Source organism: Podarcis raffonei, chromosome 2, assembly GCF_027172205.1.
Source record: "Podarcis raffonei isolate rPodRaf1 chromosome 2, rPodRaf1.pri, whole genome shotgun sequence".
In the NCBI taxonomy this organism is placed as follows: domain Eukaryota; kingdom Metazoa; phylum Chordata; class Lepidosauria; order Squamata; family Lacertidae; genus Podarcis; species Podarcis raffonei.
In genome coordinates, this window is record NC_070603.1 from 31,420,062 (window position 1) to 31,665,771 (window position 245,710).

The 245,710-nt window shown below is 45.0% G+C and overlaps 7 protein-coding genes, 1 long non-coding RNA gene and 1 pseudogene across 20 annotated transcripts in view; 5 read left to right on the forward strand and 4 right to left on the reverse strand.

The window, feature by feature from the left end:
- The first annotated feature begins 2,857 nt into the window (after positions 1-2,857).
- On the forward strand, positions 2,858-30,504 carry TIMP2 (TIMP metallopeptidase inhibitor 2). Of its 2 annotated transcripts, none has more exons than XM_053375581.1 (5): positions 2,858-3,340; positions 27,649-27,749; positions 29,138-29,246; positions 30,005-30,129; positions 30,265-30,504. In XM_053375581.1, the coding sequence occupies exons 3-5, from the start codon at positions 29,138-29,140 to the stop codon at positions 30,460-30,462; spliced, it is 432 nt and encodes a 143-aa protein (XP_053231556.1). In that variant the 5' UTR covers positions 2,858-3,340; positions 27,649-27,749; the 3' UTR covers positions 30,463-30,504. The 2 variants fall into 2 exon arrangements, with proteins under 2 accessions (XP_053231556.1, XP_053231555.1); XM_053375580.1 differs by having other exon boundaries at positions 3,105-3,344.
- Positions 30,505-40,669: 10,165 nt separating this feature from the next.
- Positions 40,670-72,909, forward strand: USP36 (ubiquitin specific peptidase 36). 5 transcript variants are annotated; one of them, XM_053375559.1, is made up of 21 exons: positions 40,670-40,825; positions 43,071-43,189; positions 45,320-45,638; positions 45,735-45,950; positions 47,980-48,090; positions 49,031-49,133; positions 49,492-49,559; positions 49,934-50,004; positions 51,067-51,149; positions 51,950-52,061; positions 52,923-53,063; positions 54,531-54,631; positions 56,471-56,609; positions 58,662-59,351; positions 60,605-60,720; positions 64,361-64,885; positions 67,562-67,821; positions 69,024-69,182; positions 69,782-69,897; positions 70,337-70,472; positions 71,106-72,909. In XM_053375559.1, exons 3-20 carry the CDS (start codon positions 45,386-45,388, stop codon positions 70,466-70,468), a joined length of 3,396 nt encoding a protein of 1,131 aa, XP_053231534.1. In that variant the 5' UTR covers positions 40,670-40,825; positions 43,071-43,189; positions 45,320-45,385; the 3' UTR covers positions 70,469-70,472; positions 71,106-72,909. The 5 variants fall into 5 exon arrangements, with proteins under 5 accessions (XP_053231534.1, XP_053231533.1, XP_053231538.1 ...); XM_053375558.1 differs by lacking the exon at positions 43,071-43,189; XM_053375563.1 differs by lacking the exon at positions 43,071-43,189 and having other exon boundaries at positions 51,070-51,149.
- Positions 72,910-76,882: 3,973 nt separating this feature from the next.
- On the forward strand, positions 76,883-133,746 carry CYTH1 (cytohesin 1). Of its 6 annotated transcripts, none has more exons than XM_053375587.1 (13): positions 76,883-76,997; positions 113,999-114,081; positions 115,832-115,896; positions 117,219-117,285; positions 117,988-118,106; positions 119,281-119,361; positions 119,631-119,743; positions 120,363-120,511; positions 120,874-120,985; positions 128,587-128,663; positions 130,003-130,074; positions 131,053-131,207; positions 131,931-133,746. In XM_053375587.1, exons 1-13 carry the CDS (start codon positions 76,970-76,972, stop codon positions 132,007-132,009), a joined length of 1,200 nt encoding a protein of 399 aa, XP_053231562.1. In that variant the 5' UTR covers positions 76,883-76,969; the 3' UTR covers positions 132,010-133,746. The 6 variants fall into 6 exon arrangements, with proteins under 6 accessions (XP_053231562.1, XP_053231561.1, XP_053231560.1 ...); XM_053375586.1 differs by lacking the exon at positions 76,883-76,997 and adding an exon at positions 91,343-91,590; XM_053375585.1 differs by lacking the exon at positions 76,883-76,997 and adding an exon at positions 95,809-95,909.
- An 18,325-nt stretch (positions 133,747-152,071) lies between these two features.
- On the reverse strand, positions 152,072-158,508 carry LOC128409584 (autocrine proliferation repressor protein A-like). Its single transcript, XM_053380165.1, has 8 exons — positions 158,082-158,508; positions 156,942-157,116; positions 156,331-156,379; positions 154,993-155,115; positions 153,822-153,920; positions 153,619-153,708; positions 153,050-153,179; positions 152,072-152,247 (listed from the first exon to the last, which is right to left on the reverse strand). Exons 1-8 carry the CDS (start codon positions 158,269-158,271, stop codon positions 152,123-152,125), a joined length of 981 nt encoding a protein of 326 aa, XP_053236140.1. The 5' UTR covers positions 158,272-158,508; the 3' UTR covers positions 152,072-152,122.
- Positions 158,509-165,417: 6,909 nt separating this feature from the next.
- LOC128407346 (autocrine proliferation repressor protein A-like) lies at positions 165,418-181,540 on the forward strand. Its single transcript, XM_053375590.1, has 13 exons — positions 165,418-165,831; positions 167,301-167,475; positions 168,846-168,894; positions 169,711-169,833; positions 171,031-171,129; positions 171,269-171,358; positions 172,813-172,942; positions 174,676-174,796; positions 176,031-176,166; positions 177,868-177,956; positions 178,296-178,374; positions 179,603-179,668; positions 180,546-181,540. Exons 1-13 carry the CDS (start codon positions 165,588-165,590, stop codon positions 180,663-180,665), a joined length of 1,521 nt encoding a protein of 506 aa, XP_053231565.1. The 5' UTR covers positions 165,418-165,587; the 3' UTR covers positions 180,666-181,540.
- Positions 181,541-189,878: 8,338 nt separating this feature from the next.
- LOC128407347 (autocrine proliferation repressor protein A-like) lies at positions 189,879-212,133 on the reverse strand. Of its 2 annotated transcripts, XM_053375592.1 has the most exons (14): positions 212,028-212,133; positions 210,658-210,807; positions 209,136-209,310; positions 206,464-206,512; positions 205,608-205,730; positions 203,938-204,036; positions 203,715-203,804; positions 201,543-201,672; positions 196,410-196,530; positions 195,544-195,679; positions 193,703-193,791; positions 192,729-192,801; positions 191,771-191,836; positions 189,879-190,779 (listed from the first exon to the last, which is right to left on the reverse strand). In XM_053375592.1, exons 1-14 carry the CDS (start codon positions 212,047-212,049, stop codon positions 190,660-190,662), a joined length of 1,443 nt encoding a protein of 480 aa, XP_053231567.1. In that variant the 5' UTR covers positions 212,050-212,133; the 3' UTR covers positions 189,879-190,659. The 2 variants fall into 2 exon arrangements, with proteins under 2 accessions (XP_053231567.1, XP_053231566.1); XM_053375591.1 differs by lacking the exon at positions 212,028-212,133 and having other exon boundaries at positions 210,658-211,241.
- LOC128407348 (uncharacterized) lies at positions 191,891-193,527 on the forward strand. The gene is made up of 2 exons (XR_008328774.1): positions 191,891-192,063; positions 192,740-193,527. It is a non-coding gene; the product is annotated as an uncharacterized LOC128407348 (long non-coding RNA).
- Positions 212,134-219,965: 7,832 nt separating the features above from the next.
- Positions 219,966-238,761, reverse strand: LOC128409585 (autocrine proliferation repressor protein A-like; annotated as a pseudogene).
- A 6,796-nt stretch (positions 238,762-245,557) lies between these two features.
- The window catches only part of LOC128407349 (autocrine proliferation repressor protein A-like), a 23,416-nt gene continuing 23,263 nt past the window's right edge, over positions 245,558-245,710 (reverse strand). For both annotated transcript variants that reach the window (XM_053375594.1, XM_053375593.1), the window contains one exon: positions 245,558-245,710. This exon is cut by the window's right edge and continues 544 nt beyond it. The gene's annotated coding sequence lies outside the window, so the exon portion shown is untranslated.

The window sequence follows — 245,710 nt, forward strand, 5'->3', positions numbered from 1 at the left end:
TGGAGTAATCATAAATAGCTCCCCAACATCTGGGATTAGAAGGCTGGTAGCAGTAGGCCAGCTGATGGAATTCCAGATGATGATTGTTTTCAAAATCTTTGATTCATCACTGATAACAAAGATCAAGCTGGTTTAGAAATTTCACGTTCTGATCTGGAAGCACTTTGGTAGCCCAGTGGTGAAGCTGGTTTATATATTCTTCTAGAATGCCTAGCATTTATATGCTGGCATTAACCAACTTCCTCAGCCCCCTGGGGAAGACAAAGGTAGAGAAACTGAAGGGACCAATTCACTGATTTTCTCCACGGGAAGGAAAAATTATCCAATAATTTCTTGGTGGTCAGACTCAGTATTATTAGTGGCACTAGCACAGATTCTTTCTCCCAGCCCCCTTTTTGGTACAGCTGGAGAAATGTGTTGTGAAAGGGGGCGTTATTGGTTTCTTTCTGTTCTTATTTTTATCATGTATTTTGTGGGGGTTTTTTAATTGTAATTTTATGTTATGAACCACCCTGAGATCTACGGGTTATACGGTGGTATAAAAATTTAATAAACAAACAAAAAAACAGCTGTGCTGGTATCCTGGTCACCATTTTTGTATCCTGCACAATATTCTGGAATCTAGTGTACTTCTGGGTCGCAGTGAAAGGAAAAGTGGCAGCTGTCGCAAAAATTGTGGAAAATATTCAGAGGAAATTCTGCAAAGTAACCTTTTTCTAGGTGGGGGCAGGTGAGAAAAAAAATCTCAATTATTTTCCCTCAGAAAAATGTTGGCCCAGTTCTGCCATATTTCCTCTGGCAGCGTCCTGTCAGAATGCCTTGGGGAGTTCTATTGCCAACAATGGCTGCCTTGCCAACAGTGGCTGGGCCTTTTAATTTTTTTAAGGCCACATCTGACATAAGACATCACTGGAGGACTTAACTCTCCTCAACTGTCACTCACATCACATAAAGGCCTTCTCTCGCCTCAGCCATTATCAGACTGCTTCACTGGGAGAGCTGGGAAGAAGAGCTCGGTGAGCACTCAGTCAGCTGTGCTGTGAAAGGCCTGCTCCATCAGGCCTCCTCTCCCCTCAACTGCCATATGGGGGCAGCCATTCCATCAGGTGGCCTCCATGTGATAAATAGGGCTCATTTCACCAGCTTAGGCACTTCCTGCACCTGAACAGTGCCAGCTGGTCAATATGAACTGTTTAGAAATTGGTGCCTGATTTTTGATTTTCCTCTACTATATCACTGTCCTTTTCCCGTGTGTGTGTGTGTGTTTTTACATTGTAAGCCTGAAGTTAGGGACCATCTTGTTTTACTTGTAAGTCAGCTGCTGTGGGAGACTTTTTGGCTGAAGAGCCAGGTACAAATGCTCTAAATAAATAAATAAATAAATAAATAAATCCTTGCTGACTGAATTGACTTGTTTTCTGGATGTTTAGCTCTGCTGAATTAACATAAATGCTTATTCCAGGGATTCTCTCTGCTGAGAAGGAGCCAGGAAAACTTGGCTGGGCTTGCTGAATGATATTGGGGGCAAGATTTAAGGAAGGGGGCAGGAGGAACCAGTTTATGTGGGTTAATCAGTGCTGCATTATTACTGTTATTATAGATTAATAAGTAGAGACTTCTATGCTCAACTGAAGATTTATAAACATACCATGAAAACAGCTTTAAAAGCATTTTTTAAAAAGTAGAAAAGCAACAACTTTAGGCTTAAAGACAATACAGAATGAAAATCTAAGGCAGATTATCTTTTTATTGAGTTGGAAAAAGCTTGTGAAAACAAAAATATCTTCAAATGTTTCTGGAAAGGAGAAGTGGTAGACACCTGTCAATTAGGATCAGTTAGGATCCTGTTCCACAGAACAGGGGCACCCACCCTAAAAGCCCTGCTGTGGATTATTGTGGAGTGACCTCCTCATATTTGAGGGTCTTCGATGGAAACTCTTCTGCTGCACGCAGTGACCTACAGGGAAAAGAAGTAGTAATATATTGGGCTCACAGGTTTTATAGGGGCATACTAATAATGGATACGAAATACCAATATTGTGTAGCAGGGTGCTACCTCCTCACCGAGCCTCCTTTTAGTCACATTTTTACAGCACTACTACTATTATTCTCTCTCTATAGAAAATGCATGCTGCCTTGTGGAGCGCCAAGCACACGCCTGGCCTTAAATAATTTATCTAAATCATGTATATATACACCCACAAATATATAATTTAGCACTCCTTCACAAGGTTCACATTATGAAGATGGAATTCAAGTTTTAAGTAGGGCTGTATGCGCTTACTCTTTTAGCAATGATAAACTATATACTATAAATCAATATATTACTATATATACTATATACTATAAATCATTATATTATATCCAGGGGTGCCAACTTGAATAAAATATTGGAGGGGGGGCAGGTAAGCCTCGCCCCACATCACAAGACGTGGCACACGCGCACCATTTAAATGTCAATGCCCATCAACTTTTTTTGGGGGGGGAGGAAGCCCCCTCAAATATTTTATTCGTGGGTTGGGGGCGAAGGGACCTCGGCCCCTAGGAGTTGGCTGCCGTGAATCTGTATCTCCGATAGCGCCAGGCGTGTGCTTGGCGCTCCACAGGGCTGCATGCTCTTCCCGAGCGGAGAGCTCCAGAGGGAAGGAGCTGTCAACCAAAGAAAGCTTGCGCGGGTCGCCAGAAGCCGAGCCGGGACCGGAGGCGAAGGGAGCGAGCAGCGCAAGAGGGCTGCCGCGAGCAGGCGAGCCGCCCGCTCTGGCCCAGTGCCACGGAGAGGAGGGGCAGCGAATCCCCAGAGCCCATTAAAAAGCCAGGCTTCGCCGAAGCTAGGAGAAGAAAACACCTCCATAGAAGGCAGCAGCAAGCAGCAAGCAGCAGCAGCAGCCACGATCTGCGAGGCTCCGATTCTTCCAGTGGCGGGATCTTTTTCCAACCCCCAACCAGCCCGAGAGAGAAGGCCGAGTGCAAAGCCCAAACTTTCGCGACTGCCTGCTGCCGCCGCCGCCTAAGCGCCAGGAGTCGCCCTGGGATCGCCGCAGCAGCGGACGCAAAGAGAGAAGCACAGAAGACCGAGGCGGGCGCGCGCGCGCGTGTCTGGATGAGGCGGCAGCAGCAGTGAGCAGTCAAATCTCGCCCACCCGCCACCCCTCCTTCCTTCCCTCCTTCTCTCTCTCTCTGTCTATCTATCTGTCTGTCGGTCTCTGTCCGCAAGATGAGCGCTACGCTCCCAAGCCTCTTGGCCTCGCTGGCCGTGTTGCTCCTGGGAAGGATGGACCGCCTCGCCGACGCCTGCAGTTGCTCCCCGGTGCATCCGCAACAAGCGTTTTGCAATGCAGATGTAGGTAAGAAAAGGACGGCCACCCTCGCCTTCTCTGCGGCTCCCCTAGTGGCTTCTTACGCGGCGTGATCCCACCCAGCATTTCTATCTTTCTCTCTGCCCCCCCCCCGGCTGCTGCCTTCGCTCCCGCTGCAAACTCACTTGTTAGCAGCCAAAACAACCCCACCCCTTTATCCTGCAAGAAAAGAGCCGCGGTGCGCGCGGGGAAGGGAGTGGGGAGGTCGGTTCCCTCCTGCCCTGGCCTTGGCCAACAGTTGCTATTGTCAAGGAGGCTTTGGGGTTCATGAGATTGTTCCGCTGGCCGATTCTTTCCCCATCGGTTTAAGGCACACGCAGTCACACATACACACACACACAGAAGTGTCGTTCTCTGCTGGTATTCGCCTCTTTCCCCCGCCCTAGTACGCCTGCTCTGACCCGATCCACAGGAATTCATTGGAAAGCACAAAGGCAACCACGGACTCAAATTCCTCTTTTCTGACGATGGCTTTCTGCCTGCAAGATGCAGGCTGCCAGGGTTTGGTGGGAACAGCTTTGATACGGAGGGGTGGGGAGAGGTGGTGGAAACGGGAAGGGAATGAAACCAGGAAATGAAAACTTCACAAAGGCAAACGGAAAACGTCGGGCCATCTTCCCTGAGTCGACTCGGTCACACCGAAGGGTGTGGGGAGTGCTCCGTTCCTATTTGCATTGGTTAATTTTATTAATATATATATATATATATCTTTAAAAAATGCCTTTGCCAAAATAAACAGGGTAGGAGGGAGCCACATACTCCCCCACCCCCCAAAAAATCAACCTCCCAATTGGAAATTGACTTGCTGAACAGTTCTAGTGTAATTTAGCATGTGCACCTAGTTCCTATTTCCATTTCTTGAACTCAAGGTACAGCTGTGCTGTTATCACTGTTCTGGGGGTTGCAAGTTAATTCCCCTTGAACTAATTTGGTAGCGCTTCAAAAGGCAGGGCTGGGCTGACAGCCTACAAGGCGATCATCATCTTGTGGGGAAGCTGGAGAGACAGATGGAGGGAGGCATGGGAGGATCTGAGGCTACAGAGCCTGTCTGATGGCACCAGAAGGGAAGCTGCAGGGCAGGAGGAAGCTTGGTTGGGTCGGCGCAAAGCGGAAACCAGATTTCCATCGACTTACTGTATATAAATATCTTCACAGTTCCCTAAGCTCCTGGCTCAGGGGAAAGAAACTGTTTTCTTTCCTACGGGAGAATCTCGGCTCTGTTGACTATTTTTGCTGACTGCTGTTGCTTTTAATTGTCAGTAATACACCTCGGCTTCCTACTTCTGGGTGCCTTGAGCAACCCTCCAGGGAAACAGTATTTTTGTAGCTAAGAGACTTTTTTTGCCCCATCTGCATATCCTTCCTATGCAGTAATCAAGCTAGAGACCCAGGTTGCTTAATGAGGAAGGGCTCTGAGCATTCTGTATACAGTATATATAATTTCATCATATCTGCAGCCCTTGTTGGTCGGAAACAGCAAGGGTAGCAATGTTTAAGGAGAGGCATAAAGTCATAGTCATAGTATGTTGCCTCCTCACTTACTGCTTCTTAAGAGCTTCGTGTAGAAGTTTCTCACCGGGCCATAAGAGCACATTTAAAGCACATGGTTTCCTTCAAAGAATCCTGGGAACTTTAGCTTGTTAAGGTGCTGGGAATTGTGGCTCTTTGAGGTGCAAATGACCGTTCTCGGGGTTCTTTGTGGGAAGCCATGTGCTTTAAATGTATAGTGTGCATGTGACCTGTGTCTGCCCAAGAAGCAGGAATGCCCCTTTAGTACTTGTGTGTATGGGTTTAACTTTGCAATCCTTTCTTCATCACGAGAACAGAAGACTAGGGGTATTCTATTTCTGCAGTCAGGGTCTCTTGTGTCTGATCACCTAGTCCAGTCAGTCAGGGCACAATCTAAGACACTTTGCCAAGGCCACAGAACCTGATTTCAACGTGAGGGTGTGTAGCCTTGGAAGATGTGAAGTAATAATACAGGAGAGAGGGTCTTGCCCTCACTACAGAATAACCACATGAGGCTCCCCAATATTTGGGATTAGAGAACAGGACTTCCAAGTTATTGGGTTTGTGTGGTGTAAGCCTGAGTCTCCAGGACTTGCCTTTTTAGAAATTAACTAAGGAGAAAAGATCCCCGCCCCCCTTTCTGGCTGTCTAATCTGGGTCTCTGTAGGCCTAAAGATCTCTGGTCTGCCTGATTTGGGAAGACCTGATTTTGGATTGTGCTTTCTGTTCCACCTGCTGCTTCCCTGGCTTTGCGACGTGCAGGACTTTGGAGACCATTTTTTTTCCAGGCAGAGCAGTGCACCATGGGTACTAGCTTTCGGCGTGAGTGGGGAGAAGTCTGCAGTGTGGCCTTCTGCCCAGCATTGCTGGGGCCCTCATGAGAAAAATTAGCACTGTGTGTTTCCATCTTGATTCAATCAAGAACTTCATCTGCCAGCTCAGCTAAATGCTGAAGAAGAGGGCTTGATCATTCCATTTTGTGATGTCATAGTGTGCGTCCTTCGCACTTGTCAAATGGTGAAAAGGGCTGAATGGAGAGCTGAGTGAGAGAGGCTGCCTTGCCCTTCTCATTTACTAGGCACTCAGTGCTGGGTCACTCACTGGTGGTTCTTTTATTAGTAGGCGTTGCCATTCTCTTTTCCCAATTTGCTCAGCTTGGAAACTACTGAAAGGCCGAGCCTGATAGGGCTGGGTCTCAAATTCCACTTTTCCCTATGAATAATCCCCTTATTAAAATTTAACCTATTAAACAAGCAGCCCTGGCCCCAGTTTCAAGATCTTGCTCTAGAGATGGAATTTGAAAATGCTCTGGCAGGACAGCCTCTCTGCTGCAACAGTCTCGTCCATTAGAAGTTCCAGACTCTCAGACTGCCTTCTCTGAAACTGTAGTGTGTCCAGGAACTGAGCAGCTGCTGTCAGCAGCAGCCATTTGCGGTTTCACTTTGCTTTTCCAGTGTCACTTCCCTCCACAGAAGTAGACATCTCTGAGATATGAGAACCAGTCATTGTATAGTGTCTGGAGCACATACTCTCGGCATCTAAAGCCTTTCATGTGGGAATCCAGTGAGACCTCACAGGACCCTTTTTGCTCCCTGCAACTAGCAAGAAAGATCCTTTTAACCCCTTTTAACAACAAGCAACACTTTTAGTTCTCCATTGGCCATGCCTCAATTTCTACCAGGCTAGCAGAGAGGATGCCCCTAGCCCCATGCACTTTATATCTGGAATTGGACTGTGCAGTTTAACTTGCTCCCTTCTGTTTAGTATCCTTTCATTTGCACACCAAAGCCCAGCTTCTAGTTACGGCAGATTTCGAAGTAATCTGCCAATGTGCTTTATTCTGTAAATTATTGATTTGTGATATGAATGGATGTGAAGGTGACAAAGGCCTTTAGCAATATGCAGAAAAGTTTATTACTATGTATAACAAGCAAGTAGAAAGTCTATAGAGGAGTGTTAGTAGCCTAATAAAAATAAGGGTCAATATGGGAGAGAAGCCATATTGGTTATTCGGAAAACAGAAAACAAAATGTGAAATCTAACATGCATTCCAATCAGTGTTTCCTGATGTTCAGTTTTACCAGATGTGATCCAAGCTGTGAAACAGTGCTGAATACAGCTATTTTTTTAAAAAATCATTTTTATTGATTTTCCAATAAAAACAGCCACTGAATACAGCTATTTAAAGAGACATCTTGCTATAGGGTCTGCCCTCTTCCTATGCAAATGAGTTTTTCAGACCTTTTATTATGTATCCATGGAACACCACATTTGAAGGTACTTTGGGTCCAGTCTGTTTAGGACTATGTGCGTTAATACAAGAACCTTGAATATGGTCTGGTAGCAAATTGGTAACCTCTTTTTAACAGGTACAGTTTGTTCATAAAAAGCTTCCCAGGATAGTTCATTGGTTAAAGAGTGTTGATTGTGTGAATAAAAGCAAAGGGAATTTGTGGGGATTACCTGGCAGGAAATGTGGACTGGCAAAAACCACTATTTGGAAAAAGTCAGTACAACTATTGAAGTGTCACCCTCAGTTGGTTCTGCCGTGCGTGAGTGTCTGTGTGCATAGACATAGCCAGGGGAGCAGCTGCCCCCATCAAGTAAATAAATAAAAATACTTAACTAAAAGTAGAAATTGTAGAAATATTTTGACAGATTTTTTTGAGCACTTGGGTCAAAAGAAAGTAATTTAAAGTAAAAGTTGTTGAGATGTTTCATTCTGAATCTGCTAGACAGAGCCAGACAGAGGATGATGACAGGTGGGTGTCCTGCCCCCCCCAACATAAATCCTAGCTATGCCCATGTGTGTGTGTGTATTAGAATTATATATTCACACTTAGGTTGTGTACACACTGCACATTTAAAGCACACACCCCTGCAAAAGAATCATGGGAAGTGTTGTTCACCCCTCACAAAGCTACAATTTCTAGTATCCATAACAAACTACAGTTCTCAGGATTCTTTAGTGGAAGCCATGTGCTAAAGCATGTGCTACACTATGTGCTACACTATGTATAGTGTTACACTATGTATAGTGTACATGTGCTACACTATGTATAGTGTTTACACAGCCCCCCTGTTACACATGGAGAGTTGCTTTTAGAAATGATGAGTTAGATTTTAAAAGACGTTTAGACAAATACAGTAAATGGGTTATGGATTTTTATCAATAGTGATTAGCCACAGCTAAACAGAAACTCCCCAGTCAGAAGCAGTATACGGCACCTCCAGTTATCAGAGGCTGGAAACAGACTATAAGGGACGGGCACTGCCTTCATGCCCTGCTTGTCAACCTTCCCAGAGGCATCTAGTTGGCCGCTGTTAAGAAAAGAATGCTGGACAAGATGGACCTTGGTCACGCCCAGCAGGGCTCTTCTTATGTTCTTATCCCATTCTCTCTCATGTGCAGGCAGGCACACAGATCAGTTTGCAGAGAGAGAGATTTGTGCTGTTTTTATTCCTCTCGGGAAGCCCTTTTGGCTGACACGGCCCATGGAGAAACAACAGATGTCTGTTTACTCTGCTTGCATTCCATCGCACTGGCTTGTAGTAGAGTCTATAGAAAGCAGCAGCAGCAGCCATGCTGCATTTTACTGTTTTCCTTCCCCTTCCCTGCAGTTGTTTTCACGTCATCAACTACAGCACCGGTTCATGGTGCCATGGGGTGCTATGATCTGCACACTTTAATTGGAGTCCACTTCACATCTTGGCTCTGCAGTGGTAACTTTGTGCAGCATCATGCTGTGGATGATTATATTTGTCCTCCTGGCTCCTATGAGTTCCCAAAAAGCACTTCTCTCTCCACTCAACTGCCTGTCAGGTTAGAGCTGTTAGATCATCTGGATCGGACTTGTACTGAGCAAGGCCAAGGAACAGGGCTGGGATTGCAAATGGGTGTGTGTATTATGTTACATTTATTCACTTTTAAAACATCCAGATTCTTCCAGTAAAATATGCAAATTCTGTGTTCAGTATAATTTGGGCTAAACTAATGTGTCACTTGGAAGCATGTCAGGAATTTAATAATGACAAACACACCCCTCCGGATTTTCATTGGAGCTTTAGTGTGCAGTGATGGAATCCCACCCCACAAAATCCCACCCCACCTCCATGATGTTATTAGCCTTAGGAGGAAAAACACTCTTCCTACGTGCTGTGGTCCTGATAAAAATCACTTCCTGCACCTATTACTTTTATTATTTTAAAATCTCTGATGTCCTTTCAAGTTATACACTTAGCGTCATATGTGGTTTAACATTTAGTTGCAGCCTCAGAGATTTCTAAATACTTTGTTCTAAAGAAGTCCACTCTGATTCATTTAAAGTTACTGACCTCCTGGGTGACTCACATACTTCTCCCGAATTGGAGCAGAGCTGTATATTTCAGGCTGTTGCCTGTTCTTGGGATGAGGAGGAAGGCCAATGGCCAGTTTCACTGGTCCAAGCTGGCTCTTCCCTTTTGCCTGGAACATGACTAATATAGCTCCAGCTGCACCGACTACTATTACAATTCAATTTATTTACATTATTTACTATTGCTATTCACGTTATTTACATTTATATCCCGCCTTTCTTCCAGAAAACTCACAACAACCCTGTGAAGTAGATTAGGCTGAGAGAGTGTGACCCTGTAAACTTTGTGGCTGCAGGGGGTGGGATTTGAACCTAAGTCTCCCCAGAGCTCACCTGTATCGTTGACCTGCTATATACAATGTAATTGGCAGAGAGAACATGAAAGTGTACCCACCTCACTTTCCAAACCAGGATTTTCCCATGTTAACTATCAATATTAACAACTTCTTGCTGCATTTCCCCTACCATGGACAAGTTGTTTTATCCCCATTCCCTACACCAGAACTGTGATCCAAACAAAATGCCCCCAAAGTGCTTTTGACATGGGAGAAAAGCTTTAATACGTGCCAGTGGCAGTTTACTTTCCCTGCCAAACGGCCACTTATAGGGTGGTATTTTTGCTGGGATCGTGGAAGAGTAAGGAAATGGTTAATAAAATAAAATAAAAATACCCTCACTGCAGTCTCAATCCCATGGCTGCTATTTAAAGTTTTTTAAAGAATCACATATTGCCAGGCTATGCATTTAGATGTAACGTATAATTTGGCCCTACACAAAGAACTGGGGGGAAACAGAATATAGGATGTAGATGGGGAAAGGCAGAGCATAGGATTTGCAGAAAGACACGGTGTGAGGCAGAAAATTTTTCCAGCGCTAAATTTTTCCATGCAAAAACATGATTGCATAAGTTCATTAGTAACTATAAATATTGGGCATGCTTGACAGCTTTAAAGTTTTTAGTTCTGTTTACTAACCGCAACTCCTATCAGCCATGGCCAGTGGCCAGGGATCATGGGAGTTGTAGTCCAGCAACATCTGGAGGGCACCACATTGTCTTCCTTTGCTGTAGGACACCAGAATATTTTCCTTCACAAATTACCCTAATTCACCATTTCCTGGAAAACCCTCATCACTGCCAGAGAGGATGAAAACGGACAGGAGAGGTTTTGACAAGTAGCTTTTGTAGGAAGAAATAAAATTGGTTGATACACTCCTACCTTTCGAGAGTCCGAGAACATGGAAGGAGTATGTCGTGTCATTTAGGGGCTTGTTTCATCCACTCTGCTGTATGTGTTGGTCTGCTTCCTGTGAACTTCTGTGAGCAGTATAGCTATGCAATGCTTGGAGATAATTTGGTGATTCTCAAATGTGTTTGGATTTTGGAGAGACAGAGTTGACATTTGCCGGGGGTAGGTAGGGAACATCTGCACTGTGTATAGGTGCTTTAATCTTTGCCAGCTGGGCAAGGCAATGCAACCAAGAAATGCCACTGGAGAATTTGGTGTCTGGAAACCAGTGGACAGATTCCCCGTTTTAGAGAGGATGTCCTAGGTATGGGCTGTGCAACATATCTAATAAGGTGGGGGATCTCTGAACTGTAAACTGTTATATACTCTTATATTACCGGGAGTTGTAGTTTGGTGTGTGTGCGCAATGAGAATTCTGCCTATACAATGCCGTCTTGAACACTGTAGCTACCCAGCTATCAAGAGCATGAGACTTATCCATGTAGAACCACTCTGCACTTTCTGCTTTTTTTTGTAGCTAGACTGTAGGTGGAAAATAATAAACAGCTTACCTTGTTTTGGAAGATTTCATAACCTGGAAGGGCTCCCACAAGATGTAGGAGTAGCTGCTGTAGCTAATTTGGGCTGTATTCAATTCTAGCTCTGTGGTTTCTAATCCTTCCAAAGCACCTGACTGATACCCTCCAGCCCCAGCTACTTAAGCTGCATATTTGGCACGTGGGCCGTTAGACTACTAAAGCATAAGGTTCTCTCCAGAGCAGAAGCAGAGAGGGTATTTGGGCCCTCTCTATGGTTACTAGAAGGGATGTAAGTGGCACCACAAATGAAGTACAGAGATGGGCAATATACAGTGGCACCTCGGGTTAAGTACTTAATTCATTCCGGAGGTCCGTTCTTAACCTGAAACTGTTCTTAACCTGAAGCACGACTTTAGCTAATGGGGCCTCCTGCTGCTGCCGCGCCGCCGGAGCACGATTTCTGTTCTTATCCTGAAACAAAGTTCTTAACCTGAAGCGCTATTTCTGGGTTAGCGGAGTCTGTAACCTGAAGTGTATGTAACCTGAAGTGTATGTAACCTGAGGTACCACTGTATAGCTCATAGGGAGTTTTCCTGGGCGCCTCTGTTGTGCTGAGCTCAGCCATGCCAACTGAGACTAGCAGAGATGCTAACTGTATTTGTGAGAGCAAACTTAGCCTACGTTGGGCACGGGAATGCTATAGCTGCGACTCATTTTTGAGAAGGACCACATCTTGCACTGCAGAAGGGCTGAAGGGATAGCAACATGAGTGAGCAGCCAAGAGACTGCTGATGCTGTTGTCATACGATGAGAAGGGACTCAAGACTGCCTTTGGCTTTTGCATACTGGAAAGGAGGAATAAAAACCCCTCTTGCTTCTGTGCCATTTGGGAGAAGAAAGTGGGCGAAGTGCACTGTAAAAGGGAGCTGTGCTGGAGGCCAAATGGAAACAACTCCAGGGGCCATGCTCTCAAATATCTTGGGCTCAAATTGGCATTTTCCTTACAGCAGGCTTGCTTCTGCTCTTGGGGACTGGGTTGGTTTTTTTAAGTGGGGGCATTTGTGAGTGCTTCAGACTGTCTCTGTTTTGTAGGAGAGATTCAAGTGCGTACAGGAAATTTAGGTTTGCACAGTTAAAGTAGTTTACCTTAGCACAAAAAATCTACTTAAGAAAACAACATACCGGTACTTTTTGCAGTTAGGAAAGTGGTGGGGGAATGTGCTAAGAAATGTGGAATGAACAAATGATTAACAGGAAGACATGTAAACACCACCACCCCACACACAAATCCAGATGAATGCTCATTGCTGCATAACCTCCCCATAAAGAAATAATAACAAATGCTTACTAAAGATGGGGCATAGTTAAATCATCACGTAAGCTTTGTAGAAGCAAATTAGGATGAATGCTCAATAAACAGACTGTCTGAAGAAGCCCTAAGTGTTGGATTTGGGAATAATAAGTTGTGAGAAGTGAAGGGGTGTCAGTGTCAAGTTCTGTACCTGCATGCCCTGTTTTGCTCTTACCCCAATATCAGGTTTAAACAGGTACCATAATGTCTGTGTCATGGACATTTTGGGCTTTTTTTGTTTGTTTGCTTCTATCATGTTTTTAGCCTCATGCTACATTGAATGCGTTCTGTCTAGGACTGGACCATGCCAAAATTGTGTGCTGACTAATAAATCCACTTGCTGGGGCTTGTTCTTTCTGGGCAAATTCTTCCAAAGATTGGTGCCAGTCCAACAGCTTGTGACAAGAGTCTTGTGCTAAGCATACTGGAATGCTGGCCAGGGGCGAGGAGAACAATTCATTACTATGGACCAAAGAAAGTTGGAGACTTTTTCCAGGTCAAAGTGGAAAGAACAGATAGGAGACTCATAATCCAAAATCCATCAGAGTGCCTCCTCCCCATTTTAAAGCTGGAGGCTATGTGTCTCATACTTGAATGTGTCACTTTATTCTGATATTTTACTCTGGGAATCTCTCTGGGACATCTGCCATGGAATCCATTTAAACCTCATTATTATTGTGTTTTGCATTGCCAGTGCTTCAGATCTGTAGATTATAGCTGGGGTCGCATTACTACTATGTACTTTTTAGACTTCCTGTCTTCTGTTTACACATATCCTACAGTTTCTGAGAAGCTTTGCTGGCTTTTCCCATGTGGAAAGTTCTGCATTTTTTTTAAATATATAAAACTGTGTTTATGACTGGCTTTGAATCTCATACTGTATACCTATTTTTAATTCACGTCCCTGTTCATTCAGAGTCTTTCACCCAGACATACATAGCACAGATTCTTCTGGCTAAGAAGTTTCTCACAGTTCTCAAACACTCACTCAACCGTTGGTAAATCTGGGATGGATGGCGGAAGAATCTCACCTTACCTCATAATGTGTGTTGTGGCTTGGTTTTCTTCAGCTTCTTTGGGTTTGTCTTGCTGTGTTTGTTTCTTGCCTTTATTATCCTCACTTCTTCTGTAGTGACTTGGTCTCCGCTTTGTATGCACTGAGTGTGGAATGTAGATAATCTCTGAGAAAAAGAAGTGGGGACTTGACCTTAGTCTACCCTGCATTGGAGTGAAAGTGCTCCACAAGTGCAGAATTAAGTTTCTTGCCTGCTGTTGCATTTGTGGTAACATCTCTGAGGGCAAGTCAAGTTCCAGAATGTCATTCCCCTCTACCCCAGAAAACATAGTTGTCAATGAACTCCCTCTTCATCCAAGAACACAGACCCTCCAAGTGTCCCTATTTTCCAGGAACATCCGTGATTTAGAGAAGCCACCACGGTTTCTTATTTGATCCCAGAGTGTCCCACTTTTCCTTATGATGTCCCTATTTTCTTTGGAGAAATCTTGGGGAGTAGGGAGTTATCCGCCCCCCGAGCTGTTTGAAGGCAATCCTGTATAGGGAAGTTTTTTTTAATGTTTAATGTTTTATTTTTTTATATATATGTTGGAAGCTCCCCACAGTGGCTGGGGCAACCCAGTAAGATGTGTGGGGTATAAATAGTAAAATTGTCATTATGGAATGGGATGTTCCTATTTTCATTGGAGAAATGTTGGAAGGTATGAGAGCACCCCCCACTTGAAATTATGCCAGTCAAGGCATGCATGCTCTGAGGCCTCTCTCACTGTCTACCTGATTTCACTCCCCTGAGGGCTGGAATGTGATTTTCAGAGCAGCAGAACCCACCTAAATGCAGGGTGCTAAAAGATAAGTTGACCTTTGCAGATGTTTGAATTGGGGCATCCAGCACATGGGAAACCTAGGCCTTTGCTTTGAGAGATCCAAACCAAGCCAGCTCTGTGGCCATTACTCCAGTTTATTGCAGATGTGATAGGGTGAAACTACATGGGACAATCTGCTTCTGTGCCTGCATTAGATCCAGAAGCCACACTTGTAACTGTGTTGATGCTGATGTGGGATGACTTGTCCTGCATCAGAGTGTTTAAAGGGGAATAATGTGTCATGGGACAGCCTGGCACCAATACCGCTCCAGAAACAGGTGCCACAAGCACTCATCTGCAGCACATGTCCCTGGGATTTGTTTGTATATCAGATATACTGTATCTGACATACAGGTGGCCTATAAAGTTGAGGCAGTTCCACACCAGACATTTAAAGCCCATTCAATGGACATTTAAAGCACATTACTTCCCCCCAAAGAATCCTGGGATCTGTAGTTTAAGGTTGCTGTGAATTGTAGCTCTGTGAGAGGGAAACTACAGTTCTCAGGATTCTTTAGGGGGAAGCCATGTGTTTCCACTGAGTGTGTTTTAAATGCATTCTGTAGATCTGCCCTTGCACTAGTAAAGACTTTCCTTAGAGGGTAGCGAGGTACTAACTAAACATACCCCTCAACTGCCCCAGTTAAATTGGGACATCCCATTTTGGGCAGCCGTGCTCTGAAGAAAAAATGTGAGGGTTGTGTTACTTGTGTGGGAGCACATCCCGCTTTTCCGTGGTGACACGTTGGAGGGACAGGGTGCTCCAGGAAAGATGGATTGAAGTGGATTCTCCTTTGGGGGGGGGAGCAGTTCTCTCTCCCTTACAAACACAAAAGTTATCTATGCGAATATTACCCTTGGCAATTCCTGCAGATTTCAGGAACAGCACAATACATTTTACTGCCCGAGGCAAAGGGCAAGATGACGCCTCCCTCATTCCATGCACAAGAGTTGACATGGTAGCTGAATCCTGTTTTAACAGTGGTGATGGGCCAAAGGCATCCACTTCACCCAAGAGCAGTGAGCTTAAGGGGTGCATGGAATTGTAGAGTTGGAAGGGGCCCCGAGAGTCATGTAGTCCAACTTCCTGCAATGCTATAATTGGTCATTTGTATGACGCCTTCCCATAGTTAAAACATGCTCAAGGTGGCTTACATCAAAATACGATGAACAGAAATCAAAAGGAAGTGACAGCCATGCTCATTTAAACTCATTGGTGCCATTCCTTGGCCATCAGGCTTGTGCTTGTTGTTGGGATTGTACTGTACAGAAACAAATAGGAAAGGCTAGAGAAAGTATCATCATGCATTTGAAGTGTGTGTATGTGTGCACTGTAGACAATAATCCTATCAGCACTGCATTTTTAAGGCAGATGCAGATAAAATCGAGGGTTCGGATAACAAATGGTTTGAAATGTGTCTTGGTTTTAGAGCTTTGTGCTATTTTTAGATAAGTTCTTAGGTTAAATAAGTTGAGTATACTAAGTATCACTTGTAAATCTGCAGATTCAAATTCCACCTGAGTGCCCTTGGGCGTTTCCTAACTTCCTTTCTGTGATGACCATGAACTAATCGGTCGGGCTTCTTGGGTGTAGACTGAGGAACCTTCTGTTTTACAGGCGAAGGGGCTAAGTGGTCTTTTCCATTCCATTTCCCCCAAAATTTGCAGTAACAATCTCAATCTCAACACTGGCGCTTCATTATGTTGCTGAAAGGTTAGGGCCCCTCCAGACTGGTGTGTTTGTGTGTTTTGCAGGTGTATTCTATAACATGTCATTGGTGCAATAATAGTGCATTTGTGGTGGATTTGTATACTGGACTGTACACACCATCCCACTTTTTATTAGCTGTTCTGTGATGCTTTCGCAGTGTTGCTGCTATTACTATCTGGTGGGGCACTCTTGTGCTATAGTGCAACAAAAGCAGGACTCCACCTTGGAACATTACAGGATCTTAGCATGAAGCTTGCAGGAGCAAACAGTGTTGAGAGCAGGATCACATATAACTGCCCCATGAGCACAAATAATCATGAATGCCTGGTAAAGAGTATGTCTGGAGGGGCCCTTAGTATCTATTTGTGGATGCAACCCTGTGTGCATTCCTTGTGTCATTTTACACACTCTGTGCATTTGCTCTGAAGGAAGGTGTGCAGCCTCTGTCCTTCATGTGTTGTATGTGCTGTGTATGTGCTGTATTTGCATCTTCTGCTGGAATCGGTGTTAATTATAGTACAGTTTTTGCTCTTTTTGTGGTCGTGGGTTCACAGCTTTCGGCTGGCCTTGAGTGGGAGGGTGGGGTCTTGCCTGTGTTGTCATGCCAGGATTTGGAGACACTAAATGTGCCTCCATGGCCCAGTGTAACTATGGGATCATGCCCCCATCCTCTTTCCTCACCTCTGAGCTGGGGCTACAGGGGCTGGAACCTACACACATCGAGCCAGAGAGGGGCTTGCTAAGCAGCAAGACATCTCACTGTGTTGCAGACCTTACCGCAACTGATCGTAAGCCAAATCCCCTTTGCCTTTCTCTGGAGACTAGAGAATTTCTCTGACTCACGTTGAGCCTTGGAAAGCAAGGACACTGCTTTGCAAGCCTCCCTGGTGTACAGCAAAAGGGAAATATTGGCGGATCTCGCAAGGAAAGGAAAAGAAAAAGAAGTAAAGTGCTGACTAGTGGTGAGCTGATGAGCATGCCTGGGGTCCAAGGGTAATAGCTACTATTCTGCAAAGCTGCACTGGTTTCTCTGTGTGTATGTGTGTGCGCGCACACTGTGTGGTTATTACTGCTCGCTCCTGTTGCTTCTCTCCAGTGCACTATGCTGTGAGTGATAAAAGTGATTATATTGCTGCGCTTTTTGCTTGCTTTCTCTTTATCATATAGCCCTCTCTGCTGAAATCTCAGTGTAAAATGAGTATGTTGTCAAGAGAATCTACCCACTTTTAAAAGAATAGGAAGGAGCCTGACTCTCACCTCACACTTGAACACACAATAAGGTAGTGCCCTAGAAGTAAAATTACACAGAGCTAGGCCCAGCTTCCCAACTTGGTACGAGTCTTCGTAGGGCACAAACCACAAGCTTATAAGCAAAGAACAAACCTTGGTTACAGCTTGTGGGCTATTTAGAGTGAGACAAACCTTGATCCGGGGTTTGTACATAAAGCTAAGCTGAACTATGGCTTAGCTCCTGGTAGTATGGCAGCAACAGAAGCAGGGGAGGTGTTAGGAGGCATAAATTTATCACTGTTGCACCTGCATATTTGCCCATTCATGTTAAGCCATACTTTGGCTTAGCATTATCTGCATGGTGCAGAGAACTGAGGAGAGTTTTTCACTTGATGCTGGGTCAGGAGATTATACTTCTGTGCCAATAAATTCTGAATTATCCATAAACTGTCATTTTCTGAACATGGAAGTGGGGACACCATCTTGTTCTTTGCCCCAGGTAGCAAAATGGGCCAGATCTGGGAGCAAAGGTTTGGAAGCCCCACCTTCAACTGCTGGAAAACTTGTTGTTCTTCAGCCTCTAAAATTTCAGCAGGGATTACTCATACTTTCAAATGTACCTTCACAGTCATAAGGCCTAGGAACTTGTTATGTGCTGACTTTAAAAAAAGTAGAAACTGAAATTCTCAGGAAACTGGACCCCATAACCTGGCTGTCTGTACTTTTTGTGCTCCTGTGGAATTGCCGTCTCAAACATATCTCTGTTTCACAGAGAGATAAACTTCTGGAAGCTGTTCTAAAAATGCATGCCAGTACAGCAGCAAATAAGTAGAGTAAAGGTTGATTTGGTGTACATTACTCCGTCTTCTACACTTCATCAAAACCATGGGCAGGGAGCCTCAGGCCCAAGGACCAAATTGAGCCTTTCAGGCCTTTGGGACTTTTCCAGGACCAGGACCCATCTCAAATCTTGCCCTTCACTGCCCCTTCTCTGCACCCTGCTCAAGTAACTTTGCCTGTCTGGAATTGGTTCTTGGGGTACTATAATGCCTCTTGCTTGCATGTAGGAATCTATTTTTTTGCATGGCAGAAATGAAGTCTACTGTACAAAGCTTAGAGTCAATATGTTGCTCCTCCCACTTTTGTATCTGGCCCCACGCACCATCTGGAAAGTTGCCCATGAGGAAATGTGTCCCTCTGTCCTGGCTGAAACAGGTCCCTGCTTTGTTGCATTGCTCTGGAGCTGTTAATACCTCCTTATGTTCCCTTTTGAAGACCTGTCACTTACAGTGGACTCCAAGGATGAATCAGGCTTCCTATATTGCACTATCAAAACCATAGCTGCCAGCAAGGGAACAAACCAAATTCCCTGTGGTTTAGTTTAACTTAATTCCTACTTGAGTCTTGACCCAAGAAAAGTATCCATTCTGATGACGCCAGCAAAGACTTGTGTGCTCAAAGGCCAGGCTAGGGACTGCTGTGGGTTCATTGTGCTTAGAGAATTAAAACCAAAGGGAAGTCTGGGTTACAGTGATGCAACTAGCTCGGTTGTTGACATTTACTGAGAGAGAACAAAGACCCAGTGGAACTACCCAGTGTGCATATGGCTTTCACTTGGATTGGATAAAACCAGAAGACTTTCAGGGGAGGTGGTTTTGCACCCAATTTTAGGCAAGGTTTTGCAGTCTGCAATGAAATAAGTTATCTTCTGGTTAGCATGCCGAAAGATAACCTTGCTTGACAGTCCAGTCTAAGGATACCAGTAGATGCTTTTAAATTTTGCTTTACTTTGTCATACCTCCTTTTTGCCCACTATCTTAATAACATCTTCTTGAATTCATAACTGGAGCAGTGTAACTGAGCATCTGAGATGAGGCGGCCCGGCTTTTGGCACATGCCAGTCTCCACAGAGGTGGAATATCTTGCATATTCCCCTTGCTCTCTTAATGGGGCTAGGTGGCATTACTAGGGTTTCCCAGAGAAGAAAGGTGTCAGAGCAGCATGCGTGGAGCATGAGATGTTGAGCAAACGGAAGCTTGCTTGTGCTGGTTTAGGGAGCAGCAGGGTCTACCTGGGATCATTAGGTCCCTTGCCTGTTCCTTATTTCTGGAGATTCCTCTGTCTTCTCATCCTGAGCAGACTAGCCAGCTCCATGCAGAAACCAGCATTTGGAAGGGCTACTAGTAATATGGGGGCGGGGAAGCTTTTTCCATTTAGCAAATGTGGGAGAGATGGCTCTGAGTGGCTGGAGAAGATTTTGAAGGTAGCACTTGAACAGCATTGATTTCTTCCCACACCCATCAAGGAACTGGGAGAAAGAGCGTCAGCTTTAGATATAAGTAGGTTGCTTGTCTGGAACGGCTCCTGATCTAGAAGCATCGGTGACTCTAGGATACTTGGGCTGCTTCTCTGTCCATGTGCAAGATGTATCCCGTTCCCCTGCCCTCTTGGGTCACTTCCAGCCTTCAGTTCTACCACTGCATCTTGCTGAGCTGGATAATAGAACAAGCACACCCCTTTACTCTTGCCTCTGGTTAGAGGAGAGGCTTGATAGGTCAGCCCAAAAGTCATGTGTTTGACTGAAAGGCAGGAGGGAGATAATCGATTCCTCTAATGCATTGTACGTAGGCCTGCTTTTGAAGGCTATTTGGAAGCTCCAGTTAATGCAAAATGTAGTTGCTATGGTGCTAAATGGGACGCGGGTTGCGCTGTGGGTTAAACCACAGAGCTTAGGACTTGCCGATCAGAAGGTCGGCGGTTTGAATCCCTGCGGCGGCGTGAGCTACCGTTGCTCGGTCCCTGCTCCTGCCAACCTAGCAGTTCGAAAGCACCTCAAAGTGCGAGTAGATAAATAGGTACCGCTCCGGCGGGAAGGTAAACGGCGTTTCCGTGCGCTGCTCTGGTTCGCCAGAAGCGGCTTAGTCATGCTAGCCACATGACCCGGAAGCTGTACGCTGGCTCCCTCGGCCAATAAAGCGAGATGAGCGCCGCAACCCCAGAGTTGGTCACGACTGGACCTAATGGTCAGGGGTCCCTTTACCTTTACCTTTATGGTGCTAAATGAGACTGTCTGTTGGGGACACAGACAGCAATGGGAGGCAGTGATCGGAGACTTGGATGGCTTTAAAGGTGGATTAGATACGTGAGGACTAGGCTTATCAAAGGCTTCTGGCCCTGATGGCTGAGTTCTTTCTCCATTGTCAGAGGCAGTATGGCTCTGAATGGCAGTTGCTGGGGGTCACAGGTGAGCAGAGTGCTCTTGCGCTCATATCCTGCTTGCAGGCTTTCCATGGGTATCTGGTTGACCAGTAGGAGAACAGGATGCTGGACTAGATGGGCCATTGACCTGATTCAGCATGCTCTTCTTGTGTTTTTATGGCACATTTCATAAGATACTGCATTATACTGAGTAAGATTATTGGTACACCTAGCTCAGAGTTAGCTACACTGACTGGGAGTGGCTCTGCAGGATTTCAGAGAGGGGTCTCTCCCAGCCATACCTGGAGATGTAGGGGATTGAAGCTGGGATCTTTTGGGTGCAAAGCAGATGCTCTGCCCCTGAGCTACAGCCCTTCCCCATCTTCCTGGTGCTTTAACATTTGAACCAATCCGTTTCCAAGCACAATTCAAAGTGCTGAGGCTTACCTTAAATCAGGGCGGTCCAACTTTTCATACCAAGCGGGCCACAAAAGTACTTTGACACAGAACCCATGGGCCACACACTGCCCTTCGCTTTCCGGGGGGGGGGGAGCGAAGCCAAAATTTGACCCTAGAGCTCTCCCACTTCTTCCCAAAGCTGGGAAAGTGCTAATTAGGCCTTGGGAAGGAGGCTGGAGCACCCTGTCAGGGCCCTCATGCCTCCTTCCCAAAGCCCAGTGTCTCCTATAACCAGCTTTGGGAAGGCAACAAGAGGGGGGTGCAGGGGGTGGGTTGGATAATGGATAATTTTGTCGAGGGCCACTAAAAAGGCCTTGCCCCGCATGTTGGACCGCCCTGCCTTAAGTCCTCCATGGCAGGGAATTTATTCCCTTGAACTTGGTCATATTCCCTTGAACTGTGGCCATTGCTGAGGCTGTCCATCAGGTGCCCTTGGGGTCTGAAGTGATGCCTTTATCAAATGACTTTTGGTACCTACTTTTGGTTATTTTTTTGGTACCAGACAAAGACCTCTTTGTTTTCCTAGCTTTTAGACTCTTGTTATTGCTTTATGCTGCTGGTTTGATTTTTGTTTTGTTTTTTAAAAAATACAGTGTTTGTTTTTTTAATTGTTTTTGTGAGCTACTCAGGAAATATTTATACAGAAGGGTGTCTTATAAATTCTTAAGTTAAATAAGATGAAAAATGGAGAATTGCGCTGCTAGAACCACAATCTGTATTTGCTGAAACGGACATATTTGAAACTTCTACTAATAGCTTATTAAACAGCCTGCACCCATGTCCTATGTTGTCAAAGGCACACCTTTCTCTTGCAGAGAGGAGTTCAGTGCTAAGTTGTTAAACCTCCCAGCTCTTTAAAGCACAAATCTCCATTTGCTTGTAGGGCTGCAAGGGGAAGAAAGCACGTGGGATTCCTTTTTTCCTTGATCTTCTCTTTGGGATTCATGAACATAAATGCATACAAACACACACTCTTGATTCCTTTTCCCTGATCTCTGGCTTGGCTGAACTGCCGGGTGCTTGGCTTAGAAAGTGCAAAGCAGCAGTTCCCTTCTACAAAGCCACACTGTTCAGAACAAAAATCTTCCTTCTACGAGGTTGCATTTTTTGCCAGTGATTCAGCAGCACGTGAGTGGAAAAGCCTGGAGCCGTAACTATTAGCCAGGCCTAAAGACTCTCAGCTGCTGTCACACAATCGTCTGGGCCAGGCCAAAAGCATCCAAGCCAGGCCACAGCCAGTTTGCAGCAAACGGAACTCAAAGCGGGCTCTGAAACTGAGCCTGATGATGGATGCACCATATGTGCAGTGATGGGAGAGGGCCCTGCGCACAGTGATGTGTCCTCCCCTTTCCTGGGATGCTTGAAACTCCTAACTAGGATTAATGCTGAAGGAAACAGTGAAAATCATAGACCTGGAGCTGACTTGCTTCAGCCCAGCATTTCACACTGAGAGCCTGCCACGTTTGCATGTCTCAATAAGCCAGACTTTCCAGCTTATTGTGGTTTCTTGTGAACAAGTGACTCCTCTCCTGGCTCAAGTGGCACAAACAAACCAGGAAACGTTGGCTTTCCATTACTGTATATCCAAACAAGGAATCATGGTTTATTGCTCCCTGACAAGTAGCTGTAGCTAACCAGCCTTCTGCCATGGTTTGTTGTTGGCTTGCTGATTGTGGCTTGCTAGTTAGAAATTATCTAACTGCACAACTGCCTGTATCCCACCATTTAAGAGTTAACACATGTCCAGTGCCATCTTCCCAGTGGTTTAGAGGCAAAGGCAAACAAGTACCATCCGTCTTACTCGTGACTACCTTTAACGTGCCTTCTTTTATTTTTCTGTTCTCTGAACGTAGCTGGTTGTTTCAATCATCAGCAGAGTTGAAAAAGACCCAGTGGGTAGTTGATTCCAGGGGTGGCCAATGGACTGCCCACAAGCTGCATCTGAACCACAAAGCGGTTGCGGCTAGACTCCAAGGGCCTTACTAAATTTTATTCAGATTGTGGTGTGTGTGGTTTTTTAAAAAAAGTGTTCACAGTTTCTCTTGTGAGGTTGCACTTTAAAATTGTTTTCAGAAGCTGTGAGCAAGAAAAAGACTCCTCACTGGTTTGTGTTTTGTATGCTACGCCCCTGCTGATAACCTAAACTGAGATTATCCAGTTACTTACCGTGACTGAGCAAGCCACACCTTGCCCGGCATCTCATCCGAAAATGTCCCCAACCCTTTATATTTTGCACAACACATTCTGAACAGTGTCGGTTTCAGAAGCAGCTGGCTGCAATGGCCAGAGCAGGCAACAGTTTCCTAAAGCTAATGCCTCCCTCTCTGCCTGCCTTTGTGTCCATCTTGTTTTCTCTCTGGAGTTGTGAAAGAGTAGGAACATGAAACCCAAACATGGGCTATCCATCTCTGGGCTGGATTACTGCAGGCAAGATAACTAGCTCAAGGGGATTTGACACATTTCAGCACTTGCAAGCCTCTGCTGCTTGTGTTGGGCCAACTTTCCTGTGAAGCTTTTCTTTGGGAAAGAAGATCACAGATGAAGCGGCTTTTTATCCAGCAGAAAGTGAGGCCTATACCTGGGGAGTGGGCCCTGGGTCACATGACCGAGCTGGACAAGGCTTTGAACAGGTGGAAGTCTCTACTTGCCCCACCCCACATACAGAACACCTTTTTTTTGGGGGGGGGGAGTTACACCAGTGTTAATTCTGCTGGCTGAAGTTCTGCTGGATAAGCCCTGGATGAGCCAAGGTGAGGGGCTTAGGCTGGTGTATCTCCAGCTCAGCCGGGGGTGGATGGGGACTCAGTGGTCGAGCACATGGTTTTTACACACAGGATCCCAAGTTCCACTCCCTGGAACCTCCAGTTAAATTATCTTGGGCAGAACTGCTGGAAACGACCCTGTTTCAGTTCTTGCAGAGCGTCTCTGCCAGTGAGAGTAAGCGATATTTAGCATGGATGGCCCAACAGCCTGACTTGAGGATTGGAAACCTTTTGTAGAATATCTAAATAGCTATTGTAAACATGTAAAAACGCAAGGAGTATTTGAATGGAGAACAGCAGTAAAACATGTATTTGGAAGCAAGAGGAAAGGATAGGGTACAATGTGCAGCAGTATTAGAAAACATGGAGAAACCATGGAGGGGTAGAGGGGAGGTCAAATGATAAATGAATATTAATTGGAACATATGCATTGTGTATAAAGTTTGTAAGCTTTTGAAACTTATAATTAATTAAAAACAACAACAACAACCAGCCTGACTCTCCATAAGGCAGCTTTATATGAGGAATCTTCCAGCCAGCAGGATGTTGAGTCAGGTTTGCGTATGAGGAAAAAATGATACGGTCTCTCTCAACACAGAGGAGCTGTGTCCAGTAAAAACAATGAAGAGTCCTGTGGCAAGACAAAGACTAACAAATGCATGCCTCTGATAAAGCACGATGTGGCTCCTGGAAGCTTTGTGCTGCAATAAATGTGCTGGCTTTTTTTGGTACCACAGGACCCTGCCTCCTTTTTTCTGCTGCCCGCTACAGACTAACATGGCTGCCCCTCTGGAATTCATACTCAATTACGCTGATTGGCAACATGTGTATGGCATTCCAGAGTTTACTGATGGAATGTGTTGCTCTACAAGATGTTCTGAGTAGGCCTGGGCGGTGTATCAATTTGATACGTGGCCCAGGAACAGTTTGATATCCAGAGCGTGATGGCGCCTTCACCTGGTAGTATATTGGCGGTGGAGCAATATTACCGTCTCCACTGCCAGGCACTGGTGGCATTCAGAGCAGAGATGGTTCCACCCCACTGCCTCTTGGGTCCGGGGCCAATGCAGCTTGTTCCTCCCTATACTTTTCAACATCGTGATGTATTGCGATGTTGGGCTGGTGATACACCACAATGTTGAAAACCTGATATTGCATAGCCCTAGTTCTGAGGACCTGCTGGTGCCACTCAGGACTTCTGGAAACAGGGTTTCCTTCCCCCTGAGAGTTACAATCATTTCTGGTTCAATTTTCAGTCAGGGGTAGGACCGTGGCTCAGTGGTAGAGCAACTTCAGCGCATGCAGAAGGTCACAGGTTCAATCCCAGGCAGGTAGGGGAAGGAGAGACCCCCGGTCTGAAACCCTGAAGAGCTGCTGCCGCTTAGTGTAGACAATACTGTGGTAGATGGACAATGACCTGGTTCAATATAAAGCAGCTTCCTGTGTTCCTAATGTCTGAGCTTTTGGTGGTGGTGTTTTGTTTTGTTTTTTAAAAAAGTAAGTTTCTAGCCCTTATAATTGCAGAGAGAATAACGAAAGTGGGAGGACTGGGTTGCACAGTCTAGACCAAGTCATGCAACAACTGATCAGGAGAACATCCAAGGCATTAAAGGACCTATAGGCTGCTTTGCCTGCTTGCTTCCAGTCTCCTCTGTGGCACAGAAGCAAGGCAAAAAGTTATAATTACCAAGCAACCCGGTTACTAAAAGATATACAGCATATGCATTGTATTGGGGTGCCTGCTGCCCCCTGTGGGTTGGTTTGCTTATGTTTTCTCTGTGTGCACTTAGGTGTGGCATACGCATTTAGTTTCTGCTACCTGCTAGTGGTGCAGTTGTCTTATTTATTTATTTATAAAAAAATATTTCTTTACAGCTGTATCATAAAAAAATATATCACACTGGTTTGCAGCAATATAAAAACAAAACAAAAACCAAACAATAAAATCATAAGAAGTTAAAAACAAGTGAAAAGCAAAAAGAAATTACCATAAAAGCAAACACCACTAGACCATTGTGGGGAGTGTATTCTTCAGTGTGTGGTGGTTCTGTTGCAGGCTAAAGTGTGTCAGATCATGCCTTCAGGCAAGGATTTGGTTTGACCTTTAATCATCATTTTTGTTTTCCCTGGTGATGTATTAAAGTATAAGTTTATAGTGCTTGCTTGCTTGGGGCGTAAAGTTTTGTACCAGTGTCGTTAATGAACAAATAGTGGTGGGTGGGAGAGAAGTAATGTGACCCAGAGGTCTATCATTGAGGTACATTAGCCTTCCTCAAACCAGTGCCTTCCAGACATTTTGCACTGCAGCTTCCAGCACCCCTGACCAGTCGCCACACTGTCTGTGGGTGCGTAGGGGTTGGAGCCCAACAATATCCAGATGGCACCAGGTTGGGAGAAAGTACAGGTAGATTGGCTGGTCTGGACCCAGCTTAGTAATTTCGATACTGTATTATTTTATATGTTGAGAGCATGCAGACTCATGAAAAAAAATATTGCCCTTCTTAATTCGAATCGCTTTTTCTTTAGCATCAGCACAACAATAAATGTTTTCATCAACTCAGGTGTGGGGCATCTTCTTGCCTCAGGTGCACATTTTGTGCAAGAATTCAAAACATTAGAGCAGGATTCACCTAATGAGTCCGGCCAGGAGAAGACCTGTGTGAGGATTCCACTTTTACAATGGGATCCCCCCAAACTGACTCTGAGGGCATCAGGAAAAACCCCCAAATCAGCATGCAGCAGTAGGAGAAGGGGGTATCATTCCATCTAGCAAGCTGAAATATTTGTACTGACAGAACGTTGGCCTTAGCACAGTCTTGAATTCCTCCCTTAGTATTTCTCCAACTTTAAACTTTTTTTGGGCATTGTGCCTGGCACCATTGTGCACAATGTTGCCAAAAAACAGTCAGTTACCACAAACAGTCTGCTCTCTGTGAATGAACAACTGTCCAGCGTAATATGTTACCCCAGACCTGAATGAATCTTTCTACATGCCAAAGCCATGTTGATCATGGGTGTATGTTTTACCTCCAATACCATTTCTCCTTGTGGACCTCCCTGGACGTATTTGAACAGTTTTGGTTGATACAAAGTGAATGTTAGGGTTCATTCAAACCAGTTCATTTATCTATGGTAACAAATTGATTACCATCTTGCTTTTGCAGGATATTTGCAAAATTGCTTTTGTGACCAGCTTTTTATCCAGGACACAAGGTCCTACCCCTGCATCTCTTCGGCTAATAAATCACTCAGCATCTTGCACACAGATCGCCTTCGCCCTATACCACATGCCTCAGCTGTGCCTTTTGCAAATAAAAATAAGCTTATTAACTTTCACTTTAAATGCTTCTACTTAAAATGCTTGTTGAAATTGAAAGATCTTAGGCCAAGTGCTTGAAGTTCAACAGGGTGGGGTTGGGCACTGTTTCAGTGCTAAGAATTTCATCCTCCCATTATCTCTCTCAATAAGGCTGCGTATACACTATATATTTAAAGCTCATGGCTTCCCCCTAAAGATCTCTGGGAATGGTAGTTTACTCTTCAAAGAGCTGCAATTCCCAGTAACCCTTAACAAACCACAGCTCCCAGGGTTCTTTGGGGGAAATAATGTGCTTCCATTGTGCTTTAAATGTTTGATGTGTACATAGCCTAAGATTCTGAATTTCAATGGCAAATACATTCAACAAGAGAAGGCTATTAGTCTTCACACTTGATAACAACCAATATCCCTACAGGAACATGTTTCAGTTGCAATTTCAGTCTCCCCTGTCTTGGAGACCGGTTGCAGATCTGTGGCCTTTTGCTCTGAAATAAATACAACAAGGAGGCATTTCCAGCCTCTTCCTATAATCAAAGAACCGCAGAGAGTAATCAGGGGAGGGCAGTATATTGTTTGCAGCAAAGATGTCCCTAGGGATTAACAGCTTCAGGCTTTGCCTGCTGAGGCTGCTGAGTGTGGCAAAGGGTGGCGAGTGAGATTCTCTGTTGCTAGGATTCTAGTAAGCCTTGGAAGGCCTGGACCCAGCACTGGTGTTGCATCTGTCTCCTAATTTCCTCTGTGTCTTTATGTTTCAGTGATCAGAGCAAAGGCTGTCTCCGAAAAAGAGGTGGACTCCGGTAATGACATCTATGGAAACCCCATCAAACGCATCCAGTATGAAATCAAGCAGATAAAGGTAATGAACAGTATAATTGTACGGACCTTAACTTAAAAGAAATGATGTATTTATATATCTAAGTCTACACACACACACACACACACACACACACACACATGCAAGTAACTTCCAAACCCATTGACTTGCTGCCGTTCTAGCTAGAATGATGCAGCTGTTTTGCTAAACAATTAAATGGTGCCAGAAAAGGTTTTGGAAGCTTATAGTTACCACAATCCTCCAAAGTAGTTCTTAATATCTTAAGACGTTTTTATGATGGTGTCTTTCCAACACTGGGTTCTCAAGTGCCTCACTCTGGCCCAACAGAACTGACTGAAGAAAAGGGGGGGAACCCCTCTAGTTCGGGCTATTTTATGGCTTATAAACACCCCATAGTTTGTTATGAGTGCTGGGAATTGTAGCTCTGTGAGAAGAAGACTACAGTTCCCAGGATGTGTTCAGTGGAGTGGGGGAATGTGCTTTAAATGTATGGTGTGTATGCAGCCTTATGCTTAAGGACACCATAAGCATGGGATCTAAACCTCCTTCCTGTCCCTAGTGAGGGGTGGGTTAGAAATCATATTAAAGTGGATGATGAGGGACAAGGTACATCAGAGGGAGATACCAAGTGCTTGAGAGGGCAGGAACCATGACAGGTTGCTTGTAGAGGAAAAACAGCTCCAATAGTGTCCCCACCCCCTGGCCACTTCCTATATTTCTGCATATAATTCTATGGGGAAAGCAGAGGCAATGCCATTCGAAATAGGCCTCTTTGGGGCTGAGTAGAAGGGGAAATGGCTCAAAGAGACTCCAGAGCAAAGTAGTGCACACCACCACTTTAAGCCCTAATGCTGGGATACTTGGACATCCTGGGCCAAGGTCTTCTTCCTGAACTGGGTCAGTTCTTCCTGCTTACCTTTGAGCAATGTGTGTTGCCAGCTTCTGAGTTCCTCTAATACAGCTGTGCATTCTTCTGTTCTTTCAGGGCAAGCATTTTGCTGGAGGGAGAGGAGTGGTGGAGCAAAGCGAACATTTTGTAGTTTCTCTTTCTTTTATGAATGTCACCGCACTTTTATTGATTTTGCATATATGAATAATAACAACAAACAACAGAATCCCTTCCACCCTCTCTCCCACTCCCTGGGGAAGAATATACCTATAACAATTTTCATACCAACGTGGGATTCTATGCCATGAACAATAGGTGGTCTGAAGCCATGACTGTACTTGTTTTTGAACTTGCACATCTCCCTGAGAGTCTTGTTACTGAAGGGTGTCAAAATAAATAATTCAATAGGTCCATGTGTAGTTTCTCCTGCTTGGGAGTGCCTTGTATGCTCCTTTACATCAAAGCTGGCCTTGCTGTATGTATTCTGCCCATAGCTTCACCCAACTTCTTCCCCTTCCAGATGTTTAAAGGGCCCGACCAGGACATTGAATTCATCTACACGGCTCCTTCTTCGGCTGTCTGTGGAGTGACGCTGGATGTTACTGGCAAGAAAGAGTATCTCATTGCAGGTAAGGAGTATCTCTTGAGGCAAGGAAAAGGAGGACTGTAATGGTTTTTAAAGATACTTTATACATGCCATTTGGAGCTGGAGGAAAGTTAAATAGGGATTGAATGGGAAATCATGGTGTTAGGTGGGATGTTCAAATCCTTGCTCTAGTTAGGAAGTTCAATGGGCAAGGACTTGAGCAAGTCACAGTTGCTCAGCCTAAACTACTTCACAGGGGACTTGGTTGTAAAGCTAAAACACAGCTCTTTGGAGGAAGGGGACAAATATGAAATCAGCAGAGCTTCCTTGGGATGTAACCAGACTGTGTCCTGTTCTGGCTACTAGTCATGAGCACTAAATGCACTCCTAACTACAAATGCAATCTGCCCTCCATTGTGCAAGAAGAGTTTGTGGCATATTGCAAACTGCCCTATACAGTAGTCAGTATTATGCAGCTGAGACTGCTTTCCCTTTAAATGATCTTGGTGTAGAGCTTTGCACAGCGCCACCTCCTGGTGTTCCCTTGAAAGGGTATCTGTTCTTGTCTGGACATGAGCAAAGCAGACCCATTGGTCTAACTCAGCACGCCAGTTCTTGTTGTGATAGGAACGTGTCTTGTATGAAATCACACACACACTCCTTCCACCACCCCACGTACACTTGTTTGTGTTTGTCCAAGATAAGACACTTGATAGGGCGATGTGCTTGATGAGGGGTGCGTGCGTGCGTGCACAACCATAGGACAACCATGCCCCAACTAAAACCATTTTGCTCTGCCAGGGAAATCTGAAGGCAACGGCAAGATGCACATCACGCTGTGTGACTTCATCATTCCTTGGGACTCCCTCAGTGCTACCCAGAAGAAGAGTCTAAACCAGCGGTACCAAATGGGCTGTGAGTGCAAGGTAATAAACCAAATAATGAGACCATTTCAGCTTGTTGACTTCCTGCTAATCTGTATGCATGAGCCTCCTCAGGAGAAGCGTTTTGCTTTAGTTGCAGTGATGGCAAATCGCTCAAGCCAATTGTGTCTTTTGCAGATCTCCCGATGCCCTTCCATCCCCTGCTATGTCTCTGCTCAGGACGAGTGCCTGTGGACTGACTGGGTGACAGAGAAGAACATCAACGGGCGGCAGGCAAAGCACTTTGCCTGCATCAAGCGGAGCGATGGTTCGTGCGCGTGGTACCGTGGAGTGGCCCCACCCAAGAAGGAGTTTCTTGACATTGAGGACCCTTGAGTCCCCAAAGCCATGGCAGTCCAGTAGCCAATAGCAACAAAGCCGGCAAGATATTAGACTGGTCCACCTTTGACATCACTTCCTGGAAACAGCATGAAAATAAGGTCTCCTGGGCGGGCACAACAGTGGTGGAGGGAGGGGCTAAGGAAAGGGATGTCTAGGCCACTCATATATTGCTCAGTCTGTTTCTTCTCCTGTGTTAAGCGCCAAGGGGTGGTTTCTTGCCTTTGGGATTACATATGCCAATATGCCAAGGCACAGTGGAGGGACCAGAGTGTACAATATGAGTGGCCAAAAGGTGTTGCCTCTGATTCTGTGTAGCAGGCCTACCAGGTTCTTATTGCCTTGAGAGGGTGCATCCCTTGTTGAGGGGATATCTCCTGCTCCCTCTGTTCCCCCACCCCCACTGGCTTCTGCCTGGGTAAAAACCCACCTTTTCTTCCAGACGCATCACAAAATTAAATCCCTCCATACTCAGTGCTTTGAAGTCGTTCCTTTCTCCTTGCCACGTTTGTACACATATGGTACAAGTACGTCCCATAAAAACAGCAGCAACACCACACACACATACAGACAAAAAGGAAAATGGTGGCTTTGTCACAAGTCATGATATCCTCTTCCGCAGGTGAAGAAAGTTACATTCCCTTACCAGTGACAAAGCAGCCTGTCAAGAACAAGCCACCAGGAGGCAGAGGGACAATCTCTGCTTTCAGAGGCAATGTTTTTGGGGCTAATGGAGGGCGGTGTCACAAAATCATTGAAATGGATAATAAGACCTGCCTATGTGTGCATAAGAGATGCGTGCAGATTCTGGGTCTGTGTTCTCAGCTATTACATTTCAGCCAAGAAACATTTGTCAGGGGATCTGGGTTAGTCCATCAAGCCTCCTGCTTGAACCATATGTATGCATCACCCACTTCCTATTGCATGCTTGTGCCATTGATGAAAATCTGGTGCCAAAACTGTGGGGTGACTTGATGCTCCTGCTAAGCGTTCAGTATTATGTGGACCAAAGGAGTCCTCCTCTTTGAAATCCCTTGCTATGCAGAGTAATGATTTTTAGCATGGCCAAGATGGCTCGCAAGTCCTGCCCCATATAGAAATTTGACGCTTGCGGCAAGCAAGAGTTCTCCAGAAGGCAAGACTTTTGCGTGTCCCCTCCCAAATATGTGACCGCAAGAGCCGGTGTCAAGGTATACCCCTTATAAACTGTGAGCATGAATGCTCCTTTGGAGTAATAAACCAGACCTTGGCTGCCTGCAAAAGGATCCTATCACACATCTCTGCCTTCAGCCCCCTTTTCCTTCTGAGCCAGTTCTCTTTCTTTGCTGTGCGCCCCACCCCCCCTGAGCTCAGCTGCTTTCCCAACCCGCAATACCTGAAAATTGATTTGGAGGGTGTCCGGAAGTTCCCCCAGCCAGACCTGCCCCCTGCGGCCTTTTCATGCTGTTCATCAAGGTCAAGTTTTAAAGATGTCATATTGGACCAGTCTGTTTGATTTCAATATATTTTAAAAAAAATAGAAAAAGGAAAAAAAATCTGTTCAGTCCAATATAAGACTCCTGTTTTGCTTCCTGTATGGTTATATCCTATGTGACATTTACCTCTCTCTCTCTCTTTTCCTCTCACTGCTGATCCTGTCCTTGATTTTAATGTTTTCCATTTGTTTTGGCAATCAGTTGTATCATTCCTCTATTATGTTTTTTTAATTTTTTTTTTAATTCCTTCTTAGCTGTTAGATTTGCACTTATTATTTTTAAAGGGGTTCTGCATTGGAGGGAAGAATTGTCAAAATGTACAGAGGGTGGAGTCCCTCCCATTATTTCTGAGTGCCAGTGGGCGCAGGTGTGGTTGTGTGTGGGGTGGGTGTTAGCATTCCTTCTTCTGTCTTCTTCCTGATGCCTCTGCAACATGCACAGGTCTTCTCTAGAGGTCGGAGGCTGGCTGTGACACGTGACTGCTGCTTGCTAGACAAACTGCAGTTGCGTGACTGCCGTACCAAAACGTGAGTTTGCCGTTCTAGTAGCAGCGTGGAAAGCAACCATTCTGAAAAGGACCTGTTTTGTGGGAAAGCAGTATCAAAGGCTCTTCAATCGGCTTAATTTATCACTGTGGGTTTAAATGCCACATGGAAACTTCCCTGATAAGAAAGATAAGATGCACACACAGAAACAATCCAATGCCCCCTCATGTCAGCAACTCAAAATATTTAAAAAAAGGTTTACATTATTTTCAAATCTTTGCTTAGTAAGTATGAAAAAAAGAATAAGTATCTAACTTGCTGCCATAATTTAAAGCTTATTGGGGAGTAGGGCCGGGATGATGTTTGGTGGGTAGAGTAATATTGGGGGTGGGGGTGGGGGAAAAAACTTTTTTGTTGTTGTTGTTGGATTCTGAAAGCTGAGATTTTCTTGTGCTGGGAACACATGAAAATTGTTGAATAGACAAGCAGACTGTGCATGTCTCTGATGCTTTGTATAATTCATACGTGGACATTTGAGTCTTCGGACAATAAACAGTATTATCAAATAAACCGGGAACAGTCTCTCCTTGTCTGGAGCACAATTTGCCATCAGTGGAGGTGTGGGCGTTAGAAGGGAGCCCTGGGAATTCATCCTGTGCTGCTCAGCCTCTGTGAACTGCTTTACAAGAGTCACCTTGATGGAGGTAGGTGGAGAGTTGCAAGTTTCCTCCAGGCTTTGTTCTCCACTCTCCCTCTTCCCATGCCCCCTGGCACAAACTGGTCTCTAGTTCCTAATGAGATAAACTGTTGGTTCACTGTGCCTCAGCCTATTTCCAAAGACCCACCTCCAGCTGTTCTCCCATTTTGATGACTCCCATGTCCCCTTATTTCTTGATGTTAGAGAAAACATCACATCTGGTTCTCTTTAGTGATGTCAAGGAATTATTCCAGTGACATACAGCGACTCCCACAGAATCAGGCTCTGTGTCAAAATATGTGCTGTTTTTCATCCACTTCATGGAAGGAATCCAGTGAGTCTCAAAACTGAATGTATAGCATGAGTGGCCCCTGCTTCTGGCCTACCAGGTACTTATTGCCTTGAGAGAGGATATCCCTTGTGGGGATAATTCCTACTCCTGCTGTTCCATCACAAACCTGGCTTCTGTCTCTGTAAAGACCCACCTTTGCCTCCATAAACGTAACACATTAAATCCCTCATCCACACTCGGTTCTCTGGCGTCATTTCCTTCTCTTTGCCACTTACATTAGGACTCATAGCTTTCACGTACTGGTACTTCCTAGATTAGCTGTGTGAACTTCTTGGTTTCCTAGGCAAATGCACCTGAAGCTCTGTAGAACTAATACAGATGGGAGGCCTGCCCACAAGCATCAAACGTTATAGAGAGATTAAACTGGGATCTCTTAAGTTACAATAGACTTGCAAATTCACCTCACCTGCTGCAATACTAGGTATGCTCTTTAATACAAGTGCCCAGGAGACCCACGTACAGAGCCATCCACATCTAGTTATGTTGCATAAAGCTCCTTATTACTTTAATGAGACAAACCCAGATCACAAAGAAAGTGGATCTTCCTGATCATGGTAACAAGCCCATCTAGAGTGATGTGGTTATTTCTCAGATGGATGGGATGGATCCATAGGTGACCTAACTCTGTAAGTAATGGAAGATCTGGGACTCACCAGATGTTGTTGGACTACAGTTCTCATTGGCTCCAAACAGCATGACAATGGTCAGGGAAGGTGGGAATTACAGTCCCAACAAATACATGGAAGGTCACATTGCCAATGCTTGTTGACCACCATCCCATCCCAAGGGCACTAAAGGAACATAGCATTGTAATGGGAGTGTTATACTAGATGTCATGGCATGTATTGTTTCTAAAGCCATAGTTCTGTGATAGAGCTTATCTGCATCTCCAATTAAAAGAGGCAGGAGAACTGGAAAATATCTTTTCTTGAGGCTTTGGAGAACCCCTACATCAAAGTAAGTGATGCTGTGCTGGACCAAACGGCTGACTCAATATAAGGCAGTTTCATATGTTGGGCTTGAACCTACGTAGGCTGTTAACAGAACATGCCCCTCCCCCAATCCTGTGTATATGGGTGTATAGCTCAACCTGGACCAGGGATGCTAACTTGAATAAAATAATAATAAATATAATAATAATAATAATAATAATAATAATAATAATAATAATAATTTATTATTTGTATCCCGCCCATCTGGCTGGGTTTCCCCAGCCACTCTGGGCGGCTTCCAACAAAGATGAAAAATAAACTAAAATGTCACATATTAAAAACTTCCCTGAACAGGGCTGCCTTCAGATGTCTTCTGAATGTCAGGTAGTTGTTTATCGCTTTGACATCTGATGGGAGGGCGTTCCACAGGGCGGGCGCCACTACCGAGAAGGCCCTCTGCCTGGTTTCCTGTAACTTGGCCTCTCGCAGTGAGGGAACCGCCAGAAGGCCCTCGGAACTGGACCTCAGTGTCCGGGCAGAACGATGGGGGAGGAGACACTCCTTCAGATATACTGGACCAAGGCCGTTTAGGGCTTTAAAGGTCAGCACCAACACTTTGAATTGTGCTCGGAAACGTACTGGGAGCCAATGTAGGTCTTTCAAGACCGGTGTTATATGGTCTCGGCGGCCGCTCCCAATCACCAGTCTAGCTCCCGCATTCTGGATTAGTTGTAGTTTCCGGGTCACCTTCAAAGGTAGCCCCACGTAGAGCGCATTGCAGTAGTCCAAGCGGGAGATAACCAGAGCATGCACCACTCTGGCGAGACAGTCCGCAGGCAGATAGGGTCTCAGCCTACGTATCAGATGGAGCTGGTAAACAGCTGCCCTGGATACAGATTTGACCTGTGCCTCCATGGACAGCTGTGAGTCCAAAATGACTCCCAGGCTGCGCACCTGGTCCTTCAGGGGCACAGTTACCCCATTCAGGACCAGGGAATCCTCCACACCTGCCCGCCTCCTGTCCCCCCAAAACAGTACTTCTGTCTTGTCAGGATTCAACCTCAATCTGTTAGCCGCCATCCATCCTCCAACCGCCTCCAGACACTCACACAGGACCTTCACCGCCCTCACTGGTTCTGATTTAAAAGAGAGGTAGAGCTGGGTATCATCCGCATACTGATGAACACCCAGCCCAAACCTCCTGATGATCTCTCCCAGTGGCTGCATGTAAATGTTGAAAAGCATGGGGGAGAGGACAGAACCCTGAGGCACCCCACAAGTGAGAGCCCAGGGGTCTGAACACTCATCCCCCCCCACCACTTTCTGAACACGGCCCAGGAGGAAGGAGCGGAACCACTGTATGACAGTGCCCCCAGCTCCCAGCCCCTCAAGACGGTCCAGATGGATGTTATGGTCGATGGTATCAAACGCCGCTGAGAGATCCAGCAGAACTAGGAAACAGCTCTCACCTTTGTCCCCGCCGGAGATCATCAACCAGTGCGACCAAGGCAGTTTCAGTCCCATGATGAGGCCTGAATCCCGACTGGAAGGGATCCAAATGGTCCGCTTCTTCCAGGCGTGCCTGGAGTTGTTCAGCAACCACTCGCTCAATCACCTTGCCCAAGAATGGAAGATTTGAGACTGGGCGATAATTGGCCATTGTGGCCGCATCTAAAGATGGTTTTTTAAGAAGCGGTTTAATAACCGCCTCTTTCGGCGGGTCTGGGAAGGCTCCCTCATGGAGGGAAGCATTCACCACTCCACGAAGCCCATCGCCCAGTCCTTCCCGGCTAGCTTTTATAAGCCAGGATGGGCAAGGATCCAGGAGACAGGTGGTTGGTTTCACTCGTCCAAGCAGCCTGTCCACATCCTGGGAGGTAACAGATTGGAATTGATCCCACACAACTTGACTAGACAGGACTCTAGCACTCTCCCGCCCTGGCCCTGCTCCCACGGTGGAGTCTACTTCTTCCCGAATCTGAGCGATTTTATCTGCAAAAAACTGCAAAATCATTGCAGGAGATCATGTGGCCCGTGCTGGGCCCCGATGTCGCAGGTGGTTCCGCTAAATTGTGAACCACCTGAAAAAGTCTCCTGCTGCTGTTTTCTGCAGATGCAATAGAGGCGGCGAAGAATGTCTTCTTCATTCTTTACAAAAAACAGTAAAAATTACAAAAACGTAAAATCAAACAAATTCCCAGGACCAATAAACATCCATCCCACCCCCACCCACCCCACATACAAAAAATTCAAAAGAAAATTTTAAAAACATTTAAAAAGCACTCTGCACCCCTCCAGCAGTAACAGCAACTGTCCTAGTGAGGCCTGTCAGGCCCTGCCCTGGGCCAGGTGGTAAGTGGCAGGAAGGAGCAGGGCCCCCAGACACTCACACAGGAGAGTCCTCCTGGGCAGCAGAGCGCAGCAGTCCCTGTGAGGCTTCAGGCCCTGCCCTGGGCCAGGTAGGTGGTAAGCGGCAAGAGCAGGGCCCTCAGACACTCACACAGGAGAGTCCTCCAGGGCAGCAGAGCGCAGCAGTCCCTGTGAGGCTTCAGGCCCCGCCCTGGGCCAGGTAGATGGTAAGCGGCAAGAGCAGGGCCCTCAGACACTCACACAGAAGAGTCCTCCTGGGCAGCAGAGCGCAGCAGTCCCTGTGAGGCTTCAGGCCCCGCCCTGGGCCAGGTAGATGGGAAGCGGCAAGAGCAGGGCCCTCAGACACTCACACAGAAGAGTCCTCCTGGGCAGCAGAGCGCAGCAGTCCTTATGAGGCTTCAGGCCCTGCCCCAGGCCAGATGGTGAGTGGCAGGAAGGAGCAGGGCCCTCAGACACTCACACAGGAGAGTCCTCCTGGGCAGCAGAGCGCAGCAGTCCCTGTGAGGCTTCAGGCCCCGCCCTGGGCCAGGTAGATGGGAAGCGGCAAGAGCAGGGCCCTCAGACACTCACACAGAAGAGTCCTCCTGGGCAGCAGAGCGCAGCAGTCCTTATGAGGCTTCAGGCCCTGCCCCAGGCCAGATGGTGAGTGGCAGGAAGGAGCAGGGCCCTCAGACACTCACACAGGAGAGTCCTCCTGGGCAGCAGAGCGCAGCAGTCCCTGTGAGGCTTCAGGCCCCGCCCTGGGCCAGGTAGATGGTAAGCGGCAAGAGCAGGGCCCTCAGACACTCACACAGGAGAGTCCTCCTGGGCAGCAGAGCGCAGCAGTCCCTGTGAGGCTTCAGGCCCCGCCCTGGGCCAGGTAGGTGGTAAGCGGCAAGAGCAGGGCCCTCAGACACTCACACAGAAGAGTCCTCTCTGGGGGGAGGGCAGGTAAGCCCTGCCCCACATAATCGATCACAACACTGTTTCATTGCATAGTATTGTTACAGTCCACCCCAATCCGTCGAGCTGTGCATGGAATTCCAGAGGTTTTCGCCCTCAACCAGGGTCTGTGCTTGTTTGGAGAATTGAAGACACCATGGAGGCTGTTGTAGCTTTAAGGAATATGATTTATTCACAAATCTACACCTGAATATGGACGGAGGGAGTCTAGGCCTTATAGTATGGTCATCTCAAGAGGCTCTTGTTCCCCACAGCAGTGCAGCACCAGAGTCCAAGGCATCTCTCCTGCTTTCAGCCATCCTTTTTTCAGTTTTTGGAAGCCACCTGCCAAAGTCCCTAAACTCTTCCTGTGACATCATGCCCAGTTACCCAGGCAACCTTCCAAATCTCCTGTCTCTGTTCACACCTCAGGGCGAAGGGAAGGGCAGTATTCTTCCACTGCCTGTATTGTTTCTGAATGGCCCTAGCTTGGCCAGGTCATTTTGCATAAGAATTCCTCTGCAGCTTGTATACGCCCTTCACATCCCAAATAATCAAAATCTTACCATTTATTAATTTACAGGGTTTTTTTTGGGGGGGGGGTCCCTCCAAACCATAACAGTGTTATAAGAATTTTAAGGTCTTACAGTGGTGCCTCGCAAGACGAAAAGAATCCGTTCCGCAATTCTCTTCGTCTAGCGGTTTTTTCGTCTTGCGAAGCAACCCTATTAGCGGCTAAGCGGAATAGCGCTATTAGCGGTTTAGCGGCTATTAAAGGCCTAGCGGCTAAGCTGCTAAAAGGCTATTAGCGGCTTAGCGACTTAGAAAAAGGTGGGGAAAGCGGGGGGGGGGGAATCGCAAGACACGCAAGACGTTTTCGTCTTGCAAAGCAAGCCCATAGGGAAAATCGTCTTGCGAAGCAACTCAGAAGTGGAAAACCCTTTCGTCTAGCGGGTTTTCCGTCTTGCGAGGCATTCGTCTTGCGGGGCACCACTGTATATATTTAATAAATGTACCAAGCAAACACGTACATAAATATATAAACCACATGTCTGAAGCAGCACAGGAAGACAGTCCTGAAACCATTTTGACTCTCAAACTGACCAAATGTTTCTCTGCAAGGAGGGAGGGGGTGAGGGAACCTTCCAATTGTCTCAGGAATTGGGTAATTACCATCTCAAAGGAATGGCCAGACTACCAGAAAACGCAATCAGGTAAGGCATTATCAGATAACCTGGAAGTCAGGAAAAACAACATTCAATTGGTGCCAAAGAAGGATAGAACTTTCTTTATGTATGCAACAACAGCAGCAAGAATCCTTATCGCAAAGTACTGAAAGACACAAGATCTACCCACCCTGGAAGAATGGCAGATGAAGGTGATGGACTACATGGAACTGGCAGAAATGACCGGCAGAATCCGAGACCAGGGAGAAGAGTCGGTGGAAGAAGATTGGAAGAAATTTAAAGATTACCTACAGAAATATTGTAAAATTAATGAGTGTTAAAATGATGTTGGATGAAAGTTATGTGGTTTTTAGCTATAACGCTATAAGGAGTATGGAAAAAATGGATTATTAACAGACAAAATTTAATGTTACATTATTTTAAGATTAAAGATTAGGATAAACAAAGAGGGAAAGGATTTGCTGAACTAACAAACTGAACTGGAATACAAAAAGGGAGGTGTGAGGAGGTCGGGGAAATAAGCAAACGAAAGAAAGTGATGGAAAGATGGAATTGTTTTTTTATCTATTTTTACTTTGTATTTTTCTTTTTTCATTTTGTAAAATTCTAATAAATATCTTTAAAACAACAACAACAACAACAACATTCAATTTTTTGTTGTAGACTGCCTTTTCTGTGTTATAGGTATGATGTTTGTGGGGGGTGGTCTTGGGCTACACCCCTTCTGTGATGTATGTATGATGTATGGAGGGGTGGTCTGGAGCTCCATGGCAGGGAATTTCAAAATGGATATATAAGGGCGGGCACACCTTTGTTCTGGGTCATCCTGCGTGTGAGGGTAGCACCCTGTTGCAACAGCTTTAATAAAGATCAGGTTTACTAGCTGCTTTGCTTCATAATATTCTCTGGTTGGCCTCTGTTATTTTCTCCTACCGATGGAGAACCTACAAAGGACTCTATAAGGACTCTTGTGTACATAAGGGAATAAGGGCAGATTTCGTTTACGACAACAGTATTATAAAAGGGAAACGTCTCTCTCCCATGACTGACAAGTCACCACGGGAGCTCTTTTTATTTTTAAATTGTTATTTTGAGCTTTTCTACCTTGAAGTTTTCCCTTTACAGTATTAATATTTTTCTCTGTCCAAATCTCTGTTCCTGCCTTGTCCCGGAAACCGTAACAAATGGCTTAGCTAGTCAGCCTGAACCAAAATTCTACATTTCCTCTAATTTTAGAATCTGGCAATAAAAACCCGCAGAGAAGAATAAGCATAAGGCAGGAAAAAGAAATCTACCGTGACGTTTTATGTTTTTTTTTAAACAAATAAATCATGGAAAGCTCAAAAATACTGACGAGTTCCACCTACCCACCCACGCACCGCGCGCAGAAGAAACCCCTTCACATTCACGCCCCAATTTATTTCATTTTTCTGCCCCTGCGAGGCACGTGGCAGGAAGTGCTACCCCCGCCCCGTCTCTGCGGGACACTGCGCTTTTTGGGTCCCTAATTCGTTTCTCCTCCAGTAGTCACGCGCCATCCTCTGTGCCCAGCCCCGCCTTTGATCTTTGCACATACACCTATGCAAAACAAACAGACATATATCTTTTTCTTAAATATATATATATATATTGGCAGCGGACAAAAGGTAGCAGCTGCATTCGAGCAAGCGCAAGAGCCAAGACTTCGCCGATGCCGGGAGGGCTACAGCAGGCGGCGCTGCCTTCCCGAAAGCGGCGGCAGGGCGGGCTCCGTTGCGTCAGAGGGAAACCGGGCAGGGCTCCTCTGCTTTCTCCACCCCTTTAGGGCGAGGATTGGGCCCGGCGCGGCGGCAGCACCACCAGCAGCAGCGGCCTAGCAGCAGCGCCAGCTGAGCTCTTTCCTGCTCTCCTACGCGGCGTGGACACGTGTGTGTATGTGCGCGCACGCGGGTCCCCCGGATGGTGAGTGTGTGGCTGGGAAGGGGGATGGCGAGGGGGTCTTGGGGGCGGGGAGCGGAGACGAGCTTTCCTTCCCCCTATTTAGTAAGGAGGTGAGCAGGAAAGCGCTTGGGTCGTGGTAGGGCGGCGGCGGCGGCTAGGTGAATCCATGGGGTGGATGGGGGTTCTGAGTGGGTGTGGGCTGGGGATTTGCCTACCCTCATGCCCTCCTTGCCTTGCCTTCTCTACGCCCGGGCTGCGTTGCAGAAGCAAACCTGGTGCCTCCGTCTCCAGTTCATTAACCCGCTGCTGCCGCCGCCGCTCGGTTTCTCTGGGCCGGGATGACCCGAACCTTCGCCCAAGCCCCGGGTTCTCATAAGCCCCATATAGATCAGCCCCCCCCCCAGGCGCGAGCGGCGGGGCGTTGAGGAGGTTGCCATCTCTTCCCCAAGGACTCCTCCGCTCTTGGCTGAGGGGCCCTGGGCACGATCTTCTTGGGCCCTTGAGAAAGCGCAAGGGTGTGGGTGCCCTTTGCACCAAGGCGGCGATTGCGTTCTGGGGCACCTTGGAAGCGGCGGCTGCTGCTCAGCTTGTGGGGCGCGCGCGGGTGTTGGGGATGGAGATACAGCCTGTGTGGTGCTCAGGCTGCGTGCGCGGGCACCGCTTGCTGGGCGAAGGTGGCTGGGGCCTGTGCACGGTCTGGCGATGGAGAGCAAGGTGGGGTGGGCTCTCTTTCTCTCCTTGATAGACAAATCATGAAGGGGGGGGCGTTCTTCTAGATCTGGGCCATAAAGCAGCCTTTCCTTCTGCCTCCTGCTACGTCCTGTTCTGCTGGCATTCTGACCCACTCATTGGGGCCTGTTAATTCGCTCTTTTCCTTTGGGGATGTGGGCTTGCTGAATCTCCACTCGGCTCCTCATCTCCATGCAAAGAGCTGAGGGTTTCTTTCCCTGAGCATGTGTGCAACATAGCTACTCTGAGCGAACCGTTACATCTCCTCAACGCACCAGCTTTGCCCGCTTGCTCTTCAGTCCCAAGGGCACACACAGCAGCACCCTTCTCTCGCCTCTTTGCTGTTCCATTACTATTTCTACCCTATATAAATGCCCTTGACTGCTGATTTAGATGCTGCTGCTTTGGCAAGAGTTAGCAGAGGCCTGCCATGAAAGGTGAGGGTTTTATCCCACATACAAAGCAATTCTCTACCAGTCAGTTGCCGGCTATGACTTTCCCTATGTCCCCTTCCAAAGCAAGAGGTAGTCTTGGTCGTATAAGGCATTATTATTATTTATTATTAAATTTGCATACTATAACCGTAGATCTCAGGTCTGTTCACAACAAGGTGAGTTGATTAAGCTGATGTTCATCAAAAGCATGGAAAGGACTAGCCAGGTATGTCCATCCTGCTGGGCACACAATGGTGCTAGGAATGAAGTATCCTTGTGTAGGCCAATTTCAGCTGCTCTGGGGGAGACCGACACCATGTAGTACCTCCAGTGGCTTCTTAGGCGATAACCAATAATGTAATAGCTGTTGTAGAAAGGTCCGATGTCATGGGAGCTTCAGATGAACATCATAACATGTGGAAGATGCTCACTGGATGCCTTAGGAAACCTCCACACTAGTAACTGAAGAAAGTGCAATCTCCCTACAATGAGCTAGCTACTAGTGCAAGTATTTGTAATTTTTTTTTGTAGGCTGGGCAGAATGGTTGCCGCCTTTTGCATGAAGAGCTGCTATATGCACCGTATTTTTCGCTCTATAAGACGCACCAGACCACAAGACGCAAATAGTTTTTGGAGGAGGAAAACAAGAAAAAAAATATTCTGAATCTCAGAAGCCAGAACAACAAGAGGGACCGCTGCGCAGCGAAAGCAGCGATCCCTCTTGCTGTTCTGGCTTCTGGGATAGCTGCGCAGCCTGCATTTGCTCCATAAGACGCACACACATTTCCCCTTACTTTTTAGGAGGGAAAAAGTGAGTCTTATAGAGCAAAAAATACGGTACTTTATAGGACGCATAGGAGGATGTTTTAGTAGGACTTGTGTTGATGGAAGCCTCTCTCTCTTTTTGAAAAACCAAATATAGAATTGTCTTTTTACAAAGGCACTTACAAGATGGGTAACAATGTTCTGAATTCTACTCTGTTAGGAGAGGCACCTGTGGTTTCTATCTGGGGTGTTCTGCTTCTTCTGTTTGCTAGTCAAATCTGAGTTCAGTCCAGGCACTCCTTAGGTGACAGAGTAATCCTTTTTTTCTTACATTGTAGTGCTGACTTCCCTATTGGAGGAAGTGGCAAATCTCAGGCCTTCCAATTACAGCTGTACCTTGGATTCCGAACGCCTTGCGAGTCGAATCTTTTGGATCCCGAACGCCGCAAACCCGGAAGTGAGTGTTCCGGTTTGCAAATGTTCTTTGGAACCCTAACATCTGACACGGCTTCCGCGGCTTCCGATTGGCTGCAGGAACTTCCTGCAGCCAATCGGAAGCCATTCCTTGGTTTCTGAACGTTTTGGAAGTCAAACCATTCAACTTCCGAGGTGCCACTGTATAGGTCTTCAAGGTGATTGTTTGTTACAAACTATCTTGTGGCTAAAATTGTTCCAGCAGTTGGAGAAAAACTAAAATATGCCATCTTCTCTTTTGTAAACCAGTTCCCAATTTCACTGCAGGCTCTTTCAAGAGCTGAGCCATTTTTTAGGGCGTGGCCTATAGAATGCGGGGCACAAATATTTTCTTAGTGATTGATTCAGGGGAAATTAAATAGCAGGTGATCTGGGTTACTGGGTAGGATGTTTATGTGGGAGAAACAGCAGTGTAATCCTATAATCAGGTCTACTTGTAAGTAAACCCTGTTTAGTTCAGGGGGGCTTACTTCCAGATATGTGAGTCTTGGATCACAGCCCAAAATAATTTGAAGTGACTATAGAGGTGATTTGAGAGATAATCAGGACAGGTAGCTGAAGGGCAAATTAATTGATTTGGAGCAGGATCTACTTTGGAGGTAATTGAATTGAAGAGGAACTGATTTGGGGTCATCTGGGGTAGAGTGAAAATGAATGGAAGAATTTTATCTGGGGTGATGTGGATGGGTTGATTTGTCTTCTGTGACATTGCAAAGTTAAATTTGCATTGTATAGAAATAAAACCAGCATATGCTAACTTGTGTCTATGAACCTGGGCCGCAAATCCTTCATTCTACCTAGCCATGATGCTACTGCTTGACACCTTGTTAGAGTTTTAAGGGGCACCTTTCACAGTGAATGCTCATAAGTCCTTGGTTTGTCTTCTGGGGGGAGTCTTCTCCATGTTGAGGAGTGGAAATTGTTGGGCCCAGCAAAAAAAGAGAGGTATGCTAATGGGGTGCATAATGGTACAGTGGTACCTCAGGTTACAGACTCCGCTAACCCAGAAATAGTACCTTGGGGTAAGAACTTTGCTTCAGGATGAGAACAGAAATCGTGCTATGGTGGCAGCGGGAGGCCCCATTAGCTAAAGTGGTGCTTCAGGTTAAGAACGGACCTCCGGAACGAATTAAGTACTTAACCCGAGGTACCACTGTATTTAGAAACATGCTTTGACACTGATTGAATTGCAGAAAAACAGGCCTACTAGACTAGACTTGGGGTGTATTTATTTTGCAATTTTTAATCCATCAGACTTTCAAAGAAGTGAGTTTCTAGTTTGCATAATGAGAAGAAAATTGATGTATGTTTGAGCTCTGTTTGTTAGCTGCTGCAAATATAATAGGGTGGGTGGTGGGTGGGTGTGATTTCTGGCCCAGGGGTTCACTTGCGGCCATTCAAGCTTCTCTAACTAGGCCTCAGGACTCCCATCCCCAGGCCATGTGACTCACCTGCCCTGCTTCACACCCTCTTCCCCCCCCCCTGGCTTCAATGTGTCCTTGATCTCTGATAATGATTCTTGTTTACCTGGGATAGAGAAGCCTGTATATTGAAACTAGCCTACTGTATGCAGGTAAAATGTACGTTTACTGCTCTGCCTGCTTTTGCCTCTGGTCCTGCCTACCACTGGCATGTGACACCCCCCCCCCTTCCATGCAGCTTTCAGGGTTTCCTGTGTTTTTCTTGTAGCAAGGAGACAGCATGAGTGTAGCTGCTCTCACAAATTTATGCTGCTTAATCCCACCTTTGGGAAAATGGAACTTGTGGACACACTCCCTGCTTGCCCAATACAGAATACGGTGTTGCAGCATTCTGAGTTAAATGCAGATTCCCCGGAAATTGTGTTTGAAATTGAATTTGTGGTGGCGGCGGCTTTATATAGTGCTCTCGGTGTTTCATGACCCTTTAGAAAATTAAAAAGAGGACAGGTTTATGCCCCCAAAAGTGCTTGCAGCCCCAAATGGGGAGACAGGAGTATTGTGAATAGAGATGGAGGCAGGAGGGTAAACAAAGGAGAAAATTTGTCATAGTCAGCCTTGTAGGCTGCAGAGGTAAGGGGCTTGTGTGAGAGGCTTCGTGGAGAAAACATTGGGTCAAATGCTTTCTTTTCCAGCTCTGCCCCACCGAGCAAAGTTCCCTTGCTAGCAGTGCGGCCTCTGCCAGCCACAAGTGATGCGCCATGCCCATAGTGGACAAGCTGAAAGAAGCCCTCAAGCCTGGGCGGAAGGACTCTGCTGACGATGGCGAACTGGGCAAGCTGTTGGCTGCTTCCACCAAGAAGGTTTTGCTGCAGAAGATCGAGTTTGAACCAGCCTCCAAAAGCTTCTCCTACCAGCTGGAGACGCTGAAGAGCAAATACGTTCTGTTGAACCCCAAGACAGAAAACCCCAGCCGACACAGGGGCTCTGAAGAGGGACCCATCCGGAAGCAAGGTGTGCCCATATTCTAGGGGGAATGGTTCTGTGGGAATGGGGGTGCATGTGTGCCCGGCCTCGCTGACTTCCCCGTTCTTCTTCCTCTCTTGACAGGCGGTGAGCACACGTTGGGAGGAGATGGAGTTCCAGCCCCGCAGAAGGTCCTCTTCCCTGTGGAACGCCTCTCTCTGAAATGGGAGCGAGTGTACCGTGTCGGAGCCGGTCTCCACAACCTGGGCAACACCTGCTTCCTCAATTCCACCTTGCAGTGTCTGACGTACACCCCACCTCTTGCCAATTACCTGCTTTCCAAGGAGCACAGCCGCAGTTGTGAGTGTGGGGTGTTTGGTTGCATGTGGAATGGTTGGTGCCCCTTGGCAAAGCTTGCGTGTCATCGGTCTCTTTTCACTTAAGAGTTGCAGGTAGCAAAGGCTTCAGCAGCCTCCTGCTTTTCATCTCAGTGCCACTCTGCTGAGGCTTTCATGAGAGATGGGCCAGGAACAGCAATGCATAATGCTCAGTCCTTAATGGTAGTAAAACAGGAGCACCACGGCTAAGAAACTGAACTGTGAATCGCAGTGTTTCTGGTTCAGATTTTGCTGTGCCATAAACTGACCTTTGGTCAAGCTGTTCCCTTTTAACCTCATCCTCCCCATCTCTTGTATGGCTTTTATAATGCCCAAAACTACCTTTCAGGGTTGGGATACACATTATAAAGAGACAGGATGCAAGTGTAGTGCTTGTGACCACTTCAAGCTGCTGTGCAGAAGCTTAAGTGTTACTATAACCCTTTGAAGCCACTCCAAAATCCTGCACAAGAGAAATTGGACCCTCATCTTTCTGAGTCTTGGTTTTCTCACAGCCACAAAAAAATCATGTTCTGTTATGCTGCAAATCTGCATGTTTTTCATTGGAAAGAATATTTACTCCATGCAAGGGCTAAAAAAATTCTTATTCCGTCGTGTTCCCCTCTTTTCAGAAATTGTCTCGGGGTTTCAGCGAGGGGAGAAATTGAAACATTTTGGTTTGAAGCCTGCTTTTTGAATGGATTTCTTGTATGAGAAAATGCTTCCTGGGAATTTATAGTGTTAAAAAATATGCTTCCACTTGGCTGTGTTTGGAGAGAGGGGCTTGAATGATGGAGCATTATTTGGCCCTTGTTTCTCATGTTGTCAAAGTCTTGGGGCACCCCTTGTGACAAGAGGGGGCTGTATTGTGCCCAGCCACAAGAAAGGGGTTGCATTGTTATGTGAGCTTGAGGAGGGGGTTCTGCTTGAAACATGGTGGGAGTGGGAAAAGATGGTGTGTGGATCCAAGGTCAAATAACAGGCAGTGCGCCTTGTCCCCTCCACAGTTCTGCAGCTGGCAGTTCCCTTGCAGCCCTGTGCACTCATCCTTGCAGTCAGGGCCTGGGAGGCTGTGCTAACAGCTGCAAAGGAGCAGAGCCAGCACTTGGTTGCACGAGAATTGCTGCTCTAAGCATCCGACTCATCCTTGTTAGAGGAGCGCTGACTCCTAGTTAGGGGAGTGGACCTGAATGGAGGGAGGCGGGTGGACAAAAGATGTCCCTCCCAAAAAAAGGGGAGGGATGAGGAGGAACTGTTTGGATTAGGGCAAATACTGCTTTGCACCTACTTGCCGGCTTGTTGTTCAGGCTTGAGAAATCACACGCATGGCTGTAGCGTTTTGGTTCCCTGACCATCTCAGCCAAGTGGACTGCATTTCTGAGTACTTTACGATGTGCGTGCAACTGGGCTAGGAGGCTATTGCATGCATCTAACAGTAGTCTGTTCATGCAAGCTATTCTAGCAAGGGGTTGTTGATGCTGTGACCATGGAGGAGATGCCTGCACAAGCGATGGGGGTCCTGTGCCCCTCCAAATAATGTTGGGCTCCTAATCCCATCAGCCCCAGCTAGCATGGTCAGGGGTGGTGGGAAGTGGGAGCCCAACAGCATCTGTGGCCCCACATGTTCCCCACCCCTAGCCTACAGGTAAGTGCAGGCTCTGCACTCCAATTCAATTTGTGCATTGATTATATCAGTGAGTAGCTTTCCTTGTCACCTTAAATTGCCTCCAGCAGAGAAGAGGCAACTTTTTCCTTGATGCATATGCAGCTACTTCTGCAGATGGTTAATCATGAAGCAAGAGCAGTACATGGCCCTCCTAAGCATGCCTTTCTCTTTCTTTTCCTTTATCACCATTGGCCAGCAGGTTATTTATTTAGTAATCGCTGCCAAAATGCCCTTCTCCTAGGCTGAGCTCTTCTCATGGGTTTTCTGGCTCTGTGAGACTTGCTCCACCAGACCTTTGTCCGGTGCAGCCTTTGCATGAATTCATTCCTGATCTCTTCTCTTGCAGGCCACCAGGGAGGCTTCTGCATGATGTGCGTTATGCAGAATCACATGATACAGGCTTTCGCCAACAGCGGCAATGCCATCAAGCCGGTGTCCTTCATCCGAGATCTCAAAAGTAAGCAGCTGAGGGAGCTTTGTTTTGATGAGGCTGTACAGTGCCGTTGTGATGCATCTCACCAGTACATACAGGGAAAGGGGCCAAAGATCTCTTTGTTTGAAGTGTTGACTGTAGATCATGTGTGTGTGTGTGTGTGTTTGTATACGCATGCCATACACTGCACTGAAAAAGCCAGGTGCGCAGATCTCCCCATTGTGGAGCTAAGTCTGAAGACGTGGCAGCTGGGCATGCAAATAAATACATACATAAATAAAAGGTAAAGGTACCCCTGCCCGTACGGGCCAGTCTTGACAGACTCTGGGGTTGTGCGCCCATCTCACTCAAGAGGCCGGGGGCCAGCGCTGTCCGGAGACACTTACGGGTCACGTGGCCAGCGTGACAAAGCTGCATCTGGCAAGCCAGCGCAGCACACGGAAACGCCGTTTACCTTCCCGCTGGTAAGCGGTCCCTATTTATCTACTTGCACCCGGGGGTGCTTTCGAACTGCTAGGTTGGCAGGCGCTGGGATCGAGCAGCGGGAGCGCACCCCGACGCGGGGATTCGAACCGCCGACCTTTCGATCGGCAAGCCCTAGGCGCCGAGGCTTTTACCCACAGCGCCACCCGCGTCCCTACATACATAAATAGATTAGAGCTATTTTTGGCGCTTCTTTCATTTCTTTTAACCATCCAACTGAGGTTGCCGGTATTTAAGAAACTACGAAAGGGAGATTGAAATGCACTATATGCTGTCCTCATCAGCATTTTGCTTAGTTATCTTGAGTTCTGCAGAATCTAGAATGGTTTGGGGGGTGTGTGCGCGCGCATGCTAATAAGCTTCATGTAATTCCTGTGCCCCGGTCAAGTGTCAGCAGTGCCTGTTACCTTGGCATGAGCTTGACCTGCGCTGGGTGGGCATAGGAAGCCAAACTTCAGAGTCCTTTTCCTCCATCTGGCAGAGATTGCTCGTCACTTCCGCTTTGGCAGCCAAGAGGATGCTCACGAGTTCCTGCGCTACACCATTGATGCCATGCAGAAGGCCTGCCTCAATGGTTACACCAAGTATGCACACCTCCCTTTCTCTGGGGTGGGGAGGGTCAGGGCCGTACTTTTCACTTGGTTGCAAAGAGATAGGCAGGTGGAGATCCTGCCACCTGCCCCTGTTGTGCAAGCAGCTTCTTGGAAGCATGAACCTTCACAGGTGGAATGTGGGCGGGGGAAGGGGGGCATGCTGGGTAAGTCACCACTCAGCTAACAGTGGCTGCTTCTCCTTTGCCCAAGGAAGCAAAAGCTAGTAATCCTCCCTGGAGAGGAAAGCCCTAAGGGCTGCTATTGTGTCCCTGCCACTGTTGAGGCCCCATATTGCTTCAGGAAGGTGTTCTCCACTCGCTTCTTAACACTTGGCTGCTTTTCTTCCCAGGCTGGACCGCCAGACCCAGGCTACCACATTGGTGCACCAGATCTTTGGCGGCTACCTCCGATCTCGTGGTGAGCACAGCTTTAGCCCGGTACCTTTCACGCCCTTTATGCTTGAAGCGTTGACCAAGTCCTAGTGATAACTCTACAACTCCAGCTTTTCCTTCATTGCCCAGCTGCGCTTCTGCAATGCCCACCTGACTTGTGGGCGCACACAGCTGCTGATGTCCCAATACCGTGAGAGTTTCCTGTGGGCTTCCTTTGGCCTCTGCCCAGGTTTTGAAGAGGATATTGGGAATCGGGGGATTTAGCTGCTTCCCGTGCTGGTTTTGCTAGCTGCCGAGGTGGAAGCGTTGATGTCTCGGAAGTCCCGTTGTGAAATATGACCTTGGCAGGCAGCTGAGGCCATGAAGAGTAGGCAAGCAACTCTTCTGCTTTCTTTGCAGTGAAATGCTCCGTGTGCAAGAGTGTTTCGGACACTTACGACCCCTTCCTGGATGTGGCTTTGGAGATCAGGGTATGCCAGTGTTAAATCAACGCTTTCCCCTTTTATTTCTTTTCCATGGTAGGCCTAAAGAGGGACATAAGCTGGCAGGGGATTTGCAAATATGAGCAGATTCATGGTGCTTTCCTACTTATACATGAGCGCTGCATGTAGGGAGGCATATAGCATGCACTGAAGTGTAGTGAGCAAGTGGCATATAGGTACTCGGTTGCCTGTGCACGGCTGATGTATAGAAAATGATAATAATGGTGGGGTGGGGAACCTGTGGCCCTCCAGATGTTGTTGGACTCCCCAACCAACATGGCCAATAGTGAGGGATGATGGGAGTTGTAGTCCAACAATATCTGGAGGGACAGAGGTTCTCCATATGCTGGGCAGGAAAAGAAAAGGGCATCCCATCTAAGCTAAGCTAACAGTAGCCGGGGAGGTAATGGGTGAATAGAACCACTTCCTAAATAATAATAATAATAATAATAATAATAATAATAATAATAATAATTTATTATTTATTATTTATACCCCGCCCATCTGGCTGAGTTTCCCCAGCCACTCTGGGCGGCTTCCAATCGAGTGTTAAAAACAATACAGCATTAAATATTAAAAACTTCCCTAAACAGGGTTGCCTTCAGATGTCTTTTAAAGATAAGATAGCTTCTTATTTCCTTCACATCTGAAGGGAGGGCATTCCACAGGGCGGGCGCCACTACCGAGAAGGCCCTCTGTCTGGTTCCCTGTAACCTCACTTCTCGCAATGAGGGAACTGCCAGAAGGCCCTTGGCGCTGGACCTCAGTGTCCGGACTGAGTGATGGGGGTGGAGACGCTCCTTCGGGTATGCAGGACCAAGGCTAAAGAACTAAAGAGACATCAATAATAATAATAATAATAATAATAATAATAATAATAATAATAATATAATGATGACAACAACAACAACAACAATTTTATTTTTTATATGCTTGCCCATCTGTCTGGGTTTCCCCAGCTGCTCTTTTCAGAGCTTACCTGAGTGTAGGTATAATCTGAGCTTTGGTGTGATTTCTGTATGAATGCTCCTTTTCTGTTTCTGATTACAGCAGACTGCCAACATCGTGCGGGCATTAGAGTTGTTTGTAAAGGCCGACGTGCTAAGTGGAGAGAATGCCTACATGTGTGCCAAGTGAGTTGCCTTCCTCTTGACCTATCCATCCCTCCTGTTTGGCACCTTTTCTTTTGCATAATGACGCCTTTATTTATTTATTATTTTTTTAAAAAACAGAAGCATATTTCTAGAATGGAAGTGCTAACTTATGAGGTCAGGCAAATATGTTCTGCTCCACAGCTTCAGTAACTGCTGACTCATGCTTTAAAAAAAAAATCTGTAGCAAAAATAAAAGGGAGGGGACTAGGCTCACCTCTTAGCTATTTCCAAAGTGATGAATTGGGTTGGTGGTGGGAATAACGAAGCAGAAGAGAAGTTTGGGTATGTATCTTCACAGTGTGTGGTGGTATTTATTTATTTATTTGGTGCATCTGCCTTCTACAGCGGTACCTCGGGTTACAGATGCTTCAGGTTAACAGACGCTTCAGGTTACAGACTCCACTAACCCAGAAATAGGACCTCGGGTTAAGAACTTTGCTTCAGGATGGGAACAGAAATTGTGTGGCCCCATTAGCTAAAGTAGTACCTCAGGTTAAGAACAGTTTCAGGTTAAGAACGGACCTCCAGAACGAATTAAGTTCTCAACCCGAGGTACCACTGTATTTGAAATCAAGCCATTTCCCTGATGGTTTCAAGGCCGCCTGCAGGGCAGAAGATGCTAGCTTCAAATGCAGGAAAAGACTTAATAGCCTTCCCCACCCCCCGGTCAAACAAGGGGGCAAAAAAGCAGGAGGGGAGTTCTCAGGGCATCCCCCATTTTCACTGAGCCTTGCAACAAGGAGCCAGAGTGTGTTGATATTTCCTCTTCTCTGTGCCAGGTGCAAGAAGAAGGTGCCAGCCACCAAGCGCTTCACCATTCACCGGGCATCCAATGTCCTCACCATCTCGCTCAAGCGCTTCGCCAACTTCAGCGGGGGCAAGATCTCCAAGGTGCGTGGCAATCTGGAAAGCAGGGAGGGGGCACAAAGACATCCCTTCTCCCCTGGAAGAGGGTTTGGTGGAGCGCGTGTGGCTGCTCTCTTTCTGACCTCATGCCAAGCCTTTTAAGGGTTATACAAGTACTGAAGAAATGAACCTATGCTGCCAGTTCTTGTAGTAGACCAGTATAAAGTATAAAGTAAGCAGCACATAAGCGACACACAAAACACTAAAAAAAGTTCTACGTTCTAAATCGTATATTAATAATCCAAAAATTGAGAGAGCTATGTACAAGATCTACTAAAGAAGCCACAAACAGAAACCTCATTCAAATTGTGTCCAAAAGGAAGATACAGTCTTTAAATGTTCCTTTAGCCAGGCTCCTGTAGATATCAACGAGGATAAGTTTGATCAAATGAAGTGTCAGTGATGTTATGCACAAGAGTTAGACAGGGTGCTGGCATTTGTCACCTTTTTCGCCAATGAAGAGTCTCAGGCTTCTTCAGTAAATTCTCTTTTACGGTTTTGATATATTTATAAACATTCACTGGTGGCATAAACCAAAACTTATTAGTGTTTGAACAAAATTTCTAAATAATATCTGTACCGACAAGTACAAAAGTCTGTACTTATAGTCCATATGTTACATTTCTTCCTAGATTAAGCTACAATATTTAATTTCTTTCTTCAGGAAATTCTCCCTCAAGAGTTTGGTGTATTTACATACATTCACTGGTAATATAAACCAAAACCTGATTAACCTTTAAACATTCATTATATAATTTTTGAGAGTATAAACTCAAAAATCAATACTTACACTTCATATGCTAAGTTCTTTCTTGACCCATGGATGCTTTCCCTTTTCCCTTGCAGGATGTTGGCTACCCTGAGTTCCTGAATATCCGCCCCTACATGTCTCAGAGCAACGGTGACCCTGTCATGTATGGCCTCTATGCTGTGCTGGTACATTCAGGATACAGCTGCCATGCGGGGCATTACTACTGTTACGTCAAGGTGAGTCCTTTTGTCTGTTGTCAAAGGGCAGCCCTGGCAGTGGAGAGGGGTGCTTTGCACCCCAGGCTGTGGGGTGGTAGTGTGAAGCATTGGCAAGCATCAGTGTGGAAAGCTGAACTGCCTGAATGCTCTTCAGAACCCAGCTGGGTTTAAGTGTGTCTAGCTGTCTTGCTTGGAATTCCTGTTTTCTCACTTTGGCTCCCTGCTGGCATTCGGAGTGGCCAGGCTTTTAATGCTGCTTTCTCCAGAGGTTCAACAGCAAAGAATCTTGGTGATTGCAGACAGTGCATCTCTGGAGCTCTGATGTTCATGTCCAAATGTTATAAGTTGGCTGGAAGTTGTTGGAGGAAGCCTGCTGGAAAAACATTCTCTCCAGCGGATGCAGAATGCAGCAGTAAGACTCCTTACAGGGTCCTCGCCGCAGGATCACATTCACCCGGTGTTATACCAGTTGCACTGGCTCCTGGTAGAGTACAGGATCAGGTTTAAGGTGCTGGTTTTAACCTTTAAAGCCCTATACAGCCTAGGACCCTCGTACCTACGGGACCGCCTCTCCTGGTATATCCCACGGAGGACCTTATGGTCTTCAAACAAAAAAATCTTGGAGGTCCCGGGCCACAGGGAAGTTAGGCTGGCCTCAACCAGAGCTAGGGCTTTTTTGGCTGTGGCCCCGATCTGGTGGAACGTTCTGTCACAAGAGACTAGGGCCCTGTGGGACTTGACATCTTTCCGCAGGGCCTGCAAGACAAAGCAGTTCCACCAGGCCTTTGGCCAAAGCACAGTCTGACCCCCTCCTTTAGTAATCCTCACAGAACTCTAGGCCAATGGTTGCTATTTATTTGATTTTGAACTGATTTTAAAATGAATTGATTTTAGAATGCTGTGTTACTTTTATTGTTGTTAGCCGTTCTGAGCCCGGCTTCGGCTAGGGAGGGCAGGATATAAATAAAATTTTATTATTATTATTATTATTTTATTATCTCTAGCACAAGAATTATCCAGCCGTTTATTGCCCTAGTTGGCATTATTCCTACCCATAGTAGCCAGCCAGATGGCAAAGGGGAAGTTTAGAAGTGGGGTAACTAACCTCCCTGGGGTTATTCTCCAGCACTTGGTATTGTTATCAGTGCATGTGGATGTTGGATTCCTGGCTGTCATGACTTGCAGCCACTGGTACATCTGTTCATGAATTTATCTGGTCCAGTGTTTCCCAAACTTGGGTGTCCAGCTGTTTTCGGACTGCAGTTCCCATCATCCCTGACTTCTGGACTTGCTAGCTAGGGATGATGGGAGTTGTAGTCCCAAAACAGCTGGGGACCCAAGTTTGGGAAACATGGACCTAGTCCCTTTTTCCGATGGAGCTTATGCCTACCTTTGATGGTGTGGAGTGCTTCTTCCCCTCCTGCCTAACGCTGCCCTTCTGTGCTGTGTTGTAGCTACAAATCCTCCTTCCTATCCCATTTTCAGGCTAGTAATGGGCAGTGGTACCAGATGAACGACTCAATGGTGCATTCGAGCAACATCAAAGTTGTCCTCAATCAACAAGCATATGTGCTTTTCTATCTTCGGTAAGTGAGGCATGGTATGGGACCTGCCGTTGGCAGCCTCTCTTCATGCCTGTTTCTTGGGGTACCCTTCAATCCATCTGTCACCTTTCTGCTAATCAAGTGGAGTGGAGAGGAGCAGAAGTCCATTTTTTTTTAATGGAGGGAGGAGCAGGCTGGGGTAAACTGGGGGCGATGATAATAACACGTTGTTGCTAATGCTGGGAAGCACCCTTGCCATTCTTAACCATTCACTGTTTTAGCAGGGTCCCCAGCTACTTCTGCTGATGTGGTTTTCTTTTCATGTTGTGATGTAATTGCTGAATATAATCTCATATAAATGAACAAAATATGCAAAGGCAAGTAGAGTCCCTGGCAGTGGTCCACAAATAGTAAATAGTAGCGAAAAGCCCAATAATATGTACCAAAGAAACTCTAAAAACCAAGTGTGTTTAGACCAGAGGTTGGCCACCTAAGGCCCATGGGGAGTTCTGCCAGGGAGTGGACCGGCCCGTTCTCAAAAAACGTTGCCAATCCCTGGTTTAGACCCTCTTTCAATAAAGTCTTTCTCTGTGATAAAATGTACATCAATGCTAATGAGTAGCCGCTCTGCCAAACTGTTCAAAGGCCAATATATACTAGAATACAATTAAATAATAATAATCTTACTATTCAGTATTTGCACTGCCCTTTTTTGTTGAAGTCTTCAGTTTATGAATGATCTCACACCAACATCTGTAGAGGTGTGGTGCTTTTCCGTTGATCATTTGTAATCAATAATAAACCCGGGTGTTACATTTTCATGCGGTGCTTCAAATGCTGCAACAGTTTGAATTGTATTGTATTCTTGCATGCTGTCCATTAAATAATTGGAGGGAGCCTATGCATTAGCAATGTACAATCTATAGCTGGCAAAGGGTTACATAAGTTGAGATGTTTTTGAGTTTTAGATATTCCTTTGTGTGCATATTGTTTTCTGTTGGGCTTTTTGGGTTGTTTACTGTTTTATGATTTAAAGTTGTTTCCTTAACTTCTCTATTTGCTTTTCTTTTTTAAATCTAAGACCAAACAAATACTTCTGTGTTCTTTTCTATTTGTAAACTGTAGCGCAGTGGTAGGGAATCTCAGACCTGTGTCCCAAATTAGGTGCTCCAGGACCTTCCCATTTGGCCTGCAATGTGGCTTTTTTGGGGGGGGGGGGAAGAAGCCCAGCTGCTTATCACTTCATGCCGTTTAATTCTGGCACGTAAATGGTGAAGCTCTGGTGTCAAATTCCAAAGAAATGCTTGAGAGAGCACACTATATGCGTGTTATAGTTGTTAGGGTACCTGATGTCATGGTGGTGTCTCTAGTGACTGATAAATGGGCAGCCCTGCCTACCCGTTGGAATGGATTGCAGAGGGTGCCCCAATTCTTGGCCCAGATGATTTGCCAGATCCAAAATAGACTCACCATGGCTCATCAGCCACACCCAGTTCCCCACCTTGGCTGTAATGTAATCCTTCATACTGAAGAAGGTTCACAGCACCTGCATTCTCTTGCCAAAGATCAGGGCTTTAATCCCTGCCCTATTAAACCTTGGTTGCATGATCCTGCTCTGTGCTGGGAACCGGATTGTGCTGCCAATGCAGGATTGAAAGTTGTCCTATCATCCATCAGCTGACAACACCCGTGACATCAGCTGATGGGCAGGTGGGTGTGGTTTGGAGGAAATGGCCTCCCTGAGCTAAATTAGTCCTGGTGCGCCAAGATTGGCCTAAGAGCTGGAGGTTCCCCACCCCCTGGTCTGAAGAATAGGGTGACCTCTAAAAATAGTGATAGCCATAAATTACAAGTTCCTCCTCCTCCTTCCCCCTTTCCAAGGATCCCAAGTACCAGGAAGAATTCTGAGGGGACCATCTCCAAAAGCACATGCCCTGCATCCAACCGAGCAAGCATAGTCTCCGACCACATGAAGAAAAGCATGACCAATGGTGCCCTCGCGTCACCGATGATGAGCAAGGTGAATATCTGCATAGTCCGCCTGCCATCCAGAATTTCCCACCGTCGGAACTGTGTGTACTTTGAACTTCAAGAGGAAAGGGAAAAGTCTTAAGCTGAGCAGTGCAGATTCTGGTCTGAGGAGAAACAAAACCCAGTGATCTGAAAAAAAAACCCCAAAGTAAATTGAGAGCGAGTACCCTGAAGCTCTCTTCAGCTACTGAAAAATATTACACAGTCTCCTCTTTGGCTTGGTGACGCGGTTTCAGGTTAAGAATGGAACTCTGGAACGAATTAAGTTCGTAACCGGAGGTACCACTGTAGTGGGGGTGGATGGCGCTGTGGGTAAAACCTCAGTGCCTAGGACTTGCCGATCGTATGGTCAGCGGTTCGAATCCCCGCGGCGGAGTGAGCTCCCGTCTTTCGGTCCCAGCTCCTGCCCACCTAGCAGTTCGAAAGCACCCCTAAGTGCAAGTAGATAAATAGGTACCGCTTTGTAGCGGGAAAGTAAACGGCGTTTCCGTGTGCTGCGCTGGTGCTGGCTCGCCAGAGCAGCTTCGTCACGCTGGCCACGTGACCCAGAAGTGTCTCCGGACAGCGCTTGCCCCTGGCCTCTTTAGGGTTGTGCGCCCATCTCACTTGAGTCGGACACGACTGGCCCGTACGGGCAGGGGTACCTTTACCTTTACCTTTTTACCCTGAAGCTCTCTTCAGCTACTGAAAAATGTTACGCAGTCTCCTCTTTGGCTTGGTATGTTATCCGCACACTTTTCATCAGCAGCCATAAGTGCAAGTTTATTTTTTTGGGGGGGGAATTGAACTTGAAAGCATACAAATGCACTGCAGCAGGCAGGCAGACAGCCCAAGACACTTATGAATTGTGGGGAGCGTACTACAAAAGATTGATGAAATTGTTGGGTTGATGCTTCCGATGCAGTCACAAAACTGGCATTTTGAGTGTTAATTTGTGGAGGAACTAAAGCCTTGTTCTGCCCCCAGCTTTGTTCTGCTCCCTGCAGCCTGAAGTGGTACAATCCACTCACAGGTTTACCACTTCTGTGGATTGTACCACTTCAGGCTGCAGGGGGGAAGGCTCACATGCCTGAATGTTTCTTTGCCTAGAAAACAAGATGGCAGCGAGAGGTTTGAGCCTAGCTGTTTCCCTAGCATTCCAACTTCCTATGTGAAGTACATCAAAATAACGCAAAAATGGGGGTGCGTTCCCTCACACGAGCCCTCTCCTGTGGTGTCAGTTGGTAAGGTCAAGGAAGTTATTCGTTTTACCCCCAGTACAGTGGTACCTCCGGTTACGAACTTAATTCGTTCCAGAGTTCCATTCTTAACCTGAAACCGTTCTTAACCTGAAGTACCACTTTAGCTAATGGGGTCTCCCGCTGCCGCTGCACCACCAGCACACGATTTCTGTTCTCATCCTGAGGTAAAGTTCTTAACCCGAGGTACTACTTCCAGGTTAGTGGAGTCTGTAACCCGAAGTGTTTGTAACCTGAGGTACCACTGTACTCTTAGTAGCAGCTGAGTATTTAACTATTCCAGGCATTTGTTTAAACCAGTGGGACTTGGCATCTGTGAACCTGCTGTGTTCATACAGTATATGAAATAAAATCAAACCAGGCATTTTGGTCTCTGGGTAGTTTTAATGTAACATAATTTTTTTTAAAGGAGAGGGAATTTTACCAAGTCTTGGTATAGCAGTAATCCAAATCACCAAGATCAAAAATCTTCCAGAACCTGGCAATTGTAGCAGTCAAGACAGTCCTCTCCTGTTTTGAGAATAAGGTCAGAGCCCACCGACTTGAATGGTAATAAATGCATCAGTTGCTTCCCAGCAGATCAGATGGGGGAAATCTTAACCCTGAGTAATGTGTAAGTGAACTGCATGACTTTCATGCAGCTAGATAACCTTATATGCTGTCTGCTTATACATCTGGCAATTTGCAGGTATTGTGTTTGGATTGGTCTGAACAGTTTATTAAGCAGGGGGAGCGGTTCCCATTTTGTGGTGTTGGCTCTCCACCTGTCTTCGTTCAACACCTATTATCTTCTGTCACTACAGAGGCAAGATGTGACGCAGGCCAGGAAGACGTTGGACCCTGAGGAACCTGGCGTCCCTGTTCCTCGCAGCTCCTTTGCTTCCAACTCCAAACCCCAGAACGGGACGCTTCCTCCTTCTCCTCATCCAAAGCTCATCCCTGCTGTTGGGTTCTCCTCACCTAAGCTCCCTGCCAAGCTGTCTTTCCTAGACGACTTCAGCAAGAGGTCCAAGAAGCAGCCTCTCCTGCCACTCAAAACATCTCAGGACTTCAGTGAGGCCACCAGTGTCAGGGTGGAGATGGGCAAGCAGAGCTCCTGGGGGGACAAGGGCTTGGCATTGTCTTCACAGCCGCCAGAGGCTCCCAGAGGAGACCCCGAGGCCAAAGTTCGTGAGGAAGGCCCAGAGGTGCCGAGCAAGGCCTCCTCGCCTTTGACTTCTTCCTCCTCATCTTCTTCCTCCTCGTCCTCTTCAAGCAGCTCCTTTTCCTCCAGTCCAGCACATCGCCCAGCCAAAGGACTCCCGCAGGCCACAGTGGGCGTCAACGGCTACTGCTCCTCTCAGGAATCGGACTGTGCCTCTGGGAAACCTGTTTCCGAGGACTCCAAGTTTGCCAAGCTGAAGTCGCCTTTGCTGGCTAATGTGACCAATCTGGAGCTGGGAAATACCATGTCCCCCCCACCTGCAAAAAAACTGGCCCTCTCTGCCAGGAAGGTGCGTTTTAGGGGTACTTTACCTCACCTACCTCCAAAATGGTGGCAAAAGGAGTGGTGATTTGGGGGGTGGGGTGGGGTAGATTCAGGCAGGGGGCATTTCAGGCTGCAGACTCAATCGCATATCATGCAATCGTAGAGTTGGAAGGGATCATCTAGTCCAGGGTTTCCCAAACATGGGTCTCCAGCTGTTTTTGGACTACAACTTCCATCATGCCTAGCTAGCAGGACCAGTGGTCAGGGATGATGGGAACTGTAGTCCAGAAGCAGCTGGAAACCCAAGTTTGGGAAACACTGATCTGGCCCCACCCCCCGCAAGGCAGGAATATTTTGCCCAAAGGGGGGCTCGAACCTACAACCCTGAGATTAAGAGTCTCATGCTTTACCAACTGAGCTGTTTTGTAGGTAGGAGCCCAGGGAGATTCATCACCTGGCCAGCTTGTAAGTCACAAGTACTTTCTGACTACCCTCCATTGTTGCATACTTGGGGGCAATACTACGGCCCACACATAATGCTAAGTCAAATCATGGCTTAGTGTGAAAAAGCAAATGTGCAGGTTCCCTGATTCAAGGGTTGCGGCCACAGCACTCCTCTTGTGCTCCCCAGGGCAGAGCAGTGGCTTGGCCCAGGTTCAGATGCCGTTCTAAGCCAAACCATGGCTTGGTCCTGGGTAGCATGGCAGCAAGCAGAACCCGGGGAGGAGCAAAGCGGCTGAGATCTCCACTCCCGGAACCGGCGTGCACCCTATTCGTGCTCAGCCATGGTTTGGCTTGATTCTACCCACGAACAAGCTCAGTATTCTTTTAAGCAGATGGCTTGCCTTGCGTATGCGTTCTGTGCAGGGGGACCCTGTTTCCCCAGAGTCTAAGGGAGAAACTTGTGTTCTGTAGAGCTGGTCTCCCCTCATTCTTGCCCCTTCAAATCCTCTTGCTTGGTGAGGCCCATATTTCGCTGCTCACAGGGCCAGAGCAGAGAGACCCTGGCTGGTTCTTTTCGTTCCTCTCTTTGGAAACAAGGAAGATGGGAAGGTGCCTGTTGCCCATTGTTTTATTCTAACACTGTTCTGTCTTTATACATGTCCTTCCTTCTTTTCCCTTTGTTTCTAACAGCAAACACTTTTCTGATTCTTTTTCCCTGTCCCACCCCCACCTGTTCTTTTGTTTTCCCCCTCCCCTCTCTTCTTGCTCTGCCCCCTGGGGTCACGGAAACCTCTTTTTAGACCACCAAGTTTTTATTTATGTCAATAACTACAGGGCAGCAACACACTGCAGAAACTGAGCAGCAGTGAGCGCCTGGCGCCGCCCCACCCTCCACCAGCTGCTACAAAAACCACCCACCCCGTCTGTGCCGCTGCGCTCGACTATCCCAGGTGAGCTCCCGGGGCCCTTGCGGGGGTGGGGGGCGGTCATAACCCTGGCCTGGCTTTCTGAGCCCTGGCCTTGCTGTGTGGCTCTTTGGCTTGTCATAATAAGTCACTGTAGCATTTGGTACTTTTCTGAAGCAAAGCCTTTCTGGATTTGAGGGTGTTGCTGCAATTGCTAACATGTGCCTTGAAGCCCACCTGTTACTGGGTGTTGTGTCTGGTTTGGGTGCTTTGGGCAAATGGACAGGGAATGAGAAACGTCACCCCGCTTGGACATTATGTGTGAGAGCAGCCTCTGTGTTTTTTTAATTTGTGTTTTACACACACACACACACACAGTGGTACCTCTGGTTGCAAACGGGATCTGTTCCGGAGGCCCTTTCGTGACATGAAAAGAGCGCAACCCGCAGTGGTGCGTCTGTGCGCACACGGGCTGTGATTTCCCGCTTCTGCGCATGCGCATGGCGTCATTTGGCACGTCTGCGTATGCGCGAGCGGCCAAACCCAGAAGTAACCCTTTCCGGTACTTCCGGATCGCCGCAGGACGTAACCTGAAAGAACGTAACATGAAGCGGACGTAACATGAGGTATGACTATATATGTTTGTGTGTGTGTATCGTATGTGTGTGCGCGCACACACACACACATATATATACAATGGTAAATGATATGGGTTGTAGCCAATGGCTTGTATCTATTGCAGCACTAAATAAGCATCCCATCAGCACAGGGATTCCTGCTTGTGCAGTGGGACTTTCCCCCCACTCCAAATTTGCTACAGAGGGTTGGAGGAATTCCTAGAGCAGATTGTGGGGGCGGCGGAGTTGTCGAACTGGTGATCCTTATGCTAACAGGATACTTGCGTAGTACTGCATTGGATGCAAGCCTCTGTTAGTCCTCAGAGTTGACCAGTTGCAGATAGTTGGCATGACCAACTTAGGTCCATTAGTTTCAGTGGGTCTACTCTATCTTCATTGGGTGCAACCCCATAGTAAGTATTAACAGATTAGTGGCAAGCATAATGCAATAAATATTTTTAAACCTACGTACATCCTAACAGCCACACATCACTTAAAATGCATCTGTTTTAAGACAGTATAATTGTATATTGCTTTAAAAGTAGCACATGGTTCGTTTAATCATATGTGACTCCGGTCACATCAAGTCAATAGAATAAAACTTCCAACTTCAAATGCGATACGGCGTTCAACTTTTTTCTTTTTATATTGATTCCACCCATGCTCCTCATATTTGACCTGTATTTCAACCTACATCTTACCAAATAATTGGGGTTCTCAGTTTATTATCACGTGGTCAACCTCTGCCTGTTTATGTTTTTAAATTTCACCATATGTTCTAGGTCCCAAACGTTTCCTATCCAAGCCTCTGATTGAAGAGGGTCTGGTTTTCCCCAAGCCTGACATGTGGTCATACAGGCTGCTATTGCTATAAGGCGGACTGTCATTTTGAGATCTTCTTGGGGGTCCCACAATTCCTTTAAAATAGCCAGATAATACTACTGCTAAAACAGGTGCATGCAGGGCTGCATTCTATTCTGGGCACCTTTCTGTGGCAAAAGTGGGGCGAGCTAGGAATGTAAATTTTGTCCTTGCACACTAGGCAAGTTTCTAAATACACTCATGCACCCCTCTAGAATCCTACATCCAGGCAACCGGAGTTCGATGGCACATACCAACCAGATAAAAACCCTTGAGAGGGTATGAAGTAGGATTGGCGAGGGCTGTGGCTCGGGGAGAGGAATCATGGCCCACAGATGGTCGTGAGGGCCATATCAAGGCCTAGAGAGGCCACATCTGGCCCCTATGCCTGAGGTTCTGCGTTCCTCTAGTAAGGGCTGTCTTGGTAATTCATAATCCAATACTTTATTTCTCTGAATACATGATTCCAGGCCACCATCTCTTGCCGTATAACCTCACATCAGTGCAGTCTTCCTTCCCCACCCTTTTACTGGCGCTCAGTTGAGAGTCTTTCGTGTTGAGAGTCTTGTTGGCTTGCGTTGTTCATCTGAGTTCTCCAGGGACAAGTGTACTTCTGGGTGCAAGTCTGCCAACCGTCCAGCCTCTGCAGAGGTGCACAACTGCATTGCTCTGTACTGCAAGCTTTTTATGCTACGGCGAGACACTCTGTTCTTTGAGACTAAACTCTTAAAAGCAATACAAATTAGCTTATACTTAGGTAGCAAAGCATCTGCATGCTTTGAATACAGATGGAACTTAAGGGGTTGTTTATCCTGCAAGAAGCAGTGCAGAACAGAGCAATAGAAGGAGGTGATCTCTAGGGAAATGCCCATGCAAGGCAGGGTGGGCGGGTTCTCACGGCTCCAGAAAACCCCAAGAATTATTGTGAACGGCCTTAAAATATTCAAATATAGCTCCACAATCTGGTGAATATAAAAACTCAAGCACCAAAGTGCCTTGGCGGGAGAGCTTTGAATTTGGCCCTGAAATAACTCCTCAATTAGGGCATAGAAATCATCCAGCCCAGAAGAACTCCACGTCTGTGTTGTGGAAATGTGCTAGCTGACTGTCCTGTGAATATCTTTAGGTGAATAAATCTCTATAGATTGAGCTAGAAGTGGCATGGAGCTTAGGACCCTCGTACCTACGGGACTGCCTCTCCTGGTATGCCCCGCAGAGGACCTTAAGATCCATAAATAGCAACACCCTAGAGGTCCCGGGCCCTAAGGAAGTCAGATTAGCCTCAACCAGAGCCAGGGCCTTCTCAACACTGGCTCCGGCCTGGTGGAACGCTCTGTCTCATGAGACCAGGGCCCTGCAGGATCTGATTTCTTTCTGCAGGGCCTGTAAGACAGAGTTGTTCCACCTGGCCTTTGGCTTGGAATCAACTTGATCCCCTCCCCCTCTTTCCTTTTTCCTTTCTCCTTCTGTGATGGAACTCCTATTTGGGGACTTCCCTGGCTTTTTTCTGGACCAGTCTGGATAGTTGGCCTTGGTGAAGATTTGACGTTTTCATCCCCCAAAAGTTTTTGATTTGAGTTTCTACTGAAATGAGACTGCATTTTAATGTTGTATTTTAATCTTGTTTTTAAGTTGTTTTAATCAATTGTTTTTATACCTGGTGTTAGCCGCCCTGAGCCCGGTCTTGGCTGGCTGGGGAGGGCAGGGTATAAATAAATTATTATTATTATTATTATTATTATTATTATTATTATTATTATTATTGAGGAAACATTGCAGGGTCAGTGAAGTGGGGTTGGGCCTTTGGGATAGGGGCAGAAACAGTTCCAAAGCCTGACGCCATACCAGTCTTAAGCCTGGAAGGAGCTGAATGTTTATTAATGCCTAGGACATGTGGGGTGGCCTGCCTCTGTATCCCAGTTGCTGCAGATCACAAGTAGGGAAAGGGCTGTTGTGCCCAAGTCCTGGGCACCTGGTTGACCACTCTGAGAACAGAATGTAGAATTAGATGCATGAATCCAACAGGGCTTTCCTTTGCTTCGGTTGACAATGCTTTGTCCTTCTGGGTGATGTAAGGGACCATTTATGTTGTGAAAGAGGCCGGCACTGGCTCTCTTTTAGAACAGAAACGGGTGTGGTCTTCTGCAGAGACTTCTGCCGCTTTGGTGTCGGTTGGCTCTTAGCTTTGTCTGTGTGTGATTCTCTAGGACGCCCTCATCTGCTTCCAAATCTTCAGCGCCTCCACCGCCGGCCAGCAGCGCCTTTGTCAAACCCTTGCCCAGCTTCAAATCATGCTGCCCCTCTGCCGCCCCTCTGCCGCCACCTGTGGTGCCCAAAGAGGCACTGAGCCACTCTTGCCCAGACCGGGACAAGAGGCCTTTCCTTGCCAGCTCCAAGAAGAGGAAAAGGAAGCGTAGCCTCTCGGAGGAAGAACAAGGCACCCATTGCATCCCAAGCACACGAACCATTGGTGCAGAGGGAACCTGCCTCTCCAACCCACCCAGGAAGAAGAGGCAACTCGAGGAAAACGGCAGGCCTGGAGACTCCTCTCCTGAACCGGAATCTGACTTGGTGGCAGCCAGGAAGGGAGAGGAAGAGGGAATAGCTGGAGGCTGCAAGGTAGCAGATCCTAGTCTAGCTAATTCCACCCAAAAGAGGAAAAAGAAGAAAAAGAAAAGGAAGCTGCAGCAAACAGAGGAAGACTGTAAGCCTTTGCTGTCCCCTGTGAACAGGTGAGTGTTTGCTTGGTTGTCTTTTCTAGGGGAAGGGCTTTGCTTGGACAGAGAAACATGAGCACTTGACATCTTCACCATCTGGAGGTGCATGCCTGGGGATCCTTGGATCTTGACTGTTTTCGCACACTAATACCTCATCCTGTAGAATTCTATCGGTTATATTATCTGTGCAATCGGAATGAATTTCAGGAACCAACATGTCTTTTCTGTGCAGCCAGAACAGGAGCAGTGAACAGCGTTATAGGCTTGTCTTCACTTAACCCACCCCACTGCCTGCTCAGTTATGAAGCATATTCTTATGTTATGAATGGTCTGTTGTCACCATTAGGGAAAAAGAGGTCAGAAATAGGCCATTGTATATGTGGACTGTCCCTGGATCAAGTAACTTTCCTTAAGTTCTCAAAACTCTTAACCTAGCTCAAGGTTGTCATCTGAACTAGCCAGATGTTTAACTGCGAATCACTCAAGTCAATCCATCATTTGAAAAATAAGGCTTGCCATCTTGCCCAAAAATGGCAACTGGACATTCCATTTTGGCGACTTTAACCTTGGTTTGAGGAGCCATTTGGCGCCTAGGCTTATATATCTGAGTTTCTAACACTGTTGGGATGGCAAGCCATGAAGACTTAGACTAAGCTCTCAGACCCCTCTGTGAATTGCTAGGTTGCTTACATTGCTAGGTAGGAGTGTGTTTCCTTGTTAACTGTGTCTCAAGGGTCTTTGGGCCTCCCCCCTGCCCCCCATCACCTTCAATAATAATAATAATAAATAATAAAACAAGTGGAGCCTTTGAGCCTAGTGGAACCAAGTGTTGCCCTGTGTTTACACAAGTCCTTCCTGCTGCCTTTTGGACCAATGTTTTGCATAATCCTGGCCCTTCCTGTCTGGTTGACCATCTTCTTTCCTCCCCTTTAAAGGACTGTGCCTACAAACCTGAGGCACTTATTTTTGAGGCTTCAATCCTGTGCAAGCTCAATTGGGAATAAACTCTGCTAAGCAGAGTGGGCAGTCTCCTGAGTAGAGATGTAGATGTATTAAACAGGCCAAAAGGTACAGCTCAATAATTTTGATAAGAAGAAAGCAAGCACAGCATATAGTTCAGTTTCCCCAAAAGTTACTCTTCCTTGCCCCTGTAAAATGAAAACTCTGAGGGAGGGGGAAGTATGCCTCCCAGATTTCCAGAAGTCTGGTGCTTCTTATCTGTGTATAACTAAAAATAGGTTTTGGGATTCTGCCGCTGCTACTGGTACAGACTGCGGGGCGTTTTGCTCAGATGCATTTTGCAGAATATACATCTGCCTAGAGATGAATCTGACGGTTTCTGACTGGCATCTCTCTGTACGCCTGATCCTTTTAAGCAAGATCATGTAGCTGAAGGCTAGGCTTGCCATACATCAGGAAAATTCCTGATATGTCCTCGCTTTCAGGTGTAAAAATGGTGTCAGGAATTTTGCCGAATCGCCAAAATGTCTGGGAAAACCCGGGTGTCAGGCAACACGATGGAAAAAGCAGCAGAAACAGCTCCAAAAGCTTAGAATCACTATTTTGGGGGGCGGTTTCCCCCCAAAAGCTCAACTTTTTGAAATAATGCAACCCTACTGAAGGCTAAATCTGGACCCTCTCAGAAACATGGGCTGCTGGTTGCTGGATAAGACATGGAAAATTGGAAAGGAAATCATATAAATATGCTTAATTTTTCTGAGTGCTAGTCCTTATGTGGCCCCAAACAGCACCATATTGGCACAGATATATTAGGCGTGGGGTGACCTCAAGGTTTACAGAAGGAAAAACAGTAGGGGGGAGAGCCCCGGAATAGCCCAGTAAGGACTGAGCATGCTCAGTACCAAATAATGCTGACTGGTTCTTTGCGGGGAGGGGGATGGACTAAATATCTGGGAAGAGGGGCATGTTTAGCTGGCTGGAATCCTGAACTGGAACACCCATCCACCCCAGTTCAGCATTTTGTTGTGAGACTTCGCTCGCATGTATAGTGGTCTTCATCTTTGGAACCTGCATATAAATACATGACGAGCCCTTTTGTGTCCTATTTCATTCTTTTATGCAGAAAGTTCAGTTTTGATGCAGGCCGTTTTAAGAGACTGGTTTTTATTTTTACCTATTTATTAGATTCATATACCGCCCTTCATCATAAGATCTCCGGGTGATTCACAGAATAAAAAACAGGATAAAAACAAGTAAATAAGTAAAACAAAACATCAAAACAATACCCTGCCCTTTCCCACAGACACATTTAAAAGGCAGTGAGTATTAATCAGCCAAAGGCCTGGTTGAAGAGGAATGTTTTCACCTGGTGCCTAAATATATATATAATGAAGGCACCAGGCGAACCTCCCTGGGGTGACTATTCAACAAACAGGGAGCCACCACAGAGATGTTGCCACCCTCTGTACCCCGAATGGAGGGGGCACACAAAGCAGGGCCTCAGATGATGATCTCAGAGTCCATTTGGGTTCATATGTGGAAAGGGTCCTTGGGGTGGTATTCTTTGTACTTTCTCATTGCATTCAGATACAGTTTTAAAGCAGGTTATTTTAAAGCAATGGCTGCTGATTGTACTTTTTTCTGGGTGGGTGGGAGGAACAGTTCTAACTTTAAAAAAATAAATGAATAAAACCAAAGGGGTTGGCTGTTGTTTTTTAATCCATTTTGCAGCTGCCCTCCACAGCGCGAGGCAGAAGCCTGCCTAATAGCCCATGAGCCGGTGGAGGAGTCCTGTAGCCTGAAGAAGAAGAAGAAAAAGAAGCAGCAGCAGCTTCCTTGCCCAGCTTCAGACAGCGGCAGCCCTGCTGGAGAGAGCGAGCACCGAAAGCACAAGAGGAGGGAGAAGCAGGGGGGCTCTGTGCCAGAGGCCAGCAGCCCCCAAGAAGAACAGAGAGAAAATGGCCTTTCCTCTGCTAGAATCAGCCCCCCAGGTTTGAGACATATCTATATCTTAGCTGGGTGTGTGTGCGGAGAAAGGAGATTTAGAGTGGGGGACGGTGTACCCCCCAGTTCAGATCAGCTCCTAGAATGGGCATAGGGGAGCTTGGACTTGCTGCAGTTCTAAACTAGGCTGAGCTGCCATCAGCTCCACTGTATCTGTGAAGAGCAGTAGTGACACTTGCTCCGAACCCAGAGCTCTTTTTGGGACGCGGAAGAACTGTTACCTATTTATATATTTATATTTATACACACACACACACACACACACACACACACACACACACACACACACGTGGTTTCCTTATGTCCAAACAAAAGCAATATAGGTGCCTAACTGTCAGGACTGGTCATTGTCCTCTTCAGATCACCACACAAACACTTCTTATTCTTTTATAACTTTTTATTGTGTATTAACAAACAATCTTATAAACTGTTCTTATCTTTAACTATTATTCCTCAGAGTCACTTATTTCAGATACCTTCTGAGCTCTGCTTCTCCGTGACCAGCAACTCTCAAAATGGCGAACGCGTCGTTCCTTTTGCTTTCCCGCTCTTTTTTCTAACCTCCTCGCTATAGCTGGCTTGTATCTCCTCTCCTCCGAATCTGAGCTATATTAGATTCACTGCTCTCCTCCCTCCCTCAGGGAAAACTTTCTCCCTCTGGGAAACTGGAAACTTCTAACTCTTAACTCTTCCCTGACACTAACTACCCAGCAACTACGTAGAATGTGGCTGTGGGTTTTCTCCCAAGGTTCCCTCTGCTTTTGTCCCAAGGCTTCATAGCCTCTGCCTGTTTGGTTTGTGCACACCGGGCGTCTCTTCCTAGGCATGCAGATGAGCTCAGATGTAACCCCCACAGCTCTGACATGTTGGCGCCTAACAGCCTAAGCTCACTTAAACAAGCTGTTGTGATTAATTCTGGGTGCAAACCCTAGGAACTTGTGCAGTATTGTGGTTGGTGGGAAAGTTCCAATAGTCTGTTGGTGTCTTGCAGGTGTTTTCCCCCTGCAGGTGTAAGTGAGCATTTTTACCTTGGCCTGTGGACCACTGGGAATGCAAATCATACACCTGTTCCTGGGGTTGTGTTTCTTTTCAGTTCTGTTCCCTTGGTTTCCCTGGCACTGCTGCAGAGTGGCTGCATGACATGATTGTGCCAATACTTCTTACCACACACCCTTCCTTCTTTCCACAGTGGCCTTGACCTGGACTGGCAGCCAGCTTAGACATGGGGACAAGTGCTCCTGGAACATCCCAAGTCCAAAGAAGGAAGTGATACATCAGAAGCACGAACAGTTTGATGTGGTCCAGGAGCTGCTGAAGGATTCTTCAGATAAAGCTTATGGAAAGCAAGGTACAGTACTGCTTTAAGGAAAGGGGTCTTCCCGTAAACAGATGAGGCCCTCCTGCTCCTGTGTTTTGGAAGGGGTTTTCTCCTCTTAAGCCACAGTAGGAAAACAAATAATGGAGATCTTTGGCATTCTCAAAAGACACCCCGTGTTTTATGATAGAAGTGCATGTAGATAAGACAGTGTCCCTGTTTCTCTATGCGCTTCTGGTGATAGCACCTTGCTGGCTTCTTCAGTGGAGAAATGAGGAAAGGGCAGAGGGCTGGGATAGTGAGGAATGATTGCCACCAGGGCCGGCCCACCTGTGAGGCAAGCTGAGGCAACTGCCTTGGACGGCAGGACCCACAGAGGCAGCAGATAAATGTGTTTTTGGTATTTGGATTGTTCTTATTATAAAATGAAAACGAAAAACCACAGGGGCAGCAGATCCTGATGTAGATCTTTATTCCCCACCCTGTTCCTGATGTAGATCTTCACTCATCCATTCTTCCCTGGTGGGGAGGGCGGCACCATTTTGTGGTTTGCCTCAGGTGCTGAAATGTCTTGGGCCGACCATGCGTGCCACGACCCCCAGCTCTTCTTTGACAATGTGTTTCCTCCACAGTGTTGACATGGGATGGCGAGGTGTCGGCCATCAGCCAAGCTGCCATGCAGGATGCTGTATGGTCTCAGAGCCAGACAGTCATTGACGATTGGGATGAAGAGTTTGACAGTGGAAAGGTAAGAAGCCTAGCCTGTTGCAAGCCTAGCCTAGTGTGTTCAGTTGCTAGTTTGGATTGCTTTTAAAACAGGCTTTCCATCTTGAAAAGCATATATTTCTTCAGCATGCCTGCCCGCTCACTTGTTGCTAGAACAATCAAAATATATCTGCTTGCATTTATAATAGAGCTGTTACATGACCTATGAGCATGAGCCAAATTTTAGGCTTAGTGGGTGATCCTAGTGATAGTCAGGAAGACATCTTTTGGATCTCAGTCCCATTGATCACTTTCTGATCGCCTCTGGGTTGTTATTATTTAATTAGCTTTTGTCCATCCCAGCAGCTGCTTTCTGGTGAGTAGAATGGGGAGGGAATGTCCTTTCTACACTTCACTTGATGTGGATGGCAGCTTGGATGCTAGAAGCTGGAACAACCACGTGTTGTTTCTTCTTGCCGTAGGTGAAGAAAATCAAGAAACTCAAGCGTGAGCGGAGAAGAAATGGCAACGCGTTCCAGAAACTGCAAAGCCGACGTAATTTCTGGGCCGTGACACATCCCGCTAAAGTTGCTAGCCTGAGCTATTGGCTTTGAGATGGTGAGGAACTTGAGTGCAGCCTACCAGAGGGATTTGGGGAATTGCAGTTTATGGAGTGGGCAAATGGAAAATTATTCGGCGGTGGAAACGGCTCGTAATTAGGACTGTGGTGCCTGTGTGCGAGGGGTGGGAAGGCGTATTTGATTTTGCAAAAGCAACTGTTAAACAATGCACTGGTTTTGTTTGTGCTATAAAGGGTCCTTCATCAGCTGCAGACACCAGGTTCTGTTTGCTTTTAAAATGTGACCGTTTGATTACCTACAGCAAATATTAAGCTCGTGTAGTCCTTGCTTAGGCTGATGACATTATTCTAAATATGGAAGTTGGATTCTTGTCTTTTACAACTCCCAACTTCTGCCGAGGGATTTGAGCAGTGATGAGGGAAGTCTTGTAGGACCTTCTACAATATGCAGATGTAGGAGTTCTACAAAGCAGTGTTGCCATTCTTTTTCCTTTCCCTCATTTAAACCTGTGGTTGCAGGATCTCTGTTGCTCCCTTATTATTTTTTTTAGCTTGCTTTTTTCAACTTCGTTCTCTTCCTTCTGCTCCTCACACCACCCAGTGGTCAAGAGGGTGCAATCCCGTAACACTTTTCCTATGGCACTAATTCGTTCTCCATCTCGACCCCGCAGATGAGTTCTTGGCTGCAGCAATGCTATGGCGAACTCCGGTTCTTTGGAGCTCCCGGTGACCAACACAATACTGTCAGCAGTCGCAAGTGGCCAACTCAACGGGACTCACGGGGAATGTCCTCCTCTTGCCTTGAAGGCTCTGATGGATCTTCTGTGCAGTGCCTGGGGAAATGCAGGCACCCATCGCCGCTTACTTGCAAGAGTGTCACGAGGAGCCTTTGCCCGGGGAAGGTCCTGTCCCTGGGTACCTGTGGGCATCAGGCATGGCTCAGCAGTGGAGCTAGGAGCAACTAGCCCTTTGGAAATGAAATCCCTCTGTTGCCTCCGCCCGTCACCATGTGTCAGCATGATGAGCTGTGATGCCCTCTGTCCCTTTCCTGCCAAGAGAAGATTGAGAAAGCCGAGAGCTGTGTCCCAACTCCTCAAGAGCTGGATGTTGTTGTGGTACATTTGCCCCTTTCCCCACTCCCTGGCTGAGTCATTAGGACAGGATGCAACTGGCGTGGCATTTCTGCACCCATCTGCAGCCCCTTCTCTGGTTTATCCCAGAGAAGTAGGAAATGCTCCACTCTGGAAATATTTTTCAAGACCATTTCCCACATGCCGTTCCTGCTGTACAAAACACTTGGGACTTGAGTTTTGTGCAGCCAGGAAAGCGGGTGGTCAGGTTGTCCTGCCCTGTACAGTTGTGTTCAAATGCATTCACTGCCAGGGCCCTCGAAAGGTGCTGCTTTGCAATGACAACTTCTCGGTAGCATTCTCCAGCCATAGTTAAGTCACGGTTCATTTGAGATTTGCCTGTTGCTGGAGTGTGTTGCTTCAAGCTGCAGGCAGGGGAAGAAATGCTTGAATGCTCCACACAACAATAATAATTTAAAAATTCCATGCACACATCAACTAGGAGTTCTTTTCCACAAAGGAGTGTTCAGACATTCACATCCCCACTTGCAGTCTTGAAGCTTCCTTGCTTTGGGTCTTTTCTCCATGCCTCCTCTTAAGCGTTGTCCTAATTAACTTCCGGCAGGCATCGTTGCACAGCTTGTGTGGCAGAAGTTAATGACTCCAAGAGGACCTGATTCTCTCGCAGCATATTTCCAACTTGGGAGTTTGTGTTGGAGAGAGGTTGCCCGAAACATCACTTGCTTTGGCACCAAGGCAGAGCGGGCTGCTGCCTGCCAAAATGAGAGAGACCTAAGTGCCCCTGTGCCAAACCTTTTTCAGTGGGTAGTTGTCAAGCCAAGTGGTGCCAGGGCTCCTGTTCCTGCAGGGCTGGCCTAGGGTTTCCTTTATTCCCTTGCATCTGCTGCTGTCTAGCTGTTAACCTTGGTGGCTTACTCCCAAGTAGGCAGCCTTTACCTGTAACTTCCCCACAAATGCATGATTGGTTGGAGGGGCAATCCATGTGCATCCCACCCATTCCTGGCACTCCCAGCATTGCTCATTCAACTTTGGCACCCATTCCCTCTCTTCATAGATTGGGTGCAAAGGTTGAAAACTAGCTTTATTTTCTCCACCGTATCAAAGCAGTTACCAAAACGGTTTTGGCCATTGCATTTAATTTGAGCTGATGATTTATTATGATTATTACGATTCTTTTTTTCTTTATCTTGGGGAGGGGGGGGCACTGACCCTGTTCACTCTCTCAGCGGGGAGCAGTCTCTTCCCCTCTGGCAGTGCCCGTTTAACAATCTCCTGCCAACATGTAGATACCCCAAGCGGGTATTATGCACCTCATGCTGGGGCTTGCTGCAGTAGCCCTAGTTGTAGCAACGGTTCATGGTGCAATAAAGGAATGTTTTGTGTATGTGTGTGTCTTCAGTCTTGTCGATTGGTTTCTCTTGTGATTGATTGCAGCAGTAATTCTTCCATGACCGCTCACCTCTTAAGCTTGCCATTAGTCTGAAGCCCTAGCTGAGAACTCCTTTGTTCCACTTGGTTTATCCCCCTTGTCTCAGGCCTTCCTACTCTCTCTCTCTTTCTGTTGACACTCATCAATCTGTGTAGTTGCAGTACTGGGGTGGTTATGTTGGGTACTTTTCAAGACATCCTAACATCGTAACACCCTTATGTGCATGCCTTTGCTTTGGCCTATTGCAGAACTGAAGGCAAAAGCTAGGGGGAAGACTTGAGCCCAGCCTCTGAAATAAGGGCATTTGACCTAACCAAAAGAAACAAGTGGATTTTTTTTTGGGGGGGTGGAATCTTGTGCCCCTTAGAGACTGATCCCCACTACCCACATGAACAGCCTCCGCATTATAGAATCATAGAATTGTAGAGTCTGAAAATACCCCGAGGGTCAGAACCCTCCAGCAATGCAAGAATCTCAACACATTGTCCCCCATCCAGTTTGAAACCATACTGGACCCTGCTTAGCTTTGCAACATGCATGGGGTCAATGCATATTGCAAAGATTCTCAAACCCTTGAGGAGAGGTTTGCTGCAATGGTTGAAAGGCCATGTAATTTCCAGGTTAACCCCAATTCCACCTGAACAGCTTTACAGCTGTAGATTTTATATATGCCACATTCAGTGGAGCGAATATTCTTCCTGTGGTTTGCCATTAAGCACACACATCATGCTGAGAAGTTGTAGCGTTGCCATGATCCCTTATAGGGAGTGAGTGTAGGAAGCTGCTGTTCTACTCGTATCAAGACTATTGGTCCATCTTGCCTCGTATTGTTTACACTGACTGGCAGTGACTCTCTGGGGTTTTTGACCCTACCTAGAGATGCTGGGGATTGAACTTGAGTTCTTCTGCATGCAAAAGTTGTGCTCCACCACTGAGCTACGGCCATTCCCCAAAGATGCTAGATACTGTAGCTAGTCAATGCTTTTTTCTTTATTTCTAGTTTATTTTTAATTGAGATTTAGAAGGGTTTGGAGGCAGGCAAAGGGGGCCACTAACTGATAGGGGAAGGGGAAATCACAGGGACCCCTACAGGTTTGTCTGTGGCTGTTGATGGTGCCGTAATGGCCTTCAGGAGAGCAGAACTATATGCTCTGATGTTCTTGGCCAATGTTGCTGAACCTGCCAAGAGTGCCCAAATGCAATTTATTGTTGAATCACTCTTAAAGAAGGGCCAGTTCCTACTTTGGTAATGGGGGCACTTCTCTTGTAGTTCTAGTAGTAGACCAGTACAGTAGAACCTCTACTTACCACCGACCCTACTTGCAAACAATTTGATTTGTGACCATGGCAAACTCGGAAGTAAATACCAGGTTTGCCACGATTCGCGCACACACAGAACAGCACTGCTGCCGAATGCGTACGCACAGAACTGCTCTTCTACCAGCGACCCGGATCGACTCACAAGCAGACCTCCAGAACGGATTCAGTACACGAGTAGAGGTTCCACTGTAGTGCAAACTCAACACGTGCCAAAACAATAAAACGCTGTTCAGAGCAGAGCGCCAGAAATGCATTATTGGCTCGAGCAGTAGCCCTAGGACAGGCATGTCCAGAGTCCGTTTCAGGGGTCTAATCCGGCCCACCGGTCGATTTAATCCAGCCCCTGTGGCAGTATATGTTGTGGGATAAAATCCTAAAAAAAAGCTCAAGAACCTCAATCCTAAAAGCTCAACAACTTTGAGGGTAAAATTGTAAAAAAGCTTAACAACTTTGGTCTGTCTTTAAAAGCTTGCAGTCGACAAGAGGGTTGCACTAAACTAAGCATTTCTGTCATAAACCCTCAATGTTTCTATGATGGTGTATCTAGAGCTTCCCATGCTATACTGATTTAGAATGTTATTTTGCTTGCTGATCTAGGAAAGGGTTAGGAAAGAGCCTGTTTGGCTGGTCCTGGCAACAACTTGTACATCGCCTGCAGGAGCTTCCTCACACCTTTGAGAAATCATTGTAAATATTACCCACAAGGAGTCTTCTTGCATTATAAGCACTGAACTATCCAGCCTGTCACACTGATTAAATGGTAGGTGCTAAAGCAGAAGCTGCTGCTCAAGAAACCACTCATATAGCGCTATTCCTGTTTTCAGGCAGAGACGCCTAATATGTAGAATAGAATAGAATAGACTTTATTTGCGTAGCCGACAGGCCATAGCATCAAAGGACAAACACCGACAAAAATACATTACGAACATAGTTACCATAAAATCTTATGACCTATTAAAACCCTAGGTATGTATGGAAATGCATATATGGCTTTTTACCCAGTATCTAAGTTTTTTTTGTTTTAATCCAGAATAACTAACCACAATACTGTACAGCTAAGTAGCTCTGAGAGTTCTAAATCTACTACAGGACTCTGTAGGTGGCGCAGTGAAAATGGGAGTATGTTACAATGATTGCTGCTTCTTGCTTATATAATAATAATTATAGTTAATTGCTGGAGCTAGTTCCTTTTTTAGTTGCTTCCCTAAGGAGACACCTGTTCATACCCCAGGAATTCTCAAACACACCTGAAGAGGGGTTGGGTTGATCACATTATCTGATGCACGTGGATTCCTGACTTTGGCCTCCTTCATTGGTAACAGCCTTTCCCAGTTTATTAAACAACAAAAATGCTGTTCCTAAGCACCGTTAACCCCCCTCTTTAACCTCTCCTGTCCCTATGTAATGGAAGCAGAGTAGCCCTGCAGATTGGGGGCGGATGCATGCTGGGGGTGCAAAATCAAGTTGCAGTTGGGCCAGTGCGATCCCAACTCCTCTCCCCACCCTGATCATGTATGGCCTACTAACATCTCTTCCTCTATAAAAAAAATGTGCAGCGCTGAAAGAGAATCCACAGTAGAGAACTAAGGTCAATCCTGCCCAGGGCTGACCCACCCACAGGACAAGGTGAGGCGACCCAGGTGGCAGGATCCACAGGGGCAGTGAACCTGAAGTAGATCTTTATCCGCACCCTGGAGTGGAATTCCCACTTCTCACAGATGGGTGGGACGCTTTTATTTTTGTAAGAAAGCTAATACTCTGCTGCTATTAAATTACACCCCGTCCTCTTGTCAACAGCAAGCCACCTAGTGACACCCGCCTCGTCGACTCCTCCCTCTGAGCCAGTGTGGTGTAGTGGTTAAGAGCGGTAGTCTCGTAATCTGGTGAACCGGGTTCGAGTCTCTGCTCCTCCACATGCAGCTGCTGGTTGACCTTGGGCTGGTCACACTTCTCTGAAGTCTCTCAGCCTCACTCACCTCACAGAGTGTTTGTTGTGGGGGAGGAAGGGAAAGGAGAATGTTAGCCGCTTTGAGACTCCCTAGCGTAGTGATAAAGCGGGATATCAAATCCAAACTCTTCTTCTGGGCAAGACAAGGAACGCAAGGGACCATTTTGCTTCACAGGAGACCCCACGGCGCCCAGGCACATCCCGCTCTCTGACTCCTGAGAAAACCGACTCTCTTTAAATTTAAATTAATTAATAACCCGCCCTTCCTCCCAAAGCAGCCCAGGGAGGCAGCTTGCTCTCTCTCCAGCCTTTATCAGCAACGCTGTCCTCAGGACACCAAGGTGGGCACCGCGTGGCGCGGGCAGCAAAAGGCGCTTCTCCTCCCCAGTTGCAATTAATGTAAGTGTTCATGAGTAGAACACAGTTTGCTATGCGTGCGTGGGCGCGTGCAAGTGTGCAGTTGCAGCGACAGGTTTGCAGCGTGCTCTGAATCCGCCGGTACAGCGGGAGCAGCAACCCTTGCTTTTGCTCCGAGGCTCCGGACCGCGTTGGCCGTCACGTGGGCAGCGAAGCCTCGTCTCTTTCGCGTCGGGTTTCAGGGGGAGGTGCCACCGCCCTCCTCCTCCTCCTCCCCAGTTCCCATCACGTGTGCTCGGCGGTGGGAAGGAACTTGCTGAGTAGCGGCGGCAGCAGCAGCGTAGCTTTGGCAGCCGGGCAAAGCAGCCGTGCAGGAGCCTGGCTGGTAACATGGAGGAGGACGAGGAGAGCGGATACGGTGAGCAGGCGAATGAATTAGATGCATCCAAGGAGACGGGAAGGAACATCTTTGGCTGGGCCAAGGTGGGGGGGGCGGGTCTTAATGGCAAGGGTGGGGGCGCTCAGGGATTCGTTCAAGCCTGAATCTTGCGACTAGTTAGCAGGGGGGAGTGGCCCTTGCATGTTCAGCGAACTGCCCTTGGCTTAAAGCGGGGAGTGTGCAATTGCTGCCCCACCACCACCATCCCGACACACACACATTTGGATTTGGGAAGGAGTCTCTCTTTGCATCCTTCCTGGTCTTAGCAAGAGAGGATGAACGGGATTTGGGATCTGTGTGGCCGGTTGTCCTGAGGGGGGTCCTGCCTGAGTGGATTCTGAGGGTGCGCTAGTAAATCCCGAGGAGAGATCGGCTCCTGAGCATAGGAAATAGAGATTGTGCAAGGCCGTGGTGCGGTGCGGGGTGAGGTGCCGTTGGCTCAGGGTGGGGTCACAGAGGGTGCTCTCTCGGGTATCTGGTTAGGACTCTCGGTGGGTGGGTAGGGCTACCTTTTCCCTTAATCACCCTCTATGGAGGAGGGCAGCTGCCCTTCCCGTGGGGGAGAAGAAGAGAAGGTTCTGGGCAGCTGTTCCAGCCCGTGGTCGCAGGGCGAGGACAGCTGTTCATTACAATGGGGTGCGCGGAGAAATGAGCTTGGAGTCGGTTGCGGGGGGTTTGGGGGGAACAGGCGTGCGGCCGCCTTTTGGGGGGGAGGGGGGTAAATGTGGCCGGACTCCAAAAAGAAGTATTTACAGGGAAGGGTCAGGGGTGGCTCCCCTTGCGCTGAGCACTGCGGTGAGGGTTAACGAGAGACAGCTGGGCCGTGTGTGTTGGTCGGCTTGCACGCCTTTGGTGGGGGGAACTTCGTGCCGGCATTTATCCTCTAGGCTGGGCAGGGAAGCGTAAACTGCCTCTCGGAGAAGGGAAGGAGGGTTGTGGGGGTGACTTCAGGGTAGCAACAGCTGCATGAGCAGCAGATGCTTCCCCTTTCTGCCTGGCTCCTTCGCTCTCCTTCCCAGGGAAGAGGGAGAACGTGGCTCTTTCTGAGGCAGAGTTCAGCTGTCACATTTGTGCCTCTTCTCTCAGTTGCTCACACACACACACACACACACACACACACACGGGGTGGGGTTGCTTTTTTGGGCCTGGACTGATGTCTCTGATCTGTGTGTCCAACTGTAATTTCCTAGTGTCATTTCCTGCCAGTGCAGATCACCTTCTAAAAAGGTGGCAGGAGCCCTGGAGATGGCCTAGTGGCGACGGACTGGATGACTGGCCCTGCCAGGCATGTCGCCTCATGTGACTTGTGGGAGGCCCTCGGACAGGCCCTGAACTTACCCAAACCTTAAATTACAGTGCTAGATATAAGTATTCTGCAGAAGTGGTGGGAGTGAGTGCACTGCTCGCAAAATGTCATTGTTTTGGGGGGGGGTGAGCGATGGTGGTGCCCTTCATAACCCCAGTGGCCACTGACTGGAATTGATATATCCCGAACTGGGGACAGCAGACTTGGGCTTGGAGGATTTGAGGTTCACACACAGGCCTGTCTTGCGTAAGAGGTGGGGCAGGCCGGTTTCCTGAAAGAACCCACATTTAGAAGGAACTGGAACAAATTTAGAAATGTTGCAACAAGCCAGGCAATAACACAGCTAAAACTTCCTAAGCACCTGTCTTCAGAGAAGCTGCCCTCAAAATAAGCAGACAAGATTTGCTGTCATTTGTAGCCCAAATCACTTCGTCTGGTGCGCAGGCTGCCAAGGTGCTAGCGTTTCTTGTTCCAAATTGAGGTGATGTTTCTGCCCTTGGAAAAAGGAAAGAAATGTACATTCAATATACTGATGTAGGATATGTGTTGTCAAAATTGTTTGACTGATTGAGCAGGGCTGTCCCATGTCGTTTTGCTTCATGAGGTAAGAACGACAAAGTGGTGGCCCCCTCATTCCACACAGAAGGGCCAACAGGATCGGAAGCTGAATATTACTTCAACAGTGACAATGGGGCAGTGTCCTCCACCTCACCTGAAGGTGGCAGGGTCACTTAGGCGGCACGAGGTCCTTTTTGCTGCTTTCTGCCCCTAACATTTGCCACTTAAGGCAGCCACCTCACTCTGCCTAATGGTAGGGCCGGTTCTGTGTTTACATGTAAAACTGAACTGTGGAGGTCACTCCTTGTGCTGGAAATGCCACTTTGACTGGCAAGTAAGCTATGAGACACTCCACTTCAAAGAGTCTTTGGTCCTTTGCTTATTCAGCTTTCTGTGTATGACACTGCAATGGAGGGAGTCTCCCAGTGCGATCTCCCCCGAATCCACTCCAATTCCTTTAACACTGGGAACTTCTCTGCAGTGTCGTTGCACCAGGAGAACGAATTAATATGTATGACCCAGTTATGGGTGACTGGCTGACTTAGAGGCTTCCCCAGCAGAGCTGTGAGCTCAAATCTGTGTCTTAGCAGCTGTGGCAGTAGAGGCTTGCTTGATTTATTCCTCCTTTTGCGTGGCATACCCTGTCATGCAAATGGCACCCTGGGCTTCCTTTATCCAGTGTGCTGACGCTGGGACCTCTGGGGCCAGATGCCCTTTGATGTGCCTGTGCTGCTGAGTCCTGTATGTGGATTTGGCAAACAAATTAGCTTTGAACCTCGGGTGGCTTTTGAGCAGGGCGGCATGGATGCAGCATCTCCATTAATCACAGAGACCCAGGCTGAAGCTGTAGGTGATGCCCGGGAGGCAGGCGGTTCTCTCAAGCAGCAGGCACACATGTCCCTGCCACCAGCGGGCTTGTCCCTGATTTGCCTAGTACATGAATATTCCAGCTGTGTTGCTCACTTCTTGCTATGATCCCAAAGACGGTGTCTGGGGAAAGTGGAGCGGTGCTTAAACGATGTATGCATGCAGCTGCTTTCTCATCTAGCCTGTACTGTGAGCGATGGATTAGATTTACAGGGGTAATCTCCCTTTCAGGCAAGTGGCAGCCTGCCCAGTTCTGCTCACCATGGTTCTCAGCCCTGTGCGTCTCCAACCTGGGTAGCACTGCCCAGTCACATGGAGGGGTCCTCCTGCCTGTTCATCAGCAGAGGTGACTTAGGGACAGCAGCAATTCCAGGGACTGATGCTTTCTCCTTCCTCCCCTCAACCCCCAGGCTGAGCTGAAGGGTGGAGGCTCTGAGGCTGAGCTCTGCTGTGGTTGCCACTGACAGCTGGGTATATTTGAGCTCCTTGTTTTCACAGGTTATCATGTGTTTGCTGTAAAAATGGGATTATGGCTCAGGTTGTGATTATGGCTTCTCTACAATAACGTTAACAAGGGCTGTTGAATACTTATTGTATGCATGCATCATTTTTTAATTTTTTGCTGCCATGTGCCGGCGAGGGGCTGCTTCTAGCCAGACTGCGATTTGATTCAATCCTAATGTATTTTCCTTTACAGTGTGGAGGGAAATGTGTTCATGGGCATGGGGGGCTAGTTTGTAACCTGGTGCAGGTCAGAACATTCGTTCTCTGAGACCTGAGTATATTGCATCACTCACACCTAGAGGACAGTTGGTGAGCAGTGGAGGAGTTGGTCTTGGTACTCTTTCTAGGTTTGTGGAGGAGAAATGTCTTTCTTCCCTGTTCACTTTGGCGATTGCTTACATCTGAGAAAATGTAGATTTGTGTGTAGCCTGGGTGGAGAGAAGGGGGTTCCGTGCAGAGCATGCTGCCGTTTTGGAAACTCAAAACAAGCCTGCTGTGTCTCGTCTTAGTGCACTTGTAGGACAGTCACTTCTGAAATCAGCAGCTGGCTCTCCTCTGCTGGCCCGCTTGTTTACAGGGCAGCTAAATTTATCCATATTTGCATGGGAGTTGCCAGGTTGCTCCAGCCAAAAAGGAAGCGAGGCTACCCTTGCAAATGTATGCAACTCGCGTAATGACAAGAATTTCCCCCCAGAAAGCTTTTGTGGGACATCTCTGAATCTATAGGGCTCTCACTGAATATTCTCATTGATCCTATCCATGAGCTTTCAGGACACGCTGAATGGAAAATAGCTTGGCCGTGCTGGGAGCTGGAGCACACGAGGCCACTCTGATGGGCCCAATGCAGACAGCAGGCTCTGAAACAGTTAACAAATTCCACTGCCCTCTCCTAACTTATGTCAACTTGACAACACAGAGAAAGAAAGAGGCAGCTGTGTGTGTACTCATGCAGTGAACACCACATCCTCTGTCGCACATCTTTCCTCCTAGTTGGGTGGTTGCTCCACTTCTTTGTTCCTCTTCTTGGGTGTCACGCAAGCTCAACTCACCCCTCCCTCCCAGTTTGCCCTTCCTTCAGTGTGACTTGCCCACAACTCACCTTACTTTGCCCTTGCTGCCCTTCTCTCCCCTGTCCATGGAGGCTTTTCATAGCCCAGGGAAGGGCTAGGCAGCTGCAGGGTTCATCCAGCTGTACACACACACACACACACACACACACACACGAAACCTTTAAAGCTCCACCTCATTGTCGTCTTTTATCACCTAGTTTCCTGCGCTTGGCTGTTTTGCTCCATCGGTGCAGACTTTTGCCCTCTAGGCTGCCTGCTTTGCCAGAATGTAAGCATGCAAGCCTTTTGCACCCTGCTTTTTGTGGTTTGCATTCAGTGGGCATTTCCTTGCCTGCTGGCTTGGTAATAAAATCTCCAGGCCTTAGACACACAAACAGGGCAGGAGATGGTATCGTGTTTCATCCATTTGCTGCAGGTCCCTATATCCTTTTGGGGCAGCTGTCCCCTGACACATAGCAGCTGCCCACCAAAAATGCAGGTTCAGGGATGCGAGTGTCCCATTCAGTGTGTGCTAGTAGTTTAATGTCGAAGTACCTCTGTAGGGCAATAAGACTGCAATGGGGGGTGGCTGTGCAGCCTTTACAAATGGCTCAGGGCTCCATCAGTAGTTTCTCAAATTCTCAGACTGTCGCTACGGATTTCCCTTGGAGCTGCGTAGGAAGACAGGCTGCTTGCGGTTGCCCAGTGCTTATAACCTTGTTGCCATAGGTATGTTGCCCTTGCCAACAAGGAAATAACATCTGCACACCTCCCTTTGCATTCTGGAGCCCGGTTTCCTTTGAAAGAGCCTACTTTTTAAAGGCTCGTTAATATCGAGGGAGCTTGAAATGATGCTTCAGAGCCAGCAGGTGGTGCTCAAGTCTCCCGACTGGACACTGCTATCCCACTGAATCCCAACACTGAGCACTTCCAGTAATCCCCTGTGGTTTTAACCTGTGGGGGGCAGGGGCGGTATTGTTTTCATGATGCCCTATGATTAATCGGAAGCAGCTCTGAAGATCAGCGTGTTTATTCTCTGGCTTTTATTAAGCAAAATGCTTTGAGAATGCATCTGCTCTGAGAACAGAGAGGTGAGTTGGTCCTCTTGTGAGAGAGATGCCCAGCACACACCGTGGGATTTTGGGGAGGAGGCGCTCGCTTGTGATGTGGCAGCTGGCGATCCTTGAATTCTGGTTGGCCCAAACAAGGATGGTATAAGTAGAACCAGGAGCACCAAACAAGGTGACATGGGTACTTGGGCCTCAGGAACCCCACTGCTGTGTGCTGTCTGCGGTGTACAGGTAAAAAGTTATCACATGGTTTGACTGCCTCTTGCATCTAGTTCACTTGCATTCTTGTATTCTGATTGGCTGTGTGAGGGGGACAGGTGGCTGTTGCAGAATTTAAATGCTTTTGGCTGGCAGAAGGGGCATGCATCGTGTTAACAGGGAAACAGGTTTCTTAGGAGAGTGGATAAGGAGCTGGGTTAAGTACCCACAGATCTTTTGGTCACATGACTGGAGGCATCTTTCCATTCACCTCTTGTCTTTAAGTTCTTGCTGGAGCTACCAGCACGCTTCCCAAAGGCGTTTGATGCTCAGAAAGGACAGCTTTTAAATGAATAAATACAAAACTTGCGGTTGCCAGTGATTTGTGTTAAGATAATAATTAAAAAAAACAACACCCAGGCTGATCATGTGGTGCATTTGCACTCTCTGTCTGCGCAAGAGGCCTGCTGTGGTGGAGCAATCGTTTCTCTCTCTTTAGCAACGTTGTGGATACCCAGATCTGTATGAAAAGTGATTGCTCAGTGAAGTGATGGTGTTGTGGATACAAGCTGCTGTGGAACAAAGTTAGTTTGCTTGGTCAGCGCATTCACTGCGGAACTTGCTCTAGAAGTGAAACAGATGTGCCTGTCCTTTGCTCTCATGCTGTGGGGGGGGGGCAGGGGTGCTGGTGGAATGTTGCTGAGGGTGCAGCTTCTCTCTTGGTTCGCATCACGGCAGAGGCCCTGAATGATCGAAACGGCATTGTGCTGCGTTCGACAAGCAGATGCTTGGCCAGACATAGACAAAGGGAAATACGCAGGTTCCAAATAACGGGCTCGTTTGGGGTGGCTTCAGGCTTCCCATCCCTTCCCAGGAGTCTCCTATTTCCTCCCATGTTTTGGCTTATTTCTGTGATTTCAGGACAGTGTTGCTAGCCTTGTGTATTCCTCACTCTTTTCGGAAGCTCCTGTTCTTCCTATCCACCCACTGAGTTGTACTGCTGAGGTATTGGGAAAGATGCAAACGTTTACGCAAGGCTAGGAAGCTTCTTCACTAAAACAACATCAAAAGAAAAGGACGGGAATCTGTCTTCATTGTTTTAAAGAACTTGTTTCCAGTTCTCGTTTTTGTGGAGAAAAAGTGAATTCTAAAGGCTGAATACCCACAATGTTCATTGGGTGGGGAGGCTGAGAGGAGAGTCTTCCTAGAGATATGGATTTTTACAGTTCTGCCTTTTCCTTCTTCAGGGGTCCTAGAGTGTCCCTGCCGCTGCTCTCCCCTTCTCCCCACCACACACATTGAACTGTACCCCAGAAACCTTTCCTTTCTCCCTTCTTCCATCACCCCAGCCTGCCAGTGATGTTTTCCTCCAGGAATCCAGATTTTAGTAAATGAAGCAAATTGGGGGGGGGGGGGGAATGGAAGTTGATGTGAAATGCATTCTCATTGCAAAACATGACTTCTGCATTTGCTAAAATCTCTGCTGTTATGTGTGATCAGGGCACATTTGCCTCTATTCCCCCCCCCCCGTCTTCCCCCTAGCTTTGAGACCTGGGTAGACTTGACTTGTGCAAAGGTCCAGACAGGTCAGAAAAAAGAAATCCCACGTTTGCAATGTCTATGCTTTCTTGCTTTTCACTGCCTAGCTTCTCTGTGTGTGTATATTTCCCCCAGGCAGGTGGGTCTGGGTGCCTGAGCTTCCTGTCCCAGCCTGGAGCAGATTGGCTGTGGCACTAATCGTACTGCATGAAGGATTACCGGCCACCAGGATTAAAGGATTTCTGTAAAAAGAGCTGAGGAGGAATGGGGGATGGGCTGCTGCAAGAGCTGGGAGGGCATACATGACTGGCTGATGGGGAAAGGAGTGAGGTTGGAAGGTCTTTGGCTGAGGAACCAAGGTACCGTATTTTTTGCTCTATAAGACTCACTTTTTCCTTCCTAAAAAGTAAGGGGAAATGTGTGTGCATCTTATGGAGCGAATGCAGGCTGCGCAGCTATCACAGAAGCCAGAACAGCAAGAGGGATTGCTGTTTTCACTGTGCAGCGATCCCTCTTGCTGTTCTGGCTTCTGAGATTCAAAATATTTTTTTTCTTGTTTTCCTCCTCCAAAAACTAGGTGCATCTTGTGGTCTGGTGCGTCTTATAGAGCAAAAAATACGGTACTTGTAGGCCACAGGGGAAATGCATGGCTGCTGCTCTCTAGAGATGGAGAAGTCTACTAGTGACCTAACCCAGGGCAGCCCAACCTCTTAGACCAAGTGGAACGCAGGAGTACTTCAACACAGAACCTGGGGGCCGCACACTGAATTAAATTTCCATATTGTTAATTAAGGCATTTGTAATATGGCCAATGAGATTTAATATACACAATTAATATATTTTAAGGGTGAGCACTCCTAAACATAATGAGACCAGCTCCCAAGTAAGTATGCATTGAATCAGGGCAGGTTGCTAGGCTGTGATCAGTAGGACAGGGTTTCGACGCCATGCAAGCTGACCTGGGATAAAGCCCTGCTCAGGTCAAAATGCAGTGCAAGCCTAATGCGTGCCTATTCACAAGTAAATGCTGTTAATTTCATTGAGACATACTCCCAGGTAAATGCAGACTGCACAGGGCTGCCGCCTTAAAAAATATACATGGAGGTATTCAGCTGTCTTAATACCACTGCAGGGGAAATAACCTCTCTCACATTAATAAGTTGTTATTGCTATAATTTTTTTGTTGTTGCTTATATCCTGGGCAAAGTTAGAGGGGAGGAGGGGGGTGGCTGGCCTGTTCGGCCTTGCAGAGGCTGAGGGAGACACAAGAAGTGCCTTTGCTGTTTCTGCGTGCCCCTCACAGCAGCAATGACAAAGCCGGCTACTCGAGCCACACTAAGAAGCCCTGAATGTTTTCAGTGGCTGCATGTTGGACCACCTTGATCTACCCCTTGCATGAACTAAGGACAGCTTTTACGCTCCACGCAGCAGGCATTGAGCTTTCCAGTGGGTGCTTCTCCCGTTTTTAATTATGCCCCCACCCCACCTCTGAAACTGGAACTGAGCTTAGGGAGCGGAGTGTGCATGCACAAGGTGGAAAAAGAGTGTTTGCAGTATCAGCAGGCCTGGGAGGGGTTGCACACCCGTCCCTCCCACCGCCTTTTCTCTCTCTTGCAAGCCCCTTATCCCCACCTCCACATTCAGGTTATCTCTCCGAAAGTGGCTTTGGGAATGTGTGTTTGCTGAGATTAACCCCAGTGTAGTTTTCTCATTTTAAATGTCGAGAATGATGCCCCACAAGCCTCCCAGTGGGCCTTTGAACTATACAGTATAGGCATGCTGTTGAGGGTTGTAGAATTATTGGGTTGTTCTTGTTTTTAGTTTTTATTATGCATTTCATGTTTTTATATTGTGATTCTATGTTGTGAAGCCCTGAGACCTGTGGGTATAGGACTGTATACAAATAAAATAATAGGTGGGTATGCGGACCTTTTCTGGAACTTCCTAAAAAAGCACATTCCTAGCAATCCTTTGGCTTTTCAGCTGGTCTCAAACCAGTCTATGCTGTGTATCTGTCACCTTTTGGAAGCCTGTGTCCAGGACACAGGGAGTGGGTCACTTCACCTGTGGGACTCTCTTGGAGCAAATGCCTGGGCCTCTGTTCTCAAGCTGTAAAATGACAGGGACGAGGGTTGTAGGGTTGCTGGGAGGGGGACTGATGTGCACACACAAAAATATGGAACAGGTTTCAAATGCGAATTCTAGCTCTTGAGATGTGCTCTCATTTCCTCAAATGTCTCTTGTTGTCTCAGGAGGAGTGCTTGTGCAGAGTCCTGCTTGTTGAGTGGGGTACCATCTACAACACTTGGGAGTAGTGAGGTCCCGCATCTTATCAAATGTACTGGTCACTGAGGGCATGCTATATGGGCTGGATGCCTTACTGAATGACGACGTGGTTCCTATATCCTTGGAGGCAGCGGTGAAATCTCTGTTAAATGAATGAATGTCAGATCTACAAATCTTGGACTATCCTCCACTCCCTGATAGTTCATTTCATTTCATTTTTATTTATTTATTTATCGTGTTTATATTCCCCCCTTTCCTCCAAGGGAGCCCAAGGTGGCATACGTAGTTCTGCTCTCTGTTTTATCTTCTCAACAATCACGTGAGGTTAAGACAAACTGGCCCAGTGAGCTTCATGGTTGAATGGGGATTTCAACCCTAGTCTTCCATATCCTAGTCCAACACACCACTACATCACATGGTCTCATTGATTTTTTTAGTTAAGCTATTAGAACATGGGATGGCTTCCCAACTCAGCATGGCCTTGGGCAATGCTGATTATTTGGATCCATTTAAATTTGTCTTCAGACCTGGGTTTGGGACAGAACAGCCTCTGTCTCCCCAGTGGATGGCTTCCATTAGGGAATGGCTTGTGAGTGTTTCCCTGTTGGTTCTTTTGCAGCTCTTACTGGCTTTCAACATTGATGACCATGGCATTCTTCTGCACCATCTTGCTAAGTTGGACCTGGGGAGGGAAGAGTATATGTTAGCACTGGTCCTTTCTGGAAGCTTTCCCACCTAGTTTACCCAATGTATGGCATAGGATGCTAAAAGTTCATATCCCCCAATGGGTCCTGACCCAAATAAGGCTTCTGTCCCGATTCTTTAATCAGGTGCATATCGAGGAGAAGCTCAGCATACAGAGCTGCTTCTTTCACTGCCAGGGGCATCACTTGGTACTTAAAGAACCCGAGAAACAGATCATGATGCAGATTTGCATAAATGTACAGTGTGCCTCTGGGTAAATTAAGATGGCAAGGCTGTTGCTAGCACTGCACTTAGCTGCACAGTAAGCAAAGTTTGCTTTTTTAATTTAAAAAGGAGGCGGAGGAAAGGGGATCTGGGGCACAGGACAAAATTCAGTTCCCCTGGTCTCTGCTACCCTATAATGGACTTTACGGACCTTGGCATGCAGCTGTTCAAGGAACAGGAGCCTTATTTGGGGCAGAGAGGACTCTTTCCCTGGAGGCATTGCTCTGCTCATTTGGCTGGCTTGCAGTAAATGCTCCAGCGTAACAGCTTTGCTTGCTAGCTTCATTCTGCTGAAACCAGAAACATTAACTGTTTGCCATCCCCACGCTTCTCTTTTCACTTACCAGGACCATACAGCAATAGGATGGCTTTTCTGTCCTCCTGTTGGATAAAAATTCCCATTGTCTTTCCACCTGACTTTGGATTCAGTTCTGTGGGCACAGCGCTTGCCCCAAAGTCTTGTCATCGCCTAGTTGTGCACCAGTTCAGAGACTGAAGCAGCAATGGATCAATATCTGATGTATGAGGGTTTCATTAACTAGAGTGGCCTGCTCTTCTTTTTGTAGGTAGAGCTTGTCTGAAAAGAGTTCTTCTTCTCTCTGCCTACTCATTTGGGGCAGAAGTCATTATGGGGCTCCTTTAGTTCCCCTTCTGAGTCTCAGGCACCGAATACAGTGTGAGAACTGGTAGCTCAGCCTTGTTAAAGAGCCTTTTGCAACGTTGATACAGCCACCTTTCTTTGAAGTGTCATCTATTGGGCATTTACCCCTTGGCAAATCTCAGCAGCAGATACCACCCTGCAGTGTTCGTTCATTTTAATAGGTTTGTATCCTGATTCTTCCTCCCCAAGGGCCTTAGTTTGCCTACCCATGGTTTAAAGCATACAACATTTTGTAAACTATTGGATGAGGGATGGGCTTTTCTGGAGTCGCTTATGCCAAGGGAAGTGCCAACCTTTCATGGGTATTCTCTGATTCTGCCTCTTCTGTTGATTGATCTGGCTTATACTTCTCCTGAGCGCCTCCCTCTTCTCTCTCTGCTGCTTACTATCATAGAGAGATTTTTTTCCCCAGAAACGATGGCTCATTTTTTCACAAACGGGGAGTTGCCTCTGTGTGTGTAAAAAAAATTAAAATCACACATATTTTACTTTGGGTGCTGGTTGTCAGGGTCCTGAACCCTATTAGTTTGTGGGCCAATTATTTTGCTTTGCTCTACTGTGGGTAAGAAGCAAGAGAACTGGAGCCACATGCTAAGGGAATTACTTGGTTTGTTTTGTTCCTGTGCTAATAGATCCTAAAGCTTATCAAACTATTATGAAATGGGATTTCCGTAAACTTTCACTTTCCAGCAGTCTAGCATTTAGCTGCCAGAAGGAACATTATGTTGAACTTTCGATAGATGAGAAAGCTAGAGTCGTGTGTTTCCAGAAGTACTGGGGAGAACTTCCAGAGGGATAGATGTAATACATAAAAAACCCAAGAGTCTTCTGGCACCTTAAAGACTAATTGGAGGAGGGCATTCTCCCCCTTTTTGATGCACCTTACAGGCAAACAAACTTTGTTAAGATAGGTTTTTATGGGCTTCATCAGATGCTTGGAGTGCGATCCTTGGTTGTTGAGTATATTCACTTACAGGAAACATAAATTTGAAATTAAATGGTAATATAATGCAGTCTGTGATAATTCAGTTAGATATTAAATTTGCAGCAGCCGTAATCGATAATTTTAGTGTTGTTGATTAAATTAACACCTGTGGAGGGAGAGGAATCATTGTTTCCATTTGTTGCCCCCCTCCCGGAAACCCATGTCCTCACTGTGGAAAGATGTGTGGATCCAGAATTGGCCTCCACAGTCACTTATGGACTCATTGTTAAAACTGTGTTCATGGAAGACCATCTTACTCAGCTACGAGTGATCGCCGAAGAGGATGATTTTTATATGAGCAATTCCAGGTGATTAGGAGATCCAGAAAAAGAATAGTGAGGTTGAGTTTTAGTGGAAATGTATCAGATGAATATGGAAGCTTTTCTGTGTTCTCCTTTTTAAGACAGGGGACCCATGCTGTTAGCTGTCTAATGTAAGCTTGTTCTTGAAGCGTTTGGCAGACAGCGCTAGCACCTGTGCACTTTCTTGCTGCCACGTCCTCCGCAGCTGGGATGTGCACCTGTGCTTGTGGAGATAAGCTTGCCAGTTCCCCTTGTGCCTTGTTTCAGCTGCTGTTCAGCTTGGTGCTGCAGGGATTCTGGCCCCATTGAAGAAGCTCTTTACGAGCCTCTTGAGACATAAGGGAGCCAGTTGTGGAATCAGAAGAAAAACACGAGGATGTAATGAATCCTGTTTGCTGGACTGTCTGTTTCATTCTCCATGAGTTCTCACAGAAGAAATTGCACACTTATCACCTAACTGGCCTTTTATGGATTCCCCATTAGTCAGGTTTGCCACACTCCTGCCAATCTTTCCTCTTAAACTCTGGCCATCTCAGGTTTCCCTGTGTCTTCCAGAAACAGAGTCATGTCTCTTGCCTGCTCCGCAGGTTCCAAGTAGGGCTCCCAGTTCTTGACAAGAGTGCTAATCTGATATTGCTTTGCACATCCTAGGAGAAGCAGCAATAGCACCACCTTTGCCAGTGAGACTTCTCTTGCCCTGTGCAGCTGATTAGATTGGATTAGAAGTTCAAGGTGGACTGGAATGTGTTTGAACTTGAGGCTTGCGCCAGACAAGTTTTCTCTGAGATTGTGTAATAAGAGATGCAAGGAAGAAGAGTTCAAACTGAGTTTATTTGCAGAAGCACAAAAAGGATGGACCTCTCTGCAGCTTTTTGTGTCTCACCATAACCACCAACGCAGGATAAAACACGATCTATTTTAAGACAAAAACAGTTTTGTGGAAAGCATAATGCTGTGTCAATTCTGTGACACATCAAACATTGTTTGTACTCCCTTGTGCAGACAACAGACATGGTTTGGATTTTATGCATTACTTTTAATACATCGCCATAACTTGTTCTGTAAACTATTGGCTTCATACTGTGTTAAAGAAACTGACTTTTAAAAAGCATGTAGAAGGGGCTGATGTGCTGCTTTGGGGACAGGTGTGTAAACCAGGCTTGTCATGATCCCCAGCAAATTAAAAGACAGCCAGTAGCCCTGTCGAAGGGAAATAGCCAGTCACTGTCTGTCTTGCCCAAGTTTGTGAGGCTGACCTTTCTGTTCTCATGGGGGCTAAAAACCTTTTAAGAGAACAGCTGAGAATTCACCAGCAGTTGCCAGGGCCTCACAGCAGCAACCAGTCTCAGCCTTTTTTGCTTTTGAAACCTTTGTAATTGGGATCCAACTGGCCAGTGCCTTCCTGCTCAGGTGGAACCAGCTTCGGAGAAAAGGGTCTTACACCTAGAGAAGTGGTCTTGAACTGCACCTACCAGCAAGATCCACATGGTGCTGCTCCCGATCCTCCTTTTTCTAGCGGGCCGGGAATCGCGCCGACTCCTTACTCTGCAACTCTTACCCTGCTGCTTCCTTGCACTTTCCATGCACATCTATGCACACATGCGTCTTTGGCACCTGCATGCGTTACATTTTCGTGCACCTTCCTTTTATGTGCTGGCCGTTGCATAGCAACCACTGGCTCACAAGATGCTTAGAGCTGTAATAATGCAGCCGGATAAAACCGACCTAAAAATACCCCTTGCCCAAACCTCTCCTGGGCAGCTGGGAGGAGTGGCCAGGGAGGAGCCAGGGGGGGCACCTTGGAAAAAGTTCCCAAACTGAATTGCCCTCTAAGTGGCTTTGTGCGTCTCTCGTCAGCTGTCCAGCGCAGCGGGAACAGTAACAGTTTCCTGGCAGGGAGCTGGGATTGGCTGGGCTCGGTGCGTGGGAGTCTCTGCTGCTCCTTCTGCTCCAGCCGGACTGGGGATCTGGGGATCCTGCTGTGTCTCTTCCCTCCCCGCCCCCTTGCACTGTCTGGAAGAGGGGGAAGTGGAGGCTGCTGCTTGGGAAGCCATTTGGTGCTGAGAAAGTGGGCACCCAGATGTTCCGGCCTCTGCACCCCACCTTGCGCCTGGCTCTGACCTGCTAGGCCTTTCTCACCTGCCCAAGGGCAGCACCCCCTGCCCAGTCTTGAGAGGGCGTTGCCTCAAGGGCATCATCATGGGCACTGTCAGTGAGCTCTGTGCCTCCAGTTTCCAAGCCTTCCTCTTCCCCTCCACCTTGGTAGCCACCAAGCCAGGTAGGTGCTTTATATTTTGCCTCTCCTCTCTATGTCCAGGAGTGTCTTGTGCTGATGCTGGGAGAAATGAGGTGCCAGAAGTTGGGGTGCGTGCAGTATGCATATTGTCTGTGGTGGGGCCAGGATTAGTCATCCTCTCCTATGCCCTGTCCCTTGCAAGTGAAGCCACAAGAGGCATATTGCACTGGTGTCCCTCTAAGTGAAGGCTGCTGGTGAAAGGGGCAGGGGCCACAGCTTCAGTGCCTTTAGCTATGATGTTGCTTTCGTCTTGCTGAGATTTGGTGCACCGTCGTTCAGCCAAAGTGTAACCTTATCCTCTGGAGCTCAAAAAAACACACAGGTGACTGAATTGCTTTGGAATGAGGAGCTTGGAAGAATCCATCCTGCTGATTCCTTAGCTCAGGAACCAGTCTAACCTCTGTTGTACGGGTGGAAGGAAGAGGTGGCAATTGGTTCACAGCCTTATGTTTGGTTACAATAAGGCTGAACCCAGTTCTGTGTTTTGATCCCCTTGGCAATCTGTTTCCTCACATGCTCAGATTCAAATACAAACTCCAGGCAATTTCACAGGCAACCTACTCTGCTAGTCGTAGAATCATAGGATTGTAGAGTTGGAAGGTACAACGAGGACCATCTAGTCCAGCCCCCTGAAATGCAATACCTCAAGGACTAGCTCTCTCCATGTGAACCTACCTGGACCCTGAGATCATCCTCTGAGGCCCTACAAGTGGTCCAGGGGGTCGCAACATGAGAACGGGCCTTTTCTGTAGTGGCTCCCCATTTGTGGAATGCTCTCCCTAGGGAGGTTTGCCTGGTTCCTTCATTATGCACCTGTAGACGCCAGGCAAAAACATTCTTCTTCAACCAGACCTTTGGCTGATTATACCCTTTTAAATGTGTTTGTGGGAAGAGGTGAAGGGAGGAGGGTTTTAGTCGTTTTCTTCTTCTATTTATTATGTATTTTGTGGTTTTATCTTGTATTTTTATGTTGCAAACCATCCTGAGATCTACGGATGAAGGGTGGTATACAGATTTAATAAATAAGTAAAATAAAATAAATATTTTGCCCAACATGGGCCACAACCCTGAATTTAAGAGCCCCATGCTCTACTCATGGAGATGTTGTCCTGGTGTCTGCACATTTTCTGAAAGAGTCACTTGTGCTAACTTTATACATGTTGAGGTGTGTGTGTTTTCCACATATTCTTGTGAAGATTTCTTTTTTATTATCTGAAGTAAGTTTTCTAAAGTGCGTGAGAGCAGATCATTATTTTGCTGATGCCTATCAATTGTGGCTGTGACCTCTTTTTGACCTCCCTAGAGGAAGAGCATATGCTATAGTTGTCGTAGTTGTTGAAGTTGCATTTATATCCCGCCCTTCCTCAAGGTGGTTTACGTGGTTCATTTTCCCCTCTCCATTTTATCCTTACAATAACTCTGTGAGGTAGGACAGACTGTAACTGACCCAAGGTCATCCAGCAAACTTCATAGCTGAGTTTGGATCTGAACCCTGGTCCCCCAGCTCTAACCACTGCATCACCTGTAATGGGTCACAAACTCTGGACAGCCAGTTTGGTGTCTGCATTGTGGAGTATGATGAATGGAAAGGACTGTGTTACACAAAGGCGGCTGCTGAGGCCTTAGGCCAATTCCATTCTCAACCCCATTTTCACATTAAAAAACACACACCCTATGAGCTGCCTTACTGGAGGAAGAACCTGACTAAGGCAGCTTACAGTAAAATCTATTCCGTACAGTAAAATAGCAAAACAAACTGAACAGAGCCAGCAGCAAAATCGGGTAACCCTGGGAGGGGGTTTGAGGGAGGGGTGTGTTTCTAGACCAGCATACTGAATGCAACAGTCATGCAACTGTTAAACCAACTACAGTTTTCACCAGTATGGAAAACTGACAACGGGCAAAATTTCACCTGTGGAATGAATGTCTGCCTGTTGCACAGAGCCTCTACTAAAGAAAGATTAGCAAGCTTACTATGTATGAGCACTTGGTGAGACGGGCTTGTTTTCTGTCTCTTCTTCCTTGCTGTGTGACAACAGGATGGGTGGAGGGTACTGATGAGGGTTTGTGGTTTTAGGTTGGTGGGGAGGCTGGCAGGCCAGATAGAATGATCCAGGATTAAAGCCACTTCACAGTATGAGACTGTTGGTTCAGGTACAGAGAGAATATAGCAGCCTTAGCACTGAAGCCTGTAACATTGAGTTCTCCGGTTCATTGGCTCAGCCCCAGGTTCTGTTATTCCTTGCATTCTGGTATTGAAAGTTTTGCTGTAGAGTACTTGGACCCAGGGAGTAGTTCTTGTGAGTTCAGTCTAGGGATCTGCAGCTGTAAAGGACAACTAATAGAGTACATTGGTACCTCAGGTTAAGTACTTAATTCGTTCCAAAGGTCTGTTCTTAACCTGAAACTGTTCTTAACCTGAAGCACCACTTTAGCTAATGGGGCCTCCTGCTGCCACTGTGCTGCCAGAGCAAGATTTCTGTTCTCATCCTGAAGCAAAGTTCTTAACCCGAGGTACTATTTCTGGGTTAGCGGAGTCTGTAACCTGATGCGTATGTAACCTGAAGCGTATGTAACCTGAGGTACCACTGTATCTGGTATCTTTCCAACAATTTTCAGAACCTGATTTTCCCTTTTTAAAAAGAGAACAAGTTTCTGCCCCCTAGTATTTATGAAAGGCAGTGTGAATATATGGATGGATTCTTTATAAAACCTAGCCAGGGAATATTGCTGTTTCAGACCCTTCCCATCACCCCAGTCCTTGTTATTTCTTGGGTCAACAAATCTAGTTTCGCTGTTTCCCTTGTTCAGTCTGACATAGGGTTGGTACACTGGTCAGTTGATTGCCTATTTATTTGACCATTGTCATATATGTTTGAATATTCCATGAAGGCAAGAATACCACTGCTTAGGTGGCAGATTTGCATTTTATTTCATTATGGGTTTCACTTCTTGATGAGGATTGCTTGCCTCTGTAGTGGTCAATGGCAAGCCTAGCAACATAGAAAACCTTTTCCTACCAACCCCCTGCTACAATTGCAGCTATCTCCAAACAGGAATGCAAGTTGTTTTCATTGGCAAAGGTTGTTATTTTAATTGCATTTTAAAACAGAACAAACAGCAATTGTAAGCTGACCCTGGAGTTTTAGGATAAAAAATGAAGAATAATCTTTCATTGACTTGTTCACATGTATAGAAACCATACTTTGCATTAATTCATTAGCAGCCTAACTTATTGGGGGTGGGAGGTTCAAAAACACAGAGTCAAAAATCCTTGGTAGTCTGCTGCATGTCACTTAGACCTGCCAGTAGATCCCAGTTTAGCTTCCGTCTAGTACTGCTCCAGATGTTGTCCACCTGCAACTTCCACCAGACTCAGGCAACATGGCAGTGGTCAGGAATGATGGGAGTTGCAGTCCAGCATTGTCTGGGTGGGCATCATGTTTATTCTGCCTCAGAACTTGGGGTTTTGGTTAAAGATTTTGAGGCTTATTTTTAGCAAAACAAACCAAGGTGAAATTGCCTGGTCTAGAAGATACCATATGTGGTTGTGCAGAACAGGGTATTGATTCCTGTTGCTTCACAGTGAATTTCCTGAAATACAAAATGTGGAAAGTGAAATCTCATACTAGATTAGTGACTAAAGCATGGTGGGTGAGCTTGTAAAGCCATGCAGAACTCTACAGGTGAGGAAGACAGCTAAATTGTGGAGGGCAGAAAGCTTGGGGTCTAGTTGCCTTTTTCTTCTTCTGCCTTATGAAGTATCCTGTGCAAAAAGGCATACACCTCTACTCCCACAAAAAGATAGATCCATTCTTCTTAGGCATTCTTTTGTAGGACCAAAGTATCAACAGCTGCTTGAATTTCTACCATGCAGCCTGGCAGTAGGATAGATACTGCAGAGTAATGGCTTGCAGCCTGCAAGCTCTTGCCAAACTGGGAGAGGAATTCTGCCATCGCCCAGTGGCTTACAAACAGGGCACAGCTGCAGTTTGTCATGAAGTATGTGAGGGGGAACCCAAGGGGCTGGTTGTGTTGTTCTCCCCACCTCTTCAGACGTTGGGGAGAGCCGTTTCCCATATGGCTGCTAGCTCCATCCCCAACAGTCAAACAGAAGGGGATTCTGCCTTGGCAGGAGCTGGGAGGGGGAAACGGAAGCCAGATGGTGTCCATGGAAACGAGGCCTGTACTCTGCACAGCCAGGTGGCTCCAGGCAAAGCATGGCTGGGGCTGTTGTTATGCCTCAGCTGTGAGTGAAGAGGAGTGGGGTGATGGGCCCTGTGTGTGTCTGCCTCTTAAAAGTGAGGAATTGGTTGCACTTCTGCAAAAGTAATGGGCCTGGCAGACTTAGAAATGGAGTCCCTTTCCTGGCAGCACTGAAGTCTTACCGTATCTGATGCAGCAATGAGAGGCAACTGTCATTAGGAAAACAGGATGTGGTCGCAAAAGCAGCTGAGAGCAGGAACTTCTTGTGGTGCTTTCAACCCGTTTGTGCCTGGCAACTTGGAGGAGACGGGCAAAAGTTTGTTCACAGCCGGATCTTGTCAGACGCTATTTAAACTAGAGGAGCACTCCAAAGTTTCTTAATCTAGGAACAACTTTACAAAAGCCATTGTACCCTCTCTCCCGAGCTAGACCAGGTCTTTCAGCTCAAATGCCACATTCCCTCAGGGGCAGGCTGCATGCTGGTAGTAGGCAGGAACAGAGGCGGATGTGGGCATCTCCAGAGGCAAAGCTGGGTAGGGCTGTGGATGCGAATTTTCCCTTTGTATGGGAATCTGCGCTAAAGCCGGTGGTTTTTATGCACAGGTATCTCTGGCCATGCTAGTATTACCACAGTGGAGGACAGCTTCCAATCAGGCAAAATCACTCCAGGCTGATTTAGAGCAGGGGTCCCAAACTGTGACCTTTGAATCACTGGTGGTCTGTGAGCTTCATCCAAGTGGTCTGCAGCATTTCTGTGCATTTGCTGTTGAAGATGGCAATTGGCAAGTCCATCGCGTTAAATACTCCTATTGATTTTTAACAGCTTTTTTATTGCTCCTTTTATTATAATATTGTATTTTATTGCATTGCAATTTGAATTCTATGAAATGCAGTAAAATACAGTGTGTAAGAAATAAAAGAAGCAATAGAAATACAATTGCTGCAGCAGACAGGAGAGTCAGTAAGTGGGCCACCAAGACCCCCGTATCCTGTGTGGGATATAAATAGGGAACCACTGCTGCAGAGTGTGGCCAGTGACATGTGTGGTCTGGGGAGAAACTTGAGGGATGGATAAAGAGGCCCAGAAAGCCGCATTTGTCCCCCTCCACCGTGGACTGAAATACCCCCACACCTCCTCTAGGCATACAGATGAGGTCCCCAACTGCACCATACATTTAAAGCAGAATCATACCACTTTATACAGCTGTGGCTTCCCCCAAGAATCCTGGGAACTGGAATTAGTTGAGGGTGCTGAGAGTTAAGAGAGCCCTATTCCCCTTACAGAGCTACAGTCCTCAGAGTAGTGGTTTAACAGTCAGTCCCTCTTCCCAGGGAACCAAAAGGTTTATTCATTAACTTCCGAATCGATTTTTGAACTGCCTGGGAGCAAGTTTTTGAATGGCTCTGCACCTGTGTATGATTTCCTCAGCCACAGTTTGACCACTTTTAGTTTCCAACTGCGTTTGGTGAGGTGTGTGTCTTACAAAGCTTCGTTCCAGCCAGCTCCATTGTGTAGAGTGAACTGGATGAAGTTTTGGGGCAGATTGGGAATGTGAAGATGTGTGAATAAATCAGCAATGATGGAGAAGACTTGGAGCATCACCATGTCCCTCCTTTCTAAGGCCCTCAGGGAGAAAATGCGTTATTGTGTCTTGGGAATCTATGCATTTGCTTGACTTCCTAATTGGCACTCTATTGAGCCAGGGCTTTCCCACCTATTCTCTTAGTCTAGGTGCCCTCCTGTCTGCCTTTGGGCAGCTGTCTGGGTATGATACTTTCTTTTAAAATGTAAAATCTGGGACTTGCCCAGCAAAAATTGCAGGGTGATTTTACAGTGATTCACATATGTGCTCAGACACAGCTTGCAGAAGCCCTAGAGTGCAAGGAGTAAGCTGCAGTCATATAGTTACTGGACCATAAATGTGTGTAATTGCTTTTTGCAGTCTGGGGTAGAGGTGGTAGCAGAGAGATTATTTGTAATGGTTCATGAGTTTGTTTTCAGGAAGGAGTTCTCTCTGCAGTCCTCTTGATGGGTTGATGGGTTAAAAGACAAATGTGACCCCCGCTTGGGCCAATGCCTTTTTATTATCAGTAGAGGGCAGCACATGGCCAGCTCTTATCTGTGCTCTTCTGTTACACACTTCACCACATCTTGCAGTACATTTTCGCTGCTGAAAAAGTATGCATGCAAATACATGCTTCATTGGGGGGGGTGAGTGAACTGAAAAGCATTAAAAAGTGTGTATTTTACACAACAGTGTGAATTTTACACATAAAGTGCTCACAAAAATGTGTGCAAATGTGTCCAACAGACCTATGAATGCCAGTGAGGCCTAAATTGGATGGAATTAGCTGCCCTTTACTTTAACTTGACTTTGAATGGCAAGTTATTAGCCATTCTACAAGGCAGTGGTTCCTGATTTTCATGGGCCACTTGAAATTGGTTGAGGGTCTTGGGTAGACCACTTCAAGATTTTTCTATCTGTTGTAGCAATTGTAACGTGCTGTGCTAGATTCTGTCATGTCACGTGTTCATTCCCAGTAATGTTCTTACCCTTGCAATCGTCTGTACTGTAATGCTTTTGTGCTTTTGTTTGAAAAGAACATATATATATATATATATATATATATATATATATATATATATATATAAAAATGTGCTGTCCTGGATGCTGCATGGTTTTTAATTATATTTTTATTGCTCCTTTCATTTCTTATGTATTGTATTTTACAGCATTTTGAAGAATTCAAATTGTAATACAATAGAACGCAACGTAAAAATAAAAGAAGCAGTAAAAATACAATTTAAAATATGTCGGAATATTTTATGTGATGGATTTGCTTCCTCCCACCCTCAGCCACAAATCCAGACACAGTGCAGACTGCCTGAACGAAGCTCACGGACTTCAGTTTGGGAGCCCCTGTTTTGAATAAATGTCATTCAAAACAAAACACCACATGCCACAAATGAAGAATAGTTACCATGCTGGGGCATGTTGAATTTTTAAAGTTTCAAATTCCAAAAGTGAGGGGTGCTAAATAATTGTAACATGACCTGAGGATTCAAAAGCTGTTTTCAGGAACGACTGGGCCTGTGGATGGTCTAATAACAGTTCTCTTGGTAGACTAAAAGCATTTATAACATGCTTTTCTTCACTGCATTAATAACCCACTTTTTCAAGGTGGCACACTTTGTGGTTCTTCTCTCCTCTGCCAGCAAGCTTCAAGGGGCTGCACAGAAATTTCAGCCAGTCTTTTCTCAGCCCTAGTCTTGACACAATGGACCACACTGGCTCTGCACTCAAATGTACGTAATAGTTTGTGATTCCCCACCCTTTGCTGCAGGCTTGGGAGGGGTTCTTTCTGCTATCCCACCCCACACAGATCATGCCAGCTAGTGTTTACATCCGTCAAGCTGTAGTTTCCTCCTTGCCTCCAGAGCATGAGGGGGTTAACGGCCCTCCGGAGGCTGTGGGATCAGCACAGCAACAGGGCGTTGCTGGTTATCTCAGTTACCAGGCCAAGACTGTGATGACGCCTATCCTCCAAGGCAAGGGCCTCCCATTGGCTGGGACAAGACTTGACTCATTCCAGGAAGCCGCAGCCAGACAGCAAGTCAGACCCAGGTGTCTACCCAGCCGAACAGCACGTAACTGTGGAACGGACAGAGACAGTGGTCTGCAACATCTCTCTGCTGCTGGCAGCATGGTGCTCAGGATGGAGAACGGTGAGAGTGGCGCAGGGTGGGGAACTCCCGGGCCCCCTCTTTGGGTGGTTGGGTGAGTTGTGTTTAGTGGTGGCGACCACTAAAGGCTTCATTTGTCGGGAGCCATGGTCAAATTGGATGTTGTACAGAAGTACGCACCTTCCTCTTTCATTAAACCTTTTAAATTTGAGATCTTTTCCAACCTGCATTTGTATTGGAATTGTTTTTAAATAAGTTTTCGTTGTTTTATCTCTCATCGTGTGCTCCTCTGGGAGTGAGTCTGGAATATAAATTTAATAAATACATAAACATGGGGTGGGTTCTTCAGAACGTGGCCTTCCATGTCGCAGTGATATCTGACCAGTGTTCTGATCAGTGCTGTTTTTCTAGAAAAAGGGGTGCCGGAACTCACCAGGAACACCTCCCTCATTCTCTTGTAATGGCAATGGCCCTCACCTGAGAGGTGCTGGAACTGAGTTCTGGCGAGTTCAGCTGAAAAAAAGCCCTGGTTCTGATAATACTAGTGAGAGTTGAAGAGTGCTTTGAGCTCCTGGCTCACTAGGAGCACATCCCATGAAGATATGCTGCCCGGGGGGGGGGGGGAATTGTACTGGAATATGGGACAAGCAGTTACAGTAAGCAATGCCAAGTAGGCTTACTCCTGTAGGGCCACTGCTGTGGCCTAGAGATTTGAGGGGTGTTTTTTTTGTGTGTGAAGTGCCCTATTCCTGCTCCCAGCCGGGAGAGGCCCAGTCTCGCTGTACTTGAAAAGCAGGAGTTTCTGTTGGCAGCGCCCTGAGCGGCATGCTCCGGCATGCGTCTCTCCCAAAATACCTCTCCTGCCCTTTTCAGTTCCGCTTCAGCCCTTGGGCACCAGGGAGGATGCTGGGAGAAAAGCACGTGGATTTAATGAGGCAACAGGCTGCTTCCTACGCACTTAGGGCAGGGCTTCTCTACTTTCTCTGGGCACCACCTTGAGAGCAAGAGTGGTTAACATGGCTGTCCCTGAGCCACATGTGGATCCAGATGAGTGGGAAACGTGTTTCGAGAGAGGGTTGAACATGTTGACCAGTCATTCTCTCTCTCTCTCTCTCTCTCTCTCTCACACACACACACACACACACACACACACGACCAATCAGATACAGGTGGCCACCATTTTGTGTGTGTCTGATTGATGCACAACAGCTGACACGTGCGCTGCTTTTGGCCCCAGAAGAGGGCGGAATGAGCTCACGCACAACCGTTGATGCGCACAATGACCTGGAACACAACCCACGCACAAATGGGGAGTTCCCCGTATTGTCAAATAATCGTCAAGTGTGTTTTTAAAAGACCTTTAACTTTGAGAATGAAATCCACCAAAGCATTAAAAATAAACAAGTAGAGCCAGGGAATCTCCAGGTGAGACCTGGAGAGACTCTTGTTTGAAACCCTGGAGAAACCCAGTCACTGTAAATACTTCTAAGCTAGGTAGATCAATGGTCCTGCTTGATAGAAGGCATCTTCCTATGTCCTAATGAAGTGGTCAATTGACCAGTCAGTTATAATGTTTTCCTGGTCAACTGATGAACCCTTAGAGCAGGCATGGCCAAACTTGGCCCTCCAGCTGTTTTGGGACTACAGTTTCCATCATCCCTGACCACTGGTCCTGTATGCTAGGGATGATGGGAGTTGTAGTCCCAAAACAGCTGGAGGGCCAAATTTGTCCATGCTTGCCTTAGAGTGACCATGAGCCCTGGGAAATAGTTTCATTCTAAGCTTGGAGCTCAACATAACTCTGAGCCCAAGCAAGCCCAAAGAAGAAATCCTTTCCTAGCGCGGGACTGGGTTTGCTCCCTTGTTTTTATTGCAACACTATCAGTGTTCTTCCAACTTAGTCTTGTGGCTTCTCTCCTATCCCAAACTTTCTCTCTTGAGTAATTCAGTCTGGATTTTTTACATCATCAGATAAGGGCTCTTCCAGCAGAGCATGGAATTTTTTCTATGAAATAGAGCTTTTTTGGTTTATCAAAGGGTGGGCCACTTATTTGGTGTGGGTGTGGGGGTCTAGAAGTGCAACTTAGAGCCAAGTCAATCAATCTTGGAACAGCAACATGCATTTCCCCCTTTGCTGGCCAGCTTGCTTATGGCAAGGGGTCTCTGCCTGCGTTCTGTGCAATGTGGAGCCTCCCTCACTTCTGGCTTAGTCTTTACCTTGACAGCTGCTCTCTATGTAGCATGGCGCTTTAGGACTCCGGTTTCCTCTTGGGGTGCATTTACCTGGCCATGCACACTCTTCCCACGCTGCCTGAAACTGACGCAACCAAGAGACCAGTGTGCACTCAATGATGGGTGAAAGGCAGCGGTCCCAAACATTGTGGCAGTGTCTCTTGCATTAACATCAGCATTGCTTTTGTCTCCTCTGCAGTGAAGAGTGAGCATTGAGGGTTTGCCCAATAGCCATTGGGATTTGTGGTTCTACTGAATCAAGGCACTTAGGAATGACTAGTTTTCTACATTTCATTCACCCTTAAAACAACAACCACAATGCAAATTATAGTCCAGTAAGCAAAGGCCTTTCTTATAATGGGTCTTTTACTGGTCACAGAGTTTGTTTCACAATCTGCAGCAAAGATCCTAACTTGCACTTTCTGAGCCCCTAGCCCTTATTAAATGCTGACTTTTTGCTTTCAAGACCCATGTGAGTTTACCTTGGGCATTGGTTTAAAGAACTCTTTGCATCTGATGGCCTCTATACGTACCTTTTTTTGGTGATTATGAATCCCATCAGTTCTCTTTGTTGGAGCTTTTACGGTGATGCTGCCAGCAGTGTTTAGTCCTTGGCATTGCATAAGGTCACCTGAAGCCTACAGATCTGGCACATTTATTGAGCTGCAAGGTTACTTGTCCATGTGTGATTTGTGGGGATGTTGAGTGCCACCCACAATGTGAAACATCTGATAACTTTATATGCTGTCACTGCTTTAGACTTCCCACAGAGGATGTAGTCTTCTTGCCTGAGACTTGCTTGTGGAGCCTTTGTGTGGGATTCATTTAATGAGCCCCATCAGCAGAAGCCCTGCACAATAACTTCTGCTTGAGCAATGGGGTTTTCCTTCCTTTCCTTCCCCCCTGCCCCCTCCCCTGAAATTGGCTCAGGGGAGCAAGAAAACCCCTGGAACAGCACACAGGGGGAGGAGAAGGGAGAATCATTCTACCTGGCAAGCTAAAATGCTTGCCCAGATGTTCCATGAGTGGTATTCAATGCTAGCCCTACTCAGAGTAGACCCATTACAGTTAATGGGCCTGACTAACATAGGTTTGTTAATTTTAAAGGTTTTACTCTGAGTATTTGACTTAGTTGAACATAATCCTTTATCTTTGTTAGCAAGGAGCCCAAGTGTAATGTTGGGCAAGTGTGGGCATCATGTCATGAAGCTGGTGCTGAGTAGCATCTTTGATTCCAGGGAGAAGGATATAAATCCCTTTCTGCCATGATAGGATTCCTGTGGGTGGAATCTCACAGCCGCTTACCATGAACCAGTTGCCAAAACCCTTGAAGCCAGGAGGCAAATGTGGCACATGGATTCCCTGTGGTGCCTACTATGGGTTTTTCTGTGTGCATAAGGGTGTGTGTGCAACACCCTGTTTCAGTTTTGGAACAAGTTATCCCTCCTCCTCAGAACATGCTGTGTTGCTTTTTGGTGCCAAGCCCATTATCTGCAAGGAGCCACACAGGAATTGTTAGTAAAACACCCTTGCCTTCTGTAGTCAGGGTTGCTGCTTCCTTGCGAGCAAATTTACTGTGCAACTTAAAATGGCAGGCTGCAGAACATCCCACTGCATGGATCTGTTCCCACAAGATGTGTGTTATTTGCAGCCTTCATCTTAATGTCTGCTTAAGCCTTGCTAGGAAGTGAACCTCTCTTCAGCTTCCCAGTAACGGTACCCAGAAATGGAGCGCTCATTGAAGGAACCTGCCTTGAGGAGAACTTCTGGAGCAAACATACCAGTTGAGTGGTGCCTTGTGGTGTGCAGTTCTCCCACCCTTACAAGCTCTGCTGTTATAAGGGATAGATACTGAGTTTGGGGGGAAGTCCTTAATGGACTGCCTTGCCTTGCTTCTTGTGGCGAATGCCAGAGGATAACTGGCTCTTGTGGCCTTAAATTAGCTTGTCCAACCTGGTGCCATCCAGATCATTTGGACTAGAACTCCCATCAGCCCCAGCCAACATCTGAGTGGGGGAAGCTGCTGGAAATTTACAGGATAACTTGTGGGGTGCCATCTTATCCTTGCTCCCAGTCTGTGATATGAGTTTAACTGCCTTGGCTCCACTGAGTCTTATGGTGTCAAGGCAATAATTTCTTATGAGGGACCAGAGTAAGAGCAGAGAGAGAGACAAGGGTGTCAAGTCAAGCTTCCACCACCCTGCAGGCACCTGATGATGTAACAGGGAGAGTAATCCTAAGGGTTAAATTTCTTGCGCACACATGCAGGAAACTGATGGTATCTGGAATTTCTCATAACCTCAGCCACTGCCTTTAGTACACACGAGATTTCCTGGGATTGGACACTTGGCATTCATGAGTCCTGTTCTATAGTTTCACTGCCTTAGGGCAGGAGAGTTCCCTACCCTCACTTGAATTTGTGTGGATGAGGGGAGAGCATGGAATTTCTGTTGCATGTTTGTTTCCCTTATAAACCCATCAGTGTGTGTGGTGGTTTACAGAGTACAAGAAGACAAGTCCTTTGTCTCAAGGATCCTACAATAAAAAAAAAAAAAGAGAGAGAGAGAGAGAGAGAGAGAGAGAGAAAGGATACAAGAGAAGGGGAGGCAGGGGGGTAAACGGGGGAAATAATGTAGAGTTGTACATTTCACTTGCTACAGGTTTAACTGCGTCACGCCCACATTAAATATGTTGATTATGACATTCAAGTTGTGATACAATAAAATGCAATATAAGAAATAAAAGAAGCAATAGAAATGCAGTTAAAAATCATACAGCATCTAGCACTGTGCATCGCAATTGTTAAAACAGGCAGAAAAATCATTGTGGTTCCCTGGGACCCTTGGCAATTTCCATTTGGTTGTTGAGGGTGGAGAGTAGTGCCAGATTACCAAATAGGCAGAGTAGGCACTAGCCTATGGGCCCTGCGACAACAGATCAAAATAATATTGGTTTGATCTTGAAAGATTACAAAAACGTCTTGGGAGGTAATTTGAGAGGGAGCCCCCAATATTTTGACTTCCTAGGGGCCTCCACAGGGTTTAATCTGGCACTGGTAGAAGTTTGGGAACCACTGGACTGCATCACACTGACTGGTGGTGGCTCTCCAGGATTTCACATAGGAGTCGTTTCCCAGCCGGCCAGAAGATGCTAAGCTTTGAACATGGGTCCTTCTACATGCAATGCAGTTGTTCTACCACTGAGCCTTGTATTTTCCTTTGGTGTGCTGGTAAAAATACCGTGTTCTCTGTGATGAGCTGCAGGATACAAATGGCTTCCCATGTGGTGAGTTTAAAGGGGCAGCAAAAACACTGCTCCGTGGAATTGGCCACATGTTCCTCTTGCTTGTTCGCCATTGCTGCCTGCTGTTGTGGGCTGCCTTGTGGATCTTGCCATGCATCAGTGGAATGACAAAGTGTCACTGACAAGGACACTGGTTCTTGAAGACGCTGTCATATCTAGTTAGCTAAGTTGTATTTATGTAGCCGTGATTTGGGGAGTGGGATGAATCAAACCTTGTTTTCAAGGTTTGTGGGGAGGGATGCCCTTGTAGGCAGTGGGGGGAGAAGTGCTTGTTATGAAGAGGCGGCACAAGGAGGGTCTGTGTGTGGTTTTTAAACTTCCCGGATTAGGTTGAAGATATTTCGGATTTCAGTCCAGGGCTTCATGGGAAAAATCAAAGGAACAAAAAAACCTTTTGGGGTTCAGAACCTGAATCTGCAACTAGGATTAGGAAAGAGGTTCAAGCAATGCCAGAAGCAGAAGAGACGGATACCTGTATGTAGGTCTGGTGTCACAACAGGGTGGAACTGATCTTGGGAACATAATCTGAATGCATTGCATCTTGGGACAGTTTGCTCTTAGGGCATTTAGGAGGAGGAGAGGCCTTTTGAGAAATTGCTCCACTGAGGTACTCCATACCCATTTGCTGGGGAGTAAGACTTACTGAACTTTGCAGTACTTAACTTCTGAACACACTTGCATAAGTCTGTGCTGTTGCTGTGAGCTTAGGATAATGGAGATTTCGCATCTGCTAGGGAAGCTTGTGCTGGGAGAGCCTGAAGGAAGTGCTAGCTTAGATGCACCAAACCAGGCCTTAGAAGAGGTGGCATAAAAGTGAGGGATGTGTCAGAAGGACCCCTGAGCTCTCAGACTTTGCTTGAAGAAGCTCCTCTAGAGGAAGGATGGGGAAGTGGTGACTCTCCAGATGTTGCTGGACTGCAACTCCCTTTGGACCCCGCCAGTCACACATCATTGCTTCTCCACTGCTGCTCCAGGGAGTTTGGTCTGAAATGGAGGAGAAAATGGAAAAGTGGAACAAATCTAATGGGACTGCCAGTGCTGAATTCTAATGGGGCTTTCTCAAAGCAGAACTCTATTACTAGTGAGTCTGTGGGGTTGGCTTTCTAGCTCACTAAGCTGCAGGAAAGTACTGAATTTGAAAACACATGGGCAAGTATCAAAGTGCATGGAAGTTATTTTCTTGCAGTTAGAATCTGGAGTTTAGCACAGCATTCTAAATCTTTTGGGGGCATAAACACCACACCTGAAAGCTCCACCCCAAAATCAATTTTCCAGATGCAGTGCTGTCGTTCTCTATTTTGCAAAATGTGACTTTCAACCTTACTTTGGTGCTATGTTTCCTAGAATGAACAGAATAGGAATTAATATTTGGCAACTTTTCAAACACAGCAACTTCAAGTCAACATGTTGTTGTTGTTGTTGTTTCCCATCACTAAATATAATGCTATATTCCGCCTGATCTTCTGAATGAATGAGTACATCAGTCAAAGGTATGGAACTACGTATCAGATTCACAAGAGGCTTCTGAAAAGATTAGCAGAAGCTATGCAAAATCACAAGAAAATAAGCATGTGACTATAGCTAAATATAATGAAGTGGCCATGAATGTGAAATAATTAAAAAAAACCACACTAAAATGCCACACAGCTGAACCCACGTTTAGCTGGGATGAAGGGTCTTTCCCCTTAGTTCTCAACCCCCTCTAAAAAGTCAATACCTCCTCTGAAAATTCACCCCCCCCCCATTTCAATCCATATGAGTGCAGACTCTCATAAGCAAGATTAGGACATTAGGGTGTGTCATTTTAGGGGGTGAAACTTAATTTCTGCAAATTTCAGTGGTGGGGGGGCGTTCCTTAAAAATATGGTTTTGTGTATGAGGAATTCAAATCTACTATTTTTGTGATCGGGCATCATTGATATTAATATTATTACTTGGCAATCATTTTAATGGTTTCTACGCAATTTTACATGCATTTACTTACCAAGCAGAACTAAATTATATTAATTTAACCAAAATAAGTTTTGAATTTCCAAGTCATGTTACAACCTTTTAGCATCTCCACCTGAAATTTGAAAAATTAAACATGCCCTGCTAAGACATGGGGGATTGTGAAGATTAAGAAGAAAGGGATGTTGTTGTGGAGAAGCATCTTTTCCTTCAAACAGGCAGTGGATGATAATGGTACACTGCTCCCCTTCTGGCATGGAGAAGAGCAGTTGTGCTGCTGGGAAGTCAGGGCTTTGAAAGAGAACACCTATAAAGAGTTAATGAATTACAAAGATTTTCACAAGTACTAAGGAAACCACCTGGTATAATTAAGAATGGGAATGATAAAATGCCTGTCTGTGTAGCACATTTAACAAGTCGCTACCTCAAAAGCAGATTGGATGTCCGATCAGCAGAAAACTTGCCCAAAACTTCAGAGAAGGCATCTCTCATTAAGGCAGAATGCAAGGTGAGGAAATAATGTTGTCTGGTATAAAAACACATACTATGAAGGATGAAGCTGGAACAAGTAATGCAGGGGCATCCTTTAAATAGAATGAAAATTAAAGCAGATGAAGTTGACGCAACCTTAAATTTACAAAACTTAACAAGAAATAAGTTTAGCTTTAAAAACCTTAATTTATAGGAAACTAAGATCAAATTTCACCATGCCATGGGTAAAAGCTGAATTCTCCAATATTTAAGTCTGTGGTATCAGAAACCTCTGTGTGTGTGTGCGCGCACGCACGCACGCACCCCCCCTAAGATTAAACACTTATTCAGCTGCATTAAACTATGAGAGTGTGCATGTGATGCAGGAGTGCTGCCTTTGTTTCTGGCATGCATGACAATGAGAGAAACTATGAATTGCTTCTGAGTGAGGCACTAAGAATAACACCTGTGTGGCTGCAACTTTAGCATCTGTTTTAGGGTCCTGAGAAGACGAGAAAGGCAGTAAGGGAAAAAGACACATCTTCCTTAGAGGTTGAACAGCATTTCCTCCTTGAGCATGTAATTCTGCCAGAAACTCGTAATATCACACCCAAATATGTGTGTGAAAGAACCAGCGTGTCTGATGCTCATATTTCCATGTATTTGCTGCTTGCTCCCACTTTGTATGCAAATGTCCTGCACACATGCCCTCCCTGTGCTGCAGCCTGGACAGGCAGGGGTTAATCCCCAGGCCTCGGCAGGTGGGCGGGGTTCCAAAGCTGTCATCTTCCATGGAAGGCAGCACGAGCAGAGGAGCTCAGCTGAGCAGAATGAGAGGAGGCCGAGACACAGCCCCTTCTCCTTGACTGGGCTGGGCTCCCCAGCACATGGGCTACTAGCGCACTGATGGTGTGTCACAGGGCTTACTTTGACAGTGGGCAGAAAGAGCTGGGCGGCAGCCTGGGGTAAGTCTCTCCCTCTCTCACCCTGCGTATTATGTTTGCAAAGGGGAATTCTCTGCTCCTGTTTGGCCCCCTGTCTTGTGTGCTGCTTGGTCCCTCATGGCTGCATTTGGTGCCATGTGCCAGTGCCTTTTCCATGCCGAGCACCATGTGCCTGGCCTTTCTGTCATAGCCATGCCTGGTGCTGCACTCCTTTCTGCCCCATCCACCAGCATGCTGTGCTTCCCCTGCCTGCCCGTTTTCTGGCTCCCCAGCAGATTATTCCAGGCATGGAAGGGAGGGGGAAGGCACTGTGTGTTGTTGCTCCTGCCTTCCTTGGGGCCCATGTTTATGCGCGGACTGGATTTTCCCAAAGTGTCTGCTGGAGAGGAGGGAAGAGAGAGCTTTCACCAGGGTGGGAATGTCATATTTCTGCTCCAGGGCTGTTTAAGTCAAGGGCCCCTAACTGAAAGGTGTACAGAAGTGGCTGATATTGGGTGGGGGCAGATGCCACCACCATCATCCTCATCATGGGCTGCCATTGCCCTGCTCAGAGAGTAGATAGGCACTAAGAAAGGGGAAAGGCTGCTTAGAGTGGTGGCTGTCAAAGGGGGGCAGTCTATGTTGGCAGCCAGCCAAGTGTGTGAATTGGTGGGTGGGCATTAAGAGCCCAAGGGGCAAAGAGAGTCCCTCTTGTGGGTCAAGCAGCCAGTGGGCCTGGAAAAATGAAGAAATTGGAAGCTCAAGCTAGGGTGAGGAGGGGAGGAAGAGGGGGAGCTGGCCCTGAAAGAGCATGCAAATGAGAAGGATAGAAGTAACCCACTAACATCCTTGTCTTAGAATAATGTTAGTGTGATTCTCCTTTCTGTTGTCTGTTTCAACACATCCACCTGTATATGCTTTGGTAGGGGGTGTAGAGGACAGCACTGTCTCTGGGAGTTGAGTAGGACTCCCATTGGGGCTGACATATAGGGCAGGGGGTTCCTTCAAGCTAGGGTTTCCCGTTCTTGCAGACCAAAGCTCTCTTCAGACTGAGCTCAGATGCATTTGACCCACAGGTGGGGTAGAACTGCACTCTTACTTGCAACCCAGACAAGAGCATTGGATGAAAGCAAAGCAGGCCATTTCATAAAATATATAAAATAAACATAGTTCACACTAAAAGCATGTTTTGAGAATTTTGCACCAGTCTTTGCTTGTTTTTCTCTTTTCCATCCCGCTCCCCCTTCCCTTCTTTCCTTTTGCACCATGCCTTTTTAGACTGTAAACCGGATGGCAGGCAGGGACTGTGTTGCTTTTATTGATTTGTAAGTCACTCTGGGAACATTTCCAGCCGAAGAATGGGTTACAAATGTTTTGAATGAATTGTTAAAAATGTTTTTCTTTTTGATAGCTTCAGGTGTTGGAGCCCCTATTGCTTGGTCTTCTGGGAAGAGAGTAAGTGGTAGGGGTTAGAGCAGTCAGGGTTTGTGCTGATGGGTGATTCTCTGGATAAATCATTGCTCATTGGGGAGTTCTGCCTTCCCACCTGCAATACCCATCCAGCTGATTGGAAGTCATTTACTCAGGTATTTTGCTTGGACTAAGCCCAGAGTGCCTTTGCTTATTAGTGTTTCTCTGTACTTATGGAGGCACATAAATAGACACACACCCCAGCCCCTCCTTCAGAACATCTTCTCCTAATTACCAGCCCCACTGTTTATCTGTAGCACTGACTTAGCTGGAGTTGGGACTCAGGTCAATTGACCAGTCAGATACCAGTCAATTGACTGCCTATTATTTGACTGTGGTCAAGCGATGTATGAAATAAAGAAGGCCCATGTGAATGTGACAGCTGTTTTATTGCATCTTGATAGCAATAGCAGGTCACTTACACACTTTCTCCTCCCAATTAATCCAAAAGGCCCAGCCTTTTCCGTTGACAAAGCCAACTGCTGGCATCTTTGAACAGGGACATACAGAGTTTAGGAGGAAACGTGGAGCCAATAATGCAGAAAGGAGGCATGGGCCAGTGGAGGGTGTGTGTGGAGAACACAATGGCATTTGTAGCATTTCACCTCTGTGAGTTTTTGCCTGTTTACAAGGACGCAATGATGGCTCTTCTTGCCATCCATCTTGCTAATGCAACCTTTTATGAGAAACCTGTTTCTGTAACCAAAGAGCCAGGGTTTGGATGGCTCCACTGGAGTCATTGCAGGGTCGGGTCATGGGCTTAGAATTGCCAACTCAACAGGATATGACATAGGAGAGCCAGCTGCACTTGTGGCAGACTACATGCGCTGTGATTCAGAATGCCTGCGCACCAAAGAGGACCATGGAGATGCTAGATATCGTTCAGCGGGGTGCACTCAGCTTGTTTACTCCTTTGTCTCTTGGATTTCATGCAGACCAGTTGTCCTCCCTAGAATGTCGCCTGCACTTCCCCCTCTCATGTAGTTATTCAACGATCAGCCTTATCATCTAATCTGGTGGGGGAGAAGCAAGGTGAAGCCACTGGTTTCAGTCAGTAGAGCATGAAACTCTTATTCTCAGGGTTGTGGGTTTGAGCCCCACATGGGGCAAAAGAGATTCCTTCATTGCAGGGGGTTGAACTGGATAATCCTTGTGGTCCTTTCCAACTCCACAATTTTATGAAAACATTGTGTGGTACTCTACATTTCAGTCTCCAGGCAAAGAGACATTTCTTCCCAAAGGGTAGGTGCTCTGGGGGCGAGCACTTTTCCATTCACAAAAGGAAGGGCAGACCTCTGGGAGTGAATTCTCCACATATTTAGGGGCTCCCAGCCTTAGGTGCTGGGTTCTTTTGGAAACAAGATTATGACGAGTACCCAGGAGTAAGGTCCACCAGCACACCCACTGTACTTGCTGTTGGAAAGAGGGGCCCTCTGTGAGATCTTCTGCTTTGTTTTTGTTAAGCTTCTGAGGAGAGCACAGTAGTTTTGGAAATTGGTATATTTCTTTCCACCCCAGTTAGTGCCATTCTTTTAATGCATTACGTATTTACTTAGTTGAATGCTGAATTTCAGCTTTAAGCCTCCCAGAGCTCCTGCTCTGGGCCCACCTGCCCTGCCTGCTGGAAGGGGGGAGGCACTGCCTCTTTAAGAGCTGCCTCCTTTGTATGCTGCGGCTGCAGTATCTTGGCTTTGGGCTCCTGCCCTCGTGTCCAACTGCAAAGCAATGAAAAGGCACTTCCCTTGTTCTGGCTTCTCTGTTCCAGCAGCCACACAATGGAGCCTTGTTGTGTCAGGAACTCTGATCTCTTTGAAATAGCCCTCAAAGCTAGAGCCTGGCTCCCCACCCCAGCTACAGGTCTGTGCTCCCTGTTGAGGACAGGGACCCTGCTGCTCTCCACACACCCTCCATAAGGCAAGGGAGCACTACCACGTTCTGCCCCTGACTGTCTGGGTAGACGTTCCCTACTGAGCAACTGCAGTGGTATGGCCAGGATGGTAGAACCTGCCTTCTGTTCCTCTGTTGACCTCTGGGCTTGGTCCTGCCTCTCCCCATCTCAAAGCAGCTGAATCAGCAATGCTCCCAGCAGGGTCAAACCGAGACACTCCCCCTGCCTGCAGAGACTAGAATGTGATGCCTGGAGCATTGCTTGAATTCCTCCAGCGGTATTTGGGAAATGTCTGTCTCATGCTGCGAGCTGCAGATGTGAGAATCCACTGTATGTTATACCGCACAGATGCAGGACAGAGTTCTGGGGTGCATCATTACCTTCATGTGCTGTGTCATGCCTCTCTTTCTGGGGTGCTCAACAGGAGTCGTGCCTTTTTGCTAGGAAGCCACAGTCGACGTGGCCTTCTTAAGTGCTTCTATTTTTGTTTGGGCTCACACATGAGAAAGGAGGAGCTGGCCTGTGGTCTGAGGCCTGCAGCTTCAAGTCACCTTTGTGCAGTGCTCTGCATGTATCCTAGCACTGTTTTGGAGGGTTCGTTTGGACAGTGACAAAAACAGAGATGTAGCCTTGAATGACTGCAGTGGGTTTAGTGGCCCATCTCTTGGAAGTATGACATTGCTGTGTATGTATGACGGCAAATTTTGCCCCCGTTGCCTGATGCTTGTGGCAGCACACCTGCATCCTTAATTCACTCTGGAGGATCAAGATTGCTTTAGATCCTTCCTTATGGTGGTGCTTGTGGTGCTTAATAGGAGAAGCCTTGGGAAGAATTCAACATAGCATTAAGTGATGTATGCGTCAGTGGAACAAGGTCCCCTGCTGCAATGGGATTTTTCCACCCATTCCTCCCCAAACCTGTTCATGTGTTGCGGGCAGGGGAGAGGGGAGGAAGTCCTATAGGAGAAGATCTTGTTTCACACATGCAACAATTTAATCTTGCCTTTCATGTCATTGGCAATAAACAGCCCACTTAAGCTTAAGCCCCCAATAAACAGATGCTTAAGCATCTATTCCTGAATCTTGAGATTGGGTTGTAGGTTGGCAAGATTCAATGTGTGAGAGTCATCTGTGCCTTTTTTTTAATGGCTACCTAGAAGGAAGAGTTTCTGGTTTGCACATAATGCTAAGCCATGGTTTGCTTAACAAACCACATGTTAACCAGAGGTTGCCCCACAGAGAATCAAACTAACCATGGCTTGTTACTCTATAGTCAGTTTTGTTTTCCAGCTGTTCTTGCCTCCTTTCTTTGTACCTTCATCAGTGTCTAGGGTGGGCTGGCCAAGCAAACCACAGTTAAGGAAGGGTGCTGGGTTCATGTGTAAAACCAAGTCATATTTAAAATAAACCAGGCTTCATAAGCCAATGACAAACCACGGCTTTCCATGTTTCAGATTGTTGCTTCTATTTTGTGAGTCCTGCAGTTGCCTTGACCTTCACAATGACCTTTATTTTTGTATGTTTCTGTGGCTTTCCCTTCCCAGAAATAATGTCTTCCTCTCTGTTGTTCAAAGTAGGATCTAATTGTGTTCAATGGAGCTTTGACAGCTAGTGATTGAACACAGGTCTCTCTAACCTAATATGTAGAAGTCAGTGCAGCAATTCTGTGCTTGGTGATTTTGGAGTGGAGTGGGAAAGAAATGATTTGTGGGAAGTTGATGCTACTCACTATTGAAGCAAAGTAGTTTCTGGCTTGTCTGACTGCTGTGTCTGTTACCAAAAGCATTCTGTGTCCAACACTATCCAGTCAGTAGCTTCTGGGAAATGCACAAGCAAGGCATCATGTAATATCCATAGCCTGTTTGCTCCCAGAACCCAACAGATACACACTGTATCTAACAATGGTGGCCCCATTGGCTTGTCATAGCAAATATTGGTTTGCTGTTCCCGCCTCGTATATTGGACTATTTCTCCCCTCCGAAAAACCAGCACCACCATCAACCCATAACGACCAGTGGTCATCACACATATTGTGCTGATGAATGCCATATAGTGGAATCAACAGTGGAATGAAAAATATGTGTACGCTGGGTCATATGTTGCATACCTCAAGGGTTTATTGCATATTCTGGTTACAGCAAGCAGTTCTGGGTGCAATTGTGACTTCTGCATCAGTCTCCCTGGCCTGCCAGGAGCACATCATATCCTTGTTGAGATCCACCCATTGTAAGCAACTCTCTCTTTGTTTCTTTACCCTGGCAGTGCCCAGCGACCTGACCCCTGAGGAGCGTCAAGAACTTGAGAACATCCGCCGACGCAAGCAGGAGCTGCTGGCAGATATACAGGTATGTGGGGGATAGGGGTGTGGGGTGCAGGAGGGCATGCTGACGGTGCCAGGTTCAGTCTCTGGCATCTGCAGGCAGGGTTACGAAGTTCCCTGCCAGTCAGTATAGACAATATTGGAATTCGATGGACCAGTGGTTTTGACTGGGTCTAACACGGCTTCCTAAGATGTGTTCAAGTAATTGCTGAATTAATGGGGTTTGTTTGTATGGCACAAGACTGACACAATACTTCCTACCAGTTCCCATTACAAAAAAAGGGTTGGTGGCTGTTTTGTAGCTTCCAGACTTGGTGCCTCTGTGTGTCCTGGATTTCCCTTCTCCACCTCCTCTCTTTTGGGGCTTAACTGTTTTCAGTGCTGTAACTTCTCCCTGGAAATGTGACACACACACAAAAATAGAATGCCTTTGAGCACATGTAGACTTGCTTTACCTTGATCCTGAGTAGCCACAGTGGAAACTCCCACCCCCCTACTCCCCAACGCACACACTTTAGGTTAGCAGCAAGTGGTTCTTTGTGGACATGAAACCCTTGGCATTTCTTTCTTTGGATATTAAGTGCATGGCTATTCCTGCTCCTGTTCCCCCAGAGGATTCTGTGCACAGCAGTCCTGAGGCTCTGCACAGCAGGTGTCTTGGGCAAACGTCACTGCAGATCAGCAGCCAGGCACAGTTCTGGCCACCCCAGCAGGGGTTGGGGGGTGAGAAATGGCTGGGGGTGGGGTCTGATTACCCAGTGCAGCTTCCATGTCGAAGGATCAAGTTGGTGGGGAGGGGCATCTCCACCCGCCTCTAGCCTTGACCTGTCAGGTTGATGTACCTTATGGACATGACAAGCTAGAAGGTGGGTTACGGATATAGGATTCTCTGTCAACCAGCCCCACCTCCCAGTCAAACCTGTTCCGTCTTTCTCATATAAGGAAAGATGCTGTAACTAGCCAATATTGGTGCAGACCTTTAAGAAGATGGGAGTGCGCCTTCCAAAGTGATGCCGGGAAAACATCCCCTTCCCTGCGTCCCACTCCTACCATGCCCTCAGAGGCAGTAAGGCTCATCCTCCCCTTGGCTTTGACATGGGCTGCCTGTTCCTGTGGCAACTTGCTCCCGGGTGCTGGGCTTGGCAGGGCTGCTCATCAGTCCTATCAGCAATAAATAAGGCAGTAGGAGAGGCTAATCACTGCCATATGCTGGACACTTCCTAATGAGATTAGCCCAGTAATTGTGTTAGCCCCAGGGGCTTGCTCTTCTTCCTTCCTTCCTAGAGCTCAGCACGCTGATGCCTCCCACAGATTGGCATCCATAGCCCAGCCTGCCTCTGAGCCAAGACAGGCAGACAAGCCTGCTTCTCTCTGGTCTCCATTTCCCAGGGCAGTGGGTGCCTGCAGCTGGCTTCAGCTGTATCTGATGAGTCTCTGAAGAAGGGAACAGGGTTTCCCCTTACGCAGGAAGGGAGAGGTTCTGTTGTTGAACCCTGCTTCCTGAGTCTCCTTAAGCCTCTACCTTGCAGACTCCTGGATTTTTGTGGAGAAGTCACCTTGGCAAGTCTTTCCTCTGCTCTCTATGAATTACTTCTCCCTCTGCCCAACCCAACTGATCCTCAAACCTAGATTAATGAGCATGGGGAAAGGCATAAGAGGACAGAAAAAGCTGGAGTAGTAATTCCAAGGTGTTCTTTTTTTAAAAAAAAAGCCCCCACCCCCTAGAGCCCCACTTGATGGTGTGCTCATTCCTCCGCCTTTCTTCTCCTCTGCAGCGTCTGAAAGATGAGATAGCAGAGGTCACTAATGAAATCGAGAACCTGGGCTCTACAGAAGAGAGGTGAGTGGTGCTTCTGCTGGAGGAATGGGGAAGCTGATATTTTGGGGGGCTTTCTCAGAATAGAAATAGGGAGAAATAAAGTAATCAGAAACCTGCACAGCAGAGCTGGCATGAATTCTAACATTAATGGATCTTCAGGGTCAAATCGGCCCACTGAAAACAGAAGACAACCCCTTCTACCAGGAGCAATACTTGAACGTCAGTCCAGATAACGTTTCATGCTGTGGATGAAACAATATCTAAAGGCAAACAAGAGTTTAAACTTGAAGAATAACCCCCAAAGACTTATCGGAGACCCATTCAGATGCCCAGTAAAAATAGATTTGCCTATTTTGCTGACTTCAGTTGTCTGAGGAATGGGATTCCCTTGGTCTGGATTCCATCACACTTGTGTTGAGAATTGACATTTTAATCCTGGCTCTGTTTGCGTAGAGCAGCTTTGCTTACATTTGAGGCCTATATGCTGAGCCTCTAGCCTGTCAAAAAAAAAGATCATACTAATCTATTGAGAAGAATGGGGTGACAGTGGGGTGTGTGTGTGTGTGTGTGTTCTGGCTGGCTGGCTGTAATGTTCAGTCTCTTTAAGTAACCATGTGGAACGAAAAGCTCCCAGGCTGTTTTGCCTTGAATATCATCAGGGATCTCTGGCCTGGTCTGTTCCGCTACAGGCTCTAGGTTTTGTCTTGCCCAGAGTCATCCCTCCCACCCCCCAAAAAAACCCTTTTCTAGGACTGGTCTCGCTTCCCCATCTGGCAGCAGGTTCCCTGTCTCAGGCAGTTAACTCTGAACTGAGGCAGATGGAGTCACCAACAGATTAGGCAGCCCAAATTGTCAATGGAAACTGACATGTGACGTCTCTTTCAATCACTCAGTGTGGCTTCCTTTGCCCCCCATCCCTGCGGACGCCAGGCCCTTGTCATGTAGGGCATCCCAGGAGGCCTCCTCCTCCTCCTCTCCCACAGTATATGGTCTAGAGACCGGTCTGCTGGTATGCCAGTTCCCTGCTGTAGGCTCCATTTTAGTGCTGGGAAGACATCCAAGTTCCACCAAAACTTAGCTGGAGTGGCGAGAGGTCTTCTTTATTTCGTGGGGTAGAGAATGTATTTCCTTGTGTTTATAAATTTAGGCTTGCCGTTAGTAGGGGAGGGGTTTGTGCATGTGCGATGCACCCTGTCAGATAGGGGAACGAAAAGTGCCTGATTTCCTAGCCTGCCTCATATCTATGACTAAGATGTAGGCAGGTGGAGCATTGATGAAGTGGCACAGCCCCATGCTGCTCCTTGGTGGGGGTGTCTCTAACCCAAATCTTTTGTGCCTTGTAGGAAAACCATGCAGAGGAACAAGCAGGTGGCGATGGGCAGGAAGAAGTTCAACATGGACCCTAAGAAGGTAATCGACACTTCCTTACTATGGAGCTGGCAACAGGTGTCATCCAGGGACCACCACAAGGTCCCTCATTGCAGGCAAACTGGCTACTGTCATCTGTGGTTACTCTGCTTGTGTGTGTGTCTCACCGTCTGCCTTGCTCTCTTTCCACAACATTATTTGTGTGTCCTGCTCTTGAGCAATTCCTTTCTCTTCAGGAATTCTTGGGAAGCAAGTGCCCAAGATCTGTTGCTTCCCTGTTCCACCCTAAAGGAGAGCTCTAAGGTGGGGGTGATCCTTAGCAGCAAAGCTCACTGGAACGTGCCTTGTGGACTTGGCATGGTGTTGGGATACTCAGGTCTCAGGGTGACTGATTCTGGCTAATGGCTAGAAATGCCCAAACAAGCACATGTGCTCCTAGGGAAGGTGGAGCTAGTTGCGGGCCAGTAAGCTGCTGGTGCAAATCTCACGTCAGCCACAAAACCCATTAAATGGTCTTAGTCAAGCCACTATTTTCTTGACTGCAGGCTCCCTCACCTGCAAATATAGCCTACCTTTAGGGCTATTGTAGCCACTACTAAGAAGGTTTGCATGAGACACAGCTTGACCATGTCAAATCTACTATCTGCACTCTGTGCATTATTGGAGGTGTTTTGGGTTCCTGTACATGTGTGTCCTGTGCAGGGGCAAATGCAGAGAGACACCCTCTTCTTTCTGTGCTTGCAGGGAATCCAGTTCCTGATAGAGAATGACCTCTTGAAGAACACCCGCGATGACATTGCCCAGTTCCTCTACAAAGGGGAAGGGCTCAACAAGACAGCCATTGGTGACTACTTGGGTGAAAGGTAATGGGAGAAGGGAGCTCTGGGGCTTGGTCTTCCTTTATAGCCACTACCATAATGGACTTTGGTTCCTATCTCTCATGGGCATTCAAGAAATGGGAAAAGAACTTGGGATCCCAAGAGATCTCTTGCCAGTGCTCCATTGTTTCGAGTTTCCCATGTGGACTGGCTGAACCGGAGTTCATAGTCAGGACCTTGTTAGCATCCTTGGCTAATTGGAGGGTTTCTGTGCCCTGAACCAAGCTTTGCTTACCAAGTTGCGGGGGACAGCTGAGGAATGCCAACTGAAATTGTGAATATTGAAACTGTGTGGGACTTCAGGATCGTTCTCGCTGCAGCTGGCCAGTACTGGGTACTTCAGCACTGCATAACACCTAAAGCCTTGAAATAACTTGCCTGTGCTCTGAAGCTTTTTGGAAGACTTCTGGTAACTTCTTAAGAATAGACACCAGGCCATCTTAAAGACCCAGAACTGACAGATTGAAAACTGAATATTTTGCATTCATGCAGAAGGTCCAGTTCCTGGCATCTCCAGGTATAATGATCCAGGATTGGGTAGCAATTAAAATGATGAGGGATTGGGTAGCAAGTCACGACAGAGAATCTTCTCTACATGTATTTCCCTGGAGAAAGACTGCCTGTCAGAATAGACCAGGGGTTCCCAAACTCTGGTGCATAGGCCACCAGAGGTCCACAAACTTCATCCAGGTGTGTCTGTGGATTTGTAGTTAAAGATGGGAGGTGGCAACTCCATGGCATCAAACATTCATAATTGATTTTTAATTGCATTTTTAGTGCTTCCTCTATTCCTTACATTGTGTTTTGATTTTAATTCTGTGGACACAATAAAATACAATATATAAGAAATGAAAGGAGTAATAAAATACAATTAAAAACCATACCGTGTCTAGCATGGCACATTGCAACAGCCAGAAAAATCATTAAGTGGTCTGCCCAAACCATCCAGTAGTCCATGCTGGGGTGGGGAAATGTGGGAACCACTGGAACAGACAATATTGCACTAGATGGCGAGAGAGTCCCACCTGGGATAAGGCAGCTTCCAGGCCAGGCCAAGAGGAGAGCCCAGTTCTTAGCAGCAGCAGGGGTTTGGCAGCTGTATGGGAATGGTGAGTTTGATCGCTCTCACATGTTCCCCTATTCTTTTGCCTCCTCACAGAGATGATTTCAATATCCAGGTGTTGCACTCATTCGTGGAGCTGCATGAGTTTACAGACCTCAACCTTGTCCAGGCACTGCGGTGAGTGGCAGCAGGATGTTTGTGAGTGAATCAGAGGTGTGTCCTTTTTCTCTTTTCCTGCACGGAAAAGGCAAGAAGAGGACATGTGTGGGCTTTGGGGCTCCCTAGGAAAGAGCAGTGGTTTGCAGTCCACGCACACAGAGGGAAATATGTGACTTGGAAGTCTCTGGCACATCACACAGCCCTTCTACCAAGGAATGTTACTTCTCTGGCAGCTTTGCTCACAGTCCTACTCAGCTTAGCTGACTATGTGCTCGTTTTCCCCACAGGCAGTTCCTTTGGAGCTTCCGGTTGCCGGGCGAAGCACAAAAGATTGATCGGATGATGGAAGCCTTTGCACAACGGTACTGTCAATGCAACCCGGGTGTCTTCCAGTCAACAGGTACGCACGAATTGACATGCTGAACTCTGCAGGCAGCAAGGGTTTGGGATGCAGTTTTTCCTGGAGCATCCTCAGAGAGTTCACAGTTGGGTGCCTTCTGGCTCCCACTGCCAGATTTTCAGGCTTTGTTGCTTGGGAGTAGAGAAGGGCTGTCCCATAGTTAAAAGTGTGGATTTTGCTCCCACAAGATGGAGAAATGGCCACCAACTTGGGATGGCTTGGAAAGACCCATTTCACGGGTATAAGGCTATCAGTGGCTACTAGCCGTGGTGGCTATGTTTCCACTGTCAGAGGCAGAATGTCTCAGAAAAGTAGTTCCTGGGAATCACAAGTGGGGAGAGGGCTTTTGTGCTTGTGTTTTGCTTGTGGGCATTCTGCAGGCATTTGGTTGACTACTCTGAGAACAGGATGCTGGACTAGATGGGCCTTTGGTCTGATCCAGCAGGGCTCCCCGCCGAGCCACCCACCCACCCCAAGATAGCAAACAACCCAACACAGAGCATGCATCCTGGGACTTGGTGACACTTCCTAGGCTACCCAATTGTCTGAGTAATGGATGGAGCCCAAAGGGCAGCCCATTCTGTGCTTGATCCATCCTTCACACCTTTCTCCACCCCAGATACCTGTTATGTGCTCTCGTTTGCCATCATCATGCTCAACACCAGTCTTCATAATCCCAACGTTAAGGACAAGCCGACAGTGGAGCGCTTCATTGCCATGAATCGTGGCATCAATGATGGCGGGGACCTGCCCGAGGAGCTACTTAGGGTGAGCTTTGTGGGAAGGGAGTGGAAGTAGTGTTTGGAAATCACAGGACTGCGATAAGGGACGTGGGGGTGGCAGGTCATCGAAATATTGGAAGTTGCCTTTGTACCTGGTCGTATTTGTCCATCCAACCCACTATTGTCCTGTTGCGTCTTATCTGGTTGACAGAGACTCTCTCCTGGGCCTCAGGCAGAGATCTTTCACATTGCCTGCTACCCGTTACTTTTTTGCATGTTAGATGTGGAGGATTTCACCCGGCACCTTCTGCATGCAAACGCTGGTCCCTTCCCAGGTTGGCTATTCCTTCTGGGAAGCAGGAGTTGGACTTGCACAGGCCCCCAATGCGTTTCTCTTCCTCCTACCAGAATCTGTACGAGAGCATTAAAAACGAGCCCTTCAAAATTCCCGAGGATGATGGCAATGACCTGACGCACACTTTCTTCAACCCAGACCGTGAAGGCTGGCTTCTGAAGCTTGGTGAGTGCATCTGCGCAAGGTGCAAGGCCTCAGCCATGCGGAGCAGTGCAGCTGTCGCCATGGCATAGGCTGCAGGGAGCAGGGAGCTCGGCTGCAGTCTGGTGACTTCTTCGTTGTTGTTTTTTTGCATGGGGCTTGGTGGCCACAATCCAGCACAACACATACCCATTGCCGAACTCAGGATGCTTTCCTAATCATCCATGCTTCAGCAGGATGTCCAGCAAGGGCAGTCTTGGTTGCAGTGCTCAGCGTCCCCTAATGGCTCTCTTAACTTGGGCACAGCCGTCTGGTTTCGGTGATTTGGTGGGTTGGGGTGCTTATGACAGTGAGGAAGACACATTGGTTTCATGGGCCCCAGGAACAGCAGATAAACTTGGGCTTTCTCTCCCTGGCTCCAATATTCCTAACCACAGTGGACTAAGCGTTAGCCCAAGACTTGTCTGTGGTTCTGCGCTTCTCACCTGACATTGGAGGCTAGTCTCTGGCATCACCTCCCACATCCCCGCTGTGTGCGCACCGGCAGTGCATGCATGGCACCTGCAAGGCATCCACCAGCCCACCAGCCTTTCCCTGCGCAGCCCTTCACCATCTTTCTCCTGCTCACTCAGAATGGTTCAGTTGTCTTGCCAGGTTATGGCTGGAGCAGCTCCCTGGCTGGTTTGTTTCTCCAATTTCTCTCCCCACCACCTTTAGGGCTGTTTAAATCTCTTGGAATCTGCAAATCAAATTTGAAAGCACAAATCCTCTGAATATTCAAATTTGCAATCACTGAATCTTTAATGAAATATGGCTAATGGAATTATTCATCTATGTTTGAATGTGTAACCATCCTCTTTTTGCTTGGAGCATTTTATGAAATAAAATGGAAACAGATGCTTTTGATTCCAAGGGATTGAGGGAGGAGGATGCACACACTGGAGATATTCCTGGGGAATGATGTCTGAGCTGAGACTCAGTGCTGAGTCTGAACGACACGCCTTCTAAATCGTGCCCTTTCTTTTCCTTTCAACCAAAGCCATGCAACAAAATGACAAAGGATTGATAGGTATTGTTATTTAGAACACACATTTTATTATTTTAAAATAAGAGGTTGCATTGCACGGCAGTGGAGACAGCAATGAGGCTTGCTCACAAAGCAGACTTAAGGACAGGCTGCTAGGTGCACCATTACGGACATGGATATAACTTGAGAATATTTTACAGTTTGCAATTTTAGACGTAAGCAGCAGTTATATGGTTGCTTGAAAACACAGTTGTATATTACAGTTGTGATTGTAGCAAAACATAAATTTAGTTTGCTGTGAAGTTTCCATTCTTTGTTAGCTATGTTTAGAAAAGATACATGATCCTGAAGTTCAGCCAGAAGAGGAGGCCTAAGAGATAGTTTCATTTCGGACTGGGAAGGATGTTTTCTGGCAAAAACTCCACAATTTTCTTCCCTACAGCCATAACGTATTCCCTAACTCCAGATCCACCCAATGGATAAACAAATGAAGACACAGGAAAGACATTGATCATGCTATAGCCAAGGCAACGGGCTATCAAATTTGATAAACACAGGATAACACACAGCATAGCTGCCTTATAGTTAAATAAGCCTTGATTGGATCTCATGATCAAATCCTCTTTTCTGTTTGTTTCAAACTCCAGCCCTCTTGTGTCTCAGTTCAGGAAGCATTCACCAGATCTATGTTGGTGTGTGTATCTGTGTCAGGTGCAAAGGTGGGGTGGGTGGGTTTGTTTGTTTTTAACGCCGGATTTTAAAAATTGTGACTAAAAAACTGCAGGTACTAATGCAAAGAGTGCAGACATTGCAATGAGAACTCAGTTCAGCATGGCCTTTTCCAACTTTGGGAATTTCTCCTGTGGCTAGCTTTCTCAGAGGCAATAGAAAGAACTGGCCTGAATCCTTTTCTTCGCAGATAGGTGAACTTTTCTGCCTGAACGGGGATGTTTGAATTGGGAATTCTAGGCTGCAGCTATATCCAAATTTAGGCCCCCTGGTTCCCAATACTACCTGTCCCCGTCCCCCATTACATGGGAAGGAAGTCCCCTTGATCCCTGCGGGACCATGTTGCTGACTTTATCACAAAATGCTAAATCTGCTGAGTTAGGAGCAATCACTCAGGTAGCATCCTGTGCTTTTACCCTTCCACTGAATGCCCAGGACTTGGTAGAGCTTCATTCTGGGATACAGTGCCGCAGGGTGGCGGCAGAAAACAAAGACATGCCTAAAATCCTTGGAGAGTGAGGTTAATTTGGCCCGTGAATGCGCCAAACTGCGTTGGTAATCACCAGAGGCGATTCCTCGTGTGTTCACGATTTTGGGGGCAGGGGCCTTGGCTGTCTTCCAGCTGAATCCCAGCAGCAAATTGCTGATTGCTTCCGCCTGCGAAGGATGCATGCCACCCCCACATGGAGGAGTCTGGGCTGCAGGCCACTTTAACAGCTGTCACCAGCCCTGGCACTAAAATCGCTAATTCTGTGACCAGGGAGCCGTTCCGGTGGCAAGCAAATTCCTGACGCTACCAGGATTTCCTAAGCTAGCAACAAGGACGAACCTATATTTTTTTTTGCCAGGAGTTCCTGGGACTTTTGTGTCCTTGGCTTTGGCACCATGATGACCTCGAGGTGGCCACTCTCCTTCTTGGTATTCTAGCGGAGAGGGAGACCTGCACCACAACAGGAGAAACGTGGGCCTGGTTTTGGGAAAAACCCTTCTGCCAACCCTCTTTTCCCTAATTCTCAACACCTTTCATTAGCTTGGGCAGCGCCCCCTGCTAGCAGCAACTGGGGTGTGCGCGAAGGGCAGATTTGATAAAGTCCTTTGTTTTTTAATTTTCTTTTCTCCCTCATTTTGTATGTTTCCATGATTTTGGCACTGCCTTTCCCTGCCCTCCAAACTCCAGGAGGTATGTACCCCCATATCCCCTCGCTAGCTTTGCTGGGGCCAGGGGTGTGCTGCCATGCTTCTTTATTTTTCTGTTCTTTCGTTCTTTTAAATTGCTGGTGATTATTACTAGTCTTATCGCTGCTATTGCCACGTTGCTAACTGGCTGCACAGTCCATGGGGAACTGGGGGACAGGTGGGATGGTGAGTGGGATTGGGGGGGGGGTGATGGGAAGGCGGAGTTTCCATGTCCTCTTTGGCCCACCCCTCAAAAAATTGCCCCAAAGAAGCTTCCCAACAGGGCCATGTCTGAGCCTGGCAGTATCTCTCTCCCCAGCCTTGTCAGTACCCTGGATTTTTAGGAGTCAGAATCACATTGTAGGATGCAGTGGTGAAGAACCAGCCTTTTGTCTGCCCCAAAGAGGCAGGGGGCAGGGAGGTCACTATACCCCTCAAGAAGAGGCAGCTCCTCATGGCATGGACGTTGCTGTCCAGTATGGCGCCTTTGCTTGAAAATGGCAGCGCGGCCACATCTCTCTGGGAACTGACACTGTGAATCTGGCCTGAGAGGGTGCATAGCCACTGAGCCTGGCCTGCTATTGCCAAGAAACTCTGAGTGCGCTTCCTAAGACTGGCTGCTTCCTGCTCCAGTAGACCCAGCAGTGCAGCCACAGCGAGTGCACAGCTGCCATCATGAAGCCATCCAGGCATTGGTGATGCCTTATTACTAGCCCTGCAGCAAGCAGCTGGCAAACCGTGGTTCCTTATCCCAGCAGGCATAGCTGTTCATGGTGGTGGGGTGTCCACGCATGGCTGCGCTGGTGCTACCTGCACTTACTGCACTTGCCCCATTATATTACTGCAGGTCACATGACAAGCCCCACCCCATGCCTCCCAACATACCCACAGAACTTTCTATGCCCCGCTGAAAGCTCTTCCCCTTGGGTTTCCCCCCTTCCCATTAAGCTGGAAAAGGGCAAAGCTAGTATTAAGAGAAAGCCGCATTCCTTTCATGGAGAAAATATCTCAATACATTTCTATTAAAGATTTCTCAACCTCTTTTCATTTAAAATAATTCCCAAACCAAGAGATAAAGTTTAGAACTGCAGAAGCCTGGTTATTAACGTAGGACATTTGTCCTGAAGGGCCCTACGAATTCGCAGGCAGCAGAAAAAAGGGGAGGCCTCTTGTAACAAGGACTAATGAAGTATTAATTGTGCTAAGCTGATGCATGTTGGCAGCCGCATGGCATTGGAGTCCCAGTTGGTGGAGGCCCAGAGAGCTAGGGAGGCGCTGGCAGCAGTGAGCTGTTAAGATCTTGATTGGGTAACGCGTCATGGTTCTTACCAGTCCATTTATAACACTGTAAATCCTTTCCAATCCTTATCCCGCCTAACTCTGCAACAACCCTGTGGAGTAGGTCACTGCTTCCATTTTTAAGGGTAGGGAGGAGGAGGTGGAGACGGGGCCTTGGCCACCCAATGGTTCCATGGCTGATGAGTCTTTTGTGCCATCCTCTGGAGAACATCGACTCCCGCCATCATAAACGAAGGGAGAATGTTAATTTGTTTAATGTGATAGAATCACAGACTCGTAGAGTTGGAAGGGATCGCTAGGGTCATCCAGTCTAACCCCCTGCAATGCAGGAATGTTTTGCTCAATGTGCGGCTCAGACCCACTACTCTGAGATTAAGAGTCTCTTCCTCTATCCCAGATGTATTAGCCTAAATTGGGGTTAGCTTTTTTAGAGTTTCTTGGCAACCAGAATAACTTAAAACAAAGAATCAGCAGAAATTCTTGTGGCTTCTTTCTCTAGAAGTCTCCAGACCGCTAAAATATATATCCAAAGTATATATTGTACATTCCTGGCTTCTAAATTTAATGCCATGTCGTGGCGGAGGAGGAAAAGCTGCGTAATGAATGGGCAGGTTCTATTCCCTCAGCTTCTTAAAACTGACAGCAATTTGGAAAACCTCTCAAACAACGTTGCTTCATGAACATTTGGTAGCCGGCTTAAAAGATTTCAAAACTTTGTGGACTTGGCTTATAGCAGATGGGACACACTCATTGAACAGCAACCATGGCTAGAAACCACTGGTTAATATCCTGGTCTCATGAGCTTATTTATACTCGTCCTGAGGGAAAAATACTTTCGGTAATTGTAGCTGGTTATCTCTTATTAGCAGCTTTGCTTGGGGGCTCCTTAACAGGGTGTGTGGGGTAATGACACCGCCCGCCCCCCGCTTTGTTCACAAGGCTGTTGTACCTCAGAAGCTGTTCTAGCATGAAAACAACTTTGTGAGTGAAATTCCAACTTGGGTTTTTGCCTCAGACCCTTAACACAACCTGCTTGGAACTTGCACACACTAAAAAGCATCTTTTGTCTAGTGCTCCCTAGAGATGTTTCACTGTGTAGTCTTCCGATAGGACGGTAGCAACCTGCCTAATACCAGGTCAAACCATTGGTCCATACAACCCAGTATTGTTTACTCTAAAGGTGGGGAATTTCCAGCACATGAGCTAATCTCGGCCCACAAGGCCTTTCCCCACAAATCCTGGTCAGCTGAAGAGTGGAGTCTAAATCTTTCTGCTGGGAACAGGTGTGTATAGTCAAGGCAAGCAGAAAGTAGTGTTTTGCAAGCAAAGGCAGAGTGCTGGTGAAGTCCCCCTCCGCTGGCTTTCCTTGCAAAACATACCTTTCTTTCTAGTGAGTGGATCCTCCTTTCAAGGGGGGGTGGGAGTGGAAGCTGCTTCCAATTGCACTTTTCAGCCTTAAGACTGTGTTAAAGCACTTGCCTCTGAAACCCCATCTTCTTATTGTAAACCCCCGACATAGGGTTTGAAGGGGAGTGACATGAAAGCTTGCAAAGCAATGCCTGTCTGCCATGTGACATCGTGTGATGGGTGGATCAGTAGCCCAGTCCACCTGTCAAACTTGTCCCATGAGGCCAATCTCATGGGCCTCTGTTTCCTCACCCTGGTCTACTCTTGACCGGCAGCAGTTCTCCAGTGTTTGGGGCTGAGAAGGGCCTTAAGATTCCTGGCATTCCTCGTAAAAGGCGTGTGCCCCACCACCAGAGAGTGAGGATCCCTGCAGTGGCTCTTCTGAGAAGGTTGGCAGTGGGCCACCCCATGATGCCAGGGGCTCCCAACAGGTGGGGTTTTCTGTGTTCCCTGGGGACTGTGGCAGGCACTATCTGGAGCAGTTGGCTTGTTTTGTCTTTTTCCCCCCTTTTCTTTCCCTTCTTGTGTTGCTGAATGAGGTCTCATTGTTGTATGTGCTGGTCTGTGGCTGTCAGGGCCTCCTTAGGAGGGGTCTCTAGTGTTCTGCACCTTTTAAATCTTGTTGACTCATCTCCACTACCATGGGCTTGAGAGAGCAGCCAATGCTGACAGAAAATACCCAAAGTTGTTGCCCTCTCCACCACTGAGATCTTTCCATCTTTGCCTCCCTGTCCTGATTTCCCCACCTCTCTTGGATGTGCTGTTGTTTGCAGCCTCTGACTGGGGAGGCCAAGCGAGGAGGGCCTGCAGCTACAGCATTCTGTCGTTTTCACAAGTGAGGTGCAAGGTGGCTTTTGCTGGAGGTGGTCCTGGGGGTCTCTTGGTGTTCAAAAGGACCCCCGCTGTATTGACTGGCGGTCGCAAGGTCTCTGACCCTGTACTTGGGATCTGAGCTGTCTGGTATGGATTCTTTTTATTATCATTATTTTGGTGATGGCTTGTGCAAAAACTTTTCCCAAGACCCTGGATTTGGATCCTGGACACTTGAGTTTCAGTGTCAATTTGGGAAGGGCCACTGGAGTCTCCGGTGTTTATTGATGGGATGGTGGGTGGGGGCATCTTTCTGAATGGGTTCCAGTTCTAAGCCAATCCCCCTCCCTCCCTCTCACCTCACCCTGACTAAAAGTCACCAGAGCGGGATTCCATTGAACTTTTATTCTGAGATGGGCTTATACAGAAAAGACTTTCAGGTCATGTTTGTATTTCAGGCCCCGCCCCACACCCCGCCTTTTGGGTGGAGCTCTGGAGGCCCAACTTAAAAGCCACACTGGGGCAGGAAAGGGAATAGCTGATTCCTGTAGTTTCAATACTCATCCCTTTTTAATCCTGAAGCTGTTGTTAAGCTCTGCTTCTTGCCTGGAACTGTATGTACCCGGGCAGGCAAGTCTTACGGACAAGAACCCATAGCTGAGAAAGACTGTGTAGCCATGGGTTGTCTGTTGGTGTGTCTTTCTTTTTAAATTAGTTGGAGCTGGCTATGAGGCAGGATGCCTGGGTAGCCTCAGGGCAAACAGAATCCCATGGAGCTCAGACTCTGACTAAGCTATGAGCTTTGTCCATAAAGAGCCTAAGTAGGTAGATTCCAGCACTAGCAGGACACTGATGCCTCTTCCTTCCCCAGCATGTCGGCAGATCCATGTCTGCTCCATAGTATACGCAGCAGGGCACTTCTCTTGATGACCACCACCTCTGCCTTCCGCCTGCCCCCTTCAGCTGCTATGCTCGCCATGTAGCCACTGGCTGCTGCTGCTGCTGCTGTTGTGGTGTGCGGCTGGCTCTGCTTGCACTGCTGACGCCACTCGCTCTCTTACACCGCCTACTTGTGCCTGTAGGCTCTTAGCTCTGCCTTTGCCTTAGCTGCTCTTGTGCCCAGCACCCTCCTTTCGGCCTGGGCATGCATTGTCAAGCTTGCTTCTTCTCTGCGCAGGTGGCCGGGTGAAGACGTGGAAACGGCGCTGGTTCATCTTGACGGACAACTGCCTTTACTACTTTGAGTACACCACGGTGAGTGGCACAGGGTGCTCTCGTAAGTGTCCACAGACATGATCTCATGACGGGATTGCTAATGTGCAGTTTTGAAAGATGGACTATGGTATGTAGTCTTAGGCTCGTGTAAGAGTCCAGGACATGGGTTATCTGGAGTCAACTGCATAGCTGAGCTCTTACTGACTGGTGTGGGAATGGTGTAGAGCAGGCTTCCTCAACCTCAGCCTTCCAGATGTTTTGAGACTACTATTCCCATCATCCCTCACCACTGGTCCTGCTAGCTAGGGATCAAGGGAGTTGTAGGCCAAAAGCATCTGTAGGGCCAAGGTTGAGGAAGCCTGGTGTAGAGGTACTGCAGACTTGGCTTTAATTATTTCATATAGACACACATACCACCTTTTCCCCCTGACAAGAATTCAAGGTGGCTTACACATTACAATAAGAACAGCTTAAAACATAGGAAGAAAAACTCTTAATTATTAAAAAGCAGTTAGTTTTAAAACTATAAAGGTTTGTTTAACTATCTAAACTAACTATATATTATTAGAAAGGTACAGATAATTATGTTGAAAAAAGCATGGCACCAGCCCTTTGATTAAAAGCAAGTCAGTTGCCCAAAGCCTGTTGTAACAAGAAAGTCTTCAGCTGCTGGTGGAAGGACAGCAAGGAAGGAGCCAGTCAAACTTCTCTAGGGAAGGAGTTCCAGAGTCCGAGAGCAGCCACCACAAGGTCCTATCCCACATCCCAAAGGTGCCTGTGAGGGTGGCAGGACTGAGAGAAGGGCCTCCCCCAAAGATCTCAGATCCTGGGCCGGTTTGTATGAGGGATTGTGGTCTTTCAGATAGCTAGGACCTAAACTGTATTGCGCTTTATAGGTTATATAACCAGCACTCTGAATTGTGCCTAGAAACAGACTGGTAGCCAGTAGAGCTGTTGTAACAAGGGGCTCTCTATAACAAGCCCCAGTCTACAATCTGGCTGCAGCTCTTTGAGTCAGATGAAGTTTCTGGACACTTTTCAAAGGTAGCCCCATGTAGAGTGTGTTATAGTAATCGAAACGGGATTCAACTGAGGCATGTGCCACTGTGGCCAAATCAGACATCTCAAGGGTATATATTGGGTGCAGAGCATTCTGTTGTGGACCCATGAAAGCGAATGCCCTAATAAAACAGTTAAGTCGGTCAGATGCCATGGTTGTGTTTGCAACAGTAGGCTACTCCTTTCAAATGAGCATTAAGGAGGAATCTGTCTGAGAGCAGTGTTCTTCCTGTTCAATGTTGGGATGGAAGAACCTGTAATATTTTGTCAGAATGAACCAGCCTGGATGTGTCTGAATTAACAAATTGTTGTCTTGCAGGACAAGGAGCCACGAGGCATCATTCCCTTGGAGAATCTGAGTATCCGTGAGGTTGAAGATTCCAAGAAGCCTGTGAGTAAATGCCAGTGCTGGAGAGTAGGAAGTGCTCTCCACTTCCTACCTGGGGGGAGCCTAGGCTGCGGATACTGTGTGCATGTAAAAAGAAAGAAAAGGATGATACCAAGAAAAACTGAATTATGCAAATCATTAACTAAGCTTGCCTACTTTTGTAGAGTTGATTCTGATTCTGCCATGGGGGAAGAGGCAAAGCTATGCAAGGACACCCAGCTGGCTACAGAAAAATCCTGCGCAGGGATAAGCCAGGCTTTTGAAACTTGACTCATCTTTTCTGCCCTAAGAGCAAAATGCTTGATGTGTTTAAGTGGATGTTGATGTTTGCAAGGTGATGTTAAACCTGCACACAGAGTACTATTTTCTGTGCTTTTGCAGTGCAGGATATGCACTGTCTTTTGGAGGTCTCCAAGGTGTTGAAGAACCCTGTAGCATCTGAGCTGTTAGTGACTACACTTGGATAATGCTATCAGAGCTTAAATAGCCAAGATAGGAAAAAGCCCCATTCCTGTTCACAGCTAGTTCACTCCTTCCTCTGCTTTGTGATCAATCCAACCAAAGAGTCTTCACCCATAGTTTCCTTGTTTGGATGAAATGGGGAAACTGTGGTTAATCAGTGATATTTCTAGTTTGCTTTCTTGAGGAGCAATGGGGCTGCATGTGTGGGTAAAAGGCTTATTCATAATTACGTCTGATCCTCAGACAGCTTGCCAGTGATTTTTATCAAGTCGTTCTGGTGATAACTGCAGTGGGCCAGGAATGCTGGCTCAGCTAGTGGAATTGTAGGCCCTTGGTGAGAGTTGCCTTCCCAGAGTGTTGTATTGCTGCCAGGAAGTCATACCAGAGAACTGGTTACTTGCTGTCGAAAATCCTGTAATTCCTGCTCTTGAAGGATGTCTGGGAAATCCCTGGAATATGCAGAAATTTTGAGCTGGTGTTGGCCACAAATCAATTCTGTTTATCCTCCTCTTATTGCAGAACTGCTTTGAGCTGTATATCCCTGACAACAAAGACCAGGTGATCAAGGCTTGCAAGACTGAGGCAGACGGGCGTGTGGTGGAAGGGAATCACACTGTGTACCGCATCTCTGCGCCCACCCCAGAGGAGAAGGAAGAGTGGATGAAATGCATCAAGTGAGGAGGGGCAGGAATGATGTGAAGGGATCTGGGTAGTTTGCTTGAGCAATGTGTCATTCATTCATTCGTTCATTCATTCATTTGCATGTTGTGTTTCTGCTCAAAGTGGCTTACGACAAAGAAAAAAGGGTGCATTTCAAACAAATACTACAAAACAATTTCATAACAACAAACCCAAAAACCCCCACATTTCAGCGCTATAAATATAACAAAGATTACTTAAAAATGTAGCATCCAATAGCCAAAATTAACAAGGGAGCTTCAGTTTCAGGCTTAGCCCTAGAAATATGCCTCCCATGAAGTAGCTCACAGTCCCTCTCCTGCAGCAGCTTCTTATAAGGCTTACATGGGCAAAGGGTGGAGTAGCTGTAAACACCCCTCCCATGAAAAGAATTATTTCTCATTCCTCCAGATTTCCTCACTGTGAGGGAGGTGGGGGCGCAAATCTGTGGTTAGGTGGGCATCTGGAATTTTGGGGAGGAGATGTAGCATCTGAGATCTTCCTGCTCCCTCTTCAAGCTAAATCATGCTTCCTTCCAGAAACAGTAGCTAAGGGGGTGGACTGATCCAATAATTATGTGCTGGGTGGCATCTCCAATCAGTTGGGGATTTCCCTTAACACTTTGTGGGTTTTTTTACACTCTCTCTCTCTCTCTCTCTCTCTCTCTCTCTCTCTCTCTCTCTCACCCCCCCCCCCGCCTCCCACTTGTCTCTCTTCAGAGCTGCAATTAGCCGGGATCCATTCTACGAGATGCTTGCTGCACGCAAGAAGAAGGTCTCCTCCACCAAGAGACATTAGCCACATGGCTTTGTTGAGTAGCAGTGACATTGGCAGCTGTTGCCTCTCTGTCTCCTGGCAGAGAGGAAGAGGAGCGAGACGACACAGACCCGCCTGCTCTGCATTATGACCCCGAGGGGGGACTAGCTTCAGCTTTTGCTATTCTTTTCTGGTTTGGGGGCAGGAAGAGTTGCGGGGGTAGGCTATGTTGATGGCAACCACCAGCTCTCACTGACTTATTTAATTTGCAAGAATGCCACCTCCCTGCCAGCCCCTCAGCTGGGCAGCTTGAAGCCAAACCGTGTCACTGGTAGCCCAAGTGGCAGGAAGAGAAGAATTGTTGGGGTCTTTTCTGCTACCATGGCTGACTTGCTCCTTGCCTGTGCCGATGGTGAGGCAGGCCTATTCAAGCTGCCAGCGAGAAGTGTCGGCTGTACCAGGCTTTAGGCCTAATACTCTCCGAGACCCTGAATCAGGAATGGACCACAAACTGCCAAAGGCATAGATCAGTCTGCAGCAGAGGTTGGGGGCATGGCTCTCTAGCACTGAAGCAGAGAGATCCCTGTGGCCCTCTGCATCGCCATGTTGCTCCCTGTTCTTTGGTCAGGTAAGCCCAACGGCTTCTTTCCCCCAAAGCAATTGAGCTGTATGCTCTTTCATATTTAATTTCCGGGGTTCTCTGTCGCAAGGAGTTTTGTTAACCACATTGAGTAATAAGCAACCAAGAATGTCAGTCCCAACAGCTGGCATGATGAATGGCAAGGCTGCCACCTCCAGGATTTCCCCTGCCCTCGTTCTAGAGGGCACTGACTTAGGCTGCCTCGTATGTGAAGCAGGAATAAGGCCAGCAGAGGGCTCACTCAAGCAACCTTGCCCAGATGAGAAGGCGGTGCTCTTGTGAGCTAGCGGCATGCATGTGGTTGTGGGTGGGCAGGTAGTATAACCCTCATGGATGCTTTACAGGGAGGCTTTTCACCCCTTTGCCAGTGGCTGCTGGGAACCATCTCACCCAACAACTGGGCACAAAAAATTTATCCCTGCAGCCAGAGCTTCCTCCGTTTTTTGTTTGTTTGTTTAACATTGCAATCGGGAGCAGACAGAGCTGAAGAAAAAAGACCTGCACCATTCCCTGTACCCTGAAGAAAGAAGTTGAAACAGGCTGGCTCTGGATTCTTTGACATAGGCTATCTTCTTACAGTTGCACTTTTCAGTGGAGGGAGTGGATGGATTGGGATGAAGGCTGTCCTGGACCAGTGGGGGCACTTCTTGGCTCTGAAGCACAAGCAGATGATTGGTTGCTGGGGAACCATTGGAAGCCCAGGGTGGGTGGGGTATGAGATGATGGCTTATGCCTGGAGCACTGAGCTGGGGTAGGCCGTAAGAAGACGGTTTTCCCCGACTGTTGATTTCATTATGCGCCTTGGAAAAGCTCCAGTTTTCCCCAGCTCAGTATTAATCTATTTATCGGAGATGTACATACTCTCTGTGTAGATTTTTCTCCTTTTAGATTATTTTGTATTTGTTTTTAAATAAGAGGATTGTTTTCTGTGAAACATAGCAGAATTCTAAAAAATTGCTGTGGCACAAGGGGGGGGGAAGCAAGGGGGTTGCGGGAGGAAGGTGGAAGTTACTCCTGGTCAAAAAGTTTGGTTACAGTTTTTTGTGTTGAATCCTTTTCCACCCCATTGTTGGGTTTTTGTTGCCACAACCTTGTGAACTAGCACAGAGCAACTGCAGCAAATAAATGTTGATCTCACACTTGGCTCTATGCCCTTCTTTGGCTGCCTCTGTCTCTGCGATCTACATTTATGTGGTTTTCCTATTTGAGGTTAGTAGCATTGCATCAAGCGATTCAGGGGCCTTGCCAGTTGGGGCTGGTAAATTGGGCCAGTCTCTTTAGATCTGTGAGATTGGGGACATTTCTGTAGCCATACTGAGGAAGGGTTTCATTGTGGTTTCCCTCCCCAGCTTTAATTTTTCTCTATCTGCCAGGGGAAGCTGCTGGTAAGATTGGTTTAAGTTAAGGGACCAGAATGTAAAGCATTCATCTGGCTTCCCAGCATTGACACTGGTTACTGATAGCTAGTTGCTATCAGTAGCCAGATGCAAAGAGGTTATAAAGCGTACATTAGGAAATGAGGTTACAGTGGGTTGTATTCAAGCTTGCACTAAGGCAAACAGTCAGGGCAACGAATTCTCCTTGCTCAAAAGAATGTTCTTTCCCTAAACATGTTCTGGAAGATCCCCTAACCCTCTGGAGCAGAGCTGGGGATTGTGTGTTTGGGAGTGGAAGTCCCATTGTGCTAGCAGAAATCCTTGCACAGGTACAATTATTTAACTGGATACTGCCCAGGGTGTTGTTTTTTGAGAGGGGCTTAGAGAAGACCCTGGTGGATTTGGGGTAAGACAGCAGGCTACAGTAGGGCCCCTAGTCCCACTGGGTTTGCATCTCCACAGTACAGTAGTTTACACAAGCTGGGGAACCTGCAAGATGTTATGTTTAGGGAACAGCAAGAGCAACCCACTTGTTGGTAAAATGTAAACATGCCTACACTGAACCCACCTCGTCACAAACCAGCATAATGTTACGATACTGTTATGTCTTTTCCCTGCATGGCTTTGCAAAATGCAGTTTTTGTTTCATCAGATTCTGGATTTTTAAAGCTTTCTCAGGGTATGTGCCTAGATGGGGTTACCATGCCAGTTGACTTCTATCTATTATAAAGCCTTTAAAATCTTAGTTGCACTGTATACTTACAGAATAACAGGATTACCTCCAAAAATAGGCAACAATTGCTTTGTCTAAATAACATCCAGCAAAACTTGGGTGTTCACCTCCAGTGTGTCTCAGATTCTACAAAAGTGAATTAATCTGACTCAGAGAATTGCATTCAAAATACACATTAGCAGAACAGAGGCAGTGTATCTAATGCAGACTTTCTTGACCATCGCAGCTCTTCCTGATAATGGAGCAAGTGGGGTTGAACTTTGGCTAATTTCCTACATGGGTTCTTAGTAAGAACTTCAAAAGAAAAATTGTGGACCCGAACAGAATTTTGAAGATCCCGCTCTTGCTAGAATTGGTTCAACTTTTCAAACACATGCAGCCTGAGCAGCAACCAGCAGATGGCACCAAGGTATCACATTTGGGTTTGTAGGGGAAAAAAGAATGCTTATCTCCAGAAATTACCTTATCTTAAATAATCTCTTAACACTCTAGGCTGCTTTTTCTTAAGGAATGTGAGTTTATAGCAGCCTTGCAAAATGGTTTTCAGTGCCCACAAAATGTAAATAAGAATCAATGTGCTAGCTGTGGTGGTAGTGGGTAAGCTGGTTTGATTAAGTCATAGGTGGGATGAATATGTTAGCAATGCTCATGCTTCTCATGATCTTCCACCCCTTTCTCTGATATCCAAAGCAAGGGGTGGTCCCTTGCTTTGGATATGTGGTCCCTGCCTGGCCTCTATGGGCGGGAAAGAGGATTCCTCTCATTTCCTTTTATGGCAGTGGTAGCAGTAAGTGGAGGAAGGGCTCTTTCTGGATGCTCTCAGTACCACATCAGGACTGAAAGAGCAGTGGTGCTTGGGCCTTCTGGCACTGTAGTATGGGGAGGGCATCTTCCAATGCTGCCATTTCAGCTTTTAGGGGAGTAAGGAGGAAGGGTGGATGCTTTGGGGTCAGGGGGAGGTGCAGATCAAAGGAAACAATGAACCCTCTGTCCCAGATAATTTATTTTAGCCAGAGAAGTCTTTAAGGGTGCCTTAACAACTTGTCCCCTCCTTTTGCAGTGCCCCCTTAAGAACACTGGGAGTTTGCTTCCAAGCTAAGCCATGCTTTAGGCCAATATACATGGCATCACTGTTGCTTCTGAAAATACTGTAGAATGAGTCCCTAGTTGTTCTCCACTACCATTTCCACTTCTACTCTTATCTAGTCCTCTTTCAGGGCTCCTGATTAGCATCCTTCTCCAGCTTGTGACATCATATCCCCACCACCAAACCAATTTAGTTTGTCTAACAGCGAGACCTGTACACTCTCTCCGCACAAGGTTCTTTCTCTGCCAACCTGGTTCTATGTATGGTCTTCTCAGTGCCTCTTATTCTTCCATCATGGATGATTTCAGCAGCAGGAGCCACAGTATCCCTTGTGGGTTTCAAACCAGCTTCCTATGACATTCCTCTCCGTTGCATTCTGCACAGAAAAATGTGTCTGGGAGGATCTGTACCTTTGGGGTGAATATGTAGTTATTGTGCCCTGGGGTCCCAGGAAGGTGACCTGGAAAAGAAATTGCAATTAGTCTTACAAAGAGTGAAAAATGGGCAGCACGAAGATATCCAAGCAACAATGATTGCATTTTTCAGTAGTGGTGCCTAATGGCAGAATACTTTATGCAGTTATGCGCCTCTTAATGCTATATTATTTTTAGGAAGCTGTTATTTTTCATTACCGCTCCCTCAAAAGGACATTAGATTGAGCTAGTTTGAAAACAAGAAAAATATTTGCTGCCTTTTACTGCACCAGGTTTTGCCCTAAATTGTCTAGATATCTGATGGAAGGCCTGAAAATGTCTTAGATTGGAAATTACATGGTGATTTGAAAGTAATTCACATGCATTTCCAACCATTTGCCAATCACTCCCGGTGCCAGGTTCTCCATAATTTTTAAAATTTATATATGTGGGGTTTGTTAAGCACCTCTCTAAGCCAATCCCCCAGGAAGCTGCTTTGACTTCAAAGAACAAAGGCAGAATCATTAATACCCTGATGAAAGGTCAGATTGAATAGAGTCAGACATGGAAAGGGGTGGCGTGCCTTCTCCAGCTGTGTGTTACTTAGCAGAATTGAGAGGGGGAGATTGCCAGAGAAACAGGGGTGTGATGTCACCACAGAGGTTTGGGGAACAGGGTTTTCTGGGAAGGAGGAGCAAGAAGTGGGTGGAGCTCTGAAGTGTGCTGGCTGGAAAAGGCTGCACCGAGAAGCGTGACTGGCTGCTGCTTTGGACCCAAGCTGCTGACAAGAGGAGCAACGAGAGATAGTCTTGGGATGTGTTGTTCTGCACCCCCACCACTGAAGGCTTCAGTTGTAAACATGTATAAAATAAACCATATTTCTTAAAGACACTAGTCTCTATTGTGCCTCATTCCAAAGGAACACAAACCCAGGAATCTCTTGCTACTGCTTGACAGAGATTGGGGTGGCCTGTAACAATATAATTCCTGAATGTGATACATTTTCAGTGCCCAATGCACCCCGATTTTGCTGTGTGTGAAATAGTCTCAGTGGAGCAAGGGGTTTTACCTCCATAAAGAAGCCTTTCCCTCTCTCTGATAGTTTGTCCACTTCCACTTTATAAATTCCTGCTTCCTGCAAAGGGAAGTGCACAGCTAACTTGCTCTGCTTCTAAACTCAAGATTATGAAGGTTTAATAGTATGAACTAGTGTGACTTGCAGCAAAATCTTGAACTATGGTATGCTCCTATTGAATGTTCCAGCCATACCTTCTTTCGGGACACTCTTTGCAAGTTTAAGGGGATGGGACTGGTTGGGGAGGCTCAATGGGAATAGTATTGGAAGTGAGGCTCCCCTCCTCCCAAGCAGTTGCCTCATTCTGTCTAATAATAGGACCAGCCATGGATCTGGAGAAGTAGAGCTGGGGGGGAACTTGTACAGAGAGTCATAGTGGTTAAGAGCGGTAGATTCGTAATCTAGGGAACTGGGTTCGTGTCTCCGCTCCTCCACATGCAGCTGCTGGGTGACCTTGGCTAATCACACTTCTCTGAAGTCTCTCAGCCCCACTCACCTCACAGAGTGTTTGTTGTGGGGGAGGAGGGGAAAGGAGATTGTTAGCCGCTTTGAGATTCCTTCAGGTAGTGATAAAGTGGGATATCAAATCCAAACTCCTCTTCTTCTATTGCCAAGAGCTAATTTCCATTCCTACTCCTTACACCATCTCCACCATCATGCCCTAAGAGGCCCTTCCCGACACTGCCTGCAAATTTAGGAGCACTTTTGCAGGGGGGAATCTTGCAAATGCAAACAGGAACCATCTCATGGGGCAGCCTTAGGTTTAGAGAATGCCCCCGCTGTGGATAGCAGTGCAGAGTGAATTTGTAGCCCCAATTTTTTGCCTCACACAATTTGACATAAAACAGCCAAATAGAGATGTTCCTTCTCCCTTGACTAGGTCCTCCATCTGCCCTTCTGCTCATCCATGACATTGAAGCATCAATATGCTCCTCTGACCCTACTTTTCACTTCACAAAAAGTAACCAGTGGTTGGTTGACACTGTTAGGCCACACAGCAATCTTAACAGCAAATGAGCATGGCACCTGCGGGAAGAAATGTATTTTGCAGGCTGACTGCTGGGTCAATCCAGTGTTTCTACAACAGAAGCGCAGCTCGGAGGAAAATGTAGCAAGTGTGAGAAAAATTAACACGTACCACTTGTGCAGAAACAGCTTTGACTTCCTCCGCAGTGTGAAGAATGCTCTAAAATCTCCAGTCCACTTAACACTTTCTCAAGTGGCAACCATAGTATAAGACCCACTATCCCACCAGGGGCCAGCTGAATTAACCTGAAGTCTCACCTGAGAATGGAAACAGAAAGATGTGACTTAGTAATCATTGAGGAAACTGCTTGTTTAAAAACAAGTACCTTCAGCTACTCAAAATTGCTGAAACAATCCTCCCCTGTAGAGCTCAAAGTGGTAGCAACATAACATTTGCTACAGAAGGGCTCTTGATCCGTGAAGAAGTAAATGATACCTGTGGTATTTTCTAGAAAGAGATAGATGGTGCAGAAAAACCACGTCCTTAAAACCATCTTCCATATACCACTGTATCCCCAAGACAAAAAAGGGAGAAAGCAGAAATACCAGGATGACCCACACACTTCTAAACCATGAGGAGATAAAGGTGATAAATGCCTGGTTTATAATGTATACGGGCTACACCTGTAAGATGAACAGTAACTGGTTGCCCTACTTGGTTTCTGTTATACAACCTTCAGCCAGATATCCACATTAGAACCACTCCCCAGAACAGAGGCCTCCTGCACGCTCAGGGCCAATATTTTCCTCAAGGAAAGACTTTTGCCTTTGGGAAGCACTAGATGGCAACAACACGAACATATCTTACACAAATGGCCCTGCTTAAAGGGGCTCTGGTCACTCCTAGCACTGGGTGGGCTATGGGAGCAGAAAAAAGCTGTGGGAAAAGCAAATCCCCCCTTCCCCCCAAAAAATATAACCTCAAATTCACAGGCCTAATGCAGAAAGAAACTGCAAGACATATGTGAAGGGGTGTAAAATAAATTTAAAATGTGAGGGGTCGATTCAGCTGCAAAAGGCTGCCCACAGACATTGCCAAAAGCACTGTGGACCAGGCCGAAGCCTCCATTGCACTGAAAAATAAAGGCCCGCAGCAGGGCAGAAAGAGCAAATGCTCCCTTTGCTGGCTTAGTCAGACCTGAGCAGAGAGGCAGGCTGGAGATTGTGTCTCCTCAGCTCAGCTGGCCCCAGATAACATCTCAAGGTCAATTATGCAAAAGTTTCTCCCACTAGCTGTCACCCAGACATGGCAAAGCGTCTGTTCTGTTCTGCACGCTGAGCGACTCTGCTGGACAGAACAAGGAGCAATAGTATACTAAAAGTGAGATACAAATATTCTTCTTGGGAGAGGGAGGGGGAAACAATACAATTTATAGAACCACTGGTTTGAGGGCCTGTAAAAATAATGCCTGTTTGGAAAGCCAAGGCACTTGCTTACTTAGCTCTGTTATTGGAAGTTGGTGGTTGGTGTATCAAAAGCGAGATTCATATTTTTAATTTGGTAAAGCAACAAGTAATGTCTTACAGGGCAAGTGCTTGAAGGCATATGCTAGCACATTGTTCTCTGTGCATAGCATTAAAGCAAAGGAAAATAATGCATTTGAAGGATATTTAAATAATTAAGCTTGAAAAGGCACAGCTTTGTAATAAAAGTAGGGCATATTTTCTGCCTAGGGAGTTTCCAAAGCACAGAGTTCTCAAATAACAAATTGTAATCATCAGCGCTGAGAGCAATTTAGCTCAAAGATGTGTGTAAATCAGAGTTTTTTAATATGAATGTTTAAAAATTCCACATATATTAAAAAGCTCTGCACTTTTTTGATCTACACACATCTTTGAACTCATTGCTCTCAGAACCAACAATTACAATTTGATGAGTCACCAGAGAGGCACAAGCAACACAACATTTAAGAGAGTGCAGGAACAGACATCCTGATAAGGTGCATGCTGGGATTGTTTGAACAAGGAACAGGTGAGAGCCTGGGGCTCCAAATGTACAGTGGTGCCCCGCAAGACGAATGCCTCGCAAGACGAAAAACTCACTAGACGAAAGGGTTTTCCGTTTTTTGAGTCGTTCCGCAAGACGAATTTCCCTATGGGCTTGCTTCGCAAGATGAAACGTCTTGCGAGTTCTTGCGAGTTTGTTTCCTTTTTCTTAAAGCCGCTAAGCCGCTAATAGCCGTGCTTCGCAAGACGAAAGAAACCGCAAGACAAAGAGACTCGCGGAACGGATTAATTTCGTCTTGCGAGGCACCACTGTAAGAAGATGGGGAACAGGTTATGGCAGCTCCCAGTTTCTCTCTAAGGTAACTTCATGATTTGGCTTCTGTATTCTAGTATTAAACCACTTTTGTGAAAGCAATGTCCACTTCTTCATGGACCATGAAATTTAGATGTTGTTATAAAGCATGGTTTTCAAACAAATTCCAGATTGCCACTAGATTTTGACGTGAGAAAGTAAACACTTTCCTCATCAGAGTGTATTAGAAGAAGAGAAATTGTCAAGATCCAGACATGGAAAAGATTCAAGGGTATTCACATGGTAGGTGATTGACTGGTTTGGGATTTGCCTCAAAAGAGCTACACAACTTCAGAGCCAAAGCAAAGTAGCAGTACTTAAGTCATTAGTATCAGTTCTGCAAAGGCTATGAAAGTAATTCATGCTTCTTGAAAAAGAATATCAACACAAATACCTGTACTTATAAAGGTCACTGAGCATGGAAGGTGCTGAACCACATGGTCTGGGCAGCCCTCATGAAGATGGAAATGTGCCAGTTGTTCTTCAGTGGCCAAAGCATCCTCCCAGCACATGGTCAAATTGAAGCCGACAGGTGCTCTGCTATACCTAAAGGATGGGTTCAGGCCTAGACTGAAGTGGAGCAAGAAAAAGGTGGCACATGCTGGCAAACAGCACCCTGCCCCTTCCCTTTTGCATTCCTGCCACTGCCTGAAGCAATGCAGAAGCAAATGCCCTTTTGAAACGGGCTTCATTACTGGGTTTGGTCTCCACTTGAGGGGAAAGAGAGGAGGGGAACATCTTGCTAGGCAAAAGATGATTGGGAGGGGCAGGACTAGTCAGGTACAGGGGCACTAGGAAAAGCAGCTAGCCAAATAATGCAAATGGGAGGAACTGTTTTGAAAGTACTGTAATCTTAACCATGCCAACTCAGAGGGTAGTACCTCTGGTGGGGTCATGCTCCTTCTGGGGTAGTTTGTCCACCTTTGGTCCTCTGTGGCTCTTAGAAACTATCAGCATGCAACAGCCACCACATCCTGGGAACGGCTCAAACAGTGCAGCTAAACCAGATGAGGGTAGCAGATTGGTCTCAAACCCTCAGTGAGTTAGGGATTTCCCTGGCAGGCGAAGACAGGCTGTGGTGGATTGAGTGGATGAGAACAAGAGGAAGTCCAGTGGTGAGGAAGGCTGTTTCTGCAAGTGCTGTAGGTAGAAGTGAGGGGCAGATGGGGCTCATCAACCTGGGAAGGTAGCCCATCTAGGAGAAGGAACAGTCTGACCCTAAACCTCCACTGCCTTGCAGAACATCTTTGGGAAAAGAAAAGGGTAAGGAGTAAACCCTACATAAATCCAGAGTGGAGTCCCTAAGACAGTTGTATGGTGCCTTGTTTGCCTCTTTCCAGCAACTCCTACATCCAAGCTGGTGCCAAATGCATTGCTCTGCTTTCCTTTGAACTACATCAACAAGGCTGAGAGTCTTGTAATCTGGGCAGCCCAGAACCTCCATATACACTGCCCAGGCTTGTGCCTCGAGAAGATCAGATTGGTCCTACTAGTGCAGCAGTTTGACTTCGCCCCTGAAGGAGCACCCCATTGTCTTTCAAAACAGACGGATGCCAACAACTCCCAGATAAACTGAGTTAGTAAGAGAGGTGTATTGTCTTGCATGGGTACAGTGTCTACAATCTCAAAGCAAGGCAGTATGAACTGTTGAAATCTGCTGCTTGCATGTGTGTGCATGCAAACAGACAAAATTGTATAAAACTGTCAACCAGGCATAGATGATAAATTTTGCTGTTTGTCTGATAAGTTTTCCATGAGTCCTAGCAGGAAATAGCAGCAGCAGGAATAGCAGCCAGCAAGGTGTTATCTGTCCTGAATCTTCTAACATTCAGCTTCATTGAACATCCACGAGTTCTAGAGTTATGAGAGACAGAGAGAGTCCTGTCCTGTTCAGGTCTGATGCTGAATTCTACAGGGAAAGCAAGCCTGGAAGCTGGCTCATGGATAGCACTAAACGAATGACTTGTTCCTCCCGGCTCCACCCACATGTAGAGAACTCCAGAGCCTTATAAGCCCTTGCGGTGTCAGAGGGTTTCAGGGGTCATGACACCAATTTCCTTCCATTGTGTAGCACCACTGTATGATTCTGCAAGGCTGTGCAGCAATAGGGCTGGATAATTATTGTCTTTCAGTTCCTCCCCTGTTCTTCTTAGCTGCTCCACAAATTCCAGCATGGAATTCACATGCTCCTGCATCTGCTGCCCCTTTGGAACCTCATCCCGTGCAGTTTGAGTAGCGGCAGTAGCTTAGTGCCAAATTCAGAAGTGCAGGGTCCTTTCATGATAGTCACAGCTGTGTCCCTCTCACAGCCACACCATCTTCTAAGATTATGTAGTCCAAATGAGCTTTCAGTCTCTTTGCTTGGAATTCTGTTTAGCACAGACACAATGGGCAGCTGACCTGTATAAATGCCTTTGCCATGATTAAGCAGCAGCAGAGGGCAGTGGTGCTCCTATTTCATTTTCATTGGCCTTTACAAGAGAACTCCCTGGTGGTTTGTACTTCAGTCACTGCAACTGCCTGTATGAAGGACAGTCTGTAGATCCACTTTACTAACAAACCTAATCTGCTCAACTGAATGGCATATATTCACAACACTGATAGTACTGTGGTAGGTATTACTCCTTTTGTTATGATAGGCATATGACCCAACCTGCTACACACTCTAAGAACAGACACCCATTCCCCATACAGTAGCTATAGGAGGATAGTGGAGCAAGTGGCGGTTCACTTCAAAACACAAAAAAATCTCACCCAGTGCAAGATGGTAAGAATGCCAGAAACAACCTTTATTTGTTAACAGGGAGAGAACAGCTAGAAATCATCAGGCCATGAAAGCCACAGCAGGTGGGCTCACTTCTGCCACACAAAATATAGTCACTTTATTGTTACCCCCATTTTGCAGAAGGGACTCGAAAACAAAGAGATAATAGCTAGCCAAAGAAGACACCCACTTCCGTCTGTGACTCACGTGCAATTTGAACTCAGTCATTTTACATGATGATTTACAATCCAGCTATAATTAATTACTTGGATTAGAGGCTGTTTAATCCCATCAAAGTCTATGAGGCTAAACTATTTTAAATCCGGGTTAAGGAATTGTGCATCAAATGCTCAAATACTTGTACAGAGTTTCAGTGAAGACCTATAGAGCATAGTGCTTCTCTTTCTTTTGATCCTGAGATCTGAGGAATACAAAGGCACTTTCCTTTGCTGCATTAATCGTTCATAATTTTATATAACCAGGCCCTCCCTCTGTCTCATGCCCAATATGCTTCATTCACCCACCAGACCCATTTCCCACAATCCTCCTTTAGGGCTCCTGTTCCTGACTGACACCTTCACCTACCTACCCCACGACCCCACATCCCTCTCCCATTTCATGTTAGTTGAAGTTGAAGCTGTGCATTCTCTATGCAGTATTATTTCTCTGCCCAACCCACCCTGACTCCTCTGCATGGTTTTCTGAGCACCTCTCGTGTTTACACTCATGGATGTCTTCAGCAGCAGGAGCTATAGCATCCTTGGTGAGTGTCATACCACCTTCCCCTTGCATTCCTTTCCGTGGCAGGCTGGACATGGAAAAGTGTCTGGAATGATGTGAACCTCAGAACTTAACACAAAATCAATGGTCCCAGGTCCTGGGAAGGTGGCCTGGAAAAGAAATTGCAGTTCTGCTCAATATCTCGCCTTGCAAATCTAATAGAACGGAGCCTACATTGGGAGTGCAAAGCACAGGGATAGCTAAAAAATAATTGTTGTGCCTTACAGCATATTGTAGCTTATGGAAGAATACTTCCTGCCTATTCAGCACAACAGCTTTCTATCACTGGATTTCAATTAGTACATGAAAGTAGAGCTTTCAGGCATAGTTGCTTTATTGTTTTGGAAGGACACAGTGAGTGAGCTAGACTGAAAGGTAAGCTAATATAATAATAATAATAATAATAATAATAATAATAATAATAATAATTTGTTTGTTTGTTTGTTTATACCCCGCCCATTTGGGTAATACCAGTTTTTGCCTTGAGTCTTTTAGATTATTGGTTACAAAGCCAATATTCCCTCATTAAACACAAGGAAGTAGTTCACATGATGCAATATCCCCCCAAATTGTTTAAACAGCTAGGGTTGTGCAACCCCTTCATCCAAATCCCAAGATGAGGCGGGATCAAAGTAGGGTTCCTCCAAGGCTCAGCTCTGCCCCAAAGCGATCTGAGCAGAAGATCCCCCTGCTCTGGAGACATTCAGTTACAAAGCAAAGGTGATCTGAGCCAAGTAAGCTGTCTCCAAAATGATTGGGAAAATGTAAACATCCCCAAATAAGGGAAACATGATGATGGAGTCAATGGGAGTAGTAGAACTGGTATTTGCTTCCCGTAGCCTTAACCCAGACGTAGAATATTATCCTACATCCCCACAATCCTAGTATCTTTGTCCCAGTGCCTTTCCCCCTCACTCTTTGGCTAGTACTATGAATGGCACAAGGAGTTTGCTGTGATATTTTGATTCAGCTTGTCTCTTAACCCAACATTTCTACCTATTTGCTTTTTTCACCCTTCTCTATCTATCTACACACACACAAACTTGTTGTCACTGTTAGTCTTCAGTTATAATAGCCACTAAGGCAGTTTTACTTCCTTCCTCTCCCAAATGTGGCTATTGTGTTTTGAATTTTATTTACACTTGTATCAATGAGTCATAGATCCTTCATAATCAAACTACATGTTTGTTTTCTATTCTTTTCCATCCTTCCCAATCCAACATTATATATACATACATCTATGCACACAAGCATATATACCTATTGTGTGTTGTCCCCTGGCCATAGTGTTTTCTGGGATAGGTTTTGCATTTTATTTTCAAAATCTTTTACAAATAAGTTATGACTGTTCTGGATTATTATTATTATTAGAAACAGAAAAGTCACACGATCTATGTGTCTCAAATTTGGCAGCGTTCATTCTATTTTTGGAGAGGTGGGCCTTCTATGTCAACAGGTGTTATACACCTATGTAACTATTCCAAAATTTGTGAATATTTTGCTTTCCCAATGCAAGTCAATGGGAGGTCTGAAGCTGCAGCTTTGGATTTGGGGTGCAATATCACCCCCTTCCTGAAGCAATTCAAACTGAATAGGGGACAGTCAAAAGTGAAGCAGTTTGGGTTGTTTCACATAGCCCTAAGAAATATCATGGCATGATTACAGCAGCCAGTGAATTAATTAATGCCTGGACTGCAACATGGAACAGCAATTTCCAGCTCATAGTTCCTACCTGTCAACCACTCTGATTTAGGAGTGCTTTATTCAAGCCATAATTTGCCCAAAACACGTTTTATGGAAAACTTAAACCTTCTAGCCTTTATTTTTAGGTGTTGATGAAGATTTGACAGTGGAATAGGGTAGACACTCCAGAGCCATTGTGTGATCTGAGAAACGTAGTCTAACAACCTATCTTGATTTCTTCTGGCTTAGCATCTCAGTGCTAATGCCAATACATGACCCTCCTAAAAGTGCCTGTTATTTCCAGGGAGACTGATTTGGGTGAATCTCCATCAGTCTTGGTACTCAATGCACTCAAGAGTTTTCTCTCCTGGGGGTGGGGCAGTCAAATACTAGACTGGAGTGAATATTTACCTCAATAAAGAAAGCCTTCCATCCTGATTGTGGCTTTTCCTCTTCTGCCTTATAAACACCCGTTTTCTGCAATGGGATGAGACAGAAGCCACTGAGAAATGAACAGGTAACAGGTGTTCTTGTAAACCCTGAACTTATGAAATTCTAAAGTGTTCAGTAGTGTGAATCTGGAGAAGAGTGTTCCTGGTTTGAGTCTCCCAAGGACAGGGTAGAGTGGAACAGCTATGGCGACTGTGTTCAAAGTGGGGCAGGATGAGTTGGGGTTACATCCCACTTCTTTCCTGGTGATCATAAAGCATTCCATACATCATGGATGGGGAACCTCAGGCCCAGGGGCCAAGGGTAGCCCTCCAGCCCTCTCTATCTGGCCCTTGGGATCTCCAGGACACCCACACTTCTAAACCACAACCCTCACTAGCTGTGCTTTCCTCCCTCCTAGACTGTTTCCCCCTGGCTGGAATGTCCAATCTGGTGGAACGCTCTGTCACAAGAGACTAGGGCCCTGCGGGACCTGACATCTTTCCGCAGGGCCTGCAAGACAGAGTTGTTCCACCAGGCCTTTGGTCAGGGCGCAGCCTGACTCCCTCCTCTGGCAACCTGCACAGAGTTTTGCTTAATGGTTGCCATCAACTTGATTTTAATTAATTTTTATAATGAAATATTTTTAGAATGTTGGTTTATTTGATTGTTTGATTATTTGATTGTTGTTAGCCGCCCTGAGCCCGGCTTCGGCTGGGGAGGGCGGGATATAAATAAAATTTATTATTATTATTATTATTATTATTATTATTATTATTATTATTATTATTATGTGTCCTTGGACTCTGATCATATTTCTTGCTTGCCTGTATGGAGGACAGAGAAAGAAGTGTGACTGTGAAGAAACTAGGTTACTGCACAATGGTAGAATTCACATTGATTGCTCTGTTCACTTTTGCCTTTGACACTGCCCATCACTGGCATGCAGCCTCCACAAGCTTGCCCAGAAGGAAATGCAGCCCTCATTCCGAAAGAGGTTCCCCACCCCTGCTATAGACAAGAAGTGTGCATGCACACGAAAGCTCATACCAAGAACTAACTTAGTTGGTCTTTAAGGTGCTACTGGAAGGAAATTTTTTGTTTTTGTTTTTCCCCAATATATTAGTGAGTCTTACTTTCTAGCATGGGTCTTTTTAGAACTATAGCATAAAGACAATGCTCTTTAGCTGACACCTCCTAGGGCAACATTAGATGGAAATACACTCTGCTGTGCTTTGAAATGAAACCATCCTATGGATGTTTTTGGTAACTTATATAACGAAAGAATCCCATTTTATTTGGTTGTTTGACTCTTGGATTACTTATTCATTCAATGTATACCCCTTTCTTCTAAAGGAACCCAGCAGGTTCCAGAGTGGGCCTTATTGTTACATATGAGCTTCTGCTCCTTTAAGGTGGAAGCAACAGCAATGGACTTTCCTGTGCAGCCCATCACAAATGGTAACCAGCCAGTGCATGTCACACCCGCACCACACCACACCCACACCACTATCCTAACTGAGTACACTCACTATCTGTGTAATTTTTAAAAAAGAACTTTGCAAATAAATGGGCTAATTCAGTGTGTCGGCTTGTGTGCGTAGGGATGGGGGTTTGATTCACTCAACTGTGTTACGAAGCTTGGAGAAACCCCCAATCCCAAATCCTCTTACCACTTTCTCAACTTTGCAGGGAAGCCAAGATATGGGTTGTGAAACACCTGAAGGACCAGGACCCACCAACAGCCTGAAGTCTCGCCTGAGAATGAGAAGGGAAGGAGGTGGCACAGTGAGTGCTGAGGAAGCTACTTTTTGGAGACAAGTACCACTGCCAAGGTGGCGCTGTGGTCTAAACCACAGAGCCTATGGCTTGCTGATCAGAAGGTCGGTGGTTCGAATCCCCGCGACGGGATGAGCTCCTGTTGTTTGGTCCCAGCTCCTGCCCACCTAGCAGTTTGAAAGCACGTAAAAGTGCAAGTAGATAAATAGGTACCGCTCCAGCAGGAAGGTAAATGGCGTTTCCGTGCACTGCTCTGGTTCGCCAGAAGCGGCTTAGTCATGCTGGCCACATGACCCAGAAGTTGTCTGCGGACAAACGCTGGCTCCCTCAGCCTCTAGAGCGAGATGAACACTGCAACCCCAGAGTGGTTCGCGACTGGACCTAATGGTCAGGAGTACCTTTACCTTTACCACTGCCAAGGCAATAGTTCACTTATTGAAGCAAAAGGGATTGTTATGTTTAAGCAATTAAAAATACTCTTTGTCTACTAAGATGTCTCAGCCATTCTGATGGTTCTTCAATACCATCAACCCGATTCCAAAAGTTCTAGAGCATATTCAGTAATCCACCCAGAGAGTTCCCTTATGAATCTTGTTTGTAGGTTTGAAAACATATAAAAGTATAAAAACTATAATGTTTTGTGGAGCTGTTCACAGACACAAAGAGCACTCAGAATGCTTTCTTTTCTTTTTCCCCCAGAGAGAAAATACTGCACGCTTTAGGGAAGGGAACACCCCAATGGCTTCTCTGTAGAGATTTAAAAGCGAATCTCCATTGTCACACTTTCAGAAATAATGTGGAAACCAAAACACAGACATCCTTCAAGATTCACATGTCTACAGAGTTTGCAATGCAGCTCTCAAGCCAAGTAATGTGCACAGAAATGCTAGGGTGAAGTGCTTATATAAAGAAAATAAGAAACAAAAAAGCACTAGCGGGAATTGTTAGCAAAAATATGTATATTTGACAAAACGACATACAGAAATGTGGAGATTGAGAGAAAAGCACACAAAAATGCTGGCAATTTTTCATGAGGATTTTTTAAAAAAACCAGTAATTTGCAAAATGCAGCAGAAATGTGGAGAACCGAATTTAAGAAAGATACAACCAAGATTAACAGATTGTCCCATTCTTTGTATATTTATATCAACTCTGTATATTTGTATTAATAAATCATGCACAATAAATCCTACCTTTCAGAACCCAAAGTGTTAGAAAAGAAACATTTAACTGCTGAAGGCTCCATATCTGTGTAGAGCTCGATAATACCTGTAGCTTTTGTCTAGAAAAAGAGAGAATAGGACAGAAATATCAAGTATTCCTCAAGCTATCACCCATTTCTTCTATCAGCGACATGATAGTTTTCTATAGGAAGCTGTCTTATATGGAGTCAGACCATTGGGTCCATCTACCTCAGTTTTGTCTACACTGATTGGCAACAGCTGTCTAGGGTGATTACAAGCAGGTTTCTCTCCCAGGCCTATGTGGAAACATCAGGGATCAAGCCAAAGACCTTCAGCATGCAAAGCAAATACCACTGTGCAATGGTTCTTCCTACGTAGATCCCAAAGATCTCATTTCAACAGCAGCCACCTAATTAGCTGGCTAGTATAGAAACATGTGTCAGGAAACAGTCTGTGTGAAATCAACCTACAGCTTTCATTGAAATTAAGAACCTTTCAGTTTCATTGAAATTAAGAACCTTTCTTTGTGCTTTGCCTCTAGGGGCACATTCATATACATATACAGTGGTGCCTCGCAAGACGAAATTAATCTGTTCCGCGAGTCTCTTCGTCTTGCGGTTTTTTCGTCTTGCAAAGCACGGCTATTAGCGGCTTAGCGGCTATTAACGGCTTAGCGGCTTTAAGACGTTTCGTCTTGCTAAGCAAGCCCATAGGGAAATTCGTCTTGCGGAACGACTCAAAAAACGGAAAACCCTTTCGTCTAGCGAGTTTTTCGTCTTGCGAGGCATTCGTCTTGCGGGGCACCACTGTACTAATAGAGCCTATTTAAATATTTACTGTATCTGAATGTAACATTAAAAGGCCAGAAGGAAATGTCATAATATTCTAATATGTACCAGTAAAGCTCAAAACCAACCAAGTGCCCTCAGAAAATGGCCAAATGTCATAATTGTTCCTGTCATTTATTGGAACATTGGCCAAGGCTTTCTGCTTCCAGTAATACCGATAATTTCCTAGTAAGCTTGAGCGTAACAGAGTGTCCTTGATAAACTATGATTTTCATCAGTTAAAAGGCTATGTGTACCCATGGCTTGAAGTAAATAATAAAACAAGTCTCATGACTGAATTAGTTATGTTGCAACATGAGTTTTCCTCACCTCGGTTCTCTTCCAGGAAATTTGGGGCATTTTCAGATTCAAAATGGTCCTAAGAAAAAAGCTTATAACCGACATTGCAATCGATATTTTAATCGATGGGTCCCGTGTCATCAAGTGATCATTGTTTGGGGTGGCTCTGCAGGGCAACAGAGAGGTTTTTGAAATAATAGCTCCCTTGCAATAGACAAAGCAATTACATATTTCCTCTAATCACAGAAATTTGACTCTTTCTGGGTTTTTCTTCTTTGGAATATACACATATAGAAAAATATACAGGTGGCGGGGGGGGGGAAGTATTCTAATTCAAACCCTCTGTGAATTTTGCAGCAGGGATCTGTAGCCAAGTTCTAGGCTCTACTGACAAATTAAAAACAGAAAATCACCAGATTTTACCCACCAAAAAGTTCTTAAAGAACTCAAATGTGAAATTGCTATTCTTCTAACAAAAATATTTAACTGGTTCCGAAGACCTGTCTCCATGTCTGAGGAATGCAAATAGGCCCAAGTAACACCAACTTTTAAAATGCAATCAAGAGGGGATCTAGGAAGTAACAGGCCAGTTAACAGGTGAAATTAGGTGAAAACCCTTATTAAAAATAGAATTAGCATATAAAAGAACAAGACTTGTTGAAGTAAAACTAGCATGGCTTTTGCAAGGGTAAGTCTAATAATAATAATAATAACCTAATAATAATAATAATAATACCCCGCCCATCTGGCTGGGTTTCCCCAGCCACTCTGGGTGGCTTTTCTTTCAGAGTTCTTTGAGAGATTCAAAAAAATGAAGCCAGGAATTACTGAGGGTAAAGACAATTGTAAACATTTTTAAGTATAGATTAATTTGAACGTATTAATTTGAAAGAATAGATTAATTTGAACCACACAGCAAAAGCTGCCTTTGCGCAAAACCCATTGGTTGGTATCCTTTATGTCATCGAGTTTCAACTCATCAGAGGGCAGAACTGCTTTGCAGGCTTCTTCTTTTTTTAATCCTTCTTAATTAGTAAGATGGCAAGCAAATTGACAGAGGGATATGGAAACACAGTGAATAATAATAATAATAATAATAATAATAATAATAATAATAAGTGGCAGACACTCATCAGAAACATTGCAGTGTTGATTGGAGTGATGGCTGAACTAGCATTTTGTTCACTGGTTGCATGTTTATCATTCTAATTACAAAGGTGGGTTAATAACATCATCCACTGACTGCCTAACAACCTGGGTCACTTCTGCCGTTCCTCCAAAAAAGAGAGTTTGTTTATCTCTTCTCCTGTGTTCCAGGAGTTCTCCTGAACCCCCCAGCCAACTGGAAGGGGGTGCAGAAATGGGGGGAAACCTTTTTGTGCCAGTGGAAGTCCTTGTGTGGGCTTCCCTTGGTTGTGTTTGTTAGCTGAATCCTGTCCTATGCTTGGGAGTGTGTGGGGTGTGCCTGGTAAAGTCTCAAAAGCCACAGGAGCTACTAAAGTTTCCTGTTATCAAGGGTGAAGCTTTGGTATTCTGCACAGCTCCTTGCCATTGTCCTTGATTAGACTATGCAGAATTATTGCACAACAGTAACACATTACAGAATTAAGCGAGAAAAGGTTTTATCATTTAAATGCACGTAACCGATGCAAATTAGAATCCAGATTTTCTTGGCTCGGAATGAGTTAGCTTGCTGTAGTTTTGCGGAACATGGGCTGCTGTTTGATAGTAAAAGGAAAAATGAGAGCAGCAGCATGAACTCACCGGAAATATTTTGCTCCTGATAGCTCATTGAAGAAATGGTGGGAATCATCGAGAGGGAAGAATTCATCTCCTGCTGCTATGATTAGATACTTGGGTTTGTTTATGTATCGTTCGTTATATGCTGGGGATGGGAAAATTAACTGTTTTAGAAATGACCAACATATGGTTCTCAGGTTGCTACCACTTTGTTTTATCATAAATCATCATAAAAAGGATAGCAAGACTGCACAGAAGCAATAAAGAATAAGTAGAATGGAGTAAGGATCACAAATTCCTAAAGGGGGCAGAATGTAAGGACGTGGGAGAATTCTGTCCAGTGGACACAGGTGTTGAAATTGCAGCAGTTCTCATATTCATTTGATTTCCAGAATCAGTCTAGCAAAATCTGAAGTCGGCAGATTATATAAAATTAATGACATGCCACAACAGAAAATTTTTTTATTTAACAAAATTTGTCTACCACTTAATTAAGTGGCTGTTGTAGCTTAACAAAGCCGGTAATTGGCTGATAGAGGAAGAAATGTGGAGAGGCAGAGGAAGGGGGAGTGGAGAAATGAGAGAGGAAGAAGAAAAGGAGTTGGAAGTTTGGAGTGGGGGAAGACAGCAAGGGAGTGAAAACTTACTCAAGGCAGGCTGTTGAAGGATAGCGTGCAAAAGTGTCTAATCAGTGACCAGCTTGATTGCTTACTTGCTCTACCTACCCTGCCCCACCCCAAACAAAATAATGGATCTACACCAAAGTGGGAAAGACTTCATTTGGTCGAGCCATTCTCTATTTCTCTGAATAACACCATGCTCTTCCATGCTTGTTCCGTGCATTGTAGCGCCACCAAAATTGCCTTTTCCTTCTATTTCTACAACTATCCTTTCTTCTTCTACCCTATCATTTATCAGAGAAATCTGAGAACATAAGAAGTGCTCACCAAGTGGATCAACATGCGAAGTTAATATCTTGAACCGCGGAGTGTCCAGCTTCTGAGTAATTTTCAGTTCATGTATGTGCCGCCATGCAAATGTCCAGCCACAGTACGCTCGGTATTGATGATGCCAGCTCTAAAGCGAAGCAGCCAGAAGTGAGTTCTCTGTGCACACTAAGACTTTCCATACAGCAAGTGCCAAAGCTTAAGTGCTGTATTTTTCGCTCTATAAGACGCACCACACCACAAGATGCACCTAGTTTTTGGAGGAGGGAAAAATTAATATTCTGAATCTCAGAAGCCAGAACAGCAAGAGGGATCGCTGCGCAGTGAAAGCAGCAATCCCTCTTGCTGTTCTGTCTTCTGGGATAGCTGCGCAGCCTGCATTCGCTCCATAAGACGCACACACATTTCCCCTCACTTTTTAGGAGGGAAAAAGTGAGTCTTATAGAGCAAAAAATACGGTACTTGAAATCCTGTAGAATGGAGAATTACTACACACACATAGCGCATTGCCCTTTGTACAGTCTCGTTGTTCTCTACTCTTCTTTACTGTGAAGAAACGGGATTCTCACCTTAATGATATTCAAAAGATCAAATACAAGTGGAGCAAAGGACACAACTCTTTCATCCACAGCTGCCGCAAGCCAGCTAGTCCAGCCACGCTGCCAAAAAGAGACAAAAGAATGAGGTTGGGAACGAGAAGAAAACAAGGAGGATAATGCAACTGATGAGTTACATACATGGAAAGCAAAGCAGCACAGACCTTCGTACCTACCTTGGAACCACCTGTCAACATGAACTTGGCAATGTTCAACTTTCCAGCAGATTCTTTCTGTAAGAACGCTGTTATGGTGTCCATGGCTCGCACAGTGGCCTGAACACAAGACAAAAGGATTACAGCCTCTGGAATTCAAAGGGCATACTTGCAAAGACTCTGAGGATACTCTATTGTTAGAATGGCATAGTCACAGTGCCATCACAAGGTGGTTTGTCTTCAGAGCTTTAACAGGGGCGCCCTATATTCTGCAAAGGCAATACTGAGGGTACACACAGTGTACTGATGTAAGAATTAGCACTCATCACCTCACTGATATTTTTTACAAATCCTTCTCCTAGAAACAAAATGAATTAATTTCACCCTCTGATATATTCTGTGTTTAGTTCGTTGCAACAGTGTGCTCATTCGTCAGGTCTCAAGCAGAATATGCACATAATCCTTCAACAAAGAGGGAATTGTGCAGAATTTGTGATCATCACACATAATTTCCAGCAAGGCCAGGGAAATGTGCATATATAAAGTGAATTTTGTATATCACTGGCAATTATACATAATCCCTAATAGGTTTTGCAGATTGTTCATATCTTCAGCTAAATTTTGAACATTATCTGGCCATTATGCATAATCCCAAACAGACCGTTGAAAATGTATGTATCTTGACTTCATTTTGCACATTTTCTGGGCATATGTAGATTCTCTAGTCTATATGCATAGTCTCCATGAAACATGCCTTTTTTTCCTATTTCCTGTTCAGAACCGTACAACCTGCACTTCCCATGCTGCTTATGGGCCAGTGCCTAATCTTACATGGTTGACAGTATACCTTCCCATGGCTCAGCCAAGCAGTAGGAAAAATTGGGGGGGGGGTTAGAATAAAGATCAACTTTATTCTGGAGTCCGGCACCCTTTTTCACCACTCTCAGCTGTTTCCCAGTCTGCTGAGCAGCACAAGGGGGACTCTCCCCGGTCCTACCCTCCCTCCCAACCCCCACCCGCAATTCCTCTAAAGAATGATCCCATGCTGCTATTAAGGTTTTTATTACAGCTTAAGAAACCTTTAAAATAACTCTTCTAGCATTACTGCATTGCTGGGAACAAGCAGAACATGTTCCTGAATGTTGGCAGTGTCTGTCCACCAATCCAGAAAGAAGGAAGAAGCCAGAATTACCTTGACCATTGGGAACTGAATCAGCACATCTGGCTGTGCCATCTTGTCAATTATGAACTTCCTCCATGAACAAAAAACAGCATAATCTTCAATGCCATTCTTGCATTTCTGCATAGGGATTTTCTAGAAGCAAAACAGATCAAAGTTTTTGGTTGAGGCCTCCCATCTGGTCCCCTAGAACAACATGATAGGCATGTCCTAGATCTCATACCATGTGGACTGAGAACTGCCATGATCTATTACTCTAGCATAGCAATGAGTTCGTTCAGTTCTGTTACAGGTTGAGTGATTCTGCTTGACAGAATGAGGATCAATATCTCAAAAGTGAAATACAAATGTTTTCTTTGGAAAACAATACCAGTGAGGGATAGGGGAGAAATTCAAACCGGCTTGTGTTTTAGCATTAATGTCCCTCATTTGTGTTGTCTGAAGCAATATGTGAAATGAAACACACCTGTCCACTCAGATTTCACGATGCAGTATGCCAGCAAAATAATGCACACACAAATGTGCATGTGCTATTCTATTTGTTTATTTTTGCATATCCTTCAATGCATGTAGCAAGGCAATTTACAAACATGTAGCTGCTTTAAAAACCCATACAAAATAAGAACAGCCTGGAGATAAATTTGAGAACAATTCAACATAAACCATCTATGGCAGAGGCTATTTCATCCAGCTGGAAAAGTGTATCTAAACAAAAATGTCTTCTATTGTTTGTGGAAGGTTCAAAGAGCGGGCGTGTGCTGTATCCCAGCAGGAATTCTGTTCCACAGAGCAGGGACAGCTCACTATCTGCACTTTCTACAAACTATTGGAGACATTTTTGTTCCAACAGCTTTTCCCCGTTGGATGAATCGGTCTTTAGCTATGGGTGTCTATTTTGGACTGGTGTGTGCATATGTTTAAAATATATCCCCTGCTTATTGTGTTGTTTTTGTTTTTTACCTGGTTTATTGTAAATCGCCTAGAGGTATGTGTGTGGAAGGAAACTAATAATAAGTAAATGATGTATTAGGAAAAAATAACATCTAAAATGCATAATATTAGGGGAAAGTGCTTGCAAAAATGTGTACATTAGGGGAAATTACACACACAAAATGTGCTTATTAGGAGAAATTTGCACTAAAATACTGATGAAACTTCACAAGCTCCTAAAAGAATTCCATAGACGGCTGCGTAATTGTGGAGAACTGAACTTTAGATTTGATTGAGTGGGTGGGTGGATGAGAAACAGAGAGAAATCAAAACTGTCAGATGTGAACATCCCTACACCCAATCAATTCATTCTGTGGACACACATAAGAGTATGAAAGAGAGTGTGGGAAGAGCACTTACGTGGTAGGTAATGGGCTGGTTTGGGATCTGCCTCAAAATAGCTGTGCAACTTCAGAGACAAAGCGAAGTATTAGTCATTAGTATCTGTTCTGCAATGGCTTCATGCTTCTTTGAAAATAACATCAACGCAAGCAAATACTCTCTGTGATTGACAGGGAATGATGCCAAAGCGTCCAGGGCCAACAACTCTGGGTGGCTTTGGGGCCAGTCATAAAATTTGCTAAAATCAAGACACACACTCTATTACAGCAGTTCAGAGAAGAGCAAACTGATATTAATTTCCTGTTCTTTTGCTGCCATTTTAATTAACAGTAAATCATGGTCATTATAGTTTCTTAAATGATTTGAATGCCTGATCTGAGTATGCGTGACAAAGAGTTCAAGAAACATCTTGGTCATAATTTGTACATATGTACTGGGGAGCTGAGAGGCAGATAACCCAAGAAATAAGCATAAAGAAACTTTCTTGAATACAGTGAATTGGATTAGATTAGCATTAAACATCTGCTTCACAGTTCTCTATTCTAGTAGGGCTACTAATTTCTTTAACAGTGTTAACAAAGCAGAGTTGGTGTCATAATCATTTCTCAGGGATTCTTTTTGCTACTTACAACCCGGCAGATTTTGCTGTCATAATGGCTTCATCAACCCTTAAGTCCATGGGTTGAGGGACATCATCATTTCTTCCATTCCCAATCATCAGCAAACACAAGCTTGTCACTTTGGGGTTTTGGGGGACAACAATGGTCAGTTCATGCCACCAAACTGTTGCATCCACTTCAGAATCTGAATGGATACACAGAAACATAACTGATATTTATCTAATAGTAGAGAAATCACACACACACACAGGGTTAGGACATATGAAGCGAAAGGAAGGTCACCAGCCCCCCCCAACATCAATTAGGGCAGTGATGTTGTTAGACTCCAAATCCCATCAACCCCATCAATCATAGCTCAAAAAATGGAATGGAATGTTGAGCCACTCCTGCAGATAACAGTAATAACAGTGTACTGATTCACACAGGAATCTGCACCAAAAGAACCATGCACTAAATAAAAAAAGAGTCATCATAAAAGCAGTCAGGAAAATCCCCCAATAAAGGGTCAGTATGACTGGAAGTTGTGGCATGTATCTTGTTCCTCATGCTCAAGCAAGATGCAGCAATATGTGAAAACATTTCACGTTGGATTGGTCTCTGAACTGAACAATTCCTTGTGGGCAGATTTTGGAAGCGTCTGGGATATGGAGAAATTTGGTAGGAAAATGCTGCTGGCCCAAGAAAGTCGCATGACCCAGCACAAACCTTTGCATTAATTAAAGCTTAGCTCCCAATTGCCCTGCAGTTGTTCTGTTGATGGTGGATCATTTCTTCTTCATTACATTCTCAGACAGGACAACTTCACCCTTTTATCAGACCTTGACCTTACAAAGTTTTCTAATTCCAACCTTAATAATTTGTGCGAATTAACAACTTTAAAGAGATTCTGTTTCCTGCTTGGACCTATGTCTTGATCTCTGCCTCAGAACTATGTTTTCCCCAGAAGCTGGGGAAGTGACCATGCTCCCTTTTCTAGCCAGCCACGGAGAGACTAGGCCTGTAGCTGCTCCTCCTCACGTTTCCTTACTTCCCACAGAGCAGATCACACCCATCTAGCAGCCTCCACATCATGTTAGGCTTCCTTCCCGCTCTTTCTCATCCTCCTCAAATGAAAAGGGCAAGCAAAGAACTGCCATCCTCTGCTCTCACCATCCAGCCACTTCAGGGAGGTCATGTTGAGGGTATAGATGGTGACATCTGGCCTGTCCTCCTTGTTCTTGAGGGTGTAGCTGTAGTGAGGGTCATGCTGCTTGACGTAGTCATCCAGGGCCGTCTGCTTCACCATCCATCCTGAGGGCAGGCAAGTGGTCAATAGGAGAAGGGCGACAGCAGCATACATAATCCAGTCACTTGACTGTGTCCCGCTGGCAGTTGTCCCAGTTGCTTCACATCACACTAACCAACAGGTAGGTTGGCAGCGCACACCAGAGCTTTTCTACAGAGCAGTTCCCTCTATAAATGTTACAATAGGCTTTCCCTGTAGTTATAAAGGTCACTGAGCATGGAAGGCCCCCAATCACATGCTCAGGGCAGCTCTTATGCAGATGGAAATGTGCCAGTTGTTCTTCAGTGACGTCCAGTCACAAGGCATCCTCCCAGCCACATCATCAAATTGAAGCCACTGAGTGCTCTGCTATACCTGAAGGATGGGTTCAGGCCTGGACTGAAGTGGAGCAAGAAAAAGGTGGCACATGTTGGCAAGCAGCACCCTGCCCCTTCCCTTTTTCATTCCTGTCACTGCCTGATGCAACACAGAAGCAAATGCCCTTTTGTAATGCGCTTCCTTGCAGGCTTACTCTCAGGTATTACAGTTAGTAAGAGAGGTACATTGTTTTGCATGGGTACAGTGTGTATAATCTCAATGCAAGGCATTATGAACTGTTGAAATCTGCTGTTTGTATATGTGTTTGTGTATGGGGGCCCTAGGTGGTAAATTTTACTGCCTGTCCTTGAGCCCAAACTATTTAGGGACAGTATTCCAGTCCTGGTGTTCACTCTATCTAGAGCTCATTCAAATGTGAATTTAGAAACAAAAACCCTCAAGCAACTTGTTCACAATGATTCATACTTAGAAAGTGTTTACCGTATTTTACTTTCATTATTTAAATTTTTTTCTTTCGTAAGTATCCCTCAAAGTAAAATATTTCAGAAGTGATCTGGATGTTGTCCTTGACGGTACTGAAAACATGGTTCCACTGGGCTGAAGAAGAGACACGTCAGCATAAAAATACAAAACTGCATGTACCATAACAAAAGCACACCCTGTTAAATGTTGCTATAAATGAATTAAATTTCCGGTGTTTTTTGTATTTAATTTAACATGATGACTGAAACAGGGTAGGTTCATTTAGTAGCTTATTAGGCATAACATGCCTTCGTTTCTTGTTTCCTGGAACTTTTCTTAATTTTCTCTTCTTGATCAGGATTCTGTTGTTCTGTTGTTTGGCAGAATATTTGTTCCTACCCTAAGCAAATAATGCTGTTGCCACCCTTTGTTTCTTGGAAGTGTGCCCTAACAGACATTTCCTTTGAGCTATCAAAGACAAGGCTTTTGAGCAATGCCCAAAAGTGAACATGAAATGCCTTAGGTGAGACTCCCATGTCCTGTGTGTTTTCTAATGTGCAGTCGCCACACTACTTGCAGTTTAAATTGTTTTTTAATTTAAGAGGAGAAATCATTTTGGCTATCCAACAGTATAAGTAGCCATCTTTTTTCTTTTTTCTTTTTCTTGAGGTGTATTTTGGGAAAATCAGAATGATTAGCACAATAAACTGCTTTTGCCATTCTCTGGATAGCAACTTGGGGAGGATTCCAGCAGCATGAGCTGGGGCCACAGCACCCCTGCTGAGTGTTGCACCAGCTTTCCATAGCAATGTACCCTTGCAGCCTGCATATGGAAATGTGGCTGGGATTGTGGGAATTCCTGAGATAAATACTTATGTGTTGTTGAACCCAGGTACCCGAATGGTGATCTGGAAAAGAGATGGCACTACGGCTGAATAATAGTGTGGGAGGTTCCTCTGGGGTTCCTGTCCAACACCCTCAGTGGCCTCCCTATCTTCAGCAGTCATCTCTGATCCCTGAAGCTGACCCAGTGCAGTATCTGCTCACCCTGCAGGCTCTGACTCAGTATCCAGGTCACAGATAGATTCAGGGGTCATTACACCAATTTCCTTCGTTTGTGCAGCACAACCCAGGGCGCTGTATGATTCTGCAAGGCTGTGCAGCAATAGGGCTGCTGAATTATTGTCTTTCAGTTCCTCCCCTGTTCTTCTCAGCTGCTCCACAAATTCCAGCATGGAATTCACATGCTCCTGCATCTGCTGCCCCTTTGGAACCTCATCCCGTGCAGTTTGAGTAGCGGCAGTAGCTTAGTGCCAAATTCAGAAGTGCAGGGTCCTTTCATGATAGTTGCAGCCCTGCCCTCTCACAGCCACACCATCTTCTAAGAGTATGCAGTAAAAATGAGCTTTCAGTCTCTTTGCCTGGAATTCTGTTTAGCACAAATACACTGGGAAGCTCACCTGCATAAATGCCATTGCAATGATTAAGAGCAGCAAAAGAGGGCAGTGGTGCTGCTATTTCATTTTAATGGGCTTCTGCAAGGTGATTTCTACCTTAGGTCACCACAACTGAATGTATGAAGGAAAGTCCATAAATCCAATTTATTTAGCCTAAATAAAACTAATAGGTTCAACTGAATGACAGTATTTACAACACAGATAGGCATTGTTCCTTACGTTATGATAGGCTAATAGCCCAACTAACTACACACCCTAAGAATTCGATTTCTTAGCTGTACCATACTATGAATTGCAGTGAAAGGATGCAGTCTTAAAACATATATTTGGGAGTCTTACTGAAACCTGTTACTCTGTGCTTGAGACAGGAAAAGTGCTAAGAATTGCTAATGCTATGATTTAAATTTATATGTCACTATTCGCATACAAGATACCCTGCTCATGATTTCAAACATTATTCCAATGCAAACACCATTGAAATGAACTGGATTCAAAAACAGTGTCCAGTAGATCCTGGACACAGTAGATCATTCTCAGGAGTAGTTGCGGACATCTCTGCTATTGAAATAGCCTTGCAGTCAGTGGGTCCCCACCACACAGATCTATCAGGTCAGTAACAGATATCCCAAACAAACGATTACTATCTCTCTCAAGTAATATTCTAAGTTACTATTGCGCGAGTGTTTCCTCTGCTCATGTCTGCAGTGCCAACATCAACAAATGCTCTGTCTCATATCTGTGCTTCAGGATGATCTAGAAGGGCACTCACATAAAATACAAAAGTGGATTCTGACATGTTCACAACATGTAATAAGAAAAAGACATGCCTGGGGTTTGCTATCATCACTCCATACATGCTCAGGGAGCAATGTGTCCTGGCATACTCAGAAACATCATCGCCATAATCACAAATGTCATTCTTGACGGCTGAACTGAAAAGGGATTCAAAGCCTTTGCAAAGCTCCAGTCCAAATCAAACATGGACTTTGTTGTGTGTATATGTCTGGAGAGGACACTGCCACATTTTCTCTCTTACGCCATCTTCTCTCTAAACTGCTACATTTGTGACATCACTGGGTGCCCTTCCCTCTGCCATCATTCATCTTTGCCTGCACTGGAACGCCAGGCAGTAAGCGTCGCAGGCTCCCATACTTCCGCTACCCACCATCAGGCTCAGTGCCATCTCTCTGCTTATGCAAATAGCAACAGGCAAGTGCTGGTGCCCCTGTTTCCTGCACCATGTCACCTGGGTGGGCACGACGCATTGGCACTCCTTCCTGAGGGCACACGTGGTTTACACACAGTCCTGCCCGCGGCAGAAGCACTTGTGGCCCATCTGCACCGACACCATGCTGTCTTTGGGGCAGCAGGTGCACTTCGACAAGCGTGGATAGCAGACAATGCGCTCTAGCCCTGCTGCTGCCTGAGAGTAACAGCTTGCGGTGGGCGACTGCCGCAACAACAGCAGAAGCATCTGCACTGCACACAAAAAAGCTAGTCAGGCGGAGGAAAAAAGGCAGCAGAGGGACCCACCAAGGGGACAGGCAGAGCCCGGAAAGGGGGCAGTTAGGTGAGGAAGCACCCAGTGTCAGGTTTCTGGGATGCTACAACAGAGTTCCTGAAAAAGCAAGGGGCCAGTGACCCCCATACCCCTGGACAATTCCCCCCTGCACAGCAGGTACAGTTTACTGTTTAAATTTGCACACTCATGCAGTCTCTTTAAGGCATCCCACATACGCTAGATGTATCTTCCTTTGATGTGAATCAGTCGGTCATTTTCCACAACCAGGGTGATCACTGCCTTCGCTCACCTGTTCCTTTTTGTCCCCATTTTCAAGGTTATCGGCAGGCATGTCTGCATTCGCCGCTTCCCACAGGTCATCCTTGAACACGTTGCTTGAACTCCCATTGTTCAGCTTTGCCGACCCCCTGTTTAAGATCTGAGCTGCTTACCATCTTTACCTCCAGGCACCTTTGCTGCTTTGGGCCTATAGTGGTACTTAGTACCTCGGGTTAAGAACTTTGCTTCAGGATGAGAACAGAAATCGTGCTCTGGCGGCGCGGCAGCAACGGGAGGCCCCATTAGCTAAAGTGGTGCTTCAGGTTAAGAACAGTTTCAGGTTAAGAACGGACCTCCGGAACGAATTAAGTACTTAACCCGAGGTACCATTGTACTTTCTTTTTCTCTCTGAGTCAGTCACTGTTTACAATAACAGTGCTTCTGGCCCCATGAACTGTTAGCAGAGTTAACTTGAGTAACACAGAGGGAGTCTGGAGAGAAAAGAAACTAACCATACTTTACTGGGCAAACTGAACAGGAACGGTACATAACTTGAAGAGAAACTTATTTACAGGCCTAGTTGAGAGAAGGGAGACCTATTCCACCACAAGTCCTGAGATGAACCTCCTTCAGACCTAATTTTCCTTCCAACTCCTTCACCTGTGGAAAACATCAACTGGTTTCTAGGCAACCCACACCTCTTTTATAATTGCCAGCAGAAATTGCCCTTTGGCTATTGATAGATTTACCTATCTGTTGTGGTTCCGACACCTTCCTTGCCTGAAGCCTATCGTTCCTCATAATCAGAGGAGGTACCCTATGCATGTTTCTTAAGAAGTCCCACTATAATTAGGAGCAGTAACTCTCCACAGGTATGTATAAGATTGTAGATGGATGTTTTATTTGGGCAAAGACGGTTGCATGGGGGGATGGGGAGCTCCAGCCCTTTCTATGTCTTAAGCAGGTATTCCGCCCCCTGCTGCAACTGAGTTGTCTCCTGGTGCCACTTCTCCCCTCTCCTTCAGCTTCTACTTAGAACCCCCAGAAAGGGATGAAGGACAATATTTTTCTCAAGTCTGCCTTGATATTGCATTGCAAAACAATATCTGCATAACCTCTAGCATGTCAAGGCGAAAAACCAGGACGTGTGTCTTCCAAGCCACTATTTGATTCTGGAGGCAGTTGACCTGGTTTACATTACTGAATAAGCCCAATGACATAGAAGGGGTTGCATTTTGTTATAATTGTGTGATTGTTGGCCTTGAACGTCACTTGTTAGAAGAACGGGTCACGGGTTTAACTTAATAACTTAATAACTAATAAGTTTAAATATATCTCTGTTGTAAGTATTTCAGGGTCCTCCTGTGTGATGGATATGTATGTGTATTTTAATGAGTGAAAGGTTCTGAGTTCAGGGCAGGGAGGGGTGTGTATAAACCTAATAGCATTTAGCTTATATTTTAGTTGCTATTTTCTTATATGAACTATAGCTGACTCTTCCTCATCCTTTATTATTTACGAAGTGAACTGAATAGCGCTAAGAGGACTTTGAATTTAATTTAATTGGAAGCATAATTGCTCATATACCTGCCAAGGAACTAATAAGGTTCTTTATTGAGTCATCTGCAGTTCGACAGATGGTTCTTCCCAGGCTGAGATGGGAAATGGTGACAACAGGTTATTTACTGGGACAGAGTGACTTTTGCAACCATTGTTAAAGCTGCAAACAACAAAGCGTGGGATGGAGCAATGAAGAAATTTTGTAACAATGGGATATCAGCTCTGCCCAAGGCATGATGGACAACAGCAACAACCACGGGAAAGAAAGACATAACATCTTACAAGGGCAGGAAGAAACTCCATGGACAGAACAATTGCCACACACAGGAAGAACAAGAATATAGTTTGAGTTCCTCACTTGTAGTTTTATAAATCATTTAATGTGTCAACATGAATAGAAGTTATTAATACTGCAGCTGCTGTATAAGAGATTATTATTATGACTGGAATGTAATTGAAATTAATAAGATTTTGGAATGCAGAAATAAAGAAAATAATCAAACCATAAAATCTAGCATGTGGGAGGCCACTTCATCTAAATTATATAGTTTGGTATTTGAACGATTGTTATTAATAACTGAATTATAAATTGGTATTGTTGTATTATTGGACTGTAATTGAAAACTAATAAAAAAATGATGACAATGTCCAGGTGTTATGCTCAACTTAAATTTCCCTTAACATAAACACTGTTGGGACTGGCACAGAGTGATCAGGAAAGGGATCTTGATGTTCAGTGGGTAGAGCATGAGACTCAAGCCCCACGTTGGGTGAATGTTTCCTGCATTGCTGGGAGTGGACTAAATTATCCTCGGAGTTCCATGCAGCTCTACAAGTCTGCAGCTCTGTGGTGGACAACTCAGTGAAAATGTTGAGAAAATATGCTGCAGCTGTGAAAAAAAATGATTTCCATTCTAGGAATCGTTAAGGAAGGGATCAAACCTGAAATTGATCATAATCCTGTACAAATCTAGAGGAATACTGTACCTGTTGATCACTGACCACACTTCAAACACGATATTGCAGAGCTGAAAAAGGTACAAAAAAGCTAGGGAACATGAGAGATGTATATAAATTATGGGTGGTGTGGTGCCACCCATAATTTATATACTTTTATTTATATATTTATTATTTTTAATTTATATATTTCAAAGGGAATTTGTCAAGTCATGGAGGATAAGGATGTCAATGGCTTCTAGTCATAGGGCAGGATGCTGGACTTGATAGATCTTTGGTCTCATTCAGCAGGACTCTCCTTATGTTCTTACGGCCATAGTAGTTAATGGGGATTCCCTTCCCCCCATATGATACGGGTCTTGAAAAATGCTGAACAGGCAAAGTAAAAGGAGACTGGAGTACCACAACTTCAGGGGGTGGGAAGTACTTGCTGCCAAGTATCATTGCAAAACATTTCCCTCTCCGTCTTAAAAGCCAGGTTTGAATCGTGTAATCTGGAGATAGCGTGCTACAATTTTGCAACCCACTTTCCCCATGGTGCAAGTGGGACAGAGCAAACACTGGCTCCAGCTTGGCTTTACCCTTGAAATGATGAGTGGGAAGATGCGTTGTGACTGGAAACCAATGTAGAATAACTTGCACATTTCCTCCTCTGCAAAACTGGAATCAATTTGCATAAATGCCATCCTGGCCTCTCCCTGCTACGCAACTTGTGTAAGTACTGGAAAAACTCGTGGCATTCATAGAGAGAACAGCTCTAGATAAAAGCTTTGGTAGAGACCACCAAGCCTTGTGGAGCTTTTCTGCTGGGAGCAGCTGTGATCTGAAGCGGGACAATGGCTGCCAGCTGGACAAAAGGCAGGTACCTCTTTCAAGGCAACTATACCTGCTTGACCATGTATGCTGCGCTCTCTCTTCTCCTCCTGGCAGCCTGCCTGCCCTCTGGATGGGCGCAGACAGCCCTGGATGACTACATAAAGCAGGATGACCCTCATTACAACTACACTGTCACAAAGAAGGAAGACAGGCCTGGCGTCACCCTCTACACCCTCAACATGACCTCCCTGAAGTGGCTGAATGGTGAGCGGCATTTTTGAAATATAGAGGAAGGCATTTCCTCAGTGCCCTTTTCCTTTAAGGAGGAAGAGAGTGAGAGAGCAGGGAGCCTAACCTGGAGAAGTGGCTGCTGGGTGGGTGTAAGGAAACATGAAGAGCAGTAGGTACTAGTCAGGTCTCCTGTGGCTGGCTATGAAAGGGAGAAAGGCCACTGCCACTTTCCAACCTGAATCAATCCCAAAGCCGAAAGCAAGAAATGCAAAGTACCATATTTTTCTGTCTACAAGATGATGTCCTCCTAAAATTGGGGGTTATATAGTGGTGAAAAAATTGGGGGTTGTCTTATACATGGATTTATATGGTAGATCCCCAGATATCAATTCCGCCTTTGAAATTCCAGTAATGTCTAGGAAAATCCGGACGTATGGCAACCCTACCTCAATAAATACATTTTTTTTGTAAACAATGGTTGATTGGATAATTGCACTGTAACATTTGGATGTGTGCAAATTTCAAAGGATGCCTGTGTTTTGGTTCTCTTAATGTTTCAGAGGAAAAGAATATGAAAGATTTGCCTTTAAATGGCACCAGAATTAAAATTCTCCCCCACCCCCTGGTGCTGACAGAAGTTAACAGCATCTGGAATGGGAAAGTGTTGGCTTAATTCAGGGTTGGGTTGGGGAACCTGTGGCCCAGCAGATGTTGCTGAATTCTCAACCCTCACCGCTGGCTGGTTTGGGTTTGTGGGAGCTGGAGTTCAACAGCATCTGGAGAGCTACAAGTTCTCCATCACTGCCCTAAGTGATTTGATCTGTGTCAAGGAGAGTGCAGTGCCCTTCCTTTCACTTCCTAAATGCCAACTCTCTCTTACCCTTAAGGGACGCGGGTGGTGCTGTGGGTTAAACCACAGAGCCTAGGACTTGCCGATCAGAAGGTCGGAGGTTCGAATCCCTGCGACGGGGTGAGTTCCCGTCGTTGGGTCCCAGCTCCTGCCAACCTAGCAGTTCAAAAGCAAGTCAAAGTGCAAGTAGATAAATAGGTACCACTCTGGCGGGAAGGTAAACGGTGTTTCCATGTGCTGCTCTGGTTCACCAGAAGCGCTTAATCATGCTGGCCACATGACCCGGAAGCTGTACGCCGATAAAGCAAGATGAGTGCCACAACCCCAGAGTCGGCCACGACTGGGTCAGGGGTCCCTTTACCTTTACCTTCTTACCCTCAGGTAGGTAGCTGTGTTGGTCTGACGCAGAAGATATATATATGTGTGTGTGTGTGTGTGTGTGTGTGTGTGTGTGTGTGTGTATATAAAATTGCCCAGCAGCACCTTAGAGACCAACTAAGTTTGTTCTTGGTATAAGCTTTCGTGTCTTTCTACTTTGTTACTTTTCTACTACTAGATAAATATTCATTACGACTCCAGGGGGGGAATGTATTTCGAAGGGAGAATGGAAGACAAATGCCCTGATGAATAAATTCTGTGAATCTCTTTTCAGAGTCTGAAGTGGATAGGCCAATTTGGTGGCATGAGCTGTTCATTGCTGTGTCAAAGGAACAAAAACTGGAGGACTCATGTTTGCTGATCATTGGGAATGGAAGAAATGATGCATCTAATACTATCATAGATTTTAGAGTTGGTGATATCATCAATCTAGCAAAATCCACTGGGTCGTAAGTAATTGGTGGGAACTCTGAGCAATGAATATGGCACCAGCTCTGCTCTGTTAAAACTGCTAAGGGGATTAGCAGCCCTGCAAAGATAGAGAACTGTGAGGTAGACATACATTCCTGTTGGGGAATGAGGGTTGGAATTAGGGTTGCACATCATATTTGGACAATCCTCGAGCTGAAGTGGAATACCTGGAAGGATTTGGGGCTTGTCTGAAGTAAGGCAAGATTTGTATGAGGCAGCTCAAATGATTACGGGCTGCTAAGTTTTTTTATGTAAGATTTATCACTGATTGGATATCAAAAGAGACACACAGCCAGGAAGTCTCACCTAAACAATTTCATTCTAAAGCACTGCCCTGGCAATCCAGACATAAAACAACAAGCATGTAGTGAAAAGTAAATTAAATGTCTAGCTGTGTGGTCCCATCCAAGAGTGGGGGTGGGGGCAGGAAGATATGCTTTGCCAGTGTTCCCTGTGAAATAGCACCAACCTTATCCTGACCATTGGATGAACAGTCTTCAATCCTGCTGACTTCAGAGGTCTGCTTCAGCAGTGCATTCCCCATAGGGGAAATGGTCTCACAAGCCAACTTGGACCCCCTGGCAGGCCAAGACTTGTTCCAAAATATTCTCCCCAAGCCTTTGTCTAAGCTTGCCATATAAGGAATAACATCAGCATGGGGAGTGGGTGGAGGGGGCAGTTCATGTGCTTCAGAAAAGTTGCACAGGCAGTAAAACTTTGCTTACTTATATAGTGGTGAAAGTTCCTAAATCATTGGTATAGGAACCCAAGAGTGGCTGCTGAGAACCATGTATTCTTAGCTGGGGCAACCAGCACAAACCTCTTCATACACTGAGCTCAGGAAGACTGCAGAACAAAGCTTGATTTCTGAGTTCCTCCCAAGGTGAGAGGAAGTTGGCATAGCTAAGCCTGGAAGGACAGCCTGCTCTATGGCTTTAACCCCTTCATGCATTAATTAGACGAGCATGTTGGTTATATGAGACTGCTTATCTCACATATACCAGAGGTGTTGTATGTTTGCAACCTGTGAGTGTTATTGGAGGAGAAAATACTGAGTTCTAACTAATAAAGGAGCCAGAAACAAAAATGGCCTGAAGGCAATCTAATGCAACTCACTGTATTCAAGAAAGTTTCTCTATGCTCCAGAGTCACATCTTAGTTCATCTTCCTTCTAGCACCCCAATAAATATGTATAAAAGGTTATATTGCTTGAATTCTCTCTTCGTCTTGATTTTATGATTGCTCCAAAGCTGCCCAGAGCTGTTGACTCTGGTCTCTTTGGCATCATTGCCTGTAGATCGCAGAGGACATTTACTGCTGATGGCTAATATTTGTTTTGTCTCTGAAGCTGTGCAGCGCTTTTGGGGCAGATTCCCAACTACCCAATCACCTACAAGGTAAGTGTTCTAGGATCTTTACCATGCTGGGAACTTCCCACACTCACTTTCGCACTCATGTAGGAGTTAGGAGTCAGTTGGGTGAGTGGAACTGGGGAAATGGGGGGGGCGGAGTTCTTGGCTGTCATATTTTCCTACTGGAAACCTCCCCTACAGATTCTCTTCCCCCAATTTCACTCTAATGAGGGAAGTGTTTACTTTCTTAGAGCAAAATCCAGCAGAAATCTGCACTGTGTCCAATAACCTTTCTTCATAAGCAAATCACATTACATAATCTGTGATGAATTAACCATCTCTTTCATAGGAGTGGTTCAAAATACTAGAATTAAAATGTGGGAGCCAGGTCATGTGGTGCTCACCTCCTTAGAGAAGGTGAAGGTGAGAGCAGCAGGACCCTGCTCTCCAGATACTTACTGGAGCCATGGACTCCTACTGCATTCCCAGTGGGTTATACATGGGGCAACTGTCCTTATCACTCCTTATCACTAAGAACAATCCTGGCCTGTGGATGTCAGAGCCTGATTGGATGAGGAGGTGAGCTGGGAGCCACCCGCCCAAGAGCCTCCCAGGAAGGGCTTGGACTGGCTGGATGAAGAAGAGTGGTGGGAACCTGCCTCCCAAGAGCCTCCCAGGGAGGGCTCCGCAGATGGACTGGAAGTCAATGGAATAGAATTATTCATTGATGTAGTGGATCTATTTTCCCATTTCCCTTTTTTATCCTGCAGTTCTGTATTTTGTAGTTTTATAAATTCATAAATAAAAATTAAAAAACAAACAAAACAAACCTCATCTATCTTTCATCTATTTTTCTTCTAGAAAATCCCCATAAAAAGATGTAAGAGGAGCTCTGAAAATGCTGCAGTTGCTTGTTCGTGGTGGAAGTTCATGAACGATGAGAGTGAGCCGCCACACGTGCTGATTCAGTTTCCAATGGTCAAGGTAACTCTGGCTTTCTGTATTGGCTGGCAAGCACATGCTGCCATCATTCTAGGAAATGCTTTTTTTATTGTTTCCAGAATCCCCTGAATGCTGGCAGAGCTGCTGTAACATTTGCAAAGCACATATGCCTCATTTTTAATTTTTTTTAAATCTGCTTGCAAATCACAGAACCTAGAAGGAGGCAAGGTGAGGTGGCGGCCTCAGGCGACAGATCTGGATTCAAAGAGTACATGACTTGTTGCCTCCTCCTATGCGGCTGCACCTTCTCCTCTGCAGGTGCACCCTGCCTCCTCTGCTACAGATGCACTGCTGCCACCACATTCATGCCCTATATAAACCACCCCAGACTCTGCGTTCATCATCTGAGGCCATTCTTTATGTGTCCCCTCCATGTGAACTAGAACGGGTCTTTAGTGTAGTGGCTCCCTGTTTGTGGAATTCGCTCCTCAGTTAGACTACCCTGGGGCTTTCACTACATATATTTAGGTGCCAGGCAAAAGCTTTCCTGTATAACCAGGCCTTTGACCTTTAACTATTTGGGACTTTTTAGAAGTTGGTGGGATGTTCTTAATTTATTTCTCTTTCCTCTTGCCTTTAAGGTAACTATGTGGGGTTTATTGTCTGTTGGTTGGTTTGGAAGTTGATCAGGGTTGTCCTGGGCAAGATAAAGCAACTAACCAATTTAGTACATAATAATAATAAACATTAAAGGCATGAAGACCTGACACCTTTTGAAGGCACTTTAACTCTGTCATACTAATAGAGGGATAGGGACATTGGTGGCGCTGTGGGTTAAACCACAGAGCCTAGGGCTTGCCGATCAGAAGGTTGGCAGTTCAAATCCCCACAACGGGGTGAGCTCCCGTTGCTTGGTCCCTGCTCCTGCCAACCTAGCAGTTCAAAAGCATGAAGTGCAAGTAGATAAATAGGTACCGCTCCAACGGGAAGGTAAACAGCATTTCCGTGTGCTGCTCTGGTTCACAAAAAGCGTCTTAGTCATGCTGGCCACATGACCCGGAAGCTGTACGCCGGCTCCCTCGGCCAATAAAGTGAGATGAGCGCCGCAACCCCAGAGTCGGTCACGACTGGACCTAACGGTCAGGGGTCCCTTTACCTTTATTAGAGGGATATAGCTGAACCCAATCCAAGCATCTTCTTTGAACTCCAGAGACTATATTCCTTTTCTCTTGTGTGCAGGCAGCTGTGCGTGGCATGGACACTGTAACAGATTTAATGCTGAAAGAATCCGGTGGAAAGGTGAAAATCAAAAAGTTCACATTGACTGGTGTTTCCAAGGTAGGTTGGCTTTCCTGTACCCCAATATTAACCCTATGCATGCTCATCCCCATTTCATCTGTACTGTATATGCCATGTTCAGTCTCTCAAGTAGGAACTGCACACCTCTCCATCTTTATGTTTTGTCACTTTATTGCAGCGCGGCTGGACCACCTGGGTCACAGCAGCTTTGAAGAAGAGAGTTGTGTCATTTCTTCCAATTGTCTATGATCAGTTGAATTTCATTCAGGTGAGTATCCACTTTCTTTACAGCAATCAAAGAGAAGGCTGTTCATAGGATGGTGCACTAGCTGTGTATATGGCTGTGTATGAGTCTGTTTCAGAGGTGCCAGCTTGCACCAAAGGTTGAGGGGGCCCGATATTGTCCGTGTGTGTGATGTTGCACATGCAACACACACTTGTGATGTCATGTGCACAATGTAATGCAATGGCTTGGCTTTCAGTGGCTGATGGATCCTCTTAACATTGAGGAAGCCCAAAACAGCTCTGGCCCCTGAGCTGGCACTCCTGGTCTTCGTCACAGTTCATTCATAGTACAGTACTCAGGATAAATAAGAATACATTGACCATTTGCAGGAAGGCTACAAGTGTGAGAGCCAGTGAAACTTCTGAGGAATGGCACTCCACAGCCTCAGCACCACTGCTGCAAAGACCCTGTCCTGTGTCCTAATCAGCCATGCTTTTGAAGGCAAGGGACAGTGAGCAATCCCCCCAATGATTGTAAGGGGGGCAGACTCATGGGGGAACAGAGTCTTTCAAATATCCTGGCCCCAAATGTTGGTTTATTAACTCAGCTATTGGGTTATGGGGCTGGGGAGGGACAAAGCTTTGCAAGCATATTTCTCTTCCCCAAATCCTGGCAATTATGCAAGGTGAACTGGATGATTTCATAGAGTAATAGAAATTGTATTTTGAATCTTTCACTTATTGTTTAGAACTACTTTTGTTATACTGTAGTTATGCATTTTTTTCATGCTGTAAGCCACCTTGAGCATGTTTGAACTGTGGAAAAGTAGCATACAAATAAAATAATACATGTATGTACGTATGTAATCCAAAAATATTAAGGTTAAGCAAAAAATATGGCAGACACACAGTGTAGACAGAAGTGAGTAGGATGAACAATACATGATTAGGTACAAATTTGTACTTTAAAATAACATATGTGCAGTAAAGCTTCTGAATAAGACATATATTCTGGCCCACCAAGGGAATGGCAGGAAGTATTTGTCAACACAACACAAGTAAATAACCAAAAAAGCCATTATACAAAGGCACTGACAGTGTGAAGGGGATAACTTATTGCCATGTCTTGTTTTTTGTTTATCAGCTTAGCCAAAAGTGTACATAGGGGTTGGCGAACCTGACCCCCGCCAGGGCACAGGCAACCTCACCTGCTTCTCATATTTATGTGGGGCGGGGGCCACCAATACAGCTCCTAGCCAAGGGTGCCAATGACCCTATATACGCCTCTGAGCTTAGCCCTGCTAAAGATTTGAATAAATCTTACAGTTGTAGCATTTGATGGTCCTCCATCCTGAAGAACTTCGGGATCTTAATATATGACAGTGCCATATATTCCCCTCTAACATTCCTCAGAAAATAGGGACAGTCTACTGATGTAGAATAGAATATTCTTATTTGATGTGCACATAGAATTCACTTCTGTCTACTTTGGTACAGAACTGGCATCATCAATACCGAGCATACTGTGGCTGGTCATGTACACGGAATGATTACTATCACTTGAATATAACTCGGCAGTTGGACACCACACGGTTCCAGAAATTAAATTCACACATTGATCCATTTGGTGAGCAGTTCTTACCATCTCATATTTCTCTGGTGAATGAGATGGTAGCAGAAGAAAGGGTTGAATAAGTGGGAAAGGGCAGCCCTGGGGAATTCTGGTGGCACTATAATGCATGTAAGAAACATTGAAGAGCATGAGGTCGATTTAATTAAAAGGCCATTTGGTGCTTCTGTGGAGAGAGGATTAGGGGGTTGTTGAATCGTGATTGTTGTTTCTTGTACACTTAAGAGAAAACAATGAAATACTTGGGGAGGAAGAACACTGAAAAGTATGTTGTTATGTAGAGGGCTGAGGAATGAATCAATTAAATCAAGCAATTCCTCTCCTCTTTTCTACTTCCCTTTTTGAAAACTCAGAAACTAGGCCCTTTCGCATCTGAAGCCATGGCAGCAAGCTGTGGAATCCTGGCTTAAGACCAGTGCTTTTTTGGGGGCGGGGGAGGGGGAACGCAGGGGTACGCATACCCCCAAACATTTTGTGAATCTAAGTTTGGCCTTCTTTGAGGGACAAGTATTTCAATAAGAGTAGGAAAATGAGAGTACCACTAAACATTTTTTTAGGGGGGAAATGCACTGCTTAAGACTATTACTTTATGATGAATGTGGAGACATCCTGAAATACAGGTGGATGGGGAGAAATCTATTTCTGGTCAATGCTTCATGTTTTTACCCATAACGGTATTCTTTCTTTGTTTGCATGCTTTTATCTATAATTGTATACTAACTTCTCTCTAATCCACAATTATTTTCATTAAAATCCCATCAAAACTCATATTTAAAGGCAAATTAATATACATTTAAAAATGTATTTTCTCTCAAAATATTAATTTAAATATGTATTTCAATGTGTTTAAGCTTCCAAGTACAAAGTGCTTGTTACTGTTAATAATAATAATAATAATAATAATAATAATAATAATAATAATATATTTATATGCCACCCATCTGACTGGGTTTTCCCAGCCACTCTGAGTGGCTTCCAACAATTTATAAAATCATAGTAAAACATTAAAAACTTCTCTATACAGAGTCCCCCCCCCCCGCGAAAAGTAAGTCAAAGTGACTTACTGGAAACTGAAGGAGGGGAGAGTGCTCTGATGCTTGGATCCCGCTTACCAGTTTTCTCCAGATATCTGGTTGACCACTTTGAGAACAGAGTGCTGGGCCAGGTGGACCATTGCTCTACTCCAAGATGCTTTTCTTGTGTACTTATGTTACCACATTCACCAGTTCTCCCAGTCCAGTTTGATTCTGCACCTGGAACAAAAGGGTGTGCAATCCTGTCCTCTGTCTTGTGCAGAAAAATGTTCCCAGCCCTAGTTATTGCAGCAGAAGCGGGGATGAAAAATTAACCTAATAAATATATTTAAAGGTTCCAGTGCGAGAGGTGCAAATCAGGATTTTGCATAGACTGAATTCTTCAAGCATCCAGAGGCACCTCATATCGCTTTCTTGATGACCTGGAGTACCTACTACCAAACTTTTTTTTAATGCAAAGGAACGCTCCCTTTTCAACATTGCATCGCCAACATTTGCTACCTAGGCTTTGATCTTTGGTCTTAGTTTGCCACAATAAGGCTGTTTTACATATTTTTCAATAATATTTTTATTCCCAACCTGCTCAATGAATGTTTCTTGTTTTGCATTGCTGTTATCCAATCTTACCAGCCTTTGATGATGAAATTAAGTAGCAGTGTTTCCAATTACAATATCATTTAATTTTTCCATCCTCAGCATATAATGAGCGATACCAAAATAAGACCTGGTGCTCAATTGGTGCAACAGGAGATGAAGTCAACCTGCCTGATGACACTTACTATTTCTTTGATCAGCTAGCTGGAAAGAAATACATCCGGTGAGTTCCTGCTGCAGAAAATTACCAGACTGTCCTTTATGAGACAAGAATGGCCACTTACCATCTCTCCTCGGTGAGTGGTGGTTGCGGCCTGATGAGGCGCCTCCCTCACTGCCCGGACACAATGCACCATCTTGTCCCCCTCGGCCATCGCACAGACTCATGGTGTTCCTGCCAAACCCTGATTCAATTTGAGCCAATCAGTGGCGGCCTGGGAGGCATGGCCTAGGCAGGCACACCTGGATGAGGCAGGCTTCACTTAGGTGCACCCGCCAAAAAGATAGCCTGGCTGACCCTGCGCTCCTGTCACACCCACCTGTTCCCTCCCTTTATGCTTGCTGCATTAACCATTTCTTTTCCCATTAGGAGGGCTTTGCTGTGGTCTGTGAATGGTCGCCATTTTCGGGGCCTGGAAGGAATTTTCCCTGCACTGCAGGTTTCACCTTCCCCATAGCACTAGTCATAACTTTGCCGGTTTAGGCCTTGGGTGGAATCCTATAGTCTTTCATCCAATTGGGGTGTGGTGAAGCGGTGACTGCTCCCTGCAGTGGCGATAACCCTGTTAGAGGGGTCTGGACGGAAGTCTCTGTCCAAAGTGCCAGTTGCATAGGACTAGTGGCTTCCCTCAGCGTTTGGCGCCATCTGTGTAAACCTGTGTTTTGTGTTGGACCCATCCCTGAATTGACCCTGTCATGCCTCAGCCCCCCCCCCTGGGGGCGGCACTGAGAGGGATACATGTCCAGTGCCTATGGCAAGGCTTCCTATATCTGAAATCAATAAAGTTGTGGCCATTTTCATCCCAGACGATTTTCTTGTCCATTCATTCACCCCCCTTTTGCAGTCAGGTGTGTCTGGTGGGGGACTCTGGGCTGGGCACACAATCATCCCTCTGGTTAAAGGCAGCAACCAGAAGGCTTGAGCCTCAGATGAGAGACAATGCTGTAATATGAGCTGAGAACTCACAGCAGATCCTTCAGCTGTTGTGGGAGCCCACCTGTGTAATCTGAACAATACCAGTGAACAAAGCTGCTGATCTTTGCTGCACAATTCACATAGGCTTTGCATGATGATGCAGTATTTTTTCCTTGTATATTTCTCTATATGTGTGCATTCTTTTGGAGGAGAAAAAACTCTAGAATGTCAAATTTCTGTGATTCGAAGAAACATGTCATTCCTTTATCTTAGTCTATTGCAAGGAAGCTATTTTTGCAAAAACCTCTCTGTTGCATTGCAGATTCCTCCCGAACACTAATCACGCTGCGACATTACTCCCATGGAGTAAACCATCTGTCCTAGAGACGTGCAGAGCCTTTTATCTCAGCACCATGCAGAATTTGACCATGCCTCAAATTTCTTGGAAAAGGGTGGAGGTGAGGAAAACTGATGTTGCTTTACATGCAAATGACAGAAATAATTCAGTCAATGAAGCTTGTTTTCTAATTTACCCCAAGCCATGGATGTATGTTGTCCCTAATTGATGTGGGCCTTTACTAAGCACACTCAGTCGAACTCAAGATTCCTAAGAAATTATCAGAAATGTTGAAGGCAGGAAAGTTGTTATGATGATATACAAACCGGCCCTGGTTAATGTTATCGTTTACCAGTAAATGATGGAAACAATAGCTGGGATAGCTCAGTTGCTAGAGCATGAGACTCTTAATCTCAGGGTTTTGGATTCAATCCCCACATTGGGCAAAAGTTACCTGCATTGCAGTGGGTTGGACTAGATGACCCTCACGGTCCCTTTAAAATCTACATTCTATTATTATAGAATTTTCTGAGGGCACGCTTGGCTTGCCTTTAGTGTACTAATAATCATCAGAATATTGCTGCATTTCTTCTTGGCCTCCTAAGATCCAGGGTGTTCTTTTATTTACAGAATATATGTGTCAGTTCCTCTTTCAGTCACAGAGAAAGTGTCCTGAAGTGATCCAGAACAGGCTCAGAAAGTTGGTTGTGTACTCAGATTCCCATGGAAGAGCAAATGACTGCTAGACCAGTAGTATCAGTAGTATCAGTATCAGTAGTATCAGTAGTATCAGTACTTCAATAGTATCAATATACTATTTATTGTGGTTTTCATCTTCGTTCAGGAAGGCTGAGGGGGGTGTAGATCTTTCAATATTTATCCTTACAACACAGCCTGGATGATGGCCAAAGAGAGAACTGTAATGGGATCTCTTTTTGTTTTTTAATATTGGAAATGGTGTGAGGGGGAAATGTTGGTCTGACATCCATTAACACCAATGCATTTTTATAAATTGCCCCCCTTCCAGGCTACATTTAGCTTAAAAAAATAATATGAGAAATCTGATCACAGATCTCCCCACAAGAAAGATGGGGAGAAAGGGGAGAGAGAGAGAGAGAATGGCTCAAGATTACTAGGGGGTCCTTGTGCTCTACTTTAGAGACGGCAGTCCTACATCTGCATGACTAGAAAATGCTGTTTGCTGGAGTCCTCTGCTTGAAGATCTGCCAGGTTCAAGTGCAATTTAAAGATAAAGAAGAACCCTAAGAAAAGAGAGTTGGGGGCCTTGAATCACCAGCTGACACCTAACACCTGGACAGCAGGCTGAGCAGGTAACTTAATCACAATCTTCCCCACCACCATATTGTATTTCTATTTAAAATATAGTAATTTTTTTTTTAGGCCAGGTGAGAATAGTACAGATAAGCATTGGTGCTTTTCTGTGATGTGTCCAATTATTTTTTCTTAGTTTGCAAGGAGTATACACTTCACATGTAGCTGCAGCTACTCTTGACCCTGATGAGTATACCTGCATATGCACACATGTGTCTCATTCCGACATTACATTTTTAGTTGTATGCTAAAAAGAAAAATTCACCGTATACCTAAAAATGTCATGTGAATATGCCATTAGCATGAAAGCACAAGCAAAAATTCAAGGTTCTCAGTTTCCTTTATGCATTTGGCAACTTATATGGGTTGACCTTACATAGGGTGTTGCATGACACAGCCAGTTAAAGCAGTAGCTGCTGGAGAGGGTAATGGGAATGGCTCATTGCTGGAGGGAGATTTGATTTTTCTGTGCTATTCTCTCTCTTTCTAGACAAATGCCACAGGTATTATCTATCTCTACACAGATCAGGAGCCTTCAGAAACTAAATGTTTCTTTGCTTGCACATGGCTCACCAACAGGTAGGATTCTTTCCAAAATATTTTATATAATTCATTACTACATAGAACAATATACAAAGTCAACATATACAAAAAAGCCTGAAGTTTTTTCTTTCTTACCAATTTTCTTTCTTACCAATTTTCAAGAAAGAAAAGAAAGAAAGAAAGAAAGAAAGAAAGAAAGAAAGAAAGGGCTTTCTATCAGTGAGCATCTCAGCAAACTACTAGGTCCCATCTGCGCTGTACATTTAAAACAGTATCAGTGAATTTAGAAATAATATATTGTTGGTGGTAGTTTTCTCCACAAATCAGTTTATTCTGTGCTCATGCCAAATCTCTTCTTTCCCTTCTCATTCTCAGGCGTGACTTCAGGGTATTAAGGTGTTCCTTCCCTTTTTTGAGTCTTACGTTTTGGAAACCTTGCAAGGTTGATAAAGTGGTAAGAGGATTAGAATTTCCTTAGTTTCTTCACAAAGCTGAGGATGTCAAGCGTCCTAAAGACACAAACACAAAAGCCGTTCTTGGGAAAGAAATGTCTTCCTTTAAAGCTGGACTTCTGTTGCGGATATTGAATTTGTTTCGGTATTTGCAGATTCATTCAATTAATGTTTCTGAGCTCCTTTAGGAGGAAAGGTAAGACATTAATTGAATGAATCTGTAAGAAATCAATCAAACCAATAAATATAATGGGATTCCTTCACTGTCTGAGTTACCCAAAACATTCCCCTGCACCTAGCAGAAGAACATTGTCTTTATGTTGCAGTTGTAAAATCACCCATGCTAGGGAGTAGGGCTCCCTAATGTGGTGGGGAGTATGTCTCTACACGCGTAGTAGGGGTGAGGAACCTCTTTCTGACCAAAAGCCACGTTCTCTTCTGCACAACTTTGTGCAGGCCAGTGTCAGAGGCAAAAGTCAACAGAGCAATCAATGTGAATTCTACCATTGTGCAGTAGCCTAGTTTCTTCACACTCACACATCTTTCTCTATCTACCATCCAAGCAAGCAAGAAGCATTATCAGAATTCAAGGACACATTCCAGTCAGGGGAAAACATTCCAAGTGGGGAGGAAAGCACAGCTGGTGAAGGGTGTGGTTTTTTTGGGAGGTGTCCTGGAGATAATCCCAAGGGCTAGCTAGAAAGAGCTGATTTATCTAATGCAGGAGTGAGAACCTGCTCTATGTAACAAAGCACGCTGGGGATCACATCCATTGGAAATCCATAGTATTAAGTTGTGGGTGGACATAGCAGTCGACACAGAGATTTCTCCAAGTGGTTCTTTATAGTAAGCTGGAACTGAACTGAACAGCTCAGCCGGCCTGCTTTTATAGGCAGCCGGCTGTCAACATTGTAACAACAACAACAGCCCAGGGTTTCCCACCTAAATTAACTGACGTGGACCTGAGTAAAAACTATATACACAATACTCCTGGTGGCCAGGGTGAGAACTTCAATACATAACACATAGGGTGGTTTAAGGTCACCTGGAAAGAAGGGCTATGTTATCTGTGGCCATCCTCCACCACTGTTCCCTCTTCCCTATCCTTGGAAGACACAAATCAGGAACCTCAGCTCACTCTTCTTCAAATTCACACTAATGAACATTCTATAATTTCTTAATATTACATGTTCGCTTCTCAGCACCTTCTTCTGTCTTATCTCTTTGCAGGGAACAGGTGTTTATAAAGCAGAATTGTCAAAGCCATTATTGGGATGGAAGGGTTTCTTTATTGAGGTAAATATAATCTCTAGTCGAGTATTTGACTCATTCTTGCACAGCTTTTTCCTTAGCTTAATAGCAGTGTAGGGGGAGGCAATTTCCATTGGAATAGTGGAAGAGGATGGGGAGGTATAAAATGTTCCTTTCCCTGCAACCTCCTGCTGCTGCTCAGCTGACTGGGAAACAAGTGAGAATGGTGAAAAGTGAAATGGCAAGCAGAAACAAATAATCTTTATCTGGACTCCCTTCCGCACTTCCTGCTGCCCTGCTGATCAGTGGGAGGGTTTTTTGTGTGCCATGTAAGATTAGACAGCTGATAGAGCAGTTGGGAATTACACACAGATTACACACTGAACAAGAGATAGAAAACATGCATGTTTTTGGAGAGTATACATACAAATGGGGGGAATATGCATATTGACCAGAGAATGTACAACATTCAAGTGTGACATGCAAATTCCCCAAAGGCTGTTGGGAAGCATAATGGCTAACAATGTACAGAATTCAGATGCTGTAGGCAGGTTTCCCAAGCTTTATTAGAGAATATGCATCTTGACCGAGAAATGTGCACAATTTCTTCTTCATAGAAACATGGGCTGCACATTTTCCATGAAGGGTGCTGAATGTGCACGATGTCGGGTTTTACGTACATTAACTGTTTTATGTACATTCTCTTTAATATACATATATTAATTGAAACTAAGTTCTCCAAGACTGTTGTGCAACTGTATAAATAGGCATGAAGTATTCTGCGATTCAGCACTGCTTCTAAAATCTGCAGTAAGATGCATCCATTATTTCTTTGATATCTCTGTGCTATAAATTCCTAATCCTGCTCCATTCAGCTCTCTGCAAAGGAACATATTGAGCAGAACTCCAATTTCTTTTCCAGGTAACTTTCAAAGGACCTGAGAACGATAAGCATGTTTTCACCTCAGAGGTTCAAATCATCCCAGACACTTTTCCATGTGCAGACTGCAAGGGAGAAGGATGCTATGGGAAGCTGGTGTGAAACCCTGCAGAGAAAATGTAGCTCCTGTTGCTGAGGGGAGGCATGAGGGAAGACATAAGAGGCATTGGAAAACCATGCGGAGAAGCGAGTGGACAGAGAAGGAACCTCATGCAGAGAAAGCAGACAGGTCCCACTTAAACTAAAATGCAGTAGGTGCAGGGGTGTCACTCAGGATCAGGAGACCTAAACAAGGACCAGATGCTGTGGCAATGGGGAATGGGGAATGTGTAGGGTGGATGTGTGAAGAATATCAGACATGAGAGGAAGGGGCTGGTTATATAGAATGATGAACAAGTAAATATGACACAGGAAAGTGTGCCTTTTTGATTCCCAGTGCCCTGGATCATAATAAAGAATATAGCTGTGTTTTATAAGTCTTCAATTAAACTCTTTACTAGTTTTTGATCGTTTTATGCAGACAGTACAGTGGTACCTCGGGTTACATACACTTCAGGTTACAGACTCCGCTAACCCAAAAATAGTGCTTCAGGTTAAGAACTTTGCTTCAGGATGAGAACAGAAATCGTGCTCCGGCGGCGCAGCGGCAGCAGGAGGCCCCATTAGCTAAAGTGGTGCTTCAGGTTAAGAACAGTTTCAGGTTAAGAACAGACCTCCAGAACAAATTAAGGACTAAACCCGAGGTACCACTGTACAATTCCTTATCTTACTTTCAAGACAGTTTAACCTCATAATGGGATTAACATTCTCTAATCTAAGTAATTAATTACATCTGTCATGTAAAGTGATTAAGTTCAAATTCTGCACAAGGCACAGGCCAACTTAGTTGCTTTCTTGGCTAGCTATTATCTGTTACCTTTAGGTTCCTCTCTGCAAAATGGGGTGTAATAATAAAACGAATATGCCATTGTACCATCTGCAGAGGTTTTCATTGCCTAACTGTGTCTTGATATTTTTCTCTATTACCAAATATACCTTGTTTCCGGCATTCATGCATTGGGTGACATGTCCTTGTGTTTTGAAGGTATATGTCTAGTACAAAGGAGAAATTCATGTAATTGCCCTGCTTCAATATGAGATTCCCAAATGGGTGAAAGTTACTTTGTGTTCCAGGAACCCAGGAGAACGTTGGCAAAAGCAAACACTTTACTTTTCTTGTGCATAAGTACCGGTAATTGCTAGCCCAAACAATCAGGATTAACATTTGCCATCCAGGTCACCATCCCACAACATGCACTCTCCCACTGATTGCCCAAGCAATGGGTTGGAGCAGAATTAACACCCTTTCTGTCCCAGACCTCTTTTCCCTTCCTCAGCTGATTAATTCTTCCTTCTCCTCCAATCCCAATGTTGACTGACATCTAGTTTTTTCCTAAGGTTAATTGCTGAGGGGGTGGGGGTGGGGATTTTCATCAGGATTTGCGAAGGAAATGTTTAGGTCTCCTCTCCCTACAGTCACCTCTGTGCTACTCACTGACTGAGAGTTGGGGATAGGAAGATGGACTACAGAAAACAAGTTAATATTGATCTGGAACCACATCCCTTCTTTCCACATCAGGTTGTGGCCCAGGTGATATTAAACAGCAGACCAGGGGTGCAAATTGCACTAGACTTAGGAAACAAGGTTATGTTTTTGGAGGCTATGCATACTGACTGGAGATATCAGTTGAGATGTACATGCCCAAAGGCCTGTTGGAGATTCCGTATATTGACCAGGAATGTGCATAGTCAGTTTATGTGCACATTCTCCATGATGCCTAGTGAATGTACACAATGATTAGCTATTAAACACATTAGATGCTCATCTTACACCCCCCAATATATGCATAATATAATATATAATAAATCTGTAAAAGAGCTGAATTGTGTCAGGAACTGGCTGGCTGAAAAGGAGTGCTGGGAGACTCCATCCAAGGAACCCCCTGGGAAGGCAGCGGAGGAGGAAGGCTCAGAGCCAGGATAAGAGTGGTGGGACTCAGAAAACTGGTCGGGTGGGGGGGAAGCAACAGGCTTGAGTGCAAGAGAAGAGCCAGAGTCAGCAAGCCCTTCAAGGGCAGGACAGGGGGCAGAGGGAAACACTTCAGTCCCGAGATCTGAAGGAGAGGAGGAAGGACAGAAGCTGAAACAGCTTCACAGGAGCTGCCCAGCCCCACTGTATTAAGCTCCCCTGCCACTTTGACTCCAAGGTCACAAAGGACTTTGCATGTAGTTGAACAAAAAGCTCAGAAAGCACAATGGGGGCTCCTTCCTGCTGGAGTTTATGCCTGCTTGGGACACATCCGGCGGAGGAGGAGTGTCAGCGAAAAGCTGAAGGGGCCAAGAGCCATCTTGGCAACCAAGCTTGCATGCTCTCTGCTTGTATGCTATTTTCTTGAATAAAAAGCAGACTTTACTTTGAATCGATGACCCAGTCCTGCCAAATTGGCCCACAAATGCTACATTAAGTGTCCTTTCATATTCTTCAAAGCAGCCTTGTTGACATTGTGTTGGCTGTAGCCTGATAGAACTTATGTTTCATACATTCGCTGGAAGTAGAATTGCTATGGAAGTCGATCCCTGAAACTCTTCACTGCCTCTGCTATCCTCATGTGAGGGAAGTGGTGCAGCTGGGACTGGACCTCAGGGCTCAAGTCCAGGATCCCACCACAGTCCAGCCTCCCTTCAAATGAGCACCCAGAGAGTAACAGATGATGGGGGCAGCAAGAAATAAGGTCCAGCAAAAAAACCTAGGCCAGCATGGGCATGTTGGTTCGCACTGGGGCTGACACTGGTTGTGTTATGGTTGTCATATGGAACCATGTCTTGAAACAATATATGGATAGGAAAGCACAGATCTTTCATTTAATAAGGAAGTATGGTGGACTTTGTGTAACCATGGCCTTAGCTCCTGAAGAAATGTCAAATCCACCAGAATGAGGGACAGGAGCAGGTAAGGTTGCCACCTGTCCCTTAAATGGGATTGTCTAGTGTTTCTTTTTTTTACATATATTTTCTTGAGTGTTTTCAACATAAAATACAATAAAAGCCAAGCTAATATAATAAAGTAAGAATGAGAGAGAGAGAGAGATAAAGAAAAGGAAGAAGAAAGAAAAAGAAAAATAAGCACAATGTCCTCTATCATAATTATATCTTAACCTTTCCCCCCCACACAGAAGAGTGAACTCTTTCCTCTCTTCCCCCAGCCTCCCACCCTGGGAGATCCTCTCTACCCTGCCTCTCACACAGGGCCCTTCATATTCCTTCCATCACCTTCCTGTGTGTATCTTCATTAGTTAATCTGTTGTACTACTTCTATTTTGGCCTGTTCTGCTTGACATTTAGCTTCCCTGTCTGACATTTCTTTTTCCACTTGTATTTTGGCCAACTGAATCTGTTGTGCTACTTGAAGCCTGGCTTGTTCTGCTTGAAGCCTGCCTTTTTCTTTCTCTGCCTCTATTTTTGCCATTTCAAGTTTTATTTTCATCCATTTCACCTCCTGACTAGAACTGCCCTCAAAAGTTGCTCCCTCAGTCTGAGCTTCTCCCTGGCTGTCTCCTCTCACTTGAGGAGTTCTAGATGGGAGTGCCATTGCCTGACAGGAATCTTTCCCTCGGAAAATATAAAATTTTATTGTAGTGCTTTATTTTACTTGTGAGTTTTATTTCAGATCACAGTGCTACCTCCAATTGCAGCAAACCCCTCTCTTTTAACTACCAAGTGCTTATCTTACTGTCTTTGTGTGAGAAATATCTTTGACACCTGGAGGCTCAGGGAAGTTGAACAGATAAGGATTTATTTCACAGAACAAAGTTGTTCAAACCAAAGATGTGTCAGGAGATAAAATTCTTTAAGGAAACAGTTAACTTATTTATAATTATATTAAATCTAGTGGATGTTACAGGCTTCTAAACAAGGTAGTAAATGCACAGCTTATTTTCACTTCAGTTGCTTATTTTCAGTTATTACTCTTTAGTTAGATGTTACAGGTTTCTCAACAACATGGTAAATGCTCTGCTTATTGTGAGTTATTTCACTTCAGTCCCTTAACTTTTTATCATGGTGTTACAGTACATTGGTTCTTACACAAGGTGGTACTTTCTGTCAGTTTCCCAGTCTTCTATAAATCACACTCCTGAGGTACTTCTAGAAGTGTAGCAGATCCAGGGGATCACCACACCCTTCCTAATTGGTTTTGGATTCTTCTCTTTCAGGAAGATCTCTCCCCTCCTGACTGAAGTGTAACCCAAGTAGAGTGTTTTTCTTCACACAGCTCTTCTCCTTGCTCAAACTCAGCCTCCCAGTTTTCTTTTGTCTGAATACTCTCACAAGACACCAAACACTGTTTTTCAGTCTAAGCCTTTCTCTAGCTGTAGATATTTTCCTCAGGGTAGATTTTACACACACAGGTCAGGAGCTATACTCCTCTCCTACTTAATTTCAGAACCAACTTTCTCCTCAGCCCTCAGAACACTCCCATTCTTCGACTGCTTTTCTTTTTCCCTCCCAAAGCCTCCCAGAGTGAAGCTACCTGTTCTTCCAGTATTACCTAGACAGTGGGAAACCGCTTTAGCTTCTGTAATAATGGTGTCTGTAGATTTTAAATTACAGCTTATGCAACAGAATTATACAACAGAAAAATATTATTAAGAATTTATTGGACTCCATTAGACTTGTACAGTGGTACCTCGGGTTACATACGCTTCAGGTTACATACGCTTCAGGTTAAATACGCTTCAGGTTACAGACTCCACTAACCCAGAAATAATACCTCGGGTTAAGAACTTTACTTCAGGATGACAACAGAAATCGTGCTCTGGCGGCAGCGGGAGGCCCCATTAGCTGAAGTGGTGCTTCAGGTTAAGAACAGTTTCAGGTTAAGAACGGACCTCCGGAACGAATTAAGTACTTAACCCGAGGTACCACTGTATATAAAAAAGGACTGTCTAATGTAGCTCTATATTGGAGATGTAATAAGGATAATGCCTCGTTGAAATGTATGTTATTGCAGTTGCCTATACTCACTAGGTTTTGGGAGAAAGCGTTAGACTGTATAAATATGACTGTGCGGAAAAAGTTAATATTCTCAAAGGAAAATTTTCTTTTTAATTATACCTATTGTATGCAAGCTGACAACTGGACAACAAAAATGGATTTTATGTGCCTTAACTGTGGCCAAAAGACTGGAACTAATGAATGTAAAGAAGAAAGCTATGGTCCCCTCTAATCAATGGATTGATGACATGACAACACTTGCAATGGCTTATAGATGCAGACTTCGTTTGCATAAATATATTGACTTTTGCAATGAGTATACAGAATAAAGTAGGTTATTAATATATGTATTAGGACAATAATAATACTCATATAGCTGTATGATAATGTATGGTACTGTAACTGCTTATATTTAGTGTATTATATTATATATTTTGCCTTTTTTCACTGCCAATACTATATAGATACACGAGCTAGGTTCATCTTGCCTGTACTACATAAATTTCCAGGTCGTACAGAACAACTTTATACCTCCCTGCTACTTCAAGATGAAAACCCAGATGTGACATACTAAGTTGCTAGATTTTGCGCTGCCTGATGGATATTCGTCGAAGGATGGTTTGCGCCACAAACTGGGTCCAAAATGCAAGACCTCTTCCTCCCTTATAGTTGCTTTTAACTGTTGGCCTTGTTTTTATCTTTTATGTGTGATATAATCACGTTTTAACTACTAGTTTTTATCCCTTACCTGTTTTAAGTCTTTTGTGTTCAGTTTATCCATATGTTTTATCTTATGCTGGTCTGTGACTGAAATAAATTTTGATACTGATATTATATCTTTTTTCTTATAATATTTTTATATTTTATATTTTTAGTTGTACTTTCCCCCCTTTCCTCTTTTCACTTTATTTTCTATAACTGAAATTTAATTATTAAAATATTAATAACAGAAAAAGAATGTTTTGGTTTGCATATTGTTTTAGAAAGTGCAAATTAGGTAGATTTGCCCATAAATGTGTACTGAACCAAATTTCTCCCATCCCTAATAAAAACAGAACTGATTGGACAGGATGAATCCTGCAGTTCAACAACAGCCTAAGTTGCTGACTGTGCAATATTGAGGAATGTGGGGATGTTTTGCCTCATCAAATATATGGATATGTAAAGCACAAACAACCTCAGGGGTATTTCACTGTAGTTTCCTCCTCTCCCACTGTTACATTATAATCTGAGGAATATCATGCAACACAGAAACTTCTACACTAATCTGAACCTTGGCATACTTCCCAACTCCATTATGCAAGAGGAACCTATTCCTGAAAGGAAACTTTTTAGCTGCAAGACAGGGAAGAATATCTGCCCTAAATATTCCTGTGCAGAGTCACACTGAGTTTGACTACATGATTCAGAGCCCTGTTTGTCAAATGATCTTTTCAAAATTCTGGAAAAGCTTAGTGTGACATTCATGGAGGGAACTATACTAAAGCAAAGTTTTGCGTGCACTGCCAAGGCTTTTTCCTATGCACAATTCATTGCTGTTGTTTTTCAGAATTTCTGTAACAACACAAGTAACAAATATAAACAACAAAAGTTAAAAAAGAAAAAAAAGCATCACATCATTTCATAATACCATTAAGAAGATTATACACAAGCAATCAAAGTGAAGTGGAATAAAAAACAAGTGAAGAAAGGAGAAAAGGGTCTTTTTCCAGGACAAATCCTCATTTTCATTATAAGAGTTGCCATAGCGATCCATAGTTAAATGTGTCCTCTTTATTTGCTCTTCAGAATATGGCAACCCTAGAGAGGGGATAGACTGGCAGAGTCCACATAGTGAAGAGATCACACAATGGTCCTGGATGTAAGTTTCAGACCTCACAGCATATTTGTGTGTGCGCATGCATGCACTCCTGAAGAAAGCAAATATTTCATATGAAGCAAGGGAAGAGAGATATTCTGTTCAATTAGGCCATTCAATCTGTACATTCAATGTTACCCCACAGAAGTGGCTGGATGGTGAGAGCAGCAGTTTGAATACGGAGATGGAGGGAACCCCAATGCCATATGCAAACAACAGCAATGAGTGAGGAGGCTGTTGAAGGGGGTGACTGACTCTGTGGAAATATAGGGAGCATTATGTATATGTTTCTCTGTGTGGTTGGCTGTGACATGGATAAAAGGCCACTGCTGTTTCCTAGTCTCTAGAACCCAGAAACTATGGCTTACACTTACTCTGCATTCACTTTTCCAGTTTCCAGTGCTTTTAAGCACATAATTTTATCCACAATGCATATCCACTTTTATCAAATACTACTGTTCAATGCATTGTCTTTCAAACCAGCTTCACATCAAATGGAGTCTTTAAGCCACTCCTACTTCATCTCTCACCAAGGTGTGAACACCTTTGCATAGGATAAAAGTATCTCCACCCTGTGAACGCCCCCTGGTGCCAACAAAAACAGAAACCAATCTGACCTAATGTACCTGTTCTGATGTAAACTGCTAGGGTGGGAAAGAGCTGTGAAACAAACAAAAAACAAAAAACCTCATTGTGCTCTAAGGCAGTAATGGGAGCACACCCTACATTAGAGACAGTCAATTACTAGATCCTTATCAATGACAATGAGGTACAGCCATCCTCTGCTCTTAAAAATATATACAGTGTTGAAACCAAGGGCCAGAACGTCTTGTCTTTTCTCAGCTATATATGGAAACTGGACAAAGGTAACACAACAGCTGAGAAAAGTTGACCTCTTGAATGTCATCTCAGATTATGCATATCCTGATTTTGCTGAGGGACAACACTCTTTCTTGCTATTCTAAAAACCACAGTACTTCCAGTTCTGATAATCTAAAATAGTTACCCAATATTCTAACAAAAGCTGCAAATTATATCATTTTCACATAGTTCATGTTCCATGTCTAGGGATACCTTGGGCATAAGCAAATTTGTTCCTTGTTCTTATATATATATCTCAAGATGCTGTTTCCTTCTCTGAAGCTGTCACTTCTTTGTACTGATCTTACACTTCTTTTAAGTATGAGATGTCAGCTCCTAATGTCAGCTCAGTACTTTTCCACAGGCAAGACAAGTACCCTTTAGCCCATATGCTTGGCTATGCAGCTTTGGAGATCTTCCTAGGCAGCATTTTGGCCCTTCTCAGCAAACTTCGGGATGTACTTCTTTTTCTCCAGCAGTTGTTTGGCTAAGCTAATTTGGAATACATACTTTTACAAGCAATTTAAAACAGCTAATCAATCAATTCACTACTGAAAAGTTTAAAATAAATGAATCCTCCTGAACAATCCAATCAGAATAATTTCATAGGTGCATTAACTTTATCTGAGATTCTGACCCCTACATTAAATTTTGTGAGCTGCAGCTGCCAAGTAAATTCTCGCACAATTCAATGCAAAAGGAAGAAAGGATGTTTAGTGTAGGTCGTGTGTATACAATTTCAGGGTCACAAACAAGTTATCTATGTCCATTCTAAGCTACAGTAAGGAATTTCAGACAACCCTTTCCCATATAACTTGTGTAAATGATGTCTCAGGGGGCCTGCTCCATTCATGCATTCAGATCCCATCAGAAGGATTGGACTATATAAACATTTCTGTGCCTTTAGCTGTAGCTCAGCATTTCACTAACAACAGCTACAGGAGGATAATGGAGCAAGTGGTGGTTGCATCAGGGGATGGCAAACTTTTGGTATGCTTGATCCTGTTCTGGTTAGCAAATGGCCATGTATAAGAAATTCAAAGTGTTCTGTTTTTGACTGCATCCTTAAAGCACATTGAGAGTCAGCATGCTTTTCACCATCTTGGGAAATTGTGGCTTTCCTAGGCTCAACCATATCATATTGAAGGAAGGACATGTTAAAACTTTTGGAACCGTCTGAACCTTCGAAGTGCTTTTGCCTGTTCCACAGCTTAGCAGAGTATAGCAGAGTATCATAGGGATTGTTGAGCAACCCTTGAGATTGCCCAGCTGGATGACGAGCAGGAACAAAAACTAGTAACTTGATAAAGGTAAAGGGACCCCTGACCATTAGGTCCAGTCGTGGCCGACTCTGGGGTTGCGGCGCTCATCTCACTTTATTGGCCAAGGGAGCCTGTTGCTGGGTCTCCTTATCTCTAGGCAGATTCCTTTCATGTTCTGTATTCCCACGCTGTGGAGATTCTAATGCAAACTTGCTAAGCTGTCTGGCAATTATGTATTCCAACAGGACATTGCTTGTAATAGGCATGCAACTTCAGAACACAAGATATTGTCACCCAATGCAATGGTAGGAATGCCAGAAACAACCTTTACTTGTTAACAAACAGAAAACAAACAGAAAACAGCAAGAAATGATCAGGCAATGAAATCCCCAGCAGGTGGCTTCACTTCTGCCACAAAAATATAGTCAACTTTATTATCATCTCCATTCATCAGAAGGGAATCTAAAATGAAGAGATAACAGCTAGCCAAAGAAGCCACTCATTTGTTCTCTGACTCACATGGAATTTAAATTCAGTCACTTTACATGATGATTTACAATCCAGTTATAATCAATTACTTAGATTAGAGGCTACTTGTTCCCATTGAAGTCTATGAAGTTAAACTATCTTAAATCCATGCTAAGGAGTTGTGTATTAAATCTGCACTAAATGCTCCAATACTTGTACAGAATTTCAGTGAAGATTAACAGAAGATAGTGCTTTTCTTTCTTGTGATCCAGAGATCTGGGGATTACAAAGGCACACTTTCCTTTGCTGTGTTACTTGTTCAGAATTCTGCAGAGCCAAGCCCTTTCTCCCATGCCCAGTATTTCTCATTCATCCACCCCCCCTACCCATTTCCCATTGCCACCATAGCTAGTCCTTTAGGTCTCCTGATTGTGACCGACTTTCTCACCTGCCCCATGATATTACATTCCCCATCCCACACCTATTTCAGTTTAGCTGAGGTTGAACCTATGCATTCTCTGTGCAAGGTTTTTCTCTGCCCACTTGCTCCTCCACACGTTTTTCTAGGTGCATCTCATGTCTTCCCCAGCAGGAGCCACAGCATCGCTGGTGGATGTCACACTAGCGTTCCATAGCACTCCTCTCCCTGGCAGTCTTCACATGGATAAGTATCTGGGATAATGTGAACCTCCGAAGTGAAAACATGTGGTTTGTTCTCAGGTCCAGGGAAAGTTACCTGGAAAAGAAATGGCAGTTCTTCTTAGTATGTTCCATTGCAAAAAATGGCATGGAGGCTGCATTGAAAGTTTATAGCACAGGCATAGTTAAGAAATAATTTTTATGCCTTACATTTACATCAGTGCCTTATGGCAAAGTACTTCATGCTTTCTCAAGTAGCTGGTTGCACACCAGTTTTCTGTCTCTTGGTTTCAAGTAATATATGAATACCCAGCTTTCAGGCATGGTAGTCAGAATGGATCATTCTTAGAAGGGTAAAATGAGTGAACTAGACTGAATGACAAGCTAAGCATTTGGTACTTCCAGTTTTTGCCTTAAGTCTTCTAGATAGTTTTATAGCACCTAAAGAATTTCTCACTAAACACAAGCTGTATAACAGCTTCATCTGAATCCTGAGGTGAACATTCAAACTGTGAGAAACAAAATGAGAAAGCTCTCCAAAAAAATACAAAGACGATTTTTATCTTTTACATGCAAACAGGTAAAAGAAACATCCATTATTCTTGATTTTGAAAGGGATGGAACCAATAGCTGAGGTCACTGGTACGTAATGTAGACCAGTATTGTTTTCTCCATGCTACAAGAAATGTAGGAATGAAACAGGAGAAACCATGGCTTAATTACACCATCCAGTGAGTTTAATGCCTGGACAGGGATTTGGAAAACTATTTACCGCTCATAGCCCCTGTAGACAATCACTCTGCTTTAGCTGAAAAAGCTGCAAATGAAAAAGCTGCAAATGCCAACCTTTTTTTGGGTTGGTGATGAAGATTTGGTACTGGAATGGGGTGGACAATGTGTGATCTGAGAATCATAGACCAATGATGTCTATCCTGATTCCTTCTTTAACAGTCTAGTACTAATGTCCGTACATGACATTCCATCAGTTCTGGTGCTCAGTACAACCAGACTGTGTCTGTGTGTGTGTGAGAGAGAGAGAGAGGGGGGGGGGAGAATCAAATACTAGACTCCATGGAGCTGATATTTACCTCAATAAAAAAGCCTCTCCATCCCAATAGTGGCTTGCTCATTTCTGCCATATAAACACCATTTTCCTGCAAAGAGATGAGATAGAAGAAGGCACTGAGAAGTGAACAGGAGTTCTTGCATCACATTGCACTTAAGAAATTCTAGAACGTTCATTAGTATGAATCTGGAGAAGAGTGAGGTGAAGTGAGGTTCCTGGTTCCACTGTTCCAAGGAAAGACAACAGAGGAACAGCTATGGAGCCTGTGCTCAGTGGGGCAGGGTAGGGCGGAGGGTGATCCCACTTTTCTTCCAGGTGAACCTCAATCACTTCAAGTTTCCAATAGACAGAAACTTGTCCCATTTTGTTACACAGAGCAGGCTCTCACACCAGCATTACAAACATGTCACATCAGGAAAGAGGAGCCTCAGGCCCAGGGACTAAATGTGACCCTTGAAGACTTTCTATATGGCCCTTGGGATGTATATGGGTGTTTTTAGGAGTGCAGTATAAAGAAAATGTTATTTTCCTCACATCTCTCTGGGCAATGCTAGATGGAAATTGGCTCTGCTGGGCTTTGAAATGAAACCATCCCATGGACTCCCCCATGGGAAAGACCATGTTCCAGCTAACTAGAACATAATGAAGGAATCCTATTTGTGTTACAGCAGGGTCTCTCCAGACTGCAAAACGTGAACCTTTGCTCATCCAAGGGGAAAGCAAGAGCAATGGCATTGTTGGGCAGCCAATCACTAATAGTAACCAGCAGGATCCTGTGCAACACACCTCACAATTATCTGAAATGAATGCACTATCCTGGGGGGGACGGGACCCCAGCATTTAGCAAATTTGAGATATAAGGAAATTTAATATCTCTACAACAGAAGCCCAGTTTTGTGCGTGCGTGTTTGGAGTGGGGAGACTTGGCCTCTTCAGCTGTGTGAAGAAATTGAGAAATCCTAAATCACAAACCCTCTTACCACTTTCTCAGCCGCACAGGGAAACCAAGGTATGATTCGTAAACCAGCACTTGTGGACCACCTGAAGTCTCGCCTGAGAATTATATAGGAAAGAGGAGGAACGGTGAGCACTGAAGAAGCTAGTTTTTTGAGTTAAGTACCACCAAGAATGCAACCTTTCACTTATTGCAGCACAAGGGATATATCTGATGATAGAAAATAAAAATTCTGTTTATTTACTATGCAAGACAACTCACCATTATGATGGTCCTTTAACATTGTCAACCTGATCCCAAAGGTTCCAGAGCATACTCAGTAACCCACCCAGAGAATTCCCTCCTGAACCCTGTTTAGCAGGTTTGAAAACATACAAAAGGATTTTTGGCAAAGAATAAAAACTATATTTTTTGTGGCGCTGTTCACTGACACAAAGAGCACTCAGATTGCTTTCTTTTCTTTTTTTGCCAGAGAGAAAATATTGCAAGGCAGAGAACACCCCCAATGGCTTCTTTGTAGGGATTTAAAGCTGATCCTACATGTTCCACACTTTGAAAAATAAAGTGGAAACCAAAACATAGACATCCTTCAAGAGGCACACGTCCATGAAGTTTGCAATGCAGTTCTCAAGCAAAGTAATGTGCACAGAAATGCATGTATTAGGGTGAAGTGTGCATAAAAATTCACAGTTTGTGAAGATGACATAAAATAACCTTATATTAAGGGGAATCGGTTGCAAAAATGTGCATTTTTGTCAAAATTGTATGTTAAGAATGTGTGTTTTTAAGAAGAAATATGCATTAAAATGCTGGCAAAAATTTAATTGTAAATTGCAGTAGAAGTGGGGTCAACTGAATATAAGATTTGTAGAAAACAGAAACTAAGCGACCCCAAATTTGTCCATCCTTACTTATTTGTATGTTTATATCAACATTGTATGTTTTAATATCATTTTATGCATCAATACATTATATACACTATTTCTTAAATAATCCTACCTTTGAGAGTTCCCAGTGTCAGCAAAGAAACATTTAATTGCTGAAGGCACCTGATCTGTATATAGATAGATAACACCTTTGGTATCTGTCTAGAAAAAGAGAGAATGGGACAGAAAAATCAAGTGCTCCTCAAGCTATTATCCATTGCTATTACTGTCTGCAGGAGACAATTTCCTATATGAGTATAAGAAGCTGACTTATTCCTTGAGCAGGCACTTCTCTACATGGCAACAAAATTTTCAGTTCAAATCCCCAAAGCAGGGTGCCAGGAGACAAAATATGAGTTTCTTGCTTTCTCCTGATGGCTACTGATGTCCCTTTGCCTTTATCAGTCTGGAAAAGGAGTTTTAGGGGGGGGGTTGGGGGGGATCCCATACTCTCCAACATTTCTCCAATGAAAATAGGGATGGCCTATTCTATTTTATTATTATTATATTTATACCCCGCCCATCTGACTGGGTTGCCCCAGCCACTCGGGGTGGCTTCCAACATATATAAAAACATAATTAAACATTCAAAAACTTCCCTATACAGGGCTGCCTTCAGATGTCTTCTAAAGGTTGTATAGTTACTTAGCTCTTTGGCTTAGGGGTCGTGCAACTCCATACCCTCCAACATTTCTCTGAAGAAAATAGGGATGTCCTAAGGAAAAGCAGGACAGTCCAGGATCAAATCAGAAACTGGGATGGCTTCTGTAAATCCTGGACTGTCCCTGCAAAATAGGGATCCTGGCCAGGAGCCGGCAGTCAGAATGGGTGTCAGGGGAGACTCCTTATATCTTTGCTTGCCTTAGAGTCATGGAACTGTGTGTTTGTGCTCACTTTGTACCTGGCAATAAAGTTTGAGTGAAATCTATTGCTTTAATTTGAAGCAAATAGTTAAAATGCAATAAAAAGAAGTGTGTTTGTGTGTGTGTGTGTGTGTGTGTGTGTGTGTGTGTTTCACTGTCCAATGTGTTGCTAATGGGAATCCATCAATCACAGCAGGAAATGTGTGGCTGCCACCCCCAAGAGCCCCTCCTTGCCGGGGATTGGACAAGATGGCCCTTAGGGTCCCTTCCAACTCTACAGTTCTGTGATTCTGAGAGTCAGACCATTGGTCCATCTAGCTGAGTATTGTCTACACTGATTGGCAGCAGCTCTCGGGTGATTTCAGGTAGGATTCTCTCCCAGCCATATGTGGGGATGCCAGAGATTGAACCAAATACCTTTTGCCTGCAGAGCAAATGCGCTACCACAGAGCTATGGCCCTTCCTAGGCAGCTTCCAAAGATTTCAAAGGATATTCAATTTGACAGCAGCTATTGATTCAGTTGGCTTGTGTGAAAGACTGTCTCAGGCCACAGCCTGCATAAAGTCAACCCACACCTTTCAAATAAATTAAGACCCTGGAATTTTTCTTTGTGCTTTGCTTCCAAGGGCATATTCACACTACATTTACTGAACCACATATTCTGATACAGTAATTAAAAAATAAAATGATAGGAGGCCAGAAGGAAATGTCACAACTTTCTGATATTCACTAGCAAAGCTCAAAGTGAACCAACCACACTCTGAAAACAGACAAATGTCATAATTATTTAAATCAGTTCCAATCAGTTGTTGAAGGACAACATTAATCAAGACTGATTTTCCTATAATCATAACAGCCTGTTTAAAATACTGATAACTTCCTAGGAAACTTGAGCTCAACTGAGTGTCCTTAGTAAAGGACCACACTTCATTATAATTTCCATCAATTAAGGATTCCTTAATTGCTCCTGGCTTGATGTAAGTGATAAGACAAGCATTATGCCTGAATTATTTCTGTCATTCAGTAACACAGTATCATTTTTTTTCTTACCTCAGTCAGGTTCCAAGAAACTTGGGGCATGCTCAGATTCTGTATGGTGGCGAGATAAAAGGCTATACTCGTGTCCAAGATAGATAATCTAATCAGTGGGCGTAATGAAATCGCATGGAAAGTGTTTGGAATGGCCCTGCAGGATAAAAGAGAGGTTTTTGAAAAAGAAATATCTTCCTTGCAATAGACAAAGATGACATGTTCAATCTAATCACAGCTTCCTGAGTTTTCCCTCATTGAAAAGAAAACACAGAGAGAAATATATAAGAAAAACAGGCGGGGACCCTATTGAAGACAAAATTACTCAGCATATAGAAAAAGAAGGCCTGATGAAGGAAGACTAGCGTGACTTCTACAAACTGCAGCATAATGACAATTTTACAATTTTATTATATACGGTACTAAGAAAAGTTCGTACACAATACATGGTCTTGTAAAATGTGATTTTTAAAATATGGGGAAGCAGAGGGAAGAAGGCAAAATAGATCTCCTACTCACAAACAAAACTATGAGGAGCTAGGTATTACTGAGGGTTAAAACAAATGAAATGTTTTAGAGCAGTAGAGATTATTTTTAAACACTCCCATTGTATTTGTTTCAAAATTGCCTTTCATCTTCTCTTAATGGTTCTAAAATCTTATAGCAGAAACTGGCTTTGCACAGCACGGATTGCTTGGTGTCCATTTGATCAGGATCCCACACCACAGAGGGCAGAATCAGCTATAAGTCCTCAGTTCAGATTATCTCTCTTCACCCAAAACTACGAATCTGGAGTTCAAACTATCTGTTGCCTAACTAACAACCGAGATGGGTTCTGCCCTTCATCTAAAAAAGAGAATTTGGTATTTTTTCCAGTATGAACTTACCGGAAATATTTTTTTGCTGCTAGCTGAGGAAAGAAATTTCGGCTATAATCAGGTAAGAAAATTTCATCTCCTGTTGCAATGATTATGTACACAAACTTGTTTAAGTATCGCTCATTATATGCTGGGGATGGAAAAATAAATGTTATAGTAATGGGCAAAACATGCAATTCTCAAGTAATTACTACTTGTTTTATCATAAATCATCATAAAAAGATAACAAGATTGCACAGGAGTAATGGGAAATAATAGGAACAGAGTAAGGACCACAAAGCCCTAAACAGGTGTATATGTTCAGGGGACAGGATACAGAGATGTGGAAGGTGTAGAAATTGCTGCAGTTCGTATGTCTGTTTGGCTTCTTTATTACTTATTGAATTTATATACCGCCCTATACCCTGAGGTCTGAAACCTAAATCAGTCAAGTGAATGCAATTGGTATATTGTTTGTTTCCCAATTAAAATTAATAAGTTTGATACTTCCTTTGCACAGTTTGATTCTTTCTTTATGTATTTATTTTAACTGTTTAACTAAATTTGTATACATCTTAACTGCAAAAAAAAAACAACCCACTGTGATTGTTGTAGTTTAATGATGCTAGTAGTAGCTGAAGGATAGACAGGGAAGGGGAAGGGGACAAAGGGGGAATGCTGAAAGCTTGGGGGCATGTATTTAAAGGAGGTTGCTGAAGGAAAGCATGCAAAAGGCTCTAATCAGTGAACAGTTTGATTGTATAGTTGAATGACAAAATAATGGATCTAGCCCTAGAGAAGCCCACCTCCTTCCAAAGAATGTGTCCCATCCCTCCATTGTTCCCATCTCCCCAAAAGGTAGGGTGGGTGTCACCAGCATTTGTCCATCACATTCGGTGCTTTCCCCCCTAGAAAAAAAAAAGATGCCGGTACTCACCATGAAGTTGTTAGAGTACATATCACACTTTTTAACAAATAGGGGGGGTGCTGGTACTGTGTACCATTGAGTACCTCCTGAAAAATAGCACTGATCATGTCTGATTTCCTCTTGGTGAGGCTGGTGGCAACCTTCAAAAGTCAGCAGAAGGATGGACTCTTCCCTTTCCCCTGCACTTGGTACTGTATTTGGCATGTTGGTGGTTTCTGCTTCGAATACTGTCAGTGAATACGGGTGTGTGGGAGATGTGGGGGTTTCATCTGAATGGGCTGTAGGAAGTGTGTGGGTCACATCTGAATGCAGATCTGGACCATCTTGTAGGCAGCCATTTCCATGTTTGCCTGCTTGGAAAGTAAGATGGGTCCAAGGGTGGGAAGAAGAGGTTGGCAGAGGTTTGTGGCTGAGGGCATAGCTGTCAAGTGTCCCTTATTTGAAGGAACAGTCCCTTATTCCAGCGCCATGTCCCGCTGCTGTCCCTTATTGATGGATGTCCCTTAAATGACGTCCCTTAAATTTCAAAGGAAGCAGCTCCTCTCCCTCCCTTCCTGCCGGCCAGGGAGGAAGGAGGCTCCAACTGTGTTGCTTGGCTGTGTTGCTCACCCAATAAGAAGTCTAAGAACGACTGGGGGGTGGAGCTTGCATGCCTTGTGTGTGGCTAGTTAATGCAAGCTGAGGGGGGTTTTGAATGCTGGACGCCATTTTGTTGCACATGCTGCTGCAAAATTTGCAGTGCAAAGCCAGGCTGGGGAGCCATCTTAAGTTGAGGCTGCATAGGCCTCGTGGTGCATGTGATTCAGATTCTATTCAGTTGAACTTCTGGTTACAAAGTTGGTTGGACAGTGTTCTCGAAGCTACCAGCATGAGTTTGACCAGACTGCAGCAGGACAGGAAGACTGGAGTGCCTGGAACAGGTGAGGCTGCAGGTCCCTTATTTTGGCTGCTGGTCCCTTATTCAAGGCTGCTGGTCCCTTATTTTCAAATCTGTAAGTTGACAGCTATGGCTGAGGGGTGGGGAGTGTTGAATGTGAGTAAGGGAGAAGAATCTGCACAATGTCTTCAGCTTCATGATTTATCTTTCCCATTTAATTTTAACATTTCTCTTCCCACCCCCTCTGAAAGCTGGATGGCTAATATTGGGACCCTGCAGGGGGACCACTAATTGATGGGCCATTAGCTGCTTCATTTACTCTGAAGGAAGGAAGAATGGCGACCCACTAAGAACATTTAGATACTTTAAAAGTGTGAAAGACTGTGGTCTTAATTGACCATAACAGGCACTCTATCAGGAAAAGCATAGAATACACTGAAATAAATGGTGTGAAATTATGTAGTAATAGTGACAATAATTACAACAAAAATATGAAAAAAATTCACCATAGTAGACAACAAAAGAAATAATTATGTATTTGGTGGAATCTGACTTGCAAAAGAACAGAATTGGCTCTGGTTTTATAGATACAGAACAGACGGGACATTGCTAACTTCATTCTTCCCTAGCAGGATGGAACAAAAATATGACTGAAACCATAGAGCAAAGCAATGTTGAAAAGGAAGCCATTCTGTAGCATATATGCTGTTTGGCCATTTGCATCTTTGGTATTATGTTCCCCAGGTCATCAAGGAAGCAATAGGAGGGTTCCCCAGATCTGCACAGACTGAATACCTCAAGCAATCATCAGTTTGGCTTTCCAGTCCTACCAGCAGACAGCCGAGCAAATCCACTAGAAGAATGTGACTTCTCCCCTTCTCCTTCTCTCATTTGCCCTAAATTGGTTCATGGGGGTTGGGATAACCCCTGGAATAGCACACAAGGGGGGGACAAGGCAGCTCATTCCATTAGACAAGCAGCAATGGATCAATCAGTACCCTTTTCTACTTCCCTCTATGAAACCATCCATTGGCCCCCATTAATCTGGTCCTTTCTCATCTATGGCCATGTCAGCAATCCATGGGAGCCTGGCCTACGACTATTCCTTTATGATGCATACAGGCATTTTTAGGAATGGGGAAAATCTGCTCCTTAAGACTTCCGGGTTGGCGCCATTGTTTAATGGCGGATTCCCTCCGAGCTCCGGAGGGAATCGGCTCCGTAGCGTCTGGGTCTGGCCGCTGCGGCGAAGCGGGGACCCTTAAAATCACAGGCGCGGATGCCTGTGAACACAGAGACTCGGCGGGCACCATTTGCGCCCCCCCAATCCGCGACGGAGCCTTTTTAAAGGCTTCGGAACGGAGGCAGGGTGAGGCGTGGTGCTGAGAGTACTCCCTCGCCTACGGAGTGAAGCCGCAAGCCATTGACAGAGAGCGCCAACTTCTTCCAAGACCGATTGGACTCTAAAATATAAACCCGTGAGTAATACGGAGATTGGAACTTTAAAAATTTTTAATTTTGGATTTGGAACGAGCGGGAAGGGGCTAAAAAGGAAGTTCACCCCCCCTCTTTGTAAACAATCTAAAGCAAAGGACTGGGCAGCTAAGGTCGAGAGAATCTGTTTTTTGTTTTTTAATGAAAGATCCTGACTTCACGGTTTTGACACTATAAGAAGATTTACTGGAGGATAAAAAGAATTTTGGGAGCTGAAATTTCACCCCCCCCCCCGAGACCCGGGAATGTCCTATGAGAAAGCCTGTTGCATTGAAGATTTTGACAGCTGTCAAGTGAGCTGCTAGTCAGCTAGTTGTCAGCTGGAAAAAGAGAACATTGTTTCTGCTGTTTTTGCTGGTTTACTTGGTATAACTTGTTGAAAATAAGGAGGGCTGATACAAAATAACTGGACTTTTGGTTTTGAGCTGAAAGGAACATCAAGGAACTAAAATCCCCCTAGAGGGGTAATAGGGACATTACATCACAAAAATGGTTGGAGTATGTAAAATCCAAGCAGAATTGGACAGAGCACTCGTTCTCTTGGGAAACTTGCAAGATGAGTACAATGCTTTGTCTACAAAGGTATCACTACTACACTGGACAGTAAACAACAGTTTTGAGCCTGATAAGGACTTGAAACAGGAAGCCCATTCAACTGAACAAATGAATGAAACTGAAAGTGTAGATACGATGGAGCAATATGTTGTTTTTGAAGAAAATGAAGGAGGAGCAGGAGATTTGCAGGAGTCAAAGGAGAGTTACAATATGAGGCCTGACATGATGATAAAAAAGGATAATAAAAATTGGATGTGGAAAGCCTGGTCTGAATGGGAGTCTGGAAAATGGAGAGATCCCTTTTGGAGGAGATCTGAAGACCTGAGGATTACAAATTTGTTGGTGAAAGCTGGAGCTTTGGGGACATCTGGATTTGAAAGAAATTTGAAACAAGAGTTGGAGCACCCCATAGGCTTTGCCTTTAAGTATGGAGGACTGGCTGGAAGCGACATAGATTCTGTTGGGCCGGAGCCCCTCCGAGACTTGGGGTTTAACATCAAGGACTATCAAAGAGACCGGCAGAAAGGAACTGAGAGAGATATAAGGGCCTCGGATGTGAGATCTCCAGGCTAAATAAATAATATAAAGACTGATGGATATTGGTTGGGGACTGGAACCGGGAAAAGGGTGGGTGGAGGTTGGGAATCCAAAGGGTACATAAGGATAATTTGCTTTTTATATTTTTTGTTAGTGGTAAGGAAATTGGGTAAATCGTGGAAGGGAAATTTTGGTCGACTTTAGGAAAAAGGTTTAAGAATAATTAATGAGGTATAAGTATTGATGTGTAACTTTAATAAGGTAAAATTGGTTTCTTTTCTTTTTAAATTAATTGAAAATAAGGCTGTTAAAAATAAATTGAAGAAATGGAAAAAAGAAGTAAAGTAAAGCAATAGTATGTTAGAACAAATGTTTAAGCTAAGGTAAAGAAATAAGTTAAGGACTTGCTGAACTGACAATTTAAATTGGAATACAAGAAGGGGAGGTGTGAGGAAGTCTGAGAAATAAGGTTAAGAATAATAAGTATTAGAAACTTTATGTGTTTTTTCTATTTTTTTTTTGTTTAGTTTTGAATGTTATGTATTTTTGTGTTTTTTGTTTTGTTTATTTTTTGTTTTTGTTTGTTGTGTGTTATTTGAAAATGCTAATAAATATTTAATAATAAAAAAAAGAAATAAAAAAAAAATCTGCTCCTTAACTCCCTGCATAATGACCTCCTTTTCCCTGGGGATGTTTTCCCCACCAATGAGTAGCGATTCTTCTCCTAGCGCTTCATTTATCAGAAAAGTCTGAGAAGGTAAGAACTGCTCACCATAAGGATCAACATATGAATTTAGATTCTCGAACCGTGTAGTGTCTATCTGTCGAGTTAAATTCAGCTCATATTCAGGCTCCATGGTATATGACCAGCCACAGTATGCTCGGTATTGATGGTGCAAGTTCTACAGCAAAACAGACAGAAGTGAATTCTGTGTACACCTATGACTTCACACATAGCACATGTTATATCTTAAGAACTTGAAGTCCTATCAAATGGAGGACAGTCACGAGATCTAGCAGGGCCAAGCTGATAAAATTCCAAACAAGACATGCAATTACATTATAGCAGCAACATTCATTATGAGGTCTACCTGATACTTCTACTGATATCTTTGAGGTGCTATGTAAAAGCTTACCCTCTTTTAGTGTACTAAAATTTTGTTTGCTGTATGTGGGCTCCCTAACATTTCTATCACTGTTATGGAGGGGTTGTTCCATGTATATTTTATGCATTTTATGTTTTTGTGTAAACGTGTTTATATTTTAATGTATTTTACGTACGCTTTTAAATATGCTACAAATGGCTCGGAGACTTTTTATGTATCTAGTGACCAAGAGCTCATCCACACTTACCTTTTGCCTTGTGCTTTCTAGTCATAGGTCCATGCTATAAAGCGCAGTGCCTGAGCACTTCCCCCGCCCCGCCCCCCCACGAAAACCCACTCTTTAATGCTGAATCAGGACAAACAGCAATTTGGGTTTTCTGTGGATTGGCGTTTGCTTCAATTCAGTAGTTAAAAAAAGGGTTTTCCCAGGGAAGTTTGGGGCAAAAAAAGAAGGAAGAAAAGTGCTTGGACATGGTGCTTTAAAGACTGCACCTGTACCTAGAAAAATGGCACAAAAGGAAGTCTGGATGAGCCCCAACAAATCTCTATATTAGTTTATCTCATGGCTTTCTGGTTATTTATTTGGGTTAAGTTGACAACTACCTCTTTCCATCCCACTGATAGGCCAGAATATTCAGAAAATTTCAGTATGACATCTTAATATGGATATTTGTACCCAGGGCTCTCAAGTGGATGCCATTGCCATTTTAAGAGACCAAAGGAGGCATTCATGGTGAATTTCAGCATCTCTTTTTCTAGAAAAATAGCACTGTTTGTACCTAACCTGCTGGTCATCGTACTCAGCTTTGTCTACATGGCATCTCCCTTACATTTATTGTGTAGCCATTCTTACTATTGTTGGATTGTACACAATCCCTGTTGCTCTAATTCTTGAAACCACCCAGGTCACCCTGCATAATAGCCAGGATTGTGGAATTTAATTTTCTAATTCCACAATCGTGGCTATTGTGGAAAGTTTTCTTCCTCCCCTTGCTCAGTAACCTGATGTCTGAGTTCATGAAGCAATGTTTGGGGTCAGATGATTTGAGGGACAGTCTTCACTCATGAGTCTGCCCATCTCCTAAAATTATTGAAGGCCTTACTTGCTGTCCCTTTGTCTTCAGCAGTGTGGTTTATGAGGACACAGGACAGGGCCTTTTCAATAGTGATGCACCGTGCTGAGAATGTGGAGTACCCTTCCTCATGTGTATGGTTCTCTCTCTCTCTCTCTCTCTCTCTCTCTCTCTCTCTCTCTCTCTCTCTCTCTCTCTCTTAGCCTTCTAGTAAATATATTTTAATTTTCCAGATTTGAGAGAAAGCTGCATTTTGCTGTTTTTGAACCCCCAGTTCTTTGGGAAAATATTCTGATTGTCTTGTATTTATCTATATTTATACTTATCTATAAATCTAGTTCAGGGCCACATTAGGGGCTTTTTATTAGACAGGTAGGGTACACCTTATAAATAGTGTGTGTGTGTGTGTGTGTGTGTGTGTGTGTGTAGTCTTCAAGATCTCTATAAGCTTCAGCCTGCAGCTGAGTTAGAGGTTGTGAAGGGTATCCTGCACAGCGTATCAAATGTAAGGGACTGCATTGATTTTTCTTGTGTTTTAATGCTGCTTTGTGAGCATCCTTGGACATTTTATTTATTTTTCTTTTCAGGAGACCCCCATTCCCCCCACAGAACATTTTATTGAAAAGGTGGTATATACATGAACGAACAGTGAAGTTGCCCAGGGTAGCATAATCTCTGCATCTGAAGTCAATACTATTGGCATGTTATTGGGAAGAACTATGCAGTTCTCTACTCTTCCCTACTGTGAAGAAACTGGATTCTCACCTTAATGATATTCAAAAGATCAAATACAAGTGGAGTAAAGGACACAACTCTTCCATCCACGGCTGCCACAAGCCAGGCAGTCCAGCCACGCTGCCATAAGGAGAGAAAAGAATGAGGTTGCAAAGGTGCACTGGGAGCCGGAGAATGGCAAGCGCAGAAGAAGCAAAAAGAAAACAATGTACAGGAAATGTCAAAGGAGCACAGACCTGCACTTCATACATACCTTAGAAGCACCTATCAAAGAGAACTTTGTGATGTTCATCATCCCACCAGATTCTTTCAGTAGTAAATCTGTTACAGTGTCCATGGCCCGTACAGCAGCCTGTACACAAGAGAAAAGGATTACATCCTCTGGAATTCAAAGGAGTTACTTGTTGGCATGGCATAATGACAATGCCATCACCAGAAGGTTTGTCTTCAGAGCCTTAATGGAGCCCCATGCTAATCTGCAAAAGTAATACTGAGGGTGCACACAGTGTATTAATGTGAGAAACAGTACTCACCACCAACTGATGAGTAATTCTAAAAACAGAATGAATAAATCTCACTGATTGGTAACTTGGAAACTACAACTAACCCAGAATGTGGCTTCCAGACTGGTGAGTGGGAGGGGCCACCAGGACCATATAACGGCCATCGTAAAAGATCTGTGTTGGCTTCCAGTACATTTCAAAGCACAATTCAAAGTGTTCACGCTGGCCTTTAAACAGCTTCGGCCCTATATATCCCCCATCATTCAGCCCAGACACTAAGATCCAACTTCTGGTGGTTCCCTCGTTGCAAGAAGTGAAGTTACAGGGAACCAGACAGAAGGCCTTCTTGGTAGCCGGACCCATCCTGTGGAATGTCCTCCCATTAGATGTCAAGAAAATAAACATCTATCTGACTTTTAGAAGATATCTGAAAGGTGTACAGGGGAGTTTTTAATGTCTGATATTTTACTGTGGTTTTATAACTTGTTGGAAGCCAACCATAGTGGCTGGAGCAACCCAGTCAGATGGACAGCAATAATAATAATAATAATAATAATAATAATAATAATAATAATAGTCACTGTTTAGTTTTATCTTCTGTTCTGTTTCTGGGGTTTTTTATAGTTAGGAATGGACAGGTTTTAATAGCCACATCCCTTAACACACACAACAAAGGTTTTTTGGAGAAAGTTTCTTCCTTTGTTTGAACTCTATGGATCTTACCTCTGACTAGACAGGTATTGAAATCAACTGCAATTCATGGCATTGTATACAGTGCTCATGTTCCATAATACTGTATGTCAATAGCTCAGGATTCTTGTCCACAAACAATCTACTCAAGTTATAGAAAATAATTTAATTTACATGTTCTGAAAAGAAATCTAGACTTTCTTCAGCCATTCTAAAATATTATCATTCAATGAAACTGAAAGAAATTTTAAGGGGGGCTTTTTATACTAACAGAAAAAGCTCACTTTAAAATACAGTGGTACCTTGGTTTACGAACTTAATCTGTTTCGGAAGTTCTTTCTTAAACCAAAGCGTTCTTAAACCAAGATGTGCTTTCCCATAGCAGTGGAGGACTCAATTTACAAATGGAACACACTCAACAGGAAGCGGAACATGTTCTGCTTCCAAGGCAAAGTTCACAAACCAAAACACCTACTTCTGGGTTTGCAGCGTTCTTCATCCAAGTTGTTCATAAACTAAGCTGTTCTTAAACCAAGGTACCACTGTATTGGTATAAGCCCTGGCAGTCAAGCTGGTAGAATTGCTGTGAAAACCATGAAGTAGAAATTTTGCGCTACCACCCCATCCAGATGATAGCACTGATGGCCGGAAACAACAAAGAACATGCTCTATAATGATGAAAGTGTCTGTTTGCTAGCCAATCCAGGAAGGACAAAGAAGCCAGAGTTACCTTGACCATTGGGAACAAAATCAGCACATCTGGCCCTGCAGTCTCATCGTTCATGAACTTCCACCATGAGCAAAACAGTTCATCATTTTCCAAGCTGTTCTTGCATCTTTCGATGGGGTATTTCTAGAGGCAAAGTGGATGAAACATTAATGGTTTTTTTATTGAGCCCAGCATTCCCAAACATGTTACCCACCCTTTAAATGATCTGTATTTCTTTGATTTACACACATCTTTGAGATACATTGCTAGGGACAATTTATTTTAATTCTAGTATTTTGAACACTTTTGCAAATGGAATGGCAATTTCTTCTCAGAAATTTACACTTTGTTATAAAGAATAGTTCTTGAACAAACTGTAGACTTCTATTGGATTTTGCTCTGTGAAAGTAAATGCCCTCCTCAATAGAGTGTATTATGAGAAAAAAAATCTGTCATGGAAGCCTCTGGTAGAACAGTGTGCCAGCCAAGTCTTTCCCCAGCTACACAAAAACCAAAACACTGCTATCCATCAAAATTCTCACTTTTCTGAATTGTGTGCAAGATGACAGACACTCACTGTCTGTACTTTTTGGAAACAAAGACATTATTTTGGATTGGATTCTGTGTTTAAATGCGTCTGCTGTTCTCTGTATTGTTTTAAACTGTTTTTAGCATATATATTTTTTATAACAACTAAACCACAAAATGACGTGGAAAAACGAATTTAAGATAAAATGAAAAACGGAGAGAAACCACAATTCAAAGATTTGTCCTCCCCTTTCACCCAACAAATTCATTCTGTGAAACTCTTAGATGAGAATTTAGAAAAGGGTTTGGGGAGTTCCCAGTATGGGGGGGGGAATCAAACAGGACTTACACGATAGGTGATTGGCTGGTTTGGGATCTGCTGCACAAGAGCTGCACAACTTCAGAGACAAAGCAAAGTATTAGTCAACAGTTTCAGTTCTACAAAGGCAGTGAAAGTGATTCATGCTTCTTGAAAAAGAACATCAACCCAAGCAAATGCCTCTACAGTCTACAGACGTGATGTCAAAGGTACCAGAGTCAGCAGTTCCAGGCAGCTTATGGCCTAGTCATGAAATCAAGGCGCACTCTATATTACACTCTGCACAGAGGACGCAGAGATTATATGAATATGCTGTTATGTTGGCGCTGTTTTAATTGACAGTAAATCATGGTCATCATAGTTTCTTAAAGGATTTTAATGTGAGAGAATGAACATAGAGAAACTTTCTTGAATACAGTGAATTGGGTTAGATCACCTTTAGACTATTAACTTTATTTTTATTATCTAGCCATTTAGCACTCAATATTATCTCCTCCAGTTGCACTCACAGGCTGCAAACATATCACACCTCAAGCATATTTGTCTTTAATGGTAGGGATATTTAAAATATATCTTGTTACGACATTAACTTACAAGCCTGCATTGCTGTTTGCTGTGCCCTTGTCTCTCTGTCAACATGCACATAAAAATTTAGGCGTACTATTCATAATGCATTGCCAATGTAACTCCATTACTTCACACTTAAGATGCTACTTTCTCCTCCTCACAGCAGTAATTCAGGAGACATTGTGACGTACGCAGGCAGACAATAAAACACCTCTGTATGGTTTCATCACCAAAGGAAATGTTTGCTACAAAAACACCCTCAGAGATGCTTTCAGACATTTGTATTGTGCTTCTGTCCAGTTCTCAGTAGGGATGGCACCAACTGCAACATTTGGCTCATATCTTGATCTAGTTCTTCAGAAAACTGCCCACTGCAATCCAAAGCATTTCTTAAGCTGCCTAATTTAGCTCAGGGCCCATCTAGTTCCAGTTTGTTTGCTCTCCCTGTCACTTTTCCCAACCGAGAAATTTTTTAAATAGGTATAACTTTTATTCTTTTGACAGAAATTTGCAGGAATAAAAGCCCCTCCAAAGTGTGACTTTTAAAAAATGACCGCTCCACACATCAAATGTGGTCGCGCGCAGCCCCCTGGATCCCATTGCGGCTCCCGGTAGTTTGGGCTGGCTTCACGCTCCCCAGGCTGGATACCTGGAGGTCTCCGCCTACCTCAGCCAATCGCCCAATCCCGCCTGGGGAAGCATTGCCAGGGGATCAGCCAGGTAAGGGGAGGGACTGCCTTGCCCACACAGCAGAAGGTGAATCTTACCTGTGAAGCGTCAGTTGGCTCCAGAGCTTCTCCCACCCTGCCCTCCCTCAGTTAAGTCTTCTTTTGCAGGTTAACCTCTTCTCCACAGGTACGTGGGCGCTGCTACGTCATGGTCGCTGTTGAAGGGCCTGCATTGGCAGGTTTTGCCTTTCCCATAGCAAAACGTCACAACTTTGGCGGTTTCAGGCCTTGGGCAGAATCGTTTAGTCTATCTTCCTAAATGGGGGTGTGTGAAGCGGTGACCCACGCCCCCCTTGTGGCGGTGATCCCAGGGTTCCCCATTAAAGGGGTCTTGAGGCATTGGCCATACGCCGAGAGGTTGTCATTGCTTTCCCCTGCGATGGTGGCGAAACCGGGGGCGGGCTCTCTGCTTGAACATATGTTCTCCAGAGCCAGCCCAATCCCTACACATTCTAGATAACCCTGATGTCCCCCAGAGCCCCGGCTGGGGACTGGGAAGGATAAACGCCCAATGCCTGAGCCAAGTTCTCCCTACATCTGAAACTTAATAAAGTTGTGGGCAATTTTAATCCCACAGCACGTTGTCTTGAGTCATTATTCTGCTAGGGGGTCGCCTGGGGTTGGGGGAACTCCACCTGTCCACGCAAAAAAAAAGGGGGGGGTTCTATAATTTTTTAATTTGTCAACAGAATTAGATGAAATTTGCTGGCAAGGTCACCACTTCTGAGGGCACCAACACTACCACATTTAAGGAGAATAGGTACATTGGCTTTCCCACATGGCAGCTGTTGTTGTTTTTGGGGTGGGTAAAAAAAGGAATCACTTCATCCAACTAGTGTTTTGTGGACAGTTAGTCTACAAATTGCAATGGAAGAGGTATCTCTGGGTAAGATACCAGCCAAATATCTGAGAAATAGATCCAGGGATGTTTCTATGCTAGGCACCTTTAAACATTGATCTTTCCGTTACAACAGAGCTCTGCCTTTGCTTTCAACTCACACTGGTGTTATTATTTATATGATAAACTCAGAGACATTTAGTTTAGCCTTTAGTAGACACTTTCCTGCAGTGCTCTGTCTTTGTATGTCTGAATTGCCAAGACACTATGAGGCAATTCAGGGATCCTACTGTTGACATTTGCACCTCACATATGTCCAGTTTCACTTCAGACAAACCCAGTATCTTCCTGAGACATCCTTCCTGGAATCAGGATTTCTCTGAATCTGATGCATGCCTCTAATTCCCTTCATCACCCCACACCCCAGAAAAGTTTGTTCTAAGGTACAGTCCTCCAGCACGTACAACTGGCTCAGTTCTCTATCCTAGTAGGACTACGAATTCCCTTAATAGTCTGAACTGAACACAGTAGAAATAATGATATGCGCAGTGACCCTTCACTTTACTTACGACCCAGTAGATGTTGCCGCATTAATGGCATCACCAGGAGTTAAGTCCGGGATATCAAGAGCAATATCATTTCTTCCATTCCCAATCATCAGCAAACACGAGTCCTTTATCCTTTGGTTCTTTGACACAGCAATGGTCATCGTATGCCACCAGATTGATCGGTCCACTTCAGAATCTGAAAACAGATACACAGAACTGATATTTAGTTAATACAAAGGAAAGAGAGAGTTAGCCAAGAAGAAACTAAAGCAAGGGCACTAGACTCCCCCTGACAATGATAAAGTTCATTAGGGCACGGATGTTGTTGGACTCCAACTTCTATGAGTCCCAGCAGTTGTAGCCAATGGTCAGGAATGACAGGAGTTGTTATTCAGCAACATCTGGATGGTCACAGGTTTTCCACCCTTAAATTAGGGTCACCATCTTCCCATTCAAGACGCGGTTACTTCTGCCATCGTCCCTTACTCCCAGGTTGGAATTCACACTGGAACTCCTTTCATTTGTGAGACAACTACTGAATTTCCCCCCCAGTTTGTAATTGCCACTCTTGCTGCGCCCTGCTGAGGGCTGTATTCACACCATACATTTAAAGCACAATGAAATCTTAATTTTTCTCCTTCAAAGAGTCCTGGGAACTATAGTTTACCCCTTAAAGAAGTACAATTCCCAGCACCCTTAATAATCTACACTTCCTAGGATTCAATGGGGTGGTTTGTATTGGTTGTTATTTGTTTTTGTTTTGTAAAGTTCTTGAAGGGTGTGTTTTTGTTTTTGTTTTCAATTAGCAGTATATTATTTTTGCTCCCGTTTTGCCTAATTTATTACAGATGCATGTGTTCTTTGACAGAGAATTCACTGAATGTTAAGGATGCTTTCACGTGCCCTTTTTGGAAATGAATGAGTTGAAGGATCTCGCAGAGGAGTTGGGCCATTTAGCAAAGAAGACTGAAGAGAGGGCAGCTTTGAGAAAAGACTGTACGCAAGCTAGGATGACCATCAGGAGAACAACTTCCATCTACCCTAAGCTGTGTTACCTCTGGCCACCTTCCCTAAGCAAGCTGAGAGCAGACTGGAAAGACGAGACTTTCTCCTTACTTTGCAAGAACTCTCCAATATTTATGGCTGTTTAAAACTCATATATTGGATTCCTGTTAGGGTCTCAAAAATGATTCAGTTTCCCCTTCCATAGCCAGCCACAGGGAGACCCAACGATTACCTACTGCTGCTCATGGAATCATAGAATTGCAGAGATGGAAGGGGCCCTGAGGATAATCTAGACCAACTCCCTGCAATGTTGGAATATGCAGCTGTCCTGTATGGGGATCAAACCTGCAACCTTGGCGTTATCTGCAACACACTCTAACCGACTGAGTTATCCTGGTTCATGTTTCCTTACCACCCACAGAGCGGATCACACCCACCCAGCAGCCACCTCCCTGGTTTAGGTTCCCTCTCATCCTCCACAAAGAAAAAGGGCACAGCGGAAATGCCTTCCTCCATATTTCAAAACTGCTGCTCTCACCATTCTGCCACTTCAGGGAGGTCATGTTGACGGTATAGACGGTCACGCCAGGCCTGTCTTCCTTCTTTGTGACAGTGTAGTTGTAGTGAGGGTCATATTGCTTGACGTAGTCATCCAGGGCTGTCTGCATCCATCCAGAGGGCAGGCAGGCTGCCAGGAGGAGGAGAGATAAAGCAGCATACATGGTCAAGCAGGTATAGTTGCCTTGAAAGAGGTACCTGCCTTTGTTCAGCAGCAGTTCTCCCACTTCAGATCACAGTTGCTCCCAGCAGGAAAGTTCCACAAGGCTTGGTGGTGTGTGCCAAAGCTTTCATCTAGAGCTGTTCTTTCCATGAATGTCACAACAACTTTCTCCAGTATTTATATAAGTCTTGTAGCAGGGAGGGCCCTGAATCACATGGCCAAGACAGCATTTATGCAGATTTATCTAATGAGTGCAGGAAATAATTCTGCCAGTTATTCTTTATTGACTTCCAGTCACAAAGCACCCTCCCACTTATCAGTTCAGGCCTGTAGCCAAACTGAGGCCTGTATCTGCTCTGTGTCACTTGCAACATTGGTTCACCTCCCCTATGCACTTTTTGAAAAAGAGCATTTCAAAATGGCAGAATGACATCTCTCAGTTAACAACTCACAGCTTCCTTCTAGAATGGAGGGGGACTTCCTGGTAGGAAGTCTAAAGGAAGAAGACAAGACATTATATTTATACGCAACAGTAGCCGCAAGGTTATTGATTGTGAAAAATTGGAAAAGTGGTATTATACTGACAAAAACAGAGTGGCTTGCCAAATTATTGGAGTATTACAATATATCCAAAACAATGGGAGAAATTGGAAGGATCTCAAAAGAGAAGATAGACAGTGTCTGGAAGGTGTTTAAAGGATACTTGCAAAACCATATTGAAAAATCAGAACTCCGATTAGAATAAACAAGTTCCGTTTTAAATACTGAAATACTAAATAAGATGGATAACAATGTGTAATAGAAAAAGAAGCACAAAATTGGGTTAAAGGTGTGTGAAAGAAAGTAATAGAAGTGGAAAGAAATTGCAATTGAGTAGACTGGAAGTCTAACACAAAGGTGGGGTGAGGGGTGAGGGATGGTGATGGGAAAAGGAAGTATCTGTGGGATTGAGTGTGGGTATGTTTGAACATTTTTAAGGATGTATGAAATGTATGTTTGTATATTCGTAATATGTGTGTATTAATGCTGAATTATTTTAATAATAAAAACTTTTCAAAAAAAAAAAGAATGGAAGGGGAAATGTTTTGAGGAACTAATTAGTAGCAAATGCTCAACTTCATCTGAAGTGGTGGTAGTCCCGTCTCCCTTTAATTACTTGTTTTCTCAGCATGTTTTAAGACCCTTACCATAATTTTTTAAAATATCCATGAATTATTATGACCATGAGAAGAGTCCTGGTGGATCAGACCAAAGATCTATCAAGTGCAGTGGCCTATTTTTCACAGTAGCCAACCAGAGGGGAAGCCCACACAAGCAGGACGTGAACTGTTGTTTGCCTGCATCATGACTAGCAGCCATTGATAGCCATTTGTCTAATCACCTTTTAAAGCCATCACCACACCTGTCATAATGTATACATGCCTCTCATGCCCCCTTTATTCTACTATAAACTACGAAGCCCCAAATGTCAGAAGGGCTCCGGTGCCCTGATCATTTTGCTTGCTCTTTTCTGTATTCACAAATGCCCTTTCAATGATATATTTAAGGCAATTCCCATATGCACATGTCTAATTTTTGGCCTTCTCTCCTCCCACTTCTTCGTGAGGAGGAATAACTGTACAAAATAGGATGTCCCTAGTTTCTGATGAAAATAGGGGCATCCTATTCCATGTCAGCAACAACAACAACAGTTGTTGTTATACCCTGCCCATTTGACTGGGTTGCCCCAGCCACTCTAGGATAGCCCCTGCGCCATTGGTTGGTCCTCTGCCACGTCATCCCAAGGCTGTCCAATCCGGACGGTCCAGGGGCATGACGCAGGCTATTTAAACTTCCCACGGCCGAGGACATGTTCCTTTTCTCCTTGCTCCGTCAGTTCCAATGCCTAAGCCAATACCACTCACATTCTGTAACCATTAACCTAAAATACTGTTTCGTGTGTCTTTATTCCACTTCCTGGAGGGTTTGGGACCTTGCCACGCAACTTACCGTATTTCCTTGGCTCAGGGGTTGCATAACTCCATACCCTCCATATATTGTGATTATCTTCCTGATTCTCTTTCTAGTTGCATATTTATTAGTCCCAACAGGAAGAGCTCTGGTTTCAGTTGAACATTAACCTTCAAAATCTTCTGTATCAATGTATGTATTTTTATCCTTTTTTTAAAGCTTTTTCTACAGATCCACCTTCATGTTCTTGACATTTCCAACATACTGTACACTTGGAACATTTTTATACATTCTAAATAACTTCTCAGGAGTTAGATACCAACAGTATGTCATTTTGTAAAAAATTCTCTTTTAAATCATAACACAATGTGTATTTTAACCCTTCAGTCCACATATGCTCCCACTGTTCGATCTGTATACTATAACCCATTTTTTGTCAATTTAATAATGCATTCTTTATCTCGTTCCTCTTCCATTTCAAATTTCTGATTTGTCTGCAGGGAGATTAAATGACATTGCATGAATCAAATGATATCCTACAATTCCCCGTGCAGTCCCAATCACTTACCTTATCACAAAGGGTGGAATTTTAATAAAAAACTCTAAGCGGTCGCACAGCACCACCAAATCAGCTGTAATTGTACAACCTGAATTTGCTGGTATGTGATTGAATCTCAAGCCAAAAGCATCAACAGTCTGGAAGCACTCTTAAGTGCACAAAAGCTAGAACAGGGTCTCATGCGTACACCTAAATTTAAGACTGAGGTCACTACCTCATTGCGTATTTAAGTCCAGGTAGGTATAGTCATGTAACAGGATTACTTGCACCTTGGTGTATCCATGCTTAACTGAACACAATGGATTCCCAAATTCTTCATCTACTCGTGATAAAGATTAGAATATAGGTACGGTACTATACCATTAAACATTTGCAGTTCATATGAGTTTAGGAAACAGTACGAAATAAATTTGTACTTTGCCTCTGAAAAGAATCATGAGATTGTTAAAGAGGTTGGTTGATTGATTTGGAGCCTTTGTATCCTGCTGTTCAGCCAAAAAAGACTCCTAGAGCACATTACATGCACTCAACTAAAACAAGACAGTCCTTTGCCCAAGGCTAGCAGTCTAGAAACTTAACACAGAAGTGAAAAGGATCAAGGGAGAAAACAAACTCAGGTGCCAATTCTTATATAAAGTATAATACTTCTGATGACTAGAAAGCACAGAAACAGCTCAGGGGCAGACAGGAGGTATCTGATGGAGCTGTGCTTTCTGCAAAGCTGGTAGAATGAACCCTGCTTCCCATCAGTCCCACTTTTCATGCAATGACAGGAACACTCATTTATCAGGCATCTCTTAATATAATGAGCACATATGTCACACTAATTTTTGCAATTGTAATTGGAATTAGATTGGTTGCATTGCATTCCTAATTAAATAATTTGAGTATGGTCTGCATCAAGTGAGAAACAGGAATGAGATGATCTGATTAGCATTGCATAATGAACCGTGGTTGGAGTTTGTGTTTGGACGTGATGTGGGTCAAGCCCTTTTGGAGTATGGCACTCAAAGACCAGTGAGAAAGGAATGTGAAGGCAGCATGGAACGACAGTTTAGGGGTGGGGATATTGTAAGTGGACAATCAAATTGTGTGAAGGAGCACTTCCTTTTTATCTATCTCAAATATCCCAACATTCAGCTGCCTTGGATCTCCACGAGCTCTAGTGTTATGAGGGAGAAAATGTTTTCTCTGTGTGAATGCAGCCTCCAGCAGGGGCTGTTGTTGTTGTTGTTATGGAATAGGATGTCCCTATTTTCATCAGAGAACTGTTGGAGGGTATGCAGTTGGTCCCCTGCAAGATAAGGGGGTCAAATGTGTACTAAAGGAAGATAAGGAGACAGCAGAGGTGAATGGTTGTTGGTTTTTGTTGGTTTTTTGTATCTGTCTTCCCAAAGGAAGCTATAAGGCACATCCCTGTGCCTGAACTAACATTTTCAGGAGGAGAGTCTGAGGAACTGAGGCAGATAATGGTAACAAGCAGTGGTGTAACATGGGTGGCCAGCACCCGGGAAAAAGCAAGTATTGCGCCCCATAAACTATTAAGTGATTACAGTATTGCAGGGGTGTGTGAGAGAGAGAGAAGTGGGGAGAGGAAGAGAGAGTGTAATAGAGTCTCAGTCTGGCAGAGAGGGAAGGCCAGGGCAGCAGGAGTATGCCATGCCAAAGGGCTGCTTGCTGTTGAGGGACATCATCGTGGCCAGCAGGATGGGGGGCAGGCAGGCGTCCGTGGGAAACACAACACAAAGAGGCAGGAAAAGACACACAGAGAAACTGCAGCCTCAGCTGCTGCTACCAGCCTTTCAGATTGTTATATGCACAAAGATAGAAGGACTTATTATTGCCTACAATGGAAGGATGATTATTGAAATTAATGAATTTTGCTAAGATGGCAAAGCTGACATGCTTAATCAGAGAAAAATCATTGACGACATTTATTGATTAGAAACCCCTTATTGGACTTTCTGCAGAAAAAGGAAAATGAGCTTTTCATATCTGGGTTTGAAGACTGAAAAAAGGTTGGTTTATAGAAAGTAGAAGAGTTTCATATTATTATGGAGTAAGAGTTTTGCAGAAGTTTTTTAAGCTGATATACGGAGATTTGAAGTCTTTTCTTTTTTCTTTCTTTCTTTTAGATTTTATATTAAAAATGCTTGATATTTGATGTTGACATGTATATTTTTTCTTTGTTTTTTTTAAAGCTATTTTTAGTAAAGCTTGTAAAACAAACAAATCAGAGATAATGCTCAAAATATAGCTGACATCATCTAACCACCTTGGAGGATCAATCAGGATGAATGCTCAAAAAACTGGTCATTTGCAAGTAGTGATGGATGACTATGCCACATCCAGTTTTCCCAGTTTCTCGTTTTCCTGTTTTAAGTTCAGCTTTTTACATTTCCATAATTCTATAAACTTTATAATGTCACCTCTTCCTCTGTCCCTTTTGATCAGACCCTGAATGTCTTGTATGCCCCAGAATGTTTCCCTGTGCATAACAAATGCAAACGCTTCCTCCTGATATCTCATCAAACAATGAAATATTATTTTAAATGAATTAAATGCATGTAAACTCTGTGAAGTGTTTCCTGTAAAGGGATTAGTTGTTCTTGTAAATGAATTGAAACCCCAGTGGGTTTTTTTTGTTTTTGTTTTTTGCATTACAATAGCACTAATGTGATATGATGACTGAAAAGATGCCGGTTTTATTAGGCAGAATAATTTTTTGTCTCCTGAAACTTTTCCTAATTTCCTCTTCTTGAACAGGATTGTTCTTTTTGGTAGCAAATTATACCATTTCCACTCTTTGTTTCTTTTTTTAAAAAATAAATGTTTATTAAAGTTTTACAAAACATAAAAAACATAGAATCACATCACATATAACAAAACAAAAACAGCAAACAAAAAAATACACACTTAACAAGGAAAAGAAAAAAGAAAAAAGAAAAGTCCACTTTTAAATTTCAAGATTCCATATCCCTCTTTCCTGACCTCCTCACATCTCCCTTTTTTGTGTTCCTCTTTATTCCGTCAAATTCAGCAAATTCTAGCCCTCTTCCAAACCTCGTTTATAATTATATGTTTCCACTTATTATGTCTCTAATTTCCCTTATCTTGGTCCTTTACTCCACCTTATGTACTTTGACATAATATTATTCTAGTCATACCCCCCTTCTCCTTTTTAAAATTCTTCTTTTCATAGCTCTTTTAACCATATCCCAAATGCCATACCACCTTCACATCCCACATCATTTTAACACTCAAACACTTTACAATATTTTTGTAGATAGTCCTTGAACTTTTTCCAATCCTCTTCCATCAATTCTTCTCCCTGGTCACGGATTCTGCCGGTCATTTCTGCCATCTCCATGTAGTCAATCACTTGCATCTGTCACTCTTCCACGGTGGGTAAATCTTGTGTCTTCCAATACTTAGCGAGAAGTATTCTTGCTGCTGTTGTTGCGTACATAAAAAATGTTCTGTCTTTCTTTGGCACCAATTGGCCGACTATGCCCAGAAGGAAGGCCTCTGGTTTCTTAGGAAAGGTAAATTTAAATACCTTCTTCAGTTCATTATATATCATTTCCCAGTAAGCCTTAACCTTTGGGCACGTCCACCAAAGATGAAAGAATGTCCCCTCAGCTTCTTTACATTTCCAACACTTGTTGTCAGGCAGGTGATAAATTTTTGCAAGCTTAACTGGGGTTATTTCCACTCTTTGTTTCTTCAAAGTGTGTTGCACCACCACCAAAGACAAGAGTTCAGTACAGGACAAACTGTCACAATGCCAATGAATAAACATGAAATGGTTTAGATGAGACTCCTTTGCTCTGCATCTCTTTTGATATGCAGCCAGCAATAGATCTTTCATAAAATGAGGCACCTATGTCCAATATATTGGTTCTGTACTCAACTTGTCCCTGTTAAGTGAATGCTATGCTATCCAAAAATGACAAAGAAGAATTTAGAAATGTAACACCCACCACACAATGGGCACACTGAAGTCTCCATTTTCTTTTAGGAGAGGATAAATGATTTTGATGGGCAAAGACTTCAACAGTATATGTGTCTGGGTTTTTGATTTTGAGATGCATTCTGGGGCAATCAAAATAGCTGTCACAATGAAAAATGCCTTTGCCATTCTCCTACTATCAGCATAGTTACTAGAGCAGAGCTTTCCAAACTTTTCATGTTGGTGACACACGTTTTAGATATGCATCATTTCATGACACAGTAATTCAGTTTTACTAGCAAACCAAAGGTTAAACCAGGGATCAGCAAACTTTTTCAGCAGGGGGCCGGTCCACTGTCCCTCAAACTTGGGGGGGGGGGCTGGACTATATTTTGAAAAAAGAACGAATTCCTAGATTCCACAAATAACCCAGAGATGCATTTTAAATAAAAGCACACATTCTACTCATGTAAAAACACGCTGATTCCCAGACTGCGGACCAGATTTAGAAGGCGATTGGGCCAGATCCAGCCCCCGGGCCTTAGTTTGCCTACCCATGGGTTAAACAAACCCCTTTCCAGCCCCGGGAGGAGAGTGGGGAGCATTCATGTGACTCACCTACACACTGCAGCCGGCACACTAATGTGGCGACACACAGTTTGTAAAGCCCTGGAGGACTAAATGTTAACTACTGTTTTGGCCAATGGCATTTACCTTGATGGGGGCTATTCTGTCCCCCATGCTAACTTATATCTGTATGAAGCCATTGGGAGCTGTCATCTGGAGATTTGAAGCACATCTGGAGGTTTGAAGTATACTGATGACACACTCTGCATTTCATCTGAACCAGTCTCTGAAGGCAGTATTGAGATGGATGGGGGCCTTGGCATAACCAAGGGGTGCATAATCAAGTAAATAAATAAAATTTCTTAACTAATGGACCAATTGCATCATAGATAGCTCGGTTCTCCCTCTCCCCGCCCAACATAAATCCTGGTATGCCCATGGATGGAGGCCAGGTCCAGGCTGGTGTCAGAGGCTTAATGCTGTCCAGCTGGCCATAGATAAGACTCTGGGCTCCCAGCCAGTTCCAAACAATTTGATTTATTTGACAAAGTTCAAACGTACATCTCCAGCATTTCAATTAGCGTCCTTCCCCTTGTGCGCAGTTGCTGCCTCTAATCTTTCTTCTTCCTTTTCCGCATCCAGCATGCAAGTCTGCGAAAACTCCTCCCCTTACTTCCTCTGTGTACTGACTGACTTGTGCCAGGCTCATCCTCCTCCCCCTCTACGTCAGACCCACTTTCAGACGACAAGCTGCTGATAATCTCTTTAGGCTCTCTATAACTGCTGGTTTCTGTCCTTTCATCTTTTCCCATTTGCCTCTCCCTGACAGCTGGGACGTTTTGCCACCTGCAGCAGAACTGAAAGTGCTGTCTTCCGGCACCATGGCCTTCCCCTCTGCAGCCACAACAGGCAGCCATTGCAATCATCTGTCACCACCTCCTCCTTGTCCACAGTGTACAGGCACACCAGCACACCATCCCATCCCCTCTCCCCATAACTCTCCTCTTCACAGCACAAGTAAGTGTCCTGCCATTGGTGATGCTCTGGGCTGGTCAACATACTGCTGTTGCACCTACACACTGCAGACAAGGAGGAGGTGGCAGCAAATCTGGTCTCCAAGGAGTATGCCATGGCAGCCACCTACCACTGCCACCTCTTCCACAGCTGCTGCCACCCTGGTGGGCTCCATGGAGGCTAAATCTGCCACCTCTGTCTGGAGGCAGCTGCCTCACCTTGCCTCATGGACAGGCTGGCACTGACCTTTATATAGGGCAGCCTCTCTGACTAACTCAGCCACTGGCTCCCTTCTCCTGAGCCTCACAAGGCAACTACTAATAACACACTGGGAATTTATATTCAGGCCTCAGTTTTTCTCTAGTCTTTTCCTCACACCTTTCCTTGGCAACTAATTTCCCCTTCATCTCCTCAGCTGTCTCTCTCTGACAGGTAACTCCCAACTGCTGAGAATCTCTGGCAGACTGCTGTCACCCAGACCAATCAAAATGAATTTACCTGAGCCAAGCCCAGCTAATACATTTTCAAAGCAATAGTCTCTCTTTCTCTTTCTCTTTCTCTTTCTCTTTCACTTTCTCTCTCACACACAAACAGCTACAGCTAAAGAGGCTTGCAACGTGGTAACAGTATAAGGCCTTGAACTTTGAGAACACATATTTTTTCCATCAAAACACAAACAGACACACATATAACATTTCTCCACACCAGTGTAATACTCAAAGCTGAACCATTGAAATTAATGGACATGGTTAACTTAGGCCCACTGTTTTTGCTATGCCTACCTTGAGGAGCGCTTAGTTGGAGACAACCCTATATTTCTGCAGAGTGCTCTAAAACAAGAATCTACTGAACAGAGGAATGATAAGCCCCTGATGTGAAATAAGGAGACTGAGGTGGACTTCAGCACCATGCAAAGGTAATCGTCCCATCAGTGCAAGGATTGCTGCTTGCCTGAGGGAACCATCTTCCCTCCCCCACAATGCACTGTTCTGCTGCAATAGATGTATGTAGGTATGGTCATGAACTGGCACAGAATTTCAGTGAAGATAACACTTTTATTTCTTATTATGCAGAGATCCAGGAATTACAAAGGCGCACTTTCTTTTGTTGTGTTATTTGTTCATAATTCTATATAGCCGGGCCCTCCCAGCCATGCCCAATAATTTTCATGCTACCCATTTCCCACCTTTCTGTCACCGACCCATGACACCAAATTCCCCACATTTTAGTGATAGTGAGAGCTGTACATTCTCTAGGCTTGGTTATTTCTCTGCCCATCTGTTCCTCTGCATGGTTTCCTCAGTGCCACGTGTCTTCCCTCATGGATTATTTCAGCAGCAGGAACCAGAACGTCTGTGATGGATGTCACACCAGCTCCCCATAGCATTCCTCACCCTTGCAGTCTGCACATGGAAAAGTGTCTGGGATGATGTGAACCTCTGAGGTGAAAACGTACTTCTTTTTCTCAGATTCCAGGAAAGTTACCTACAAACAACATTGCAGTTCTGCTCAGTACATTACCTTACAAAGAGTGGAAAACAGGCTGCATTGGGAGCATATAGCACAGAAATTTCTAAAATATAATTGTTACGTCTTACTGCATATTTTAAGAGTAGTGCCCTATGGCAAAATACTGTGCAAAAGCAGCTTTGGGTCACTTGGTTTCAGTTAATATACTAGGTTGGCAGGGGCTGGGACAGAGCAATGGGAACTCACTCCATTGTGGGGATTCGAACTGCTGACCTTCTGATCGGCATGCTCAAGAGGCTCAGTGGTTTAGACCACAACACCACAGCTTTCATGTACAGCAGTTAGAAGTTGCTTCATCATTCCTGGAAGGCATAGGGCCCCTCCAAGATGGATATTTATATTATTTATGGTAGTCATTATTATTAAATTTAAGATCAAAAGTAGAAACAAACAAAAAAGACTGGTTTTTTTGGTAAGTGTATTTTACAACATGTCATGAATGCAACAGAAGTGTGTTATTGATGGTTTTACACCAGACTGGCCACACATTAGTTGTTCTGCAATGTTTCCCCAGTGGCATTATTGCCATCTGGAGGAGCACTCATGTACTATGTGCAACAAAAACAGGGCAAAACCTAAACCGGGACATTTGTGACATAAAACTTTAGAGGTTTCAGTAGGATGTTACAGGACATGAACCAACTGGAAACGAAGCCATATGTTCCACCTCAAAACTTTCCTAGGTGCAAACAGTATTGAAAGTGAGATTGCCTATAACTGACCCAATACCATTGCGAGTATATCTCATGAATGCTCAATAACAAGCACATCTGGAGAGGCACACCAGAAGTGAAGTAATATAAGTGGTTACTAATATTTGCCCAACCATGTTATGTAGGTCAGTATCATTTTTGCCATCTTATAAGAAATGTGTGCAGAGGGGCAGTGAAGGAAGAAGCACCATTCCATAATTACACCATCCTGAGTTAATACCAGAGCTGGGATTTGGAATGGCAATACAGTGGTACCTCGGGTAAGTACTTAATTCGCTCCGGAGGTCCGTTCTTAACCTGAAACTGCTCTTAACCTGAAGCACCACTTTAGCTAATGGGGCCTCCTGCTGCCGCCACGCCGCCGGAGCACGATTTCTGTTCTCATCCTGAAGGTACTATTTCTGGGTTAGCGGAGTCTGCAGCCTGAAGTGTATATAACCTGAAGTGTATGTAACCCGAGGTACCACTGTACCCAGCTCATATCTCTTCCTGTTAATCACTCCACTTTAGGAGCACTTCATCTAAGCCAGGGGTCGGCAAACTAAGGTCCGCGGGCCGGATCTGGCCCAATTGCCTTCAGGATCCGGCCTGCGGATTGTCCGTGGATTGGCATGGGGATTCTGTTCGTTTGGGCTGCGCCATTTCCCCCCTGCTCCATTCCATTCCCCTGCCCTCTCCCTCACACATGCCACGGTGGCGCCTCCTCCCTCCCTCCTCCTGGCTTCTCCCCACCCTGCCTAGATGGGGAAGGGGGCTGGGCTGAGCTGGCTGAGCGCCATTTTAAGCAGCCCCTCTCCAGAGCCAGCCCTTTCCTGCCGCTCATCTTCCCTCCGCTGCCGCCACCACTGCCGCCCTGGTGCTCCTGTGAGCCAGAGAATGGAGCGGACAAGCTCCCTCTGCCTACCCACGAGAAGCAGCAACAGTGGCAGCGGCGGTGGCAGCCCCTGGGAAGGTAAGTGCAGTGGCTGGGGCTGGGGGCTGGGGAGGAGGATTACTTGCCCCCTCGCCTCTTTTTCCAGCCCCCCCCCCCCCCGTTGCTGCTTCTCCAGCCCGCCACAAGGTCTGAGGGACAGTGGACCGGCCCGCAGCTAAAAAATTTTTGCCAACCCCTGATCTAAGCCATAACCTGTCCCAAGCACACTTCATGAAAATCCCACAAACACTGGTTTTTATTTCTGGGTGGCAATGAGGACATAGTACTGGAATGGGGTGGATGCTTATGAGCCGTTTTGTGACCTGAGAAAGGTAGACCAACAATGTTTGGCCTGCTTTACTGTTTAATGTCCCAATACTCATATCATTATATGACACTCCTGAAAGAACATGCTGTTTCCAGGAAGACTGATCAGGGTGAATCCCCATCAGTCCTGATGCTCGGTGAATCCTTATGCATGTGTATAGGGATGTGTGTGTTACCTCAATAAAGAAGGCTCTCCATCCTATATCTGGCTTTGTCATTTCTGCCTTATAGACACCCGTTTTCTGCAAAGAGATAAAACAGAAGAAGGCACTGAGACCTATCATGGTGTCTTGTATAATATTGAGCTTCACGAAGTCTCAAATGTTCATTAGCATGAATGTGGGGAAGAGTGAGGTGAGGTTTAATAGGGAAGAGGGGAATAACCAGTGCTTTTTTCTAAAAAAATGTTTAGGGGTACTCTCATTTTTCTACTCATATTGAAATACTGCCCCTCAATGAGGCCAAACTTAGATTCACAAAATGTTTGGGGGTATGCATCCCCCCAGAAAAAAAGCACTAGGAACAACTATGGCTCAAAGTGGGGCAGGATGGGAGAGGATGACATCCCACTTCTTTCCAGGTGACCCTAAACCACACCACTTATTTCCAATGGATGTAAACCTATCCCATTTTGTTACACAGATCAGGTTCTCACACCAGCATTACAGAAAGTCACTATCCGCACAATCCTGTGCCCGAGGGGGCACCTTGGGCCCAGGGGGAAATGTGGCCATCCAGTCTGCTCTACCCTGCCTTTGGGATTCTCAACAAGCCCCGCACTCTCCCAACCACATCCCTCACCAACTGTGCTTTCCTCCCTCCTGGAATGTTTTGGTCTGGCTGGAACGTGTCTTTGAACTCTGATGCTGTTTGTTTGCTTGCTTGCTTGCTTGCTTGGATGGATGGAGGATAGAGAAGGATGTGTGAGTGTGAAGAAACTAGGCTACTGCACAAGGGTAGAATTCACCTTGATTGTGCAGAAGGGAATGTGGTCCTCTGTCTGAAAGAGATTCCCCATCCCTATTCTACATGTATACTCATCAGCCCCACTTTGTTAGCAGGCCTTTTTCTCTTGCATAGATGTTTTTATGACTGCAGCATAAAGACAACATTCTTCTGCTCACACATGCCTGGGCAATGCTAGATGGAAATAGGCTCTGCTGGGCTTTGAAATAAAACCATCCTATGGACTCCCCCATGGGAAAGACAATGTTCCAGGCAACTCAGACAGTGAAGGAATCCCATTTCATTTATTGGTTTGATGGCTTCCTTCTTCAATTTATGCCCCACCCTTCCTCCTGAAGGAGTTCAGGGACTTTACAGGATGGGCCTTCTGTCCACATGCTTGCTGTGGCACATTAGGGTTCTGGTCATCCAAAGTAGACATGCCAGCAGTGGGCTTTCCTTGTTTGTTCTTATCACTCTTCACATCACAAATGGAAACCAACAGATGTCTGTGACACACACCACACAGAAATCCTAAATGAATGTGCTGTGCAAAGTATCACATTGTGGAAATCTGCAAACATCGAGCAAATTCAATGTCTCTTCCCAACTTTACGGGGAGGCATCTGTTTCCCAAGAACTGCTTTTGTGTCTGTCTGTGTCTTTGGAACCCCTTGACATCCTCAGCTTTGTGAAGAAACTCTAAAGAAATTCTAAATCTAAAATCCTCTTACCACTTTCTCAACCTTGCATGGAAACCAAGATACACGATGACCCCGAAATCGCCTGAAGTCTCGCCTAAGAATGAGAAGGGAAAGAGGAGGTACAGGATGAGCTGCTTTTTGAAGAAAAGTACCATCAACAATACAATATGTCTTAATTCACATCGCAACACAAGTACTCATATTTATGGAAATTTAAGATAATGTTTACAAGATTACCCACCCATTATGATGGATCTCTAATGCTGTCAACCTGATCCAAAATGTTCAAGAGCATCCTTAATAACCTACTCAGTGGTCCCTTTTGAATCTTTGATAGTAGGTTTTAACACATACAAAAGACATTGGCGGACATTGAACTTTCAAATTTCAGTGGCATCCTGTGCAATGCCAAAACTTAAGTTCCCCTTGCCTTACAGCTTCTGTTCTATGTGATTGTTGCAGTACCCAGTGTGGGTGAACCGCTTGTGCTCCCTTAAATAAGACTCTGCCAAGGATTTCTGGGGGGTAAATGAAGAGTACAGGGATCTATCTGCACTGTACATTTAAAGCAGTATCATGCCGCTTTATACACTAATGCCTGCAAGAAACCTGGGAAGCACTGTTTGTTAAGAGACCCCCACTGCCCTCCCAGAGCTAGAATTTTCAAAGTGGTTTAACAATTGATATCTTTTCCAAGGAACTCTGGGAATTGTGACTCCCAGCACCCTTAGCAAACTACAATCCCCATGATTGTGTGGCTGTGCTGTGTGTGGAGCCATTACTGTACTGTTTAAATTGGTATGATACTGTTTTAAATGTACAGTGCAGATGAGACCTAAAAGTTTGCAGAGCTGCTCACTGCTGACTGAAAGAAGGCCAGTGGCTTTCTTGCTTCCTCTCAGGAAAATTTAGTAAGCTTTAAGAAAGAGAAGACCTCAGGGGCTTTTTTGTATGTTGACTTTGTATGTTATTCTATATACTAATGAATTATATAAAATTTTGCTGAAAGAATCCTACCTTTTAGAGTTCAGAGTGTTAGCAAAGAAACATTTAGTTGCTGAAGGTTCCTGATCTGTACGGAGATGGATAATGCCTTTGGAATTTGTCTAGAAAGAGAGAGAATATCACAGAAAAATTGTCTCCCTTCAGCATACAACTAAAAATGCAACGTCAGTGTCAGGAGTAGCTGCAGCTGCACATGAAGCACTTGCAAATTGAGAAAAAAAATACTCAAAAACATCACATGAAAGCACCAATACATATCAGTACAATTCACAACTGACAAAAAAGGCTGCATTGAACCACTATGTCTGTGCTGAATCACTATAGCTAAATTTAATATTTTAAGGAGTTGATACACTTTTAAAAACTAGAATGATTAACATCTCTTTCTTTTTATCTGTATGATGATTCAATATTTGGAGAAAGTTTGGGTTGGGGGATAATAATTAATGCATCACTTACTACAGTTGAGAGCCAGTATCACATAGTGGCCAGGTTGCTGGACTTAAATCAGGGAGACACACTTCCAAACCCTTGCCCTGCTTAAGGAGTGAGATTTAGGCTGGCCACTTAAATTACATATCATCACTGCCTCCCAAAAGGAGCACACAGATCTCCATCACATTTACACACACTAATCTATACATATAGGGTGACAATTAGAAATATTACTACATTTTAAATAGAAATACAATACGGTGGTGGGGAAGATTGTGATTAAGTGACCTGCTCAGTGTCAGCTGGTGATTCAAGGCCCCCAACTCTCTTTTCTTGGGGTTCTTCTTTATCTTTAAACTGCACTTGAACCAGGCAGCTCTTCAAATAGAGGACTCCAGCAAACAACATTTTCTAGTCATGCAGGTGTAGGTCTGCCTTCTCTAAAGTAGGGCGCAGGGACCCCCTAGTGATCTTGAGCCATTCTCTCTCTCTCCACTTCCTCCCCCCCTTTTTTTTCTTGTGGGGAGATCTGTGCTCAGATTTCTCATACTATATTTTTAAGATAAATGCAGCAGTTTAGAAGAATGTATTTGTGTTAATGGCTGTAGGGCCAGCACTTTCCCTTAACACCATTTCCACAATGAAAATCTCCTCCTCCAAAACTGATTCTTCAAGAGGAAACAGTCAGATGTGGGTCACAGAAGCTAATGTGATTTTCACTCATGAAAACAGCCTGGTGAGAAATGATTTAGCAGCTGCCTCCCCAGATCATCACATCACCTATCCAAATCTATCCATACTTGCATTTACGTACCTTTTCTCAGCAGCAACAGTGACAACAAACAAAAGAAGAAGAAGAAAAGGCGATCCTATCACAGTTCTCACTTTGGCCACCCCAACGTATCCCACAAGGCTGTTGTAAAGATAAATACTAGAAGATCTACACACCTCTCAGTCTTTCTGAAGGAAGATGAAAGCCACAACCAATAGTATATTTATACTACTGAAGTAAACTGGTCTAGCAGTCTTTTGCTCTTCTATTGGACTTGAATACACAACCAACTTTCTGAGCCTGTTCTGGATCACTTCAGGACACTTTCTCTGTGATTGAAAAAGAAACTGAATCCTATATTCTGATACAGTAAATACAGAGAACACCCAAGGTCTTAGGAGGCCAATGAGAAATGTGGCAATATTTTGATGTTTACTAGAACACTCAAGGCTAACCAAGGGTGCCCTCAGAGAATGACCAAATGCTATAATCAAAGAATTGTAGAATTAGGTCATAAGGGTAATGTAGTCAAACCCTCTGCAGTGCAGGACTCTTTTACCCAATGAGAGGCTTGAACCCACAACCCAGAGATTAAGAGTCTTGTGCTCTATCAACTGAGTTATGCAAGCTATTGTTGCCATCATTTACTGGTAGGGTGCCATCTGTCCTGTATAATACAGGATTGTCCCATATTTCAATGTAAAATGTTACTTCATGTATTTGTCCTGTATTTCAGGTCTTCTCTCTCTCTCCCTCTCTCTCCCTCTCTCTCTCCCCCCCAAATTAGGGATCCTCTCCAAATGTATGTGTTTGAAAGCGTGTGTGAAATGTCATTTAAGCTCTGAGTAGCCAAGCACAGACAAATTTACAAATTCATGTTTATGTGTGTGCGCGCATGCATTTGACAAATTCCAGAGGGGCCATCCTGTTAGGCTGCAGCAGATTGTAATGGATTGCTTTGAAGTCAATTCAGCTCCAGTTTTTTTTTAAAAAACCACCCCACAACTGCCCTGTCCTGCATTTTGCCCAAACAAAGGTGGCAACCCTATTTACTGGTAAAAGACAACATTAACCAAGGTTTGCATATCATCATAACAACCTTCCTGTTTTCAATATTTGTGATAACTTTTTAGGAATCTTGAGCTCGACTCCATCTCCTTAGTACTGTAAAGGAGACTCGATCTGTTAGAGACAACATGCACCCATTACTTGGGGTGAATTAGAAAACATGCTTCTTGACATCATCGGCAACGTCAGTTTTCCTCACCTCCACCCTTTCCCAAGAAATTTGAGGCATGTTCAAATTCTGCATGGTGCTGAGATAAATGGTTCTACATGTCTCCAAGATGGATGCTTTATCCCCAGGGCGCGATGCCACAAAGTGTGTGGTGTTTGGGAGGAACCTGCAGGCAACAAGAGAGATTTTTTGCAAAAATAGCTTCCTTGTAATAGAGAAAGATATAGCAACGATGTGTTTCTTCTAACCACAGAAATTTGACTTTCCGCAGTTTTCCCTCCTTAGAAAGAATGCACACATATATAGAAATATACAAGGAAAAAACATTGCATCATCATTCAAAGCCTATGTGAATTGTGCAGCAAAGATCAGCAGTCTTGTTCATTGGTACTATCATTCAGACTACACAGGGGGTTCGCTCAACACTAAGGGACCTGTGCATTCTCAGTTCAAATTACAGTATTGTCTCTCATTTGGGTCTCAAGCCATCCGGTCACTGTCTTTAACCAGAGGGATGATTTCATTGCCTCGAAAAGGATAATTTTTTGCAGCATGAACTCACCGGATATATTTCTCTCCTGCTAGTTGATCAAAGAAATAGTGAGAGTCATCAGGCGGGTTTATTCCATCTCCTGTTCCACAGATTAGGCACTTGGGCTTATTTTGATATCGCTCATTATATTCTGAGGATTGAAAAATTAAATGTTACTGTATTGGTCAACACATGCAGTTCTCAAGTTGCTACTACTTATTTCCATCATCAAAGGCTGATAAGATTGGACAGGAGCAATGGAAAACAAGAGACATTCATTGGGCAGGTGGGAACAAAAATATAATTGAAAAATATGTAAATCAGCCTTATTGTGGCAAACTAGCACCATGGATCAAAGTCTAGATAGCAAATGTTGGTGATGCAATGTTGAAAAGGGAGTCTTTCTATAGCATATATGCTGTTTGGGTCTTTGAAAAAAGTTTGATAGTAGGTTCTCTAGGTCATCAAGAAACCAATATGAGATGCCTCAGGATGCATTATTTATTTATTAGGATAATTTATATCCCACCTTCATCTTCAACAGGTAGGCCTGGCCCAAAATAATTTTTGCACAAGACAGAGGACAGGATGGCACACCCTTATTGCTCCTGGTGAAGAAGCTAATTGGATTGGTAGAACTGGCCATGCGGCATCACAGGTACACAAGGAGATCCTCTCAGAGCAGACCAGTGGTCCACCTAGACCTGCACTCTGTTCTCAAAGTGGCCAGCCACATATCTGTGGGAAACTTGCAAGCAGGACCTGAGCATACCAGCACTCTTCCTTCCTTCAGCTGCCAGTAAGTCACTTTGTCTTCAGTTACTTGCCTTTTCTCTAAACTAAGAAGGCCCAAATGCTGCAATCTTTCCTCAAAGGGGAATCACTCCACCTCCTTGATAATTTTGGCTGTTCTTTTCTGAACCTTTTCCTGCTCTACGATAACCTTTCGGAGGTGTGACGAACCAAACGCTACACAGTATTCCAAATGCAGTCACAGCTTAGGTTATTATACAGTGGTACCTCGGGTTAAGAACTTAATTTGTTCTGGAGGTCCGTTCTTAACCTGAAACTATTCTTAACCTGAAGCACCACTTTAGCTAATGGAGCCTCCCACTGCCGCCACGCCATTGCTGCATGATTTCTGTTCTCATCCTGAAGCAAAGTTCTTAACCTGAGGTACTATTTCTGGGTTAGCGAAGTCTGAAACCTGAAGCGTCTGTAACCCGAGGTACCACTGTAATGGCATTAGAATATTGGCAGACTCAAAAGAAACAGCTGTGAGGGGGTCTGCTGTTGCTGTCCTCTGGCATCTCGGCCTAAGGCTGGGCTAGTTCTGAGAACCTAGACTATAACTACATGTTTATTATCAATTCGGCTTGCTTAGAAACCAGATCATACCCTCCAACATTTCTCCTATGAAAATAGGGACGTCCCATTCCATAATGATAATTTTACTATTTATACCCCACACATCTTACTGGGTTGCCTCAGCCACTCTGGGCAGCTTCCAACAAATATAAAAACATACTAAAACATTAAATATTTTAAAAACTTCCCTATGCAGGCTCAGGGGTCGGATAACTCCATACCCTCCAACATTTCTCCAATGAAAATAGGAACATCCTAAGGAAAAGTGGGACATTCTGGGATCAAATCAGAAACCCTGACAGCTTTTCTAAATCAGGGACATCCCTGGAAAATAGAGGGTCTACTTTGTTACTTTAAAAAAGGACTCCTTGGGTACTTTCATACATTTCTGACAGAAATCGAGACATGGAATTGGAACAAGCACCATGGATAAAAGCATCCAACACAACATGGAACAGAAGCCAGCCAACTAAAAGGCAGCACAGAGGGGACCCAGTTAACGCCTTGTGGCAGGAAGTTCCACAGTCGCCATTCCCAACAAACAGTACCTCTCTCCATGGTGGGATGCTTATAAAAGCTACCCCTGCGGATCATAAGAAATGAGCTTTCTCATATGGGAGGAGATGGCCCTTTTTGATAATCTCGGCCCAAACCAGCCAGGGTTTTAAAGGTGATGCTACTGCACTGAATTATTCCTGGAAACATATTGGAAGTCAGTGTGTCTAATGAAAAAATAGATGTCCTGAGATCCCACGGGCAAGTTCCTATCAAGACCCCCAGTGCTGCATTTGGAGCCAGCTGAAGTTTCTGAAGGTTCTTTTGAGCTTTCTTCATCTCAGCAGCCTGATTTTTAGAAGGAAAACCCGTATATGTTTGCTGTTGCTATTGTTAAAACAAACTGTAATTTTGAAAGACTTACTTCCTGTAACCCGAATATCTAGTACTAGATCCAAATATAACTTCTCTGCCCCTTTGATTTGAAGGATCATGGCCTTGGGGGATTCTCTTAAAACTTTCCACAAAGTAGCCACATGCCATATTTTATCTTACGTTTAATTTAGGGTTGCCATATTTTAAAAAGTGAAAATCAGGCATAAAAGTCATTGAGATTTTTTGGCAAAATCACAAAAAAATGTTTTTGAGCTATTTTTAAGTGCCACCACAATTCCCCAGGGCTGCCCTTTCCCACCAATTCAACCCTTTGTTCTGCTATTCTGCTACCATTTCATTTGTCAGAGAAATCTGAGGTGATAAAAATTACTCACGAAATGGATCAACATATGAAGTTAATTCCTTAACCGTGGAGAGTCCAATTGCCGAGTTAGGTTCAGCTGATAGAAGACTTTCAATGACTTTCCCCAGCCACAGTATGCTCGGTATTGATGATGCCTGTTCTGTGGCAGAGTAGAAGAAAAGAATTCTAAGTGCACATCAAATAAGAACATTCCATTCTACATTAGTAGAATGTCCCTATTTTCTGAGATGTAGGGATGATCGCGGGGTCCAGAGGGAGAACATTCCCCACCCGCAGGCTGCCTCAGTCTGCCTGCAAGCGTGACCTTGGGGTGCGGGGCACACTCCCCCTCACAGATAAAGCCACAGCTGTCTGAACATCGTGCCCGCTGTCTAATCCTTTGCGGTCTCAGTAGTCTGCGGTGCCCTATCTGTAACCTTTGTCTCTGAGACCTTTTGACTCCTTTGTCATACACTGTGCAAGGGGGAAATGATGCGGTGGAAACAGGTGCCAAAATAGCTTTGTACCACCCCACGATCTCGGGACTGGAAGATGTGTAAAGCCCAAAATGTATCTGCCTGGGTTTGCATATTCGTGTCAATAAAAGGAGGCTCCACAGGGCTGGCCGGCAGCTTGCATGCAGCTCACCTGTGCGCAGCTCACCTGCATTATCAACTGCTGCCTCATGTCCATCACTTCACTGAGAAATGATGGAGGGTAATATATGACTCTGCCATATATTAAGAACCTGAAGTCCTACAGTATGGAGGAGAGTCAAATGCTAAAACCATAATATTTATTCAGCTCTTTAGCAGGGCTAAGCTCAGAGGCATATCTAGGGTCCCTTGGAGCTGTATTGGTGCCCCCAATTTTTTAGAAGCAGGTGAGCTTGCCTGGACAGGAGGAATTTGCATCCTCAGGGCTGGACAGGGCAGCTGCACTGCTCTATGCCTGGAAGCCACTCCAAGGACCCCTTCCTGCTCTCTCCTATAGCAATAGCAGCAGCAGCCCTTTTCTCCTGGAGATCCTGGTGGATTCCTTCTGTGGCATAGCAGGTGTTGGAGTGCTGAGTGGTGGGGAGTACCCCAAGTGTCGTGGGAGGACTCCAACATCCAACAGGTGATTTTAGCGCCCCACCCCTTGGGCAGCAATCAGTTTTGCCAAGCCCTAGGTACACTTCTGGCTAAGCTGATGGACACAAAACAGGACATGCCAATAAGTTAGGGTCAACAGTCAGTGCCTATGGCTCTCATGGGGGGTTTTTTGTTGCTGTTGCTATTTACTTGTATTGTGTTTGTAAGAAAAACACTGGGGCCTAATTTGAATAGTAGAGTGCTTGGTATCTGGTGGGTGGGGCTTGTGTGTTTTGCTCCGGAATCAGCCCCTCCCTTTGGTGTGTGTGTTCCGTTATGTTTTGTTGAGAATGCCAGTTAAGAGGAACCAAATGTTACATGTAATGTCTATGACACCACTTCATGAAATCATCCAATTCACCCTCCATAATTGCCAGGATTGTGGGAAAAGAAATATGCTTGCAAAGCTTTGTTCCTCCCCAAACATAGAAGCCAACAGTTAATGAACCAATATTTGGGGCCAGGATATTTGAAGGACCATTTTCCCTCCACAAATTTGCCTCTCCTCCCTTACAATCATTGGAAGGATTCCTCACCGTCCCTTGCCTTCAAAAGTATGGCTGATTAGGACACAGGACAGGGTCTTTGCAGCAGTGGTGCTGAGACTGTGGAGTGCCCTTCCTCAGCAGTTTCACTGGCTCTCACACTTGTGGCCTTCCTGCAAATGGCCAATGTATTCTTATTTGTCCAGAGTACTATGAAGGAACTATGAAGAAGACTCAAGCCTAAGAACACATAGCTAGTGCACCATCCTTTGAACAGATACTCACCTTAACGAAATTCAAAAGATCATAGACAATTGGAATAAATGACACAACTCTCTTGTCCACAGCTGCTGTCAGCCAGGTGGCCCAGCCACGCTAAAACAAAGAGATAAAGCATAAAGATGCAGAGGTATTCAGTTCCCACTGGAGAGCCAAAACATGGCATATACAGGTGAAATGGGGATGAGCATGCATAGGGTTAATTCTGGTGTACCGAAAATCCAATACAGCACAGACCTGCAGTTCATATCTACCTTGGAAATACCAGTCAATGTGAACTTTGTGATCTTCACTGTTCCACCAGATTCTTTCAGCAGGAAATCTGTTATTGTGTCCATGCCTCGCACAGCTGCCTGCACACAACAGAAGAGGATTGTAGTCTCTGGAGTTGATCCCTGAATACGCTTATCTCAAACAGGAGATTTGGCAACCAAGATTCATCTTTCTAATATCATTACTAACAAAATCTATCTTCATAAATTGAAACCACTGTGATAGTTTCAAATTTCCTTTCTAAGGCTGCAATCCTAGATATGCCTACCTGGGAGTAAGTCCATTGAACTCCATGTATCTTACTTCTGTGCAAACATATATAGGAATGCATTACAATTCATCTCATCTTGTATTTTGTTCTTGTTCCAGAATATCTTAATGGGAAACAATATTTGTCCATACAGACCGTGTACCAGGAACAGAAAACAACTAATTTACCTGCTCCAAAAAGTAGGTGAAAACCTCAAGGAGATATCCTTAATCCAAATACATTCAAATGCCATCAGGCCCCAGCTCCAGCCTCCTCTTCCATGGACCCATTCTTCTGCTGCCATGCCCCTGCCTTCATGCCATGTCCCCTATATGCAACTGCCACCTCTGCCACAGGCGTACCTCTCCACAGGCGTGGGCACACACATACTACTACTACTGCAGGGGGCATCCACGTTGGAGGTGGCAGCAAGCAGTGTACACTTTGCACTCCAATCTATCACCTGAGGCCACCACCTCACCTGCTTCTAGGTTCTGTGATTTGCAAGCTTATAGGTGTGTGTGTGTGTGTGTGTGTGTGTGTTTGTATGTATATATGTATACGTATATAAGGGGTATGTGGTTTGCAAAACTTACAGTAGTTCTGCCAGCTTTAAGGGGTTTCTGGAAACAACAAAGAACATTTTTCCAGAATGATAGCAGCATGTGCAGAAAGCCAGAGTTACCTTGACCATTGGAAACTGAATTAGCCCGTGAGGTTGCTCACTCTTGTCACTCATGAATTTCCACCATGTACAATAAACCGCAGCATTTTCAAAGCTGTTCTTGCACATTTGCAAAGGGATTGTCTGGAAGCAAAATAAAAGAAAGATGAATGTGTTTTTGGTTGAAGCATCCCATCTGGACCCCTAGAACAGCCTGACAGGTCAGCCTTAGTTCACAGATAGGGGCACCAGGTGAAATAGGAAGGGAATTAGCTATCACTCCAGCAAGGCAAGGCATCTGTTTAGGTTAGTTGATGGATGGGTTGTTCTGCTTAACGGAGCAGGGATCAGTATGCCAAATATATTGCCAAACCTATCCAACAGAAATCCTCTCCCCTCTCTCCGCTGCAAATACCAACAAAATCCTGCATGTCTTTCATTTACACACACATTTGGGCTAAACTGCCTACAGTAACCATGATTGCAAATTGTTGAGCCACCAAACACAACATTTAAGAAAAGGTATGCGGCGCTCATCTCGCTTTCAGGCAGAGGGAGCAGGCATTTATCCACAGACAGTTTTCCGGGTCATGTGGCCAGCATGACTAAACTGTTTCTGGTGCAACAGAACACCATGATAGAAACCAGAGCACATGGAAACGCCGTTTACCTTCCAGCCACAGCGGTCCCTATTTATCTACTTGCATTGGCGTGCTTTCGAACTGCTAGGTTGGCAGAAGCTGGGACAGAGCAACGGGAGCTCACCCCACCACACAGATTTGAACCGCTGACCTTCTGATAAGCAAGTCCAAGAGGCGCAGTGGTTTAGACCACAACGCCACCCGCGTCCCTACAACATTTAAGAACAGAAGTCCTGGTAAGGCAGGCCAGGATTGTTCAACTCGTAGAGATAAAGAGGCACAGTTGCCCCATGTACAACCCACTGGGAATGCAGTAGGAGTCCATGGCTCCAGTAAGTATCTGGGGAACAGGCTCCTGCTGCTCTCACCTTCACCTTCTCTAAGGAGATGAGCACCTCATGACTTGGCTCCCACATTTTAATTCTAGTATTTTGAACCACTTCTACGAAAGAGATGGTTAATTCTTCACGATTATGAAATGTAATTTACTTATGAAGAAAGGTTATCAGACACTCTGCAGATTTCTGCTAGATTTTGCTCTGAGAAAGTAAACACTTCCCTCATTAGAGTGAAATTGGGGGAAGAGAATCTGTAATGGAAGTTTCCAGTGAGAAACTGTGACAGCCACACCTGTTTCCCCAGTTCCACCCACCCAACTGACTCCTGACTCCTACACGAGTTTTAAAATGATTGTGGGAAGTTCCCAGCATGGCTAAGATTACCTTGTAGGTGATTGGCTGGTTTGGAATCTGCCCCAAAAGAGCTGCACAGCTTCGGAGACAAAACAAAATATTAGTCAACAGGAGTAAACATCATTTGTGATCAACAGGCAATGAGGTCAAAGAGACCAGAGTCAATAGCTCTGGGCAGCTTTGGAGCATTCATAAGATTTACTAAAATCAAGGAAGAGACAGGGAATTCAAGAAATATTACCTTTCTTGTTACTTATTGGGGGGGGGGGGCTGAGAGGAAGATGAACTAAGATGTCACTCTGGCACGTAGAGAACCTGGCCTTCAGACCATTTTTGTTTCTGGCTGCTTTATTAGTGAGAACTCAGTACAGTATTTCCTCCTCCAATAACACTCACAGGTTGCAAATATACAACACCTCTAGTACATGTGGGATAGCGAACATATTTAAGTCTAATTAATGAATGAAGGGGTTAATACCATAGAGCAATCTCCCTGGCAGGCTTAGCTATGCTCACTTCACCTTGGGAGGAAGTAGGTATTCAAGGCTACCTCAGAAACTCAGCATGTGAAGAGGTTTGAGCTGGTTGCTCAAGCTCAGACAACACAGCTCTCATCAGCCACTCTTGGGTTCCTATACCCAGTGCTTTTTTCTGGGGGGACGCAGGGGGATGCATACCCCTAAACATTTTGGCCTCATTGAGGGGCAGTATTTCAATATGAGCAGGAAAATGAGAGCATCCCTAAACTTTTTAAAGAAAAACACTTGTTTTACGTCTTGATTTGCAGGACACTGCAAAGCACCTCAGGAGGTGCCCATGCCCATACAAATCCTGCTTTGCTTCAGATAAGCCCCAAATCATTCTGAGGCATTCCACCTCAGCTCAAGCGTTGGCCAAAAATGACGTGCAACCCTAATTCTAACCCTCATTCCCCACCAGGAAAAGTATTTTCTACATGACCTCCCTCCATTAAGTATGTCTACCTCACTGTTCTCTATCCTTGTAGGGCTAATTCCTTTAACAGTTTTAACAGAGCAGAGCTGGTGCCATATTCATTGCTCAGAGATCCAGCCAATTACTTACGACCCAGTGGATTTTGCTAGATTGACGAGCTCATCAACACTCAAATCTGTGGAAGTATTAGATGCATCATTTCTGCCTTTCCCAATCATCAGCAAACATGAATCCTTCAGTTTTTGTTCCTTTGACACAGCAATGATCAGCTCATGCCACCAAATTGGGTTAGTCAATTCAGACTCTGAAAAGAGATTCACAGCCTTCTTAGTGCTTCTGCTGCCTTCTTCAGCAGCAGCAAGTGACTCACAAGAGCAGGTGGAGCAGCCAACAAAAATCACTTCACCATGTGCTTCTTTTGATTCTGCAGCGAGCCCGGGCTGAGCTCTGTTGCAGTGAATCGCAAGTGCAGGTGACGAAAACAGCAAGCCAGCAGAAATTTATCAGATGCCACAAGGTGCTTCTTGCTTAAGTAGGTTAGTAGCCATCCTGCCAGGCTGGTAGGTGTGGTGTACGGAAATGCTGGTCTGAGCTGGCTCCAGGCTTCTTGCTGGGAACCCCTTTCCCCACTCCTTGCTCCCATGAAAAAAACCTGGGGTTGTTTTCTTCAAAGAACCACAAACAAAAAACCTTTCCCTGTTTTTTGTTTTGTTTTGTTTTTAATACATTTTTATTAAAGATTTCTTGTTTAGGCCTCTTTACTCTTTTTCCCCTTCGGCATGTATGTGACACATTTGTCTTCCCTTCCCGGTGTGCCTTTACTGCCCATCTGAGACTGGCTCTGGGCTTCTTGTTGAGAAAGAGCCCTTTCCCCCATGTAAAGTAAGGCGTTGTTGGTTCACCTTAAATAGCTTCTCTCATATAAAAAATGGCTTTTTGGGTTAATTTAAAGGATGCTATCTTTGCGCTTCCTTGCCTTCCCTTCCTCCCTTTGATAAAAAGGGAGAGATTGGTGGGATGGGGGCTTTTGGGAGAGAGCTGTCTGTGTTGCAATAGAGGGAAATGGAGGAGGGAGATTTAACAGTGGCTGCCTTATATACTGAAATGGGAGACTGGGTAGTTGTTGTGAGGTGAGAATGATGGGGAAGGTGATTCTTGGTAACTGAATTCAATGGGGCTTACTCCCAGGAAAGTAGAAGTGTAGTTGAACTGAGTGCATAGAATTGCAGTATTGCACTTGGCCCTCTGAGAGGGGAAGCAGATGTGACTTGACACTAGGAAATTGCTTAAACTCCTCTTTAATTAGTTGAAAATAGATTAAATTGTTAACCACATTCAAGTTTAATTAAAAATTTTACTAAATCATCTATTTTCTTAAATTTTAAATTTGCCCCTAAAACTGCATAAGAACATTGATATATTATCCAGAAATCTTTAATGGTTTAGTTGAAGCATGCTATCACTGAGTTAATTTTCATACGCATCACATTTAGAAAAATATTTTTTGTTCAATATTTTCCCAGTTTATTTGTATTCACTATGAATCATCACTGTACTTTGGATTGTCCTGAACACCACCATTTGGTAGCCATGCCCCAAACCAAAACTTCTCTTTGGGTGCATTTTGGCTTCCCTGCTGATGAAAACGATGAAAACATCATTTATCAGTTTTGGACCCCTAGTAGCAGTTGCCAGGACATTACCCTGTTTGCCTCCACATCGTTCCAGCCTTATTTCAGACATTGTGATATATTGGTGATATATTGTGTTGTTGAAACCCTGATATCACCCAGCCCTGTTGATGGGGGAGCAGTTGGGGTGGGGTGTCACCTTCACAGCAAGGACCTTGATACCCCCTAGATTCCTTGGTGGGTAAATGGCATTCCGCCCCATCACCACCTCTGCTAGTTGTTCTGGGTATTCAGGCTCTCCTTCACACCCATTCAAGTTTTCCATCGACTTACATTGGGAGAAAGATAAGGCTGCGTCCACCATGTTGTTGAGTGGAGGAAGAATCCTCCCATAAATGGCCCCTTGGGGTAACACTGAGTGTGTTACTTCCCCCGCTGTTTCTAGGGATCCAGCCTTTTTCATCTATGCAAACTAATGTAAGGATCACTCTGTCTATAGAGACAGCTGCAAAGAGGCATGTTCACGTAGCCACCACAAAAATTACATCCCTTCCCCTGTCATAAACATTCCTCACCTTTGTCTCAAGTGCACATGAAGAAACAGCATCTCCCCCAACTATTTATGGTAACTTTTCAGTTCTTGAGAGTAAAAAGGAGGATTAAACATACAATACTGTTTATGCATTTTCTGTTTGGACACATGGCCTTGCTTTTTTTTGCTCCATACTGATTCAGTTTCCCCCAGAAGGTAGGAAGAAGCAGTGGTTTGGATCCCTTTCATAACTAGCCATGGCAGACCACAGGACTAGTACTTACTGCCCCTCATGTTTCTTCACTTCCCACAGAGGGAATCACACCCACCCAGCAGCCTCCTCAACGGCCTAGCCTTCCTCCCTCCCACCGCTGCACCCCCTCAAAGGAAAAGAGCAGTGAGGAGATTGATTCTACTCTCACCATTCAGCCACTTCAGGGAGGTCATGTTGAGCGTATAGACAGTTGCACCCCACTTATCCTCCTTCTTCATCAGGGTGTATCTATAGTGAGGGTCATACTGCTTCACGTAGACATCCAGGGCCTTCTGTTCCACCATCCATCCAGAGGGCAAGCAGGCTGCCAAGAGAAGGAGAGCAGCATACATAGTCAAGCAGGTACCTTGGCCTTGAAAGAGGTGTGTGACTGTGTCCAAGTGGCAGGAGTTGTCCTGCTTCAGATCACAGTTGCTACCAGCGGGTGGAAAAACCCTGCTTTCCTCTAGAGCAGTTCACTCCATAAACATCGTAAGATGTTTCCTCCTTATTTATAATGATCCCTTATCAGGGAGGGTCCTGGTTAAGATGGGTGAGGTAGCATTTAAGCAGACTGATTCAAATCATGCAGAGGAGGAAGTGTGCTAGTTACTGTACTCTTCACTGGTCTCTTGCCGCAAAGCACCCTCCAACTCATCCATTCAGGTTGGAGCCAGTGGGTGCTCTGTTCCACTTGCACCATGTGTTTGCCCCCCACCTAAGCACATTTCGGGGGGGGAGCATTTCGGCATTGTAGCATGGCAGCTCCCATTTCACAATTCAAAGCTGGCTTTTTGGATGGAACAGGAAATGTTTTCAAACTTTATTTGGCAGCAAGTGCTTCCTGCCCTCTGCAGTTGCAGTACAGAACAAGAGTGCAATCTCCCTCTCCCATGGTTTTCCAGTAGACCAGACACATGTTGCCTCATAGCCTGTACACAGCCAGCATGACTAGGAGCCCTGGACAGTCAAGGATTACTCAGGGATTTGACTAATTCCTTTGCAAAGCCATCTTCACACCATCCACAATCTATGTATGTCTTTTTGAGGTGTGGTGAGTGACCAAAACTGTCTAGATTTGTACGGGACTATGATCAATTTCAGTTTTGATCCCTTTCATAACAATCCTTGCCATAGAATTCACTTCTTTAACAGCTACAACAGATCTAGTCAATATTTTAACTGAGGTGTTTTTTCCCTCATTAAGATGTTTATTAATTTGTTCACGATTTTCTACAGTAAGATATAGAAAACAAATGTAAATAAAATATAAAAATGTAAATAAAATATAAAAACAGCTACAAAAAGTTTTTAAAAATGAGTATGGAGTGCTATCTTAAGGGTAGTTCTTAACAGTTGTTTACCGCAGCTTTAAGATCTCTTTCTTTTTGATTCTGCCATTTCAAACATATATGTTAAGGGGAGTGTAAATTGAGTATAAAAAGCCTTGTGGAGAATGCAAAAGTGAGTGATCCATGAAGAAAGGACAGCTACAAAAAGTAAAAATGGAGTAGAGTCCTCTCTTGAGGCTAGTTCTTAACTGAGAACTAGTTTCTATGATATAGAAAACTGTGTGTGGAATATCTATCTCTTGTTCAGGAGTGCGCAATCTGCAACCATCTCTTTCTACTCTACAGCATACTTTCCTACAGAGCCCACTGCCTTTTGCCCCAGCTGACACAACATACCGTATTCTCAGTTCCACTAACATCTTTTTTAGGAGCCGGGAACCCCTATATTACCATATCATGTTAGGATTTTTCATAATTGGATGTACCCAACTCAAACTTTTACAAGCATTTCCAATCCAATCGCCAACTGCCCTGCAGTTCCCCCAGAAGACAAGGAGCTTCAGGTTCTTTCCCAGTGTGAGCTTTCTGTCCTCATTCTGGTCCCGAAAAAAGATTGCGCCAATTAAGATGTTTCATATGAAATGTTTGCCTTGCCAGATTCTTTCTATACACAGGCGTTGCCTCAGGCTGACAGAGATGCCAGTGAATGTTGCTATTGCTGTTATTTGGAAATGAATATGTAATTACTTGAGGAAGAGATTTGCAGCGATGCCGGGAAGAGCTTCTACCTTTGCCAGGAAGGGGTGAAGAACTAGAATGTAAACAGCACCATGGGCAAAATCTGGTAGTTCAAAGCGGCTGCCAAGCTGTAGGTGTAAGTTCATGTAAAAAAAAAGGAAGGCATTCCTGGCTGAGGCAGAAAGAGCTCCAGGATGAAGGCCCAGGATACTGGCCTGCCATAATTCCCTGACTGCAAACCAACAGATGCAGCTGGCTTATTCTGAGTTGTGGCACTGGTCTATCTCAGCTCATTCTCTCCATTTTGACTAGCAGCAGCTTTCCAAATTGTTGGGTCAAGAGTGACTCCTCCCAGTTCAGCCCTGTCCTACAGGATGTTTTTCAGACTGGAGGTCCCAAGTGGCAGACCTGGGAGCTGTTGCGTTAAAATATGCCCAGTTCCCAACTGGCCATTATAACTTTAAGAACTAGTACCTGAGCTTGTTCATTTCCTCCTTCCTTCCTTTTCCCTTTCCCTTTTACAGTGGTACCTCGGGTTACATACGCTTCAGGTTACAGACGCTTCAGGTTACAGACTCCGCTAACCCAGAAATAGTGCTTCAGGTTAAGAACTTTGCTTCAGGATGAGAACAGAAATCATGCTCCGGCGGCGCAGCAGCAGCAGGAGGCCCCATTAGGTAAAGTTGGTGCTTCAGGTTAAGAACAGTTTTAGGTTAAGTACGGACCTCCGGAACAAATTAAGTACTTAACCCAAAGTACCACTGTATGTCATCTACTTTTGGTTGTTTTTCATTGATCTGTGAAACTGCTCTGGACCCTCAAGCCTAGGGGTCAAATGTGGACAAACCCCTCAGGATTCTTTGTAACCTCTGCATCTTCTCCAGGCCTCACCTCACAAAGGCCCTGCTGTGCACCCTCCGTGAGTCATTTTGCCTGTCCAGAATGTGTCCTTGCACTGTGATAACTTCGTGCTTGCCTGAAGGAAGTGTGCAATGAGCACACATCCATGCAATGCGTTGGTGGGATAACTGTGGGCCTCTAGATGTCACTGGACTACATCTTGCATCATCCTTCACTCTTGGCCCTGCTGGAACTGACGGGAGCTGAAGCTGCAACCTAGCTCAGTTGGCAGAGCAGAAGACTCTTAATCTCAGGGTCAAGGGTTTGAGCCCCATGTTGGGCGAAAGATTCCTGTATTGTAGGGGATTGAAGACCCTCAGGATCCCTTCCAACTCTCCAACCCTTCCAACATTATTAAAAACTAGTTTTAATAATTAACCCTATTAAGAGCATCATTAAAAATCTTAAAAGAATTTAAAAATGCAGTAGAAAAGGGGGGGAGTACCCTCAGAAACCCTGCCAAAGGTCTGTTGGCCCAAAGGCCAGTTGGAACAAAAAACAAGTATTGAAATGTTTTTGAGACACGGGCTGCATTTGAAGTACTTGTGTGAGTGTTAACACTTCCCAACAAACTTGTAACAATTACCTCAATTGCTTTTGTTGTGCTGCATTGCTAATGTGTAACAGAGACTTGGTTGGACATGGCAGATCAGCATGTTCTTGCCATAGCTTGTCTGCCAGGTATCTCTTACACACAGCAACCCAGGTCATGTGGGCGGGGAGGCTGTTGCAGTGATTTTTAGGAGGTCATTAGCTTGCACCAGGCATCCTATTGGGGAGAGGCAGTTTTCTGAGTGCACGTTCTGGAAATTGGGCAATAGGGCAGTACAGGATTCCTGCATCCTTGGTGCAGCAGCAGTACCAACCTTCCCCCTGCACCAAGGATTCCCTGCCTGAGCTGCTTCAGGTCATGGTGGATGTTCTCCTGGAGACACCTAGCTTGGTTGTCCTAGGGGATTTTAACATCCATGCTGATACAACCTTACAAGGGGCCGCTCTGGACTTCCTGGAAAGCATGGCCTCCATGGTGCTGTCCCTGAATAAATTTGGCGCAACTCATAGTGGCGGACATACGTTAGACCTGGTGTTCACCTCTATGGTTGTGGGTGATTTGACACTAAGTAAAAGCGAAACAAAAGAAGTGCCATGGTCGAATCACTTTCTGGTGCAACTGGACTTCTCCGCGATCCTTCCTCTCTGCAGGGAGGTGGGACCGATTCAGATGATCCACCCCTGCCACGTAATGGATTCAAATGGTTTCCAGAGGGTGGTAGGGGCTGTCCTATCCCATGTCGATGGCTCTCAGCTGATTCCCTGGTGGCCTGCTAGAATGCAGGTTAACCAGGGCTATCGACTGTCTGGCTCCGAAGCGCCCTCTCCAATTACATGGAGCCTGGATGCCCCATGGTTTACCCCAGAGCTGAGGGCAATGAAACAATCGCTGAGACAGCTAGAGCGCCAGTGGAGGATAACTCATTCTGAATCAGACCAAAAACGGGTTAGAGCTCAATGTCGAGCCTACCAAGTGGTGATAGTGGCAGCAAAGAGGACCTTCTTCACTGCCTCTATTGCATCTGCAGAAAACAGCACCAGGAGACTCTTTCAGGTGGTTCGTAATCCTAACCAAACCACTGTCACCATTGGGGCCTGATGAGGACTGCAAGATCTCCTGCAATAATTTTGTTTTTTGCACTCAGATACGGAAAGAGGTAGACTCTACCATGGGAGCAGCACCGGGGCAAGAGAGGGCTAGAGCCCTGTCTAGTCAAGTTGCATGGGATCAATTCCAATCTGTTACCTCTGAGGATATGGACAGGCTGCTTGGACGAGTGAAACCGGCCACCTGTCTACTTGAGCCTTGCCTATCCTGGCTCATAAAAGCGAGCCGGGAAGGGCTGGGTGATGGGCTCCGCAGTGTGGTGAATGCTTCCCTCTATTTGGGAGTCTTCTCAGACCTGCTTAAAGAAGCAGTCATCAAACTGTTTCTTTGAAAAAACATATTTGGACCTGGCCACTATGGCCAACTATTGCCTGGTCTCAAATCTTCCATTCTTGGGGAAGCTGGCTGAGCAGGTGGTCGCTGAACAACTCCAGGCACACCTGGAAAATGTGGATCATTTGGATCCCTTCCAATTGAGATTCAGGCACCATTATGGGACTGAAACTGCCTTGGTCGTACTGGTCAATGATCTCTGGCAGGCTAGGGACAAAGGTGAATGCTGTTTCCTGGTTCTGCTGGATATCTCAGCGGCTTTTGATTCCATTGACCATCCTTCTGGACCGTCTAGAGGAGTTGGGAGCTGGGGCCAATTTTATGCAGTGGTTCTGCTCCTTCCTCCTGGGCCATGTCCAAAGAGTGGTGTTGGGTGGTGAGTGTTCAGACCCCTGGGCTCTCACTTGTGGGGTGTCTCATAGCTCCACCTTTCCCTCATGCTTTCCAACTTCTATATTGGAAGCAGCTGGGAGAGATCATCCCAGTGGAAGCCACTAAGAGAGATCATCAGGGGGGTTAAGACTGGATGTTCACCAGCATGCGGATGATACTCAGCTCTACCTCTCTTTTAAATCAGAACCAGTGAAGGCGGTGAAAGTCCTGTGTGAGTGTCTGGAGGTGGTTGCAGAATGGATGGCAGCTAACAGATTGAGGTTGAATCCCGACAAGACAGAAGTACTGTTTGGGGGGAGGGCAGGGGTGGATGGGTGTGGGGGGCTCCCTGGTCCTGAATGGGGTAACTGTGCCCCTGAAGGACCAGGTGTGCAACCTAGGAGTCATTTTGAACTCACAGCTGTCCATGGAGGCACAGGTCAATTCTGTGTCCAAGGCAGCTGTCTACCACCTCCACCTGGTACACTGGCTGAGACCCTACTTACCCACAGACTGTCTTGCCAGAGCGTTGCATGCTCTGGTTGTCTCCCACTTGGACTATAGCAATGCGCTCTACGTGCGGCTACCTTTGAAGATGACTCAGAAACTACAACTAATCCAGAAGGTGGCAGCTAGACTGGTGACTGGGAGTGGCCGCTGGGACCATATAACACTGGTCCTAAATGATCTTCACTGGCTCCCAGTACATCTCTGAGCACAATTCAAAGTGTTGGTGCTGACCTTCAAAGCCCTAAACAGCCTCAGCCCAGTATACCTGTGAGGTCTTCCTCTAAGGATCTTCTGGCAGTCAGATGGGCTGGGGATGATGATGATGATTGCTCTGAGCCATTTAGATTCTTAGTGGAGAAACTTCTGTATGCCTTACGTATTTGTGAGAAGTGTTCCCTATTATACATGCTTTTTTAAACCATTCCAATGGAGAAAAAACCTTCTGTGGTGGGAGATATCACAATGACACAGTCCTGAGTCATATCTCCTTGTTTAGGAGTGCCCAACTAGACATGGTGAGGACAAACTAATTTCTTTTCATATGTCTTCCCTGTCTGCATATAAAGAAGGGAACAGCGTTAAAGAAGGGATATGCATACACTTTGGGGGGAACTCAGCTCCTCAAATATTTTGTTGGGGAGCCAAAGGGAGCTCAGCCCCTAGGAGCCTATGTCTTTTGGCAGGTACAGCTCAACTGCATATAGTAAACTCTCAAGCTAATATGCACATTCTCCAGTCAGTATGCATAGCTTCCAAGAAACAAGCTCTGTTTCTAGTGCAGAAATATGCAATCTGCAAATCTCACATGGGCCACAACATACCCGCTCAGCTGATGAACACCCACCCCCACCAGCATCCCAGCAGAAATTAAGCTTGGGGAAAAGCTTGAGGTGAATCAACATTGGGATTGGAGGAAGGGGAAAGAGGGCTGGGAGAGGAAGGGTGTGAAGTACAGATGGGCAAGGACACTCCTCCAAAAATCAGTGGGAGACTGTATGTTATGTGATGGTATACCTGGGTGGCAAACTTTTGGTATGCCTGATTGTTTGGGCTAGCAATTAGTCATGCACAAAAAAATCTGAAGTGTTCTGCTTTTGCCAGAGTTTTACTGTTTTCCTGAGACTCAATGTGATTTTCACTCATTTGAGAATCTCATATCATATTGAATTTCCTCCTTGCAATACACATATGCCTTCAAAACACAAGAAAATGTCACCAAATGGACAAATGCCAGAAACAAGCTATATTTGATAATGGAGGGAAAACAGCAAGATGGGAATAGGACAATGGAAACCCCTGCAGGTGATATTAAGGCATATTCATGTTTTTAGTACTGTATCCCAGAATGGATTCTAAAGGCAGGTGATAATAGCTAGCCAAAGAAGTTAAGCTGTTGGCCTGTGCCTTGTGCAGAATTTGAACTCAAATACTTTACATGACAGTGGTAATTAATTACTTAGATTAGAGAATATTTAATCCCATTATGAGGTTAAACTGTCTTAAAAGTAAGATAAGGAATTG

Coding starts and splice junctions, on each gene's coding strand:
- TIMP2 (XM_053375580.1), top strand. CDS start 3,215: ATGAGCGCTACGCTCCCAAGCCTCTTGGCCTCGCTGGCCGTGTTGCTC. Junction 3,345..27,648: donor GTTTTGCAATGCAGATGTAG/GTAAGAAAAGGA, acceptor TTTATGTTTCAG/TGATCAGAGCAAAGGCTGTC. Junction 30,130..30,264: donor AAATGGGCTGTGAGTGCAAG/GTAATAAACCAA, acceptor TGTCTTTTGCAG/ATCTCCCGATGCCCTTCCAT.
- USP36 (XM_053375559.1), top strand. CDS start 45,386: ATGCCCATAGTGGACAAGCTGAAAGAAGCCCTCAAGCCTGGGCGGAAG. Junction 60,721..64,360: donor GCTGCGCTCGACTATCCCAG/GTGAGCTCCCGG, acceptor GTGATTCTCTAG/GACGCCCTCATCTGCTTCCA. Junction 64,886..67,561: donor TTGCTGTCCCCTGTGAACAG/GTGAGTGTTTGC, acceptor TCCATTTTGCAG/CTGCCCTCCACAGCGCGAGG.
- CYTH1 (XM_053375584.1), top strand. CDS start 99,202: ATGCCAGCTAGTGTTTACATCCGTCAAGCTGTAGTTTCCTCCTTGCCT. Junction 118,107..119,280: donor GGTGACTACTTGGGTGAAAG/GTAATGGGAGAA, acceptor GCCTCCTCACAG/AGATGATTTCAATATCCAGG. Junction 120,986..128,586: donor AGGCTGGCTTCTGAAGCTTG/GTGAGTGCATCT, acceptor TTCTCTGCGCAG/GTGGCCGGGTGAAGACGTGG.
- LOC128409584 (XM_053380165.1), bottom strand. CDS start 158,271: ATGTATGCTGCTGTCGCCCTTCTCCTATTGACCACTTGCCTGCCCTCA. Junction 156,380..156,941: donor ACAGCAAAATCTGCCGGGTT/GTAAGTAGCAAA, acceptor TTGTCTCTGAAG/TTGCACAGCTATTTTGAGGC. Junction 155,116..156,330: donor ACCAGCCCATTACCTACCAC/GTAAGTGCTCTT, acceptor TTTTGCTTCTAG/AAAATCCCTATGCAGAAATG.
- LOC128407346 (XM_053375590.1), top strand. CDS start 165,588: ATGGCTGCCAGCTGGACAAAAGGCAGGTACCTCTTTCAAGGCAACTAT. Junction 167,476..168,845: donor CTAGCAAAATCCACTGGGTC/GTAAGTAATTGG, acceptor TTGTCTCTGAAG/CTGTGCAGCGCTTTTGGGGC. Junction 168,895..169,710: donor ACTACCCAATCACCTACAAG/GTAAGTGTTCTA, acceptor TTTTTCTTCTAG/AAAATCCCCATAAAAAGATG.
- LOC128407347 (XM_053375591.1), bottom strand. CDS start 210,841: ATGTATGCTGCTTTATCTCTCCTCCTCCTGGCAGCCTGCCTGCCCTCT. Junction 201,673..203,714: donor ATCTTTTGAATATCATTAAG/GTGAGAATCCAG, acceptor GTTTTGCTGTAG/AACTTGCACCATCAATACCG. Junction 195,680..196,409: donor GCAGCAAAAAAATATTTCCG/GTAAGTTCATAC, acceptor TTTATCCTGCAG/GGCCATTCCAAACACTTTCC.